The sequence below is a fragment of the Phocoena sinus genome, chromosome 13 (assembly GCF_008692025.1).
Source record: "Phocoena sinus isolate mPhoSin1 chromosome 13, mPhoSin1.pri, whole genome shotgun sequence".
Lineage (NCBI taxonomy): Eukaryota > Metazoa > Chordata > Mammalia > Artiodactyla > Phocoenidae > Phocoena > Phocoena sinus.
The window spans coordinates 20,272,766-20,516,558 of NC_045775.1; the positions used below are offsets into that span (position 1 = coordinate 20,272,766).

Here is a 243,793-nt window from a genome sequence, read left to right on the forward strand (position 1 = left end):
CTTGAGAAAAAGTAGTCGGTTGCTTTTCAGGTAGCTATTGTACTATTACTTTTCAGGTAGCTATTGTACTATTGCTTTGTTGAGTGTGTGTAAACTTGAAACCAGGGACTTCCCTCGTGACCCAGCGGTTAAGACTCCTTGCTCCCAATGCAGGGGGCCCAGATTCGATCCCTGGTCAGGGAACTAGTTCCTGCATGCTGCAACTAAGGATCCCACAGGCCGCAACGAAGATCCCACACACGGCAACGAAGATCGCGCCTGCGACAACTAAGACCCGGCACAGCCAAATAAATAAATAAATAATTTAAAAACCAAAACCAAAACCAAAAAACCTTGAGACCATAGTTGAATGGTTTGGGAAAAAAGGAGGAATTTCAAATTAAGCTGCACAGTGGGAGAGATGCAGAGAAGAGACCTGACAATAGGGTAGCAAGGGAGAAAACTCTGGGCGGAAGAACAGGTCTAGCTAGTCAAATGGAGGGATATAATTAAGTTTTTCACTGTGGTGTGTGAAGTAATCCTCTTCTCCATCTTCCCATGAAGGCTTCAATAAAATCTTATTAATCGTAAGTATTGTTGAATTTGAATGTATTGGGGAGGATACAAAGTGCTCAGGCTGGCCTTGATGTTTAGAGGGAGTGAGAGCAAAGCCAATCATCAATTTAAAAATGAGGAGGTGAATTTATGGGCTCTTCCATTTCTAATGAGCCTATGGGCTCTTCCATTTCTAATGTTCTATGATTCTGTATGTGTAAGAGACAGAACGTTCCCAGGAAATTCTGATGCAGTAGGTTGGGGTGGGGCTTGGGAATTCCCATTAAAAAAAACTTCCTCAGGTGATTATGACGCATACTAGCACTGGGCATCATTGTAGACATGCTCACCATCTTCTAGTCAAATGTTTAATCACCTACAGAAAAATCACCCTCGTCCCCAATCTCCAGCATGTCACATTGCTGACAAAAGCAACTGGGGTGTGATCAGAGAATATAAATGTACATTAATATTATTCTAAGTAAAACATGTTTACAAAAACAATGTTGTATCCGTGGAGGAAAGCGTGTAACAAATGGCGCTGGGACAATTGGATAGCCACACACAAAAGAATGCTGTTGGACCCCTACCTCACACCATATTAAAAAAAAATTAACTTAAAATGGATCATATAACACACCATTGTAAAGCAATTATACTCCAATAAAGATGTTAAAAAATAAATAAATAAAATGGATCATAGACTTAGATGTAGGAGCCAAAACTATAAAGCACTTCAAAGACAAAATAGGAGTGAATCTTCTTGATCTTGTATTAGGCAATGCTTTGTTTAGACATGATACTAAAAGCATAAGTGAGAGGGGAAAAAAAAAGGTAAATTAGACTCTATCAAAATTTAAAATGTTTGTGCTTCAGTGGATACCATCAAGAAAGTGAAAAGAAAACATAGAGAATAGGAGAAAATATTTGCAAATCATATATCTGATAAGAGACTGCATAAATAGCTCTTACTATTTAAAAAGACAACACAGGGCTTCCCTGGTGGCGCAGTGGTTGGGAGTCCACCTGCCGATGCAGGGGACACGGGTTCATGCCCCGGTCCGGGAAGATCCCACATGCCGCGGAGTGGCTGGGCCCACGAGCCATGGCCGCTGGGCCTGCGTGTCCGGAGCCTGTGCTCCACAGCGGGAGAGGCCGCAGCAGTGAGAGGTCCGCGTACCGCAAAAAATAAATAAATAAATAAATAAAAAGACAACACAAGTCAAAACTAGGCAAAAGTTTTGACTATATATTTCTCCAAAGAAGATACATAAATGGCAATAAGCACATGAAAAGATGCTCAACATCATTAATCACTAGGGAAACGCCAATCCAAACCACTGTAAGATATTACTTCACCCATTAGCATAGCTAAAATAAGAAAGACAAAATAACTTGTGTTGCTGAGGATGTGGAGAAACTAGAATGCTTATATGCTGCTAGCAGGAATTTAAATGGTGTGGCTACTTTGGAAAATAGTTTGGCAATTCCTCAGAAAGTTAAATAGGAAGTTACCATATGGCTCAGCCGTTCCATTCCCAGGTATGTACCCAAGATAACTGAAACACATGTCCCACAAAAACTTGTACGTAAATGTTCACAGCAGCATAACTCATGATAACCAAAAGTAGAAACAACACAAAGGTACATCAATGATGAATATATAAATAAAATGTGGTATTTCCACAGAATGAAATATTATTCATCTGCTACAACATGCAAAAACCTTAAAAATATTACGTTAAGTGAAAGAAGCCCGTCGCAAAAGTCCACATATTGTATGATTCTATTTATATGAAATGTCCAGAATAGGCAAATACATAGAGACAGAAAGCAGATTAGTGGATGGTAGGGGTTAAAGGAAGGTTGTGGGGGGAATTGGGGCTGGGAAATGATGCTTAATGGATGCAGTTTCTTTGGGGGTGATGAAGTTGGTTTAAAATAAGATGGTGGCAATAGTTGCACAACTCTGACTATACTAAAGACCACTGAATTGCGTATGTTAACAGATGAATTTTGTGGTGTATGAATGATATCTCAATAACGGTGTTTTTTAAAAATGTTGCCTATACCATATGACCGTACAAAAACTTCTTATACAAAATGGAGCATTTTAGATTATACATTCCATTGCTCAACCGACAACACACACTCTATTAGTCAGGACTTCTTTTGCAAGTGGCAGAAATCCAGTTTAAACTGGTTTAAGAAAAGAATAGAATGTATTGGCTCATGTAGCTGAAAATTACAGGGGTTGCTGGCTTTAGGCATAGCCAAATCTAGAGACTCAAATGATGTAATCCATCTTTCCATCCCTCAGCTCTGCTTTCCTCTGTGTTGGCTTCATTCTCAGGCAGACTCTCCCCAAGTGATGGCAGGATGGCCACCAGTGAATATGGGATTACAACCTAATTTAGCAGGGAAAGAAAATGTGTTTCCCAACAAAAATCCAGGATTAGACTTTGACTGTTGTGGCCTGGGTCATGTGTGTGGAAAGGGGGGCATATTGGCCCAGCATTATGGTAGGGGACAAACTATAGTGAGTTACTGTTGATACTTTCAATTTCAGAATTGGATTATCTAGAACAAGTCACATTTGGGTGTTTTGGAAAAGAAAGATGGATACTTGGAACTAACATTAATTCACTTAAACAAATGGATCAAAACTCTTAATTTAAAAAAATAGATTGCTAAAGTGGCAGATAAGGGCAATGCTTGGCATTTGGCATTTTGATTCTTGCAAGGCACTAGATAAGTTTTTCATGATACCTTTGTAAACAAAGACTGGATAATTGAGTTAGTTGGGGTCACGTTTCATTGATCAGCCATTTCCAAAAAGGACTGACGAATGAGTCAAGCTAGTAGATCTTGGTGGGTCACAGAGATCTGCTCTTGGTGCTGACCTGGTTGACCTGTTTATTAACTACTTAGATACAGATACAGAAATCATGCTTATTAGATGGAGAGAGGTTACAGGACTAAGCGCAGTTAATACATTCGATGACAGAGGCAAGATTCAAAATAATTTTCTTTTAATTTTTCTTCAGGATAATTTCAAACATTCACAGATTTAGACATTATAGTATAATAAACCCTATCTACCAATCATCCAGCTTCAACAATTTTCAACTCATGGTCCATCTTGTTTCTCCTATTCTCCCACCCCAACTTCCGTTCCCTCATTTTATTTTGAAGCAAATCCCAGACATCCTATTTGTTAAAAACAAAATTCTAACACTATTATCACACCTGAAAAGAAAACTCAATAATTCCTTGATCATAAAATATCCATTTTTCAAATTTCCAATTGTCTCACAAATATTAAAAAAAGTATTTTTTGCAGTTTATTTGTTCAAATCAGGATCTAAACAAAGTCTATATACTGTAATTGGTTGATATGTTAGGTCTCTTTTATTGTACCAGTTGCCCTCTCTACCACTTTTTACCTTGCAATTTATTTGTTAATGAACCAAAATAATCTTGATAACAAAATGACAGTAGAGATAAACAGATGTAATACTAAAATTAAATCTTATAAAGTCAGCTGTAACAGTACAAAATGCTGGAGACACCTGCAGTTCGTGAATAAAGGTCTAGGATTTTCAGTTGGCCACAAACCTAAAGTAGTCAACACTATGATATAGTTGCCAAAGTCCCAATATATACTTAGGTTACATTAACCACAGTATATACGCACACCACAAGATGTGGTGGGTCTTTTCTACCATACCAAGTCAAATCCTGCCTGGAATATTGTCCTGATTGTGGCTCCCAATACAGTTTTTCAGAGAGACTGAAAACTGGCGCACTTAGACAAAGCCCTGATCCTGGTAAGAGAGCTGAAACACACTTCCTTTGGCCAGAGAGCAGCTAGGGTAGAAGGGAGTGGGAGAGCTAGCTGTTTATCTGGGTGTGTGACTCAAGGCAGAGAGGGTCCTTAGAAACTGGGTATCCACAAGGAGATGGTGCTGGGAGAAGGAACATTCTTCTGGAACACTCACATTCAGTTGTTTTGAAGCTAAAGAAAGGGAAGAAGCAGCTCATTAGTTAGTGGGTGACACAGAAATAATCAGGTGTGACTACATGGTGGTAGCCAAGGGAACAAATTAAGAATGTGTAGAATCGTGGCGTCAGGACAGTGGTGTAGTGTGGTCTGGGCTGGCAGATGATCAGAAAACAACTGGCCCATGTGGGAATTATGGGAAAGTAGGTCTGAGTACCCAGAAATGAGACACAAGAGCTGGGGCAGTACTTGGCTTCAGGCCTGAAAACTTTGAGGTCAGTCCAATTTGAGCAGAAGCCAATCCCCAGGCAGAGTGAGGGCAACTGATGGGTGTTGTACACCTACTAAGTGCTATACATACAGAACATTGTCTGACCATCACAATAAACCTGCAAGGTAGGTATTTTATTCCTACTTTACAGACATAAAAACTGAGGCTTGGGACTTCCTTGGTGGTCCAGTGGTTAAGAATCCACCTTCCAGGATTTCCCTGGTGGTGCAGTGGTTCAGAATCTGCCTTCCAATGCAGGGGACACGGGTTCGATCCCTGGTCCGGGAAGATCCACATGCCGTGGAGCAACTAAGCCAGTGAGCCACAACTACTGAAGCCAACGCGCCTAGAGCCCGTGCTCTGCAACAAGAGAAATCACTACAATGATACGCCCATGCACCGCAACGAAGAGTAGCCCCCGCTCATCGCAACTAGAGAAAGAGTGCAGGCAGCAACGAAAACCCATCGCAGCCAAAAGTAAACAAACAAAATAAATAAATTTAAAAAAGAATCCACCTTCCAATGCAGGGGACGCAGGTTTGATCCCTGGTCGGAGAACTGAGATCCCACATGCCGCAGGGCAACTAAGCCTATGCTGTAACTACAGAGCCCATGCACCACAACTAGAGAGCCTGCATGTCGCAACTACTGAGCCCGTAGACTGTAACTACTGAGCCCACGGGCCCTGGAGCCTGGGCGCCACACCTAGAGAGAAGCCCACGCACAGCAACTAAGAGCCCATGTGCCGCAACTAAGACCCGACGCAGCCAAAAAATAAACAAATAAATAAATATTTTTTAAAAACCAAAAAACTGAGGCTCATAGAGGTCAGTTACTAGCCCAAGGTCATGAATGCCTAAGTGGCAGGGCCAGGATTCAGAACAGGCTGGCCTGGAGGCTAGAAGGATAGAGCTGACATGGGGGAAAAGCTAACCTTAGTGACTTAGCCATGGGGCCAATGCCAGGGCACCAAAACCTGGGGAATATATCGTGTCAGCACTTGCTGTAGCTTCACATCTAGACCAAGAAATGGGTATAATAAGAGGACAATGGGGAGGGATGGGCTGGGATTTGGGGGCTAATAGATGCAAACTGTCATATATAGAATGGATAAACAACAAGGTCCCGCTGTATAGCACAGGGAACTATATTCAATATCCTGGGACAAACCATAATGGAAAAGAATATAAAAAAATGTATATATGTGTATAATTGAGACACTTTACTGTACAGCAGAAATTAACACAACACTGTAAATCGAATATACATGAATTTAAAATATTAATTAAAAAAAAAAAGAGGACATTGAGCATTCTCCACAAAAACACGGACCAAGAATTTGGTCTTCATGTCACCCCAGCCCTGGGCTCTTCTGGGTTTGAGCCTAGGCGTGGAATCCTCCTCTATAGGAGAGGGGAGGTGTCTGTATTTTCCTCTGCTTTCCTCCTAAAGCAAATCCCAGAGTCACCAAGCAAAGGAAGACCATCTTTGGTAGATGGTGGGAGATGCTGGGGCCCAGCTCATCCTTTCTACCCAGGGATAGATTCCTGAGCCCTGTCCGTATCTCCAACAGCTCGGGGGTGGTCTTCAGCTCCCTTCAGAGCTGACAGGGGCAGTGCAAGGGTGGGAACCCCAGGTGAGACTCAGGGAGCAAGAAGCCACCCACTGAAGAGGATGCTGGGATGGGGCAGGGCTGGGCTGGCCCAACCAGTTCAGCCCAGCCAGGAAAGGGCAAGTCAGATCTGGCTCAGCAAGGGCCACTGGGTGGGGGCGTGGTGCTGACTCAGGGCCTGGCAAGTCATGTGACAGCCAAGGACAGCTGTTGCCTGGGTGTTTTTAGAAAACTGGCTGCCAAAGGCTCTCTCATGGGCTGCTTCTGCACCTACTCAGAAGCAGGCAGAGAAAATGGGGGCATCTTCTTTATAATAAGCTGTAGGCGTGGGGAATTAATAACCCGACCATACCCTGTTGATTCTTGCTTTAATGTACCTAGAGAACAGGAGCAGAAATTAGTCGAGTCTTCTGAATTCCCTTTGAAAATCACTAATCTGTTCCCCTTAGATCTTTTTAGGTACCTTGCCAGGAATCCAGTGCAGAGGTTAAGAGAGCAGGTGCTGAAGTCAGGAGGGCCTGGGATCAAAACCCAACTCTATCACTTATTATTTGTATGACTTTGATCACGTTTCTTAACTTAAAACAAAACATACTTTTTTTTTTTTTTTGCGGTACGCGGGCCTATCACTGTTGTGGCTTCTCCCGTTGGCAAAACACAGGCTCCGGACGCGTAGGCTCAGCGGCCATGGCTCACGGGCCCAGCCGCTCCACGGCATGTGGGATCTTCCCGGACCGGAGCACGAACCCGTGTCCCCTGCATCGGCAGGCGGACTCTTAACCACTGCGCCACCAGGGAAGCCCAAAACATACTTTTAATTATGGAAAAATTCAAATATATACAAGTTAGACATAACAGTATGAATTTCCATATACCTGTTACCCAGCTTGAACAATTATCGACCCATGGGCAACTTGTCTCATCCATATCCTACTCATCTACCTCCCTCCAATTATTTTAAAGGAGATCCCAGGCATCATCTCATTCCATCCCTCTTTATTCCTTTAAACTCTTGTTTCCTCATTTGAAAATGGGGATTATAATAATCCCCACCTCAGAGCATTAATGTGAGGTCATGCATGTAAAGGGCCAGCACAATGTAGGAACACAGTAAATGATAACTTATAGTATTAGATTAAAATATAAAAATAAGAAATGTCTCTACTACCCTCCCATCTCTCTGCCTGTGCCCTTCTTTCCTCTTGGTGACCCTTCCTTCTATCTGAGGACTCTCTCCCCTGGTCAGTACTAGGTCCAGTGCTGACATCACAAAAGGGTTAGGATGACTGCCCAGCTGTCCAGGCCTCAGGATGGGCTGGGAGCACAGGGTGCTTGAGCCCAAGGGAGGGAGCTGGAGGAAGGCAGTGGAGACACAGGGAAGAGGGATCAAAAGTACAGCAGCCTGGGAATTCCCTGGAGGCCCAGTCGTTAGGACTCTGTGCTTTCACTGCTGAGGGCCGGGGCTCAATCCCTGCTCGGGGAACTAAGATCCCACAAGCTGTGCTGTGCAGCCAAAAAAAAAAAAAGTACAGCAGCCTTGGGAGAGAGACCGGCAGACAGGGGCAAAGTGTGAGCAGGTCCAAGTGGCAAGGGCAGCAGAAGATAGGAAAGAGAAAATGGATATGGTGAGAATATCAGGCAAGTTGGAGTCACCCTAGGAGTTCTACCAGAAACAAGTGTGTCCATCAGGAATCTTGGTTGCAGCACAGTCTGACTTTGGCAAATAGAAGCAGAAAATAAATTTACTCAAGGGCTATTGGGAAGCTCTCAGAATTACTGGGGAGGCTGGAGAACCAGGCTAAGGAATTGGGGCACAGAAACAGGCCACACATGCAGTCGGTTGAGGCCAGACAACGAGGTCATCACTGCCCTCTCTAGACACTAAAGAGATTCTGCAGCCGGCAGCAGGGCCAGCATTGGACGGAGGATACACCTAGCTCTGGGGCCCACGGGTGCCCTGGAAACCAGGTGCTCCTGCTGTACCCCACTGCCTTCTCAGTACACACCCCACTGCGCCTGCTTCTTTGTGCCCTAAGCCCCTGTGTCAAGGTTTTGGGCTGGCGCTTGAGACTGGTAGAGCCCCATTCATGTCCCCACAGCCTAGCTGTGTCTTTGGGGGTGCAGTGGGGGTGGGTGCTGGGGAGGAGAAGATAGTGGCAGGAGGGCTCTGCGTACTGAAAACTCACAGTGGAGAGTTTCTTAGTCAAAGAAGGGGGTTCGGGCTTCCCTGGTGGCGCAGTGGTTGGGAGTCCGCCTGCCAATGCAGGGGACACGGGTTCGTGCCCTGGTCCAGGAAGATGCCACATGCCGCAGAGCGGCTGGGCCCGTGAGCCATGGCCGCTGAGCCTGCGCGTCTGGAGCCTGTGCTCTGCAACGGGAGAGGCCACAGCAGTGGGAGGCCCGCGTACCGGGAAAAAAAAAAAAAAAAAACAGAAGGGGGTTCAAGGCTGGGCAGCCAGACCTGTCAAATGTCCATTACACAAGGAAGGGAGTGTGAATATGGGTGAGGGGTGGCGGACTGGCACTGGTAAGAACAAGGCAAAGAAACAGGATCTCCATGTGGCTGTCAGGGACACCAGAGCCCTGAGGTAGGGCAAAGGGTAGAGGAATGCTGGATGCACAAGCTACATGGGAGAGAGCCTCGCTTCCTCCTGGGGGTATTTTGGACAAAAGAGATGGCTGAGCTCAGATATTATCTTGGCAGTGTCTAATTCAATTGGTATGTAGCATGAGGGCTTTTGATACCCTAAGCTTCTACCCTCTCTCCGGCTCTGGGAAAGAGGTGGGGCAGCCTGCAAATAACTGGGTGCTTAGTCTGAAAAGCTGGGACCAGACAGGGCTGGGCAAGGGCTGACAAGGGACAGCTGAGAGCAGAGTACAAGCTTTGTGAACAGGCAATTCCATGAAGTCTGAGCTTCCGTGATCAAATAAATGTGATCAAATCAATCTGCCACAAATGTTAAAATCTGCATGACTATTGTTACGCTATGTGTGAGTTAGGCATAAAAGCAAACAGCCAGAATCTGTGTTCTTTTTATCAAACCAAACCAAATATTTAGGGTTTTTTCCCCTCACTTTACTATTATTCTGAGATCTTTAAGGAGTATCCATCAATATCAGTTTCCTCTATCTCCATGTACAATGTTAACCCCTTCCTCACTTTTTTAAAAGTCCTTGTTTATTTATTATCATTTTTGCTGTGCAAACATCACCACCACTTATTTCCAGAACATTTTTATCACCGCAAAAAGAAATCCATACCCACTAGGCAGCTGCTCCCGTTTCCCCCAGCAACCATTAATCTGCTTCGCGTTTCTGTGAGACTGCATATTCTGGACATTTCATGTAAATGGAATCACACTTTATTCCTTTTCATACATGTGAAAATAGAATATTTTCATACTTATGAATCATATAATACGGCCTTTGGTGACTGGCTTCTTTCATGTAGTGTAATGGTACGGTTCATCTGTGTTGTAGCATGTATCGGTACTTTATTCAAATAATATTTTGTTTATCCATTTGTCAGTTAATGGACATTTGCGTTGTTTCCATTTTTTAGTTAATAGTCCTGCTAAGAACATTTATGTACAAGTTTTTGTTGAGCACCTGTTTTCACTTCTTTTGGATGTATACCCAGGAATGAAATTATGAGGTCATATGGTAATTTTATGTTAATTTACTAAGGAACTGCTAAACTGTTTTCCACAGTGTCTGTACTATTTAACATTTCCACCAGCAATGAATAAGAGTTCCAATTTCTCCACATCCTTGTCAACACTTGTTATTTTCCCTTTATTATTATAGCTATCCAAGTGCATGTGGAGTAGTATCTCACTGTGGTTTAAATTTGCATTTCTTAATGACTAAGGATGTTGAGCAGCTTTTCACATACTTGTTGGCCATTTGTACGTCTTCTTTGAAAAAATGTCTGAAAAGACATTTTCTGACCTGAAATGATCTGAAGAGACATTTTTAATTCATGTATTATTAATTTATTTTTTGGCTGTTCTGTGTGGCTTGTGGGATCTTAGTTCCCCAACCAGGTATTGAACCTGGGCCATGGCAGTGAAAGTGCTGAATCCTAACCACTGGACCGCCAGGGAATTTCCCCCTCTTGTTTTATCTCATTTTATATTTTTCCCTTCTTCCCTTCTCAATGTCCTCTCCCTCCACAGGTTCCCTCTCTAATGTTGGATGGGTGTTACTAAATACCTATGAAACTTCATAAAATATAGTTTTGCATGTTTTTAATTTACATGAATGGCATTGTACTATAAATCAGTTTGTTTCCTTTGTTTCAGTTTTCTATGTTGCTGAATGTGTAGCTAGTTAGTAGTTTAATATTGCTATAAGGTATTCAATAGCATGTGGGGTAAGCCATGGGCGGGCCTGCTATAGGCCCAATAGTACGCCAGGAATTTTCTTTTCTTTTCTTTTGAAGTATTATTTAAAAAAATATTTGTGTATATATGTATTTATTTATTTGGCTGCGCCAGGTCTTAGTTGCAGCATGCTGGATCTTTGTTGCGGCATGCGGGCTCTTAGTTGTGGCATGCGGGATCCAGCTCCCCGACCAGGGATCGAACCCAGGCCCCCTGCACTGGGAGCACAGAGTCTTAACCACTGGACCACCAGGGAAGTCCCCAACAGGAGTTTTCTTACGTGGTAGATGGTAGACCCTTGAATGCTGACCCAGCCCCTCCCCAAGCCTAATCTTACAAAAACTTAGTCCTGACTGAACTCATTAGACAAGTTTTCTCCCTCTGAAAAGCCTGCTTTGATCACCAGAATTGGGGCATGTTTCTGTGGGGAACTAGGAAGCCATTGTTCTTTGCAAGTTTGCTAATTTATTAGTAAACTGAAGTGATAACAAACTTGACTTGGGTCTGAGTTGTCATATTAGCCAATTTTCAAACCCAAGCCAACTCTTTATCATCTGGACTAACCACCAGGGAATTCCCTGGGAAGGCAGTTTCCTCTCAGTCAGGTACCAAACCACCTCAGCCTCACAGAGTATCCCAACTGGCCCTTACTACTATAATAAGGTAATAGCCTGATCTGGGCATTTTCACAGGGTTACGTTATCAACTCAAGCACAGTGTTCAATTATGGATGCCACGTTCGAAAACGGACATATGCAAATCAGAATGGTGGCACTAACAGTTATCTGAGGGTCATCTTATTTGAAGAGGGTTAGTTTGGAGCAGTTTAGAGGAAAATACCAATGCTATCTTTAAATAGTTGAAGAGTTGTCAAGTGAATATAGGGGAGGGTTTATTCTGTGTTGCTCCAGAGGACAGAATTAAAACAAGTTGATGATATAACATGGAAGCACACTTAGACTCAGTGCACTCTTCCGTCAGAAATATCCAGCCCTGCAATCAGCAATCAGCCCTGCAATCAGCCTTCTTGGCATCAGCAAGCTCACTGGCAGTGTTCACACAGAGGCTGGACAGGCCATAGGTTGGTTTCGGCATTTCGTCACAGAGCAGAAATCAGTTTAGATGACTTCCAAACTTTTTTCTAACGCAGACAGAATTCAACCTAATTAATATTTATTGAGCCCCTATTACAGGCAAGATACTGGGCTGGGTACTATAGGAGATACAACAGTGCTTCCTTAGATGGTTTACATCTTATGGGGGAAGAGAATCAGGATTTAATGAACCAATTGTTCTCCTGCCAGGTTCTTTGCATAGATTAGTTTAATCTTTACAATAGCTTGAATTTGGTAGCTACTGATAACCTCAGTTTCCAGATGAGGAAACTGACCTTCGGAATGCTAAGAAATGGTCTAAGATGACCCGGCTAAAATGAGATGGAACAACGATTCAAGATCAGATCACTGTGGGGACTTCCGTGGTGGTGCAGTGGTTAAGAGTCCACTTGCCAATGCAGGGGACATGGGTTCAAGCCCTGGTCCGGGAAGATCCCACATGCTGCGGAGCAACTAAGCCTGTGTGCCACGACTACTGCGCCTGCGTGCCACAACTACTGAAGTCCACGTGCCTAGAGCTTGTGCTCCGCAACAAGAGAAGCCACCTCAATGAGAAGCCCGCGCACCGCAACGAAGAGTAGCCCCTGCTCGCCGCAACTAGAGAAAGCCCGTGTGCAGCAATGAAGACCCAACACAGTCAAAAATAAATTAAAAAAAAAAATCAGATCATTGTGACTCCATTATACCATGCCATGAGTCTACGAATTTACGTTAAGTGTAGCTTCATACTTCTTTTCTTGGCAAAGGGTTAAAGCATTCCCCTCTTGTCATTGTCTTTTTAAGTCTGATGAATCCTCTAGGTCTTGATGCTTGAGATACGGTTTTCTGGAGAGATATGTAAGTTTCTGTTACATTGAGGTTCCAAGTCTTTCCTTGAGCAGACCTCTTTCCTCACTTTGCCAATGCTCCCCTGGGTTCTGCCTTTAGGAAGTACCTTTTTTCTCCAACTCTGTTCTGTCCTAACTTTTAGTGGCTTCTAGGGTTTTTTCCAATCGTCTCAGGCAGGTCAAGTTGCCATAACCTGTGCTCTCTGCCCTTTTCTCTCTCTCAGTTTACCTAAAGCCTTTTTTGCTCTTCAGGGCTCTGACCGCTGCTACAATAAATACCCCAGTTTTCCCTTGACAGCGGAAGTGTGCCTTATAGCCCTCTTTTGTATTGATCCATCTGGGGGTTTACTATGCACCTCTTCATGTTAAAAGAGAACCACTATGTTTGTTCATTTCTTGGTGCTCTCCATTTTCTAAGTAAAAAATGAATGAGCAGTTATTACTTTAATATATAGTTGAATAGCCAATTATTAGCAAATAACCATCCTTTGCCTTAGATGATTCTTTTGTTTTCCTTTAGACATTAAAAAAAGAGATTAACTTACATATTTACATTTTAATATGTAAATGTAAATATACAGTTCCCAGTGTGGTTAGGGCTCCTGCTTGACCGATAATCACTTTTAGAAGAGGCATAGAGTTGCAAAGATGGATTTAGGGGAAGTTTTTCCCTTCTAGGAGATCCCTATAAATTAACAGAATGCATTACTTGTCTCATTTAACTTATGTCCCTCTAGAGTTGCTTTTTTCAGCAAGCCAATGATCCCCAAACAGAAAAAGTTTTCTCAGTTCTTGTGGTGGTAATAACATTTCTGAACATTAACTAAAGGCCAAACATTATGTCTTATTTCATCCTCACTCAACCCTATAGTAGTTTTTATCTTGTTCCTACTTTACAGATGAGGAAACAGGTTTAGAGAGGTTAAGTAACTTACCCAAGGTCTCTAACAAAGTGACAGATATAGAATCTTAGGTCCAGCCAACTCAAGGCCCATGTTTATAACCACTGTGCTGGACCAATTGCTTCAACAGAAGTGAATAGAGATTCATCCGCTGGAGTTGATGGTGGGAAGTTTTTTTTTTAGGGGGCAGTTGTCTGCTGCCTTCAGCCATTGTATTTCTTTCTTTTGGTCTCCTTTTGATGATTCCATTAAATCTTCACAGCTTGTCAGTTCCAATTCTTGTTTCTTCCTGTTTTAATCTTTCATTCTCCTTCTGACCTATTCCTGTTCTTCGTTCAACTTCCTTTGGCACCATGTTTGGTCCAGGATGGCTTGTTGCTTTGATCATTTATAAGTATTCTAAATTTACTTGTAATTTTCTGCTTTCTTTTTCCTTATGGTGCAATTCATTGCTCTTATCTCTTAGTAATAATAGTAATCATTTATATTTGCATAGTGTTTTACACTATATAAAGTACATTTACTTACATTATCTTATTTAATTTTTTTTTTTTTTTTTTTTTTGTGGTACGCGGGCCTCTCACTGTTGTGGCCTCTCCCGTTGCGGAGCACAGGCTCCGGACGCGCAGGCTCAGCGGCTCATGGCTCACAGGCCCAGCCGCTCCCACGGCATGTGGGATCTTCCCGGACCGGGGCACGAACCCATGTCCCCTGCATCGGCAGGCGGACTCTCAACCAGTGCGCCACCAGGGAAGCCCTTATTTAATTTTTAAAACAGTCTCATGAGGTACTATATTCTTTTTTTTTTTTTTTTTTTTGGTACTATATTCTTTTGATGTATGAGGTTTAGTGAGGTTAAATGAATCACAGAGCTAGTCAGTAGCACAGTTGGTTTTTTTTTTTTAATTTTTATTTATTTTTGGCTGTGTTGCGTCTTCATTGCTGCACTCCGGCTTTCTCTAGTTGCGGCGAGCAGAGGCTACTCTTTGTTGTGGTGCACGGGCTTCCCATTGCGGTGGCTTCTCTTGCTGGGAGCACAGACTCTAGACGCGTGGGCTTCAGTAGTTGTGGTTCGCAGACTCAGTACTTGTGGTTTGTGGGCTCTAGAACGCAGGCTCAGTATTTGTGGCGCATGGGCCCAGGTGCTCTGCGGAACGTGGGATCCTCCTGGACCAGGGCTCGAACCTGTGTCCCCTGCATTGGCAGGAGGATTCTTAACCACTGTGCCACTAGGGAAGCCCACACAGTTGGTTCTTGAGTCTATGTTATCTGATTCCAAGTTAAGTGTTCATTCCACTATATCACAGTTGCTCCATTAGTCCTAACAGTATCTTGTTCATAGAAATAAACTCTAAAATGGAGTTAGGTGAGTTCTTCATGTATTTTCTAAAATTAATAAAATATTGCTCCAAAGGTATTATCTTCCCATTCACTTCTCTTGAATTTTCAATCCCTCCCCACCCCCAGCATTTTGAAAGTTTCTCCAAATTAGTACTGTTTTCCAGGAAAAAAAAAAAAAAAGTGAATCTATCTCTGAATTTCATTTGCTTTTTCCTTCACTAAACATGTTTTGATGTTCTGATATATTCAAGGCACTGTGCAAAGTGATGTATGCAATAGTCACAGCCCTCAAGGATATTCCAATTTGAGAAAATATGATATGTACATAAATGTCTTTCAGAAAATGTAGAAAATGTGTCATAAGAAATGTCTAAATAAAGAGTTATGGGAAGAAGAGTATCCACGTAGCTATTCACCAAAATGCTAATAGTGGTTATCTCTGGGGTAGAATTTTTAAGGATTAAAATTTTTGTTTTGCTTATCTGCAGGTTTTAAGTTTCTAAAAGTAAATATGTATTATTTGTGGAAATGAAAAGGAGGAAACATACTTGATTTTTTAGTGCTAGGGAGTTCAAAGGAGGAACAAGTTCCTTCTTAGAGAGTGTGCTGGGGAAGACAGGCTATGGTGAGGACATTAAAGTTGAAGGGATGTGGGTGGGGTGAGCAGCGGTGTGCACTTTGCATGGAGAGAACCACAGTAAACTAAGCATGAAATCAAGAAGATACAGAGTAGCTGTGAGAAAGATGAGTAGTTCAGCCTGTCTAGAGACTAGTATGTGGAAGATAGATAGGGTAGGAAATAAAGTTCGTTGGCTAGGGCCTGGCGCTCCTTAAGTGCCAGGTGAGGAGGCCAGCATTTCAGAACTGAGATATTCCTGGAGACTAGAACAAACACATCCAATGTGTTGGGGAAGGCTCATGGGGCAGTAATTCTCTAACAGGAGGTAGGACTAAATCAAGATATGAAGGCAGAGCAGAATATTGGCAGGCTATGGTGATAAGAACAGTGGTAGCCTCTGGGCAATCAGTACTTAGCATCAGGAAGGTCAAACAAAGACCTTCCTCTGAGAAGGCCCTGGGGAAGAATGAGAGTGTGAACACAGGAACTAGGCAGTAGTAAATAGGCAAAGTCTGGAGGGGTAGGTTTTACAGCAAGGTGATGACTTAGCAGTGGGGCTACCATTCAAGGGAAGACTTCATTCTTTTTTTTTTTTTAAATTAATTAATTAATTATCGGCTACGTTGGGTCTTTGTTGCTGCACGCGGGCTTTCTCTAGTTGTGGCGAGCAGGGGCTACTCTTTGTTGCGGTGCGCGGGCTTCTCATTGCAGTGGCTTCTCTTGTTGCGTAGCACAGGCTGTAGGTGCGCGGGCTTCAGAAGTCATGGCACACGGGCTCAGTAGTTGTGGCTCACGGGCTCTAGAGCACAGACTCAGTAGTTGTGGCACACAGGCTTAGTTGTTCCACAGCATATGGGATCTTCCCGGACCAGGGATCAAACCCGTGTCCCCTGCATTGGCAGGCAGATTCTTAACAACTGTGCCACCAGGGAAGTCCCTGGGAAGACTTCATTCTTAACAATAACAGAGAGAGCAAGGGGCAGAGAGATTAAAGAGGAAGAAATCAGGGAGAGAGACTGGGAAATATATGTGGGAAGAATGATAAAGACAATCCTGAGTCACTGTCTTTTCATGCAGGGATTGCTTACATGTTGTAGAGGCAGGTCCTGAAAGTTGAAGCTGAAGCCTGGAACCATGAACTGGCCAGCTGTGCACTTTCTAGAAAAATACAGAGACAATACCTTAATTACTGGTATGAACATATAAATATACCTATTTTCTTTCTTGGCTTTGCACATATTTGGACTAGATTCTGTACAGAGCAATTCTTTTTTTTTGCGGTACGTGGGCCTCTCACTGTTGTGGCCTCTCCCATTGTGAGCACAGGCTCCGGACATGCAGGCCCGGCAGCCATGGCTCACGGGCCTAGCTGCTCCGCGGCATGTGGGATCTTCCCGGACCGGGGCACAAACCCGTGTCCCCTGCATCCGCAGGTGGACTCTCAACCACTGTGCCACCAAGGAAGCCCTGTACAGAGCAATTTTAAAAACAGGTATAAGCCCCAAGCTACTACTACTAAATTGGCATTTTCTTTCACTGTTTCAATTATTATCAAACATTACTTCGCAACTCTAGGTACACCTTTAGGCCTACATAGACTCCCATTTTATTCTTATTTTCTAGAGTCAGAGATCATGCCTGATCACTCTAGTGGCCTTCAGTGGTAGACAGGGCTTGAGGTTTAGGCCTCACTGCAGCAAAACCTTTAATTAATTTTAGGGAAGCCAAACATTAAGTACTTGCTGAGCCTTCCAATTCTCGCCTTCTTGCAGTATGATGTCCTGTAGAGGTGTTCTTCCCTTTTCCCTTACGCATATAGTGGCCGGCTCTGCCACTGCCAATGTGACCTCTGGCAAGTCCCTAACCTCCCTGAGCCTTAGACTCATCTGTAAATTACGTGCAGGAGTTGAATTATGACTTAAAAGATATTACAGCTCTAAACTTCTAGGATCCTGATACAATACTAAATAAACTTCATTAATAGTATAATTAATTACTAAAGTTCCAGAATATTGAGTGCATGGAGAAAAGGCTCTAACTGATAAAACTGTTGGAAACAACTGGGATAAACAAAGAAATTAAAAAAAATTATTTTTCATTTTTAGTTGCCCACTGTCCCCGACATTTATATAGTGGAACGAATTAGGCTTTCTATGTTTAAAAATCATAACTTTCTAAAATGCTTCACACATTGGGGCTTGAGTTAATTGTAATTCTTTTGAAAGGAAGAATCACATTAATACTGATGATTTTCCTGAATGTTATGACTGAATTGATGACAAACCTGTGAAGCACTGATCATAGCTCATTTTGTGATTTGCATGGCTAGGCTATTTTAGAATTGTGGCATTATTCCTAATAAGACATTCCCAATTGGAGAAAGAATGATTCATAGAGAATAAGGTTTAAATGACAAGAGCAATTCCAGAAACAAAGTGGAGAGTGAGATTAGAGAAGACAGGCATCTTCAGAAACGAAGCTTTAGGGGTAGTTGGAAAAGAAGAATGTAAGACAAGTCTTCAAAGAATGGGAGACTGAAATACGATTACCCTACCGCCTAAAGACTAATTTTAATTACATATTAAATACACAAACATTTTGGTGGTGGTGGGGCATAAAAATGCAGTTTTTACTTCTTTCGCTTTTTTTTTTTTTTTTTTTTTTTTGCGGTACACGGGCCTCTCACTGCTGTGGCCTCTCCCGTTGTGGAGCATAGGTTCCGGACGCGCAGGCTCAGCGGCCACGGCTCACGGGCCCAGCCGCTCTGTGGCATGTGGGATTTTTCCGGACTGGGGCACGAACCCGCTTCCCCAGCATCAGCAGGCGGACTCTTAACCATTGCGCCACCAGGGAAGTCCCAATCCCTGTTTCTTGCTTTCCAGATGTCTCAGGGTTTTCTCCTGTATCGGGCTGAACCAGCCCACCAGGTTCAACTACTCTGCCATCACATCCTAGGTGTGCTTCGGAGCCATGAGACACACTAAGAAAGGTAGGGCAGGAGTATGAACATTTAAACTACAGAAAGGAAGAAGAAAGGGAAGGTATACCTGAGACTGATGGAAAGAGAGGGAAGGAAGTGTGTTAGGCATATGAAAAGAAAGTGCAAGGAAAAGGCAGCGGGGTTGGGGCTGGCTTCACTATCTCTCAATTTGGTACATTGGTGGTTCGATTCTGGCGGCAGGGAGGGGCCCCGCTTCCTCAGCATGGTGCTATTGGGCTCTCCCTATTGCAAAAGGGCGGCCAACGGCTTCCCCGGTGGCACAGTAGTTAAGACTCTGCCTGCCAATGCAGGCGACACGGGTTCGAGCCCAGGTCTGGGAAGGTCCCATTATGCCGCGGGGCAACTAAGCCTGTGTGCCACAACTACAGAGCCTGCGCTCTAGAGCCCGTGAGCCACAACTACTGAGGCCGCGTGCTACAACTACTGAAGCCCATGCGCCTAAAGCCTGTGTTCTGCAACAAGAGAAGCCACCGCGAAGAGAAGCCCGCGCACCGCAACGAAGAGTAGCCCCAGCTCGCCGCAACTAGAGAAAGCCCGCGTGCAGCAACGAAGACCCAACGAAGCCAAAAAAAAAAAATTAATAAAAAAAAAGTGTCCAAGTTCTGGGGCCGGTTCTCCACGTAGAGCACAGCACCGGCGCTTCCACTTGGTGGGGAGGTTGGCCCTGCACCCAAGTGTTCCTCGGCCCTCTACTCCTCGCCCTGGAGGGCAGATTACATCATCCCAACTTGAGCAGCGTGGCCAGTTTTTCCCATTTCAAACTCCTGCTCTCTTGAACGCCAACTCTGGTTACTTAAGTAAACCGGGACGGAGCTTAATGTTTCCCCCGCCCCGACTAGGCACGAGAGAGGGCACTCAGGATGCGCCTCATTTTAGCAAAGAGGCTATTAAATGACCCAGGGCGCTACTTTTTCTCACATTTACGACTACAGCTACACAGGAACACACGGCGACCCAAGCTCTTGGCTGCGCCAAGACTCTCAGCGAAACACACGCGCCAAACGCGGCCCGAAAAATCCTCAGCTGAGCCCGGTGAGCGACTTGAGGAGGAAAACGGTGGATGTCAAAGGGCCACTCCAGCATGCCGCGCCTGCGCAGTCACTAGGCAGCGCCCCCCCCCCCCCCCCCCCCCGCGGGGCGTGCTCGTAACGCCGCGCACCCTATCAGACGGCCGCAGGGAGCGCGCCCGCGGCCTCGCCCTCTCTCGCCCCTCCCCTCTCTAGTCTCCGTCGGGGCTTAGACTGAGGCTCGGAGACCTAGAGCTCCACTCTGCGCCCCCTAGCCCGCGGGCCCCCACGCCCTCTGGTGCGCGTGCGCAGAGGCGGCCCGCAGGGCGAGGGCGCGAGGGGAGGGCGGGCGTACGTCCTTGCGTGCGTCTCAGGCAGCGCGCACGCCGGCGTGAGAGGGCACGGGGAAAAGGTGGCTCTGGCCGGGGCGGCTTGGCTTCCTGTGGCTATGTAGCTGAGCTCGTCGGCTCCGGGTCCTCCTTCGCTGCCATCGCCGCGTCCTAGCGTGGAGCGGCTGCTCGCGAGGGATACTGTCTTCACGCCCGCCGCTCTCCTTCGACGGCTGAGCTTGCTTGCTCGCCCGTGGGAGCGTCCCGGCCGAGCAGCCCTGAGGGGGGAGGGGAGGCCATTTTGTCCCGACCGACTCCCCGGAACCGGGCGGAGCGGCTGGGAGAGGCTGCGGAGCCGCGGTCGCCGCCCTTGGAGGCACCGGACGCTTCCACCGTCGGGGCTTCCTCGACGAGGCTGTTCCTAGGTCGCCCGCGCCCTCTCGAGCCCTCCTTTTTCCCACGCTTTCCCGGTCCTCCGGCCTGAGAACGCCCGAGAGAGGAGGAGTTGGCCGTAGTGAGAGGGACCGATCCCTTGGGGCCGCCGGCGGCGAGAGCCTGTGCCGCTCCTCCCAATGGCGAAGAAGACGTACGACCTGCTTTTCAAGCTGCTCCTGATAGGGGACTCGGGAGTGGGGAAGACCTGCGTCCTTTTTCGTTTTTCGGATGATGCCTTCAATACCACCTTTATTTCCACCATAGGTAAGACCTGTGGGAGGGTGGTGTGCGGTCTCTGCATCTGCAAACCGTTTCTTTTATTCCAGACATCTTGCTTCCAGTAATATACGCCTTTGTTTCAGTGATTCTGATTCCAGGCGACAGACCCAACTTACTGTTTGAATCGGCATCGAGCTTTCTGGGGCGGGGTCTTCCCAAGCTTTGCATCCGGTCTTTTGCTTTCAAGTCTCTCACTCTGCTCGGTGCCTGCTGTTACAAAATATGCAGCATTAACAGCGTTCCAGAATCCTATTTCTTTAAGCGTCTGGATTGGCTTTTTCTATGTTTGTGTGGCGTTACTAGCTGTACGATATTTGTAAGGGATTTATTTTGGTGGTTGGGACTGAAGCACTAGGAGTCATTTGGTAAAGGCCTGGATTCATACTTCAGGGCAAAGAAGATTCCATATGGTCTTAAAGTAAACTTGAGGATTTGTGTGAGGAATAATTAAGGCAAATTAGAAGGGAAAAGTGAGTTGCTCGGCGTTGACTAATCCATTGATGTGTCAAACAATCGGAGGCTCTTCGTGCTTGGGGTGGGACTCTGGCATGTTTGCTCACAGAGCTGTTCGAGACATCAACAGAAGCAGTAATCTAATGGAGACGATCAGCTTCTGTCCTCGAACCCGAAAGAATGAAGTTCTCCCTTCTGTTTACGCTAGAATTTACAGGGAAGTGTCTTGCCAGTCATAGCCTTGGGACTTCTAATGTACTTTTCACCTCATGTTTCAGAATTATTTAGTGTGAAAATAAGAGCTAAAGATTGACCTTTTAAATCGGTTTCCCGTTTAGGAAAAGAAAAGGGAACGCTCTAGGAAAGTCCCATTTGACTCTGACGAGACAATTTAGTGCATTAACACGAATTGTGTTAAATGGGTTGTATGCGAAATCCGTTTTTTCCCCCCCACACAATAAATATCTTAAAGGACACATAGTTGTCTCTGTCACTTGGGGCCCAGAACACAGCGTTGGGGCAGTGCAATGAAACCTATTTTTAAGTGTAACTAGTTTTATATTAAGATGAGTTTTTAAAAAAGCAACTGTAGTCTTTGAACTCTGGCAGTTGTCACAATTAAGCTGATTTCAAACAGTTTATAGCATTTGGAATCGTTGATTTGGATTTCTTGTGATAAATATTTGTCAGCTACTTAATTCTTTCTCATAAAACAAATTTTACTAAATTTAAATTGAGCAAGTGATCATTTAAACTACGTTTTGATTTTACTCCCTTTTTTGGGGGGAGGGGGTCATTGTAATCATTATTTCCTGAGTGTCATACTGCTCTCTAGACCTGTCATAAATTTCACGAAACTTAGAACTTGTTCTCTGCCTGTGGGTTAGCACTTCCTACCACTATGTTTACTTTTAATATTACACTTTTAGCTGTATCTGGGTGGGTCAGGTAGTTAGATAGTTCAGTAAATATTTATTGAGCACCTAATGCTAGGCACTGTTTTAGGGACTGGGGATAGATAAGTGAACACAATAGACCTTTTAAGGAGCAGTCTAGTGAGGACAATCACAATAGAGTGTGGAAAGTGCTACAGTGGGGGTAAGCATGGGAAGGAGGGGTGACTAGCCCAAATTAGGCGCTTGCATGGAGATGGTGTCTAAAATGAAGTCTGAAGGACAAATAGGAATTGGACCACAGGGGTGGGTAGGGCCTTCTGGAAAAGGGAGCATTGAATAAACCTGTAGTAAGATCAGGGATTTAATTCACGTGGTCAACTTTAACCTTTCATTGAGAAGGGTAGGGGGTGGAGGGTAGGAAGCAAAACATTAACTCCATGTACTCTTGTCTTTTTTAATGAGTGCATACCCTCAACTAAAGCCCAATCCTGTAAGATAATGACATAATCTTCTTGTGTAGTCTTTCTTTTTTACTTTTTTTTTTTTGGCTGCCCCGCAAGACTTGTGGGACCTTAGTTCCCTGACCAGGGATTGAACCTGCGCCCTCTGCAGTGAAAGCTGGGAGTCCTAACCACTGAACTGCCAGGGAATTCCTTGTGTAGTCTTTTTACTAGGGAAAATGTGTAGTAATTTGGGATCAAACCTGCTGGGTTGGAGTCCTAGTTCCACAGGTTACTAGTTATGGAACTTTGGCAAGTTAATTAATCTCTGTCTGCTTGTTTCTTCTTTAAATAGTGTTAATAATAGGACCTATCACATAAGGTAGTTGTGAGGACTTTATGGGTCATTGAGAGCAAAGCACCTAGCATGGTGCCAGGCACACTGTAGGAGCACAGTGCATGCATATTAGCTATATGTGGAACTTGTGACCCTTCTGCTGCTGAAGTGAGGCAGAACAAGTTACTTTATGGATTGAATGCCCTGCATGCAGTGTTCACACAAATATTTGTTAGTGCTCTGCTAAACAATTTCACTTTAGATTCTGAAACTTTAATATTTTGATATAAAAGTGTTTGATATGTATGCTATTTTGATATATAAGATATATTGAACAGTGTAAGCTGAGAAATGGATAAATACATGGGTGTAAAATTCTGAGTACAGCTCCGACACATTGCATGTATTAGCTCTGTGTGCAGGTTTTAGAAGTCTGCTGGCATCTTCCACCAGTGCATCCAAAAAAAATATAATGTGAGTCACATAGATAATATTTTTTAGTAGCCACATTTAAAAAGTAAAAGAAGTATTTAATACTATATTTTAACTCATGTTATCCAGTCTTATAATTTTATTATGTAATCAAGATTAAAAAATAGTTGAGACATTTTACATTCTTTTTCTCCAGAGTGTATGTTATATTTACAGCTCATCTCAATTTAGATTAGGCACATTTCAGGTGTTGAGTGTGGCTAGTGCTGCCATATTGGACAATGCATGTTTAAACAGTATAAACTAGCCAGTTGGCTAATGTGCAGATGATTAGAGATACTTGGAATGTGTACTACTTTTAGGACATTTTAAATTTCATCAGTTGACTAGGATGTTTTTTTGTTTTGCTTTGCTTTTTAAAAAATCTAGAGCACTCTCTAATTATGAATGATACTGAAATTTGAGTTGTCACTTGATTGTTAAAACTCTTGAGGTTCGGACAGAAGTAGTTACCTTGCAGGTGTTCAGTAGGGCCAAACTGCCAGTATAAGCTGGCCCTCATTATTTTAGGCACAGTCATTTCAGTTACTTATTGGCTATTGATTCTTGGAAGAAGTAATTTGTACAGGCTTATGGTGCTTACTTACAGTGCTTACACAGACTACCGTATTTAAATTTTTCTGTATATTTTCACTTCCCACACATCTATGTCAGAAATTGTGTATGATGTTTATGGTCAGATTTATTGCAGACAGAGTTGTAAAAACAAATTACTGGTATGTTCCACACTCACCAATCGCGAAGTGAATCCAAGGGCACTGGAATATAAGCTGCACAAGGACAGAGGGCTTTGTCTTTTAGCTGATAGATGCTAAGGACCTAGAAGAGTCCCTGCGTTTAATGGGTGCATGGTAAATAGTGAATGAAGGCAGGCAGACAGACAGGTAGTAAGTATAATCAGCATCCTCTAGAATTGGCTAGTTTTGTTTTAACATTTCTTGTCTACCTACTTTCTGAGCATTAAATATGTGAAGTAGATTGAGGTCAGATTTTACATAAGAAATCAGCTGTTTGGCTAATAGAGTAATTTTAGGGTACAACTGGTCTTGGAAAGTCAGATTGTTGAAGTATTTGCTAAAGAGAGTTACTGGTTTTGGATGAGCAGATTTCATTGGTTTATTTGGCTATAACCCTGTTGGCAGTATGAGCTCAGGAAAGCATTACCCTTTTCGTGATATGGTAGTTACTTGGACTCGTCCCAAAGCAGAAATTTTTAGTGGGCTGTTTTACTGAAAGTGCTGTCTTTTGGTGTTGTTAATCCTCCCTCCACCCCTCGACTTCATATTACTTTTTCTGTTAGGACTGTCTTTCACTGGGAAACGGAGTCTCTGGGTTCCACGTAAAAAATGGTGGGCTTCCCTGGTGGCGCAGTGGTTGAGAGTTTGCCTGCCGATGCAGGGGACATGGGTTCGTGCCCCGGTCCAGGAGGGTCCCACATGCCGTGGAGCGGCTGGGCCCGTGAGCCATGGCCACTGAGCCTGCGCGTCCGGAGCCTGTGCTCTGCAACGGGAGAGGTCACAACAGTGAGAGGCCCGCATGCCGGGGGAAAAAAAAAAATTAAATTGGTAAAGGCTCTTGCCTCTGGGAGAGGTATAATGAACACACCCTTTTTGTTGTCTTTCTGAGTGTTTTTACTAAGCGTTGGAAGAGTAGGATGGTTCCACTAACATGCAGAATTGGTTTATTTAATTGAAATGAGCCCATTTTATATGAGAGGCTGCTTTTTAGAGAATTGAGCAAAACCTTTTTCATATTAAACGTGACAGGACTTTGCTGTGACACCCAGGCAGTGGCTCATGTTGCAGGAATGCCAGCACGCCCAATGAATTTTTCTTTTAAAAAAAAAAAATTATTTATTTATTTATTTATTTTTGACTGTGTTGGTCTTCGCTGCGGTGCGCGGGCTTCTCACTGAGGTGGCTTATCTTATTGCACAGCTCCCACTGTAGGCGCGCGAGCTCAGTAGTTGTGGCACGTGGGCTCGGTAGTTGTGGCTCATGGGCTCAAGAGCGCAGGCTCAGTAGTTGTGGCACATGGGATTACTTGCTCTGCGGCACGTGGGATCTTCCCGGACCAGGGCTCGAACCTGTGTCCCCCGCATTCCCAACTACTACGCCACCAGGGAAGCCCGCCTAAGGAATTTCTTTCATTTGAACGTGTATTTTTAGGATTGATTAAGAACTATCCCGAGATTTTCCCAAAGAAGATACAAAGGGCCAGTAAACACATGAAAAGATGTTCAACATCACTAATCATTAGGGAAATGCAAATCAAAACCACTATGTGGCATTACTTCACATCCATTAGGATGACTGACATCAAAAATTAATTTTGGGGAAAAAAAAAAAAGAACTTTGTCATAGTTCTTTTGGGTATATACCTGGAAGTGGCATTGCTAGATCATACCATAATTCTATTTTTAATTTTTTGGGAAACCACCATATTGTTTTCCACAGTGGCTGCACAGTTTTATGTTGCCATAGCACTGCACCAGGGTTTTATTTCTCCACATCCTCATCAACACTTGTTATTGTCTGTTTAGCAGCATTATTCACAGTAGCCGAAAGGTGGAAACAACCCAAATGTGCATAGACCAATGAATGGATACACAAGATGTAGCATATACATACAATGGAATATTATTGAACTTTAAAAAGGAGTGAAATTCTGATAGATTTTGCAACATGGATAACACTGAAAACACTGTGCTAAGTGAAACAAGCCAGACACAAATAGACAAATACTGCATAAAATCATTTATGTGAGGTACCTAGAATAGGTCAATTCATAGAGAAAGTAGAATAGTGGTTACCAGGGCCTGGGGACTGGGTAATGGGAAGTTATTGGCTAATGTGTACAGAATTTCAGTTAGTGGGGAATTATTGCTTAAAGGGTACAGAGTTTCAGTTTGGGAAGATAAAAAAGTTTTGGAGATGGATAGTGGTGATGGTTGCACAGCAGTGTGAATATATTTAATGCCGCTGAATTGTATACTTAGAAATGGTTAACATGCACAGAAGGACAAATACTGCATGATTTCATTTGTATGAGGTATTTAAAGTTGTCAACTTCATAGAAACAGAAAGTAGAATAGTAGAAAGTAGAACGATAGTCTCCCAGGGACTGGGGGGAGGGGGAAATGGGGAGTTGTTTAATGGATATAGTATAGTTTTAGTTTTATGAGCTGAAGAAGTTTTGGAGATCTCTTGTGTATCAATGCAAATACACTTAACACTACTACACTATACACTTAAAACTGGTTAAGTTGGTGTATTTTTATGTTATGTGTTTTTTTTACTGCAATTAAAGAACTGGTTTAAATGGTCAATTTTATGTTACGTATATTTTACTACCAAAAAGCCCCCAAAAAACTCTTTGCCACTTGACACAGCTCTCTAAAAGAGCATTTAATCACAGACAGCCCCTCACTGTTTCATGTGATAACTACTGTTAACCAGTGGTCATTGAGTCAAGAGGATCCTTTAAGGTACTTTCCCGTGCTTTATTATTACCGGTCTGTACTTTCAGATACTGAAGGCAGGTTTGTCTTGTTGTGTGTATCTACATAGATCTCCTTGGAATATTGATACAGGAAAGTACCCTAATATGAATTTTTTTTTCCTTTTTTAGCACGTTGGGTCTTAGTTGCTGGGCGCAGGCTTTCTCTAGTTGCAGTGAGCAGAGTGGGGGGGCTGCTGTTCGTTGTGGTGCGTGGGCTTCTCATTGCAGTGGCTTCTCTTGTTGCAGAGCACAGGCTCTAGGCGGGCAGGCCTCAGTAGTTGTGGCACGTGGGCTCAGTAGTTGTGGCTCGTGGGCTGTAGAGCTCAGGCTCAGTAGTTGTGGCGCACGGGCTTTGTTGCTCCGCGGCATGTAGGATCTTCTGGACCAAGGATCAAACCCATGTCCCCTGCATTGGCAGGCGGATTCTTATCCACTGCACCACCAGGGAAACTGAGTCAGGAAGCTGAGACTGATGAGGGGAGGTAACTTGCAGAAGATTATATGGCTAATTAGAGAAAGAATTTTGACTAAAATCCACGTCCAATCTTGTTCATGGCTGTGTTTCTCATCCTGAGAATTTCATTGTTTTGCTTGAAAAAATTAATGATAGGGTCATTCTCCTACTCATCAGTTTTAATTTGAAAAGTGGAGTTACAGTGGTTTATTGTTGTTTTGTCTTTGTTTTGACAGAAGTGGGAAAGTAACAAGTCTCGGCACCAAATACCAAGGGGTTTGTTCAGGTTACTTGTCTTTTGCAAACAGAGCGTAACACAGCAGAGCTGAGCTGATAATGTTAGAAATGATTATTTTATTTTCAAGAATTATCGTGTATAATGGTATACGAGATGTGGCAAAGGAAATACTGATATTCCTGTTTGGTTTGTAAAGGGAAAGAATGATAGGAGAAATACTGTCAATCTGTTTCAACTTTTTTTTTTTTTTTTAATTTTTTTTTTTTTTTAGATGTTGGGGATAGGAGTTTATTAATTTATTTATCTTGGCTGTGTTGGGTCTTCGTTTCTGTGCGAGGGCTTTCTCTAGTTGCGGCAAGCGGGGGCCACTCTTCATCGCGGTGCGCGGGCCTCTCACTGTCCCGGCCTCTCTTGTTCCGGAGCACAGGCTCCAGACGCGCAGGCTCAGTAGTTGTGGCTCACGGGCCTAGTTGATCCGCGGCATGTGGGATCCTCCCAGACCAGGGCTCGAACCCGTGTGCCCTGCATCGGCAGGCAGATTCTCAACCACTGCGCCACCAGGGAAGCCCTGTTTCAACTTTTAACAGTACAGAGTTGCCCAGCCAGTGCTGTGATAGCAATTGTGATTAACCGAGAAATAGGGGCTTGTTGAGTTGATTTACAAATAAGAGACCGTTATTTAGCACAAAATATAAATTTGTGAATAGCTAAGAGATCTGCATGGGAAGACTGCTTATGGAGATGGTTCAGTCATAAAGGTAGAGTGTAAAAGAGCTATAAAGTGTTGAGACCATTGTCTGAACCCAAAGACTGATAAAAGTCTTGAAAAGGTCATGGATTTGCTTCCTTCAAAGAGGTGAATATTGGGGGTTAATGGATTAAGTCCTTTAAATTTGGGTCATAAGGAAAGGAATTTGAAAAGATGACTAGAGTAAAATTTTGGTGAAGAAAACTCATCTGAAGGTAAATCTCAAATGAGAAAAAACATTATATTTGAAGATAGTAGTGCCATATATTTTGAGTTACAAACAAAAGTGATTGCTTGATATTTATCCTTCTTTCCAGAGATGAAAAATCATATTTTTGGGGAAAACAGCAACTGGTGATGGAACACTAAGTTTCCAGCATGACCCAGAAACAGAGCATCCAAGGTTGTAAAACATTAGAAAATGGAAAAAAAACATTATTCTGGAGACCCAAAAAGTACAATGTAGCAAAATCAGAACAGAGGACAGTATTGATTTGTTTCTTTCATATCAGTAGCAATGCTTATGCAGGCTTTTTTTAATTGACATTTTTATTAAGGCAGTTGTAGATTCACATGCAGTTGTAAAAAACAGTACAGAAGGATCCCTTGTACACTTTGCCCAGTTTCTCCTAATGGTAACATTTTGTGAAACTGTGGTATAATATCACAACCAGGATATTGTCATCTGTTACAGCACACCAGTCTTACTCAAATTTCTCTAGTTTTCTTGTACTCATTTGTGTGTGTATGAAATTCACTACAGTTTTGTCACTTCTGTAGGTTCATGTAGCCACCACCACAGTCAAGATACTGAACAGTTCCAAGGGACAAGGATCCCTTGTGTTCTTTTTTAACTATACCCGTTTCCTCCCTCCACCCCCGCTTCTCTCCTCCAAAAATTTGTCCCCCATTTATAAAATTTTGTCATTCACAAATGTAGTATAAATGGAACCATATATGATGTAACCTTTTGGGATTTGCTTTTATTCAGTCGGCTTAATTCCCTGGAGATTCATCCAAGTTGTATGCATCAGTAGTACCTTTTTTATTATTGAGTAGTATTTCATGGTATGCATTCCCCACAGTTTGGTTAATGACTCACCCATTGGGGAACACCTGGGCTGATTCCAGTTTTTGGCTGTTATAAATAAAGCTGCTATGAATTTTTGTGTAGAAGGTTTTGTATGATCATAAATTTTTGTTTCTCTGGGATAAATGCCTAATAGTGCAATTACTGGGTCATATGGTAATTGCATGCTTAGTTTTATAAGAAACTACCGAACAGTTTCTCGAGTGGCTGTACTATTTTATATTCCTTCAATAGCGTGTGAGTGATCTTGTTTCTCTGCATCTTCACCAGCATTTGGTGGTTTTACTATTTTGTGGTTTTAGCTATTCTGATAAGTGTGTACTAATAATCTCATTGTTGTTTTAAATCGCATTTCCTTGATAGCCAGAGGTGGTGAAAAATCTTTTCATGTTCTTATTTGCCATCTGTGTGTTCTCTGGTGAAATATCTGTTCACGTCAGTTGCCCATTTTCTAATTGCATTCTTTTTTCTTTTTTTTTACTATTGAGTTTTATGAGCTCTTTATACGTTTTATTTTATTTATTTGGCTGCGTTGGGTCTTCGTTGCTGCATGCGAGTTGCCGTGAGCGGAGGCTACTCTTCGTTGCAGTGCGCGGGCTTCTCATTGCGGTGGCTTCTCTTCTTGCGGAGCATGGGCTCTAGGCACGTGGGCTTCAGTAGTTGTGGCACGTGGGCTTCAGTAGTTGTGGCGCATGGGCTTAGTTGCTCCGCGGCATGTGGGATCTTCCCGGACCAGGGCTTGAACCTGTGTCCCCTGCACTGGCAGGCGAATTCTGAACCACTGCACCACCAGGGAAGTCCCTTGAAAGCTTTTTAAAGTTAATTTTTACCAGTGATGTGTACACATATTTGAAGTTAAGTAAACTGCTAAGAGATTTATAGTAACAAAAAAAGCAGTCTCCTGACTCATTTCCTCTCCATCTTCAGTCCTTTTCTTTAGAAGCATCTTCTTCTTCTGTTATATACTCCTATATTTTCAAAATATAAGGTATACAGCCATCTCTTGAGTATTAATATTAGATGAAAATTTTAACCTGTTATAATCTCATCCCACTTTTATCCCAGTTTTTTTTGTTAAATTGATATCCAGTGGTTACATTAATATGGCCATGTGAATATTACCTATCAAGCCAAATAGTCTGTTACGACTGTTTCCTTTTCTCTGAAGTTGAAAGTTCTCTTTATTTGATTAATTTCCTTTACCCATTATCAAGTCTTCCTACATCCTTCAACAACCTCTCAGAATGACTTTCTACACAGTCAAGCCATTAGAGACATATATATATTTCTTCCTGGATGCCTCTCTTCTAGGTCTTTCTCCTTCTTGCTTCCATTCCCTTAGCCTCTCTCATGTGAGATACTGTTGTTAATTTATTGCCTTGGATCATATCATTTTCTAGTAGCTTCTTGCAAAAAGGGAACATGGCAAAGGAAATTTTTTGAGACTTTCCATATTTGATAATGTCTGAATTCTTTCCTTTCACTCCATCGAAAGTTTGACAGGGCCTAGGGTTCTGGTTTGAAAATAATTTTCCCTTAGGATTTTGAAAGTATTACTTTTGTCTTTTAGCTTCTGATGTTGTTGGCAGGTACAATACCATTCTGATTCTTTTTTTTTTTTTGCGGTACACTGGCCTCTCACCGTTGTGGCCTCTCCCGTTGCGGGACTCCGGATGCGCAGGCTCAGCTCCGGACGCGCAGGCTCAGCGGCCATGGCTGACGGGCCCAGCCGCTCCGCGGCATGTGGGATCTTCCCGGACTGGGGCACGAACCCGCGTCCCCTACCTCGGCAGGCGGACTCTCAACCACTGCGCCACCAGGGAAGCCCTCATTCTGATTATTTATCCATCGTTTATGGCCTAGTTTGTCTCTGGAAGTTTTTAGATTTTTAAATTTTTTTGAATTCCTGGTAACAGATCATGTACCTTAGTGGGTGGGTCTTTTTAAAAATAAATCTATCATTCTCGATACTTGGTGGGCCTTTCCAGGTCCTTAACTTCTTCACGTTTTCTTACATTTTTCCCTCCTGTGATTTTCTTCCCTTTATTTGCTGTTTTTAGTTGGATGTTGGACTTCCTGGATTGATTGTATAATTTTCTATTTTCTAGCTTTGCTAATTCGTTCTTTCTGGGAGATTTCTTTGACTTTATCTTTTAACTTTTCTACTGAAGATTTTATTTCAGCTGTAGTATGTTTAAATTTCTAGTGCTTTTTCTGCTTTATTCCTTAAAATTTGTTTTTTAAGCATTCTGTTCCTGTTTTGTAAATACGGTATCTTTCTTGGAAGATAGGTTTTTTGACATTTTCTTCTTGACTCTTTTTTTCCTTCAAGTTTTCCATACCCATGTTTGTTTTATTCTGTATTTTATTTTAGAGGCCTTTCTCAAATGATTGGTGATTTCAGGACATACGTTCATAATTAAGAATGGGTCGTTGAATCAGCTGCACTTCAATAAGATTTTTTTTTAAAGTGCCAAAAAAAAAAAGAATGGGTCTTTGAAAAGATGTTCGTGAGCTTTGTAAACATGGGTGGGGCTTTTTAATCTCCCCGGTTTTAGATTCATCTCCACACTCTACTGAACCTCTTGTTCCTGAATTCAGAGTGTGTCAGTTTCAGATTTTCTAGAGAATAAATCGTTAGACTCCTGCTAGGTCTTGAGGAGTGGTAATATCTGGTTATGTGAAATGGAGGCTACGTCTTGGGGTGTCCTTATATAAACCTTCAATCAGCCTTTACTTTCTGCCTGGTACCTAATACCTCCTATTGCTAAACCTCCTATTTAGACGTGAATGGCTTGCTCCTCATTGGTATCTTCTTCAGTGGGTTCTGAGGTCATAAACTTCTTCATCTATTGTGGTTAGTTTACAATGTCTATCCATTTGTAAACTCTTTATATATCTTGTTTTCCTTGAAGTTATGGTGTGATTTTGGAGAGAAGGGGTCAGAAAGATTTTTCTCTTCTAGTTTAACTGGAATTTGAAGTAATTTTTGACTCCACTTTTTAACTCATAAATAACATCCAGTAGGATTAGGGATGGATGATACTTTGCTACTGTTCTTGTAAATATCTAGTCCATCCTCAAAATACTGATATTTTTGTTATTTAGGATAGTCAAATGAATGTAGTAGGGAATCAGAGTATTCACAACAGCACCATTTAAAGGAAAGAGCTTTAATTTAGATGTATAATTCTTGGCTGATTTACTTGGGGGGAAGGGAGAGTAATTTTTGCTTTTTGAACAGAGTATGACTGTAGTCTTAAATTTCAGTCTTTTGCTCTTGATGTATACTATTTTATAGAATACTGACCAACAAATGATTCAGCAAACTCATAATCTGTCAGAGGATTGCAGTGGGTCCTATATATTATAGCACTTGGCATTGAATGATAAGGTATCGCCCACTTGATTTTTAGCTGGTTTGAAACCTATTAGTAAACATTTTTCCCTACAAAGTGTGAGTAGAGTTATTCTACCTCTTTGTATATTCTCAGTCTTACTAACTTTGCCTTCCTTAAATTAGACATTAAAGGATACGTGTGAATTTTTAAAAATCCAGTAGTGTCTTTTTGCATATTTTTGTGTGTGGGAATATATATTCAGCATAATAAATGGACAAGAGTGCTGTGGAAGGTAAATATAATATCAAAATAACTGTTCAAGTGTTAGCTCTTTGCTTAAGTGAGTAAGAATTCTGAAAACTTTTTTCTTCTTTTGGAAAGTTTCAGACCTACAGAAAAGATACTTATTATAATGAATCCTCTTATATCCTTCCTCTAGATTCACCAATTGCCAATATTTTGCTACATTTGCTTTTATGTCTCTTTAGATAGTTTATTTTGTGTATGAAGTGGTGTCTGATTCAAAATAGATTAAAGATTTGTGTGCCATAGTCATTTTTCAAAAATAAAGTAGGAAATTAAGCTATAAGACTTTGCACTTGCTGTTGAGGTTTTACACTGTGTCAGGCACTCTGAGCGCCAGAGATGCAGTGGTGAGTAGTACAACTTGGTGCCTATCCTTGTGGTGTTTAAGTTCTAGTGGAGAATTTTGAAAAGTGCACCAAAATACCACTACTTTCTCAGCACCTAAGTTAGAATCTGATTCTCAATATCTTTGCTGCTCTTCTAAGACATTTCATATTTGTGGGAAATACAAGCTTTATGCCCTTTACTGTTTTCTTACAAAGTTATGTTTGCTATACCTCATGAAAGAAAGTTTTGTTTTGTTTTTTTTAAGATACAGAATTTTAAACAGTGAGGTGGTAACACTTACATGTATCTAGAGATTAGTCTTCCATTAACCTCTGAACATAATCCAGATGAAAACAAATAGTATATTCACAAATCACCTAAATTAAAGCCACACATAGTACTTAGTGTTTTCTTAGTGCCTTACTGACTTTGTTTTTTAATTCCATTTTATTAGACCCTGAAGAAGCAGCAGACTTTTGTTTTTATGCAGGTGACATGTCCAGCCAGCAGAAATGAGACGAGATAGACATTTAGGTAGGAGAACTGAAAACTAAGACAAAGATTAAAGATTGTATTACCATACGATACAGTTACAGATTTGTGAATTGATGATTATGGCCAATGAGAAGTTCCTTTTTTTTTTTGGGCCGTGCCACACAGCTTGCGAGGTCTTAGTTCCCCGACCAGGGGTTGAATCCCGGCTGTGGCAGTGAAAGCACTGAGTCCTAATCACTGGACCACCAGGGAATTCCCTAGAAGTTCTTTTATCTTCAGTAGTCTCTGTTGAAGTAGAAAGTTTGATATATTTTGGAGACATAATAAAAAATGAGTTTTGTTGCCTTATGTATGTATAATCAGTTTAACTTTTGTGGAATAATTTTTCCACAAGATGCTAGATAAATGCTTTATTATAATAAAATGAAAGTATTTCTTGTATTCAGAAAGAATTTTAAAAATTGGGATGCACTGATGGAAAAGTGAAGCCTGAGGGTGAATATAATCCAAACAAAATTATGAGCTTGGATGAGGTAAATTTAAGATTTACTCACTAGTTCTCAAGTATTAGGATTGTTGGAGGATTATCCTTTAAAATGTGAGTGAACCAGTTTTGGGGGATAAATATAAGGATTTTTTTTTCATATTGAATGAAACATTTACAGAAGTAATTTCTCTATTTTATTTTATTTTATTTTATTTTATTTATTTATTTTTTTTGCAGTATGCGGGCTTCTCACTGTTGTGGCCTCTCCCGTTGCGGAGCACAGACGCGCAGGCCCAGCGGCCATGGCTCACGGGCCCAACCGCTCTGCGGCATGTGGGATCTTCCTGGACCGGGGCACGAACCCGTGTCCCCTGCATCGGCAGGCAGACTCTCAACCACTGCGCCACCAGGGAAGCCCCAATTTCTCTATTTTAAATGGATTCAAAAAGGGTCTGCACAGATTTGTGAATGTCAGGACCATAAATAGCATCTTAATGAAACTGGCTTAAACCTAAGCTCTAAGATGGACTTCCAGGAAGTCAGCCATGCTCTTAACTTAATATGCCTCCCTCAAGAATAGTGGGCTGGGCTTCCCTGGTGGCGTAGTGGTTGAGAGTCCGCCTGCCGATGCAGGGGACACGGGTTCGTGCCCTGGTCCGGGAAGATCCCACAGGCCGCGGAGCAGCTAGGCCTGTGAGCCATGGCCGCTGAGCCTGCGTGTCCGGAGCCTGTGCTCCGCAACGGGAGAGGCCACAACAGTGAGAGGCCCGCGTACTGCAAAAAAAAAGAATAATGGGCTTTTTGGATAAGTCAGACAGGGTTTAGCAGTTTGTATTTCTCTGTACAATAAAATATTCTAATAAAAGTGTTTAATAGTAATATCTTATATAACACAGGTAACTATAAATTAAGCAACAGGTGGACAGTTTCCTTTGTGGGTTATTTGTGACTGATGATCAATGGGTGCTTAAGGGAATAAAAATAATTTCAATGTTAACCTGATACACTCAAATAACTAATTTTTACACTATAATATCACGACTTCCCCCTCTAATTTTTTTTTCTTTTTCTTTTTTTAAAAATACGCACACAGTCCTCTTGGGTGTGTATTTAGGGGTGGGATTGCTGGGTCATGGTGTACGCATATATTTAGCTTTGGTAGGTACTAGCTTTCACAGATAGTACTGAACAATTTTACAAAGTGGTCCTATCAATTTTGGTTCATCTTTTTTTAAAAATTTATTTTTATGTATTTATTTTTGGCTGCCTTGGGTCTGCATTGCTGTGCGTGGGCTTTCTCTAGTTGCAGCGAGGGGGCTACTCCTCATTGCAGTGCTTGGGCATCTCACTGTGGAGCACAGGCTCTAGGCATGCGGGCTTCAGTAGTTGTGGCGAGTGGGCTCAGTAGTTGTGACTCACGGGCTTTAGAGCGCAGGCTCAGTAGTTGTGGTGCACGGGCTTTAGTTGCTCCACGGCACGTGGGATCTTCCTGTACCAGAGCTCGAACCCGTGTCCCCTGCATTGGCAGGTGGATTCTTAACCACTGTGCCACCAGGGAAGCCCCGTCCCCCTCTAATTTTTCTTCAATTTCTCTTCTGAAAAACTTTCTTTAGTAAGATGTCTATATGTAGGTGCCACAGATTACAGGACTTTTTTTAAACTTTCTTCTTTAGCCCCCAACACATTTTCTTGAGCTGATTTTTACTTTTTTTCTACGTTATGCTTTTTTAGCAGGCACTGTTTAAGTCATTAGTGATGAAGATATACATACATATATATATATATATATATATATATATATATATATATGAATGCTATTACTCTTTGCCCTAGGTTGTGGTCTTTCTATTAAATGATGATTTCCAACTCCAGCAGTGATTTAATTAAGCACAGTTTGCCTTTCAAAACTTGCCTCAGTCTCAGGTAACATCCTCATCCTTGACATTCTGTCTCCCTTGGAATGCGTGAGCCCCCTGGAATACTTTAGCCCCTGCTGAATGGATTTGTTTCTTCAAACATTTGCCTTTTTTCCTGATCTTCTATTGAATTTTAGCAAACCTACTGAGTTTAAAATTGCTTCAGTTGAGTGAGAGTTTTTTGGAGAACTGTATTTTCAGATACAGTTTGTTTTATCATCTCTTGTTAGGTGAATTTGTTGGTTGATGGAAATGAGTGGCTAGAAGGGAAGAAATGGAGGTCTTAAAACATTGAGTAAAGCATTATAGGTAACTTAATTTCAAGAGTAAATAATTAAAAATTTTTGTTAGTTTGCTCTTGACTCTTCTACTGTAAAACACATCTTCCTGAAAGCAATGGTGTCAGTGTGCCTGCTTGGTATTGTATGATATATGCAGTGCAGTTGTACATATGTTGTTTTGTAGGTTTTGAAACGTACCATGGAGTACTATTACAGCTTGGCTCATCCTCCTTGCTATTTGTCAGTTGAATTTTCTCACATAACTGCCATGATCTGCTTTCAGTGGATGATTTTCTTTTAAGACCATATTTGGCTTTCCTCAGCCATTGAATTTGAACAATCTGTGGTGGGTTGATTTTCTTTAAAGATGATAAAGAATGATCCTTTTTTTAAAAATACCTTTATTGGAGTATAATTGCTTTACAGTCTTGTGTTAGTTTCTGCTGTACAACAAAGTGAATCAGCTATATCTATACGTGTGTCCCCATATCCCCTCCCTCTTGAGCCTCCCTCCCACCTTACCTTTCCCACCCTTCTAGGTGGTCAACAAAGCACCAAGCTGATCTCCCTGTGCTATGCAGCAGCTTCCCACTAGCCAGCCATTTTACATTTGGTAGTGTATATATGTCAGTGCTACTCTCTCATCTTGTCCCCTTCCCTACCGTGTCCTCAAGTCCATTCACTATGTGTGCATCTTTATTCCTGTCCTGCCACTAGGTTCATCAGTACTTTTTTTTTTAGATTCCATATATGTGCGTTAGCATCTGGTATTTGTTTTTCTCTTTCTGACTTACTTCACTCTGTATGACAGACTCTAGGTCCATCCACCTCACGACAAATAACTCAATTTCGTTTCTTTTTATGGCTGAGTAATATTCCATTGTATATATGTGCCACGTCTTTATCCATTCATCTGTTGATGGACATTTAGGTTTCTTCCATGTCCTGGCTATTGTAAATAGTGCTGCAATGAACAAAGAATGATCCATTTTTTAAAATACGCAGTGACTGTGAAGACACTGGTTCCAAAGTGTGGACCTCTTCACGGCAGCACCAGCATCGCCGGGAAACTTGCTGGAAATGCAAATTCTCACGTTCTACCTGTCAACTGTTGAATCAGAAATTCCTTGGGTAGGACTCATACATCTGTATATATATATATATTTTAACACACGCATCGTCTGACATTTATAAATTTATTTATTTATGGCTGTGTTGGGTCTTGGTTGCTGTGCACGGGCTTTCTCTAGTTGCGGCGAGCGGGGGCTACTCTTGGTTGCGGTGTGTGGGTTTCTCATTGCGGTGGGTTCTCTTGTTGAGGAGCATGGGCTCTAGGCGTGCGGGCTTCAGTAGTTGTGGCATGTGGGCTCAGTAGTTGTGGCTCGTGGGCTCTAGAGCGCAGGCTCAATAGTTGTGGCACATGGGCTTAGTTGTTCCACGGCATGTGGGATCTTCCCGGACCAGGGCTCGAACCTGTGGCCCCTGCATTCACAGGCAGGTTCTTAACCACTGTGCCACCAGGGAAGTCCGCAGCCATCTGTATTTTGACGGAGCCGTCCAGATGATTTCCATACAAGCTGAAGTTTGAGAACCAAGGTTGTACTATTAAATACATCACAGAAATAGTTGTATTTTACTTTTTTTCTTCCCTCCACAGTGTATCTTGGAGATCATTCCTCGTGATTAGTTTCTTCATTTTTTAAAAACTGCTGCATAGTGTTCCATTAGATGTATCACGATTTAGTTAACCAGTTCCCTGTTTATCAACATTTTGGGTCTGGAGCATAAAGTGTTTAGAAATTATGTGGTGCCGCCTGTGAAGGGCCTTATATGATCTGGCAGTAAGCTTGTACTTCATCCTGTAGATGGGGTAGTGAGTGGCAGGATTAGATCCATGTCACATAATCCTGATGCTACCACTGGCTGGGCGAACCGGTGCCACTAACTTACGGAATATGCTAGTTAGGAGCATGTCTCACAGGCATGATGATAAGTTTTTTTAACCAAAATGCGAAATTTGAGAAGTACATGGTAAATATTCCAAAGGTTTATTGGGGCAAAAACCGTGAGTATTTTAGGATTACAGTTATCATAACTAGTCAGATAATTTAAAAAATAGAACTAGTATATGGTTTAGCAGTCCCCCCTTCGGGTATAGATCCTGAGGAATTGAAAGCAGCGTCTTGAAGAGATCTTGCACACCCGTGTTCATAGCAGCACTTGTTACAGTAGCCATGAGGTGGAAGGAACCCGAAGACCATTTGTGCTTATCAGGAGCTGGGGGGAAAGGGGCAAAGGAGCGCTGTTTAAGGCACGTAGTTCTGCAAGATGAAAAAGTTCTGGAGATCTATTGCACTACAGTGTGAATATACTTAACACTACTGAACAGTACACTTAAAAATGGTTAAGATGGTAAATTTTATGGTACTTTTAAAAAAAATTTATTTTATTATTTATTTATTTATTATTTATTTATTTTGCTGCGGCTTTCTTTAGTTGTGGTGAGCTGGGGGCTACTCTTCGTTGCAGTGTGCTGGCGTCTCACTGCGATGGCTTCTCTTGTTGTGGAGCATGGGCTCTAGGCATGCGGGCTTCAGTAGTTGTGGCACACAGGCTCAGTAGTTGTGGCTCGTGGGTTGTAGAGCACAGGCTCAGTAGTTGTGGTGCGTGGGCTTAGTTGATCCGCGGCATGTGGGATCTTCCCAGAGCAGGGCTCGAACCCCTGTCCCCTGCATTGGCAGGTGGATTCTTAACCACTGCACCACCAGGGAAGCCCTGGTACTTGTTTTTACCACACAAAAAAAAAACCAAAACAAAAACCCACATCACAACTAGGTTGAGATTGTATAGCATACATAGTTCAGGCCATACCAGCATGGTCATGTCCAAAGCGCACTCGGTACTGGTGTACCTCATTTTACCGTGCTTTGCTTTATTGTTCTTCACAGATTCTTAACTTTTTACGAACTGAAGGTTTGTGGCAACCCTGCATTGAGCAAGTCTGCTTTTCCAACAGCATTTGCTCACTTCGTGTCTCTGTCATATTTTGGTAATTCTCATAATATTTCAAAACTTTTTAATTATTATTGTGTTTGTTATAGTGATCTGTGATCAGCTCTCTTTGATGTTACTGTGACTTGCTGAAGGCTCACATGATGGTTAGTATTTCTTAGCAATACAGTATCTTTAAGGTATGTATATCTTTTTAGACCGAATGCTATTACTGAATGGACTACAGCATTGTATAAACATAACTTTTACATGCACTGGGAAACCAGAAGATTCATGTGACTTGCTTTATTGTGGCATTTGCCTTATTGTGGTGGTCTGGAACAAATCTCCAGTACTTTGAAATATTTCGAGAATTATCAAAATGTGACACAGAGACAGGAGGAAGTGAGCAGAGCTGTTGGAAAAATGATGCCAACAGACATCCTCGACACAGGGTTGCCACAAACCCTTCAATCTGTAATACGCAATGTCTTTGAAGCACAATAAAGTGAAATGCAATAAAATGAGATATGCCTGTACATTATTTCAGTTCATTCTCACACTGATCCTCTGAGGAAATTTGTATTATCCTCATTTTGTTAATGAGAAAATTGAGGATTAGGAACATTAAGTAATTGAGCCAAGAAGGTCACACAGCTAGTAAGTGGTGAAACGAGAATTGTTGATCCTGGTCTCTCAGACTCTAAAGCCCATATTCTTTCCAGTACATTATACCAGAGAAGTGGAAATAACAGACTTACAAAAGTGAAATCATTTTTAAAAACCTAGAACAAAACAATACTGGCCAGGCCTGAAATATTGGTACAAGGGCTACCATTTTTTGACTCATAAAACTTTATTGAAAAGTATCTTTTCGGACTTCCCTGGTGGTGCCGTGGTTAAGAATCCACCTGCTAGTGCAGGGGACACAGGTTTGACCCCTGGTCTGGGAAGATCCCACATGCCACGGAGCAGCTAAGCCCATGTGCCACAACTGCTGAGCCTGCGCTCCAGAGCCTGCAAGCCACAACTGCTGAGCCTGTGCACCACAACTACTGAAGCCCATGTGCCTAGAGCCTGTGCTCTGCAACGAGAGAAGCCACCACAATGAGAAGCCCATGCACCGCAACGAAGAGTAGCCCCTGCTCGCCACAACTAGAGAAAGCCCGCACGCAGCAACGAAGACCCAACGCAGGCAAAAAATAAATAAATAAAAAATAGAAGTAGTTATCAAAACACACACACACACACACACACAAATGAGAAGAAAAATATCTTTTATGAGAGTAATTTCTTTGGGTACATAATTTTGGGGATGGTTATAAACAGATTAGATGTAGTTTCTTTACAGACAAAGAATTTGACTTCATATTTTTAAGTTGAAAGAGCTGATACGTAGTTGATACTTTTTTTCCCATTTATCTCTTTTGTTGATAATTTTAAGCAGCCATTGCTCTTCCCAGCATCAAACATCATACCCCTTAAATGGGACTCACTGGAGTGTCAGAATCTAACTACCACCAGCCTAAGGTTCTAGGAGCTTTCAGAAAAGGGATGGAGTTGGTTTCTATATATGACATTTTCTTTGGTTTAGAATGTTTTTATCGTGTGGTAAATCACTGTAGTAAGTGCCTTTACTCCTGGGTCAGGAAAGTGATTTCCAGTGACAGGTGCATCTGTTTTTATTTGAATAATATTTTTAAAAAATTTTATATTTAAAGTAATGCCTATTAGCTAAAAACATAGCATTAGACTGTATAGCATAGAAAGGATAAGTATTGTGATGTCCCTCTTCTTTGCTGCTAATTCTTTGTTCCACATCCTTAATGTAATTTTGATGGCAATACTTTTTTTCAGTACATTTATGTATTAGGAGGTAACAGCTCCTTGCTTTTCCCTGCCCCCTCCAACCCAGCTGGCTTAAACAACAACAAAATGTTTGAAGATGTGTCACTTTTAGGGTTAGTTTGTTAAATGCTCAGCATCCTCACCAAGAACCCAAGTTATCTTTACATCCTGCCACTCAGTCAGTTAGTTTGTCCTCAGGCTAGTTCTCTTCATTGGTATAGAGATACATGCAGCAATTTTAGCCTCCAGACGTACTGAGTCATAACATCATCCAGAGGAAAAGGGACAATTTCTTCCTCGTGTTTCTTTTTTTTTTCTTTTTTTTTTTTTTTTGCAGTACGCGGGCCTCTCACTGCTGTGGCCTCTCCCGTTGCGGAGCACAGGCTCCGGACGTGCAGGCTCAGCGGCCAAGGCTCACGGGCCCAGCCGCTCCGCGGCATGTGGGATCTTCCCAGACCGGGTCACAAACCTGTGTCCCCTGCATTGGCAGGAGGACTCTCAACCACTGCGCCACCAAGGAAGCCCCTCGTGTCTCTTTTTTTCCCTTCCAGCTTTTTATTTTAAAAACTTGCAAATGCACTGAAAATTTGAAAGAATAGTGTAACTCTTGACATATATGTCCTTCATGTAGATTTTCTATATTATTAACATTTTGCTGCATTTGTGCACTCATACCGTTTGTATTTCTTTTATTTGCTAAGCGATTTGAAAATTTGTAAGTAAGCTGCAAATATCATGACACTTCATCCCCTAAATACTCCAGTACGTATCTCCTCAGAACAAGAATGTTCTCTTATATAACTACAACCTCATAGTTACACCCAAGAAATTTAATATTAGTCAGTAATATATGCTTTATAGTTCTTATTCAAACTGCCTCAGCATTTTTGCCTTTTTTGGGGAGTGGTTGGTGGTGTAGGTGTCCAGAGTCCAATTCAAGATTATGCATTGAATTTAGTTGTCTTGTCTCTTTACTTTTGTTAATCGAGAATAAATAAGATAGTGACATTGACTTTTTTGAATGAGTCTAAATATTTTATTAAGAATGGCCCACATTTTGGATGTTTCCTCATGAATAGATTCAAATTAAACATTTTGGCAAAAATACTACCTAGGTGATGTGTCTTTCTCAGTGCATCACATCTCAGTGCATAATGTCATTTTGTCCTATTATTGGAGATACTAAGTTTGAGCCCTTGGGTAAGATAGAGCCTGCCAGATTTCTCCATTAAAGGTACTTTCCCCCTTTGTAATTAATAAATGATAGGTAGGGTGATGCTTTGAGATGGTGCAACTATCTTATTCTCTAGTAACATTTTACCTGTTGGTTTGATCTATGAATGAATCAGTTATTACATTTTTGGTTGCAAAAACTGCCTTTCTCTCATTTCTTTTTCTCTTTTTTTTGGGTGGGGGGCACACCTTGCCACTTGTGGGATACACCTCTCAGCTTGCGGGATCTTAGTTCCCTGAGCAGGGATTGAACCTGGGCCCCGGCAGTGAAATTGCCGAGTCCTAACCACTGGACCACCAGGGAATTCCCCCATTTTATCTTCTTTTAGGAGCATAAAAACTCTGACCAGAAGCCCTATGGCCGGCTTACTTTCACATTTCATTAGCTAGAATTGTGTTAACATGGCCATGATTAAGCAAGCATTTTCCTGACTTTTTTTAAGTCATTTCTAAATCATATGATTATACTTCTGTATTTATTAATTTTAGACATTATGTGTTGATTTCCTATTGTGGAATATGATAGTTTGAGTCCAGACATTCTGGAGCCAGAATATATAGGAATATAGGAATGGAGGAGTCATTGGTACATGGTGTGTTTGGGGACTGCAGGTAGTACATAGAGGCTAGAATTCGAGGCATGACAGGACATAAATTGGGGCTAGATTGTAGAAGACCTCAAAAGTCTTGTTAAGGAGTTTGGATTTTCTAAGATATCATCAAGTAGGGGAATGACTTCAGATTTAAAGTATGACATTTTTCTCTCTTTAAAAAGTGTACTGTAGTTGGCCCTCCGTATCCGAGTTATAGAGGGCCAACCATAAGGGACTTGAGTGTCCACTGATACTGAGGGATGACTGTATATATACTTTGATGTGTGTGTTAAAAAGAACACAGAGATATATACCAAAATATTAACATGGGAATTAATGGAGGCAGAGAGACAGATTTGCAAAATGCTCGGTAGAATCCAAGAGAGAGAGATGATGAGAATCCGAGCTGGGAAGGTGAGAATTAAGGTATTAAAGATTTGGTGTGATTCGTGTTGGGGACAAGATTGGTGAGATCAAGGGACCTAACTTGGGTAACTAGTAACTGATATCTTTAACTGAAGTAGTTAATGGTAGGGCGGGGATGGGGATTTCCTCCCCTTATTTGTGAATTCATTTATGTGAGGTCTCTACTAATCCATATAAACTCTATTGGAAAGATCAAAGGGATGAGCTCTTCAGTAAGTTGGCAAACATGTATTCAGTACTCACTACGGGCACTGTGCTAGGTTGGTGGAGAGTGAACAAAATTGAGTATGCCTAGTGGCTGGAGTGACCATGTAATTTATCATCCAAACTGAAGTCTTGAGAGTGAAAGGGGTGCAGAAAATAGTTACATAATTTATTGAAATATTTGACACTGATTTTATTTATTCCAAAACTATTTTTAATTCTTAAAAATGAATGTCTGTATTCATGAAAGTAACACTTTTTTTTTAGTATCAAATATTTGATTGTTAAAAAGATAATCAAGGCAGAATAGTCTTTGTGTCATAGTCATATACCTTTATTAACTATTAACTGTGTCTCTAATGCCATGTCCCTTGTACTTCTGTGAAGAATGTGTTTTTTCTAGTATGGTTGTGTTTTTTAAATAGAGTTTTCTGCAGTTCTCTGAGATGTATTTTAGGGTTTATATATTGCAAATACATAATTGGAAATTTCATTTGGCACTTCCCTGTTTGCAACCTCATTTTCAAGAACTGCGATTTGCCAAAGGCTTCAAAGCCTTAAGATGGGGCTTCCCTGGTGGCGCAGTGGTGGAGAGTCCGCCTGCTGATGCAGGGCACACGGGTTCATGTCCTGGTCCGGGAAGATCCCACATGCTGCGGAGCAGCTGGGCCTGTGAGCCGTGGCCGCTGAGGCTGCGCGTCTGGAGCCTGTGTTCTGCGGCGGGAGAGACCACGGCAGAGAGGCCCGCGTACCGCCAAAAAAAAAAAAAAAAACAAAAAGCCTTAAGATGTTTGTGGCATTTCACTTCATTGAATACTTTGATTAAATACTTCCAGCTGATTTTTAAAAATGCAACCAAAATTTAGAAGGCTCATTTATTAAAAAAAAAGTTCAGTACCATTGTAGAATACTTAGATTCATGAAGTAGTTCTTTAAAGGCTCAAACACTTATAAAATATGATTGAGGACATGTAACATATCACGTGCCGCCCATTCATTCATATGTATTATTAACAGCTTGATCACAGGTTTTATAGTTGAGTCACTGTGTATATTTCTAAGGTTTAACATCTAAAGCTTGTCTTTCAGTTGGTAGAATATTGTAGCCTTTTTATATGCAGTTATTTATTTATTTTAATTTTCTTTAAAATTTATTTATTTATTTATTTTTGGCTGTGTTGGGTCTTTGTTGCTGCGCACAGGCTTTCTCTAGTTGCTTTGAGCAGGGGCTATTCTTTGTTGCGGTGCGCGTGCTTCTCATTGCGGTGGCTTCTGTTGTGGAGCACAGGCTCTAGGCACAAGGGCTTCAGTAGTTGTAGCACGTGGGCTCAGTAGTTGTGGCTCGCCAGCTCTAGAGCGCAGGCTCAGTAGTTGTGGCGCATGGGCTTAGTTGCTCCGCAGCATGTGGGATCTTCCTGGAGCAGGGCTCAAACCCGTGTACCCTGCCTTGGCAGGAGGATTCTTAACCACTGCACCACCAGGGAAGTCCCTGCAGTTATGAATAATGTGTTCCACAATCATTCCAAGTATATTTTTTGTTGTATAGGTTTTTTTTTTTTAAGCTTAGTAGAAATACTGTCTTACCATGACATCTGTACTCCACTGGAATTTGTATCCTCATTATTACTAAGAGAAAAAAAATTGTCTTTAAAGTTGCATATATTTTTAACTCAATTCACAGTAGCATTCACAGTAGTATCAGATGTTTCATCTTCAACAGACTGAACCTACAGAAGCTTTACTCTTATTATTTATTTACCCACAACACTTTATAGGGGAGAGGTGTGCCTAGTAAATGGGAGTATGGCAAAACCAATAGTTGCTCAAGTTCTAATTCTCTAGTGTTTTCATGATGAGTCCACTTGTGAAACAAAATCTCTTTAAAATAAAGTCTCCAGTTTTTTACCATGTGCCTTAAAGTGATTTCTATTCCTGTTGCTCACGTAAAGGCTTATTTGGTGTTTTTAGAAAGCACTTGTAATGACCCTGGGACTGACTTTGAAAATACAGTATTTTCAAAATTTAAAAAAGTACAAATAACCATTTTGCCATAGCGTTCATATATAACTAACTTCTTAACATGTAGTTTTCAAATTACATTATTCTGTTTTCAGTGCCAAAAGCTTAATTTTCATTCCATAAATTGGACTAAGTAAAACATGCCATTAATGGGATGATGGTTTTTCTGTTTGAAATATGACTATCTCTTTGTCAAGTTATTCTGGTAATGAAGCCAACAGATAATAATTATTGATTCATTAAAAATTTTTTTGAGTGACAAGAAACTTGGAATTGAAAAAATGAAAAATTAATTTAGAGGAACGGTCATTTGACCTAAATTAAGTCATGCTTCACAGAATGTTTGTAATGGCATCTTTTGTAGCTGCATGCGTTATTGTCATCTTCAGACACAGTGTTACAGTAACTACTACCTTCTGAATTAAATGCTGATGCTGCGTCAGATTTGTTTCTTCTTGTCAGTATTATCACTTTAAACATAAACTTTTTCTGAGTAAATTGCTGCCTAGAGGGCTTACTGCAAAATATATAGATTGATTGTATATATACTTGTATAATATAAAATTATCGTAGCAAAAACATTTTTACTCTCTGTATACTTTATAAAAGAACATTTCACATACACATATAATTTTCCATGTTACCCATTTATCCCACTGACTGGTGACCTGGTGACTTCTTGCATCTTGTTGAGGCAGCAGCTTCAAACATTCTCTTCCCAGCATCTGTTAAAACCAGAGGGAATTGAGGACTTCCTAGGTGGTCCAGTGGTTAGGACTTGGCACTTTCACTTCCATGGCCCTGGGTTCAGTCCCTGGTCTGGGAACTAAGATCCTGCAAGCAGAGTGGTGCGCCACCCCCCTCCCCCCCAAAAAAAACCAAAAACAAAACAGGGAACTGGCTGCCTTTTATTACATTTTGTCAGCTTGCTATGCTGGAAAGGGAAATGTCAGTTATTTTGCATTTGTAAAGGGTTGGGAAAGAGCAACAGGTTATCACTGGTTATCTTTTTAGATGCAACCATGTGTTAAAAAGTGATAACTGTTTACACTGGACATTTGTCTCACATAACTACTTGGTAAGACCTTGGCAGAAGTTAGTACCAATTCAAGGTCTGCCAAACCCTCTCCACATACTTTAACGCAGCTTTGTTAAAAATATGAAATCTGAGACATAGTAAATTTGGACAGGACATTGGGAAACATGACAAATGAAGACTGTTCTGGTCAAACAGACTTAATGATCACCATACTTGCAGCAATTTGGTGGGGGTGATGTGATGCATATTCATCAAACAAAAACACCAAACCAGAGTAATCTCTAATTAGATAATTACTATGAATACAAGATATATTGTGAAATCAGAATAAACAGGTTCTTAATCTGTTTCAGGGAATGGGGAGACAGCTCATGGAATTTGGTCCTGAGGAACTGGAATTTATGCTGTTATCTGAGATATTATTAGAAGTTAGGTAGGAGAAAAGAGTGAGGAGAGAAGGAAGAACATTGCAGACAGAGGAAATAGTCAGGAAAAGGTCCTTGGTGAGTAAAGAAGCTTATCTAGTTCAAAGAACGAAAAGGTCTGTGTTGCAGGTATGAATCAGGTAAGGTGAGCAGAGCAGTAGATGTTGAAGAGGTAGGCGTTGGCCAGATCATCCCGGAGCCTGGTAGTCCATGCTAACGATTTGAATTCCAGTGAAGGTCTAAGCAGGTATGTGATGTGGTTAGATTCAGCTTTAAAAGGATGAGTGGCCCAGACAATGTGCAAAATGTATTGGAGTTTTCTAGTGAAAGACTTAACAAAGGTGTGTTTAAACTCTTGTTTGTGTATTGAGTGATTTAATCTTTAAGGATCACGAGAGAGTATATGTGAATGTGCCTATTGGTGACTGACAAAGAGCCTTTAATTTTTTGGAAATAATCTTTTAGTGCCCAAGTTTATGTGACAGAATATTGAGCTGGGGGACAGAATTCTAATCATGGTTAATTTGCTTTGTGAGCTTGAGCAAGTAATTTAACCTCTGAGCCTCTTTCTTTATCTGTAAATTGAGCATGTTAGAGAAATGTGTGTTTAACCTAATTGTGTTAATCGCTTAACTCATATGGGCTGAGTCTTGCTGAGTCATTTTCTCAGACTGACTATGTGGGCAAGGCTTAATAAATGCCAGTTAAACTTAATGATATCTCATACCTCATTTGTAGAAGTCAGGGGAAAGAAAGAGTCGTGTGTATGTTTTATTTACTGTTTTTTAATAGAAGGGTTTTTTGCAGAGCAGTTAGCATATCAATTCATGCAGATTCGTTGTTGAGGAGAGAGAATACAGTACACTATAGCTAGGGGACAGGACTACTGAGGCAGCTTCTTGTATTTTAAATTTAAGAATTTCTGATTTGCCTTATGCCTATTATGTCTATCATATATTTTTTAAAAAATTTGAGCTGCTAATACATTCTTAGTGTCTAATGCAGCCTCTTTTTCCCTCTAAACAGCATTGAGATGCTTTGTAATTTTTTTGCCCCCAAAATTGGCTTTAATAGAAGTGGTTTAAATTTTCTGCAGCAGGACCGTGGTTGAAGCTAGTGGTCCTGTCACCAGTACCAAGAACCTACCTAAGTAGCATCAGTAAAACTGCATCTTTGCCTCTGTAAATAAAAAACATAGTCCTAACTGTCCCTGGAACTATTGGATTACAGTGTTCCAGCATTTACAGATTTATGTTTTTCCATAATTTAAACTTTCTGAGGTATATCTTGAAGATATTAATGTATTAGATAGCAAAAAACTTTGAGTGCTCAGATAGTTTTGTTGGTAACAGTCTTGGTGTGGAGCATTGTACTTCATTGCGTGTTAGTCTTAGATTTCTCTTTACTTTTCATTGCCTGTTATATTGAGCCATAGTGGACGTGTAAGCTACAAGTATTCAATGAGAGCTCCTTGATTTTTAATGCTTGGGCCCTTGAACTTGAAGCTACGCATCCTTGGCTTTATCACGGAAGTTGGTCTTCTTGGCTTTAAGTTTCTCTTTTTCTGTGTTTGACTTCCTGGCTTTTTCACAGAGTGTAAATGACTTGTTTTTGGCTCTTCTGGGAAGTTCAGAAATTCGAGCTTGCTTCAGAAGGATAGGCTAGAGAGCTCAATAAGATATGGTGGGGAAGACTAGATCAAATCATGAAGTTGTGATTTGAGCAAAACAGTATTAAATCTGGTTTTATCTGTTTGTGTGTTTTACCATTTTAAAAAACATTAAGTTTTCACAGTCACTTAATAGAGTGACTGTACATCTTTTTGAACCTTAAGGATTTATTTTTTCCTTTTTGGAATTAATTTTATATATATATAAATTTATTTATTTTATTTATTTATTTTTCGCTGCGTTGGGTCTTCATTGCTGCACGCGGGCTTTCTTTAGTTGCGGCGAGCAGGGGCTACTCTTTGTTGCAGTGCACAGGCTTCTCATTGTGGTGGCTTCTCTTGTTACGGAGCATGGGCTCTAGGCTTGTGGGCTTCAGTAGTTGTGGCACACGGGCTTCAGTAGTTGTGGCTCAGGGCCTCTAGAGCGCAGGCTCAGTAGTTGTGGCGCATGGGCTTAGTTGCTCTGCAGCATGTGGGATCTTCCCAGACCAAGGCTCGAGCCCATGTCCCCTGCGTTGGCAGGCGGATTCTTAATCACTGTGCACCAGGGAAGTCCTCCCTATCTGTTTTTTTTAAAAAAGGAACCAACGAAATACATAATGAAAGCGTCTAACATCGTATGGCATGTAAATTATCAACAGATGTTAGTGTACCTCCATGGTTCTCAAAATTTGGATCTCCACTGACCCCACCTGGGGATCTTTTTTTGACAGATAGTCCCAAGTATTTTCATATTAATTCTAAGATGTTATTTGCCATTTTCATCATGGTACAGAAACAATGGTATGTAAAATTGCTGGTCTTAGTGTGAACTAAGACAATGGCACCAAGCTGGCCTAGTTAGTTATTGTATTCTTCACCACCATGGACTCAAACAGGAGAAAACAAAGCTTAATTTCACTTAAAAATGTCTTTGATGAAGCGGAAAGAATTTTCAGTTTTATTAAATCTTGACGCATGAGCACACATCTTTTTTCTGTGACAAAATGGGAAGTAAATGTAAAATACTTCTGCCTCGTTCTGTGACAGTGATGGTTGTCTCAAGGAAAAGCACTTGTGAAATTGTTTAAATTGGTGACCTTTTTTAGGAACTTGATTTATACTTGAAAGAAAACTGGCATCATATGGTTATTCAAACGAGTATTTGGCAGATACTTTCTCAAATGAATGAAATGATAGTGTTTGTTGCCAATGATAAATTCATGCTTTTAAATGAAAATTAGAATTTTGGAAAACTTGGGTCTGCCTCCATGAGCTTGACAGCTTTCCAGTTCTTAGAGATTCTCCTGATGAAGTCCGTGGTGATATTAATGAATATGATTTTTTTCATATTGTGTAATGAGATGTGTCAACATTTGGAACTTATGTTCTTAAGCTTAGTGAACTGATGTTTTCCAAAAAATTAATGTTTTATATGTTATGCAATCATGCATGGATAAAAAGATCCACTCAAAGTATAAAGTAACTGATGGATTTAATGTAATAGAATATGAAAAATTCATTGACATGGTTTTAGGTTCCACATTGCAACAGATCTTTAAGAAAGTACCACTTGTTGAGTTTGGTAGTGTCAAAGAAGAAGAATATCTAGGGTGATCTGAGAAGGCTCTTAAAATATTCTTCCTTTTTCCAGCTACATATCTGCATGCAACTAGACTTTCTTCATATACTTCATATTCTTCATGCATTTCAATCAGAAGAGCATATTGCAACAGACTGAATGCCAAAGTAGATGTGAAAATTGTGGTCTGTTAAGCTGGACATTAAAGTTACAAAGCTATAAAATCATGCCACTCTTCTCACAGTTTATTTTTGTTTTGGAGGATTTAGTTATCTTTCATAAATATGTTATTTATGGGTTTGTTATTTTAAAATATTTTAATAAATATTTTTAAATATTTCTTAGTTTTAATATCTAATGTGGTAAGTATAAATTGATGTAATCCACATAAACAAAAGCTTGTTGGGCTCCTTAGTAATTTTAGAAGTATAAAGGGTTCCTCAGCACAAAAAGTTTGAGTCCTGGTGGTCTACCTCTTTCATTGCTTCTATGTATGGTCCATCCTAACTCAGTTTATAATCTAGTAGGATAGACTGACACAAAATGAAAAGTCAGATGGTAGGGTAATGTATGAAATAATGGTACTGAGGAAAGTCACTTAAAGGGAATCCATTCAAAACAGTAAAAGAAATTTCCTAACAAGTAATGGAAAACAGACAAAAATGTTGGGAAGTTGGGAAATAAAATTAAAACTTATGACACTTAGTTTGTTTTGTCTTGTATTTGACAAAATTTAGATTATAATTTTGATTCCTCATTACTATTCAGCACTGAGAAAAAGAATCTGACGTTGGAAATGTTGGCATACTTTTTCTGACAAAAGTATATAAATAAAATCCTTGAATCTTTTGACTTTTATAGTATGAACATAAAAAGCCATTAAAAACACGTTTAAACAATACGGAATAACAGGAGATTAAAATAGGGCAGAGAGATCCAACAAAGAAGCTATTCTAACTATGAAAAACACATTAAATCCATGGCAGTATCTCAAACTGTTTTATTTTGAAGTGATACTACCTCAATTCGCCCAAAAAAGTAACACAATAACATACTGTTCTTATTACAATTTGTTTAAAAAATAAACATACATAACACCTTCAAAAAAAAAAGTTTGAGTCTTATTCATTTCTTCAAGGGACTCTCTTAATCCTTTGCTCATATAATTTTTTTAATATAAATTTATTTATTTAATTTATTTATTTTTGCCTGCGATGGGTCTTCGTTGCCACCCATGGGCTTTCTCTAGTTGCAGTGAGCGGGGGCTACTCTTCATTGCGGTGCATGGGCTTCTCATCACGGTGGCTTCTCTTGTTGTAGAGCACGAGCTCTAGGCACGCGGGCTTCAGTAGTTGTGGCACATGGGCTCAGTAGTTGTGGCGCACGGGCTTAGTTGCTCCGCAGCATGTGGGATCTTCCTGGACCAAGGCTTGAACCCATGTCCCCTGCATTGGCAGGTGGATTCATTACCACTGCGCCACCAGGGAAGTCCCTGTTCATGTAATTTTAATTTTAGGCCCACTTGTGCTGCCATCCTTATCTATTTCTGTTTATATGTTAACTATCCACTCCTTTGTTTGTCAGTGACTTATTTCTTCCCTATCATTTTTCAGTGCATCTTTTACTGGATTTCCAGTCTCTCTTTATTATTAAGTTTACACTATATTATTAGAACATCTGGTAAGAAACATACCAACGATGTCTATGTGATGGCTGAGGGATAGATGCTAGTAAGTTGTATATTTATTAGTATTTTCATGGTGTTATAACTTCAGCTTCTTTTTACAGCCTTGTGACTTGGAATCTATCAGTAGATAAGGAAGACTTCCGTAGGCATGCATGGAATCACACGTTTCAGGAAATGTAAAGAGCAAATGAGGGTACTCCTTTCAGGAAGTTTGGAATTAATGCTTTCTATATTGTTATTACAATTGTTAATTTCTGTTTGATTTAGAAATAGTTAATTTTAACAGTGTATTAGTAGAATGTTTTTAGCAATCTAGGAACCCTCAAATAGAAAAACAATTCCTTATTCTGTGTTCGCAGTGAAAGAGAACCAAGGTAACCAATTAATGGGAGGTTGATATAAACCAATATGAGTTAGAAATGGGCTTGAACTTCTTAGATTTGTGGCTGTCATCATCATTCTGTAGCACAAAGAGTAGAAGAAGAAAGAGCAGTTGATGAAAGTTATGGAATGGAGAGATTAAGAGTTGAGTGACTGAATGAATCCTTGGATTTTTTTTTTTTTTTTTTTTTTTTTTTTTTGCGGTACACGGGCCTCTCACTGCTGTGGCCTCTCCCGTTGCGGAGCACAGGCTCCGGACGCGCAGGCTCAGCGGCCATGGCTCACGGGCCTAGCCGCTCCGCGGCATGTGGGATCTTCCCGGACCGGGGCACGAACCCGCGTCCCCTGCATCGGCAGGCGGACTCTCAACCACTGCGCCACCAGGGAAGCCCAATCCTTGGATTTTTAAACTAATTCCAGAGGCTATAAACTGGAGTACTTTCTTTGTTCTGCTCTGTAGTAATTTTTTGGTAGTATAGTAGTAGACAGAACTTTGTACTGGAGACAGAAAACTAGCTTTGGTAACAATAAATTTTTTTAATAGGCAAATGACTTCATATCTTGGCCTTCCTTTCCTGTCTGTAATAAAAGTGATATGATCTAACACTTAGGCTAACTAATGTGCTGGGAACTGTACTAAGGGGTTTATATGGATTGTCTTTGTGGTTCCTGTATTAGCATGGTCTGAGAGATGGTTTGTGCAGTCCTACATATAGAGAAATAGCAGTGTACCAGCAGTAGTGCCTCTGTGAGAGAATAAAGCAACATTTCTTTAAGAGATTTGGAGGAAAGTGACTTAACTGATATGCAAAATAACTTATGCACTACTTTGGGGCTTCAAAAGGGAGCAGTAAAGTGAAAGGCTGTATAGCAGTGGTAGTGTTACATTGATTGGATCTTGAGGACTCTTAAATCTTTCCACCTTTTCTTTGTCATCTGTCACCTCTGGAAACAACATAAGATTGGTCCTATAAAGGAGGGAGAACCATTGGTCTGATTTCTTGCACAGGCATTCTGTAAGTTACAGATTTTATTTTTCAAGGTAAAAAACGGAAGCGGTGGCATTCATAGTTAAGAGCGTGGACTTTGGAGTCAAACTTATGAGTTAAAAAGCCAGTCTTAGCCATGTGTAAATTAGCCTTGGGTAAATTACTTACCTTCCTTGTGCCTTAGTTTTTCTCATCCACAAAACCCTAAGAGCTACTATGAGGATTAAATGAGTCAATGGGTGTAAAGTGCTTGTGTCTGGCACATAGTAAGCAGTATATAAACGTTAGATAAAACAAAAGTAGTAACAAAAGCCAGGGACCTCTGGGAGGAATAAGAAGTTGGGGCCCATATTTGTTGTGAGTGGAAACTGAGATTAATTTGGAGGTCTTGAAGAGGCATGCCTGGTTCTAAATTTTGAAGCAGATACATGCAGTAGCGTGAGAGTACAGGCTTCCTAGACAGTAGAAGAAAAAAGATGCCAAGATGAGATAATTGAAAGTGGAATATTACTAAGGAATTAGAGAACATTATGCTTAAATTTTATTAGTACATCCCCTTTCTCCACATCAAACATTCTTAACAAGCCATGCCTCCTAAATTCTTAAGTGCCAAAAGTAGAACTATCCTTTATTTTCCAGTAGGGAAAACAGTCCTCATCCCCTCCATTAAGTCATTTATTGCCTGATGCCATTTGAAGATCCTTCCCATCCACCTCCTCCCGGCTCTCTGTTGGAATTGAAATGGTTTTTGCTTTGGCTGGCAGTGTCCTGAGTGGATCAGCACAGATTTAACTTGTTTAAGCAGATGTTTTTGTCTCTCTGATAAATAAGCTAGTGAAGAGGGTTGCTTGAAAGGTTTTTTTGTTTTTGTTTCTTAAGACTAAAAAAAGGAGGACTTCCCTGGTGACACAGTGGTTAAGAATCCGCCTGCCAATGCAGGGGACATGGGTTCGAGCCCTGCTCTGGGAAGATCCCACATGCTGCGGAGCAGCTAAGCCCATGCGCCACAACTACTGAGCCTGTGCGCCTAGAACCTGTGCTCCGCAACAAGAGAAGCTGCCGCAACAAGAGAAGCTATTGCAACAAGAGAAGCTACCGCAATAAGAAGCCTGAGCACCGCAAGGAAGAGTAGCCCCTGCTCGCCGCAACTAGAGAAAGCTCACGCGCAACAGCAAAGACCTAATGCAGCCAAAAATAAATCCATTAAAAAAAAAAAAAAGACTAAAAACGAAAAACATTAAATAAAACCTCATCTGAAATCTAAAGGGGAGGAGGACTTAAAGATTTGGGGAAGTCAAGTGAATTAGCAGGAATTTAAAGTGGCTATGTTTTATCTAATACAGAATAAACAAATGCCATTGCAAAGTATTATTCTGATGTAAAAATTTCGTGGCTAAATAAGTTGTCATATTACTTAGAGAGTAATAAGCATTATGCATTAATAAGTTTGAAACAGTTGATCAACAAGTCCTAGATTCTGGAGATTTGGTGGCCTTTAAAGATAGTATATGAACTCATTTTAATGATTTAGAAAACCTTTTAATACTTGAAAAGTTGCAAATATCCATAAAAGGGGAAGGAAGATAGAAAGCAACAAAGGGTTAGAAGGTGAGTGAGCAAGTTCTGGAAAAATTGAGAACAATGTTGCTGACTTGAGATGCTGCTTGGAATACAGTTTGGTCTGGATCAAGGAGGTATCAGGAGAATAAGATAAGGGCAGGCCAAAAACAAGATAGACAGTTTGACTCACTAACGGCAAAGCGTTAAGACTGGGAGAAGGCTGAAATTGGGTAGCTAGAGTAATGTTCAGAACCAATGTAATAGCTTCATTGAGGGCTTTTTATGTGCCATCCTAGACTTTTTACACATTAATCCTCATGTAATCCTCACAGCATACTGGTGATAGAAATTTTAATTCCTGTTGTGGACGAGGGAGACAGGTCTAGAGAGGTTAAAGTTTCACCCAGTGCAACACAGCTAGTACATGACAGAGTCAGAGGGCATGTTTGTCTGTATCCTCTTAATCACTGTGGTCCATACTGCCTTTCTTAATTCCTAAAGTTAATTCACTGTCAGCCCTAACCTTATATTTGCTTATTGATGTGTAGTGTATAACCTAACAGATCATCAGTATGATTGGAGTAGTTTTGGAGGGATCATGATAGTTATTTGAGGCAGAGTTACTCTTGATGCTGTGGTACCAAATAAGAACATGTGAAGATACCGCCATGTTCTAGAGAACACTAGCTTCTGGAAGGTGCCTCCAAAATTTTGAGTAGTGGAAGTAGCAACAAAAGCAGCTAATGGTGTTTTATCACAGAATCTACTTGCTCAGTTCTTTGACATGAAAAAAGTTTCTCTTTCCTTTTTAGAAAAGTGTCAAAGGAGCATTATAAAAGAAGCTCAGGAATAAAGGAATGGAGGAAGTTCATTAGGGACTCAAGGAGTTAACTAGACATGCCAAATTTAAAACTACCTCTGGAAATATATGACTCCAATGAAACAAATCTTATGACTTCTGTGAAACAGAGCAAAGCTTATTACTTCCTACTACACTAATTTTGAATTCAAAATAATTAAGACATAGTTAAGTGCGTTGTGTTTTTTACTTTTTCAGAGCGTTTGAGTTTTCAGAAATTGTGTGAGATGTACGTGTGAATTGGTTATATTTTTTTCATTTTTACCAAATTTGGTAGGTGGTAAAATGCAAATTCTAAGTAAATATTTAAAATGCCACATGGGTATTACAAATATAGATATTAAAGGAAACTTTAAATTTTCAAATAGGAAAACTTACTCTGGCAGGTCGAGAAAAGGCATCACATCTTTTGTGCATAGAGAAACATGTTAATTTTCTGTTTTTGTGGTATTGCTTTTCTTGCTTTTATATTACTGTCTATTAACTGATGTGGAATTTGTCAGATTTCCCAGCTGTCTTTTCCAACTATATTACTTGTGAGAATCCTAATGACTTTATGAATTAGAGGAGTGTCTCTAAAATTAGTGCATAGCAAATAAGACTTTCTGCATCCTGACTTACAGATACAGCAGTTCTTGGGCTTTATTATATATTACCATGTGATGTCAGCTTCTTTGATTTACTTGGATGAAATTATTTTTTGTTAGAATGACTTTATTTGGCATTTGTAATGTAATTTTAAGGTAATATAATGTACAGATACTTTAGCTACTTTGGTTTTTAAAAGTCTGTGAATGAGATATAAGAGCAATATGCAGAAATGAAATGTATTTATATACACTGGCAATGAAACATCCAAAAATGAATTTAAGACAATAATTCCATTTACAGTGACATCAAAAGAAACCAGTATTTAGGAATAAATTTGACAAAAGAACTGCAACACTTGCCCACTGAAAAAACACTGTTGAAAGAGCTTAAAGAAGATCTAAGTAAATGGAAAGATTACCCCACTGCTCATGGACTGGAAGACAATATTAAGATGGCAGTACTACCCAAATTGACCTACACATTCAGTGCAATTCCTATCAAAATCCTAGCTAGCTTGTTTGCAGAAGTGGACAGGTGGCCCCTAAGAGTCATGTAGAAATAGAAAGGACCCAGAGTAGCCAAAATTACCTTGAAAAGAGGTACAAAGTTGGAAGACACACTACCTGATTTCAAAACTTAAAGCAAAGCTACAGTAATCAAGGCAGTGTGGTACTAGTGTAAAGACAGACATACAGATCAGTGGACTAGAGTGGAGAGTTCAGAAATAAACCCTTAACATTCTGGTCAATTGATTTTTGTTAATTAGATATTAAGTACCCCAAAATACTGTCCTTTCCACTTCACCTTTCTGTCTCTACCCTCTCAACTTTCTTCCATTACTTAAATCAACAGGTGTTTATTGTGAGCACATAGGACTAGGGTGACTTCTGAGGTGATTTATTCATATACATCTGGCCTGACAGAGCTGGCTTGTACTCTAAGGACTTGTATCCTGGAAGAATACCAGCTTTTAACAGCGGTTAGAGAAGAATGGTGAATAAGTATGTATATGAGATATATATATTTATAATTCAGTATCAGTGTTACTCTTGCTGGTGGCTAGATTTGGGATAGTAAAAGAAAATAATTCACCTTTTAATAATTATATAATGAAAAAAGCTAATTACGAAATCGGGTACAAAGTCCAGATAACTTTGGCTTTGTTTCTTCACTCCGTAGTGTCAGACTGCCAGTATATCATCATGAAGATACGTGAGAAATATTATCTGTCACAGGTGGAGAAAGAATAATAGCTGGATTGTTTCTGAACTTCGTAATAAACTTAAAAAAAAAGCGTCTCATTTGATTTAAAAAAAAAAAACTTCCTTGGCTCAAATACTTTAATTTCACACTTAGCAAGTTTTCAGTAAATAAAAATTGGCCCTAAAACCTGGAAAGAATGATAGTGTAGTGTACCAATACTATAAGTTACAGCCCTCTGGAACAATAGAAGGTGGAGGGACTGGGGCAGAGGCTATGAACTCCCTGAAATTTTACTTAACAGATTTTGTATGTATGCACATTGGTGTGAGGGCATGTGCAAAGGATCCATGAGTTTCATTAGGTTCTCAAATGATTTGGAACATATCCTAGAAAAGATTAAGGATTGCTTAAACCTTTAAAAGACAATAAAGCTGTTGAGAACTTTTACTTCTGGACATTACAGAGTAATTTACTGGTACCAGATTAGCCCTCTGGCCATAAATAAGGAGGAACTTGGACAAAACACATACAACAGGCAGGGCAGGACTGCATTCCCTAAGAGAAGGAAAATAAAATTCAGCCCTGCGAATCTCACAGGCTTTCTTTCTGAAACTAGATTCCAGTTAGAATCCAAGTTAATTAGAATCTAAGCAGGGTGAGGCAGTCTTGTTGGGCCAAGGAGGTACAAGTCAGAGAATAGACTTGAGAGGCTGGAATTTGCAGGGGTGATTACCATAGAAGATGGGGTTACACAGACAGTGAAATCCAGAAATCTGCAGAGGAGTTCCTTTGACTCTTTGGCTGGATACTAAGCTGGGTGGAGCGCCATAGGCTGGGCAAAGAACAGCTAACTATTAGAGGAAGAACAACTACCAGAGACTTGGTAGAAGTATTGGGACTTAACATTGGGTTGTGAGGCATTTCTAGTTTTGACCAGCCAGAATGGAGAGACCTTGTGGAATATCAGAACCATTTGGGAGAGTCCCCAGATATGGTACTCCTTAGGAGTAGGGCCAAAGTAACTTTAGAAAAGGGGCTACTCAAGTCCCACCTTAAAACTGTGCTGAAAAATAGGCCTCAAAAGGATTAAGCTGATTCTCAACTAATTTAGCTGCGCACCTGAACAAAACTCAACATGTAAGAAACCCATTGAAGCATATAAAGGAAGCATGAACGTGAGAGAAATGTATGATGTAAAAAAGACCTGTTAGAACTCCTGGAACTGAAAAACACAATATCTGAAATGAAAAATTCAGCTGATGGGCTTAGCAGCAGATTAGAAGAAGAAAAGACACTGTAGAAGAAAAGATCAGTGTAAGGTAATAGAAACTGTGCAAAATGAAACACGGGGAAAAGTCTGGGGAAAAAAAGGAGAGAGCCTCAGTGATGTGTGGGACATTATCAAGCAGTCTCATGCATGTGCATTTGGACTCTAGGACGGCAGGTGGGGGTCCTGTGGTTGCAGAAGAAGTATTTGAAGAAATAATGGCTGAAAATTTTCCAAGTAATGGCGAGAACTATAATCCCATAGACTTTATGAACCTAGGTAGGATGAACATAGAGAAAATCACACTGAGACACGTGCTAATCCAGTGGCTAAAAACCAGTTACAAGGAGAAATCTTAGAGAAGCCAGAGGGAAAAAAGACCACATTACATATACAGAGGGACAAAGATAAGAACAGCTGTTGACTTTTTATGAAACAATATGAGCCAACAAATGAGCAAATAACCACACTGAGGAAGAAGAAAAGAATAATCAAAATACCTTTAGAAAACAGTATTTGATTAGCTATTGTAAGACTAAAGATAAAAAGGACTGTAAACATGCATTTTGGTGATTCTGATTTCTCACAACGGTGGTATGGGTTAGCAAGTTGGAAACTGTGTATATACTAGGAATGAACATATAAGTAAATATATTTTAGATAATGAGAGCCAGGTTTCTACTATTAAAGAGGTTAAGGAAAGGAAGAAGACTAGAAGGAACTCTGATGTTGAATTGGAATCAGAATTATCAGTATGAACTCATGGTTTTATATATTATACATGCAGGTGGTTGTGGAAATACAGGTGTGTGTATATGCATGGATTAGTGTACATAAATATATTTTCTCACTCTGTCCTCTGGGAATGCCTAGAGGAAGCAGTGAGCATGCCTAGTGCCCAGATCTTGGACTCTACATTCAGTTTTTCAACAAAAGGAACCAGGACTCTTAAAAACAACTGACTGCTTCCAGAACCGGGATATATGGGAGCATCTTTGGTGCCAGAAAATGAAGAAGTGTTCAGAAAAGGATGGGATATGTCAAAAGTATGTAAGAACCGGGCTTCCCTGGTGGTTCAGTGGTTAAGAATCCGCCTGCCAATGCAGGGGACACAGGTTCGAGCCCTGGTCTGGGACGATCCCACATGCAGCGGAGCAGCTAAGCCTGTGCGCCACAGCTACTGAGCCTGTGCTCTAGAGCCCATGTGCCACAACTACTGAGCCTGCGCTCTAGAGCCCTTGAGCCAGAACTATTGAGCCCGTGGGCCACAACTACTGAAGTCCACGTGCCTAGAGCCGTGCTCCACAACAAGAGAAGCCACCGCAATGAGAAGCCCGCGCACTGCAATGAAGAGTAGCCCCCACTCGCTGCAACTAGAGAAAGCCCGCGTGCAGCAACGAAGACCCAACACAGCCAAAAATAAATAAATTAATTTTAAAAAAAGTATGTAAGAACCAACCTGAAAGAGCTTCTAATGTCCAAAGCTGTAATGAAATAATTATAATATTGCATTACTACCAATAGAATAAAATAGCCATTAGTCCATATTGGTATGTATAAAACAAACAGATAGGTTGGTAGGTAGAAGGGACAAATCATAAATGAAGAATTCCAATTAATAAGTGCAAAACCGTGACTGAAACAAAATCACCGTTACACAAATACTGCAGTAATAGTTGTCACAGGCAGTCCAGTGATGGAAGGTAAAATCACTGGGTGAAGGTACGATGAGAAACATTTGCATAGTCTCAAAGTATTTTCTCTTAGAAATTATTGATTACAAAGGGAAAAACAGCAAATTTACAGCGGAGAGAAGCTCTATAGATACCACCTTAACTAAGTTATTAAGGTTAATATCATAGAAAGAAGACATCCACAATATATACTTGATATAATGAACCAAGAAAGGAAAAACATTACATCTGTGGTGTTTTGTGGTATTCTTATCAAAAAATGCAAAACCTTACTCTAATTATGAGAAGGCAGCAGACAAACCCAAAGTGAGGGAGAATTCTACAAAATACCTGACCAGTATTCTTCGAAAGTATCAAGGTCATGAAAGACAAGAAAAGACTGAGTAACTGTCACAGATTGGAGGAGACTAGGGACGTATGACAGCTAAATACAAAGTGGGAATCTGGATTGGATTCTGGAATACAGTGACATTAGTAAAAAAAACAAAAACAAAAACTGGTGGATTAGTTCTGTAGTTTGCATTGTACCAGTGTTACTTTCTTATTTCTGATAAATGTACTATGGTTATGTAAGTGTTAACATTAGGAGAAGCTTAGATGAAAGGTATATGTGAACTCTGAGCTATTTTTTGCAACTTTTTTGTAAAATAATTTCAAAATAAAAAATTTCTTAAATCTACAGTTCTCCCCACATTGGGGAGTTGGAGAAAGAAACAATGCAAGCCAGAAGACAGTGAAATTACATATTGAAAGTTCTGAAAGGAAAAAACTATCAAGTTAGAATTTAATCCTAACAAAAATATCTTTCAAAAATGAAGTCAAAATAAAGACATTTTCCATACAAAAGCTGAGAGAATTTCTTGCCGGCAGTCTTGCACTATTACAAATGTTAAAGGAAGTTTTTCAGGCTGAAGAAAATCATGCCAGATGGAAACTCAGATCTGCACAAAGGAATGAAGAGGTTAAGAAATGGTAAATATGTGGGGAAATATAAAACACTTTTTTCTCATTTTAGTTTATTTCAAAGACAATTGACTATTTAAAGCAAAGATTTCTATGTTTTATAGGATTCATAACATTTAGAAAACGTAGAAGTATAACATGTAGAAGAAAAAAGATTTTTTAAATAGCCCAGTAATAAGAGAAAATGGAAGTATACTGCTATAAGTGTCTTATATTAATACCAGAAGTGGTATAATACTGTTTGAAGGTAGACTGTCCTAAGTTAAAAATGCATATTATAAATGCTAGTGCAACCACTTAAAAAAAATTAGGGATATCTAATAAGCTATTAATCATAAAAATGTTCAAATGACTATTAATATTTGACAAAATAGATTTCAGAGTGAGGGATAAATACAGACTTTACAGTAATACAGACTTTTCAGAACAATAAAGTTGTCAATTTATCATATTTATATACCTAATAGTTTCAAAATACCTGAAGCAAAACCTGACAGAATTGGAAGGAGAAATAGACAATGTACAATTACATAGCTGGATGTTTCAACATTCCTCTTTAGTAATTGATTAAGTAGACATATATTAAAGAAATTGAGGGACTTACCTGGCGGTCCAGTGGTTAAGATTCAGCGCTTTCACTGCAGGGGACACAGGTTTGATCTATGGTCCAGGAACTAAGAACCCACATACTGTGCAGTGCAGCCAAAAAATTTTAAAAAAATTAAAATAGTAAAAAAATAAAAAGAATCTTAGTTTAAAATTGTCTGAAAGAAGCCTCAAGGCCCAGATGGCTTCACTGGTGCTTTTTTTGTTTGTTTGTTTTATTTTGCTGTACGTGGGCCTCTCACTGTTGTGGCCTCTCCCGTTGTGGAGCGCAGGCTCCGGACGCGCAGGCTCAGCGGCCATGGCTCACGGGCCCAGCCGCTCCACGGCATGTGGGATCTTCCCGGACCGGGGCACGAACCCGTGTCCCCTGCATCAGCAGGCAGACTCTCAACCACTGTGCCACCAGGGAAGCCCACTGATGCATTTTATCTAATGTTTAAGGGAGAAAATACCAATCTTAAACTACTTCAATAAATATAGGAGGAGGGCACACTTCCAAATCATTTATGGGACCAGCTTTATCTTGGATACTAAAACCATATAAAGATAAGACCTATTCCTAATGATCATTGACATGTCTTTCATGAACATGTATATAAGAACTCTTATCTAACTTGCAAATCAATTCCAGGAACTTATAAAATGAACAATATGTCACAACCAAGTGAGATTTATTTCAGGAATCCAATGTTGACTTCACATTCAAAATCAATTTTAATTATCCACCTTACTGGAATAAAGAAGAAAAATCATGAACATCTTTAATACGTATAGAAAACCCTTTGACAAAATGCAACCTCATTTTGCATCATGATAACTCACCAAACTAGGAATAGGATATTTCCTCAACCAACTAAATGATGTACAGTTAACACAATACTTTAATGGTGAAACTTTCAGTCTAAGCTTTCTCTTTCGAGGATCAAGTACAAAACAACAATGTATTAGAGGTCCTAACTAGTACATTAAGGCAAGGGAAAGAAGCAAGTCACAGAGGTTGAAAAGGAAGATGATATGGAAGTGCCTTTATACAGACTACCTGATTATATACATTGAAATTCTAAGCCACCATCACCCCCCCTCCGGAAAAAAAGAGCAACTGTAATTAATAAGTGAATGTAGCAAGGTTGCAGGATACAAGGTCAATACAAATTGTATTCTATATTTAGCAAAAAAAAAAAACAATTGGAAAATAAAACTTAAAATTACCATTTACGGTATCATCCACAAAATGAAGTAGGGATAAATTTAACAAAATATGTGCAAGACCTAGGCACTGAAAACTACAAAATACTGTTGAGAGAACTTAAAGAAGACCCAAATAAACAGAGAGCCCTACCATGTTCATGGATCAGAAGACTCGTTATCACTGTACCCAGACTCCTACTTATCTTTCCTGAACATGCCAAGCATATTTCTACCTCAGACCCTACGCACTTATTGTTTCCTCTGCCTGAAACACTCTCCTCACGTATTTTTTTTTTTTTTGTCTCCTCTCCCTTGAATGTAAATCCCCTCAACAGAGGATTTTGTCTGCTTCATTTAGTGTCAAGTATATAGTAAGTGTGGTTTATTCTTCTGTAACACACATTACTATAATGTGAAATAGCTTGTAGATAATACATATATAGACATATATATTACATTGCACTAGAAATGCTTGTGTTATCCCTTTATTACATCTTAGGATGTAGTTGGAAGAGTTGAAGTTAGCTTTGGTTTCGTCAGTAATTTCTCAGTTCCCAGGAACTTATCCTGTCTCATAGATTTCAAAAATTAAAATCAGTAGTTAATGGCATGCGGCAAAAGAAAAAAATAGATCATTTAATTGGACTTCATCAAAATTAAAAACTTTGATGCATCAAAGGTAATTAAGAAAGTGAAGACAGCCTATAGAATGGAGGAAATATTTGCAAACCATATTTCTGATATGACTCTGTTTTCCAGAAGATATAAAGAACTCTTACAACTCAACAACAAAAAGATAACTTGATTTAAAAATGGGCAAAGGGGGCTTCCCTGGTGGCACAGTGGTTGAGAGTCCGCCTGCCAATGCAGGGGACACGGGTTCGTGCCCCGGTCTGGGAAGATCCCACATGCCACGAAGCGGCTGGGCCCGTGGGCCATGGCTGCTGAGCCTGCGAGTCCGGAGCCTGTGCTCCGCAACGGGAGAGGCCACAACAGTGAGAGGCCCGCACACCGCAAAAAAAAAAAAAAAAAAAAAAAAAAAAAAAAAAAGGGCAAAGGAGTTGAATAGACATTTCTCCAGAGAAGGTATACAAATGGCCAACAAGCACATGAACTGATGTTTAGTATCAGTAGTCATTAGGGAAATGCAAATCAAAACCACAGTGAGGCACCACTTAATATGCACCCCCTAGAATGACTTATAAAAAGGAAAATAATAAGCATTGGTTAGGATGTGTAGAAAAATTGAACCCTTGTACATTGCTAGTGGAAATGTAAATGGTGCAGCTCCTGTGGAAAACGGTGGTTCCTCAAAAAGTTAAACAAAATTACCATATGACCCAGCAATTCCACTTCTTGTATATACCCCAAAGAATTAAAAACAGGTACTCATATAAACACATATACATGCATATTCATAGCAACACTTTACCAAGGCCAAAAGGCGAAAACAGCTGAAATGTCCATCAACAGATGAGTGGATAAGCAGATAATGGTGTATATACATATGATGGAATATTATTCAGTCATAAAATGGAATGAGGTACTGACCGATACATGCTACAATGTGGATGGACCTTGAAAACATTATGCTGGGTGAAAGAAGCCAGACACAAAAGGTCACGTTACATGCTTTCATTTATATGAAATATCCAAAATAGGTAAATCTATAGAGACAGAATGCAGACTGGTGGTTTCCAGGGGAGTGGTGGGAGGGGAAATGGAAAGCCACTGACTGATGGGTATGGAGTTTCCTTTTGAGATGATGAAAATGTTTTGGAACTGGATAGAGGTGCTGGTTGTACAATATTGCGAATATACTGAATTGTTCACTTTAAAATGGTAAATTTTATGTTATGTGAATTTTACCTCAGTAGAAAATAGGTTAAGAGCATGTATGGTCTGCAATCAAACAGACATGGAATTGAGTCCTGGTTTTTGCCGCCTGTTAATTCTGTGACCTTAAGTAAATTACTGTATATTTTGTCTTCTATAAAATAGGCATATTAGGGGAATTCCCTGGCGATCCAGTGGTTAGGCCTTGGCACTCTCATTGCCGGGGCCTGGGTGTGATCCTTGATCTGACTAAGATCCTGCAAGCTGTGTGGCACAGCCAAAGTAAAATAAAATAGGCATATTAGTACTTTCTCAGAGGATTTTTGTTAATATTAAATGAGATAGTATATGTGAAATGCTTACAATATTTAATTATCCAGTGAATATTAGTGTTAATTGATTTTTCTTTTGCTGCTGCTATTGGTTTTTATTTCACTCTTCATTTGTAGAATGGAAATAATAGTATGGACTAGGATTGTTCTGATGACTTAATGAGTTACCTCTGCAAAGGGTTTAAAACAGTACCTGGCACATTGTAAATTCTCAAAGTGTTTACTAAGCTATTACTATTAAATGAAAGGATCTTTAGAGGGAACTTTTTTGCATTCTCCATTTTCGCATCCATATGGAGATGTCCATTATGGAAAATGGCCTTTTCAAAATTTGTGCTGTTAATGACAGAGCTACGACTAGGTCTTTTAAATTTCAGCCTAAGCTACATTCAAAGGATTGTAGGTATGCGATTCCTATTTCCTCTCCTGGTGTGGTGAAAACACTTGATTTTCACCTGTTAAAAACCACAGATATAGATCATTTAGCTATAAGTTGTTGAACTTTGGTTATCTGGAGTTTATTATATAGGTTGTTTCTGCCTGCATTAATTACTATTGATGTGTCCTCAGAAGCCAAGCTTTGGAAAACTGATATTTATAATGACTAGAAGTTGCAGTTACTTTTCTTGCCACTGGATGGTGCAACATCATTAAGGCAAATGTTTTGCCTGATATTGTTTCTCACTTTCCTGAGCAACTGAAAATTGATAAACGAATTAGACTGTGGTAAATTGAAATACTCCTTTGAACTGGGTCCCAGGAATCTGTAAAAAGTGGGGATTTCCTCTAGTATATTTTTACGTAAGCAAAATCTGGAAAAGAATCGCTGGTTGGATCAAACCCTATGATTTTGCTCTAGTCTGTGGTAATTTAACAAATGATAGTGTTGCAGGAGAATCTGATTCTTCCTGGCAGAATCTTAAAGGGTGATAGGTTTTCCTAGCTTCTCTTGGCAGCTGAGTTATTGATTTTGCCCTAATCTTTAACTTGTATCAAAAAGTTTTCTAGGGCTTATAAAGTTGTTTTTTTTTTTTTTTTTGATACCCGTTGCGGAGCACAGGCTCCGTATGTGCAGGCTTAGCGGCCACAGCTCACAGGCCCAGCTGCTCCATGGCATATGGGATCTTCCCGGACCAGGGCTCGAACCCATGTCCCCTGTGTTGGCAGGCGGATTCTTAACCACTGCGCCACCAGGGAAGCCCGAGAATACTTTTTTTTTTTTTTTTTTTCTTTTTTTGCAGTACGCGGCTTCTCACTATTGTGGCCTCTCCCGTCGCGGAGCACAGGCTCCGGACGCGCAGGCTCCGTGGCCATGGCTCACGGGCCTAGCCGCTCCGCGGCATGTGGGATCTTCCCTGACCGGGGCACGAACCTGTGTCCCCTGCATCGGCAGGTAGACTCTCAACCACTGCGCCACCAGGGAAGCCCCCAAGAATACTTTTTATTTACCTTTTTGTATTCTGGATTCTAGTGTTGCCGTTGAGTAGTTCAAGAGTTGTTATTCTTGATTGTTTAATATGGCCTGGTTTGTTTCTCTGCAAGCTTTTATAATATTATCTTTATTCCTGAAATTTATCTTTAGCCCTGAAATTTCATGATGATATAATTTGATATAGATCTTATTTTATTCATTATGCTAGGCACTAGGTGAGTCTTTCAGTCTAAAATAGATTCCTTTGATTCTGTTAAGTTTTCTTGCATAATTTTTAGATTACTATTTTCTGTGTGTCATTTTCTCTGTTCTTTCTTGAACTTCTATGAGTTAGATGTCAGATCTCCTGGTATGATCTTTTGACTTGTCATATCTCACATACATTCCATTCTTTGTCATTTTGTTGTATTTTTCGAGAGATCTTAATTTTCCCTTACAGCCTTTCTGTTGAGTATATTATTTCTGCCTTTTTAATTTCCAGGAGTTTTCTAGTTCAGATTACTGTTTCTTCCCCCCACCCCCCCATCTTGTTCTGAGAAGATAAAAAGAACTATATCTTTTCCTCTGTATTGCCCCTGTTTCCTCCAGGTTTCCTTTTTTGTTTGTTTTTGCTTTTTTATTTTGATATCTCATTGGAACTTTGTCCTTCATGCTTTTGCCTGAAGCTCTAAAAAGCTGACTGGAAGCTAAGTAGGCAAGTGTGGAGCTTGTCAAGTGGTGAGTTTCACCCTAAAGGTGAAGTATCTGTGTCTTTTCTCAGGGACCCTTTTATTTTCTCTAGAAAATGTCATTTATCTGTTTATTCAACAGTGATTTCTTGAATGCCTGCTTATATGTCAGGCATAGCTCTAGGTGCTGGGAATTTAATAGAATCGAACAGATAAAAATCCCTACCCTTGTTGGATCTTATATTTGGCAAAGGGAGGCAGAAAAAGAAAAAGTAAATATATACAGTATATTTAAGGAATGTTAAAGATTAAAAAGTAAGGAATAGGGTTAAGGGAGTATTAACAGGTAATGGACATGCCGTAAGGGACATGAGGAAAAGTTGCAGCTTAGGATATGTTAGCTAGGGGAAGGAGCTCTGATGGAGGAGAAAGTATTCCAGGATGGGAGAACAGTATATACAGAGGCCTTGAGGTGGGAATCTGCCTGACCTGTGTGTGGAACAACTTGTGGAAGCCAGTACTGTTAGCTAGATCAGAGTAAGATGATATAGAAGATGCTGGGACTCCCCTGGTTGTCCAGTGGGTAAGACTCCACGTTCCCAATGCAGGGAGCCCAGGTTTGATCCCTGGTCAGGTCGGGATCTTGCATGCATGCCGCCTGCCACAACTGAGGAGCCCACATGCTGCAACTAAAGATCTCGCATGCCGCAGTGAAGGCCCAGTGCAGCCAAAATTTAAAAAATAAATAAATAAGTAAATTTTTTTTTTAAAAAGATGATATAGAAAATGCTGAGGTCAGAGTGAACGGGGGGAGGTGGGCAGAATGTGCAAGACCTTATGGACTATTTTAGGGACTTTTGCTTTTAGTCTTTGTGAAAGATGAGATTTGGAGATAGCCAGTAAGCAGTTGGGTATCTTAAGTTTGGAGTTAAGGGGAGCAGTCTGGGCTATGATATAAAATTTGAGAGTTGCCAGTGTGTATATGGAATTTAAAGCCATAAAATCAGGGAAAAGACGTTCATTCCAATTTTTAGAAAAGTTAGATGAGGAGGAACCAATAATGAAAATTGATGAGTGGCCGGAGAGGTAGGAACACTAGCAGAGTTTTTGTGCAGAAAAGAATGAAGAACTGCTTCAACTGCTGCTAATTATTTTGAGGATAGACAACATGAGATGGAGAGGGAAACTCATGGACTCTAGGATGAGGTTTCTGTCTTGAACAGTTAGGTGGATGGCTTAAAACAGTCTAAATTCTTGGAAGTTTTCCAGTGTTACCTGGTTTCCATCACAAAGGGTTTAGAGCTTTCAGACTGTCCTAATTTCACTTCTATTCAGGAAAGTTTTCTGAAATAGTATTGGTTGTCAGGTTTGTCATTAAGATTAATTAACAAATTCTATGCCTAACTGGGATTGTTCAGTCCTGTTCAGAGTTGTTCTTGACAACCAGGTCATTTTAGGACGATTTTCTCAGTAATTCCTAGAGAAACAAAAATATGGGCTGTAGACATAGTCTGAGGTTTGTAAGTGTCAGACAAATGGCCCTCTTTTTTTCTTTTAATTGGGTATGGGAAACAAACTGAAAGGGCCAAGTTGAAGATTTTAGTTAGTTAAAGAGCAGACAGATCCTGGGGAACCTATAATACTTTTGCTTCATGTACTGTGACACACTGTGTTACTAGATGCATAAACATCTAGTACTTTTACACTTTCTAATTCATTGACCTGTTCGTTATTATGAAACGACCCTCTTTATCCCTGGTAGTATTCTTTTCTGGAAGCTAGTGAAGGGTATGTTTTTTGCTAATAGGAAACAATCTTTTTATTCTTTTGCATTAAAATATTAGATATTAAAAAATATTTTTTTAGTTTCCTAATTATAAAATCTCTGTATATAACTATTTCTTCTACTGTTTTGGATCTTATATCACACAGGTTTACAGTTGGACACTTTTGCTCAGAATTGCATACATAGTAAATTTCCAGAACCAAACAAACAAATTTTGAAAGTGTGTTTTTACACCAATTAATTTTAGTATAGCCATGTTCAGAGCCATAGATACGATTTACCTTTTTTTTTTCTATGTTGTAGGAATAGACTTTAAGATCAAAACAGTTGAATTACAAGGAAAGAAGATCAAGCTACAGATATGGTAAGTAATGCTAATTTATTCACTTTATGTAGTAGAATGTTAAGTTCCTGAAGGTTAGGCAGTGAACTCCTTCCTTGTCAACTGTTTAAATTCTAGGAAACTTCCCATTCTAAGCCAGTAGTCAGGTGACCTTCTTTCAGTGACGTAAAAAAAAAAATTGTTGCCATGGACTTCGGAGTCCGTGAGATCTGGCTTGAGTGTTTTACCTTTTCTACTTATATGGACTTGGGTAAGTTACATACCACTGTGAGGCCCTTATATCTTCATATGTAAAATGGAGATAATATCACCTATCTCAAAAGATTGTTATAAGGATTACATGAAATAATCTAGGTAATGCCTTTAGCACAATACTTTGCTCAGAAACACTATATAAAAATTAATATAATCTTTTTGTTGTTTGGAGAGTCTTTAAGCTAAAAATGTACTTAATGTGTTTATAACTTTTTATAGGCATTATTTTTTTATTATTTTTTTTAAACATCTTTATTGGGGTATAATTGCTTTACAATGGTGTGTTAGTTTAGGCATTATTATTTTCATTAGTTTGTATAGGATTTGCCCCATAGAAGCACAATAAAATTCTTTAAATTTGTATTCAGGTATGAATCATAGACTTTAAAATTATAATAGCAGCATTTTTTCAGTGAATATTAAGTGATCACAATGACCCTGTGAGAGATATATTATTCCTTTTTTAAAAAAATTTTCCTGAACAGCCTTATTGAGGTATAACTGGCATATGATAAACTACACATATTTAAAGTATACAGATTGGTAAGCTTTGACATATATATAAATCTGTGAAACCATCACCACAGTCAAGATAATGAACATATTCATCACCTCAGAAGTTTCCTTAAGCCTCTTTGTAATCTTGCCTTCCTGTCCCCAGTCCCTAGGCAACCACTTTTCTGCTTTCTGTCACTATAGACCTGTTTCCATTTTCTAGTACTGTATACAAATGCAGTCATGTAATGTGTTATTTTTCTTTGTCTTTTTTGAGGGGAGGGGTCTGGCTTCTTTACTCAGCATAGTTATTTTGAAAACTATCAATGATTTTATGTGTATCAATAAGTTCATTACTTTTTATTGCTAAGTAGTTTTCCATTGTTAAGATAAATCATAACTTGTTTATTCACCATAAAGCTGCTACAGATCTTTGTATAGGCAAGTGCTTTCTTTTCTCTTGGGTTATTCCTATTTTATAGATAATGAAATGGAGGCATTTTGAAATAATTTAACCAAGGTCATACAGCATGTAAATAACAGAGCTGGGATGCATTACATGCTCAGAATGTAGGGTTGAGAGTGACATTCTTAATTGCTATACTGCCTCCTGTAAATAGTAGTTTGTTAATTGATTTTGCTGCTCTTTTCAGTAACTATCGTTTTTCTTTCTTCATTGCCAGTCAACAGTTGTGTTAAATATGAATTCATGTTAATCTTTGGTTTTACTGTAATAGGACATACCATAGAGTGGTTATGAGGATTAGTGATACATGTAAAGCACTTAGAGCAGTCTCCAGTGCATAATTAATGTTCAAGAAATCGTAGGTATTATTATTTGGGGATCTCCCATGTTGAGGCTAGAACCCTAAGAATGGTAACATTTTTGAGCAGAGGAACAAGTTAGCAAAGGAAATTGCAAACCCATAGTTGGAGAGTTAGAAAGGAGAATTAGGAGAGAACAATGTCCCAGAATCCAAAAGACAGTTTCAAAAAGTTAGGTATAATTAGAAGTCGGGTATGTCTAACCAGAATGTCTTCATTACCTGACCATGTAATTAGAAGTACAATCTTTATAACATCTTTAAAATTTAGTACAAATTTAAATAAAATCTAGACATTTTAAAGCATTTCCTAAATTTAATGATTCTCTTTGAAGCACAACCCACTTGATGATCATTGATTTTTTCTTTTCTTTAACTGGGAAATAACCCAGCAAATGAAAAATGCCTCATATTCTATTTCATTATAATTAATGTGATCTCAAGGGAAAGGATGTCAATTACTTATTCTGAATTTCAACCAGCCCCTCACGTCTTATTCCGACCTTGTCCCTATATAACATTTGTGTTTCAAGCGCCCTCCTAGGCCTTGCCAGACTGATTGGCTCTCTTCTTAACTGTATCCCCTCTGTATAGGGGATACAATTATTATTTAAGCCAATAATTCTCAAACTTTTTTGACAGTAGGTAAGATACGTTTTACATTGTGACTCTGTGACTCAATATACATGTACATGTATATGTGTGTGTATATGACAGACACAGGAGCGTACAAAACAATATTTTTTAAGACATATTTTTCTTCATACAATATATAAAACCTTTGCCCTACTGAATATGTCCTGTTCCTCCTCCTACACTCTGTCCTCCACAGACTCTCCCTTCTGTTTCTTGACCTGTGGCTTTAAACATTTTTCCCTCCTCTTACCATTTTAGTTTCTGTAGCTTTTAGAAGTAAAGAGTAACACGTAATGCTTGTTTTTAAAAAGAGAGCCTTCCTCAGAAGGTGCTCTTTTGAAATAATAAGTCCTCCAGTGTAGCCTTCAAGATTAATCTAGAAAAGATTTCTAGAGTACCTATAAAATCAAGTATAGCAGAGAAATGGCAACATTTATAATTTAGAGTTTATAACACTTTAGAAGGAAAATTTGATGTAGTTTAGGTTTTCATGTATACAATTGACTACTTTTTTTTTTTTTTTTTTTTTTGTGGTACGTGGGCCTCTCACTGTTGTGGCCTCTCCTGTTGCGGAGCACAGGCTCCGGGTGCGCAAGCTCAGCAGCCATGGCTCACGGGCCCAGCTGCTCCGCGGCATGTGGGATCTTCCCGGACCGGGGCATGAACCCGTGTCCCCTGCATCGGCAGGCGGACTCTCAACCACTGCGCCACCAGGGAAGCCCGACTACTTTTTTTTAAAATTAATTTTTATTTATTTATTTTTGGCTACATTGGGTCTTCATCGCTGCACGCGGGCTTTCTCTAGTTGTGGCGAGCGGGGGCTGCTCTTTTTTCTGGTGTGCGAGCTTCTCACTGCGGTGGCTTCTCTTGTTGCGGAGCATGGGCTCTAGGCATGCAGGCTCAGTAGCTGTGGCTTGCGGGCTCTAGAGCGCAGGTTCAGTAATTGTGGTGCACGGGCTTAGTCGCTCTGCGGTATGTGGGATCTTCCCGGACCAGGGCTCGAACCCGCGTTCCCTGCACTGGCAGGCAGATTCTTAGCCACTGCGCCGCCAGGGAAGCCCTGCTTTTAATTTTAAATATCCATTTTCTTGTAAAGATTAGGAATGAGTGACTGGTTAAAATTTGTGATTAATAGTTTTCAAGAGGTTAGCATTAGGCCAGCTGATTTTGTTTTCTTTGCTTGAGTTGATATGCATGTTAATATTCCAGGGAGAAAAAAGTCATGTAGCTCCAGGTTAAGAGATCTGCTGGGATATGCTGCAGTGATTGAAGAAAGCTTTTAGGAGGAAAAACCCCATTACTATTAACTTACGATGATACCAAAATTCAAAATGCTATTCTCAACTTCAGTACTTTGCTTCCAGTTGCTACTAAAAAGCACAGTAATTTTTATCTCTCTTTAGTTTGAATGAATATATTCAGGTTCTTGTTTCAGCATGAAAAATTGTTCTGTGATTGAATATTAATTTTGGAAACTTTCTTTAGTCTGTGCTAAAGCTTTGTCTTATTTTTCTTACTCGAATGGTCTTCACTCATTTCTTTCTAGGAATCTTTTAGTTTAACTGTTACATAAGGGTCTCACCTGTCCAAGGCACTTGTATGTGGGCCTGAAAGTAGCTTGTTTGGCTGAGAAGCAGCTAGCTATGGTTTTTAAAATCCCAGATCTCTAGAAAGTTTCTACCGAAGCGTCTTTTGCTATCTACATTTTCTGTAGAGTAGTGGGTCCTGCCAGGGAAACAGTCATAGTGAGTTACTTTAAGTCTGCCTTTTCTTTCGGTTTTTTGTTGTTGTTGTTGTTATTTTTGGGTTTTTTTTTGGCGGGGGGGTCAGAAATGTTTGCTACTGTCAACATTTGTCTCTTGTACCAGCAGCAGATTTTAACATCAGCACAGTTACCAGAAACCAGTTAGTATCATATTGTAGAGAAATTAAACATTTATCTACATAAAGTGCCGGATACATGGGAGCTGTCTTTGAGTTTTCCCATTCCCTTAACCCCAACATCCAATTTAGCAAGTCTTGTTGATTCTATCTCTAAAATATGTCTAGAATCCAAATACAATCTGATGTCTCCGTTGTTACCCCCTAGTTCAAGCCACCATTACCTATTCTTTGGACCATTGCAGTAGGCTTTTAATATTCTAACAGGTCCTTACTTCCCCTTTGCCTTCTTCCAGTACTTTTCCCAGGTAACAGCCTTAGTAACCTTTTTCAAATATAAATATGATCATGGTTGTCATTCCTTCCCCTATTTATAACCATTTTGACTTTCCTTTGCATTTCGAATGAAAGCCGAAATTCCAAATCCAAACTCCTTTCCACAGTTTACAGAGTGGTCCCTTGCCCGCTGTTCTGACCTCCTTTTATGCTCCCTGTATATATAGTCTCTCCCCATAGCTGATCTCCTTTCAATTCCATGAACATGGCAAGCTCTTCTCCAGTTTAGGACCTTTGTACATACCCTGTAGATCCCCCTTAACCCACCCAAGTGTAGCTAGACTAAGCATTCTGAAGTACCACTCCATTCCAGAGGCTTCCCATTTCAACAGAAATGAATTTGAAAACTCCAGTTTCTGGCTACTGCCCCTTCTGACCTCATCTCTTACCAGCTTTGCTCCAGCCACTGTGGTCATTTTTTCCTCTCCTGAACATGCCAAGCACATTCCCATCTGTGGGCCCTTGTCATTCACCTGTTCCTTCTGCTTGGAATGCTTTTTATCAGATCTTTGTGTTGCTGCCTTCTCTCATTCAATCTCAGTTCATTGTTAGCCTCTGAGAGAGGCCCTGCATGATGACAAACTAAAGCCACCCCAGTCCTTTAGGCACTATCATGTTTATCTTAGTCATAGTATTTTTTTAGTATCTAAGTTTACCATATTTAAAAAATGTGTTCATTGTTGTTCCCCTCACTAGAATGTCAGCTTTTTGAGGGTGGGGATGCCATCTGTCTGATTTGTGGTCATGTAACCACCCCCTACAACAGACCCTGGCAGATACAGATGCTGAATAAATATTTGTTGACTGAATGACTTTGTTTGATTGGTTTCTGTTCATACTTCACTTCTCACTTACCTTAAACATCACCTCTATAGAGAAGACCTCCTTGATTATCAATCAAGATTGCTTCCTCTCTCCCCTTTACGTCATTCTTCATCACTCTACCCTGTTTACCTTGTTAAGATTTATCACAATTTGGAATTACATATATATTTACTTGTTTGTCCCTGTCCCCACTGTAATGTAAGCTCTGCAAGGGTAGGTATCAGGCTTTTGACTTTTGACCCGTTTTGGGCGATGAAGACGAGCATAAATTAAACTCACAGTATTTTGGGTGTAGAGAAGTTGCATATCTGTGAGGAAATCCAGGCCTTGTTAAAATAAAACTCAATGTGAGAAATTTAACATCCTAATTTATAAAGTAAATAACTTCATTATGTTACCAAAAGCACAAAGTTACGAAATTTGGGGTCTCTGCCTTGCCGAGCAGCTTGATGTCGTCTCTGGCCTGTTCTGGTACTGTCAGTGTCCAGACTAAAAATAACTGTCATAATAGCGGCCAGAGCACACGGCTTCTTTGACCCTGTGTGTGGGACTAACAATTAAGGAAATAAGCTCTTTTAGTTCCTAGGGATATATCACTCCTTTCATTATATGTCAGTGGGAAAAAATAAGATTTTACAGCATTCTCTTAGCTGTGCATCTGTCATTTTATGTAAGGAAAATTCTATTGCCATTGATTCATAATTTCAGAAATCTGATTATACTACATAGGCTGAGAAGAAAAATTTTTTAATAGGAGAGGAAGACCAAGTGGTTTTGAAAACAGGCTCAGAAACCTGTAATATGGGACATAAAAAGGTAATGTGAATATATACAGTGTTTAATTGCTCTTCAGATAATAAACACCTGCTTTTGCTGATTGGAGTCAACCTGCTGTCTTTAGACCTGGGTGTATGTGTTTTAGGTTTTATGCAAACCTAAAAATAATTTGACCATGAATTAGCAGCTGTGGCTATTTTTAGCCCTGGGCAGAGGGTCACCAATTAGCCTAGAGGTAGTGAGGCAGGGACTCCCTTTCTGCTTTGAAAAAATTGTTGATTGCATTAACAATTGGTAGGGATTGGTATTATAGGAGGATCCAGGAAAAGGATAATTTTAAAAGACTTAGCAAGGAGAGCATATAAAAAGAAGGAAGAGGGGTTGTAAGAAGTTTTGGGAGATGGAGGGGACAAAAATCAAAGAACAGATGGAGTAGTATGCCATCAGTGAAAACAAAAACTCTGATTTTGTTTTGAAATCATGATTACTTTTTCAGAAGGGCCATTAATATTTCAATATCTTTTTATCAGTATGTCATAACTAAGCAGCATAATAATATAAAAATAAAAATTCCTCTCCAGGTGCCATTGATTTAGATTTAGCTAAGTAGTTTCTTTGCAGTGTGTTTTTTTCTTGGTGGAGAATCTAGTCATAGATTTGACACTGAAGTGTGTATATAATTTGCTAGTTGTGTAGTGTGAATGAATGGGGACGTGAGCTGGGTGTAACAGTGTTCCAAGAATGTTAGACAGTGTTGGGGGTGACATTCATAGCAGAATGCTGTGGAAGATTTTTTCCCCTAAATTGTTATTACTTATGATAAAAATTGAAATGCAAGTTTTCTATCCCTCCTACATTATAGCTGTTAGACACTACTGGAAGCCTGGTCCTGTATGTTCTTTGTCTTGGATAAGTACTTTCTTTTTTTTTTTTTGCGGTACACGGGCCTCACACTGTCGTGGCCTCTCCCGTTGCGGAGCATAGGCTCTGGACGCGCAGGCTCAGAGGCCATGGCTCATGGGCCCAGCCGCTCTACGGCATGTGGGATCTTCCCAGACCAGGGCACGAACCCATGTCCTCTGCATCGGCAGGCAGACTCTCAACCACCGCGCCACCAGGGAAGCCCTGGATAAGTACATTTTTAGCCTGGATTTTAGGTAGGAAACTTTAACCCCTCCCTAGTGGGATAGAATTATTAGTTAATTTATACTTCTTTTTGCAATTTACAAAAGAACTGAACCTATTTCTACTGTGATAGGACAAATTTTTATTGTTTTTTCATGAAAACATTTATAATTACATCTGTTTCAAGGCAACTTGTAACTAAATAGATTAATAAAAGATAAAATAAGAATTTGGAATTGAGAAAAATGTAAATATACTGTCTCTAAAGGACAACTCATTTGCTATGCTTAATTTGTAAAATTTACCTATAAACTTCTTGGTGTCCAACACAAAAAGGGCAGGGAGGGAGGGCTACCAACAAAAAAAGTAAGTTATTCTTTTCAGAAATAATGTAAAGAAAGCAGGAAAGAACAGGTCATAACTAATACACAATAAGTTTTCATAAAGCTATTTGTAATGATTCTAATTTGTTGACATAATATTGAGATAATGGAGATAAAATTGTGTCTAAGAAGGTATATAAATAAATACAAATGCATACATGTGCGTGTCTGTGTGTGTGGCCTTTTAGTAGTCTAACCTAATTTAAGGATGCAACATAGAATTGATAGCAAGTCTATTAGATGGTTTTTCTTAAATGTCATTTTTTTGGAGAGGTATTACATTACCTCCTAACTCTGCTTTTGCACACACACCCATTTTTAACACAGTAGACAGAACAATTTTTTTTTAAACCCAGATTAAGTTATTTCTTTTCGTAAAACCCTCCAATAGACTTCCCATCTCACTCAGAGGAAAAGCTGCGATGCTTGCCGAGGCCTATAAGATCCTACATGATCTGCACTCCCGCCCCACCACCTCTCTGATCTCCTGCTAGTCTGGCTTCACCCCTTCCATTCCAGTCACATTGATCTCCTTTCTATTCCTCAACCATGCCTCAGGACCTTTGCACTTGTTCTTTCCCCTTCTTGCAATACCGTTGCTCCCACATATTTGCATGGCTCACTTCCTTATTCCCTTCACTTCCTCTACTCTGTTTAAAATTTCACTTGTTTGCACCATCCCCAGCATCAGCCCCTAGTCTCTTTACTTTTTGTCTTCTTGACACTTTTCACCCTCTGAAGAAGTGTAATTCCAGAAATTAGTATGACAGGGCTGAGATTCTCTTAAGAAAATTGAAAAGTCCAGCCAAATCTTTAACTTGGCTAAATAAAAAAACATATTATGTTACTTTCATACAGAAATAGGCTTCAGGCAAAGCCAGGGTTTTGCTTGTGAAGGAATTTTGATTATAGCTTAAACACACACAACTATTAACTTGAGAGAGCTCTGAATACCATAGACATGGAGCATCTCTAGAGAGATGGTTTTGACTTAGGACATTTTAAAAGCACAATTAAATTTTGGGTCACATATAATGATATTATTACATGTTTGCATATTTTTATACTATAGATTCTTTGGGGTTATCTATAATAAATACAAATTAATTATAAAATTTTACTTTAGTTATCCCTACTACTTTGTTTGTAAAAAAAAAAAAACCCCAAAGATCCAGGGAGGTTAAATACCTTCAAGGTCACTCAGCTGGAAGGATTGGAACCTGACAATAAAGTTGGATCTGACTCCAGACCCATGTTCTGTGTGTGTTCTTGCATAATGCCTAGCACATGCTAGACCCTCAGTATATATTTGAATTGATGGATAAATGGATAGGTGTCAGATATATGAACATATAATGCACACTGTGATTAAATGTAAGGAATATTAACGTATTGGTAGTTCTTTTTTTTTGTGGTACGCGGGCCTCTCATGTTGCGGAGCATAGGCTCCGGATGCGCAGGGTCAGTGGCCATGGCTCACGGGCCCAGCCGCTCCGCGGCATGTGGGATCTTCCCAGACTGGGGCACAAACCCGTGTCCCCTTCATCGGCAGGCGGACTCTCAACCACGCGCCACTAGGGAAGCCCTGGTAGTTCTTTTACATTCCTTGCTACTCATATTTTTAGACATATAAGCACTATTTTTAAAAATGTACATTTTTGAGGGTCACGTAACTAAATTGGAATGCCTTGATTCTAAAATATAATAAAGGACTGCTAGGTAAGATTCTGAAATACTGACTCATTAACAAACATTTGAGTGTTTATTCACCATGTAAATACTCTGGATTTTGCAGTGAACAAGACAGACAAATCTCTGATGGAACCTACATTTTAGAGGACATGGAAGACAGTAAATAAATCTGTAATAAGTGCTTTGCAGAGAGGTAAAGCAAGGAGATGGAATAGAGAGAGACTGGATGACTATTTAAATTGGATGGGCAGAGAAGGCTTCTGATAAGGTGATGGTTAAAATACAAAGATGAGGTGCCAACCATGTACAGGCCTGTGGGCACAGCTAGTACAGAAGCTCTCTAGTGAGACCAAGCTTGTGAATTTGGAGACATGAAAAAATGTGGTTCTAGCTGTCAGGGAAAAGAGTGCCTCAAAATTTGGGGGGGGGCTGGTGAAAAGTACAAATCCTGTAATACTTTGTAAACTTCAGGGTAAGGATTTTGGGATTGGTTCTGGTTATAATGAATCGCCATTGGAATTTTTAGTTTGTTTTTTTAAGCCTAGTCATGTTTTCCGTTTGTTTACTTGTTTTGTAATGGCTTTATTGAGACATAATTCACATACCTTATAATTCACCCATTTAAAGTATACAATTAAATAGTTTTTTAGTATATTTGCAAGGTATATTCACCATGATCACAATTTTAGAACATTTTTATACTTCTGGAAAGAAACCCATACCCTTTAGCAGCCTCTTTCCATCCTGCCCAAGCCCTTCATCCAGGGTAACCACTAACCTAGTTTCTGTCTCTGTAGATTTTCCTGTTCTGGATATTTCATATAAGTGGAATTATATTACAATATGTGATCTTTTGTGTCTGATTTCTTTCACTGAACATGATGTTATCAGGGTTCACCCATGTTGTAGCATATATCAGTACTTCGTTCCTTTTTATGGCTGAATAATATTCCATTGTATGAATATACTACATTTTATTTACCCATTCATTAGTTGATGAACATTTAGGTTGTTTCTACTTTTTTTTTTGACCAGTTCTTTCAGATTTTCCACATAGATGATCATGTCATCTGTGAACAAAGACAGTTTTATGTCTTCCTTCCAAACCTGTATACCTTTTTTTTTTTTTTTTTTTTTTTGTGGTACGTGGGCCTCTCACTGTTGTGGCCTCTCCCGTTGCAGAGCACAGGCTCCAGACACGCAGGCTCAGCAGCCATGGCTCACGGGCCCAGCCGCTCCGCAGCATGTGGGATCTTCCCGGACCGGGGCAATGAACCCGTGTCCCCTGCATCAAGCAGGCGGACTCTTTGGGAGAATATTCCCAAACCACATAACCTGACAGAGGACTTACATGTAAAAGAACTCTCAACACTCAATAGTTAAAAAAAAAAGAGGTGGGGGGAACCATCCAATTAGAAAATAGACAAAAGAGGGAATTCCCTGGCTGTCCACTGGTTAGGACTCTGTGCTTCCGCTGCAGGGGACATGGGTTTGATCCCTGGTTGGGGAACTAAGATCCTGCATGCTGCACTGTGCAGCTAAAAAAAAAAAGAAAGAAAATAGGCAAAAGACATGAATAGACATTTCACCAGAGAGGATATATGGATTGCAGATAACTACATGAAAAAGGGTATAACATCATTAGCCGTAGAGAAATACAAATTAAAATGATGATGAGATATCACTGCATGCCCTATTAGTACAACTAAAATAAAATATAGTGAGAACACCAAATGCTGATGAGGATGCAAAGAAACTGGGTCTCTTACATTGCTAGTGGGAATGTATTAAAGTAGTATAGCTACTCTGGAAAGGTCTGGCAGTTTCTTATAAAGTTAAACATATAATTAACATCTGACTCAGCAGTAACATTCCTGGGTGTTCATCCCAGAGAAATGAAAACTTATGTACACACAGAAACTTGTACACGAATGTTCATAGCAACTTTATTTGTAATAGCCAAAAACTAAAAACGACCCAAATATCCTTACACGGGTGAGTGATTAAACAAATTGTGATGAGTCCATTCAGTGGAATACTACCCAGCAATAAAATGAAACAGACTAGTATTACATGCAACAACTTGGGTAGGTCTCAAGGGCATTATGCTGGAAAAAGTGAAAACAACCGTTTCAAAAGGTTGCATTATGCATGATTCCATTTATATAACATTCTGGAAATGGCAAAAGTAGAGAAATGGAAAACAGATTATTAGCCAGGGTGTAGGGACTATATAGGAGGTAGAGAGAGGAGTGAGTGATACAACAGTTTTCTGCCTTCTTTGTGGCAGTGACTACACAACTCTATACATGTGATAAAATTGCAGAGAACAGCACTCTAATAATGTCTGTAGATAGTACCAGTGTCAATTTCTTTTTGTACTGTGATGTAAGATGTTACCATTGGGAAAAACTGGGTAAAGGGTACACAGGACTTCTTTGTACTGTTTTCGAAATTTCCTGTGAGGCTGTAGTTATTTTAAAACAAAAGTTTTAAAAAGAAGTTTGCTGGGAAGGGGAACAGAGAAATGCAGTGTTAGTCGGAGGGATGTGGGGTTGAGAGTGGGGTTTTTTGTTTGTTTGAATTTTGCTTTTTTTAGAAAAGATAGGGGAGGGACTTCCCTGGTGGCGTAGTGGTTAAGAATCTGCCTGCCAATGCAGGGGACTTGGGTTCGAGCTCTGGTTCGGGAAGATCCCGCATGCTGCAGAGCACCTGGGCCCGTACGCCACAATTACTGAGCCTGTGTTCTAGAGCCCACGAGCCACAACTACTGAGCTCGCATGCCACAACTACTGAAGCCCACACGCCTAGAGCCCGTGCTCTACAACGAGAAGCCACCACAATGAGAAGCCCGCACACCACAACAAAGAGTAGTCCCCGCTCGCCGCAACAGCAACAAAGACCCAACGCAGCCAAAAATAAATAAATTTTTTAAGAAAGGGGGGGGAGACTTAAACATGTACATATGCTAATTATAATGATCCATAAAAAGAAATTGGTGATGCAAATGAGGGAAAAATTACAGGAGCAAAATATCTTAAATCTTTGGCTTGAAAGCATTGAAAAATACTACTATTTACATATTTCTGTCCTGTTATTTATAAATGAGGTTATCTTTACAACTTTTTGTAAATGATTCTAAAGATAAATGTGGCCGTACTATGGTGTAGTCCTTTAATGTTCTCAAAATTCCACAAGCTTTTGTATTACATTGTGGAACTAGATCACTAAATAAATGGAATTCCAAGAGTTTTTATCACACTTGCTGGTATTCGTCTTTAAATAACTTTAAAAAGAATTTTATGTCACTTTGTGCTGTTCTCCCTTTCAGATTTTCATCCAGTATTGGTAGGTTGTTAATTTCCTTAGACTAAAAAGTATTTGCACATATATATGTTTACAAATAACCTTAATTGTATACTATTTAAGAATTAAATGAGTGGTGGTTCTATTTTGTTTTGCGTTATATAGTGGATTTTAATCTCTATTTTATCAAACTATTCTACTGTTTTGCCCTTTATCTAGAACTTAGTAATATCAAATGCTCAGTGCAAATTATTGGTTGTTTATTTCAGGGATACGGCAGGCCAGGAGCGATTTCACACCATCACAACCTCCTACTACAGAGGAGCAATGGGCATCATGCTAGTATATGACATCACCAATGGTAAAAGTTTTGAAAACATCAGCAAATGGCTTAGAAACATAGATGAGGTAAGACCTAGAAATTGCGTGAACCCTACATAAACACACATTTGTGTCCTTGGTTAAGAAGAATAAATATTCCAGTTGATCTTACAGTGTTTGCTATCATTACTGTTGAATATTTCTACTTGTTTACAGGGTAATGTTATTTTTTGCCTACCTTTTTCTTAAAATTTTGGGCAGATCTGTTTTGAACCCCATCCAAGGCAATTACCAGATTACCCAGAAGCTCTATACAGTCATCTTGTAAGATAGCCCCAACTAGAAGCTACCAGTGGTTTTACACACCTGTCTAAATGAATTCTTTCTTGGGGAATTTTTATTGAATGAATAAATTACATTTTCAATAGTAATTTTAAAAACGTATTTTTGGGAATTCCCTGGCAGTCCATGGGTTAGGACTTGGCACTTTCACTGCTGTGGCCCGGGTTCAATCCCTGGTCAGGGAACTAAGATCCCACAAGCCATGTGGCATGCCAAAAATAAATAATAAATAAATAAAAACGTATTTTTAAGTTGTGGAAATACCGTATCACTTCTAGACATTTTGAAAGATACAGAGTACTAATACAGTAAAATGCTCACCAAGAAAATAGTGCCATATCATTGCACGTGGAGATGTCAGTTTTTATAAGGTAGTGTGTCAAAGCATGCCTGTTTCTGTGCTGCAGCATAGGTAGCTTCTTGTTGGAATTAGTTTTCATGTCTTATTTTTACCTTCTATGCTTTGAATTTCATTAAGACTAACTCTTGGGAATTCCCTGGCGGTCCAGTGGTTAGGACTCTGCACTTCTACTGCAAGGGGCCCGGGTTTGATCCCTGGTCGGGGAGCTAAGATCCCGCAAGCTGTGTGGCACGGCCAAAAATAAAAAACCTCTTTAAAGCAACTTTTGGCTGGAAACACAAAGACCAAGTCTTAAGCCAGTATTAGACCCAAGGTAATAATATCTTCAATGGTAACAATCCTAAGGGCTTATTACTAACTTTTCTGTTGCTACAAGAAGTCTGTTAGTATTTAATAATCTGTTAATGAGACAGATTTTGAAACCAAAAACAAAGCCTCCATTTTAAAATTTCCTTAGCCTTTATTTTATTGTTTGGCCAAGTAGTATGTGTAATAAGAGCAATTTATATACAGAGACTATGCAGTGTTCCAGCAGCAACCGATTTTCCAATTCTGTGACATCAACTGGATGTCCTACAATTCAATCCTGTTCTGACACTGATTACTCAGTCTTAGTGTCAGACTCCACAGGTTTAAGGACTCAGTCCCACAAGACTGCTCTTCCTTCAAATGCAAGTCCTGGGTCCCCCAGGCTACCTGCACTTCTGTGTGACTTGGCTACAAATTTGGAGGGTCCCATGACCCATTTTGGGGTTCAGTAATTTGCTAAAATGACTCACGGAACTCAGGAAAGAGCTATACTTACAATTGTATTATAAAGGACACAACTCTGGAACTGCTAAATGGAAGAAATGCATAGACAGTGTATGGGGGTTGGAGAATGCAGAGCTTCTAGGCTGTCTCTGGACATGTAACCCTCTTGGCACCTTGATGTGTTCACCAACACAGAAGATACCCTAACTTCATTGTTTCCAAGTTTTAATGGGGGCCTCGTTACATAGTCATGATAATTATATCACTGACCTCTGGGATTGACCCTAATCTCTAGCCCCCTTCACCTCGTGGCGGGTGGGGGTTAAAAGTCTGAACCTTCAGTGTTTGGTTCCTCTGGTGATCAGCCTCCATTGTGAAACTCTGTAGAGGCCCTGCCGAGAGAGTCCTCTATTAGCATAAATTTAGGTAAACAGAAAGAGGCTTGTTATGAATAACAAAAGACACTCAGCAAATTAGGAGCACTGTGCCAGGAATAGGAACAAAGACCAAAAATATGTTTTTTATTATACCACAGGCTCATACATTTAACTTGGTAGGCTGGATGGCTTAAGTTTCCCAGCATGAGAACTAACATACGTAAAACCCAGCCATTAAAAAAAAATCTGTTTTTCTGATATATAAGAGATAGACTTTGTCTAATTTTTAATGTGTTGTAGAAATTTAAACTTTAACAGCTGAATTGATCCAGCAACATTTAAGAAAAGATTATACGTATCATGGTCAAGAGAAATTTACCTAGGAATGCAACATATGAAATAACGTAATACACCATATTAATAAAAGACAAAAAACATATTGTCAACAGACACACGCAAAAAAACCCATTTGGCAAAATCTAAAAGACATCTGTGAAAATCCCACAGACAACATCATCCTTTCCCCTACAATCAAGGACATGATTAGGATGCCTGCTCTGACCACTACTGTTTAACATTCTACTAGAGGTTCTAGCCAGGGCATTTAGGCAAAGAAAAAAAAGAGCACCCAGATTGGAAAGTAAAACTATATTTGTAAATGGTATGATCTTGTATATAGAAAATCCTAAGGAATCCACACACTTCCACCAAAAAATAAAACTATTAGAACTAATGAACAAGTTCAGTACGGTTGTAGGAAGCAAGATTAGTATACAAAAATCAGTTGTATTTGTATACATTAGCAGCAAATAACCAAAAAATGAAATTAAGAATATAATTTTATTTATAATAGCATCAAAAAGAAAAAAATAAGAAAAATTTAACAAAGAAGCACAAAGCTTTGAAAACCATAAAATGTTGTTAAAAGAAACTAAAGAATATCTAAATAATTGGAAAGACATCCCATGTCCATGAATTGGAAGATTCCATATTGTTAAAATGGCAGTACTGCCCAAAGTGTTCTGAGGATTTAGTGAAATCCCTGTCAAAATCCCAGCTGCTTCTTTCGGATAGCGGCGGGGGTTGACAGGCTGATTCTAAAATTCATATGGAAATTCAAGGTACCCAGAATAGCCAAACAGTCTTGAAATAGGCAGTGATGTTTAAGCTGAGACCTGAAGAGATGAATAGAAGGTATCCAGATGAGGATGGGGCTGGTGGAAATAATATGATGGATTCAAATTTAAGACAAACCAAGTCTCATAAATTCCTTTTGGTGTCCAGAAAACATAATTGTGTTGCTGCAGGGATATTTCAGGGAAAGGTGTATTGGGCCAAAAACAGACAATTTGAGATATTTTCCCCATCCCATGGGTTGCTTTTTCATTCTGCTGATAGTGATCTTTGACACATAGAAGTTTTAAATTTTGATGATGTACAATTTATCTGTTTTTTCTTTTTTGTTGCTTATGCTTTTGGTGTCATATCTGAGAAATCATTGCCAATTCCAAGGTGATAAAACTTTTTCCCTATGTTTTTTTCTAAGCGTTTAATAGATTTAGGTCTTCTATTTAGGTCTTTGATCCAATTTTGAGTATGGTATTGTAAGTTAAAGGTCCAAATTCATTCTTTTGCATGTTGATATCTGGTATTCCCAACACCACTTGTTGAGAAGACTGTCCTTTCCCCCATTGGATGGTCTTGGCACTCTTGTTGAAAATCATTTGATGGTGTACACAAGAGTTTATTTCGGGTAACTCTATTCTGTTCTTTTTGTCCATGTCTGTCCTTATGCCAGGAGCACACTGTTTTGATTACTGTAGCTTTGTAGTAAGTTTTGAAATCAGGAAGTAAGTGTGGATCTTCCAACTTTGTACTTCTTTTCAAGATTGTTTTGGCTATTCAGGGTCCCTTGATATTCCACATGAATTTTAGAGATGGATTTTCCTATTTGTGCAAAAGATTTCATTAGGATTTCAGTGGAGCAACATTTGTTTTTAACTGATTTTTGTGCATGGACTCCCCTAGCAATGTGACTTTTTGAGACTCTAAGGGCTCTGTAGAATTTTAAACTAAGGTTTCTTATAGGGTAATACACATTATCTAAAATCGTGATCCAGCTTGGATTTAGACTATGTGTAAGAAGTGACAGTTTCAGATCTTTTGCATATGTCCTCTCTTGTTGAGAATATTTCTAGAAACTAGACAGCCTCCTATAAAGTCATTTTTATTAAGGCATAATTCATGGTAGTGTGTAAATTAAATTTTTATTTCATTTTAGCATGCCAATGAAGATGTGGAAAGAATGTTACTAGGAAACAAGTGTGATATGGATGATAAAAGAGTTGTACCTAAAGGAAAAGGAGAACAGGTAAAAAGCTCTGAATGAGACTAATATGCTACCCTTTCTTTGTGAAGATGGTGTTGCATTTGATTGCTTTTACGTTAGTGGTAGTGGAGTGCACTTGAGCTATTTGCATCCTTTTAAAAATGCTATAGGAAATGATAGCTTATCATTTGACTGAATTTTTGTTTGTTTGTTTTCTAAGGAGCTTGACCATTTGAGTCTTGACCCATTGAAATAATCTGTTCATTTTAGATAACCTAGTTGAGATTACTACCTTTAGAATAATATTACTGTTTCCTTTAGGATGCTAAAGTCATCAATTGGTAACCTATACTTGATAATTTTATGATGATATTTTGCTTCTATTTTAGATTGCAAGAGAGCATGGTATTAGATTTTTTGAGACTAGTGCAAAAGCAAATATAAACATCGAAAAGGCGTTCCTCACATTAGCTGAAGATATCCTTCGAAAGGTAAATTTCTTTTTTTTTTTCTTTTCTTTTTTTTTTACTGCTAAGGTACCTGGTGTCACATTTGAGCATTTCATGTTTTCTAAAGTACTAGATTTACATACAGAAATTGGGTTTGGGTGGTATTGTTTCTGAACGTTTACCCATCACCAATATATAATCCTCCAAAGTAAAGAAAGGAACTGGAAGGAACAGGCAGCCATCTAGAAATCTCTAGGATCTAGTCAGTGGTAACAGTTGACACCCTGAGCTCCAGTACTCAGTCTGTAGCCTAATTTCATACTCCTTTTTCCAACTTTTTGTCTGGTCCATGGTGTTATGGCTTTTCTGTTTCATTTCTCTTATATATCCTTTGCATTCCCATAGATAAAAAAATTAAGAAGTGAATCTATGATGTAGTTATTGCTACAAAATCACTATTCTTCTATATAGTCATTTCTCAGATGTGCCAGTGAAGGGCATGTATATACTATATACTGAATAAATAGAGTAAGTCTGCCCCCAAATTTCATTTACCCAATCATTTCAACTTGTAAGGTAAAAAAAAGCTGAAAATTGATCTCGGGGGATTTTACCTCGAGGTTACTTTCTGGGTTTAATTCGTGAATCCCAAAATTTGCCAGTATAAGTAACTTGTAGCAAAATTGGGAAATCTGATTTTCATATTTTCCCCTCACATGAGTAGATAAAATACACAGTTATGAATTAAGGTTATGAGTCCTGAATTCTCTATTCAATCTTATGGTGTATTTAAAATGCAAGTAAAATAGAGAAAATCTGACACAGTCCTGAAGGAGGAGCAAGCATTGTGTAGGAGAAAATTTAATTGCTTCTGGTAACCTTTCTGTTTTTATACTTGAGATATCAGTATTTTCCCCCCCAAAAAAAACCCTCAAATTTCATACACACACACATATAAATCTAAGCTGTAATAGAGGTGGTATTATCGAGTGTAAATCTAATGAAATTTCTGAGGAACCAAGCAACTTAATTTTTTTGAGGGGAGAGCTATCTGTTTACTATAGTGTTCAAACTAGAAAAAACAGTTATCACTTATTGCTGTTGAGGGTAACTACAAAAGTTGTGCCTGTCCACATCTGCTGACATCCTGCATATCATGTCTGATATCTATAATGTATTGATACATTGAGTAATAAAAAGCAAGTTAGGATATAACATGTGTGGTAAATGAGCTTTTAAAAATTATATATGGTACCAAAAACACATGTACACATATATACACACACATTTGGTTATACTTAGCAAATAAGGATCTGGAAGGATATATACCAGACTCTTAAGTAGTGAGTACTCTAGTGTGATGGTGGGAAGGGGATGGGGATACAGGACAGAATCACTTTTACTTCATGTACAGTTTTGTTTTGAAATTTTAACTTGCTTCTTTTTAAAGTTATAAAAACAATTTAAAAATTTTTACACAACTGGATATAGGTAAAAACCCATTAGAATTCCTTGAGGAAATATATTTTTATTTAAAAATATTCCTGTAAGAAACAAAAATTAAAGTAGAACAGAAAAATACTAGGTAGACTACGAAAAAACATTTGTATTTTTAATTAAATGAAGGGAATAACAGAAAAATACTTTAATTGGTGGAAAGTATAATACTTTGTATTTCTGAGATTGGTGGGTTACAGTGAAAAATTATTTCAGTACTTATAGGAATTATCACAAAACTTACTGAAATACCCGTGTTCTCTGTGTTTTTTCTCTTTCTGGAAATTTGGTCTTCTCCATTGTTTCTGACTTCTTTCTGTATTATATCCCTTGATCTTCTTCCAAATCTTTGCATTTCAAAAAAATAGTGCTATATAGGCATATAATTTGTGTGTCAGTGAGGTAGATCTTCCTTATCATATTAAAGGTTAAAAGGTATGGATGCACCAATAAATAAAGATCTCAGTCTAGAGTCTTCCCCAGGTAGGCAGGCCCAATTGTGAGGCAGCATTTTTTCCCCATACACATACATGCACTTTTCAGTGTGATAAAGTTATGAGTTAAAACATCAAATGTAAACTTGCTTTAAAAGATGTAAAATACAGTAGTGATTCCTGACTAGCAACCTTCTGTGCAGTGCTTTTTCTCCTGAGTTGATAAAAGAAAAAAGAACTTTAGAATGAAAGCAATTTAAAACATTTAAAACTTAATTATTTGAATAGATAATTCATTCCCATGATTCAGACATTTAAAATAAAAAGTAAACATACAGAGAAGTTTCTCACTATATTCCCCCAACTCCTCATCCCTCCCGCATGGGTAACCAATAATTAATTTCTTAGTTACTAATATATGAGTAAATATGAATATATATACATTTTATTCCCATCCTTCCCCTGCCCACCTTTTTTTTTTTTTTTTGGCGGTACGCGGACCTCTCACTGTTGTGGCCTCTCCCATTGCGGAGCACAGGCTCCGGATGCGCAGGCTCAGTGGCTATGGCTCACGGGCCCAGCCGCTCCGCGGCATGTGGGACCCTCCCGGACCGGGGCACGAACCCGCGTCCCCTGCATCGGCAGGCGGACTCTCAACCACTGTGCCACCAGGGAAGCCCCCCTTTTATTTTTAAAGAAAAAAAAACACGTAAGGCAACATGCTCTGCACTGTCTGGCACTTAATGTAAGTAAAATAATTCCATTTTTAAAATAACTGAGTGCTGCTCTTTTGAGTAGTCTATTATAATTAAACAGGTTTCCCAGTGAGGGACATTTAGGTGATTTTCAGCCTTATGATCTCATAAATTGTGTTGTAGTGAATAATCTTTATATTATTTTACACATGTGCAAGTATATTTGAAGGACAGATTCCCAGAAGTGGCCAAAGAGCATATAGTACGTTTATAATTCTGATACATGCTTGCCACCTTCTGCCTGAGGGCTGTACCCTTTTATACTCCTGCCAGCAATATATGAGGATGTCTGTTTACTCAAACTCTTGACCAACATAGTGAATTATAAGACTTTCAGCTGTTTTCCAACCTGACAGGTGAAAAACACAGATTTAATTTGCAGCTCTCTTATGAATAAGATGAGCATTTTTAAAGATATGTTTAAGAAGCACCTTTGTGTTTCCTTTTCTGTAAACTTTTTTGTTTATTCTTTTGCCCACTTTTGCTATTTAGTTATTGGCCCTTTTTTTGAGAGTCTGTTTCAAGGGTCTAAGTTAAATTGTGCAAGGACAGACTGTGAGTGATATGCTAATTGAATAAATGTAGTGACCTCACTGGCTATAAGCACCCATATATCTTTAACTGACCCATACCCAGGAGTCCCAGAGAAAGAGTACTTCCTATGCAACTTTTTTTTCTGTGGCCAGATGCTGAGCTGCCTATTTCTCTTCTGTGCATTTTTCACAAAGACCTTTTTAATGCAAAACTTGCATCTTTAACATACAGTGAAAAGAAGAATTCCATAAGGCAGTGAGATTAGGTGGGTTAGCTCAAAGTACAAGTAGAAATTTCACCTCAGTAAGAATTAAGCAGGCCTCTCTTGGGCTATGTGAGTTTTAGAAATTATTTTAGTTCTTTCCCCTTGAGCTACCTTAACTTTATATTGTTTCCATGAGAAAATAAGCTCCCACTTACATCCTAGCTTCTAAAATTCCATTCATGATGAACACTTACACAACAGCATGGACAAATCACACAGGATAAATTGCATAGGCTGACACTGAGTAAAAGGAAAAAGAAATCAGATACAAAAGAACACATAAAATATGGTTCCATGTGTATGAAGGTCAAAAACAGAAAAAACTGTGGTGGTAGAAATCAGAGTATTGGTTACCTTTAGGAGGGTAGTACTGACTGGAAAGGGACACAAGGGAGCCTTCTGGGGGCATATTATATATGTTCTATATTTTGATCTGGTGGTTTCACAGCATATATTAAAAATCCATCAAGCACAGTTAAGATTTGTATACTTTGCTGTAGGTATGCTATCCCTAAAATGAATTCCGCTTTCATACATATAGTATAGGCTATCCACTTAAAACAGTATATTCTTCTGATTATACAAGTAATATTTAGGATGTTGGGGTAATACAGGATTATACAAAGAGGAAAATAAAATAATTCATAAACCCACCACCTAAGGGTTACTACTGTTAACATTTTGGTGTCTCTCATTTTGATTTTTTTCTGTATCCATTTTTAACATGAATTATACAACTTTGCATTCTGCCCCACCCTATTCCCTCCACTTAATGTTAATGTATCATGGTTAAAATTGCCTTTTTAAAGCAATGCTATGGAAATAGAAGCTCCAATCTCAAAAGGCAAGTAAAACTAAACAGAAAAGGGCTGTTTCACTTCTCTGAAGTTAGACATGATCCAACATTGGTTTTATACATATGCTTGATGATGCTTTTTAAGTACTAAATACTCAGGGGTCAGGCCAGGAGATAATATACCTCTCTTCACAAGAGTTAGGGCAGAGAAGATTTCAGAAGTTCTACAAAGGAAAGCCAGGGGGCCTCAAGACATTTCACAACTTGGAAGAAAAAGGCAAAATGAAGATCAAAAACAGAACTTCCATTTCTTTACTTTGCATGGGAGAGAAAACCTATCTCATGTGACTGTAATTGCACTGTTACATAAATTAACATTTATGAGGATATTGCTGTTAAATCTTGATTTATCCACGGCAGTGTTTTTTCACGGGTTGCTTTCCTTGTGTGTTTGTTCCAGACCCCTGTAAAAGAGCCCAACAGTGAAAACGTAGATATCAGCAGTGGAGGAGGCGTGACAGGCTGGAAGAGCAAATGTTGCTGAACGCTCTCCTGTTCCATCAGTTGCCATCCACCACCCTGTTTTCTCTTCCTGCTGCAAAATAAACCACTCTGTCCATTTTTAACTCTTCAACAGATATTTTTGTTCCTCATCTTTTAACTCCTAGTCCACCTGTTTTATTTGTTCTTTCATCTGTGACTGCTTGCTGACTTTATAATTTTCTTCAAACAAAAAAATGTATAGAAAAATCATGTCTGTGAGTTCATTTTTAAATGTACTTGCTCAGCTCACCACTGCATTTCAGTTGTATTATAGTCCAGTTCTTATCAACATTAAAACCTATAGCAATCATTTCAACTCTATTCTGCAAATTGTATAAGAATAAAAGTTAGAATTAACAATTTTATTTTGTACAACAGTGGAATTTTCTGTCATGGATAATGTGCTTGAGTCCCTATAATCTATAGACATGTGATAGCAAAAGAAACAAAAGCCAGGAAAACACTCATTTTCGCCTTGTGTATGTAAATGGGGTTAATTTTGTCCTGTGCCTTATGTGGAAAGGAACTTCTTTGGTTTTTCCTTTTTTTGTTTTGGTGGAAGCATGTGCAGGAGACATATCATCGAAACATAAAGCATTATAATGTTTGTGGTCTGCTTGGCTGTAATTTTCAAAGTAGTTAATTGAGGACAAAGGATAATGCAGAAATGATAGCTTTGGTTTGTGGAGTCTCATTTTAAGTGGCCTTTATAATTAAAACTATTCTTGCCACCGGTTCTTTTCCTTGGCCACTTTTTCCTTGTGTCTCTTCCTGCATGCTGCTTTATTTGCTTCTCCCCCACCACCCTGTGGTATGATTTATTTAAAAATGAAAGGGGTAAACTAGCAGGCTTGTCGAGTTTAACATAAAGCACTGATTTAACTTGCTAAGTAAACTGAAAGATAAATTCTAACTGCCTGTTATCGAATGTCAGTTAACTGTGTCCTCCCCTCATTTTCTCTCTCCCCTAAAGCTTCTGTCCCAGATTCCTTCATTTGCTGTTCGACTTCATGTTCCTCTTCTCTTTCCCTTTTTGTTCCCTTCCTGTCTCTCCACTGAGTTTATGAAATGGAAGAGTTAATTGCATGCACTAGTGTTTGGAGGGTGTTGTGGTTTGTCTTTCTAATTAGGTGTATAGCCTATTCACTTTCCTAGAATAAATCTCTTAACCTAAATTTGAATAGTCTCCATTTTGGCAACTCCTCTAGCAGTTTGGTAGCCCAGTCAAGGTTGTTTCAAAAAGGTGGGAAGGAGGAGTGAAATTTATTAACATGTTTGCCAAATATATTGAGATTTGGCCTTCGAAGAACATTCTTTCAGTGTTAAGTTGTCTTTACCTTAAGATTTAGAAGTACTTTAGAATATTATTAATTTTAAGTCCTATCTTCACATCCCTTTGGAAAACTTGTATTCCCATGGATTTGGAAAAAGGACAACAAAGGCTTTTCATGTGAAGATAAGATACTGTAGCTCTCTCTCACCCTGTCATTTTTTCACTTCATTTTTCTAATTTTGCCTCATTGCTTATCATTAGGATCGGGTAAGTTAAGTTTGCTATGCTGCTAGCATCCTAAGATGATACCTTTGTTGAAATAATTGTGAATAGCATGATTCATTTCTAGCAGAGGCTGAGTTTAGGACAGCAGCTTCCATTGAAAAGTCTTTTTGTGTCGTGGATAGCATTTTAATGACCTCTTGGCTCACATAAACAACATAGGGACGTATCTGCTATGAACATCCATGAATTTTCAGATAGTGCCCTAAAAGTGATTTTATATGCCTCACTGGTGGTGGTTGTTAGGTTTTTTGCCTCACTTTATCATTGTTTACTACTAGTAAAAGCAGCATTGCCAAATAATCCTTAATTTTCCATTAAAAATAATAATGACATGATGTTAAGCTTCTCAAAAAGTTTTAGGTTAAACCTACTGTTGTTAGATTAATTTTAATGTGTTTGTTGCTTTCCTTTATCTGGAATGTGGCAGTAGCTTTTTTTATTTTTAACCCTCTTTTAATCCTTACTCAGTTCAGTGACTTAAGGTTTGAGAGCTAAACACTGGGATTTTTGGGTAACAGACTGACAGTTTTGTTGTTTGCATACTTATAATTGGCATTGTACATAGAAAGGATATGGCTACCTTTTGTTAAATCTGCACTTTCTAAATATCAAAAAAAGGGAAATGGAGTATAAATCAATTTTTGTATAACCTGTTTGAAACATGAGTTTTATTTGCTTAATAATAGGGCTTTGCCCCCTTTTCTGTAAGTCTCTTGGGATCCTGTGTAGAAGCCGTTCTCATTCAACACCAAACAGTTAAGTCCATTCTCTGGTACTAGCTACAAATTCGGTTTCATATTCTACTTAACAATTTAAATAAACTGAAATATTTCTAGATGGTCTACTTCTGTTCATATAAAAACAAAACTTGATTTCCAACTGCGTGGCTTGGTTTTCATTTATTTATGGAGTTTAAGATGGAGGATTCCTTCTGAAAATAGTGCAGAATAGCAAACTGGATATTAGAGGAGCAGAAGTAGAAGGAGAATAACTTTTTCAACTGGGGAATGCTGGGAAGGCAATTTCAAGGGCTATCTCTGGAAGCAACTGCATTTTAAAAGCAGAATCATCCTGGCATCAGGTGCACAACTGTAGTCCATCCCCAGCTAACACTTGCTAGAATGTGCCAGAGGCCAACTACAACTGAAGTCAGCTGATACCCGGGGCACCAAGGTAAGGCTGCCATACTGGAGGAGGAATCCTTGTTTTAGCAGTGACTGTCCTCTTATCTGAAAAATGTAAAGTGTTTCCTCCCTTTTTTGTGAACCATAAAAAACAACTTTGGCTTTTTTTTATATGTAGTATTGATGAAAGAAATGTTTGATCCTGTATTAAGGCCTTATTAGTCAATAAATAAAGATAAATACTTGTTGACAAGATTATCTCTGCTGTAAGGATATATAGAGGTTTTCTCATAGTGCAGTTTTTATAAGGATCACCTAGAGTGATGCTAATGCTTCCCCGTTCACTCCCATCAACACGGAGTTTTGTGTCTCGGGTGGGGCCTATGATTTCTGCCTTTAAGATTGGTATAGGAAAACAGACCATGGCCTCTGCCCTTACATTTATGACCTAGTTTAGAAAGCAAAAGGAATTAGTGATCAGGTAAACATATACAAGAGCCAAATAGTTGTGATTCAGATTTAAGTGCTGTGTTAATAGAAGAGCAAGTTCAGTTGGTGAGAGTAGTTGGGGTGGTGTTTGAGAGAGGAGGGAGGGACATGAATTGGTCCTCAGGTATGTGGATTGAATGGCTAGGGCTAAGGGGAGGTTAAGAAGAGACCACGAGCTCGTTAGAAACAAGCTTTGCTTGTGTGGCAGACTGTAAGTCCAGCTGGACAATGTGATAGGCAATAGGAGTCCTGGTGAGCCCTGCAGAGTGGTGAGAGCAGTGTGTTTGAGGAAGGCGAGTCTAGGTGGGTTGGAAGAGGAGAAACAAGCGTTCTAGAGATCAGACAGAAGGTTGCTGAATTATTGCGATTTGAATAAGACCAGACTAAAATGATGGCAGAGGGAAGGCTTAATATACAGGGGAGTATGTGAAAGAGAAAGACTGTCTCTTGCCTACTAGGAAGTGGATTAGGTACTTGTGGCACTGTTCTTTGGGTTATGTCGTCAACGGCCTGGTGAAGTAGTACCATTTGTACGAAGTAAACTGTCTCGGGGTGAAGTAATGTGCTTCAGGTTGCACTGCCAGTTGGTGCTGGAGTTGGATTTCGAAACCAAGCCAGTGCTCAGTCTATTTTCACCTTCTCCATATCACAGTTTCTCAGGATAAGGTCCTAAGGTTTGGTTATACTGATTATAATGGGGGCAATAAAACAAACGTGCCAGAGCCAACAGAAAGAACGCTGGAGGGTAACCTTAGCTTATCGAGTTAACGTAGCCGTTTAGCCTAACCTTGGTACCTCGAACAAAGAACAATGCCCTTGAAAAGTACTTAGCACAGTTTACTACTTTTTTTCTTGAAACCTATATTACCCCTTACCATCTTGTTAATTTTGTTTCCTCCTACTTCTCACCATCTCTTGGCTAGAAGTAAATGATGATGAAGTTGCTTTTCACGATTCTCTTAATTGGCTGTCTGAGGCTATGTACTTTGAGGGGGACTTTCGCTACTTAATAATCACCACAGCAGTGAATAATAGTAGTGAAATAAGTCAAAATACAGGGGCGGGGAGCAAAGTTCATGCCAACTTCGTAGGTGGATTTGAGATCAGTGTGACTCCCTAAGATCAAGAGTCACGTAGGGGATGTGAGTGCTCCAAGTCAGAATGTTTTGCTGGGACATCGAATTTAGGTCTGAAACTTCCAGCACCAAGATAAAAAGAGGTGGTGTGTTCCTGTTGCATCTAGTCAAAGGGAGAATAACAGTTGCTTAGGAAAAAATCTGTAGCAAAAAATTCAGGAACTTCTAACATTAATTGTCATTGAAGTACAAAGTGGAAATGTCTCCAGTGCAAGTTCAGAGAAATCCAGACATTTTATGTATCTTCTGACAAAGAACACAATACTTTCTATGCTGAGGCCATGCCAAAAAAAAAAAAAAAAGATCAAACCTCAGGTCAAACTTACCTAGATCCAACTACCAATTTTACAGCAAATCTAAGGACAGAGGAATATATTAAACTACATCAGTCAACAAAATCCAGACTGGTAAATTTTACAGGATAACTGATCCAGTCTCTTCAACAATTAAGTTCCAATGGAGAGAGAGATTGTAAATTAACAAAAGATGGAAAGGAAAAAAAAGAAAGGCAAAACTAAACCTTAATGTGTTTAGGGAAGTACAGAAATAATATAAAGAATTTTAAGGGGCTTCCCTGGTGGCGCAGTGGTTGAGAGTCCGCCTGCCGATGCAGGGGACGGCGGCTTCGTGCCCCGGTCCGGGAAGATCCCACATGCTGCAGAGCGGTTGGGCCCGTGAGCCATGGCCGCTGAGCCTGCGCGTCAGGAGCCTGTGCTCTGCAGCGGGAGAGGCCACAACAGTGAGAGGCCCGCGAACCGCAAAAAAAAAAAAAATTAAGAAAATGATTAAAAGTCAGGGAGGGGTATTCTTGGGGAGGGAGGAGTTATACATTGTAGGGGGACATGAAGGGTTTTGGGGATAGCAAAATCCTATCTTATGACATGGATGTTGTTTACAAGGGTGTTTGCTTTATAGCAATACATTAATCTACACATTTGTCCTATGTGGGTTTTAAAGTTTGTATTATATTTAACCATAAAGGGTGCTGTGTGTGTGTGTATTTAAATGATATCACAATTTTCAGGACTATAGAACCAGTCTGAGAGGCTTTGCAGCCAAGACCAATGCTCAAAATCAAGCTTAGCAGAATTGGTCTGCTAAGGTGCTACAGTCCCTGCTGCTGAGCATCAGGCCCCAAGAATTGTCACTGAAATAGGGACTTCCCTGGTGTTCCCGTGGTTAAGACTCCACGCTCCCAATGCAGGGGGCACGGGTTTGACCCCTGGTCAGGGAACTAGATCCCGCACGCCCCAACTAAAAGCCTGCATGCCGCAACTAAAAGATCCCTCGCAGCCAAATAAATATTAAAAAAAAAAAAAAAAAGAATTGGCACTGAAACAATATAGCTGCCACCAATGCAAAATCTTTGCTAAGTCTATATTTTTCAGCCTCTGTTTCTTTGTTTTCAGTAGCTTTCGCTGCAAAGTCTGGGTTGGTTGGTGGAGCCCAAATTCCAGGCAAGTGAGGGAAAGGGAGTATCTCTTGTTTTCAGCTTCAAAAGTGGGGGTGGGCTCTGACTAAGGGTCGGAGATTCAGGTGCTGGGTGGACAAAATGAATGATAAATGCCCCTGGTGTCAGTGATGCTCAGACTTTACTGCACGTTAGAATATCTGGGAAGTGCTTTTAAAAATACCAATGTTAAGGTTGCACCTCAGGCCAATTAACACAGGATCTCTAGGGTGAGACTGTTAGTGGTTTTCTTGTTTGACTTTCTGTGTGATTGCCACGTGCAGCCAAGTTCATAAACCAGTGCCTACACTCTTGCTACTCAAAGTGTGGTCTTTAGGTCAGCCACATTGGAATCACCTGGGAGCTTGTTAGAAATGCAAAATCTCAATGCCAGGCGCGGGCGCGCGCGCGCGCGCGCACACACACACACACACACACACACACACGGCTGTACTGAATTAGAATCGTATCTTGAAACAAGAGCCGTAGGTGATGCTTGTTATGCACATTCCAATTTGAGAAGGGCTGATCTACACTGTTCTTCCAAGGCCAGCCCAAGTCCCACCAGCAAGGATATTCCCTACTCCTGAGCAGGGAAGTGACCTTGGCCTTCTCCATCCATTCTGTAGCACTTTTGAGCTACATTCCCACTGGGCATGTATTGCAGACTTCCTTGGTTGTGGTTAATTGTCTTCTGTTGGCTCATCTCCTTACCAGGCTGTAAGCTCTGGTGGGCAGGGACCCTGTCTCATCTCCTTTGTGTCTTCACAGTAATTAGCGCACTGCCATCCAAGCGGCAGGAGCTCAGGATGTGTGATCAGTGAACCAGTGACAGCCTTCTCCATCTTTCTCTGGCCTCCTTGTTCCCACCCCGACTTTCATGCATTCACATTTGTATTCCAATTTAAAGGCAACTTCAAATATAACCATAAAAGAACCTTAAAATTCAAGCCCAATCTATTTCTGCGACTACCTCCAGACACAGGATAAGCTGGATGACTCCGTGGATCTCCGTTGCCTTGGAGGAGGTGGGCTAGGAAGCCCTCGGAGACTCAGTCCAATGTAAATATTCTCTGATTCTGTGGTTCCCCTCTGCCGGATTAACCAAGACTCAAAGTACTCTTAACTCTTGCGAGTTGGCAGGGATGGCTATGGAGAAATTATAAATTAAATAGAGCCATTGAGCCACCTTGTGACCATTCCTGGGAACTGCATTTCTTCATTGTGCACCGGAAACTTCTCCAGAGCCCATCAGTCTGAGATCCGTCATCAAGAATTTACGGTAAACACAGCCACACAAAATTAAATTCTCTCTCCCAACCTCCAATAAGATGGGAGTAAAGGAATTTACAAAGTATAATCAATCCTACAAAAACCAAATAAAAAAAGGCAAGAAACATCTGTAAGAATAAAAAAAATTATTTATGCAAATATTGACCTAGGTCTTTAAAAAGTGGGAAACAGAAAACAGAACTAACTATTCTAGAGCAGAAGTTACAACCTAAGTGTTTTCAAAGGTGGATGCCAATAAAAAGTGAGCAGATTCACCCTGAATCCCACGAGTTCCAGAGTTTAGCGGTACCAGGGACCATGGAGAAGATAAACATGTGGTGATGGGTTAAAAATGGGGATGGGTAGAAAGTCTGTGTAAGAAATAATGGCATCCCCAGGTGTCCCCGCCCACCTCTTGCTGAGGAGTGCTGCCACTCTTGCTGGAGGCTTATTATTTGCAGAAATGGAATGACAGAACCTCCAGACGAGGACACAGGGCATGGGGAAAGGTGGAGGTGAGTCAGAGGGTCGAACACCAGGAGTTCAGTGAATATCTGCGTTGCGTTTTTTTTTTTTTTTTTAGTTTATTTATTTATTTATTGGCTGCATTGCCTCTTTATTGTTGCATGTGTGCTTTCTCTAGTTGCGGCGAGCGGGAGCTGTTCTTCATTGAGGTGCGCGGGCTTCTCACTGCAGTGGTTTCTCTTGTTGCGGAGCACGGGCTTGAGGCACGCAGGGGCTTTAGTAGTCGTGGCTCACGGGCTCAGTAGTTGTGGCTCGCGGGCTCTAGAACGCAGGCTCAGTAGTCGTGGCGCACGGGCTTAGTTGCTCCGTGGCATGTGGGATCTTCCCAGACCAGGGCTCGAACCTGTGTCCCCTGCATTGGCAGGCGGATTCTTAACCACTGTGCCACCAGGGAAGTCCCAATATCTGCATCTTGAACGATGAGCTCCTCAGATTCCTTCCTTCCTTCTCCCCTCCCTTTCCCAGAATTTTGGCAGCCAGACACACATTGCCAGGCCAAAGATTTGGAATGTCCTCTCTGGAAAATCTGTCCCAAAAGAAAAGACTCACAAATACTGGAGATTCACCAACTACAAGTTAGTGTCGTTGCAGATTATTCTATGTTGAAGGTCTCCAGTCATCAAGATAGATGAATATACATGAAGTTTCCAATCTACCTAGAATATATATGTGAGATCATTTAAACACAGAAACGTATAGACAAATTAATAAAGATCCACGTTCCTGACCCTCAGACTTAACAGATATTTGCATTCAATCAGATATTCAGTTCTTCACATTAACATAAATGAGAGAAGAAAACAACAAACAGAAAACAGAAAAAGGAAACAAAGGGGAAAAAAATGCAGAAAATCAAAGAAAAATCCCAAACTCACTTTCATTAATATTCTTGGATATGAGATGATATTGTATCCAAAAAGCAAGATTAGGATGTCATAAAAAAAGAAAGAATGAGATAGAATTCTCTAAAATAAAAACTGTCAACTGAAATAAAAGTTTCAAGAGAATTAGAAGATAAAAGTCAAGGAAATCTTCCTGAAAGTAAAACACACACAAAAAAGAGTGAGAAATGGAAAACAGGAGGAAATGATAAGAAATTTAGAAGGCCAATCTAAAAGCCAAAATTTGATTAGTTGGAGGTCTAGAGAAAGAAAATAGAGAAGAAAGCTGAAGGAAGGTGGTTATCGAAGAGAGAATATAAGAAAACTTCCTAGAATTGAGGGATTTTAGTCTCCAGATTGAAAAGACCTAGCATGAAAAACAAAAAATTACCTGCACCCAGGAATGTCATCATGACATTTCAGAATTCCAAAGATAATTAAAAAAAAAAAAAAACAGGTCACATGCAAAAGAATCAAGGACCTGAATGATTTAAATGTTCCTAAAGTAATACTGAGACCTCGAAAACAATTCTGAGTGAAAAGGATATTCTATGTAGAATTCTAGACTCATTCAAATTACCTGTTAAATGTGAAATGATGTATTCAAATATGCAAAGAGGTAAATGTTTCCTTCCCTTACTCGCCTCCTCAGGAATCTATTGGAGGATATATTCTAGCAAAATGAAAAAGTACACCAGGAAAGAGGGAGACCTGAGACCCTGCAGGGCGGTGCTGCTGGCCTAGGAAGCAACCGATCTCGAGTGGACCCGGAGGACGTGGTCTCCAGAAACGCAAGTGGGAGAAATAATATTGATAGGTGATGGATGTTACAGAGCTGATGGAGCATGTGAAAAGAGTGAGGAAAGGGACCAGGCTAGGGACCAGGCTGTCTGAGAGCAGGGATAAAATCTGCCTGGTTTGCCACTGGATCTCCAGTGCCTAAGTGTTCCTGGCACATAGAAGGTGCCCAGTAAATCATGTTAAAGGAGTGAGTGAATGAACGCATAAACGAGAGTTGATGAAGCTTCACGTATGTGCTTTGAACCAGGCAATACAGCAGACACCTAGAAATACAGGATAAATGTAATTTTAAATGCATAGCAAAACTCTCAAGAAAGCAAGGACAACTGAGGGACAAACAGGTCACTTAGAAATCATATTGCAGGGCTTTAATTTACAGATGTCCAGAGATGCCCCTGCTCCTTCTCCTCTCTGCTCAATGAAGTCAGGGCTGCATTCCCATCACCCCATCAGGAAAGCTCTTGCCGAGGTCAGAGCGGTGCTGAATCTGAGATGTTGACTCATTAATCTCACTCCTTCCTGAAACACCTCCTTCACTTGGATCCCAGGACACTGCTCTTTCCCTCCCTCACTTGCTCTCCTCAGTCTCAGAGCCAGTGTCCTCTTCATCTTCCTTTTTTTTTTTTAAATGGAGTATAGTTTATTTACAATGCTGTGTTAGTTTCAAGTGTACAGCAAAGTGAATCAGTTATACATATACATATATCCACTCTTTTTTAGATTCTTTTCCCATATAGGCCATTACAGAGTATTGAGTAGAGTTTCCTGTGCTAATCTGATTTCACCTAATCCTGAGTTAGGATACGTACTCCAAGAGGTATGTGTTGTTGTCCGCATTTGGCAAGTGGATAAATACAAGCTCAGCAAATTATGTAACTTGTCAGAATCATACCAGCAGAAAGAAAAACTCAGGCCCATTCCCATATTGGTCTGATGCCCATACCTGGGCACTTACCTTCCCTGGAAGTCCATGCCCTAGTGGAGGGCCACTTTCACTCCTTGATATCTGTTGTAAAAATAGAGCAGTACTTTAGAAAATAATATGAGACGTGTGTATACTATAATATCATCTGAGTATGGGACTTGACCCTGCACCACATAGAGGTATGTTATACACAACTGACTAGAGTTTACAAGTCCGTTTTTTAGAACTGATTAAATGTCTTTTATTAAAATTTAAATTCCCATAATATTGTAATAATAAGTGCTCACATAAAAAGCAAATAGAATAGACTCTGGTCATTTATAAAATAGCATTATATGAAACGAGTCTCAATAAATTTTAAAAGATTGAAATATTTAAAAGTATCTTTTCTGACCACAATGAAACTAGAAATCAATAATAGAAGAGAAACTGGAAATTTTACAAATATATGAAAATTAAACAACATACTGTTTTTTCAATGAAGGTATAATTGACATATAACATATTCATTTCAGGTGTACAAAATAATGATTCAATGTATGTATATATTGCAAAACAATCACTACGATAAGTCTAGTTAACACCCATCACCAGACACATTTACAGATTTTCTTTTCCTTGTGATAAGAATTTTTAAGGGCTTCCCTGGTGGCGCAGTGGTTGAGAGTCCGCCTGCCGCTGCAGGGTACGCGGCTTCGTGCCCCGGTCCGGGAGGACCCCACATGCCGCGGAGCTGCTGGGCCCGTGAGCCATGGCCGCTGAGCCTGCGCGTCCGGAGCCTGTGCTCCGCAATGGGAGAGGCCCCAGCAGTGAGAGGCCCGCGTACCGCAAAAAAAAAAAAAAAAAAATTTTTAAGATCTACTCTCTTAGCAACTTTCAAATATACAGTACAGTGTTATTAACCACAGTCACGATGCTGTACATTACACCCCCTGGACTTATTTTATAACTGGAAGTTTGTACCTTTTGACCATCTTCACTCATTTCACTCCACCCCCCAACCCCCTGCCTCTGGTAACCACCAATGTGTTCTCTGTATCTATGAGCTCGTTTTTTCATTTGTTTTTTGTTTGTTTGTTTTAGATTCCACATATAAGTGAGATCATATGGTATTTTTCAATTAGCATAATACCCTCCATGTTGTTGAAAATGGCAGGATTTCCTTCTTTTTTTGTGGTTGAATAATATGCCATTGTGTATGTATGTGTATATGTCTATCATATATATATATATATATATATATATATATATATATATATATATACATACATAGTTCACATTTTCTTTGTCCATCGATGGACACTTCGGTTGTTTCCATGTCTTGACTATTGTAAATAATGTTGTAACGAACATGGGGGCATAGATATCTTTTCCAGTGTTTTTTTTCTTTCAGATAAATACCCATATGTGGAATTGCTGAATCATATGGTAGTTCTATTTTAAATATTTTGAGGGACCTTCATACTGTTTTTCACAGTGACCGCACCAAGTTACATTCTCACCAACAGTGCCCGGGGGGTTCTCTTTTCTCCACATCCTTGCCAACACTTGTTATTTTTTATCTTTTTTACAACAGCAGTTCTAACAGGTGTGAGGGGATAGCTCACTGTGGTTTTGATTTGTATTTCCCTGATGACGAGTGATGTTGAACATGTTTTCATGTACCTGTTGGCCATTTGTAGTGTGTTCTTTGGAAAAATATATATTCAGATCCTCTGCCGGTTTTTAAATTGGGTTGTTTGGGGTTTTCAGACACATGATTTGCAAATGTTTTTTCCCGTTTGGTAGGTTGCATTTTCATTTTGTTGATGTGCCGCAGAGTGACTACAGTTAAAAATACTGTATTGTATATTTGAAAGTTGCTAAGAGACTAGACTTTAAAAGTCTTCATCACAAGAAAAAAAATAGGTAACTATGTATGGTGATGGATGTTAACGATACTTATTGTGGCGATCATGTCATAGTGTATACAAATATTGAATCATTATGTTATACACCTGCAACTAATAATGTTATATGTCAATTATACCTCAGTAAAAGACAAAAACAAAACCCCAAAGCAATATGGTCTTGGCATAAAGACAGACATATAGACCCATGTAACAGGATAGAGAGCCCAGAAATAAACCCTCACATACATGGTCAAGAATCCAACTTCCCCAGAAGGCATTCCTACCAACTGTTCAGTCACTATGTGAGTGACTGAGTGGGAGCTCTCCCACAAGTTCTGGAAGCTTCTTAGCTTGACAGTAAGCCCAGGGCTCTCAGTTGCCGTCTTCCATCCCTGATGGCTGGTTGGTGGCAAGAAGACTGGTGAAAACAGCAGCAAAGCAAGTGGTAAGGGTAAATCTGTGATTTGTAGTAAGTCAACTTGCCCGGTTATAAAAATATCAACCGTGTTGTGTTGCCATCTTCAAAACGTCAGATCTTAAGTCTGGAGAAGGAAGCTCACATCTTTCAGACCCATGAATATTATCCAGACTCTATTGCTCAGATAGGCAGAGCAGAGGTTTTAATTTTAATGAAATCCAACCTACCAGTTTTTTCTTTTCAAAAGCGTGGATCACGCTTTTGGTGTTGCATCTAAAAAGTTATCGCCCAACATAAGGTCACTTAGGTTTTTTCCTATGTTATCTTCTATGAGTTCTATAGTTCTGTATTTTACATTTAGGTCTATGGGCTATTTTGAATTAATTTTTGTGAAGGGTGTAAGGTCTGGGTCTATATTCTCTCTCTCTCTCTCTCTTTTTTGCATGTGGATGTCCTGTTGTTCCAGCCCCATTTTTTGAAAAGACTATTCTTTATTTTACCATTTAATTGCCTTTGCTCATTTGTCAAAGATCAGCTGACTATATTTGCCTGTGTCTACTTCTGGGCTCTCTATTCTCTTCCATTGATCTATTTGTCTTATTGCTCAGATTGGAATATCAGTGGAATTATTGGACAGTCTGTCTCAGCAACAAAAGCAAAGCTGTAGGAGCCTCAGCTAATTCGTTGACTTGATTCACAGAAAAGACATTGGACAATTTCTACAGTTTTGCTTGGTTATTTGCTGTCGCTTGGGCCCAGATGATACCAAGGCCATCTGAAATGTTTATTCAGGCAAGTGTGGTTCTGAATGGTATGAAAAACAAGTAGCACAAAATCTCTTTTTTAGAAAACAATTTGAATAAAGTCATTTTTAAAGGATTCTGAAGCTTAAGTCGTGAACATAAACGCCACCATTTAACAGCAAGAGATGAAAAGGCTAATGAAACTTCAGTTTAAAGACATCTTAGTGATGGTGAAGCTTAATTAGAACAAATTTTACAAAATGAAAAATATGGAATAATAAAAATAATGAAACATGTTGATTATTTGTTACTTCTTTCCTAATATTACTTAAAATACTATTTAGAGTCAAAATGTTTTATTTGTTTTGGATAAACATGTATTATTTACTTGAAAAAAAAGTGTATCAACTAACAAAATACCCCACTTATAAGACGTATAGTTTGATTTACTGTGTTCACTATTGACCAAAACTTAAAATTCTAACTTCCCGAAATAAATATTTCATGAGTTATTTATTTTTTGGAAGGAGCATTTCAGGAACAACCTATAGATAAGGAATGGGTTCTAATTTCTCTTTATCCCTATAACATTCTCTCCTTTTATGATAAAATATAAACATGCAAAAAAACCCACCCCTTGAATAGGCTCCTTTCTACATTTTTTTGCCTAATGAACTACATTAGGTAAATTACAAAGGTCAACCAAACTGTGGTTCTTTTCTACTTTGCAGGATTCTAAGACACTTTATAGTTCACACCACAGAAATAAGAAAGAACGTCTTCAATGAATTCTTAACTGTAGAGAACTTATGAGAAGGAAATTAACACAGTGTTATACGATGACAAAATGAGGGCTGAAAGTCAACAAATTGAGCTCATTTTAAAAGTGTCGGGCTTCCCTTGTGGTGCAGTGGTTAAGAATCTGCCTGCCAATGCAGGGGACACGAGTTCGAGCCCTAGTCCAGGAAGATCCCACATGCCGCGGAGCAACTAAGCCAGTGCGCCACAAGTACTGAGCCTGTGCTCTAGAGCCCACGAGCCACAACTACCGAGCCCACGCGCCACAACTACTGAAGCCCGTGTGCCTAGAGCCCGTGACCCACAACAAGAGAAGCCACCACAATGAGAAGCCAGCGCACTGTGATGAAGAGTAGCCTCTGCCCGCCGCAGCCAGAGAAAAGCCCGCGCAGCAACGAAGACCCAACGCAGCCATAAATAAATAAGAAAAAAGTGAATGGCTTTAAAATAAATATTCCCAGCCCTTTATAAGAACACACGATGACATGGGAATTCCCTGGTGGTCCAGTGGTTAGGACTCCACGCTTTCACTGTCGAGGGTACAGATTCGATCCCTGGTCAGGGAACTAAGATCCCACAAGCTGCGTGGCTGGGCCAAAAAAAAAAAAGAACACACGGTGACAATATCCATATGGTGCTTCAAACATCAACGGGAAGACTTCCAGGCTGTTCTTTGGTCTATCCAGCCTGCTAGCAGAGGGGGAAGTGATTATGGTGTTCCAGCCACAGAGCTATGTAGCAAGTGGACAGAATCGTGGACATATTTCCCTCAGAGGACAACACAGACTTCTTAGTTGTTTTCAACTCTGAAAAGCCTCTATCACCTGGACTCTACAGATGGTGCTGCTGGGAGCAAAGTCCCCAAATCACTAAAAGGAAGCAGTAGTCCTTGAAGAAATGGCTGATTCCAGAGCTGGGCAGGCAAAGGGCAGAATGACCCTGGAACATCCTATTGTTTCAGAAAGTAAGGAAAATTCCAAAGAATTATGGGTGCATGCCAATGGCACACAGGAACTAGCTGAAGGATGCTCCCTTTGGTCAAATATAGGACAGTTTGAGCATCAAAATAAAGAATTTAAAAGAATTCATGAATTGATAATAAATAAGGGGCTGAGGGCAAGCTCCTCTTTGTAGTGGAATGCCAACTAATACATGTTTAAGGAATGACAGAGTTAGAAAATCACCATTTAGTAAACATCACAGTAATAGTTGACTCAGGCAAGAATCAGCAATGGATGCTATCACTGGGTGCAAGTGTGCTGGGGAACAGGCTGTTGTGAACAGTCACAAACGTCTTCCCACCAATTCTCTGTTAATCACAAAGGGAAAAAAGGTGCCTTTATAGTGCGGACACCTGGCAAACACAACCTGAACCAAGTGATCCAAGTTAGCATCACAAAAAGTGGGACAAACTGACATCACTTGCCCTCTGGTACGGTGCACTGAGTATTCCTGACAGTGACGCATCAGGCAAAACTGGTCATTCTACGGAACAAATGGTCTATATTCTTCAAAATACCAATGTCTTAAAAGCAAAAAAAAAAAAAAAAACAGAGAAAATGTTCGAGCTTAGAGACATGGTAACTAAATACAGTGCATGATTCTAGATAAATCTTGGGAAAAGATGCTATAAAGGACAATTTTGGGATAAAAAATTGAATGTTGACTGAATATTATGTATCAATATTAAATTTCCTGAATTTAATAATTGAACTGTGGCTGTGTAAGAGAATGTCCTACTTCTTAGGAAACACATACTGAAGTATTCATGGGCAAAGGAGCGTGATGTCTTGAACTTGCTTTCAAATGGCTCAGAAGAGAAAAGAATAATACGTATTGTATTGTGAATCGAGGTGAAAGACACATGGGAGTTTGTTATAATATTTTTACAACCTTTCTATAGGTCTAGCTCTTTTCAAAATAAAAAGTTTAATAGAAAAATAAGGTTGGGGCACTTCCACTTCTGGTAATAGTTGAGTAAATCCTATGAAAGCAACCTCCACAGGGGGAAAAATTAAAAAAAGATAAACTCTGGACTTTATACAAAAAATCAGCTAAATAAAGCCCCTAGAGAGTGAACTATTTATTTACCAGATAAAAGTGAAACAATATCTCTAAAGGCTGAAAGAAAAAGAAAGTCAACCCAGAATTCTATATCCCATGAACACATCCTTCAGAAAAAAGGGAAAATAGACACTCTCAGTTAAAAGAGGAAAAAAAAAAGAGAATTCATCGCCAGCAGATTTGCAGTACAATAAATGTTAAAGGAACTCCTACACGCTGAAGGTGTATGATACCAGACGGAAACTTGGGTCTTCAGAGAGGAATAAAGAGCATCAGTAAGTAAATATGTGGGTAAATATAAAAGTCTGTTTTTTCTTCTTCATTTCATTATAATATGTATGACTCTTTACACCTAAAAATGACAACATTGTCTTGTGGGGTTAATGAAATACATGTAAATGTGTGTACATACATACAATGTATACATACAGTGCTATGTATATTGGAGAAGGGATAAATGGATCTATATGTTACAAGTTTTCTATATTTAGTATACTGCTAACTCTATATAGACTGTGAAAATTTAAGAATGAATAATGTAATCCCTGGAAAAACCACCAAAAAAAAAAAAAGTGGAAAAAAAAAGTATAGCTAAAAAGCCAATAGAAAAAAATGAAACAGACTTCTTTAAGAGGCAAGGAAGGAAGAGCCAGAAGAACAAAAAATAGAGGAGGTGAACAGAAAACAATAAAATAGTGAGTAAGTTATCTCAACCTGATAAAGGTCATCTACAAAAAACCTACAATTAACACCGTCCTCAATAGTGAAAGGCCAAAGACTTTCCTTCTAAGATCGGAGACAAGGCAAAGATGTCCATTTCCACTTCTCCTATTCAACATAGGACTGGAGGTCCTCGCCAATGCAGTTAGACGAAAAATAAAAGGCCTACAGATTGGACAGGATCAAATAAAGCTGTCTTTATTTGTAGGCAACATGATCTGGTACACAGAAAATCCCAAGGAATCTACGAAACAGCTATAAAAACTAATAGATGAATTTAAGAACAGAATATGCAGTTGATTTTTATATATTGACCTTCAACCTTATTAAATTCATCTGTTTCATTGCAAAATGGGTTTATTCAGGAATTGGCAAGAATTGCAATTTGGGGGACTTCCCTGGTGTTGCAGTGGTTAAGAATCTGCCTGCCATTGCAGGGGACACGGGTTAGATCCCTGGTCTGGGAAGATCCCACATGCTGTGGAGCAACTAAGCCCGTGCACCACAACAACTGAGCCTGTGCTCTAGAGCCGGGGAGCCACAACTACTGAAGCCCGTACGCCTAGAGCCCATGCTCTGCAACAACAGAAGCCACTGCAATGAGAAGCCTGCACACTGCAATGAAGAGTAGCCCCCGCTCACGGCAACGAAAGAAAGCCCGTGTGCAGCAACGAAGACCCAACGCAGCCAAAAATAAAATAAATAAATTTATAAAAGAATAAAAAGAATTGCAATTTGGGACATGCAATCTACAAGGAACCACAGGCAAGTCTGGAGAAAAAAGGAGAGAAAACTCTTTTATAGAGGAGAAGGGGGAGTTGGGAGGAGCTTTTATAAATAGAGTCCATTGGAGGAAACTGGGAATTCAGAGTGTAGTGGCTTTTCATTAGCTGAGTTGTGACAGGCTCTCAATGGCTAGGCTATTTCCTGGCAGGGAGAAATTCCTCCTTCTGCTAGGTAGTAAAGTGGTAACCTTCTTCCCATTAGAGATACAAAGGTACAGTCTCTTTCTGTTGGGTCTGCAGTTGACACTGGAACGGTAGGGCGTGAGAGCTTACCCCTCTGGCCTCCCGACTACATTTTAAATGGGGTTTCTGTTTATTAACTTTCATAGCACAATTTTTAATGAGTGTGTAGTACTCCATGGTATATTTGCCTTAGAAATGCCTAATGAAAGTACAGCTACCCTCAGCTCCCCAGTCCAGAGATGAGATGAGATACCAGTAATAAAATTTATGACTACCGTTTATTAAAATGTGTATCTGAAACTGTGCCAAGTGCTTTATGTACATCTTACATGAAGTGGGTATTATTTTTATCCCCATTTAACAGTGAGAGACAATGGTGTACTGGTAAATGTTTTATAACCACTCTCTAGGAAAAAAAAAACCTGATTCATAGCATTTACCAATTTCCATGGTGTAAATAATCCCACTATGGCCAATTTCAAGCTATCAACATGACATCACCAAACATAGAGTTGGGAAGAGATGAACAGTAGCACACCATTGTATAGTTTTGCCACCATACAGAAACAATAGACAAAAATAACCTTTAGAGCATAGAAAATAGTAAAATGTAATAAAATGAGGAAGTGATGAGTTTTAATTATTTATTATGGTTGTTTAATATAAGTTGTTTATTTGTAACTTTTTATAATTTAATTTTTGATAAGAGCTGTGTTTAATCACCCACTTGTGAAATTCCTGAAATGTTGACAGTTGGCTCTTGCCACCACTGAAAAGAGATTAAGTCACTTGTATAGCCACTGGACTTCAAATGTCATCCTCTCAGCTCTAGGACCATTTTGCCTTATCTGTCGATGCCTGCTGTAAGCCAGATACATATTAGTCCCTGTGGAGAATCACATGTGAATAGATAAAATGCGGGAGGTGTATTTAATAGTACAACGCAATACATTCTATGGAGTGGTGTGGTGTGCACACTGAGAAAAGATGAGTCAGTCCTATCTTGGGAAATTAGGTGTTTTAAAGGGAAGGTGACACTTAGGCAACTATCAACAATGGCTGCTGACATCATGAAACAGAGACACCCTGACACTGTGTGCCTCCTGACAGAAGGACCACCACCTCCTATAACATAGTAATGCCAAGAAAGCAAAACTCAAATCTTCTGAATTTGATTTACTACCTACAGTCTACCACCAATTTAGAGAAAATCAACAGACAAAGTAACAAATGAAATTACCCTACAGGGACTGAATCAACAAAATCTAGACTGTGAGAAACACTATAGGACAAGGAGTCCAATTTCTTCTACAAATAAATTGCAAGGAAAAAATGTATGGAACTTGATTAAATAAATTGTAAATAAATTCTCCAACAAGACAGTTGGGAAAATATGAACATCGACTACATATTTTGTGATACTAAGAAAACATTGTTAGTTTGTTAGTTGTATAATATCACTGCAGTTAAATTTTGTAAAAAAAAAAAGGTTCCTATCTTTAGATATACATATTGAAATATTTATAGAGGAAATGATATCTAAGATCTTTTCAAAGTTCTATGAGGACATATATGTTCAATTGATCTTTAACAAGGGTGCCAAGACAATTAAATGGGAGAAAGAATAACCTTTTCAACAAATGGCGTTGGGACACCTGGATATCCATATGCCAAAGAATGAAGTTGGACTCCTACCTCGCACTGTACACAAGAATTAACTCAAAGTAGATCATAGACCTAAATGTAAGAGCTAAAACTATAAAATTCTTAGAAGAAAATACAGGAGTAAATCTCTGTGGCCTTGAGTTAGACAATGTTTTCTTAGATATGACACCAAAAGCGCAAGCAACAAAAGAAAAAAATGGATAAATTGGACTTCATCAAATCAAAGACTTTTGTGATGCACACAATATCATCAAGTGAAAAGACAACCCATCAAATGGGAGAAAATATTCACAAATCATATCTCTGAAAAAGGACTTATATCCAGAATATAAAAAGCTTTGCAACTCAACAATAAAAAGACAAATAAAGGCAAAGGATTTGAATAGTCATTTCTCCAAAGAAAATACAAATATCCAATAAGCACATGAAAAGTTACCCAGAACCATTAGTCATTAAGGAAAATATAAATCAAAACCACAATGGAGGGCTTCACTGGTGGCGCAGTGGTTGAGAGTCCGCCTGCCGATGCAGGGGACGCGGGTTCGTGACCCGGTCCGGGAAGATCCCACGTGCCACAGAGCGGCTGGGCCCATGAGCCATGGCCGCTGAGCCTGCGCGTCCGGAGCCTGTGCTTCGCAATGGGAGAGGCCACAACAGTGAGAGGCCTGCGTATGGTGGGGGGGGGGGGGGGGGGGGGTGGGGAGAAACGACAATGAAATACCACTTCATATCCACTAGAATGGCTAGACTTAAAAAGACAGATAGTACACTTTGGCAAGGATGCAGAGAGATTGGAACTCTCATATTGGGTTGGCTAAAAAGTTTGTTCGGGTTTTTCCGTAAGATGTTAATGGAAAAATCCAAATGAACTTTTTGGCCAACCCAGTATATTTCTGGTGGTAATGTTAAATGATGCAGTGACTTTGAAAAACGGTTTGGCAGCTCCTCAAAATGTTAAACATAGAGTTACCATCCGACTCAGCAATTCCACCACAAGGAAGGGAAGTGAAAACATACGTCCACACAAAAACTTGTACACAAATGTTCATAGCAGCATTACTCATGAGGCCAAAAAGGTGGAAATAACCCAAATGCCCATCAACTTATTAATGAATAAATAAAATGTGGTTATCCACACACTGGAATATTATTCAGCCATAAAAATAATGAAGTACTGATACATGCTGCAACATGGGTGAATCTTGAAACTTCTGCTAAATGAGAGAAGCCAGTCACAGAAGACCACACATTTTATTATTTGTATGAAAATGTATGGAATCAACAAATTTATAGAGACAGGAAGTAGACTGGCGATTGTCTACAGATAGGAGGAGGGCTGGGGAAAGGACTGACTGCTAATGGGTAGGGGTTTCTTTTAAAGGAAAGATGAACATGTTTGAAAATTAGATCATGGTGATGGTTGCACAATATGGTGAGTATACCAAAAACACCGAAATTGTACATTTTAAATGGATGGATTTTATAGTATGTGTATTATAACTCAGTAAAGCTGTTTAAAAAAAATTCTATAAGGAGGGGAAATAAACAGAAATAAGATCAGCTGTGGGCTGGTAAGTGTTAAAGCTGGGAGATGAGTACAGGGGGATTCATAATACTATTATCTCTAGTTTACATTTAGAATTTTCTGAAAGAAAAATTGGATACATTTCCTAGAATTTTCAGAGGTGCTTATCCAAATGTTTTCTGGCCTCCCCCAGTTCATGGGCTCAGAGAAGGCCATCTGTCCTAGGTGGGGTGGAGTGGGTTTGTTTTACACATAACCTGAGCTGCTGCTGGCCACTTCCACCATCTTTCTACTCCATTGACCACTCTGCCCACTCATGGGCAGTTGGCTGACCTCTGCCACAGGCTGGCCTCTGGACCAACAGTGGGCCTCTGCCGGGGCCGTGCCCCCCTCCCTGCCTCCTCCTTCAGACCACTGACCTCTTGTATGTCTTCCGTTTTACTTGTCACCACCAGCCCTGTCAGAGGGGGAACCCACAGCAGAGCAGCTGGGATCCCAGTAACCCAGCTCTTGCCTCCACCCCTCAGCCCTCTCTGTCCCCCACACAGACTCTCCCAGAGGGTGAAGCTCAGGCACAGCCTCACACATCACCTAGGCCCCCAGCCCTCTCACTTCCAGACCCAGCTGCTCCCTCTGGCCTCTCTGTTAAGTATCCTCCTCCCTCAGGCTGCATCCTGTGCTCTCCGTGCTGCCAGCTGTCTTCCAGCAATCTCAGCCCAAGGAAAGGTCTAAGCGGTTCTGGCTCAAAGTGAAGCTGACTTCCTTCCTACATGGCTCTTGAGCCCTGAACAAATCAAGGGATTGTATGTATGTGCACGTAGAGGTCCCTGGAGATTTGCCACCAGTTAAAAAGCCCTAGAAAGGCTCTGGAACATTCTACAACAATTAGGGGGGGGTCCAACCACTTAGGTAGCTCTGCTTGATTTCTCACACCTGTGTGGTCCCTGACGCAGCCAAAACCCAGAGTTACACGGCTTTTGGTATGAAATATGAAGTGTGGCCTGGAGGAAAGATCAGAGGAGGAACTGAAGTCCGGCTGGGACAGCAAGGTTGGAGAGGAGGAAGGGCCACACGACAAATGGCGGAAGCAGAATTGCCAGGACTTGGTGACCAGTTAGTTGCATGTAAGGATTAAGAAGAGTTCCAGGTTGGGGGACCAGGTGAAAGGTGATGTCCTTAGCTGGGATAGAAAAGGAAAGAGGACTGGGTTCAAGTGTGATTGTTGAAATGGAATGCCTGTGAATGCCTCGGTGGGGATAGAGGGGCTTAGCTGGAAACTGAGGTCTAGAGCTGAGGTGAACCAGCAATGCTGAGGACTAGAAGCTGCAGATGTGGCGTCTACATCAGGGCTCAGAGGCCTCTCTCAGAGACAGGGTGACCGAATGGTCTGGTCCCGGTTTACACCCTCTGTCCTGGTTTATGCCTATAAACCTATCCCTGTTAGCACCTCCTGCACTCTCAAAAGTGTCCCAGTTTGGATGACAAACTGCCTTCCAGTCACAGCTCTGCTTCTTTCCCGCTGTGTGACCTTGGAGCAAAGCATTTCTGCTCTTGGAGTCTCCGTCTCTTTCCTCTGCAAAAGATGGAGATTGAACAGTGATCTGAAATGTCTCTTCCTCTGAGAAGTTGTGTTCATCTTATCTGGTGCCGTTTCTCTTGGGGTTCAGGTCACCTGATGTGGGATGTCAGTCACCTCCGAAGAGAGCGTTTGTGTGTGTGTGTTGAGGGGGGAATCTCTCTGGGGTACCGAGGCTGAGGACGAGAGTCCATGGAGCCCTTTCAGCACCAGCCTATGTCTATGCTGGAGCTATCTGGCTCACGGACTAGTGGCAATCGGTAAGAAGGCGCCGGGAACTTGGAAAGTGGGGGCGGAGAGGGCGGTATTAGGCTTCGGCGACAAGCTGGGAAGGCAGTGGGATTTGCAGTTAAACCTAGCTTCAAAATCAAGCTGCTACTTGACCTCTCTGAGTATGTTTGCTCATCAGTAAAATGGGGTTAATTAGGCGGCCTCGCCAGGATGTGTGAAGCTGGAGGTGATATACGTCCTAGAGGCAGCAACAGCTGCTGGGATCGCGGCGGCAGAAGCTTTGGGAAGTGAAGCAGGACCCCGAGCGGGACCGGAGGCCTGGGCACCAGCGGGCGAGGAAAGGGGGATCCGAACACGCTCGGCGGGGAAGGGGAGGCCGACCCCCCCCACCGACCCCGGGGATGCCGCTTCGCGTCCACGTTTTCCCTCCTGGCGCCCGCCGGGGGTCTCGGTCCCCGGCTGTCACCTGGACGCTCGGGGATGGGGCAGGCGAGCCGGGCGGGCGTAGAGGCGGGCCTTGGCGGCGGCTGCGGGCGCGGGCCGGGGGGTGGGGCGAGGGGCGGGGGGCGGGGGCCGGCGCCCCGCTGGGAGGCCGGCCACGTGACGCCCGCAGCACCGGCCGGCCAGCCAGGCGGGGAGCGCCGCGGCGGCCCCAGGAGGTGGCGGCGGGCGCGGAAGCCCGGGCCGCGCGGAACTGGCCGTCGGGGCCCCGGGACGGCGGCCCCCGGGACGCCCATGCCATGGAGAAGTTGGCGGCCGGGCTGGCGGGCCTGCGCTGGAGCATGGGCGCCTTCCCGCTCGACCTCATCGTCAGCCGCTGCCGCTTGCCCACGCTTGCCTGCCTCGGGCCAGGTACCGGGGGTGTTGGGAAGGGCGACTGGGGGGCCAGGGGGCCATCGGGGACTCCCCCGGGGCCGTGAGGATGCGGCTCCTGCCCTCCCGCTCCTTGGCGCGGGCCCCGCGCTGCTCCCGGAGCGCCTCCCCGGAGAGCCGGGGCCCACGAACCGAGGGCCGCCTCCTTCTGGGCCCCACGGACGGGCACAGGGACAGAAACCTGGGACAGGGACTGGGGCCGGGCCCAGGACAGAGTTCTCCGGCCCAGCTGGAGCCGGGAGCGCGGCGGAGCCGCCAAGTCCGCCCCGTCGGTGCACCCCCTTCCCTCGCCGCCCTCAGACCCCCGCCCGGGCCGCGCCCCCCTCCATCCTTTTGTCTCCGGCCTCTCACCTCGATCCTCCCGTATCCCTTGGGCCTCGGACTCTGTCTTCCCACCGCCGCCGCCCCCCAGCCCCGCTCTGTCCCTCTTGGGACCCTTCTCGCACCCTCCTTTCGCGGCCTGGGGAGCAGCCTCCGGTCCCCGGGGGCCGGCAGACTACCTCTGGGCCTGAGTGAGCGAGTCCTTCCGCCGGGCGGGCCCCCGAGCCCCCGGACCTCCCCACATCTTGCCCCACTTCTCCTTGGCGCCCGGGGGCCCAGGCTGCACTGCTGATGCTTGCGGGCCCGAGAGGGGCGCCCGGAGGCTGCGCCGAGCAAGTGGACCGTTTGGGGGAAGAGGGGCTGCTTGGCTGGGGGAGGGGCAGGAGCCGGGGCTGGCAGCCAGGCCGGGGGTTTTGTGTGTGAGAAGAATAGGGGTTTGGCCCGCGTTGGCACACTCGCTTCCCTGAATGCTAATGGAGCCCGCGGCCACAGGCTCCTCTCCTCTCCCCTCCGCGGGGCCAGCAGCCAGTCCTCCGACCCGCGGCGGCGAGGAGTGGGCACAGTGAGCGTCACCGTGTCCCAGGAGTGGGCTCGGTGAGAGCGTCTATGCCTGGGCCGTCGGGCAGGGTTGCCTGGCAGTCCAACGTCTTGTTTCCTGGATCATCGGCGTGTGATGCCGAGACTGCCCATGTCAACAGCAAGGCTGTGTGTGTCTGCGTGTGAATGTAATACGCTGGCCCTAGGTTGTGCCTGGCCACTTCCCACACATCCTCTTTGGCATCTTCCCCCCCCCCGGGGGGGGGGGTCCTTTTTGAGCTCCTCAATCTGGCAGGCCTCCTTTGGGCTCCCTCGACACCTCTGGCACCCTTGTGTTGTCTCCTACTGTAACCCGTTGTAATGGTCAGTTTATTGTCCTTCTACTGGGCTGCAGGCTCCTTGAGGTAGGGCATCCTGCCTAACAAAGATTATGGAAGGAGTAAATGAATGAGGGAATGAGCAACTGGTGTGATGGCCCAGTTGCCTGGTGTCTGTCTGTGACAATGGTGGCTATGGCTGTGGTCACCTTATGTGATCAAAACTGTGAGTGTGAATATGTGATCAAAAGTATGTCTTGAAGTCTTGAAGGTCCCTGTGTGCTGTGCATTTGGGAGGGGCCCCTTAGTGGGACCGTGGGACTGAGCTGTGTCACTGAGGTGATAAGACCCTATCACTGTGGCCCAGGTGGCTGTGCTGGCTCAACTGCTGGTGACCATGACCCATGGTTGTTGGTGTGTGTCCTGGGTGACTGTGGCCTGCATCCCTAGGAAGGGCAGCCTGGGGTTTAGGAGAGCTCTAAGAGGAGGTTACAGAGTAGGAAAGCCTCCTCTGCCTCAGGTGAGGAATTGAGGAGAAAGGCTCACCCCCCGCCCCCATACACAGGATGGAAGCCGGGCCCTTCCTGCAGGTCCTGAACACATCCTCCCCTCCCCTGACCAAGTGCACACACTTCAGGGAGTCCCCAGCCATCAGAGTAAACCATTTCCCATTTGGTTGGGTGGCAGATATTAAGTTGCGTCTGAGGGGGCTGGGAAGGAGGCATCCCTCACCCCCACCCTACTCACCAGCTGCAACCAGGAGACGGCTCAAAGGCCTCCTGGAAGCTGGGCCAGCCCTTCTGCTCTCCTGGAAACCGGTGCTGGGGTTGGAGCCTCTGGGGCCCAGGCCCCTCCCGATGGCTTGGCCCCCATGCTTCCCCCAGGACTAGCCCCCATCACTCTTCTAAACCCACCCCTTTCCTCTGGCCTTCATCACTGTGTTCCAAAGACTGGGGGGCTGAAGGGCCGAGGGAGGGCGAGCCAAGAAGCAGCTTCTCTGAGGTGGGATCAGGGGGTATCTGAGACTGTCTCCTCTCTCCTTTGAGGTCCCTTGTGTGCAGGAGACTGTCTGTGGCAGTGGGTGAAAAGAGAGCCCAAAGAGAGCCAGGAGTCAGCTCCTGTAAGCCCTGCCGTTCTCCTGACCCGAGTGACCCACATAGCTCTGGGGTTCACCATGGACGGCCCCTTCTCGGCCCTCTCTGTGCCCCACCAAGGCCCTCCTTTCCTGGCCTAGGAGCCGACTCGGGGGCTGAGAATTCTGCTGGTCTCAGTTCAGGTGGTTCAGAGGCCCAGCTCAAGTGTCGCTGCTCAGCACTGTCTCATCCTCCCTCCTGACCCACACTCCCCCGCAGCCAGTTTACTGCCCCTTCTGTGAGAACTCGGACAGCCTCCATTCAGCGCCTCAAACTTGGCCTGTATTCTCTGTTCACATCTCTTCCCACCTCCTCCTGGGCCTAAGGGCTCCTGGAGGGCAGAGGCTGGGCTCATCCGCTGGGAGCCCCTGGCTCCCGCACAGGGCCTGGGACAGCAGGCAGTCCAATCGAATGATGAATGCAGGACGGAGGCTGGGCCGGTTGCTGGGGCCCCATCCGGAGCCTGAGCCCTGAGAGAGGGGGCCTGATTCAGCCCCGAGGTCACAGTTGGCAGCCTGCCTGTCCCTTGAGCGCTGCTGATCTAGACAGGGATCGTGGGGAGCTGTCCCCGGTGGAGTCTCGGTGAGGAGGTAGGAGGTCACCCTGCCTATTCTTTCTGCCCCTCCTAATGTTCTCTTTTCTGTCCTTCCTCCTCTATCCTCCTTTCCCCTCTCAGGGGAGTATGCCGAGGGCGTCAGTGAGCGAGACATCCTGCTCATTCACTCCTGCCGCCAGTGGACAACGGTGACAGCCCACACCCTGGAGGAGGGTCACTATGTCATCGGGCCCAAGATTGACATCCCCCTGCAGTACCCAGGTGTGCCCAGCCAGGGACAGATGGCACAGAGCCGGTGGGAGGTGTAGGCAGGGGGGTAGGGGTGGGGAGGTCTTGGAGGAAACTTGGTGACTGGCTTTCCCTTAGAGCCACAGGGGTGAGCGAGGTCACGGCTGGCAGGGTGGTGATTAGGGTTAGGGTTAGAGTTAGGGCCCAGTGGTTTCCATACTGTTTTGTGGAGCCCTGGGTTTCTGGTTGCAAACCTTTGATTCCCATTTTGTTTTAAAATAGATTTGAAACTCATGTTAAAAAAAAAGTACCCACACCCTCAAACTGCTACAAATCAAACCTTAACCCTGACTAGAGACCTTCAGTATGTACCATTACATACAGGTGGCACCTCTGCCTCATTAACACTTTTTGCACAGCCCCTCAAAGAGAGTATCTCCCGCTAGGATCCTCTCAGTACTGTGCAACCAAAAGACTTCAAAAACAAAGGACGCTCAGGCTCATTATGTGGCTGTATCTGCCTGCTCTAATCCTGTTTTTCCCAATGTTTGTGTTAAACTTATTGTTTTCACTGATTGACATAAATGAATGTTAAAATTTTAGGCTTTTAAATAAGATTCTGCAGTGAATTTCTACTTTTATCTGTTATATATATGATGCTGATGTCCTAAAGATTTTGTTTGAAGAAAGGATTCTGCTGCTGAAAAAAGAAAGTACAGCCCTTTCGTTTTACACACAATGAAACAGAGGGCCTAAGAAGGGAAGTGACTTGCCCAGGGTCACACAGCTAGTAAGCAGCAGAGCAAGGGCTAGCACCCAGGTATCTTGACTCCTGGGCTCTTGCTTGCTGCCACATCAGGAAAGCAGGGTTCTGGTGGCCCCATCCCCGAGATGCCCCCACGTGAGCCCAGGATCCCACAGCTCCTGCACACTAAACCCGTGCTGCGTTTCAGACCCTGGGCAGAGCGTTGTTGTCATTGCATCCTCACAGCAACCCCGTGAGGAAGTTTTATCAAGCTCCAGGAGTTAGTAGTTAGCCCAGTTCTGTGTTTATCTGCTGCCCACCCCCCAACAAAGGCTGGAATACTTTGAGCTGGGAAGGCTCACAGTCCCTTCCTCACAGGTATGCTGTTCCCCTTCTGGCGCTGCCTGGGTCTCCCCGGAGTCAGTGGGACAGGACTAAACCCTTTACGGGGCTTCTGCTCTTTACAGCGCCCTGTGCACCTTGTACTCCTGTAGCCCACAGCCCATTTTAAACATGAGGAAACTGTCTCAAGTGTCTTTCTGACCTGGCCTGGAGCCCTTGGGGAGGCCTGCCCAAGCTAGAAACTTCCCAGCCTGGGTATCTGGCCTTGGTCCAGGGAGAGGTCCCAGGTCTTCTTCTTGGGATAAAAAAAGCAAAGATTGGGGGACTTCCCTGGCGATCTAGTGGTGAAGACTCGGCACTTGCACTGCTGGGGGCACAGGTTCGATGCAAAAAAAAAAAGCAAAGATTGGAAAAAGCCTTCACTGACAGAAATGTGACTTACTGCGCCATTTCGGTTGTGTCATTAAAAATCCGGGAAACCATTTCGGTTGTGTCATTAAAAATCCGGGAAACCAAGGTACAGAGCCTCCTGGGGAACTCTGCGTTCACGGGGCTCCTGGCCCTTTCCCCCCATCTCTTTCGGTGCCCTTGTGTAAGGCGGGTGACAGCTGGTCTGCAGAGGTGTCGCATCCCCAGCTCCATCTTTCCGGTGGGCCGCTCGGGCCCCGCCTGGATGGGGGCTGGGTGGCCGAGGTCCCCCTAGGAGGGGGAGGGGCTGGGCCGCCGGCGGGTTAATGAGGAAGCTCTGAGTGCACAGCTCCGAGCTGGTTCTTCCCAATGAATTAATAATTGCGCGGGCAGGCGGGCGGGGCGGACCGCAGAGAGAGCCGCGGGAGGCGGTGGAGGGAGAGGGGAGGAGGGCTCAGGGCGATGCCCTGCAGCGAGTGGCGTGGGGGCCGCTGCTGGAGAGCCGGGCTCCAGGCCAAGGCCCACCGCCCGGGGAGGCGGGGAGACCGGACTCCTCCGGGACGACCCCCCATCCCACCCCGCCCGCTCCCCGCCTTGCCCTCTGCGCGGTGCCTCTCCCCGCGCGGGCCGCGGACCCTGCGGAGCACCGGGCAGATGCGTCCCTTGAGCCAAGTAGTATGCTTCCACTTTACAGGTGGGAAAACAGAAGCCCATGGGGATTAAATAATTTGCTCAAAGCCACACACGTGGTAGGTGGCAGAGCTGGGATTCAGCCAGGTCTGTCCGACTCCCAGGTCTGTGCGTTTACCCACCATTCTTTATGGAGCGTCTATTATGGGTCAGGTGCTGGCAGGGAGGGGTGACAAACAAGACCCTGCTTCAGGCTGGAAGGGACGGTCGGGGCTGCGTAAACGTGCTCTGGGACTCACGGACAGGGAGGAGGGGCAGGCCAGGGTGCGGCAGGTCCCTAGAGCCGCAGGGGACCTCGGGTCTTTTGTAGGGGGAGGCAGGAGAGGAAGCTGCCCCCAGTGGGGCTGCAGAGGGAGGAAAAGGCTTCCAGGGGCCAGAGCATCACTCCCGGGAGGTCTACCTTTCTTCCTCCCGGCAGCGATGACCGGTGCTGGGCTCAGGCTGCGGCGGAGGGGGTGGTGCCGGCTACCATGGTTACATCGATCTTCCTTGCCACATCCTCCCCCACCCCCCGGCTCTAGCCCTGACTTGGCTCCAGCTCTCCCCACAGGGGGCAGTGGGCACTTCTCCCTGCCTGGCTGCTTGGAGTTGGGGGGTTTGTATGTGGATATTGGGGAGGCGACTGGGTGAGGGATGGGGGCTACTTTTCTTGGATGGTAGCAGACCTGTGACTCCTGCTTTCTGACCTGCAGATCACTGTTCCTTGCTAGGTCCGCTCCCCAGCTTATCCCTGCTGCCCTCTAGGGCTGTGGCTCATCCGAGGCCTCTTCCTACCAGGGTCTCAGAGTGGTTGGGGAAGGATGGAGGATGGGACGTGGGGTATGTTCCCTCCAGCTTTCTCCTGGGCATTTCCCCCTCTCTTTCTGGGTTATCACTTTTCCTGCTCATAGATGTTGATGCTGCAGGCTCTGCCCCTGGCCCTCTGCTCTTCATACCCTGCATTAGGGAGTTGGTGTCTCAATCCGGGTTTCTGGTTGGGCTTTGGGGGCTTCAAGAACCGCCCCCCCTGTACTATATACAAAATGCTTTTTTGTGTGTTCCTGCTAGGGTTACACTGTGGGATTTCTCTGGGAAGAGGGTCCTCAAAGGGTCAAGATCCTCTGTTCTTCCTCTTTCCTGAGCTATCTTGCCTGCCCCACAGCTGACACTGCTTCCTGTGGGCTGGTGACCTACTGTCTGTTACTTCTGACTAGGCATCCTCAAGCACTGCACCCACACGCTCGCCTGCCCTAGGAACACCCCCTGCAGGGCCTCACTTGGCCTCCCCAGTTTGGCCGGTGCTCCACAGCTCGTTCCTTCCAGGGTCTCAGTTTTGGTTAACAGCTCTGCCGTCTCCATTTCTGACCAGGCTGGTGACCCGAGTCTCTTCCTCCACCACCTACTCATCAGTCTGATGAGTTCCTCACCACAGGCTCCCTACCTTGAAAGTACCTCTTGGTCTACTCATTTTTGTTATTCCCTCAGTTGCTGCCCTGGCTCTTTTCCAGAACTCGTTACTGAGTTATTTACCTGAATGGTGTCCCTGTTATCTTTATAGAGTAAAACTTTGATCTTGGTCTTCCCTTGCTCAGAACACTCCAGGGGGTTTCATTCTTACGGAATAAAGTCCTACCATATGGCATTCAGAGCCTTTCATAACCCAGTTGCCGTCTGCTTCACCGCTGTCATCACCCCCCCTCAGGTCCTACCCTCCAGGCACTCACCACTTCGGGCAGGCAGTCTGCTTCTGTGACTCTGTGTCTTTGCTCACGCTGTTTCTCCCATGTGGAACGTCCATTCCGTAAAACTCTTGTCATTCTCATGATGCCCTCAGACTGCCAGGTAGATTTCCCCCAACTCAGCGGTCTTCTCACTCTTTTGTCATGAGTCTGGTATAGTATTTGTCACATCCTGCCATCACACACTATATCTGGATTTCCTTGTGGACAGACTGTCGTACCCACATGTGCACCCCCTGTCGGGGCAAGGCTAGTGTCTGGCACATAGTGGGTGCTCCGCAAATGTTTGTGGAATGAATAAATGAATGGACTATGACTGCAGCAGCCACCAGAGACATTACAGAAGCTAGAGCCACCTTGTCTTCTCTCAGCTTGTACAAGACTCTCTTCCTTTTGTGTAAGGGCTAAGAAGAGGCCATCTGTCCAGATGCCAGCATGGTTCACAGCCTGTCTTTGTGCTCACACAGGTGGGCACATAAAAGATGTGTGGCCAGTGAGGTTAGACAGTTTACACAGAGGGGTGTCAGCTTTACGGATTATCATCATTCTTTAAAGTCTGTGTCTGCTGGGGGCATCTGCTGAGCCAGCCAAAACATAGCCCTGGAATGCAGGTTGGGAAGACCTCATCCGAGGGAGGAGGCTTTGCTGGGCTCAGATTGGAGGCCTCTGGGACGGTGGGGCTGGTTATTGGATCAGAGGAGGATTTGGGAACAGATTAGGAGTCAGAGTTGCTCTCCCTGGATCTCCAAAGACTGGGGCTGGGCCCCTCGTCTGCCCATTGCATCCGTGTGGGTTAGCAATCCACCGCAGATACGTAGAATGCCAGATCCAGGTGGGGCCCAAGAGCATCTGCTCCAGCCTCCTCAGCTGAGGACTCAAGCCCCAGAGAAGGGAAGGGATTTGTCTAGGGTCATAGCAAATCAGAGTGGGGCTGGGACCAAGCTAGGAATCAGCACCCCCAATGCCACACTAACGCTTGGTCCAAGGATAGCTCTGTGTCCAAGTGTTTGGGTGCCAGTTTGCACTTGGGTTTCTCTGGGCAGGCGGCTGGTAGCCTTATCACACACCCACAAGCTGTCCACTGGGTGAGGGCTGGGCTCTAGTTGCTAGGAATCTGTGCTCACCTCCCTGCTGAGGCTTGAATCAGCTGACCAGCTCCTTCCACTAGTGCAAACCTGCCCTTCTGACCACCTGAGTTCCAGAGAGGCTGGCTGAGATGAGGGGAACAAGAAGCGGGGACAGTGGGGCCTCTCCGGATACAGGCTAGGCTCCCAGCAGCAGGCCCACCCTAGCAGCAGCCTGCATTCCTTCCTGTGCAGGGAAGTTCAAGCTCCTGGAGCAGGCCCGGGATGTTCGGGAGCCAGTGAGGTACTTCAGCAGCGTGGAGGAGGTGGCCAGCGTCTTCCCTGATCGCATATTTGTGATGGAAGCCATCACCTTCAGTGTCAAGGTTAGTCCTTTCTGCACCAGGAACGGTGCCCCCAGGTTTCCATTATCCTTGGGGGCAAGCCTGACCCTGGCTGGAGGGAGGCCTTTGAGCTCTAAGAGGTAAAAGTGTCACAGTGTGGCTTCTGACAGCCCCTTGAAAGCCTCTGGCTAGGTGTATGAACTTCCTGGAGCTTCCTGCAAAAGGTGGGGAAGCAGGAAGTGTGTGTGGAGGGTCACGGCCTGACTGGGAAGTCTTTCAGGGCAGCCGTCCTCTCAGCCACTGGTGGTGGTAGTATAGCTGTGGGGCACATAGTACACACGGTCCCCCACTTACGTACGGGCGGTTCTTGCCTGTTTATAAACCCTCTGCTTAAACATCAATTCATTTCTCTTCAGAGTAGTCTTGTTGAATAGGTGGAGGGTTGTTATCGCCCTCATTGTAAAAAATGATAACAAAAGTTGCCATATACTGAGTATTTTCAAAGTATTTCATTGTACATATAGTTTATTTAATTCTTACAGCAATTCTTCCAAGTAAGAGTAACTAAGGTCCCCGAGAGGTAACTCACTGAAGGCTGCACAGCCACCACGTGGCCCCTCCAGGATGGAATGTCCTCAGTCAACTGCTCTTGATCTGGCCTTAGCCCTGGGAAAGGCCCAAGAGGAGCACTGTCCTCCTGGGTCCCGTCCCGGTGGCTTTCCTGGGGCCCTGGCTAAGGCCTCCTGCCGTTTCTGGGATCCCCAGGTTGTGTCAGGCGAGTTCAGCGAGGACAGCGAGGTGTACAACTTCACGCTGCACGCCGGCGACGAGCTCACTCTCATGGGCCAGGCGGAGATCCTGTGCGCCAAGACCACCAAGGAGCGCTCACGCTTCACCACCCTGCTGCGCAAGCTGGGCCGGGCCGGGGCGCTGGCCGGGGTAGGCGGCGGCGGCGGTGGCGGCAGCCCGGGGGGCACGGGGGCCGCGGGTGGCAGCGGGGGCGCCAGGCCCATCAAAGGCAAGATGCCCTGCCTCATCTGCATGAACCACCGCACCAATGAGAGCCTGAGCCTGCCCTTCCAGTGCCAGGGCCGCTTCAGCACGCGCAGCCCGCTGGAGCTGCAGATGCAGGAGGGCGAGCACACGGTGCGCGCCATCATCGAGCGCGTGCGGCTCCCGGTGAACGTGCTGGTGCCCAGCCGGCCGCCGCGCAACCCCTACGACCTGCACCCGGTGCGGGAGGGCCACTGCTACAAGCTGGTCAGCATCATCTCCAAGACGGTGGTGCTGGGGCTGGCGCTGCGCCGCGAGGGCCCGGCGCCGCTGCACTTCCTGCTGCTCACCGACACGCCCCGCTTCGCGCTACCGCAGGGCCTGCTGGCCGGGGACCCGCGTGTCGAGCGCCTGGTGCGCGACAGCGCCTCCTACTGCCGCGAGCGCTTCGACCCCGACGAGTACTCGACCGCCGTGCGCGAAGCGCCCGCCGAGCTGGCCGAAGACTGCGCCAGCCCGCGCCGCGCGCGCCTCTGCCTGCCCGCGCCCCCGCGCGCCCTCCGGCCCGCCCGCGCCCCCGCCTCCGGCCCCGGCCCCGGCCCGCCCGGCGACGGCGACCAGGAGTACGTGAGTCCCGACTGGGCCGGCGCGCCCGAGCCCGCAGCGCCACCCGCCGAGATCCCCTACGAGGAGCTGTGGACGCACCAGGCGGCTGAAGGCTTCGCCGAGGGCAGGACCCGGCCGCTCCCGGGGCCCGACCTCATCTCCTTCGGGGCCGCCGGGCCGCCCCGCCTGGAGCCCGAGGCGGCCCCGCCTCCAGTGCCTCCCAAATCCGAGGCGGTGAGTGGACGCGGTGGCGGCGAGGAGTGGGGGAGGCCGGGCTCTGAGCTCCAGGGAGGTGGCCAGCCAGGGGTCAGGGTTTGGGCTTGAGAAGCTCGTTCTCCTGGGCCCCAGCCTTGGCATCTCGGTCTCCAGCCCCCCCGGAGTATATGACAGAGGGTGGCCGAGGTGGGGAAAGGGGAGAAAACAAGGAGGAAAGAAACGCAGGAGCATTTGTAGGAAGGGATACCAGGGACGGTGGCAGGGGAGTTGTGGGGACGAAGATGCCAGCAGGTCCCCAGCCTCAGAGAATTGGGGATGAGCCTAGAACAGTGTTACCCAGAAGGTTCCACAGAACAAGGAGTCCTTTAAGTTGTCCAGTGTAAAGAAGGTTCTATGGTGATGTAAGTTTAGAAAATGTAGTCTGTGATGCCCAGCCTTCCCCCTTCTCACTTTGGAGCCGCAGAGTATTGGTATAATAAAGGCTCTGAGAAGTCCTGCACGAAGGAAGCCCGTTTATCTGTGTTTAACACAGAATTTTCCAACCGAGCTTGTCCACAGACTGTGGACAACACCTATGAACATCCCATGGAGTCCACTTTTGAGTGTCTGACCTATCAGGCAGGGAGCCAGATGGCAGATACTTTTCCTTCCCTTCTCCTCATTACACGTTTTTCTTCTTATTTCTCTCCTTTTCCCTGAGGAGGGAATATGTCTACTTAACTGATTGTTTATCTACTTCTCTATTTTTTCTTACATTCAAGGTGGATTTCCAAGGCCACAGGAGACAGTGTGTGTGTTGTTGGCTCTCGATGAGCGAAACGGGCTGGAGAGACGAGAAGGGGTGGGCGGGTGGGTGAGGAGCTGGGGTGTAAGGCAAGGCAGGCTCTTGGCAAAGTGGGGCAGTGTCAGTCCCAGACGCCACCCTGGCCCAGCTGCCTGGGCACGGGGGGTGGCGTCATGGCCCTGTGCTTGCAGGTGAAGGAGGAATGCCGCCTGCTCAACGCCCCTCCTGTGCCCCCCCGAGGTGGCAGTGCCAGTGGCCGGCTCTCGGGCAGTCCCCCGGTGCCCCCACGCTTCCCCAAGCTGCAGCCTGTCCACTCCCCCAGCTCCAGCCTCTCCTACTACTCCTCTGGCCTCCAGGATGGGTGAGCCACTTCGTTCTCTTGGTCCTGGGCCTCCTCAGGTGGATTGAAGCAGGGGAGGGGGGGGAGGGGAGCCGGTGCTGAGGAAGAGGAAGACTTCAGGACCGGGGTTCAGAGGTTCTGAGCAGCACCTGCGGGAGGGGGCCCTGGGGTCCGGGCTTCCTGCTTCAGTTCGCTCCTCTCCTAAATGATGACAGTCGGTTGGGAGTGTTGCTCTGTTTCCCTCCAGAGTGGGCTCTGCCACAGGGTGGAGTGCTCCTTGCTATTGAAAATTTTCTGTGTAATTCAGTTTAGTTTAATTTTTCCTGGGGAGGGGGGTGCCGGGAGAAAGAATTGGGCAATCTCAGAGGGCTGCAGGCCTCGGGGGCTGGGGCGCGGGCCAGCGCTGCTGAGATCGGAGCAGCGGCCTCTGGGACCTGGTGGAGCAGTGGTTCGCTGTGTCTTGTGTGTGGCCCTGTCGCGTTTCCCTCTTGCTGTCCTTACCCTTCCATCTGTGTCTGTCTCTTTGCCCACAGGCCGGGCTCCCGCAGTGGCAGTGGCTCTCCGTCACCGGATACCTACTCCCTCTATTGCTACCCATGCACCTGGGGAGACTGCAAGGTGGGCGAGTCCCCCAGCCGCCCACGCCCGGGACCCCTGCCCTCGACTACGCAGCCCAGCCAGACCTCCCGGGCCCTTGTAGAGCCCCTGAGCAGTGGAGCTGCTTCTCTCTGGGGGGCCGACACCCCGGTCAAGACCTACCACAGCTGCCCGCCTCCATTCAAGCCCTCCCACCCCCAGAAACGCTTCGCTCCCCTTGGAGCTCTGAACCCCTTTTCCGGGCCTGCCTACCCCTCAGGCCCTTCAGCCGCCTCCTCTTCTGGGCCCACAGCCAGCTCAGGTGCCCTGGCTACCTCCAGCCCCGCTCATTCCCCGGGCCCGGGCCCTCCAGGCCAGGCCTGTTCGGCGGCTGCCTCCTCCTGCTGTCCCACCTCCTCCTCCTCTTCCTCTGAGCGGCAGACACCTGCCCTGGAGCCCTCTGATCCCTTTGAGCTGGGCCGGGGCAGTTCTCCAGAGCCGGAGCTGCTGCGCTGTCAGGAGCCCAGAGCTGTGAGGGCTCCTGGGCCTGGGCCTGGCCTCCTGCCACTTGGACCCCCCAAGGCCTTTGAGCCTGAAGGCTTGGTGCTGCGGCAGGTCCCCGCCCCCCTGTCCCCCGTGGCCCTGCAGGGGCGCCTGGAAGGGCCTCCGGCCAGTCCTCGGGATGGGGCCACAGGCTGGGGCGGCCGGGATGCCTCCTCCTGGCAGCCCCCCGCTGACCTGTCTGCACTATCCCTGGAGGAGGTCTCGCGAAGTCTGCGTTTCATCGGGCTCTCGGAGGACGTGGTGAGCTTCTTTGCCCGAGAGCGCATTGATGGCAGCATCTTCGTGCAGCTCAGTGAGGACATCTTGGCAGATGACTTTCACCTCACCAAGCTGCAGGTCAAGAAGATCATGCAGTTCATCAAAGGCTGGCGGCCCAAGATCTGACTTCCCCGCTCAGGGCTGCACAACTGGAATTCTGGCCCGGAGGCCCCGGGGGACCAGCCCTGGGTCTGCAGGGTGACGGCACTCCCAGAGGCGGGGCCTGCCTGCAGGAAGAATCTATGCCAAGACTGAGGCTGCTAAGCAGCCACGGAGAGTGAATCCAGGGGAGACACACTTGGAAACGGGGTCCCCTGGGCCAGAGCCCTGCATGCACCTTGCCTTTCAGTGTGCAGAGTACGCGCGGAAGGGGCTGGAGACGCCGGTGCACACCCGGGCCTGGTGACACATTGCTGCGATTCCCACGGGGGTTCAAAAGCGGGCCTTCATGGTGACCTAACAGCCCCCTCCGTCTTGCTGCAGAGGTCCACTGATAGCTCGTGTTTCATAGCTTGTAGGTGCAGGCTGGAGACAAGGGAAGATGGTCCATGATCTAAGCACAGATTCCCCAAGTGCCCTCTCTCCTTTGTGCTCTGTGGGCTTTTGGCCTAGCTGCCCCAGAGTCGGGGTGCCTATTTCTGTATCTCGGGGATGCCCTCCTTTCCCCTCTGCTCCACTGTGTGTTGGGCCCCTGGCCCTGAACACAGGTGTATCAAGTACAAGCCTGTGCCACCACACCTGAGAGGCTCCACCTGTGGGCTCTGGTTCTTGGGTGATGGCTTTGGAAGAGCACAGCTCTGCTCTCGACCTGCTTATCTAGTTAGGGAGGCAGATGCTCCCCCAGGTCACCAGCGCACTGGCTTCTGACGCGAGCTCACTGCAACTAGCCCTGCATCCTGCCTGTTGGGTCCAGTCCACGAAGACTGTGCAAGAGCAGGTGGATTGAGGGCAGCTGCTCCCTGATTCTTGAGGCAAGTGGCCTTCCATCACTCCCATCGGTCTCCTGCCCCATCACCTGACCCTGGCAAACACGTGGTGTCCCTTCCTGGCTTTCTGTCACTGGCACAGGTGGGATGGGGAGGAAAGAGAAAGCACGATGGCTTGGGAAAACCTGCTTTTTTCTTCCTGGAGCGCAGTCCTCTCGCACCTGTTCACCTGCTTCAGAGCAGGTCTTTGCGCCCTGTATCTCGAGCACGGTGATCTGCCAGCACCCAGAGCAGGTTGGCTGTCGTGTCCGGCCACCCAGCCCCCGTGCCTGTCCCCGTCTCACCTACCAGAAGCGCACTAATCCTCCCAGTGTCAGGCCCAGGGGTTATCGCCTTCTCGTTTGCCTTACCGAGATACTATCTCCTCTGTTTTTCTATCTTAAGAGGAGCGAAGCCGGGCTGTTGCTCATCCCAAGCAGGCTGCCTCAGTGCTGAGGGAAGGGGAGTCAGGAAGTAGAGCACAGAAACTGGGATGCTGAGACGGGTTTCCTTGCCAATCACTCAGTGAGTCCTCAAGGGCTAGTGAAATAAATGCTAGACCACTGAAGAGTAGTGCAGGCGGAATTCTGGGCGTCAACTGTGTTCTTTCAGAGGGCCGTGGGGACCGACTGGCACAACGTATGTGCCCGCGGGCAGGAGAGGACTTCAGAAACGCTGTGTGTACATGGCCCACTTGTTCCTCAGAGGCAGCTGGTGGAGCGGCCCTCATTCCCTTCTGAAAAACCCTCACCAGCCCCTCCACTACAAGAACCCTCAAGTCCCACTGATGTTTCAACATAATTCACACCTACCTAGTGCTGCTAAGTGGAAAGGTCATACTTCAAAGCTCTAAGCCACTACCCGGGTTTAACTTCCTGCCCTGTCCAAATACCTGCCTTGAGGCTGCTCACACACACACACCCCCACCCCCCAGAAGCCTGTTTGTTAATGGCCTTGGTGTAGAGGATCAGTCCTCTACCTTCTGTGGGTCACCTGAAAACTCCCAACTCGGAGATGCCTTGGTTTTAGAGTCTGGCTTCCTAGCAACCAACTGTTGAGTGTTGAGCAGAACTGGAGCTGAGCTTCCCGCCTGCCAGTCTCCACAGCAGAGCCATCCAGGGGGATATCTGAAGTGCTGGCAGCTGGAGCAGAGGCAGGAGGAACTGGTGACACCTCAAAGACGAGACTGCGCCGTGTGATGGGACTTGTTATGATTCCGCACGCACACGGTGTGGATCCTTGTGCCAGACCCAGCGAGGAGCCCAAAGCTGTTTACCTGGACTGGGCAACGCTTCTGCCACAAGTGTAGGAACTTTCCACACAGAGGGCAGGGGGAGGGGAAGAGTGGAGGCTCTAGCAGAGGGGAGGTGGCGGTGGGTCACACGGGATGCCTGTCATCACTGTGCAGACATCGTCCACCTTCTGTGCTCCAGGGCAGCCAAGACGTGCAGGATACACTGGCCAGGAAAACGTCACCTCCTCTGCTTAACGCCAACGTTCCGCAGACACCCTGAGGCGCACGAGTGAGTCACACCAGGAAAAGAACCGGGCGAAACTGTGCAACGGAAAGGCGTCTTACCTGCTGGCCCTCCACGCCTCTCCCACTGTTCTGCTCAGCCAGGGCCTCTTCCCCCACGCCTCTCCCACTGTTCTGCTCAGCCAGGGCCTCTTCCCCGCTGTAAGCAGAGGCCCAGCCAAAGCATTTCAATACAGTTGGTTTAAAAGGCTTTAGGCTCATAAAATCCCACTTTCCATCAACGCAGTTTCTCTCTTAAGGTGCTGCCCCAGTACGTTCCTACCCCGCAGCACAGGGCTTTACTCCAGCTCACCCCTTGAGGAAAGGGGGTTAAACCACGAGGGCAAAGACAGAAGAGAAAGCGGCAGGCAGGCAGAGAAGCTGATAAAGTGATTTTTATCGTTAAGTATTTGGCTGGGTGCAGAATTGCCCTCACCACCGTTGGCCACCACTGGTCTCCTGGGAGGAACAGGCAGCAAGGATGGCTCCAGAGACGCTGCTACTCGGGGCCTCGGGGCTTACAAATTCGTGAGCACAGAGGATTCCACCTTCCAGCGTGAAGTACAAACCGCTTCACAGCCAGACTTCCCCGGGAGGGAGAGAGGCTCACAGCTGAAGGCACGTTAATGCAGGCGCACACCCAACGCCAGGATTTGTTTTCCTCTGATAAACCTAGATGCCACTCTGTCGAGAACCAGCGCTGCCGCGGTTGGCGTTAGTGGGTGAGTGAGCAGGGTTCAGGGCCTGCTCACTGGTAGAACTTCTTGTTAGGGCTGCTGGCGTGGTCCACAAGCAGCTGGCACGGGGTGAACTGTTTTCCATAGGCAGCCTCGTACTTCCGGAGCCGGTCCACTATCTTCTGAGCACCATACAGATCCACAAAGCGGAAGGGCCCTAAAAGGAGAAATAGGACGTTGTTCAAGGAGAAGTGAAACGAGCTCCGGGATGAAGCGAGCTACCTTCCTGACTTGCAAGACCGACCTCCAAGACTGGGGGGGAAGCCAAGCCCGAAGACGGCGCCGATGTCTCCCTCTGTAGGCGTGGCCAAGACCCCTTCCTGCAGGCACAGGACAGCCTCGTTCACAAATCTGGTCACCAGGCGGTACTGGATGTCTTCGTCCGAGGAGCTGCCAACAGGGAGAGACATTCAGGGAGGGGCAGGGTAAGAGGGGAGGACGCAGGCACCCCGGTGCAGAATGGGAGTGAGGGCTGGTGCTGCTGGAGCTCCGGGCCAGCCCTTGTGAACCTCCAATGCTAGAGAAGGTGCTGCCCTTGGAAGAAGACAGCAGAGGGCTACTTGCCCTAATTAACCCGGAGCCGGGCACTGAGAACAGGGTCTGGCGGGGTAGACGGCATCTCTTGACATCAGCAGCTGCTGATTACAAATGATAACAAACAGCGCGGAGGGTGAGCAGGCCTAGGAGAGCCGTGTTTCTAGTTGCTCTCTGGGACCCTCAGAGGGAAGGCTTCCCAAGGGGTCTTCCCAAGGCTGGGCTGCAGTCCTTACCCTGAGGCCTGGTAGAGGACGAGGTGGAATGTGGAAGGGCAAAAAGTGTTAAGCATCAGGAATGTTCTTTCTGGTCACGTATGGTGATCATAACAAAAATGATGGCAGAGGGTCCAAGAGGCTTCGGGCTGGTGAGAAACACGCTTCTGCACCAACAGCCCCTCAAATGAACTTACACATCAGGCTGAGAAGGCATCTTCAGACTTGCCAAAATACTGTCAATGTCAGAATTCAAATTCTTACTCTTCACACCCTCCTGGTAGATGTAAAAGCCCTTCCCGGACTTGCGACCTAAAAGAAGCGAGAAAAGGGAGAGTTAACAAATTCTCAGAGCCCGGGCCTGAGAGTCCTCTTCTCCGCTAGTCCGTATAAAGCTCTAGCCTCTTTTCCGTATTCCTGAATTTGTAGATCTAGCCTACTCTAGAAATTGGTGTTTGTCAGGAGAGTTGACAGCGAAGGAAAAAAGAGCTTGTGTGTCCTGGAGCTTGGAAATCTGTGCATCTGGGTAGGAAAGGCCAGGTGGGTGAGTTTTAATGTCCAGGTATGCAACACCAGGTCCTAGGATGCCCAGGTCCTAGTGTTGATTTTGTTGCTACTTTGCCGAGAGAGAAAGCCACCTCTCTGGTGGGCCTCAATTGCATCCTCTGCTTAGAGGTTTACTTCCTCCACAAAGGTGGTCAGACAACACGGAAAGCCTGGACACAATGCTCCTGCAGTATCACGGGTGTAGTAGAGGCCTCGGGCAGGATGAAACGCCTGTCAATTTTGCATAGCTTGGGCAACGGCAGAGCCTCAGGAGTCCAGAGTTCTGCCTTTTGTCCATAATCTACAGGCCCAGCCTAAAAAGAGGTGGCCATGAAATCATTTTTAAATTCCCTATGACAGTGGGCTCTATGTTTAGAAAACACACTCTTCCGCGTGGGCCTTCCGTCACGAATGATGCTAGTGACGTTTCTCTGCGGCTACTCACCCAGGAAGCCCTTGGATATCATCTGCTTCAGCACTTCTAGGCTTCCACCTGCAAACCGCTCCCCAAACACGTTGCCTAGATTTTCTGCTACGTGTTTTGCTACATCCACGCCAACTTCATCCACCAGTGTAGCAGCGCCCACAGGAAAGCCAAAGCTTGTGGTCAGGGAATCCAGCTTCTTAGGGCCAACTCCTTCCTGGATTGGAAGTAAAGCCACACCTCAGGGGAGGGCCGTCCCAGATTCCCCTAAGGGCTCCTTGTGCTGCCCTCACAAACGGCCTTGGGCAGCACCCACTTCTCTTCTGGGTGCCGCCTCGCCAGGCCCAGGAATGGGACTGTTTCACTCAGGGAAGCACAAAGAGGCTTGGGAGCCACAAGGGGAAAGTCCGAGCCTTTCCTAACCTACAGAATTTTAAGGAAGTCTAGAGATGAACAAATTATTCATTTCCTTCTTGTTTGCAATCCTGGATCTCACAAATAACGAGATTCCACGCCAGACAGGGCTAAGTTTCCCGATGCTGAGAGAACAGACATTACCGAGGAGCAGTGCTGTAGAGTCCTGTGATGCCCAGGTCTGATAAGACCCCAGCGAGGAGTGGCCACGCGCTTCCCACCAGTGACCAACCTGTACGGCCACTGGAGGGGTCTGCGTGCAGCAGGAGCGGGTGTAGCACCAATCCGACCGAATGGGCCCTGTTCTGGTTGGGGACGCAGAAACCGCGCACAGAGCATGTCGGGGGCCTTTGGCTTATTGGAGCAGGGAGGACGCTAAGGGAGCAGAGGTAAAATTCTGCCCATTTTAGTGCAGTGTTGGCCCATGACTTCCCAGCCCTGTGTGGAAAGAGAGGGCACCAAAGGGCCTTGGAGAAGAGATGGGAGTCAGTGTGTTAGAAGGAAGCCTGCTCCTCACCTTAACATTACCAGTTTGGAAAACTAGTTGAAAGAGCGGAAGATGCCTCAAACATTCTGAGATTGATACCAACCTGGAGAATTCTGATGACTTCAGACATCATGGGTGCGAGGCACCTGGTGGTATAGAAGCCAGGTCCGTCCTGCCAAGGGAGAGAATATGAGCTCATGGGCCCCTCAGTTGTGGCCACTTCCCAGGTCTGAAAGCGGTCTCTCTCCCCCGGAAGCCACTTCAAAACTCAAGGTGATTTATAATCTCCATCAGAATCCTTAATATTAAACTGCAGGGGAAGCCACAGCCAGGGGCAGCCTGGCTTGAATCCACGAGCACAGCAGACAGTCTCACAGTCATCTGAAAGGTCTGGAATGGCTGGGAGAACCCGCCATGTCCCAGCCCCTGACCCAGCGGCCCACCACTGTCCATACCGTAGACCACCAAGGGGAAATCATATCAAAAGCTGGTATATTTAAACTGAAGAGTTACAAGCAAACCTGGAAATATAAGGAGTCTTCATGGAACTTTTCTGAATCTGCTGCTCTGACACACAGCTCCTTACCTTAACCACAATGATGACCTTCCCCTGTTTGAGACCAACTTCTACAGCAGAAGCAGTTGTGTCCTTAGAAGTTTTTTGAGTTGTGATAATCTCCAGTAGCTGCATCTTGTCCACGGGAGAGAAGTAGTGCATGCCAATCACCTGGGAAGGGGGGCCAAAACACCGACAGATTTAAGAACTCTGAGAGGGGAAACTAATAGCATTCTTTTTTTTGCTAGGAAAGCACTGCAGAGAAAGGCGGTTGTAATATAGGAATACTGCTTGGTACCGTCAAGTGGTTTGGTGCCATGGTTCTTTGATTAAAAGTCCAGTATGTTCGGGGAGAGCTAACTGGAATTCTCTTCCACCTGCTTCTAGGGCTTTTCACTAAGGGCAATGGATCCTACCAACAGTTAATGCCAAAATCGCAGCTAAAGGCCAAATTAGATTTACTGGGGAAGAATGAATGAGGGTTCCATTTATATTAATGATGCTGATGGTTTGGGTGAGAGGGTCCACGTTTTACGGGGTGTGGGGGGAGACAGGCAGAAGAATTACTTACTATGCTGGACTGTCAGAGATATATTTGGATTTTACGTCGATGCCTCTCACCACCAGGATACTGTCAGCCCTTCGTATCCACAGATTTCGCATACACAGGTTCAACCAACCGCAGATCCAACTGGTTGAATCAGATTCAACTGGTCTGACTCCTTGGATCTGAAACCTGAGGATACAGAGGGCTGCCCGTATGCACTGTACTACACTATTTTATATAAGGGACTTGAGCTTCTGTGGATTTTGGTATCTCCTGGTGGTCCTGGAACTAATCCCCCACAGATACCCAGGGATGACCTTACTGGGTTTAAATAACATTTCTCAACACTCAAATTCCCTCAAGGCTCATTGAACCAGTGACTCTCAAAGTCAAGTACCCAGACCAGCCGCACTAGCATCACCTGGGAATGTCAGAGCTGCAAATTCTCAGGGCGTCCCCAGGCCTACTGAACGAGGAGCTCCGGGGGCAGGGCCCAGATCTGTGTTTAAGAAGCCCTGCAGGTGATTCTGATACATGCTAAAGTTTGAGAACAGCCTCATTAAGCTAACGATTAGATAGTCTTCACAACTGAACTGTGAAAGAAGTCTATCCATTAATTCATAGTTTTGCCTCCACTCCCCACTTTAGCTACCAGGTATTAACTACTATCTGCCACTGACCGACTGCTTACTGTCCACAACTCATCAACACATTTATCATTTATTCTCTCCATTTAATCCACGACAACTCGGTGAACTAGTCAGTCTAATTACCTAGATGAGGAAGAAAGACATCAGGAGGTTAAAATTAGTAGCTCAGGGTCAGTCAGTAAATGGCGGAGTGGGATGCCAGCAAGGTCGGCCTGCCTCCACAGCCTGCCCACTTCCCGTTGTGTAACACACAGGTCACTTGCATGTTACATCAATTTATCAATCCAAAAGTTGCTTCTAACCTCCAAATTATCCTTCTACTTATGTCTAAAATACTTAAAAAGACAGAACCTGATTCAAACTGTACTCCTGAGCAAAAGGAATTAGCCTTTACCATGTATAATTTATATACAATAAAATGCACAGATCTTGATTACATATTCTTTGTAATAATCATTAGTGGGACTTCCGGGAAGATGGCGGAAGAGTAAAACGCGGAGATTACGTTCGTCCCCACAGATACACCAGAAATACATCTACACGTGGAACAACTCCTACAGAACACCTACTGAACGCTGGCAGAAGACCTCAGGCCTCCCAAAAGGCATGAAACCCCCCATGTACCTGGTTAGGGCAAAAGAAAAAAATAAACAGAGACAAAAGGATAGGGACGGGTACTGCACCAGCGGGAGGGAGCTGTGAAGGAGGAAAAGTGTCCACACACTAAGAAGCCCCTTCGTGGGCGGAGACTGCGGGTGGCGGAGTTGGGGGAGCTTCGGAGCCGCGGAGGAGAGCACAACAACAGGGGTGCGGAGGGCAAAGCGGAGAGATCCCAGCACAGAGGATCAGGGCCGACCGCCACTCACCAGCCGAGAGGCTTGTCTTTTCACCCGCCGGGGCGGGCGGGGCTGGGAGCTGAGGCTCGGGCTTTGGTCGGAGCGCCGGGAGAGGACTGGGGTTGGCGGCGTGAACACAGCCTGCAGGGCGTTAGTGCACCGCGGCTAGCCGGGAGGGAATCCGGGGAAAAGTCTGGACCTGCCGAAGAGGCAAGAGACTTTTTCTTCCCTCTTTATTTCCTGATGCGCGAGGAGAGGGGATTAAGAGCGCTGCTTAAAGGAGCTCCAGAGACGGGCGCGAGCCGCGGCTAAAAGCGCGGACCCCAGAGACAGACATGAGACGCTAAGGCCGCTGCTGCCGCCACCAAGAAGCCTGTGTGCGAACACAGGTCACTATCCACACCCCCCTTCCGGGGAGCCTGTGCAGCCCGCCACTGCCAGGGTCCCGGGATACAGGGACAACTCCCCCGGGAGAACGCACGGCGCGCCTCAGGCTGGCGCAACGTCACTCTGGCCTCTGGCGCCGCAGGCTCGCCCTGCACTCCGTGACCCTCCCTACCCCCGGCCTCAGTGAGCCAGAGCCCCCGAATCAGCGGCTCCTTTAACCCCGTCCTGTCTGAGCAAAGAACAGACGCCCTCCGGCGACCTACATGCACAGGCAGGGCCAAATCCAAAGCTGAGCCCCTGGGAGCTGTGAGAACAAAGAAGAGAAAGGGAAATCTCTCCCAGCGCCTCAGAAGCAGCGGATTAAAGCTCCACAATCAACTTGATGTACCCTGCATCTGTGGAATACATGAATAGACAACGAATCATCCCAAATTAAGGAGGCGTGTGGATGAAAGGCTCTTGGTGCTGCAGCCAGGAGTCAGTGCTGTGCCTCTGAGGTGGGAGAGCCAACTTCAGGACACTGGTCCACAAGAGGCCTCCCAGCTGCACATAATAGCAAACGGCGAAAATCTCCCAGAGATCTCCATCTCAACGCCAGCACCCAGCTTCACTCAACGACCAGCAAGCCACAGTGCTGGACAACCTATGCCAAACAACTAGCAAAACAGGAACACGACCCCACCCATTAGCAGAGAGGCTGCCCAAAATCATAATAAGTCCACAGACACCCCAAAACACACCACCAGACGTGGACCTGCCCACCAGAAAGACAAGATCCAGCCTCATCCACCAGAACACAGGCACTAGTACCCTCCACCAGGAAGCCTACACAACCCACTGAACCAACCTTAGCCACTGGGGACAGACACTAAAAACAACAGGAACTACGAACCTTCAGCCTGCAAAAAGGAGACCCCAAACACAATAAGATAAGCAAAATGAAAAGACAGAAAAACACACAGCAGATGAAGGAGCAAGATAAAAACCCACCAGACCTAACAAATGAAGAGGAAATAGGCAGTCTACCTGAAAAAGAATTCAGAATAATGATAGTAAAGATGATCCAAAATCTTGGAAATTGAATAGACAAAATGCAAGAAACATTTAACAAGGACCTAGAAGAACTAAAGATGGAACAAACAATGATGAACAACACAATAAATGAAATGAAAAATACTCTAGATGGGATCAATAGCAGAATAACTGAGGCAGAAGAACGGATAAGTGACCTGGAAGATAAAATAGTGGAAATAACTAATGCAGAGCAGAATAAAGAAAAAAGAATGAAAAGAACTGAGGACAGTCTCAGAGACCTCTGGGACAACATTAAATGCACCAACATTCGAATTACAGGGGTTCCAGAAGAAGAAGAGAAAAAGAAAGGGACTGAGAAAATATTTGAAGAGATTATAGTTGAAAACTTCCCTAATACGGAAAAGGAAATAGTTAATCAAGTCCAGGAAGTACAGAGAGTCCCATACAGGATAAATCCAAGAAGAAATACGCCAAGACACATATTAATCAAACTGTCAAAAATTAAATACAAAGAAAGCATATTAAAAGCAGCAAGGGAAAAACAACAAATAACACACAAGGGAATCCCCATAAGGTTAACAGCTGATCTTTCAGCAGAAACTGCAAGCCAGAAGGCAGTGGCAGGACATATTGAAAGTGATGAAGGAGAAAAACCTGCAACCAAGATTACTCGACCCAGCAAGGATCTCATTCAGATTTGATGGAGAAATTAAAACCTTTACAGACAAGCAAAAGCTGAGAGAGTTCAGCACCACCAAACCAGCTCTACAACAACTGCTAAAGGAACTTCTCTAGGCAAGAAACACAAAAGAAGGAAAAGACCTACAATAATGAACCCAAAACAATTAAGAAAATGGGAATGGGAACATACATATCGATAATTACCTTAAATGTAAATGGACTAAATGCTCCCACCAAAAGACACAGATTGGCTGAATGGATACAAAAACAAGATGCATATATTTGCTGTCTACAAGAGACCCACTTCAGACCTAGAGACACATACAGACTGAAAGTAAGGGGATGGAAAAAGGTATTTCATGCAAATGGAAACCGAAAGAAAGCTGGAGTAGCAATTCTCATATCAGACAAAATAGACTTTAAAATGAAGACTATTAGAAGAGACAAAGAAGGACACTACATAATGATCAAGGGATCGATCCAAGAAGAAGATATAACAATTGTAAATATTTATGCACCCAACATAGGAGCACCTCAATACATAAGGCAAATACTAACAGCCATAAAAGGGGAAATCGACAGTAACACATTCATAGTAGGGGACTTTAACACCCCACTTTCACCAATGGACCGATCATCCAAAATGAAAATAAATAAGGAAACACAAGCTTTAAATGATACATTAAACAAGATGGACTTAATTGATATTTATAGGACATTCCATCCAAAAACAACAGAATACACATTTTTCTCAAGTGCTCATGGAACATTCTCCAGGATAGATCATATCTTGGGTCACAAATCAAACCTTGGTAAATTTAAGAAAATTGAAATTGTATCAAGTATCTTTTCCGACCACAACACTATGAGACTAGATATTAATTACAGGAAAAGATCTGTAAAAAATACAAACACATGGAGGCTAAACAATACACTACTTAATAATGAAGTGATCACTGAAGAAATCAAAGAGGAAATCAAAAAATACCTAGAAACAAATGACAATGGAGACACGACGACTCAAAATCTATGGGATGCAGCAAAAGCAGTTCTAAGAGGGAGGTTTATAGCAATACAATCCTACCTTAAGAAACAGGAAACATCTCGAATAAACAACCTAACCTTGCACCTAAAGCAATTAGAGAAAGAAGAACAAAAAAACCCCAAAGTTAGCAGAAGGAAAGAAATCATAAAAATCAGATCAGAAATAAATGAAAAAGAAATGAAGGAAACAACAGCAAAGATCAATAAAACTAAAAGCTGGTTCTTTGAAGGGATAAACAAAATTGATAAACCATTAGCCAGACTCATCAAGAAAAAAAGGGAGAAGACTGAAATCAATAGAATTAGAAATGAAAAAGAAGAAGTAACAACTGACACTGCAGAAATACAAAAGATCATGAGAGATTACTACAAGCAACGCTATGCCAATAAAATGGACAACCTGGAAGAAATGGACAAATTCTTAAGGCACAACCTGCCAAGACTGAATCAGGAAGAAATAGAAAATATGAACAGACCAATCACAAGCACTGAAATTGAAACTGTGATTAAAAATCTTCCAACAAGCAAAAGCCCAGGACCAGATGGCTTCACAGGCGAATTCTATCAAACATTTAGAGAAGAGCTATCACCTATCCTTCTCAAACTCTTCCAAAATATAGCAGAGGGAGGAACACTCCCCAACTCATTCTATGAGGCCACCATCACCCTGATACCAAAACCAGACAAGGATGTCACAAAGAAAGAAAACTACAGGCCAATATCACTGATGAACACAGATGCAAAAATCCTCAACAAAATACTAGCAAACAGAATCCAACAGCACATTAAAAGGATCATACACCATGATCAAGTGGGGTTTATTCCAGGAATGCAAGGATTCTTCAATATATGCAAATCAATCAACGTGATACACCATATTAACAAATTGAAGGAGAAAAACCATATGATCATCTCAATAGATGCAGAGAAAGCTTTTGACAAAATTCGACACCCATTTATGATAAAAACCCTGCAGAAAGTAGGCATAGAGGGAACTTTCCTCAACATAATAAAGGCCATATATGACAAACCCACAGCCAACATCGTCCTCAATGGTGAAAAACTGAAAGCATTTCCACTAAGATCAGGAACAGGACAAGGTTGCCCACTCTCACCACTCTTATTCAACATAGTTTTGGAAGTTTTAGCCACAGCAATCAGAGAAGAAAAGGAAATAAAAGGAATCCAAATCGGAAAAGAAGAAGTAAAGCTGTCACTATTTGCAGATGACATGATACTATACATAGAGAATCCTAAAGATGCTACCAGAAAACTACTAGAGCTAATCAATGAATTTGGTAAAGTAGCAGGATACAAAATTAATGCACAGAAATCTCTGGCATTCCTATACACTAAGGATGAAAAATCTGAAAGTGAAATCAAGAACACACTCCCATTTACCACTGCAACAAAAAGAATAAAATATCTAGGAATAAACCTACCTAAGGAGACAAAAGACCTGTATGCAGAAAATTATAAGACACTGATGAAAGAAATTAAAGATGATACAAATAGATGGAGAGATATACCATGTTCTTGGATTGGGAGAATCAACATTGTGAAAATGACTCTACTACCCAAAGCAATCTACAGATTCAATGCAATCCCTATCAAACTACCACTGGCATTTTTCACAGAACTAGAACAAAAAATTTCACAATTTGTATGGAAACACAAAAGACCCCGAATAGGCAAAGCAGTCTTGAGAACGAAAAACGGAGCTGGAGGAATCAGGCTTCCTGACTTCAGACTATACTACAAAGCTACAGTAATCAAGACAGTATGGTACTGGCACAAAAACAGAAATATAGATCAATGGAACAGGACAGAAAGCCCAGAGATAAACCCACGCACATATGGTCACCTTATCTTTGATAAAGGAGGCAGGAATGTACAGTGGAGAAAGGACAGCCTCTTCAATAAGTGGTGCTGGGAAAACTAGACAGGTACATGTAAAAGTATGAGATTAGATCACTCCCTAACACCATACACAAAAATAAGCTCAAAGTGGATTAAAGACCTAAATGTAAGGCCAGACACTATAAAACTCTTAGAGGAAAACATAGGCAGGACACTCTATGACATAAATCACAGCAAGGTCCTTTTCAACCCACCTCCTAGAGAAATGGAAATAAAAACAAAAATAAACAAATGGGACCTAATGAAACTTAAAAGCTTTTGCGCAGCAAAGGAAACCATAAACAAGACCAAAAGACAACCCTCAGAATGGGAGAAAATATTTGCAAATGAAGCAACTGACAAAAGATTAATCTCCAAAATTTATAAGCAGCTCATGCAGCTTAATAACAAAAAAACAAACAACCCAATCCAAAAATGGGCAGAAGACCTAAATAGACATTTCTCCAAAGAAGATATACAGACTGCCAACAAACACATGAAAGGGTGCTCAACATCACTAATCATTAGAGAAATGCAAATCAAAACTACAATGAGATATCATCTCACACCAGTCAGAATGGCCACCATCAAAAAATCTAGAAACAATAAATGCTGGAGAGGGTGTGGAGAAAAGGGAACACTCTTGCACTGTTGGTGGGAATGTAAATTGATACAGCCACTGTGGAGAACAGTATGGAGGTTCCTTAAAAATCTACAAATAGAACTACCATATGACCCAGCAATCCCACTACTGGGCATATACCCTGAGAAAACCATAATTCAAAAAGAGTCACGTACCAAAATGTTCATTGCAGCTCTATTTACAATAGCCCGGAGATGGAAACAACCTAAGTGTCCATCATCAGATGAATGGATAAAGAAGATGCGGCACATATATACAATGGAATATTACTCAACCATAAAAAGAAACGAAATTGAGCTATTTGTAATTAGGTGGATAGACCTAGAGTCTGTCATACAGAGTGAAGTAAGTCAGAAAGAGAGAGACAAATACCGTATGCTAACACATATATATGGAATTTAAGAAAAAAAAATGTCATGAAAAACCTAGGGGTGAAACAGGAATAAAGACACAGACTTACTAGAGAATGGACTTGAGGATATGGGGAGGGGGAAGGGTAAACTGTGACAAAGCGAGAGAGAGGCATGGACATCTATAAACTACCAAACGTAAGGTAGATAGCCAGTGGGAAGCAGCCGCATAGCACAGGGAGATCAGCTCAGTGCTTTGTGACAGCCTGGAGGGGTGCGATAGGGAGGGTGGGAGGGAGGGAGACGCAAGCGGGAAGAGATATGGGAACATATGTATATGTATAACTGATTCATTTTGTTGTGAAGCTGAAACTAACATACCATTGTAAAGCAATTATACTCCAATAAAGATGTTAAAATGAAAAAATAAAAAGTGGAAAAAAATGCACAGATCTTAAAGTGTTCAGTTTGATGAGTTCTGACAACTGTGTATCTACCCACGTAATCACTACCCCAAGCAAAACCTATTGACATCGTTCAAAGAAGCTGTGCCAAAAGGTGGCCAGCTGTGTCCTGGACTGCTGGGACTTTCTCAGCTGTAGCACTGGAGGGCCTGTGTCCTGGGCAAACCGAGGTGGGTCGCCCTACTTGTGCCCCTGTGGCCTTCCTCTTACATGAATGACCTAGGCAAGCAGGTGCTAAAAGCTGCTCAAGATCCCTGGGGGCGAGGACTGCTAAGTGTGAAGTGGTTAGCATCAAAGGCACAGCAACAGGGGCTCCTCTGCTGCCCTCCAGTGCTGAGGAGCTGCTGTGAGTGACTACGACGTGGCCAGACTGTCTATCTGCCATTACTCCAGGTCTGTGTCTTCCCTCAGCTGCCACTTCTCCCTACAACCTCCTCCTGCCATCACTGAACCTGCCTCTATCAGGCCCACACCACTTCTAATCTGCTGCGTGCTAGGGAACAAGATGACCTTGAGTTAGCAAGCTATTAGAATGGGAATAAAAAGACTTCCGTGTTTTTAGTACATGGACTTTGTATTAACAGTTTCAGCTGCTTAAAGGCCTTTTATATTTCCTGCCTACTTTTGGCTGGTTCTGCTCCGCTGAGGCTAACCGGTATCCTCCAGAGAGGCGAACTGTTTTATTTCTCCTTGAATGATTTCACTTGATTTCCCTGGTAGAGAGCAGAAGCCCAAAGATAGATTTCTAGGCATCATTCCAGATACTCACTCTAAGTGCTTCTACATCCACCCCTCTCATGTCCTGGGCAGAAGCTCTAAGCAAACCGGGCTGGACACATCCCACCACAGCCCCTGACCTTCCATTTCTGGATCTGGAGTTGGAACCAAACCCATCCCCGACAGTCACCAGAGTCTGCTCTGTAGCTCAAGTGTTATTTTGGAACATCTCTTCTTACTTTAGGGTCTATCTTTCAATACCCAAATGTAATAAACGTAGGTTTTATAGTCTGAACCTGAATAATAATACCCATTAGGGATGCAAATCACCTATCAAGGTATATTTTAGTTGTAGTTCACTTGTTCCTGCATCTCACACTGGTCATGGTACTAGCTTTTTTGTGCCAGTTTCTGGGACTACATCCTCACCCTCATCCACTTCATAATCCATACCAGTCCCTTCTCATATTCTAAGCCTTCAGCAATGAGCCTGAAGCAGTAAAACATTTCAGGGTTTTCCTCCGTTCAGAATTTACCTTCTCAGGTCTTTTACTGGCAGCAGCAATTTCGTTGATTGGGAGAGCAGATGTGTTGCTGGCAAAGACACAGTGATCTGGAATCACCTGCAGGAGAAAAGCATTTAAGAATGTGTCATGTAGGCCTGGGAGATGACTGGAGACCAAAGCAAAGCCAATGAGTGACACTTGGGCCCCGCCCACCCTTCACCTTTGAGAGAACCAACCATAATGTGCATGCCTATTTCATGTTACACATGTGTTACTAAGAAATGGTACAGCACTATAATTATATCTACAGTGCATGAATACAACTATTAGCTTTATCAACCTGCAGAATAGTGTCTAACGGAGATTCTCTCAGCATTCTGCCCACAATCTCAGCTTATTCATATTTTAATTCAGATACTTGGATGAGAAACATAGAAGGCACATCTGTCAAATGTGTGCAAATCTGGGCAGGCAGAATCCTAACATCAGAGTTGAGAATCAAGATTCAAGATACATTCAACACGCTGAAAAACTGAGTGCAAAATAAGATCAATTATAATGAGGATGAAGGTGAAGTACTGCATTAAGATTTTATGAAAGAGAAGAAAGAGAAAAAAATAACTGAGTAGGCACCTAATGGGCAAGACCTGGGCTTGGCAGTAAACTTGTGTTAAAGAGCCCATGATTTTATTTAATCAAAAGTATAGGGGCTTCCTTGGTGGCGCGCAGTGGTTGAGAGTCCACATGCCGATGCAGGGGACGTGGGTTCGTGCCCTGGTCCAGGAAGATCCCACATGCTGTGGAGCGGTGGGCCCGTGAGCCATGGCCGCTGAGCCTGCGCGTCTGGAGCCTGTGCTCCGCAACGGGAGAGGCCGCAGTAGTGAGAGGCCCGCGTACCGCAACAACAACAACAACAAAAGTATAATGTGGGTCAAAAGTAGAGCCCGATGATCCGAAAGCTAACATAGTCTCAAGCTGCATTATTAATGGTATGGCGTCTAATGTTGGTGGTAAAATTCTCTATGAAGAGCAAACCAATGTCTCCAAAGATGGCTGGCAACAATCTTTCCCCTCTTGTACATGTGTGTCTCTCCTCCCATCCAGGGGCACAGTCTCTTTCCCCTCCTCTTAAATCTGGGCTGGCCTAGGACTTGCTTTTACCAACGGAAAGTAGCAGAAGTGACTCTGCCAGTTCCAGGACTTGCCTTATGCAGTCCACTGACTTCTGCCTTGCTCTCTTAGAAGCTAGCAGCCATGCTGCAGAGAAGCTCTGGCTCGACCACTAAGCGAGGACAGGCCACAGGGAGAGGGAGGCGCCCCAACCAAGCTTTCAACTGAATGCAGTCCCACGAGTGACTCCACTGGGAAGCCACGTGGAATTAAGGGCCAGCCGCCTCTCAGAGCCTGCCCTAACTGCAAAACTGTGAAAAGGTCATTGTTTTTGCGGTGGTTTGTCACACGCCAAGAGAACACTGAGACATGGTAAGACAGTAAAGGAGACAAGCAAGACAGTGAGGGTCTGGAGACAAGAATTATGAAGATATCAAAGGAGTGAGTTTCTTTAGTTCTGTGGAGAGGAAGAGAAGTGAAGTTTTAAATCCCTGAGGAATACCACATGTAGATTCAGCTTTACCATTTTCCTGTAAAGAAAGGAGAGGCCAGGTAAGAGGATGTACTTGATGGCTTCCTAAAGATCTTTCACTTGAAATTCTTTGATTTTCCAAATACAGATCTTTTCTGGACCTTGCTCTTTTCCACCCTTTCTGAAAAACTTCTTTGAGTATCTCCTACCTTAGATGATTTCACTAGCTTCTCTAGAAAGGTAAAGGCCTGTGACATGTTACATAAATAACTACAACATATGTAACACTTTGGATTTTACCTTTAGCAATAATCTTCTTATTCTTTTCTTACTATCTGCTAAAAATTCATGATTCCCCGAATAGCCTCCCTTTCCCGCAGTCCATGGACTTCACGGACATATAAAACCCCTTTTCTTTTCTTTCTTCCCCTTCTCTTCTCCCTTAACCTTTATGTTTCAATGGGAACTACTGTATCGATTTGTTCATAGTCTGCACTTCTCTTGATCTGATCCCTCTTCTTTCTCTTTCTTTTCCTTGATCACTGGCTTCCCAACTGCTAAAACTAACAAACTTTTCTACACTCAGATACTCCCAAATCCTGATTTTCCAAAAGCAAATACCATCACCCAGTCAGGTGGCAAATGCTCTTTTAGTGGTAAACGGCTCTGTCTGTTTTTGCCGCCCCTCAGTCTACCTTCCATTGGCCCAGCAGGGCCCCCAAAGCCCCGGGAACGTTGTGTCCATTTCTCTGCTGCAGTGCCACCTTGCACAGAGAGAGAACACACACCTACCCAGCTGTTCTGAATTCACTCCCTCCGCTGAACCTACATTACACTCTGCTTAAAGAAAAGATTTTGGAATGTGTGTTTCACAAGTGGAATCCATCCCAAACTGAGCTGCTTGTCTTTAGTTTCTAAACCCTCCTTAGGTTCATTCTTTAGTAGAGCAGAGATTGTCCTCCCATGGAAGGGAGTCTTAGGAGTACAGCCCACTACTCAAGATACCCCAGAATGCTGCAAAGTCAGTGCCATTTTATTTACACCATTTACTAACCTACACTCTGTTTATTTAACTGTACCCGGTTCTACCTCCTGCCTGGATTACTGCCATCTCTTCTTTCCTTCTTTCCTCTTTCTTCATACCACCCAGTTCAAGTACTTGTTTTGTTCATATCATCCCATATCAAGAGTTGACTACACACAGCATTTGGGCTCAAGACCAGAGTAGCATTTCCACAAAATGAGCATCTGAATCCTGCCTGGAGAAACTGTTTCTCCCTATTTCCTCTGCTGCCTAGACCTGAATTAGTTTAGTTATAGCTTGCAGCCAACCAATGACGTCAAGACGTCTGGCTACAGTCCATGAGGTTATTTGTACGTTTGGGTGACTGAACTCCCATATAAGGCTAATGAACCCTGTGCTTAAGTTAATAAGCTACTTGTTTGTCTTTTCTTAGGACTCTGATTTGCCCTTTTTACAGTGTGCATGGGTTCACATAAAAACTTACATTTGGGGGACACAGTTTTGAGGGGCGTAAGCCTGTTGTGTCCCCTTTTGCCTGGCAAAGCAATAAAGCTGTTCTTTTCTACTTCACGCCTCCAACAAACAAACAAACATACAAAACCCCTTACATCTGGGAATGAATGGCCCTATAAAAAGAACCACAAGTTTCCTATAGTTCCTTTAAAAAACCCTGTCTCTGTGTTCTCCACTCACAACACTAGGATTCAGTACAGCAGGCCCCTTACTTACAGCTTCTACTTCCTTGAGCACTTTGTGCTTAAGACTGAGGTCCTCAAAAACAGCTTCAATCACCATGTCAGCCTTTTCAAAACCCTGGTAATCGAGCTGCCCAGTCAAGTTGCTGAAAAAGGTGTCCCTTTCAAACGATGTTAGTGCTTTCTTCTTCACTTTATCGTTCAGTCTAGGAAAAAAACACATTCCTAGTCAGAGGAGGAGAACAGGAAACTAACATTTATTGAGTGTCCATGGGCCAGATAGTGTGCTGTGTGTTTTTCACCAACTCAGTGAGGTAGCTCCCATTTTGAGGGAGCTGAGCTGCTCAAGGAGACTCAGAGGGACTTGTGGTCCAAGAGCGAGTTAAGGGAGGGTCCTAGGGTTCAAACAGGTTGACCCCCACATCCATATTCTTTCTACTAAAAGATGCCTCTACACGCCCAACCTGCATAAACGGTATCACTAATAAAACAGTTAAATTTGCCAAGAGGAGTAAACATGAACACTAAAATGGCAAACAAGAGAGCAGCTCTAGTAATTCTCTACCTACAATAGGGAAAACAGCCAACATGGGTCCTAGACCATGAGTTTATACTTGCTTACATATCATTTTGTTATTCTGTAATTGTGATCTACCGGAGGACAGAGACCAAGCATTATGTCGTATATTCTTAATCCATTTCCTGGTCAGTACCTAGTAGCACATCATATTGATTACATAAAACATTAACTCAAGGTTTCTTCTTCCCCACAGGGAGCTAAAAAGGATTCCTGCTACTCAGACACTTAACTGATTGTTTTTTATTGCCAGGGAAAATAGGCTCTCTTAGGTTTTAATCTGACCGCACTTTCAGAATAAATGACCTAGAGTTTTCCTCTGAAAGAAGAATGAAGCTACACCCCATTCACTAGTTTCCTTAACCAAAAGAAAAATTAACGCCACAAGGTAAGTTCAAAGAAGTAGTCAGTTTAAGTCTCAAAAGTATGGATTCAAATATCCTGGTTTCTGACAACCGTGTCAGCAGTCAGCAAGCAAAATTCTTGTGAGAGTTCAAAACATTATTAGTTGCTCTAATTCTAATGCCTAATGAAACTATTCCCGAGAGGACAAGAAACACGTATATGTCCCAAGTCAGCAGCACAGTGAGGCGCACTCACCAGAGCCCGATGTTTCTAACGCAAAAAGGGAAAGCCGGGACAGCTGGATCCAAGAGATCGAGGGGGAAAGGCTATTTTAGAGCAACTTCTCATTTTGGTGACTGTATGAAACTCTGGGAACACTCGCGTGCTGGCCTCAGGGCAATGGTGTTATCGAGCGCATGCCATTTTGGGGGGTCAGAATCTTTTACTACAATGCCTTGCTATCTTACATTAAGATAGTTGCTATCTGCCAACATGATTAAACCTGCCAGGTCCTGCACAGTATTATGGTAGCAATATATGAGCAGAAAAGGGGTAAAAACACACTTAAGCTACATAATCCACTTAAGAAACAAAAAAAACGAACTCAATTAAAAGTCACATGCAAGACCATCAAAGTTCAGCCTGCCTTAGACAGTCTATTACATTGGAGCAGAGAAATGAGCTGAAACAAATTCCCAGTTTGGCCAAGGTGCTGCTCCATTCTTCCCCTCTGCACAACAGGCAGTATGTGTGTGGGGTGGGGGAGAGGAGGGAGGGACGGGCAGGAGGGAGAATAATAGTCCCCGTTTATTAATTCAGAAGTAAGATGGAGACACAGTCCATAAGATCCAGATATTGTGGAGCCAAATCAGTTAACTGCTTCTCTATGGTAACGCCAGTCAAGGAATATGAGGTTCATGAGTTCTGATCCCAGCCCTACCTTCAAGATGCAGTTACACGTTTCCTCATATCCTTATCTCAGTTCTCTCTATAGACACAGTCGTGCTGTTTCAATATTCTATAACAATACAGCAATTAAAATTCACAAACATGAGACTTTCTAGTCTGATACCAAAGTATAAACCATATGGCATTTAAAAACGTCTAATAGATAGGGTTTTCTCTTCTGCACTCAGACTCCAATGATGTTAATGATTTATAATAACATTGTCTGCAACAACAGCAAAAAAAAGAAAAAAAGTGAAAGAAGGAATTAGCATGTCTAAAAAGCAAAGGAAATGAGACTTAACAATGGAGTATCCAATACAGATCATGTTCAGGAGAAAGGAAATGGTGACTGCAAAAACCAAAACACACGCTACTCTCCCAGCAAAGGCAGAGAGCAGGCTTACCCTCTGAACACTTGCTGCTGTCCTCGCCCCAGCGCGGCTAGCGTAGCATCCTTCAGTATAGTCTGTAGGCCTTTATCCACGGAGACCTGGGCAATGCCGGCCCCCATTAGCCCTGCGCCAAGAATGGCGAGCTGCCTGAAAGGAAAGGATGAAATGACTTTTGGTATAAATCTTAATTAATTCAGTAAAAGTGGGAGATTGCCCAGGTCATCTTCCAATAAACCAACTAAAGCAGGGACAACAATAAGGTATTTAAAATAATTTTTACCTACAAAAAGATATCTTTCATAAATGACTGATTTTCAAAGTTAAATGCAAAAATCCGTTAGGTCTAAAAGAATTGGTCTACCCAAGGAGACAGAATTATACTGATCTTCAATCATACCTGAGATCACTGAAAACAAAACAACATGGATTACGCTTAAATTAACGAGTATTTTTCTTCAAACAAAAGCCAACCTGCAGTGATAGGCCTAAAGACTACTCTCTCTTCTACCAACTACTTACTTGCTAGTGATTTTGCCATTTTCCAGTCATCTTTCATTCCTCTTGAAATGTGTGCCTTTCTCACCCCTTACCTGGATTGGTTCAAAAGCCTCTTGGATGGTTTCTTTGCTTCCAGACCTTACCTCTCCCGCAAACACCTCCATACATGCACATTACTGCCTTTTCCACCCCTGAATTCCCTTGAACTTATCAGGACCATTTGGCTTACCCCACAGTATTTTGGAACAGCTTCATGTACATCATTTTTGTCTCCTCAACTAAATTCTAAGCTTTTTGAGGGATAGAGATCATGTCTGATAACTCTTTTTAGTTTTCCATAGTTTTGGAACAATATGCCATTTTCCCATAAGTAACTAAAAAAAAATTTCAGAACTTCCTTCATAAAAGAAGCCCAAGTTTACAAGACCGTAGACCTAAATTAGAGTTGTTTCATTCAAAACAATTCTGATTATAATGTTCAAAAATCATATTCAAGACCTGAAAAGGCACCCTAACTTCAACTCCTGGGAGTATCTTTCAAATGCAGCTTTGTGATAATACACATTTCTATATGGTGAGTGTTAAGTAACTGGAGAACATGAGAAAATAGGGTAGAAAAACATAAAGAATAGGAGCTGAAAAAATTATTCATGTATTTACTGCACCAAAATTAAAAATTTGCTTGACAAATGACAACAGGTATAGCAGACAAAGGATTACTACTGGGGAAATATAAAGAACACACATATCAATTAAAAAAGACAACCCAATAAAATGGGCAGGGGTTTATATAAAGCAATTCACAGAAAATGAAAACAAATTGCCAATAAAATGCCCAATTTCCCTAATAATCTGGGAAATGCAAATTTAAAAAAATGTATTCTCTCCCCATCAGATTGGCAAAAATTTTAAAAGTAACAGTGAGGGTATAAAAAATTTTGTTCTTTCATGCATGGTTGATGGAAGTATATACTTTGCCCTATATAGGAGGTCAAATGTATTAAAACCAAAAATTGCATCTTCTATGACCCAGTAATTCTACTATCTGCTCTAGAGAAATGCACTTATGCACAAGATGATATGCTGTGATGAACAGTCATACAATGTTTACAATAATGAAAAATTGGAAGTCATCAATCTTTCAGTAGAAGATGAAAAGGAACAAGTTAACTGGTATGTACCCACAAACATAGTCTCCAAGTCGTACCATTGACTAAAAAGGATTATTATAGGATTCATACTGAAGGATTCCTTTTATATTAAAACATTCAAACCATAAACACAAAACATTCATCTAGTATTCAAACTTCCTTATAATAGTTTAAAAAAGGAGATTAAGAATGCATTCTTTGCATAAAAAATTAATTTATAAAAAGAGAAAATACATAAGGAATTCAAATTATTATCTGAGGCAAGGGAGAAGAGGCCTAGAGAGACAGAAGTGGAACTATTACTGACAACTGGGAAAGCAGGAAGGGGGATGCCCTTTCTTCAATGATTTTTATTAAATTTTCGGTTCAACCTATTCTGCCTTGAGTACCTTATAATTTATTCTTCATTTCTAAGATGATGTTTCCTTTTCTTCAATTTATTTCCCAAGTTAGGTCAACTGTTACATCATCCTGTTTTTCTGCCCATTTAATTCTGAGTTTTTGAACTTCTTTTTTTTTTTTTTTTTTTTTTTTTTGCGGTACGCGGGCCTCTCACTGTTGTGGCCTCTCCCGTTGCGGAGCACAGGCTCCGGACGCGCAGGCTCAGCGGCCATGGTTCACGGGCCCAGCCACTCCGCGGCATGTGGGATCTTCCCGGACCGGGACACGAACCCGTGTCCCCTGCATCGTTAGGCGGACTCTCAACCACTGTGCCACCAGGGAAGCCCAGTTTTTGAACTTCTGATTCAAAGTGATTCTTTTCTTATCTGTAAATATTTATTTAAGGATATATAATTCAAGTTTGGAAGCATTCTGCTACAGTTTTGCATTGTGGTTGTTTTGGGGGGAGAATTTTTGTAAGCTTAAGTATTTTGATTCTCATTTTCTTATTTCTTCTTACATGAGTTTCACATGCATGCTGCCTGTCTTTTCTGTGTACTGGTACACAATAACAGTTTCTCCAGGTGGTATTATATTCTATCTGCATATAACAGTAAGAGTTACATGCAGACCAGAGTAGGAGTCAGGAGTGGCTAATCAGCTTAAGAGTAAACATTTTATAATTTAAAATTTTAAAAATTAATTAATTTATGGCTGCGTTGGGTCTTCGTTGCTGCACGCGGGCTTTCTCTAGTTGCAGCGAGCAGGGGCTACTCTTCATCGTGGCGCACAGGCTTCTCATTGCAGTGACTTCTTTTGTTGCGGAGGACGGGCTTTAGGCATGCGGGCTTCAGTAGTTGTGGCTCGTGGGCTCAGTAGTTGTGGCTCACAGGCTCTAGAGTGCAGGCTCAGTAGTTGTGGCGCAGGGGCTTAGTTGCTCCGCGGCATGTGGGATCTTCCCGGACCAGGGCTTGAACCCGTGTAACCGCTGGCAGGCGGACTCTCAACCACTGTGCCACCAGGGAAGTCCAATTTAAAATTTAAGAGTAATTTTTGTAGTATGTATGAAGAGATTCAGATTTAAGTAGCCATATCATCATTCCACTGCAGCGTGGAAGTAATTCATCTCACCCACTGAACGCAAGATATTGTCAACATTAGGTGGTACACAGATAACCCGACCGATACCGATCACCATGTGTGCTGGAGAAGCAGTTACAGTTGTATTTCATATTCTAATTTGGAAATCAGCCCTCTTGGCAAGAATCTTGTCTTCTCACCTGGGCTTCTTATTAATTTCCTCTTCTGCTTTGGATTGCAATCTCATTAAATGTGAGCGGCTGGAGAAAGTAGTAACATTAGCTGCTTTCACAAATCCCTCTCTGTAATTCAGGTAGACAGTGTTCCTCAACCTCAGCACTGCTGACATTTTGGACTGGATACTTCTTTGTTGTGGGGCTGTCCTGTGCACTGTAGGATGTTTAGCAGCATTCCGGGCCTCTGGCCACCAGATGCCAGTACCACCCCTCCCTCCCCAGCTGTGACAACCAAAAATATTTCCAGAGATTGGCAAGTGTCCCCTGGTGGCAACGTTGCCCAGGTTAAGAGCCACGGAGCAAGGGGGTGAGTTTAGGGGCATTTACTAAACTTAAGACGCTGAAGAGCCATTTAGGCAGCATTAACACTGAAAGGCTCACTGAACAGAATAGATATGAAACAGGTAAGTAGGCTCTCAAACGCTTAGGCTGTAAGCTAAACGAAGGACAAGACTTTAGCGACTAGAATGAGGCTTTACTTTTTTTAATGAGGGAGAAGTGTGAGTTCCCAGAGAGGGTATCTCAAGTCACAGAGAGAGACAAGGTCATTAAACAGCACATAGTGTGTGTATTTGGTTTAGGAAGGGGAAACCTAAACCATATTTCTAGGGGACATCAATAGTGAGACAAAAATGCCTCTACAGGAGACATTAGAGAGGTCAGGAGAAAACTCAGCACAGGCAGAACTCTGAAAGCCAAAAAATCCTTCGTAGGAATAGGGATCTAAAGTGCTCAGGACAGAAGAGGTTTAGGGCAAGACTGAAGGTATAAATCTAGCTCTATGGATCTTCAGAGACATCGACAAGCGTGGCACGTGCTGAAATCCACAGGGGCTTCCTATGTAGAGCTGACTTACTTAACCTCCTTCTGCGGAGCTCCAAATTTATTCTTCTTGCATAGGGTCTGACCACGGTAAAGTCCCATCAAGGCTTTTGATTCTTTGGTCATTGCAAGCTCTCCAAATTTCTGGAAAAAGGGAAGAAGAAAAGGTAGAACTTCTCAGTCTTGTAGACGTGGATTCTTTGGGGTCAGTTTCTCTGCAGAGCAGAGGTAACACACGCAAAGCCTCAGGTCCTGAGCTGCTGAAGTTGGCCTCCTGCTGAGCATCTTTCTTTAACTCTCCTCATCTGTTCCACTTCCAACTACTGCTTTGAAAGGTTCTGGATATAACTGAGCTCTCAGATTCTCTACACCAGAGGTTGTGATAACTTTTTTCATGGAATTAGAGTGTCAGAGCCAAAATGGACCAATCATCTCAACCACCTCTCTCATTTTAAAGACTGGGAAGAGGAGGCTCAGAACTTGACCTCGCTCAAAGCCACACTGCCTCAAAGGGGCAGAAACAGAACTTGAACCCAGGCAGTATGACTCCCAACTCCAGTTCTCCTTCCAGGGTAGCAGGCTGCCCCATGTGATATCTGCCACTTTAAAAGGACCTTAACACTTACAGAGAACAAGTCTCAACTTAGTGGGAAAGAGCATGAGATTTAGAGTCTGTATTTGAAAGAACTGAGTTTAAAGACTGGCCCTGCCATTTCCCAGTTGTGAAGCTTTCTTCATCCTTAAAATGGGAAAAACAATACCTATTTTACAGTATTGTTGTGGGAAGTAAATGAAAACACTAGTAAAATGACTGGGCCTCAATGTTAGCTATTACCATCATCAATATTACTAGAATTTACTGGTACGATTACATGGTTGCAAACAGCACTTAAAAGAAGGAATCTCTCTAATAATGTTGCCTTCATGTCTGAAGAGGACATGAAACAATGTTCTACTAATCTTGGCAAAGTAGGTTCTATTCAATAAACCAGTGATTTTCACACCACGGGTAGAAATCTATCAGTGGTCTTGAATTTAGCAGGTTGTGATAAGTAGAATAAATAGAAAATACTGAGTACAGTGTACAGGCTAATCATTTGGGGAAATATGCTTCAATCTTTCTGTACATATGTATATGTGTACCTGGTGATAATGTAAAAGAATTAATCAGAGTGCACTGCAGTAAGCAACCCAGTATAAGAAATGTTTTCTCTGGAACTTGTCCTGAGCTCTTCAGATATCTTTTATTCTATTACTAAAGAGCAATCATCCTTCAGTGATTGCTTAAAACTTCAAAACAACCCAAACAACTAAAATCTACAATACCACCAACTTGTTAGGAAGTGGAAGGGGTGAGGTTGGTTCGTGTGTTGCTCTGTTTTCTTGTCTTAGTGGGTGCAAAACATTTCCCTTCATTTCCTAATTCACCAAAGGAAGGCTGGGCTTCACAGGTTTATCTCCAGGCTCTAACAAGAACCATATTTTTGTATCAGTGTACTCACTTTATCACAACAAAACCAGCCCAACTACAGAACAAAAAGTCCAAATGATTCCTTTTGAAAGGATTCTGACTCTGCCCCTGCTTTTCCTAGTTATACCCTCCTTATTGAGAGCAAGTTCAAATATCTGGGGACTACTATGGTTTTCTTAGCACCTACTTGCTCACTGAGATTAATCGTAAGAAATGACAACCACTGGAAGAAAACATTTTTTTACTAGGCTTTGAATACTTTACCTTTTTTCAGTTTTACACAGCATTGTGGATCTCGCTTTTTCTGTCTCTAATAATAAAACACTGAAAGGAAATAATTTTACCTGAGATTCAGAGAGATAGCCAGCATCACTCCCTTGCTCAATCCCAGTCTTCACTACCTATAAAACAGATAAAGTACTTGTTCCTTGTTGGAATTAATTGGCAAGATACACAGTAATGCTGAAAAAAGTGGCTAGTGTCAAGAGTAAGTCAAAAGTCTAGACTGGAGTGAGAAAGAGAAGAGGACGGAGTGCTTTATTGCTTAAGACTAACTTAATTCTCCATCTCTGAGGCTACTGCTCAACCTAGTATACAATGGAAGGAAATAAAACAGAAGGAAAGAGAATTAAGAAGTCAGAATAGGAAAAGAGCACAGAGGTTCCACAGCTCAAACTCCACCTCCTTATCCTTTGAATCCTGTTATTTTGTCAGAGAAAGAGTTGTCATCACCCCTTTCTGAGTCCAATAATAGGTTTACCTTTTCCTCTTAACTCCCTTCCCTCCTGCTTGAATTATTCTTCCGGCTCCTCTCCTGTTCTCCAAATGTGGGCAGGTCCCCAAAGTTCCACTTGCAGCCCATTTCCCCCTCTATTTATTCTTCCTCAGGAACATCATTTAGTTTATCACATTAATCATGAACTCCATGAAATTCAATTTAACATTTGGGGTAAGTACTAACCTAAGTACAATAGCAAGTATAAAAGAAATAACCCTGTATTCAATCACCATAATTTAATGGTGATTAAAAAAAACCCAAATAAATCAATCTATATCCTTAATTGACTTCTCTGTCTAAACTACTGTTGCTTGAATTTCCTGAATACCTAATCTCAACACTTCTAAACCTTGACTCCTAACTCTCTTTGGCAAGTCTCTTACTACCTTCGTATTGTTGCTTTGCTTTTACTATTCTATTTCGGGGTCTTATTCAAACTTCAAGTCTGAATTACCAGAACAGTTTCCTAGTTCATTGATCTACTTTGTCTCTGTTTCTAATGCATTTTTACTCACTGCCATGAAAACGGTTCTCTATGATCTATATAGGACAAAGATGAAATTTCTTAATTACTGTCTACCTTTTGAAATCCACCTTTGGTCTGCCTTTCTGAAGACACTGCATTATTCTCCTACAAAAACTGATCTGATTTGATGTTCCTTGAAGAGCCTCATGCTTTCCAGCTTCTGTAACTTTGCTCAAAATGCCCATCCTACCTGGCTTTCTCATCATGTATTCTCCAACAATTTCAGGGATCGTTCCCTCCTCAGTGAATTTAGCAAACTTCCTCTGTCCCAGTTAGCTGGCGTTAACCCTATGCAGCTGCATACTGCCCCCAACCTGCCATCTGCCTTACCACATATATGTGTTTAATCTCCCCAACCCAGACTGTGTGAGGTGAATGGAAGTAGGGGACCACATTTCATATTTTATATACTTTGGTGTCTTTGGCTCAAAATATACCTGTTGACTAATTCATTCTCCAATTCTGAAATCTTTGATTATTGATCTTGTCTTCAATTATTGCTGTTTTGATCTTGGACTTTCCAGATTGAAGATTTTATAAGTTTTAAAGTCTACCTTTAGACAAATGTTACTTCAACTCTGTGATCATTTTAATCATCCTCCTTGAGCTTTTCCAGAACTTCTCTATATCATTACATCTTTTTCATAATTACAGCAATGGAAAGTCAATGAGACATTTTAGGTAATGACAATGGTTCTGACTAAGGACAGAATACAGCCATTAATTTTGTTTCAACTACCTCTTAATTAATGTCCAGTATTTTACTGGTTTTGTTATACTGATATGACACAGGTTCCTTTCTTGGTTTATAACTGGTAATTTTAAGCTCATCAACTAAAAAGTATGCCTGGCTCTAATTTTCCCCAAATATCCATTTATATAAATCCTCATAGCTTGCTATGCTCTTGTGTTATTTTTGGTAAGTACTTTGATAGCAGCATGAAGAACTTTAGTACTGGCAAACATGGTGCAGAATGGCAATAAAGAGTACTGCTCTAGACAAAGGAAAGAAACATGAGAAATGTGGGAGTATGGGGTAAAGACTCACATCAATTATTTTCAGAGGTGCAGGATAAAGGCCTTTGGTCTGCTTTCGTACTTTTTCTTCCACCTTTTTGTAAATCTGTTGCCGGACAAATGGAATACTCATGGCATACGATGTCAATTCTGTAAGGTAAAATGCTTTTAGATCCTTACTGGAAAGAGCCCAGCCTCCCTTGTTAGTTTGTCCTGTAAACTCCATAAAAATGCAGTGATTCTAGCTATCTGAAAGAACTGCTCTTTACTCTGATATGAACAATCTATATTTCAACCTAAGCACTTCTTTAAACATTAGCTGATAAATATTAAAGCTTGGTGTTGGGTACCTGGGTGTTTATTACACTGTTACATTATTCTGTTTTGGTATTTATTTAAAATTTGGTATTATTTAAAATTTTCCAAAATAAAAAGTTTTTAAAAAATGTCTTTAACCAGTGTAAAGTCCAGGACTTGAGCCTAGAGCAGAGTTACTGCATCCTTTAAGGTTGACTTTACACTTAAGAGTAAATAATGCACTTACCTCTTCCTCATTTCGGATTTATAGAAAATAAAATTAAATTCACTGGAAAGAAGCTTTGCCTTAGTTCTTTAATAATGACACTCACTTTCTACCAATCCCTTGTCTCTCTTTGGAGAGATCTTTTTATCAGCTAGTCCTTTAGCAAAAGTAATTGCAACTTCTTCTAGGTATTCAATTGTCCGTTCCTCTGGAGGTTTTATTCCTGGTCCTGTAAAGATGAACACAACAGACTGGAATGTAAATCAGGCTTGGATCAGTCCCAGGTGGGCAAAACCCAGGCAGGCCAAAGCCGAAAGCTCCAGCACCCACTTTCAGCGCAGCTTTCTAAGTCTGACTAGAGACTGGTAGGTGGCAATGTCATGAACTATGGACTCAAAAAGAGAAGTCACACTGAGCGAAGGTGCAACAACCTCCTCCTGGTAGAAAACAAGTCTTAAGCCCTATTTAAGTCTGGCCTCCACTTCTGAGTAGGATGTATTATGTCTCATGAGGCCTGTTTTCTTGCTGCAAAACTGGAAAACAAAAGATCAATTGCAAAATCACATTTGTAAAGACACTGGAGAGCTGTGGAAGCAACAAAGGTTATATGAACAGAATTCCAGAGAGGGAAGAGCCTGTCCAATGTGAACTGATGATTGCTGGACATTGTCTTTCCTGGGGGTACATGATGCTTTTGGGTGTGGGCTGAAGATTGGACTTGGCTCAAGCAGAAGGATGCTACTGAGGGAAAGTGAAATGATCAGAGTTTTTGGTGGTCACACACAACAAGTCAGTACTAGAAGAAACCAGACGCAAAGCTAGTTTTCCCACATGGAACATTTGTGAAGTTCTAAGGTGGTGCAAGAGGCTGGAAGCTAGAGTGAAATCTCTTATAGTGTCATAATGTTTAGCACATGTAGTACTTGTACAGAAAGAGGGACATGCCAAAAACATGCACCTGATTTTTTGCTTGAGGCAGAGCCTGATACCAAACTTGCTGGAGGCAGGAGACAAAGACTCAAAAGAGCCAAAGGCTGTTTTCACACAGCTATGAAAACAGACACCTACCAGGCTCTCAGTCAAAGGCTTGTAAGAGCCACACTGGAGCGAGAGGTGGCTGAGGTTGAAAAGCCGATCTTGTGCCTTCTTATGGTGTATAGGGAACAAAATCCCAGTAGAGGGAGAAGCCTGCAACAATATGCAACCATTCTCCACCTTAAGACATTTGCCCTACTTTCAGCCTCCGTGGAACTAAGCCCCAAACTTCTGAATGACAAAAGTGCACAGGGTCCACAAAAGTCATAATGTAATGCTGGAATTATGGAAGAATACCGGAGAGCAGTTGCTACACAAAAGGAGAGCTCCAGAGATCTACAGAGGGGCCCCTTGAAACTAAGGTGAAGTATCATTCTGCACATGCATGAGAGGAAACTACCTGAGGCCAGGGAAAGAACCAACATAAAGGCATGAAAAGAAGCAAGAAAAAACATGGCCTACAGCTAGGAGACAAACTGACCGATAGAAACAGGTGCAGAATTGAAAAGATAGGATAGGGCTTCCCTGGTGGTGCAGTGGTTGGGAGTCCGCCTGCTGATGCAGGGGACATAGGTTTGTGCCCCGGTCCGGGAGGATCCCACATGCCGCGGAGCGGCTGGGCCCGTGGGCCATGGCTGCTGAGCCTGCGTGTCCGGAGCCTGTGCTCCGCAACAGGAGAGGCCACAACAGTGAGAGGCCCGCGTACCACAGAAAAAAGAGAAAAGATAGGATAAGCAGACACAATGTTAGAAAGGTTACTGTAAATTCATGCCATATGTTAAAGAAGGCAGAGGAAAACAAACATAATGAAGAGAAATTGAAGATGTAACAATGAATCAAATACTACTTCTAAATATGAGAAAAAAACAATATCTGAAACAAAAAATATAGGCAATTGGATTAATAGCAAATTATACTGTGAAGAAGAAAAGATCAGGAAACTTGAATACATGGCAAGAGAAATATACAGACTGAAAAAGAGAAACAGAGTTTCATTTTGGGACAATATCAAGTGATCTAAAATATGTGAGATTGAAGTCTCAGGAAAGGGGTAGGGGACTAAGGAGACAAAAGACTTGTACTCTGATAACTATATGACACTGATGAAAGAAATCGAAGATGACATAAACAGATGGGAAGATATACCATGTTCTTGGATAGGAAGAATCAGCACTGTCAAAATGACTATACTACCCAAGGCAATCTACAGCTTCAATGCAATCCCTATCAAATTTTCACAGAACTACAACAAAAAATCTTACAATTTGTATGGAGACACAAAAGATCCCAAATAGCCAAAGTAATCTTGAGAAAGAAAAACAGAGCTGGAGGAATCAGGCTCCCTAACTTCAGACCATACTACAAAGCTATAATCATCAAAACAGTATGGTTCTGGCACAAAAATAGAAATATAGATCAACAGAAGAGGATAGAAAGCCCAGAAATAAACCCATGCACCCACGGTCAATTAATGTACTACAAAGGATGCAAGACTATACAATGGTGGAAAGACAGTCTCTTCAACAAATGGTGCTGGGAAGACTGGACAGCTACATGTAAAAAAAATGAAATTAGAACATTCTTTAACACCATACACAAAAATAAACTCAAAATGGATAAAAGGCCCAAATGTAAGACTGGATACTATAAAACTTAAAGTAAAACGTAGGCAGAACACTCTTTTACATAAATCACAGTAACATCTTTTTCGATCCACCTCCTAGCCTAATGGAAATAAAAACAAAAATAAACAGATGGGACCTAATTAAACTCAAAACCTTTTGCACAGCAAAAGAAACCATAAACAAAACAAAAAAACCCGTAGAATGGGAGAAAATATTTGCAAACAATGTGACCGACAAAGGATTAATCTCCAAAATTTACTAACAGCTCATGCGGCTCAATATCAAAAAACGAAACAACCCAATCAAAAAATGGGCCGAAGACCTACATAGACATTCCTCCAAAGAAGACATACAGATGGCCAAGAGGCACATGAAAAGATGCTTAACATAGCTAATTATTAGAGAAATGCAAATCATGACTACAATGAAATATCATCTCACACCAAGCAGAATGGCCATCATCAAAAAATCTACAAACAATAAATGCTGGAGAGGGTGTGGAGAAAAGGGAACCCTCCCACACTGTTGGTGGGAACGTAAATTGGTACAGCCACTATGGAGAACAGTATGGAGGTTCCTTAAAAAAGTAAAAAACAGAGTTACCATATGATCCAGCAATCCCATTCCTGGGCATATATCCAGAGAAAAACATGGTTCAAAAGATACGTGCACCCCCAATGTTCACCACAGCACTGTTTATAATAGCCAAGACATGGAAGCAGCTTAAATGTCCATTGACAGATGAATGGATAAAGAAGATGTGGTACATATATACAATGGAATATTACTTAGCCATTAAAAAGAAGGAAATAATGTCATTTGCAACAACATGGGTGGACCTGGAGATTATCACACTAAATGAAGTAAATCAGGGAAAGACAAATATCATATGATATTGCTTGTATTCAGAATCTAAAAAAAAAAAAATTGATACAAATGAACTTATTTACAAAACAGAAACAGACTCACAGATGTAGAGAATGAACTTATGGTTACCAGGGGGGATGGGAGGGTGGGAGGGATAGATGGGGAGTTTGGGATTGACATGTACACACTGCTATATTTAAAATAGATAACCAACAAGGACCTACTGTATAGCACAGGGAACCTTGCTTAATATTCTGTAATAACCTAAATGGGACAAGAATTTGAAAAAGAATAGATACATGTATATGTATAACTGAATCACTCTGATGTATACCTGAAACTAACACAACATTGTTAATCAACTATATTCCAATATAAAATAAAAATTAAAGAAAAATCACCCTGAACAACAACAAAGAAAAGAAAAGCAGTAGGGAAGATGGAAAAATATTTAAAGAAATAGCCAAGGGCTTCCCTGGTGGCGCAGTGGTTGAGAGTCCACCTGCCGATGCGGGGGACACGGGTCCGTGCCCCGGTCCAGGAGGATCCCACATGTCGTGGAGCGGCTGGGCCCGTGAGCCATGGCCGCTGGGCCTGCGGATCCGGAGCCTGTGCTCCGCAGTGGGAGAGGCCACAGCAGTGAAAGGCCCGCGTATCGCAAGAAAAAAAAAAAAAGAAATAGCCAAAAAGTTTCCAATTTTGATGAAAACTCCAAGCCCACTATCTAAGAAGCTCAATGAATTCCATGCACAGCAAACATTTAAAACACACACACACACACCAAGGCACATCATAAATAAATGGCTAAAATCAGTAATAAAGGGAAAACCTGAGAGCAGTTTGGTAAGGATTGGGGTAGGAGTGGAGAAGAAACATTATATATGGATGACCAAAGATAAAAATGACAACAGACTTTTCCTCAGAAATTATGCAAGTGACAACACAATGTAGATATCTATAAAGTACCAAAAGGAAAACACTGGAAATCTGGGATTCTATACCTATCAAAAATACCTTTTGAAAATGAAGACTTTTTCAAACAAATCAAAAAGTGAGAGAATTAACTGCCAGCAGACCTACATTATAGAGCATGTTAAAGGAAGTTCTTCAGGTTGGAGGAAAATCAAGCCAGATGGGAACTTGGATCTATACAAAGAATAGAGCACCAAAAATGATAAATATATGAGTAAACAGAAAAGAATCGTCTCATTTTTTAAATCTCTTTAAAAGATAATTGTTTAGAACAAAAATAGTAATACGCTAAGGAATGTACAATACATGCAGAAGTATAACAAGAATAGCAAAAGAATGGGGGGAAATGAAAGTATACCCTTTAAAGGTTCTTACCTTACATGTGAAATGATATATCAAGACAGTTTACATGTTAAAGATGTATGCTGGACTTCCCTGGTGGCACAGTGGTTAAGAATCTGCCTGCCAACGCAGGGAATACGGGTTCGAGCCCTGGTCCGGGAAGATCCCACATGCCGCGGAGCAGCTAAGCCCATGCGCCACAACTACTGAGCCTGCACTCTAGAGCCCGTGAGTCACAACTACTGAGCCCGTGTGCCACAACTAATGAAGCCCGTGAACCTAGAGCCCATGCTCCGCAACAAGAGAAGCCACCCCAATGAGAAGCCAGAGCACTGCAACGAAGTGTAGCCCCTGCTCGCCGCAAGTAGAGAAAGCTCGCGTGCAACGACAAAGACACAAGCAGCCAAAAATAAATAAATAAAAATAAATAAATTAGGAAAAAAAAAAGATGTATGCTGTAAACCCTAGAGCAACCATTAAAAGGGTAAAGCAAAGTAAAAGTCCAACAGTGAAGATAAAAAATGATTAATCCGGGTGGAATTCCCTGGCAGTGCCATGTTTAGGACTCTGTGCTTCCACTGCAGGGCAGACAGGGTCAATCCCTGGTTGGGGAACCATGATCCCCCATGCTACGTGGCACGCCCCCCCAAAAAAGATTAATCCAGAGGAAAGCAGAAAGAAGAAAAAGGGAACAAAAAAGAGATGGGACATATAGAAAACAAGCAGTACTGAACGAAGCTGAAATGCCAGAACCATATTGGTATGGTAGAGGAAATATTAAGAGGCTTAAGGAAACTGGAGTGTTAGCCTGGATTTATCATGCTGGACCTGCTCAGCTCCCCTGGAAGGGTCAGAGGACACACCTTTCACTACGACCAAGAGAAATCAATTTAGGAGGGGAGTCCCAGCATCCTTGAAGAGCTCTGTGGTTGCTCCTCTCTGTAGGTCAGAAATTACAGTGGGAACTGCTACCATCAACTAGGATCCCTAAAGGATCCCTAAATGCAGTGGGGATAATGGGATTCTGGGGTGGCAGGGGCCAAGGAGCAACACTCAGTTGCCAAAAGCAAATGGGGCAGAGTTACCAAAATGGAGAGCAGAGCCAAAGTAAATAGTAATCAGAATAGTCTGACTTGTGGAGACCTATGGCGTTGGCTAGTTGATCATGGCATTCCTAGGAAAGAAACAGATGATGGGTGGCCCACTGGATTTAGAAGAATTCTAGGTCTAGTAAATGTAAGAATAATGTGAATTACCAAAGAGAGTCATCAGACATCCCTGGTGGCACAGCGGTTAAGAATCCCCCTGCCAATGCAGGGGACATGGGTTTGAGCCCTGGTCCAGGAAGATGCCACATGCCACGGAGCAACTAAGCCCGTGTGCCACAACTACTGAGCCTGTGCTCTAGAGCCTGCGAGCCACAACTACTGAGCCCGGGTGCCACAACTACTGAAGCCCGTGCGCCTAGAGCCCGTGCTCCGCAACAAAGAGTAGCCCCCGCTCCCACAACTAGACAAAGCCCGCGCGCAGCAACGAAGACCCAACGCAGCCAAAAATAAATAAATAAATAATTTTTTTAAATAAAAAGAAAGAGAAAGTCATCGCCCTCATCAATTCTCAGAAATGAGCCAGTTTAAAGACCCAGAACCTCTTGAATAAAGGGGAGGTTGTAGCTCCTTGAGGGAATTATACTGTTAATCTTCCCCAAAGGGACTCTATGGTCATTTACCTTGAGGAAAGGGAAATAATCAGACTTTTGGGGGATTACTGGACACTGGCTCGGAACTGACAGCAATTGCAAAAGACTCAAAATGTTATTGTGATCCACCAGACAGGGCAGGGGTTTCTAAGGTCATGTGATAAAAGGATTATTAGCTCAGTTCTATCTCAGTGGGCCTAGTGGGTTCCTGAACTCATCCTTTGGTTACTTCCAGAATGCACGATTGATATAGATATCCTCAGCAACTAGCTCCTTGACCTGTGGAATAAGGACTACTATAGTGGGAAAGGCCAAGTGAAAGCCACTAAAACTGCCTCTACCCAGAAAAATAGTAAAATAAAAGTAATACTGCATTCCTGGAGGGACTACAGAGACTGGCGCCACCATTAAGGACTTGAAAGATGCAGGAGTGGTGATTCCCACTGCATCCTCATTCAATTTACGTATTTTTGGCCTGTGCAGAAACCAGATGGCTCCTGCAGAATGACAGTGGACTGTGGTCAACTTAATCAGGTGGTAACGGCAACTGCCACTGGTATTCCAGATGCAATTTCATTGCCTGAGCAAGTTAACACATCTCCTTTTACCTCTTGTGTATTTGCTGATCTGGAAAGTGCTTTTTTCCTTGATTGCTGGTAGTAAAGACTACCAGAAGCAGTTTGCTTTCAGCTGGAAAGGCCTGCAATATACCCTTACTGTCTTACCTCAGGAGTGATCAATTCTACATCCATAAGTCATAATTTAGCCCACAGGGAACTTGATTGACTTTTCCTTCCACAAGATGCCATGCCAGTTCATTACATTGATGATATTATGCTGAATGGACCTGGTGAGCTGGAAGTACCAACTACTCTAGACATATCCATCTCAGTGAAATTTCTAGGGGACCAGTGGTATGGGGCATGCCGAGACATTCCTTCTAAGGTGAAGGATAAGTTGTTGCATCTGGCCCCTCCTACCACAAAAATCAGGCACAACACCTAGTGGATTTTGGAGGCAACATCTTTTTTGGATGTGCTACTCTAGCCCCTTTACTGAGTAACTTGAAGGCTGCTAGTTTTGAGTTGGGCTCAGGACAATAGCTGTTCTGCTCTTTAGACCATACGATTCAGACCTGAAGGCGCTTGAAGCATCAGTGATAGACAGAGATGCTGTCTGGAGTCGTTGGCAGGCCGTACAGACGAATCAGAGTACAGATCCTTAGGAATTTGGAGCAAAGCCCTACCATCCTCTGTTAATAATTACTATCCTGCTGAGAAACAGCTTTTGGCTTCCTACTCGGCCTTAGTGGAGACGCTAAGCTTAACCATGGGCCAAGTTACTATGTGATCTGAGCTGCCTGTCATGAAATGGATGCTGTCTAACCCACTAAGCCATAAAGCCGGGTGTGCGCAACAGCACTCCATTATCAAATGGAAGTGGTATACATGAGGCTGGGCTTGAGCAGACCCTAAAGGTACAAGTCGCACGAGGAAGTGGCCAAAATACCCTTACTCCTGCTTCTCTCTCTCAGCCCGCACCTATGGCCTCATGGAAGTTCCCTATGACCAGCTGACTGGGAAAGAGAAAACTCAGCAAAGAATGTGAAAATATTTGTGTTTCATGTGAATGGTCAACAAGGGGTGATCTCAAAGAGGATTTTAATGATCGAGTGGAAAAGATAATCCATCCTGTGGATACCAGTCAGCCTCTTTCCCCAGTCACCCCGTCACTGCCCAATGCGCTCATGAACAAAGTGGGCATGATGGCAGGGATGGAGGCCGTGCGTGGGCTTAGCAACAACGACTCACCAAGGCCAACCTGGGTACAATCACTGTTCAGTGCCCAATGAGCAGCACAGACCAACACTGCCTGTCTCATACCAGGACTCTCCCAAGGTGACCAACATTCTGGCAGACTACACTGCACTGCTTTCGTCATGGAAAGGGCGGCACTCTGTTCTTACTGGAATGGACACTTATTGCGGGTATGAATTTGCCTTCCTGGCATGCAATGCATCTGCCAAAACTACCATTTGTGGACTTGTGGAATGCCTTATCCACCATCACGGTATCCCACACAACACTGCTTCTGATCAAGCAACTCACCTCACAGTAAATGGAGTGTGGCAATGGGCCATTCTCATGAAATGTACTGAACTCACCATGTGCCCCATCACCGTGAAGCAGCTGGATTGAGAGAATGGTGGAATAGACTTTTAAAGACTCAGAGCACTAGGTAGGTGGTAATACTTTGTAAGTAAGGCTAGGGCAGTATCACCTAGGATCCTGTATATGCTCTAAATCAACCTCCAATATACGGTGTCCTATCTTCCATAGCAAGGATTCACGGGTCCAGAAGTACATATAGAGATGGCTCTGCTGCTACCCCTAGTGATCTACCAACAAAGAATGTGCTTCTGTCCTACAACCTTAGGTTCTGCTGGTCTAGAGGATTTAGTTCCAAAGTCCATCAGGAGACATAACAATGATTCTATTGAACTGGAAGATGAGACTGCCATCTGGCCACTCTGGGCTCCTCATGCCTCTGAAACAGGCAGGGAAGGGATAACTGTACTGGCTGGGGTGATTAATCCTGATTACCAGGGGAAGTTGGGTTGCTACTACAATGACGGTAAGGGAGAGGATGTCTCAAATATGGGAGATCTCTTGGGGTGTCTCTTAGGGCTACTGTGACCTACAATTAGTTAGTGGAAAATTACAACAACCCAGTTCATGCAGGACTGCTAGTGGCCCAGACCTTTTAGGAATGAAGGTCACCCTACCAGACAAAGAATCATGACCAGCTGATGTACTCCCTAAGGGCAAAGGAAATATGGAATGGGTAGAAGTAGGTAATTATAAATACCTGTTATGGCCACATGACTATTTGCAGAAATTGAGGGGTCCAGGCCTAACCAAAAACCTATGTGATAGTTCAGGTTCAAGCATAGGCAATTACAGGCCTCGCAGGCCTCATGGAGAAAGCTGTCCTTCCCATACCAGGCTTGGTGCCCAGCCGACACACTGCAGTCTTTAATGGGAGTTGCAGTCAATGACTCAGGTCTCCCTGACTGGCTATGCTCTTACACACATTTTCATTCCGAGCCCATGTGCCTTCATTCCTAAGTCTCTTTATATGGGACCTTCTACCGAGGTCCTCTTCAGGTACCTCTGCTAAGGCCTCCTTGCTGGGGGAGTAAAGAGAAACCTTAAAGACATTTTCCCTCACTCTGACTCAATTCTTTTCCACTCCTAGCTCTCACTATTTTAAACAGCAAAATCACAAACAAAAAGCACAAAATGAGGAAAACGTGGCAGTAAATAGACCATGGAAAGGACACTTGCTGGTTTTATAAAAGCTGAAATGAGAAGGCAGACAGTGCCTTGTTTGACTTCAGCTGGGAACATGTGCGTTGGGAGACTTGAATCTTTTGCCACTCTGTACGTGTCTATGAGTGACTACAAAAGAACCACGAGTATTACTTTTGGGGTTATGACAAATGTTAGTGAGTAGGCAAATTCACAGACAGGGAACCTCAAATAATAAGGATCGACTATACTCTGCTCACAGCAGAATTCAACTAGCAACCAATAACAGAAAGATATCTGAATCATCCCCAAATATTTGGAAATTAAACAACACACTTCTAAATTATACATGGGCCAAAGAAGAAATCACTAGAGAAATCTGAAAATATTTGACCCATTGAAAACATAATATTAAAACATGCAGATAAAGCAATGCCAAGAAGAAAATGTATAGTTTTTTTTTTCTTGGCTGTGTCGCACGGCTTGCAGGATCTTAGTTTCCCGACTAGGGATTGAACCCAGGCCCCAGGAGGGAAAGTGCCAAGTCCTAACCACTGAACCGCCACGGAATTCCCAATATATAGCTTTAATGCTTATGTTAGAAAAGAAGAAAGGCCTAAAATCAATGAAAGAAACTAGAAACTAGTTTCTAGTAAGAAACTAGAAAAAGAAGAGCAAATTAAATCCAAAAGCAAGCAGAAAGAAATAAATAATAAGACAGCTGAAATCAATAAAACAGCAAACAAAACCAATGGAATTAAAAGCTGATTCTTAGAAAAGATCAATAAAACTGACAAATTTCTAGCCAGACTCATCAGGGAAAAAACAGAAGACACAAATTAGCAATATCAGGAATGAAAGAGGAGCATCATTATAGAGTGTAAAGATATGAAAAGAATAATAATAAAGTATTATGAACAACTTTTTTTTTTTAACTTTTTAAAAAATATTTATTTATTTATTTGGTTGTGCTGGGTCTTAGCTGCAGAAGGCAGGCTCCTTAGTTGTGGCATGCCAACTCTTAGTTGCAGCATGCATGTGGGATCTAGTTCCTGGACTAGGGATCGAACCTAGGCCCCCTGCATTGGGAGTGTGGAGTCTTATCCACTGAGTCACCAGGGAAGTCCCTGAACAACTTTATTGAAATAAATTTGTCAAGTTAAGTGAAATGGACAAAGTCTTTGCAAAACAAACAACTACAGCTCACTCAAGAAATGGTGAACCAACCTGGGGCTTCCCTGGTGGTGCAGTGGTTAAGAATCCGCCTGCCAATGCAAGGGACATGGGTTCGAGCCCTGGTCTGGAAAGATCTCACATGCTGCAGAGCAACTAAGCCCATGCGCCACAACTACTGGGCCTGCGAGCCACAACTATTGAACCCACATGCCACAACTACTGAAGCCTGCTCGCCTAGAGCCCGTGATCCGCAACAAGAGACACCACCACAATGAGAGGCCTGCGCACCTCAATGAAGAGTAGCCCCCACTCACTGCAACTAGAGAAAGCCCGTGCGCAGCAATGAAGACACAACACAGCAAAAAAATTAATTAAAATTTTTAAAAACATTAAAAAAAAAAAGAAAAGAAATGGTGAACCTGCACTACTATGTATAGAATGGATAGCTAATAAGGACCTGCTGCTGTGTAGCACAGGGAACGCTACTCAATGCTCTGTGGTGACCTGTATGGGAAGAGAATCTAAAAAAGTGGATATAAGTAAATGTATGGTGATTTGCTTTGCTGTACACCCAAAGCTAACACAAACATTGTAAATCAACTATACTCCAATTAAAAGAAAAAAAGGAGAGAAAGAAAAAAGAAATAGTGAACCTGGGAATTCCCTGGTGGTCCAGTGGTTAGGACTCAGTGCTTTCATAGTCAGGGGCCTGGGTTCAATCCCTGGTGAGGGATCCTGCAAGCCATGTGGCAAGGCCAAAAAAAAAAAAGAAAAAAGAAATAGTCAACCTGAATAGCCCCATATCTACTAAGGAAATTGAATTCATAGGTTATAACCTTTCCAAGAAGCTATAAGCTTCCCAAGTCCATATAACTTCACTGGTGAATTTTATCAAGGATTTAAGGAAAATATAATACCAATTCTATGCAAAATCTTCCAGAAAATTGAAGAGGAAGAAATATTTCCAACTCATTTTATGAAGTCAGAATTACCCAGATAGCAACACCAGGCAACAAAATTTCACAAGAAAAAAAATATTCCTGAGACCATTATCTCTCATGACCAGACATAAAAATCCTTCACAAAATTTTAGCTGATTCAGCCGGCACTTTATAAAAAGGATAATACATCACAACCAAGTGAAGTTTATTCCAGAAATGAATTCAATAGTCAAAAATCAATGTAAATGACTTTACTTAATAAACTAAAAGGACTAACCCAAACAATCATCTCATTAGATGCAGAAAAAGCAATATAGTTCTCAGCAAACTATAAACAAGGTACATCTGCAATCTGATAAAGGGTATATATGAAAAACCTACGCAACACTATACACCCTACAGCATCAGGGTGAATGTCTCTCCTAAGACTGGAACAAGTTAATAATATCAGCTTTCACTTCAAATCAATATTGTACTAAAGATCTTAGCCACTGCAGTAAGTCAAGAAAAAGAAACACCAACCAGGTGGGAAAGGAAGAAGCCAAAATGTCTTTATTTGTAGATAACATGATTATTTATGTAGAAAATCCTTAGGAATCTACAGAAAAACCTAGTAGAACTAATAAATAAATTTAGCAAAATCACAGAATACAAGGTCCACATACGAAAATCATTTGTATTTATATATGTTAGTAATTAATGAGAAATTAAAGTTAAAAAAGTATAATGGCACAAAAGTATGAAATACTTAGGTACAAATTTAGCAAAATGTGTGCAAGATATGTTCAATGAAAAGTATAAAACACTACTGAGAGAAATTAAAGATGACCTTAGTAAACAGAAAGTTATATTATGTTCATAATGAAAACACTCAGTATTTTTAAAATGTCAATTCTCCCCAAATTGATACATTGATTCAATGGAATTCCAATCAAGATCCTAGCAGATGTTTTTATAGATATGGATGAGATGATTTAAAATTCATATGTAAATGTAAAGAAACTAGAATAGGCAAAATGATATTGAAAGAAGAGAAGCAAGGTGGAGGGTGGGGTCACACTGTCAGATATCAAGATTTACTATAAAACACAATAATCAAGACAGTGTGACACTGTCTTAAGTAAAGACATATAAATAATTGGAAACAGGAAACCTAGATATAGACCCAAACACAGAGGGTCAACTAATTTTCCACCAAGGTGTCAAGGTGTCAATGGGAAAGAAGAGTCTTCTCAACAAATTGTGCCAGGACATTTTGGATATTCATCATCACATAACAAAAACAACAACAACTCAATCTTTACCTCACACCAAACATAAACATTAACTTGAAGTAGCACAGACCAAAATTTAAGAGCTAAACTACAAAACTTTCAGAAGAAAACATAGGAGAAAATCTTTGCAATCTTGTTAGGAAAAGATTTCTAAAACACCAATACCATGATCCATAAAAGAAGACTTTGATACATTGGACTTCATCAAAATTAAGAATTTCTACTCTTAGATAATGAAAAGACAAGCCACAGACAGGGAGAAAATATTTGCAAATTACTAATCTCATAAAGGACTTATATCCTGATATATAAAGAACTCTGAAAACTCAGTAATAAGAAAAACAGCTAAATCAAACAAATGGGCAAAACATTTGAACACTTTATCAGAAGATATACAGAAGGCAAATAAACACATGAAATAAGTTTGGTATCTTTGGTCTTTAGGGAAATACAAATTAAACCCCAATGACATATTACTACACTCCTACTGAAACGTTTAAAATCAAAAAGACTGAGCGCGCAAAGTGGTTGTAACTTGAACTCTCATACACTGCTGGTAAGAATGTAAAATGGTATAACCACTTTGGAAAAACAGTTTGACAGGTTCTTAAAAGCTAATAAGCACATCTATCATATGGTCCAGCCAATCCACTCTTCAGTATTTGTTCAAAAGAAATGAAATATTTGTCCACATAAAGACTTGTCAATGAATGTTCACAGCAGCTTTATTTAGAATAGCCCTAAATTGGAAACACCTCAAATGTCTATCATTTGGTGAACGGATAAAAAAATTATGGTTTATCTATACAATGGAATGACACTCAGCAACAAGAAGGAATACACTGCTGACATATAACAACATGGATGAATCTCAAAAGCAGTATGCTAAATGAAAGACACAAAAAGATACATACTAGAAATGTTCTATTGTATGATTGTGGTGGTGTTCACATAGCTATATACGTTTGTCAAAATGCAAACTGTACATTAAACACTGGTAAATTTATTATCATGTAAATAACATCTCAATAATGCTGATTTTTAAGAAATGTAAGAGGGTGATGAACATACAATCTGGAATAGTGGTTTCTTTGGATGAGAAGAGGCAAGGAAATTGTATGGGAGGAAGCAGCACATTAGTAGATGTCCATTATTAATATCCTTAGGTTGGTTGTTTCATACATGTTTATTATATTATTAAAACAGACACAAAAAACTGAAGAATAGTTATCATGGATAATGACACAGGTAATTTAAGAACCAAAAATAATGACTCGATTCAATTCTGTACTCCTGATGTCCCAATTATAAATAACGTAAAATAGAAATTAGGGTGATGTTGAAAATGATTCAGTATTAGCTATTTTTAGAAAACTTCACTCTTCAGAAAAATGACTCATTTCTTAAGTGTTTGGGTTTCACTATAACCAATATTCAAGGTATTAACTCTTTAAGAAAATAAATAACTTCATAAGGCTCAATTCTGAAGCATGTTAGCACTTACCCAGCGGTTCCACCAGTTGGTCAACCAGTCCCATTTTCTTTGCTCTGTCTGCACGAATGCCTCTACCAGTCAGCATCATGTCAAAAGCAGCAGGCACACCCACCTAACAAGCAAGCAAGGATTACAGCAAAGGTGGAAAAAAATCAGTGACAATTACAATTTACAAATCATCCAACTGAGCAAAATAAATATTAAAATGAGAAAAGTCAAACCAGATTTTTATGTTATGTATCTATCAACGAAATTTTATATACTGATACACATTTAGGTAAAGTTTAGTTTTAGAAATCTCCGCCTGAAGTTAAAAATGTCTTTATATCTCTTCTTTTAATTCAATATGTAGGATTTCTGTCTTATGGATTGACAAAGTGGAGAAAAAATGTCATGTTTCCTAGAATTGTACATTTATGTCATTCTGAGTTTCTTCTCTATCATTTGTATATTTAAAATTCCTATACCGGAATTAGTAGAGACTGAGAAATCTCAGTTTTGACAATGTCTTTAGAAAGAATCTTAGACTTAACAAAAAGAGAACTCAACTAGGGCTTTGTATGTAGGTGCTAGAACAGCTTCTAGCTACATTCAAGAACCAACTATAACAAAACAAAAGAAACAGCAATATTTTCTATACACATATAGGCTTATTCATTCTTTCAGTAAATCCTCTTGGCAATTCCTATGAAGGAATGCAGACTATTTATTATCAGAAAACAAATACCATAAACTTTCCTATTTTTCTATGTCCAACTCCTATCATCTTCTCTGCAAAGAGCATTTCTGCTGAGTGTTGTTTTCCCTGAAGAACCCACAGTGCCAGAGGCTATGAGGTTCAGGGAGCCCTTGAGTTTGATGTTAAGATTGCTCTGCAGCCTCCAGGTCTGACTGTCCTTCCCTTCTTCTTAAGAATTCAAAAGCCTGATGGGCCTCTTTTGGGTCTATAGAATACAACAGTGAGATCATCCAAATCAGGGGAAAGGCCTGCCTCTTAACAGTTATCATGAAATAAGACCCAGGGATTTGAAAAACTGGTAAGATCGCACTGTGCAGAGAAGGAACAAATTAAACTGTAAGTTCCAGAAAGCAAGACATGTATCTTATCTATCTCTTCCCTTCTTCAGGGACTAACAAAGGACCCTGATCAATCATTTTGATCAAGGAATTGAAAAAATAAATAAAAAGTAGAATTGAAAAAATAAACAAATATCAGGAATAAAATGTTATTGATCCCATATATTCACATTGTATTTGGTTTCTAATTTTTTTTTTTTTTTTTTTTTTTTGTGGTACGCGGGCCTCTCACTGTTGTGGCCTCTCCCGTTGAGAAGCACAGGCTCCGGACGCGCAGGCTCAGTGGCCATGGCTCACGGGCCATGGCTCACGGGCCCAGCCGCTCCGCGGCATGTGGGATCTTCCCGGATCGGGGCACGGACCCGTGTCCCCTGCATCGGCAGGCGGACTCTCAACCACTGCGCCACGAGGGAAGCGCTAAATTTTTTTATTTATTTATTTTTGGCTGCGTTGGGACTTTTTTGCTGCACGCGGGCTTTCTCTAGTTGCGGCGAGCGGGGGCTGCTCTTTGTTGTGGTGCGCAGGCTTCTCACTGCGGTGGCTTCTCTTGTTGCGGAGCACGGGCTCTACGTGTGCAGGCTTCAGTAGTTGTGGCACGTGGGCTCAGTAGTTGTGGCTCACGGGCTCTAGAGCGCAGGCTCAGTAGTTGTGGCGCACGGGCTTATTAGTTGCTCCGCGGCATGTGGGATCTTCCCGGACCAGGGCTTGAACCTGTGTCTCCTGCATTGGTAGGCAGATTCTTAACCACTGCACCACCAGGGAAGTCCAGTTTCTAAATTTTACAATGAATACCCATATTATACCTTTTGTACAGAGGAAATAGATCTAAAGGGGCACATAGGACCGAGGTTCTCAAGTTCACATGGTTATCTTAAACTCACCATTTTGGGTAGCCTTTGTGTGCCTCCCGCTCCTGGTAGGATTCCCAGCAAGACTTCAGGGGAACCCAGAACTGTTTTCTTATCTTTTGTTGCTATTCTGTATTGGCATGAAATGGCAAGCTTCAAACAAATGAAAGAAAATTAGAGTGTTAAAAAATGTAACTTTGTAACATCTTAGGATATGCGAGGGTCTAAATATTACTCATAAAGCAGGAATGTGCCCCCAGAATAAACTGAAATTCCTTAGGCTGGCATTTGATGCTTCCTACAATTTACCTTTCTGGCCTTACTTCATACCTTTCCCCTAAGTTATCAACCTCTTTTTGGGTTGCAGATCTCCTTGAAAATATGCTGAAAGGTATGGAAGCTCTCAACAGAAAAATGCACACACAATTATATACGCACCCCAGGTTAAGAAACCCTGTACGATGTAAAGACTCTTCAACCAAGCAGGCCTACTTATGGTGCCCTAATTAGGTTTTGTTTATCCTTGTCTTTGCTCACACCATGCCACATGTGGAATGTTTTCCCACTACTTTCTGGTTAATCAAATTCTGCCTATCTTTTAGGACCAGACACAGGTTTCCTTAATTAATACATGTGAAAGTGTCTAGTATAGAACCCAGCATGTGATAAATGTTCAATAAATGTTATTTTCTTTTCCCCTCCTTCTTTCTTACATGCTCCAGCTTGGTAAGCATCTCTTCTCTCAAATCTTGTGTTATTTACCATCTTTACTACTCACAAAACACTTGACGTACATTATGCATTATGTGTCTCAACTAGACTTCAGTAGCTCAACAGCATGAATCACACTTCTCAATCTTTGCCTTGCAAACTTTAACAAGGTTTTTTAGAATTGATAGGGACCTTAGAGATCTAGTTCAAAATCTTCTCAGTTTGTAAATGAAAACATGACACTTTGGTTCACTTGCTCTATGCCATAAGAATAAGGATAAAAACCTATCCAGAAATTTGGTAACTAAAAACAAAGCTGATTCTCCCTCAACAACTTGTTTTAAGGCAAAATAGTAGCTAAAGGTTTGCAGCAGGTGAATCCCAACAATGAGCTGGACCGTTGTCTCAATGACTTTGGAATAAATCTGTACCTCAAGTCCTCCTCCTAAGCAGGATCCATTGATGGCAGCCACAATAGGCTTTGTGGACTTCTCAACTTTCTCAAACATTCTCTGTGCTTCCTGTGATATTTGTGTTACCTCTTGAGAGGTCGTGCAAGCAGTTAACATGCTGCAGTAAACATGAGAGAAGAAAACCAAAAGAAACCAAAGATAAAACCATAACCTATTTTGTTCAATACTTCATCCACCATATCCTTATCCTATCATATATCAATATTCAGTAGTGAATCTTCAAACACTCAGAAGTTTAAGAATGATTTTGCTTCAGATAGCACTAATATCAGTGACATCATCTCTCGATAAAGAGTGTTAAATTTCTGGATTCAGAGAACATGAAACAAAACACGTTGAATAATCTGTGTTTGTTTTGGTAACAAATCATTAGATTACAAAGCTCTGTACATGAGAAAATCATCTTCTGGTAAATATTTTCACAAGCAGATTAAACATTTTCACTATCAGGTAGCTTTCGGATTAAACATCAATCAGAATGACAGAAAAAAAGGCTTCTATTACAATAATGTTGTCCTCAATGTCCTTTAATTTCAGTTTGTTTCATTTGCTACTTACTGTTTCTGAACACATTTAAGCTGTGGGTTTTTTACTTTTGACCAAAGACAACGAATTTTCTGTCATTTTATATGCTGGGAGTTGCTCAGCTAGCCCCACACAAGCTACAAGTATTTTCCTATGGATTTAGGTAGCTACTACCAGGTATATCAGTGTCTTACTAGGCTTAAATAACCAAGCTAGAAGAAAAAGCACTTGATGGAGATAACTTTGCTTTTTCTAAAAAATAAACATACACAAACAGAATATTTATGAATTTCTAATTACTATACATAAAAAAAGAAGGGTATACAATATTGAACAAAGTTTAAAAATATACAAACACCATACATACAAATTACTAAGCCAATAATGCTGGCTATCATTGCCTAAACTGCAAAAAATAATATAACAAATACCCATATTTTGACAGAATTAACAACCATTAACATTTTAACCCAGTAAACTAATATTAAGGTATCAGCTCTCCTCCTTACTTTTGCTTTAAAGAATTTTAAAGAAGTTATATATACGTACATTATATCATTGAAAAAAAAAAGAAAATATTAGCTGTATTGGTAAAGTAGCCTTTGACCCCTGAAGTTCTACCAGCCAATTCATTTACCCTGAAACAACCATTTTCATGTCTGTAGTGTATTCCTCAAACCAACTACATATTTGTATCCATAAATAATACAGAGAAGTATTCATGTATGGTTTAAAAATGTTTATATAAACTATAAACAGTATCAAACATTCTGTAACTTGCTTTTTTTTTAACTTAACATTATGTTTTTGAGTTCTAACATTATGCCGTAGATCTAGTTAGTTCCTTTGAATTGTTTTTGTAGTATTTTATCTTGTGAATATTCCACATTTACTTATCTATTTCCTTCATGACTGACGTTTAGCTTGTTTCAAATTCTTCGCTATTTTAAAAAAACTACACAGGACTGAACATGCCTACGCATGCATGGGTCCTTAAAACCAAAGGGTGGGATTTCTCTAGCATATATACCTAGATATATACCATATCACTTGAATATATGATATGTGCATTTTCAGTTTTACTAAATTTTATCAAATTACTCTCCAAAGCGGCTATACCAATTTGCATTCCTACTAGTAATATTTAACTTTCTCATTTTCCCAAGTCCTTGCTAATATATTTTCAAACTTTTAAATGTTTGCTGGTCTGGTGGATGAAAAAAAGGGCAACTCATTGTTAGTTTATTTTCATTCTACTCAAACATTGCTCCTTGAACTACTACTTCAACTTCTTTAAAGAAAGGCTGTATTCAGTTTTATAAGGTTTAAGCAACAAGTCCTTCTTTTTTATTAACTTTATTAAACTCATGAAAATAACTTTAAAAAAACTTGCAGAGAATATTTACTTCTACCTTCTTTTAAAATGAGAAATGATTAGGCCTAAAAAAACATACCATTAGCCAAGGTAAAAGGTGACTTCAAAGTTCCTAAAACTTACTTGAGATCGGCACCTGCAATGAAGCACCCTGGCTTTGATGAGATAAGGACAGCACTTCTGATTTGATTGCTAGACCAGACTTCATTCATTACTTCTATGAACTCTGAATGCACTTCTTGACCCAGAGTATTCACCTACCAAAGGGAAATACATATAAATCTAAGGGTTTAAATTCGAAGTAATAGATGTGCAAATCACCATCAAATGCTATTTTGATTATAGGAAATATGTTTAACCAGGAGAAATATACTGTTAAAAGAAAGAGACAGGGAAACAAACAAACAACCCAGCAGCTGTCTATTCAGCTGCTTTGGGCAACTGTAAGTACCCCTCCCTCTAAAAATATTTCTACTTAAAGGAGGAACTCATATTCCTGAGGAGGTCATATTCCTAAGTTTCAATCATATGCAGGCTATAATTAAGTCTACAAACATTTATCAGCATGGAAAAAATTTGTATAATGTTAAGGAAAAAAAGAAATCAAAATTAGACATATAGGGCTTCCCTGGTGGCGCAGTGGTTGAGAGTCCGCCTGCTGATGCAGGGGACATGGGTTCGTGCCCCGGTACGGGAAGATCCCACATGCCGCAGAGCGGCTGGGCCCGTGAGCCATGGCCGCTAAGCCTGCGTGTCCGGAGCCTGTGCTCCGCAACGGGAGAGGCCACAACAGTGAGAGGCCTGCGTACCGCAAAAAAAAAAAAAAAAAAAAAAAATTAGACATATAGTATGATCTTAATTTTTAGAATATTATTTGCTGAAACTAGATTAAATATTAAAAGTGGTTATCTTTGGGTTTGGAGCATGAATGATTGTTATTCTCCTCTTTATTGCTTTAAAATGTGCTACTATAGGCATCTGTTATTTTTGTGTTCAGGAAAAATGGTCAACTTACAAAACATATCTTAAGTTTGAATCATTGCTCAGTAAATGCTAAGATTTACTCTAGTGAGGGGGACTGCCTCTTACTTTCCTTAATTTGTGATAGTTGTTAATTGCTTACATCTAGGCCCTCCTACTTCATTGAGGCCTCTGGTAATAAGATTTCTGAAATATGAAATCTTTACACCAACTTTAGGTGAGGGAAAAGCATGAGTTCCTGCAGTAAAGCTCTTCTTGGCAAAAGACTGGATTAATGCTGCATGCTTTTTTGAAGTTGCCAAAAACAAATGAAGCTCCACTTTGAACAGAACTTGATTTCTAATATATGAACTGCACCGGGTCATTCAGGTCCCGTAGGAAACTTAACGACATTTAACCCAGCCAACTTACTATGAATAATGACTTATGTCAGGCAGGTTAAGGAAGCCGATTTAATAACCTCATAGTTAAGATGGGTAGGTCAGTTTTAATTCTTATAAACAAAGCTTATAATTTGCTTCTTATCTAATAAACCACTTTATCATTCTACAGTGTAACAAAAGGATAGTTTTATTAATCCTTGATGTTAATCTGGATTAACTAAAGTCAACTAGGAGGAATTCTTAAACAAGGACCTCTGCTGCAGAAAACTGCACTCCTTGGGCAATTTCTCAAACTCTAACCATCAAAACTGTAAGTTCATGTGATAAGATTACTGCCAAATTGGTGGATTTCTTTCTTTGCCATTCAGGACTGGATTAATGAATGTAGTGAGTAGAAATAAACTGCAGCAAGTTGCATTAGGTACCTTCGAATTGGGTGAGTTAATTCGAATAACTGCTACGTCCCCTTTGACTCCATAGTTAATATGGGTTCTGGCTAAAAAGAGAAGGAAAATTTATTTGTAAACATGTTTATTGCCAAATAAGTATAAAAAGCAATGTAAGCATGTCAACGAGAAATTAAACTTACTCAGCAAAGCAGAGGACCTTGTAAAGCTGCGGCAAATATAACCTGTAAGAAAAAGATATTTCAAAATTAATTATTTTACAAAACAGAATTTCCATAGTACCTGCTATAATAACAAAGCTGGACTTTATAACAACCACAACAAAACAAAGTGTTCTAAGCCATTATTGTGACCACTGCTGTATCTCTTTGTTTCAATTATCAGGTCAAATGATTATCTGGATACTAAATGTGGTGGGTGGAAGAATGGCCTCTCAAGGATGCCCATGTCCCCAGAAACCCAGTATGTTAGGTTATATGGCAAAGGGAAATAAAGGCTGCAAATGGAATTAAGGTGGCTAATTAGCTGACCTTAATACAGGGTGATTAGCCTGGATTATTCAGGTACACCCCATGAAATTACAAAGGAGGAGAAAAGGCAAAAGAACCAGAGATGGCAGCACGAGAACTCATTTTGCTGGCTTTGAAGAAGTCAAGGAATGCAGGCAGCCTCTGGAAGCTAGAAAAGGCAACGAAATGGATTTTCCCTTAGAGCATCCAGAATGAACACAGCCCTGCCAACACCTTTGATTTTAACCCAGTGAGACTCATTTCTGACATCCGTAACTGTAAGATAATAAATTTCTATTGTTTCAGACACTAAGCTTGTGGAAATTTAGGGCCACAATAGGAAACAAATACACTAAGAAATAAGTAATCTACAAAGCGATCCATAATGTTAGTTCCAAATGTATTCCAAATATATCTCAAGCATGTTCTCCAGCCAGGTCCTCTTGCATTTCTATGGAGAGATGGACTTTCCAGTATCATGAAAAATAAAATCAAGGGGCTTTAGAGGCTCCATGTTTCTCTCTATCCTGCAGTTCTTTAAAGGAGGGGAAGCGAAGGCACAGGAAAAAGCAGCTTTATACTGCTTTCAAAGGCAAAACAACATACTATTTAAAAAAAAAAAACTAGATGGCACCAGAACCAGAGTGGGGTGATCGCTGGTTCTGTCTGCATTTGTTTTTCTTTAAGCAACCCAAGTCAGCCCTCATGGTGCAAAGACAAAGGACCCGAGAGTCCAAAGCCGTGGGTTCGACCATCAAGTTTATTATTTACTAGTTGTATGACCATGTACAAGTCTCTCAGAGCATTTCAGTGTTCTTATAGAGTAAAAGTGATGTAATGATTATAAAAGTACCTATAAGTCAAAGTCCTACACCAAAGTAAATTAAGATAAGAGAAGCCAGCCATCTCTTCAATCTCCAGTGCCTCTACTTCACTAATGATAAACTTCCCTTTGCTTTTCCATCATTTGAGATCTGTGTCATCTGTGTTTGTGACTCTTCCTTCTTTATATCTGTATCATGGCTCCACAAAGCCTTATCTTGAGATTCTGTCTACAAGGATCTTTGCCTTCCCTGCCCAAATTTTATCTTTATTACTCACTGTTTTGTTCTCTAATCGTTGCATCTGTAGCAGGTGTTTCCCCCAACTAAACTGTAATCTCCTCCAACATCATCTCATAGTCATTTATATTCCACAACAAAAATCTAGTGTGGCCTAGAGTGAACAGAAAGACAAAAATCCCTGTCTTTGTGGAGGAGGTGAAAACAGGCCTGGCATAGAAAGGAGTTTCCCTATAAAGTAGAAATTCTGTGGGAGGGGAGCCAGATAATAGGCAATTCTAGCTAGAACAGGGTAAACTGAATTAGTGAGAAGGAACTGATCAGGAATGCAGGGTGGGAGAAGATGGGGTGGAAAGACAGATAGAAGACAATAAAAATAAATATGGAAATAAATATGTTAGAAGATAAGTGCCTAAGGAAAAAAGAAAACAGAGCAGGTGAAGGGGCTTGGACGTGGGTTGTAATTGTGAAGACCAAATATTTGACAGGTTTGAGCTCATTAGCTTATAAACCATAAACTCTCATCCACTAACCTACCTTCCCCCCCCCCATATAGACATACACAAAACCTCCTCTAAATCAATAGAGACAAGAAACAAAGAAAAAACCAGCAAATGTACAAACATGTCTGGAAAACAATTTCAAACCACAGTCAACTAAATCAAGTTGAAGTACTCGGTAGCTTTGCTTTTGGAATCCAGCCTTCCTCACTTCCTAATTAGGAGAGCTTACTTTAGAGCAGTGGTCCCCAACCTTTTGGGCCCCAGGGACAGGTTTCATGGAAGACAATTTTTCTAGGGACTGGTGGGGGTGTGGGGTGTGGGATGGTTCAGGCGGCACTCGCCTGCAGCCCCGGGGGTTGGGGACCCCTGCTGTAGAGCATCTGGGTGAACTTTAGCCTATATTTCCTGTGCCAGCAAAAGAGAGAGAAACCTCTGGCCTACTTTGTAATCATTTAAATAATTTAACTCGGGAAGATACCTACAAGATACCTACAAGATCTAAGACTACAGCAGTGCAGAGAGCTGGATTAGGCTAGCACAAATTTCAAATATGAAAGTGTTACTTTTGTTGTAACAATCAACAGCTTTTCTCAATATTTAGTACCGGCGGAAGGGACAGGATTAAGGAAGTGAGAGTCAAATTTAAATATACACCATCTACTAAGGTATTTGCCTCCAATTCTTTTCCTGTGAAATTATTCTACCACTTAGGTAATCAGGAATTTGAATTTAGAGTAAGAGTGGGAAATAAACAAGATATTTCGGTCAAGATGTGATTTTCATTTGATAGTCATACTCAGAATTATAGCACTCAGGCAGGAATGGGTCAAAACTTCAAGAAATACAAAGCAGCATCAAGAGATTTTAATCATCCATCATTAAACGTCATAATCTCATTAAATGTTTGGCAATGCCTTGGCATAGACTTTCAGTTAGGGTTAGGGTTAGGGTTAGTCTGTTGAGTCTAAATGGCAATCCAGGTGTGCAGGTAATTTTAAATTCACTTTCTAGACTTTTTTTCAAAATTTATACATTGCTACTAAAAGAAGCAATAGCTATAATAAGCTATATTTTTTTAATTTTTAAAATTAATTTTTATTGGAGTATAGTTGATTTACCATGTTGTGTTAGTTTCTGCTGTACAGCAAAGTGAATCAGCTATACATACACATATATCCACTCTTTTTTAGATTCTATTCCCATATAGGTCATTACAGAGTATTGAGTAGAGTTCCCCTGTGCTATACAGTAGGTTCTTATTAGTTATCTATTTTATATATGGTAGTGTGTATATGTCAATCCCAATCTCCCAATTTAACCCTCCTTCCCCAAGCCATATTTTCTTATAGGTTAAAACACAATGCAAAATATATACACACATGTGTGTATATATATTTCTATAAAAAAACATAGAAAAACTAGGCTTGTAACCTTTTATCACATGTAAAATGTAAAAATTACTTTAAAAAAGTCTCATATCTGTATCAATAGAATCATAGTTCTTCAGGGCAGGAAAGAGTTATAACAGCTAACGTTTATTAACGTTAATAGTAGCACTTACTCCACGAAAAACTGCTTTACACCTAAAATAACTCCTTTAAAGCTCACAAGGTGGTATTATTCCCCATTTCACAAATGAGAAAACAGACACAGAAATTACTTGCCCGAGGTCACCAGAGGGTAAAAGGCAGAGCTAGATTCAAACCCAGAAGTCAGACTCCAAATTTAATGCTTTTAATTGCATTACCTTAAAATCAATGGAGGGGAAGCTCAAAAATATACATTTGATATTTTTAAAGTGTTAAACCAAAAATGTGGAAAATAGACAAACTGTCAGGTCACATGACCAAATGCTAACAGTAGGTATGTGAGTAGTAAGGGAATGGGTGATTCTTTTTTTCTTAATCCCTTTCCCCAGTCTTCACAGCATTTCAATTTTCTGTAATCTTATGATTGATGCGCGCGCGCACACACACACACAAAGCAGTCCTGTGGAGACTAAAAACATTGGTCGAAAAAAGAAAGCAGAAGAGATTCAATCATTCGAAATTAGTCCCTTACAATAAAGGGAGATTCCAGGCACTCCTCCCAAAACAGCAGGCGGTATTACCCCGGGGGGTTCAGAAGGAGGAAGGCATATTACAAATTATATTTCTAATTAAGTAACCGATATTAAGTACAACATGCAATAAAAAGTCACATTTCACCTTAAGATTTGAGATGGAAGGAAAATGCTTGATTTTCCACAGTCACCCACTTTAACTCTTTCACTGCCAGTTTGAAGACAAAAAGACAATACAGCTAATGCAAGCTAACTGGGTATCGTCAGAAACAAGGGTAGAAATAGTTGTAAAATTATCTAACACCTTGCTCCTTAAGAAAGAGAGTATCTACGTAATTTTAAAAAAATGCTGGGCTTCCCTGGTGGCGCGGTGGTTGAGAGTCCGCCTGCCGATGCAGGGGACACGGGTTCGTGCCCCGGTCTGGGAGGATCCCACGTGCCGCGGAGCGGCTGGGCCCGTGAGCCATGGCCGCTGAGCCTGCGCGTCCGGAGCCTGTCCTCCGCAACGGGAGAGGCCACAACGGTGAGAGGCCCGCGTAACGCATAAAAAAAAAAAAAAAAAAAAAAAAAAAAAAAAAAAATGCTTCTTCTAGCAAATTGCAGAACCTACCCCTTGAAAATCAATATATTATACATTCATACTGGGATTATCGGAACTGCAAGAGTTGAGCTTCCTATTGAAGTGTGGTAATAGGTACAAAAAAGGTTTTGGGGAAAAGGGGCAGGGAATGGCAGTAATTTGCAAGGCTGGTTAATTTCACACACGGTTTTAAGATGCCTCTTGTTACAGGCAAGGTGCAATGGAGCCACAAAGATGTGACAGACTGGACTGTCCTAGTCCTCCTAATCTCGTAGGAACAGGCTCAAGGCCATCATTAAATGAAATGAGGAGACCAGCGGAAAGTGCCAGACCGGGTGGACAGGGCTCAGAAACATTAGGGCTTATGGAGCCCGAAATCGCTGCAGGACTCATGAGAGAGGAAATGTCAGTCCCTGCGCCAGGGAACAAGAGACCAGATCCCAGAGCAGCATCCCTCCCCCTTATCCAGGGCTGGGACCCTGGGCCGGGGCGGGGAGGTGGCAGCGATGGGGAGACGAGGCTCCGGGGAAGCTCGGGTCTCCGTAGGAGTTCTGCCCGGGGCTGTTGGGCGCCCTCAACCAGGCCTCACCTGGGCAACGGAGCATTCTGGAGGCAGTGAAGCGGCTGAGGCTGCCAACTGCCCGGGAAGCCACCATCTTGAGCAGGAGAGGACGAAAGTGGAAGGCGCTTCAAGTCGGGGGAGCCAAGCAGAGGACTTTTCTTTCCGTAGCCTGGCTCTGGCCGGGTGCCCGATGTACTGCCTGACTAAAACCGCTATGGCGAGCTGCCGCCGGTTCCTTAACCTCGCCCTTTGCTCCTGGCTAACCGGGCGGAAAGGACACCTTCTCCGCGGGGAGGAAGGAAGGTCAGGGAAGAGAGGGACAGAGTTCTGGATTTTCCAGTCAGGCAACCGGAGGGCAGCCCGGAAGGCCTGCGAAGCCCGCGGAGCCGGTGGGAAGGTTGAAGGGTCCTTTCTCGGCAGGGCCCGCCCCTTGATCCAGTCGGGGCCCGTCGCTCGGATCCAAACCTTGCTGGCAGCAGGAATCTGAGCCCACGCGAGCTAAGGTGAGAAGGCGCGTGCCCTCGGCTTTCCGCCTGGCCTTTCCCCGGCGAGGTCCGCACTTCCTTTCCCACCTACTACGCCCGCGGCCTCCTCCTCTCCCTGGGGCTGTGGAGTTCGAGGGAGCGGAAGGAAGCTTCTCAATGGGGCTCTCCCGTACCAGTGCAATTTGGGCAGTAATTTGGCCTAGCGTTCGGTCTGTAGCTCAGAGCAGCGGTGTTGCCTTTGTCTTTTAATTTATCACCGCATGTTAACGAACTGTTGGCTTGTGTTTGTGTCGGTTTAAAGCGCTGGCCTGTGTTCCACTGTTGTTGTTTCGCCTGCTTTGCCTGGAGCCAGGCCGGCGGCGATAGAGATTCGGTACAGGGCCCGGGGTTTTCCCCTTTTATGTTACCGAGGGTGAGTCTCGGTCGTTTGGCTTTTTCGGGACTCGAATGTGGGAGGAGCTGAGACATGCCTGTGTCCCGCTCCGAGATCCAGGGCTCAAGATTATTTTCTAATCCGGAGGGGACCCGGAGATCATCCGGTCATTCATCATCCCCTTCACTTTATCGGTGAAGCCCATGAATCAGGGTGAGTGAGTTTACCCATGGCCACAGGTGGTAGAAATAGGCCTAGAGGTCTGTTAACTTCTAGTCAAGAGCTCTGCGTTGCCTGAAAGCTGTTTTTGTGCTGGAAAGATAGGCTTGAGTCCTGGAATCAAGTGATTGACTACAAAAAGTAATGTCGAGGGCCCTCTAGGCCCTTTCACCATCCTCTCATTTAATCTTCACGATCCCAAAATTGTTATTTACATTTTGTAGATGAAGTTTGGGAGGCTCGGAGATTATGTAAATTTTCTGGTAGGTGGCAGAGCCAGGATTCGGCCATAAATTTAAGTCTCACTGTTCACCAGATTGACTGTTCCGCAGGAGAGGGAGCAGGAAGAGGCAGGGGGAAATGGCAGGGAAGTTGAGACTGAATTGAGGAGTATGGAAAGAAAGAAGAGAGGTTTCTGTTTAAAGTTCAAGACAAATAGTGAATCCCCCATCACTGTGAACACCTTAAGCAGAAACTGCATGAGCAGTGATCTCTTAATTTGCAGAAAGGATTCTTGATGACCTCCAAAGTCCCTCCAGCTCATAAGGTTTTTACAGTTCAAAGCTTGCCTCCTGCCCACATAATGCTCTTTCTGCATCTAATTTGGTGTAGCACTTACTGTTTAGATCAAGAGTGGCAAACTTTTTCTGTAAAGGGCCAGATAGTAAAGAGTTTAGGTTTCACAACCCACATTGATCTCCGTCACATATTCCTTGTTTTGTTTTGCTCTACAACTTTTTAAAAATGTAAAATCTGTTGTTAGCTAGAGGCCCATGGGTTGAAGTTTGCCATCCCCTGAATTAGGTCACGCTTTTAGCTCTTGATTTTTTTGTTTCCTGTATTCTGAGCAAAATCATAAGCTCCATCAACGGCAGAAATGTTATGCTTCTCACTGTGTCTTACCATCACCCACTAAAATTAATAGCAAACACATGTATAACCCTTACTATGTATCAGGCACTGTTCTAAGTGCCATATATATATATATATATATATATATATATATATACATATATATATATATATATATATACATATATATATATATATATACACCTCACAACAACCTGTGAAGTAGGTACTTTAATTATCTACAGTTTACAGGTGCATCTTACAGATGAATTATCTACATCTTACTCCTAAAACAGAGAAAGAAAATGGCCTTTGGAGGTCATCAAGAATCCTTTTTGCAAATTAAGTAGCTTGCTTAAGGTCATACAACTAGGGTACAGCCAGGATTTGGATTGGGCGGTTTGCCTTTAGTGTTTGTGCTCTTAAGGATATTGTGGACTGTGTCTTAATGATACTGTAATAATGAGCTGTTAGAGCCACTGTATCTTGCTTTCATTACTTGTTTAGCCCCTTCTTCATGTTACTTGCTCCTAGGTTCCTGCAACTTCATGCATCTTTCTATAGTTGCACACCCTACTCAAGCCTACCCAGGCTCCCCAAATCCTTGAGTCAAAATGTATTTCTTAAAGCTTAAAGCAGATGACAATAACTAGGTCATATATTGCTTAGTCCTTCTTTCTTTTGAAATCTGTCTCTACTTTTTATTAATTTTTGATGGGATGTATATTCTACTTAATTTTTTTCCCAGAAACTTCAGGAAGTCTAAAGAAAATAACTATACCAATAACTCCACCACCCAAAGATAACTACTGTTAACATTTGCTTTGTATTTTTCTGGACTTTTAAAATGCATTTGTATGTTTTCATCTATCAAGATACTAGTATATGCAGATTTTCTATAAAACTAGAATTATACTGTACATTAAAAATAAGATGCTCATTGTAAAAAAAATTTTAAGAAGACAGAAGAATATAAAATGAAAGTCCCTCTTTATCTCTTCCAGATATAGATTCAGCCTTATGGATTTTCGTCTTTCTGTCATAAGATGGAGTCTTACTATATATATATTGTTCTGCAGCCTGCTTTTTCATTTAATATATGTTGTGGACATCTTTGCATGTCAGTATATACATGTATGTCATTATGTTTCATTTTTCCTTACAAACTGCTGAACAGTATTCCATGGTATGTTTGTAATATAATTTATTTAACCATTTCCTCCTGTGTGCATCTACATCTTGAGTATTTCTATTGGCTAGAGATCTATGATTGCTACATATACAACTTGAATATTTCTGTTGCTTAAAGACCAATAAGAAGAATTACTAGGCTCAGAAATTCACAATTCAGAATCTGAGAGAGAAATAAAAATTGCCTTCCAAAGAGGCCTTACCAATTATACTTTTATCAACTGTATATGGAAGTGCTTAAATAAATCCATTCTCACAAGAATTGTGTGCTAACCATATTTTTAATTTTTGCCACTTAATAACCTCAAAATGACCTTGTTTTAATTTTTAAAAAATTTTATTGTTAGTGAGGTTGAACATTTAAATTTTTATTTGACATTTTTTTTCTTCTGTGAATTGCTCATTTGCTCATTTTTCCTTTTGGTCATGTTTCAGGAAGGAGCCTTCCAGCTGCAAATAACAGAAAATTAAACTTAAATTGGCTTAATAAAGGGGATTTATTTACTCACAGAACGGAAAAGCACAGTAGGAAGGTGGGTTTCAGATATGATTCAATCAGGGCTCTAGTTTCTTTTTTCTGAATTTTCAGCTCTGTCCTCCTTTGAGACCAGCTCTACCTTTACACTAGCTTTTATCATGTTTGCAAACTGCTCTAGCCATGCCAAGCCTCAGAAGGAAAGATGTATGTTCCAGAATTCCAGGCAGAAGACTTGAATGTCAGACTGACTAAGACCATCCCTAAATCGATACCAGTGGTCAAGGCAATACCATGCACGATTATTTTAGGCCTTGGTTGCCTGAACCAAAGAGAATGAGATTATTCTGATTGGTTTAAACCCTGGAGTTGAGCTGGATTCAGTCCCATGTAAACCACATGTGACAACTACATAATGGTGTGAAATGGATATTGGGGTGAAAACCGCAGATTGCATTATAGATTGTTTCTCTTTTTCCTGTAATTTGTAGAAGTTCTTTATGGAGTATGGGGTTTAGCCCTTTGTTTTCCATGTTACAAATACTTTCTCTGAATCTCTTGTTTGCCTTTTAACTTTATTTTAGTGTCTTTTGCTATGTAGATATTTTAAATGCTTCTTTAATCAGTTCTTTTAGTTATTCTTTTCCATTATGGCCTCTGGGTTTTATACCATATGTTGGAAGCCTTTCCCCAAGATTATAAAAATATTCTCTGATATATTCTTGTAGTAAGCTAGAAAAATATATATTTAGATTAATGCATCTGTAATTTGTACTTATAGTGTGAGCTATGGATCTAACTTTTTTTCAAATGGTTAGCCATTTTCCCAACAAATCTATTGAGTAATTCACCTTTCTCCCACTTATTTGAAATGTTATCTTTATTACATACTAAATTCTCATACACATGAGTATGCTTCTGAACTTGCTACATCCTGTTCTGTTGATTAGTTTCATTTATTACTGTGCCAGAATTGAACTGTTTAATTACTGGTACTTTATAGAAAGTTTTGGTATCTGTTAGAGCAAGGTCCCCCTTTTTTTCAATCAATATTTTCTTGACTAGTTTCATGAATTTTATTTCAAGAGGCACTTTACTTATGGGGATTTATATTCCAGACTCAAGTGGCATCAAATGTAGCTTCTGGAAAAGTGGTGTCCATCTCATGGGCCAATTTGTGTCTCCCTGGCCAGAGTCCCTTGAGTATACCTAGGCTGGTAAGCCTAGAGGTTGGACTCCTCCATCTCTTTCCAATCCATATATTTGGTAAATGTGATTTTTTTTTCTTTTTGGAAGCCAGAGGGCATCTCTTTTTAGTCAATGAAGACCTAAGAAAAGTTAAACAAGGCTTTTATATTGGCTGTTGCTGTGTAACAAATTACTCCAAAATTTAGCAGCTTAAAACACTAAAAATTGATTATCTCATACAGTTTCTGACGGTCAGGGATTTGGGGGCAAATTAGCTGGGTCGTTCTGACTTTGACTTTCTCATGAGGTTGCAGTCAGAATGCTGGCGAGGGCTGTAGTCTTCTGAAAGCTTGTCTGTGCTAGAGGATTCACTTCCAAGCTCAGTCACATGGCTGTTGGCAGGAGGTGTCAGTTCCTCATCACCAGAGCCTCTTCATCGGGCTGCTCCTGAGGTGCCAACTGGCTTCCCCTAGACCGAGTGATCTGAGAGACGGACCAAGACGGGAGCTGCAGGATCTCTTAACAGCCTAATCTCAAAAGTGACATCTCATCATTTCTGATGTATTCTTTTGTTTACACAGACCAACTATGTAAATAAAAATTCAGGGAAGTGGAATTACTGATCAAAAGTTAGGTGCAGTTGCAGTTTTTTGACAGTTACAATAATTGCCAAATTGCCCTCCATAGTGATGCATCTGTGGAGGTGCCATCAGTTTACACCCTCAGCAGCAGTATATGAGAGAGCCTGTGTGTGCAGGCTACCACATGATGAATATCAGACCTTTAAGTCAAATATTATACCTCTGTGCCGTTTTAATTTGTATTTCCCTTATGAATGAGATTGAACATCTTTTCATGTATCTAAGAGCCATTTGTATTGATATTTCTATTTCTGTGAACAGTTTGTTCATATCCTTTGCCAATTTTTTTCTTACTGATTTGTAGGAACTCATTTTTGGGAATTTAGGGAAGTATTTAATATATTTTATATATTTTAATATAGAGGGGTTTATATTTTTATTATTTTGAAATAATATCAAGCTTATAAAAAAGTAGCAAGTGCAGTGAATGAACTTCTTTTTCTTCCAGTAGTTAAGATGTGATACTGCACTATCTCTGAATACTTTAGTGTGTATCCCCTTCAAATACAAACATTCCATAAGGCATTCTGCATAATCACAATACAACCATCAAAATCAGGAAGTTCCCATTGGTAGCTTCATGATCACGTCCAGCAGGCTCTACTCCTTTGGCCCTAGAGAAAAGCATAAACTCTGGAGCTAGACTATCTGGCTTCAAATCACAGCTCTGCCTCTTACTAGTCTTTCAATCCCTGTATGCCTCGTTTCTCATCTCTTACGAAGGGTGTAAATAATCATGCATACTTCATAGGTCCTTGTGAGGATTAGATGGGTTACTGCTTAGATTAGTGGTTTGCATACTATGTCAGTGTAGCTATTATATTATTAGAGGAAGGGTAGTTGGTAATAGAGTAAATTTTTAAGTATTTTATAGTAGTCATGGACGAGATATCAGAGATCATAGACTACACTCTAAGCTACAAATTGTTCAAATAACCCAGAAAGTCTTTTTGTTCTTCTCTTTTTAGATTTAAGAATGACTTCCCTCTTGACTTACACTTTAAAATATCTTCCCAGTACATCACAATGGGCCCTCAGATTTTGTAAGTTTCATTTGTACTTTCTTTTTAAGATTAGATTTGGTTGTGTAAGCATCTTGCACAGACATGGAATTGTACTGCTTTTTGTAAACACTTTATTTTGTCTTCCAGCTATGAGACCTCTGAGCTGTTCCTCCCAGTTACGAGCTGCCGCAGGTACAGTAATTTGTTAAAAAAAAAAAAAAAAGAAAGAAAAGAAAAAAAAGTCTGATTTAGAAGTTAGATTCTAGAATCTAAATTTGTGAATTTTGAATAAAAACCAAAACTAGTTTGCTAACTCTCCCTTTTTTTGAGCAACATGAACATCACTGTTGCCTTTAAATTAAAACAATATAGGACCAATCAGTAACAATAGTACATGGTGTAGGGTGGGCTCGAGGATGTTGACAGGCGGCTGCTTTCTGGGATATGGAGCCTGATGGAGTCACGGAGGTTCCATGAACCTTACTGGTCAGTTTAATCAGCTACTGGCTGTCAGTCCTAGAGATGATTAGCGTACAAACACTCTGGAGACTGCTGTGGAGCCAAAAGGTAACTTTTCAAACTTTCAGTGACAGGCTTCTCTGTTAATGAATATCCTCTTAGTCCATGTGCAAGAGGATGCGTGCATGAAATAGGTGTGACTGTGGAACCAGTTAATAACAGAAGGTTGTTCAGTCAGTATGAAATGAAAAAGGAAGGAAATTTGTTGATTTTATATGGTCTTTTAGACCCTTCGTAAAGACTTCTTCACTGTTGAATACATACTTTTGCAGAACCTACTGTAGGTATGTATCTTCACTGGCCAGCGCTAAAAATCCCCAGACAGGTTCTCCTTGCCTGGGTCCTGTATTGACTATGACTTTTGATTTTGGTTTTATTATGGTGTTTCTACTTGAATAATAGCTTAATAGAAAAAGCGTCTTACTAGGATTCAGAAGACCTCTGCTCTGTTCCAGTTCTACTTCTTTCTGGGCAGTTTGGCCTTGAACCGATCACTTTACTTCCCTGTGCTTTAGTTTCTTTCTCTAAAGAAGAAGAAGAATTTTAGTCTTGTTAACCTCAAGTAGTTATGGAGATATTTCACAGCACTTTGAAAACTGTAAGCTCAATATAAGTACAAGGTAGGAATTCCCCGGAGGTCCAGTGGTTAGGACTCTGTGCTTCCACTGCAGGGGGTATGGGTTCGATCTCTGGTTGGGGAATTAAGATCCCGCATATCACGTGGCTCGGCTCAAAAAAAAAAAAAAAAAATATATATATGTACAAGATGATATTTTCATATTGTTTTACATAACTATATTATCAGGGGTCTGTTGCCTAATCTCACCTAGAAAAGTTTCACGTTGTCATGTCACAAATATATTTTCTGTGGCCTCTAAATTCTAATTAGAATATAGATTTGTATAGGCTCACAAAAAATAATTCCTTTCTATCTCATTTCACCTTTTCCCTAATTCTAATGTTCACCCAGGACTTTGCAGTCAGACAGATAGATCTGATTCTTTGCCAACCAGAAGAAGGTCACATTGCATACCAACAGAGGGAAGGCATTTTTCTGGCACATAGAGTATTCTTTTTCATATTGCTCTTAAAGTGTTTTGTGTTTCTGTCTCCCCAACTATGTTGTGAGCCCTTCTGAGACTTAAGCCTTTTAGAGTCCCTGGTGTCTAACACTGTCCTAGCGATTTCTGTTAACGTTGATGGTGATAGTGGTGCAAGAGGGCACATGATAAGACAAAGGAATGTAACCAGCTGATTTGAGGGGAGGGAGTGGGAATGTACCCATGCTGAACAGGTTTTAGGTTGCAATAGTTTTGTAACTAATTCCTCTTGAATTGCATGTGAATATGCTTGACGGTGCTGTTAGGATGAAGGAATTAGAATAGAGGGATACAGGTTTATTGATGTTTCCAGTCATCAGATTGACTGGAAATGTGTCTGATGGAAATTTTGACTTATTCAATGGCTATCTATACTATGCATCTTCCTTGACTTACAATAGGGTTACATCCTGACAAATCCATCATAAGTTGAAAATATTGTAAGTCAGGACTTCCCTGGTGGCACAGTGGTTAAGAATCCACCTGCCAATGCAGGGGACGCAGGTTTGATCCTTGGTCCGGGAAGATCCCACCTGCCGCAGAGCAACTAAGCCTGTGCGCCACAACTACTGAGCCTGTGCTCTAGAGCCCGCAAACTATAACTGCTGAGCCCGTGTGCCACAACTACTGAAGCCTGCGTGCCTAGAGCCCATGCTCCGCAACAAGAGAAGCCACTGCAGTGAGAAGCCCGCACACCGCAACAAAGAGTAGCCCCCGCTCGCCGCAACTAGAGAAAGCTCGCGTGCAGCAATGAAGACTCAATGCAGCCAAAAATAAATAAATAAATGAATAAGTTTGCTAAAAAAAAAAAAGAATATATTGTAAGTCAAAAATGCATTTAGTACATTTAATCTACCAAACATCATAGCTTAGCCTAGCCTACCTTAAACGTGCTCAGAACACATTGGGCAAAATCATCTAACACAGGCCTATTTTATAATAAAGTATTGAATGTCATGTAATTTATTGAATGCTGTACTGAAAGTGAAAAACAGAATGGTTGTATGAGTATAGAATGGTGTAAGTGTATTGGTTGTTTACCCCTGTGATTGTGTGACTGACTGGGGGCTATGGCTCACTGCTGCCCAGCATCATGAGAGAGTATCATACCACTTCTGCTAGCCTGGGAAAAAAATGAAAATTCAGAATTCAAAGTATGGTTTCTACTGAATGTGTATTGCTTCTGCACCATCCTAAAGTTAAAAATTCATAAGTTGAACCATGGAAAGTCAGGGACCATCTGTTTATCTATATATCTATATCCACAGACATACATATATATAAAACAATGGTATAATACATGGCATGTCTTCTCTCTGCTTTGATTGATTTTTTTTTAAATGAAAGGTTTTTTTGTTTGTTTATTTATTTATTTTTGGCTGCGTTGGGTCTTCGTTACTGTGCGCGGGCTTTCTCTAGTTGCGGTGAGCGAGGACTACTCTTCGTTGCAGTGCGCGGGCTTCTCATTGCAGTGGCTTCTCGTTGCGGAGCACGGGCTCTAGGCACGTGGGCTTCAGTAATTGTGGCACACAGGCTCAGTAGTTGTGGCTTGTGGGCTCTAGAGTGCAGGCTCAGTAGTTGTGGCACACAGGCTTAGTTGCTCCGTGGCATGTGGGATCTTCCCGGACCAGGGCTCAAACCCGTGTACCCTGCATTGGCAGGTGGATTCTTAATCACTGTGCCACCAGGGAAACCCTGATTTTTTTTTTTTTTTGGCTGCGTTGGGTCTTCGTTGCTGTGCATGGGCTTTTCTCTGGATGCGACGAGCGGGGGCTACTCTTCATTGCGGCGTGCAGGCTTCTCATTCTGGTGGCTTCTCGTTGCGGAGCACAGGCTCTAGGCACATGGGCTTCAGTAGTTGTGGCATGTGGGCTCAGTAGTTGTGGGTCACGGGCTCTAAGCACAGGCCCAGTAGTTGTGGCACATGGGCTTAGTTGCTCCGTGGCATGTGGAATCTTCCTGGGCCAGGAATCGAACCTGTGTCCCCTGCATTGGCAGGCGGATTCTTAACCACTGCGCCACGAGGGAAGCCCTGTGCTTTGATTTTAATTATGTATGTGAAATACAGAATGTGTATGTCAGCCATAGAATACTAGGTTTGGAGTTGGGAGGAGTGCTTGAGGTAATCTAATCTAGCTCCCATATTTGCAACTAAGAAATTTTTGGCAGAGCAGGGACTAGCACCCAGATATTTTAACCCCCTATTCAGATTCTTATACTACATTGCTACTGAGTGCGCATAGCACTGTGGAATATATAAAGAGCCTTTGAGAAAATTCTGAAGTGATTAGGAGCCAGTGTGCACATGAAACAGAATTAGAGTCCTTTGGGTGACTGTTGAATATATAGTGAATATTATTTTTAAATGTGACTTCCAGTATTACTTTAATTACTTTATAATATGCTAAATTGTTTGGCCAATTTTTGCCCCATAGGTTGCCCTAGAAGTTAAGAGGCAGGAACTACAGGTGGCTGTAGTTATCAGGGAAGGCTTTATTTAGGAGGTGGAATGTGAACTAGGCCTTAAGAGTAGGTAAGGATTAGATGGACAGAAAGGAGCCACTCAGGTGGGAGGGTGTATGAATGAAGGCAGGGGGTGTGCAATGAAGTCAAGGCTGTGAGGGACTGGGGGCTTGCTCATCTTGCTACATGTTGAGAAGTGGTGGAGAACGTTTTTGGATCATTCAGTTGGAACCAAGTAAAGCAAGGAATTTGTTAGAAGAGTTAGGAATTTGAATTTTATTTGAAAGTGTGTAAAAGGAACCATGCGGTCAGTTCTTAAAAAGTGGAATGATGTGATGGTATGTCATCTGACTTTTCCTCTCATCACTTTATTCTGTCCAAGGTCAGTCACAAGTAATCTGCAGATCTTCAAACTTAGCGGCCTTTTTTCAGTCCTCATTCTCCTTGAGTGTTGAAATATTTGACCATCCTCTGCTCCTTGATACTCTCCTGCCTTTGCTTTCATGTACTGTTTTCTCCTCAGTCTCCTACTACCTCTCAAGTTTACCCTCTGTCCCACATTTTCTCTCTGCCCTCTAAATGTAGGGAGATCATAAAACCAAGTGTCTTTTATTGTGAGTAAGGGGCCCACTCAAGTTAAGGATAAGAGGGCTTGAATACTACAGCTAGGGAGGTATTAGGAACCAAGCAGCTCTAGGGGCAGCCACTTTGTCTCAGTCATGGCCACATGGTGTGTCACTTTCCTGGCCTTCCTGCTTCTCTTTATATATATTCTTCTTCACTCCTCTTGCTGGCTTCTTTGCTCGCTCAGGGTTTTTGCTGCCCCATAACTCTGCCTTAAAAATAATTTCAGTTTATTATCACCCTGGTTCTTCCTCATGGCATTTTTTCAGCTTCAACTAATTGGTATTTTTCTCCATGCTTTGCTTAGATTCCTGTGAGAGAGAATCAGATGCAGCTTATCACTTGTAGGTAGATGACGTGGGTTACTGGTTGGCCACTCTATGGATTGACTTCAGGTAGTCAGGTAGTACCCACCCTGAATCTAACCAGCTTTGGGTGTGGGCTTAGGGACATGACGTCTATGATTGCCCCTTTGCAGGGACTCTAAGCAGGGCAGCTCCATTTAGAGGGGGCTGTGGGTGAGCAGGCACTGCAAAATATGTCTCTGCTTTTCTTCTTTTTTTTTTTGAGGGTAGAAAGCGAGATTTATTGAGTACACTGCAAGGGAGCAGCGGGCGAGACCAAGAGGGGGTCTTCCCTGGGAGAAGAGAAACTGGGCTTCTTTTTGGTCCCTTTTGGTCACCCTTGGGTTAATGTTCTACCCATATGGTGGTTAGGACTGCGTATGTCATAGCTCAATCTTCCTGGTATACCAACTGCTTGTGACTGTTGGTAATTTCCATTGGGGGAGGGTGTGATTGTCTTATCTTGAAAGGACCTCCCCAACCTAAGATGGCTATTGTATTGTTAAGCTCCATAATTCCCCCCAACAGATCAGCAAAGTCAAATCACTGACATCTGGGTGACAATATCATCTCATGCTACTTCTGCTGAGAAGGGGCGATGTGGGGTCCCAGTTGGCTTTGCTGATCAGCTATAGGGCTGTGGGATAGTGTGTGAATAGAAATTTGGGGAGGCCTGTTCAAGAGTAGTCAACTATATTGATTCTAGAGGTTGGAATCCTTGTCTTGTCACCATTTGTAGCTTGATGGAATGAAATCGTTTTTGTAGTGACTCACTTGAAGTACCTGGAAATGTTGGTGGATCAGGATGGACGGTCCTCAAGGGAAGATGGAAAGAGAAGGGGAATCTCACAGCATGCCTGGATTCACCAAGCCGCTGCTGCCGACTGCACCAGGCATTGGAAGTGAGGAGTACCAAGGCTAGGGCCAAAGGACATTGCCACCCGATTAGGCAGGGACGGTTGGTCGGTATGGGACTGGGTTTTAGGTCCGCTGAAGAGTCGCCTTGGCCAGGATACGCAGTCCCCGGTCTCCAGAGACCTCAGACCATCGGCAGTGTTGAAGAGGAGAAAAGACCATTTCCAGAATGTACCCCTTAGGGTGAGAGCAAGTTGGAGTCTCGTCCTGGAGGCCTTTGGGTTCCACCAAGGAGTGGACATGGCCATTTGCCCTGAGTCAGCAGGCCGATCGCTACCTGGTGGAAGACGGATCAGAAACGGCAGAGAGAGGAGAGAGCAGTCTGATCCCTGTACTGGCCATCAAAATGCCCACAGTGTGGCGATGGGGCTGGCAACATGGGTGGTAAAAGAATTTACCAAGCCAGAAGTGAGGGTAGAAAGCGAGATTTATTGAGTACAACGTAAGGGAGTGGCAGGCAAGACCCAAGGGGGCATCTGCCTCTTCTGTATTCTAAAATGCATATATATCATGGCTCTCCCAGCTACACCTCACTTCTCTTTGGAGCTTTAGTTTTGCATTTCTAGCTCTCTGTCAAATGTACATATCCACCTGGGTGTCTCTCCATCACCTCAAAGTTAGCATGTTTAAAATTGAGGTCACTTTTCTTCCAAAACCAGTTCTTACTCTGTGTAGAATAACTAGGTTTTCTTAGTCTCTAAGCTTCCTTTATAATCCTGTTTTCCTTTCTTTCCATATCTGATTGGTCACCAAAATACATAGTCTTCCCTTATAAAATCTCTTGTATTGGTCCCTTCCTTTCCATTCACAATGATACTGCCTTTATTTTGGCCATTAGCACCACATGCTTGTTTTTGCTACAGTCTCCTTGATAATCTCCACGTGCCTTTGTCTCCTTCACCAACCAATTAGAGCTGCGAGGAGAATCTTTGTACCCCATTTTATCATGACTCTTAGCTTTCACTATTTTCTTAAAGTTGGTTGTAGATATTTATCATAAGTAGCTCTCTATGACATAAGTGGGTGTGGTAAGGTGATTGTTAAAATTTTATTCCCAATTCTTTAGGATTTTTCTCTATCTCTGGTAATGAGGGAATAGTGATAGGAGATGAATTTCAACATTAACAGCAATAAGAAAAGAATGAGACACATGTAGATACACAAACACAGAGATCTTCCAGCTATATTGTTAAGTCAGAAAAGTAAACATAATACACAAGTGTGTGCATGTACATGCATAAAAAGAAAAAAAGTGGTAAAGTATATACACCAAATTAGCAGTATCTACCTCTGGGAAGGAAATTACATGGCAGCAGAGGACATAAAGAGGGAACTTTAGTTTTACTCTCCATATTTTAGTTATGTTTATCTTTCTCTTCTTTTAACCACCAGGATATGTTCATGTTTTATTTTTTAATTAAAACATTAGAGAAAGGTTGCTCTCTTTTTTTAAAATTTATTTTATATATTTATTTTTGGCTGCGTTGGGTCTTTGTTGCTGCACACGGGCTTTCTCTAGTTGTGGCAAGCGGGGGCTACTCTTCGTTGTGGTGCACAGGCTTCTTATTGCAGAGCACGGGCTTCAGTAGTTGCGGCTCGTGGGCTGTAGGCGTGTGGGCTCAGTAGTTGTGGTGCACGGGCTTAGTTGCTTCGCGGCATGTGGGATCTTCCGGGGCCAGGGCTCGAACCCGTGTCCCGTGCATTGGCAGGCAGATTCCTAACCACTGCGCCACCAGGGAAGCCCCAAGGTTGCTCTTTTGATGTTAGAAAATAACTAGACAAATTGAGCCAGAATTCAGGAAGCATTCTGGGTTTTTGTAGAATGGTAGTAGTCACCAACCAAATGCCTTTATTTCTACATAGAAAAGCAAGAATATTAAGCTATATGAAGACTAAATGATATCAGTCATTGTAACTTCTAATATTAAGGGCAGACTTAATTGGTTGCTTTCAGTGGAATAGATTGTCAAACATTTGATTAAAAAAAACCCAAAAGGGCTTCCCTGGTGGCGCAGTGGTTGAGAGTCCACCTGCCGATGCAGGGGACACGGGTTTGTGCCCCGGTCTAGGAAGATCCCACATGCCGCGGAGCGGCTGGGCCCGTGAGCCATGGCTGCTGAGCCTGCGCATCCGGAGCCTGTGCTCCACAACGGGAGAGGCCACAACAGTGAGAGGCCAGAGTACCGCAAAAAAAAAAAAAAAAAAACACCCAAAAAACAATTTGTTAATGCATAAACAACCTTATCATTTTTTTTTTTTTTAGTTGAAGTGGTTTAGTAAATGACAAATGCAACTTGGCATTGAATGATATAATTCTTCTTAGAATGTCTGTCTTTAAAAATGTAAAAAGTCATTTGACTTCATATATTTTATTTTATTTTTTTAAGATTTTTTTGATGTGGACCATTTTTAAAGTGTTTATCGAATTTGTTAACAATACTGCTTCTGTTTTATGTTTTTGTGTTTTTTTGTCCCCGAGGTATGTGGGATCGTAGCTCCCTGACAGGGATCCAGCCCGCACCCCCTGTATTGGAAGGTGAAATCTTAACCACTGGACTGCTAGGGAAATCCCTGACTTCATATATTTTAGTTAATTGTTCTTTGAACTTTCTCTTAAAGCTGTCAAGGCGAAATCAAAGCAAACCTTAGCCAAACCCAACATGAGGAACATTGTGGTGGTAGATGGTGTCCGCACTCCATTTTTGCTGTCAGGCACTTCGTAAGTATGAAATGATTTTGCTACATGTTCTTTCTTTCTGTCTTTTTCTTTTTTCTCTCCAGCTGTATTGAGGTGTGGTTAACAAATAATGACTGTATATATATATATATATATATATATATATATATATATATATATATATATATATATATATATATATGTATATATATTATGGAATGATTACCACAGTCGAGTTAATTAACACATCCATCACCCCATGTACTTTATTTATTCCTTTTTTTAAGGCACTTTCAAAAGGGATCTTTGTCAGTGTAACCCAGGAGGTAATACTATTGCTAGTGGACTAATATATGAAAAACATTTTCATGAAATTAATACAGAATAAGTCAAGCCAGTGGTGAAATAATGTGACAAAATTTGTTTTTTATCCATTCTGCTGAGTAAGCCTCATGTAGTGTTAGATTGAACCAGTCATATTTTAAAAACCTAGTGTGGGACCAGATAGTTTGCTTCTAACAGAGATATCCTTTCCTCATCTGAAGATAAGTACTGTACGTTGTTTCTGTGTCTCTTCAGAAGTTTGAATATGGAGGATGTGGGCCCATGGGCATTCTGAAGGGCCTTTAATCTGTGGCTTTGGTTTCCTGGAAATTATCAGAATTGGAGTTGATGGACTGGTCCAGACCCTGGTACAGCACAACCCCAAATAAATGGAATAAGAATGATCCTAGACCAGCCCCCAGGTTCCCCAGAACCAAACTGCTATTCTCCCTAGACTTTTCTCCTCCTTTTTTGTCCCCAAGTGAGGCCCAGGCTGTCAAAAGTTGACGATGGACTTTGGAAACTAGGTGCAAACTAAATGAAACATCGGTTCTATTCTGTTTAGATTGTTCTATTGTTTGTATTTTGAAGTAACAGTTACTAACTTAAAAATATTGCTAGGGAATGCCAGGCATCTGCTAAAAATAACGAGACCTTTCTTTACTAATATGGGAAGATCTTGAAGATATGTTAGGTGTAAAACGCAAGGTTCAGAGCAGTGTATATAATGGCACCATTTGTGGAAGATACAGACCTGTGTGTGTGTATGTGTGCACGCGCATACGTACACAAACAATAAACATTCATTTTTAAACGATGGTTTAGAACCTAGAGAGTATTTTTCTTATGTAAGTGAATGCTGGTGAAGTTTCTTCATTCTCCCTCTTCTCTCAATATAGTATTATAACTTTCCTGTACTGATACAACAGCAGTAAGAGTAAGAATCTGAAGCTTTAGCGGCAGGGAAGTGATAAGAGGGGATCCTCCCTGTACTCAGCAGTAACACGGTAGGAAAAGAAAGATCCATCAAGAGAAGAAAATTCTTAGCTAGGAAGACCATTTTTTTGTAAGGGCTGTTTGTATACTGTGTAGAAGTTTGATTCCGACTGTTTTACTAGCTGTTAAAAAAAATACAAACATGCTCAACTATATTTACTTATATTATTTAAACATTTGCTTTGATAATTGGTATTTGCGTGAAGTTTGAGATATTCAGCACGTTAGCATAGGGTTTATTCCTTTTGCTGTGTTTTATTATTGTGTTTTAGTTTAATTTAGGATCCTAATTGAGAAAGAAGATAAAGTTCATGAGTAATTTAGTGACACAGAGAAGAGCATTGAGTAACATAAGAAAATATAATTAATAGAGAAGAAAGAATAAAAATTTTAAGGTAATATTCATGTACAGAACAAAAGTGACCAAAAAATAATATAGAAGGAAGAATTTATGAAGAAGACAAATAGTTAAGTCGTATTATTAATCTTATGATTGAGGTGACAAATAAGTCTTCTATAATAGAAAATCATTTTCTAGGTAGAAAAAGATCTTTTTCTGTTTAATTTGAAGAAACTTTGCTTTCAACTTGAGTGATATTTGAAAGGCCAAGTTTTTCTTAGAGGTAGAAAGCACTTTGGAAGCACTCTTAGGCGTACACTGCAGCAGTGACATTTGGGAGTCTATCAGGCATCCTGGTAGAGAGGGGTATAGGAGCATGAGAATAAAGATTGTAAAATGCTAAATAATTATGGTTCAGACATTTTAAAATTGACACACAACTTTTTCCCAAGTTCTTCTGCTCTAAATTTGAGGGAACTGGTTTTACCTATGAAAGATTTTTAAAACTACTGATGATTCTTCTGTGATTCAGAGTAAAAATAAAAACAGTTTTGGATTTTTTAGGTTTTAATTTTTAGGAATTTAAAGAATGAATATTCTTATTTAATCCAATGGTTAAATCTTTGACTTAAAAATAAAGGGCAGTTGTTGAGAGTCCGCCTGCCGATGCAGGGGACACGGGTTCGTGCCCCGGGCCGGGAAGATCCCACATGCCGCGGAGCAGCTGGGCCCGTGAGCCATGGCCGCTGAGCCTGCGCGTCTGGAGCCTGTGCTCCACAACGGGAGAGGCCACAACAGTGAGAGGCCCGCGTACCGCGCAAAAAAATAAATAAATAAAATAAAGGGAATTTATTTTTTAAATTTAAATAGACAAACAGAGTTCACATCCACATCTTGGTTTCTAAATACCCATTCTTCAGTAGAAGGAACCAGGCTTCCTAGAAGAATGACTAGGTCTGGGCCAAAAAAAAATACAGGATGCACCTGGAGCATTTTGGAGTGCCAGAAAGTAAAAAAGTGCTTAAAAAAAATAGGGCTTCCTTGGTGGCACAGTGGTTGAGAGTCTTCCTGCAAATGTTAGGGACACGGGTTCGAGCCCTGGTCTGGGAGGATCCCACATGCCATGGAGCAGCTAGGCCCGTGAGCTACAACTAATGAGCCTGTGTGTCTGGAGCCTGTGCTCCGCAACAAGAGAGGCTGCGATAGTGAGAGAGAGGCCCACGCACCACAATGAAGAGTGGCCTCCGCTTGCCACAACTAGAGAAAGCCCTCGCACAGAAACGAAGACCCAACACAGCCAAAAATAAAAATTAATTAATTAATTAATTTTTTAGAAAATGGAGCATGTCAATAGGACACAGGACCGGGAATCCCCTGGCAGTCCAGTGGTTAGGACTTGGTGCTTCCGTTGCCAGGGGCCCAGGTTCAATCCCTGGTCAGGCAACTAAGATCCTGCAAGCCATGCGGCTCCGCCAAAAAAAAAAAAAATAGAGACAGGACGAACCTAAAATAACTTTCAATGACAAAACCTGGAACAATTTAATTAATAAGTTATCATGGTATTATACCATAACCCAAAGAATACATCAGATATCTATGAGTTCAATCTGATATAAATAAATGATTGAATAAAAAATAAAAGAGAAGGGACAAATCTTTCTTAAAGAATAATTTCAATTAATACATGCAGAAGGAATGAGGAAAATAAATAAATCACCATTAGAACACCACAGGAATAATTGCTGCAACCAGGATCTACGAATGAATGCTAAAATTAGTGGGTGAGAAATGTTAAGAAGAAACAAGATATTTGCATAGCCTCAACTCTCTCCCCTCAAGTATTTATTAACTACTGTGATGATTTTAACATGTGTCCATAATTTCTTTGTTACTTTTTACACTAGGAAGTAGAGCTTAATTCTTCTCCCCTTGAGTAAGGGCCAGAGTAGTGACTCATTTCTAACAAATTGAGTTCAGAAAGGGAAAAATAGTGAAGAAAACCGTACTTTAACCAAGTGATCAAGTTAACATCACCAGTAATAAGTCATGTTGCTATCACGTACACTCTGATAAGAAGCAGTGGGAAGCGCACTTTACCTCTGTGATACACTTCCCTCATATCCATAACCCCAGTCTTCCAAGTGTCAAGGTCAAGAAAGATAAGGAAATACTGAGAAACTTCACTGATTGGAGGAGATTAAGGAAGCATGACAACAAAATGCATAACGCCCTTTTACTGGAACAGACCAGTAAAAGGGCGTTAGTGGAAAAACTGGTGAGGTCCAGATAAAGTTAGTAGCTTAGTGAATTGTATTGTGCCAGTATTAATTTCTTAGTTTTGACAAGTACATCATGGTTATGTAAGATTAGCTTTAGAGGAAGCAGGGTAAAGGGTATACAGGAACTCTGTTCTATCTTTCCAATTCTTTGTAAACCTCAAATTACTTCAAAACAAAATTTTCTTAAAAGTCCTAATGTATTGCTCATGTCCCTTGAGACATCACAAAATAAATAATGAATTTTTAAAAAATAAAATAAAGGAGGGCTTCCCTGGTGGCATAGTGGTTGAGAGTCCGCCTGCCGATGCAGGGGACGCGGGTTCGTGCCCCGGTCTGGGAAGATCCCACATGCCGCGGAGCGGCTGGGCCCGTTAGCCATGGCTGCTGAGCCTGCGCGTCCGGAGCCTGTGTTTCGCCAACGGGAGAGGCCACAGCAGTGAGAGGCCCGCGTACCGCAAAATAAAATAAAATAAAATAAAGGAGAACTTAAAAGGTGGGGTTTAAATAAAAATATTTTATTAAATAAAATATTAAATGTTAAATATTTAACACGTGTCATGCTGAACAATACGATAGTAGGCAAGATTCTTGTTCGCTTCTTACCCAGCTCTAAAGGAGTCAAGGCTTGCCAGACTTTTAAGGCTGACAAATAGCAAAGTCACACTATTTCTTCATTTGGGATGATGTTAAGTGCATTTATAGCATCATATGTTAGATTATTTCTTTAGGTATTTCAAACAGAATGAAAAACATTTTTTATTAAAGCTCTAGGCTTTTGGTTTAAATTATTTTCTTTCCCCAGATATAAAGACCTGATGCCACATGATTTGGCTAGAGCAGCGCTTTCGTAAGTAAATGCAGTTTCATTTTAGTTCTTACTTCATTAGAAGTACTCTTCTCCAGTTTTTACGCTTGAAATAGCATGTTTAATGGAATTTCCATATCTAAGATATGTTAACTTTTATGTGGTGAGAAAAAACAGTAGATTTTATCAGATTCATTTATTCTTCATTTTAGCCATACGTGCTACACAAATTCAACCAGCTGGTGAATGTCAGCGACCTTTATTTTGTAGGCGTGACTGTTTCTTGGCATGACAGTATTCCTTAATGAGTACTGTAGCTAGCTGCCGGTTGTAAACAATGTAGGGCTAGATTGATCAGGCTGGTCCTGCGTTGATCAGGCTAAATACAATACATATATTTGATGATTATCTTAGAAACTTCATACTGTACGAGGATAGCTGAACAAATAATGCAAATACAGATGCAGAACCTGTGTATACAGAGGACCAACTGTACTCTGCCATTTTATTTAACGGACACGAGCATCCTCAGATTTTGGTATCCCTGGTGGGATGGTATGTGGTTATTTATCTAGAAAAAAGCCTAGAATGAGCCCTGAAGGTTTCTGTGCAAACCAAATAAAAATGTAAAATTAGATGTGGTTGCATGAGATTCAGATGGAAGAATAATTTGATGAGAGTCAACATGTAAGGCAGTATCATTCATTGATGCTTTGCCTTTGTGTCTTTAAGCAGCTACAGGTCTTTCATAGTTTGAAAAAACCCTTCTTTGCACCTTTTTGCCCATCTTGTTCTGTTTGTCCTCTTCCTGCCAGCCTCTAAGAATGAATGAAAGCAGCAGTTGCTTTTCTTTTCTTACTATCCATTTATTCTCCTTAATCCCATAATTGCTTCCATTCCCATTGCTCTACAGTATCTATACTTTGGAAGCTTCTCTTAATAATGACTGTGTAATCACTAAACGCACCAATGTTTTCTCAGACCTCAATGACTTTGTCTTCTGTAGCATTTGACACTTTCAGCTGTGCTTGAAACTGTCTTCCTTTGACTTCATGTTACGCCATTAGGGTTTTCCTTCCATTTTCTGACTGATTCTTTTCTACTTCTTAAAAAACTGGATCCCTTCTTCTATCTCGTTTTTAAAGGTATTTTGTAAGTTTTAGTCCTTAGAACTTTGCATTTCTCTGTATGCATGCTTTTCCCTAAAAATCTCATCTACTTAATCTTTATTTTTTTATGTAGAGGACTTCCAAATCTCTATATTTGACCTGTTTTCTTAGGTATCTCAAGCTCAGCATGTAAAAAATAAAAATTATCTTTTCCCTGAAGCCAGCTTACTTTCCCATTCCTGATAATGGTGCTGTTTCTGATTATGGTCCCAGGCTGGAGATTTACAGGTTTTTCCTCAACTTTCTGTCTTAAAAAATGTCAACTGTACAATAAAATTGAAAGTGAACACCTAAATACCCCTCACAGCATTAATAAGTGTTATTATTTTGCCATGTTTTCTATAGCTATATGGTTTGAAGCATTTGACATTGTTTCAGGCATCTTGATGCTTCAGCCTTAAATTCTTCAGCTAGTACTCCTAAGAATGAGGACCTTCTCTGTTATCCACAATACCATTACCATAGCTAAGATGATAATGATTGTATGATAACTTCTAGTATCCAGTTCATAGTCAAATCCCCCACCCTTGTTCCAAGAATGCCCTTTCTTTTCATTTTTTTTTTTTTCCAAACCAGGACCTGGTCAAAGTTCATATTACAAATGAACATGTCTCTTTGGTCTCTTTTAATTTAGGATATCCCTCCACTCTACCCGCCACGAGAGTGACTTTTTGAAAAGACCAGGCCAGCTGGCCTGTAGAATGTCCCACATTCTGGATGTTTCTTCGTAGTAATATTTAACTTTCCTCTGAATTTCCTGTAAACTGGAAGTTAGATCTCTAAGCTTGATCAGATTCAGGTTAAACATTTTTTGGTAAGGATGCTTCATAGGTAAAGCGCATGGGTATTGCATCATGTTAAGAGGTGCATGATGTGTAATGTTAAATCTAATCACTCGGTCATGGTGATCAGACCACTAGATCTCTTGATTATAAAGGTGTATTTTTTTCCTCTGCAATTAGTAAGTCACCTGTAAAGTGATATCTTAACACCATGTAAACATCTTGTTCCCCAACAACTTTTGACCAAATGGTCTTAGCATTCATTGATAATTTTTGCCTGGATTAGTTATTACATTAGAGATTACAAAATTATGACTTTGATCATTCTTTTATTCTTCCTGTATTTATTGGTTGGTATTTTTCTGTAAAGAACAGCTTTCCTTTTTTTTTTTTTTTAAGTGATGTGGACTTATAAATTTTTATTTATTAATTGTGTTAAAGCCAAGCTTGGTCACTGTTCTTTTTGAAGCTCAGATTATCCCATAGTTTATCTGTGGGAGTTCCTTCAAGTTGGCTTCTATGGCCCCTTTGTTTTTTAGTATAATATTGTTTTTTGAGTGTAATTTGCATACAATAAAATGCACATATTTTTAAGTGTATAGTTTTATGAATTTTGTCAAATGTGTACACCCTTGGTCCTGTTTTTGCTATGGTCCCATTAATCTTTGAGTGCTTTCTTATTTTTGGCACAAAAAAGATCAGAGAGGTTCACTTTGTACTTTTCTTGCCTTAGACCTGGCCTCAGTCATTTTTTAAAAAGTTAATACCTTTAGGGCTTCCATGGTGGCACAGTGGTTAAGAACCCGCCTGCCAATGCAGGGGACACGGGTTCGAGCCCTGGTCCGGGAAGATCCCGCATGCTGCGGAGCAACAAGGCTCGTGTGCCACAGCTACTGAGCCTGCGCTCTAGAGCCCGCGAGCCACAACTACTGAAGCCTGCGCGCCTAGAGCCCGTGCTCTGCAACAAGAGAAGCCACCTCAGTGAGAAGCCTCTGCACCGCAACAAAGAGTAGCCCCTGCTCGCCACAACTAGAGAAAGCCCGCACACAGCAACAGAGACCCAATGCAACCAAAAATAATTAATTAATTAATTTTTTTAAAAAAGTTAATACCTTTGCTAGTAAATGGCATTTAGAAACCAAGGCTGAGTTCAAGATGTGCTCATTCCTACTGGAGTGTTATTGCTTCTAGTCTCTATCAGTGATCAGAACTAGAAAAATATATGTTATTTAAATTGTGTTTATATTGATATTTCAAATTTAACATAACTGGGATTTTACTCTTTAATTTTCTATTTGTTTCTCTTTTCTTCTTTTTTTAAAAAATATTTATTTATTTATTTGGTTGCACCAGGTCTTAGTTACAGCAGGTGGGCTCCTTAGTTGTTGCATGCGAACTCTTGGTTGCAGCACGCATGTGGGATCTAGTTTCCTGACCAGGGATCAAACCCGGGCCCGCTGCATTGGGAGCTCAGAGTCCTAACCACTGCACCACCAGGGAAGCTCCCTCTTTGATTTTTGACTGAAAACTTTGGGTTTATGTATCTGTTTTATCCTATTTCAAATTATTTTTTTTTTAATTTTTTTATTGGGTCATAGTTGATTTATAATCTTATGTTAGTTTCAGGGGTACAACATAGTGATTTAAAACTTTTATAGATTATATTCCAAATTATTTATGATTCTTCCTATTTAAATTGAGCATCAGAGGTTGACTTTTTAAATTAGGCTTTAATTTCTTTGTTAAGGCGCCACACGCTTGTCAAATTAAGGAAAAGATCCAATCTCTACTCTTAAATCCAAAGTTAACCTTTTATCCAAAGTTAACTGTAGTGCTTTATGTGATGATCTATGGCACTATCTTGAATGTGTGAAATGTTTCTTTGCTTTGGACTTCTGCTGGCAGGGGTTTGTTGCATCGGACCAGTGTCCCAAAGGATGTTGTTGATTATATCATCTTCGGCACAGTTATACAGGAAGTGAAAACAAGCAATGTGGCTAGAGAGGTGAGTAAAACAAACTTTGTACTGTTTAAAGATTGATAGGAGAATCAATTTGAGTTTTAATTAATAGAATTTGCTCTTTAAAAGTTTTTAAAATTCATTAAAGTTATATTTGACTTAAATGTGATTTTACTACTTGAATTATTTTATATTTAAAAGAATTATAGTATAAATCAAATGATGTACACTATACTGGAATATATTTATACTATATACCAAATCAGTTATTTAAGCTGGTTTGTGATATTTTAGTTTGTTTTCTCTTAGGGAAATAGAGATTATGACAAAGTGTGGTTGATGTGACTTTTAGTAATGCTAGATATTGTGGCCTCTAACTTGAAATTTCAACATTTTACAAAGAACTTATTTCATAACACGGTTTTTGTTGGAGGTAGCCTTGCTTATTCATTTTTTCCCTTTGACTAGATGGCACATAGAGCAGTTTCTTTTTTTAACTATTTCACAGGTGTTTACTTTTACCCTAGTTGGCAAAGCGCCATGTAGTGTTTATTGGGCAGCTGAGATATGACAGGCCTTGGAACTTCTGCAGCATGTTCTACAGGCATTTCATAATGAATAGTCCAGAAACATTTTCTGGGCTTTGTTTCAATTCAAAAGTGGCTATTTGGGTAAAGTTGGCTCCAAAGCACATTTCAGTGTGCTAAGCGTTTTCTTTATTTCTGATTTGTGCTTGCCGTATTATTGTGTTCAGTATAGTTGGAAGGTCAGTAACTTTCACCACTGTCAGCCAAGAGAAGGGGAAACGAGCAGGACTGAAAGTATTTGTTTTGTCCCCCCTTTTTACTCATCAGTATATGTTAAGACTGCTCAAGGCCTGGTGTTACCGAAGTCCGCCATAATCAGCTACTGTATATTGTAAGGGAGGCAGGAAAGAATTAAGAACAGGAAGAGAGGGGCTTCCCTGGTGGCGCAGTAGTTGAGAGTCTGCCTGCCGATGCAGGGGACGCGGGTTCTTGCCCCGGTCCGGGAAGATCCCACATGCCGTGGAGCGGCTGGGCCCATGAGCCATGGCCGCTGAGCCTGCGTGTCCGGAGCCCGTGCTCCACAACGGGAGAGTCCACACAGTGAGAGGCCCATGTGCCGCGAAAAAAAAAAAAAAAAAAAAGAACAGGAAGAGGGTTTTTTTTCCCGTCCTGATTTTTTTGTTTTTCCTGGACCTTCACACTTCTAAATGTATCAGATATGACAACTTCATGAGTATATCAACATTTTCAACTTTTATATTCTGAAAAAAACAAAGTGACTCTTGTAAGAGTGCTTAAAAAGTAAATATTAAATCTGTTTCAGTTTTCTCTATATTTCTATTCTATCCCAACACTAAAGCCATAATGCTTTTTTTTTCTAAATTTTTTTCTGGAAATTTTATGTCCATATGCAAATCTCAGCTATTGATTGACATGTGGTAGATTTCTTCTCCCAGCTCTGTACTAATACTAAAGGCTAAATTGAGGGGATATATTGTAAGTATGTCTCTCTATAGTTGTTTTGTAACCTAAAGGCTACTGTGACTTCCAGCTAGAAAACTTTAAGCACCTGTTGTCTGTATTAATAGTGTAATAATGAAATCCTGAAAGGCTTCTGCTGCTGAGTTCCCATGAACCTGACTTCACTGAAAGGCCTCAGCATACTTCCCTGCTCTCCAACTTAACTAAGAGGCATTTTCCTCCTTTCCCCTCATTGTACTATCTAGAGCCTAAGCTTGCCTTGAGAGCTATTCAGACTTTAAATAGAAACATGTAGACAAGGTTCACCATCAACCACTTCTATTTAAAGTTCCTTCAATCTTGAGAGTCATCTGGGGCCAAGGGTGTGACACAGGCTAGAAAGGACCACGTGAGGATCAGGCCATTACAACCTCAGTGCCCTTTACACTTGCCCCACTGGGAAGCTCTCCTCCCCTTCCCCTTGGAGACTTGCCTCTCTCTTCCTTCTGGGTTGGTTTACATTGACAGGCTGAGGTGCAGTTGCCAGCGGGTAGTTTTCAACAGAGTGTTTGGGCACTTAGTATCAGGCCTCACTGGAAAGACCAGAGTAAGGTCATGTTGCATGTACACTACGGTAACACATTTCTGTCCCTGTGGATTATGGTGAATGGTGGTAAATGCAGTAACTAGTATAGGTAGTATAAGTATGAAGACAAAAATCAGTTAAGAAGCAGAACCCTTTAATCTCAGCTTTGGAAACATGTTAACCTTACCAAATTATAGAAAATCTTGTATTCTGAGGATAAATAGTTTGAGAAAAAGGCCACTAAAAATTAATTCCCTTAATAGGAACCAGAATTTCATAGTAAATGATGGTGGGGGAGATGAGCTGTTGAGAGCTTTGTTTTTAAAGTGAAAATTTAATATTATAAAAGTAAGTATTTTATTTTTGCACCTATGCATTAGTTACTTACATAAACAAAAATGGAATCAGGCATTCATTGTTTTTTTGGCAGCATAATTTACTCAATAAATAGTATAATAAAATAATAGATGTCCTCTTGTCCATTTTTAGATTAAAGGAGGGCCTCTGTTTTTCTCAAGGCCCCTCAAATTACTCTCCTTTGAAGCACCTCTTGTGTCATCATCCTGACCAGTTTTCTCATTTCCAGTTGTTAACTGTTAACCCTTATTTATCAGAGGTTCACTTGAGGCTCAGGCAGTTTTCCAAAATTTCTTTCATCAACTTGAACTCTTGCATGTTTGGCGTGTTTTCCAATTCCTCTTTGCGTTGGATCACGGTGTGCTGTCCTGAAATATCAGGCAGTCAGTGAAAGTAGAGACGCGTGTAAGCAGGCAGGGACCTGTGTGGGAATCTGTTCATGAGGAGTCAGTTCTTCAGAAATGATTTTCATGTTTGATGACTTTGCTTTACTACTAAGCCTTATAACTGCAGGAACATAGATCATGAGAGCCCCACACCATGATATAGGTCATCATTCCCTCAATTGTGTGTAGCAGGTTTACTTTAGGTTTACTTGCAAATTTAAACAAGTTAAAATCAAATTACATATTAATGTCCTTAAAGCTCTGAGAAAAGCATTGCTAAGAATTTAGGTGAACTGCAAGACTGTTGTAGGCTTGTATACCACACTAGAAAATGGCTACAAGGAGCTTGGCAGAGTGCTTGTCGGTTAATAGCTAGACAAAAAATTAGTAAACCGTTTCTGTGATGTGCTTAGTTTTATTTTAAATATTACTCTATGGATTATTGACCTCAAATCCTTTCCTGATGTACCATACAATGAAGTATCGCTTAAAGTGCCATTTACATGTAGCACTGCCTTCCTAAGTGATGCTTTCATTCACTCTGTTTCCTGAAGGCTGCCCTTGGAGCTGGCTTCTCTGACAAGACTCCTGCTCACACTGTCACCATGGCTTGCATCTCTTCCAACCAAGCCATGACCACAGGTATGTTTTTTTGACCACAGAAGGTACATGTTGGTTCTCCTTTGTCTTTTATATGATCATTAAAAACTACTCTTAACAGAAATAAATGATCTGTGTGTTTCAAAAAATAAGGTAATGTTTAAAGTTTTTGTTTTTGTTTTTTTTGCGGTACGCGGGCCTCTCACTGTTGTGGCCTCTCCCGTTGCGGAGCACAGGCTCTGGACGCGCAGGCTCAGCGGCTACGGCTCACGGGCCCAGCCGCTCTGCGGCATGTGGGATCTTCCCAGAGCGGGGCACAAACCTGTGTCCCCTGCATCGGCATGCGGACTCTCAACCACTGTGCCACCAGGGAAGCCCAAATTTTTTTGATTTTTGACAGTAGTTCTCAGCCCTTTTTCCTGCCCTCCGTACCTGAGGACCACAACCGTTCTTGTAGTTTCTCCATCAGTAGTGTGGCTGGCTATCTCAGGGATTGTTTATTGGAGGGATACTTCCAGATTTGAGGCATGAGAAGTTTATAACCTGCTAGATTTTAGTTAGGTGATTCTAATATGATACTCCCCAACGAAGATTGTGGCCTTCCTCCCTCTACCATTGTCACAGTGATAAGTCACTGCTTTAGGTGATACAACTCTTTTCCTCTACTTTTTCCCCACATCTAGGCATTTTTATAATTAGTTACAAATTCTCCTAAAAAATGTAGCAAATCTGTGGGACATTTTGTAGCATCAACCCTTATTGTGAAAAGACAGGAAACATGAAAGATATGGTCATCATGTGCTCTCTTAGTGACATCAAGTCCAGGTTGCCACCTAAGGGGTGGCAGGGGATGAAGCCAGAGACAGGGATGGGGGCATTCTCCACTCCACGCAGCCTGGGACTGCTTCTGGGTAAACTGACACAATACTTGCCAGTGGCCATAAAGAGGGAAAGGGGCTGTCTGCTATCTAAAAGCCAGAATTTCTCTAGCTTCTAGTAGAAATTGAAATTCTCTTTATAGGAAAAAAGTCATTATGGAAACTAAAGCTGGGAGCATATAAAATATGCCCAAAGTTCTGGTTTAGAATACGATTTGTTTGAGAGTTGGTCCAGTGGATACTTCCGGAAGTTGATGTCCATACAGCCTGAATGAAACTTGTTTTTCTCCAGTGCGTTGAATGTATTTTTAGTCATTTCAAAAACTTACCCTAATCCCTCTGAAGAGTTAAAAACCTTAATTACACATGTTGTACAATGCTAGTAACTATCATACGAATTTTAAATCAAGAAGCCTAAATTTAAAAAAAGGAAAAGCAGCTTAAATTACCAATGACCTGTTTATCTATACAAGAGATGCTCATGTACCTGTGCCCTGTGCCCTGTAGCTGTCGGCTTGATTGCTTCCGGCCAGTGTGACGTGGTCGTGGCAGGCGGTGTAGAGTTAATGTCTGACGTCCCTATTCGCCACTCAAGGAAAATGAGGAAGATGATGCTGGATCTCAGTAAGGCCAAGACTCTGGGTCAGCGATTGTCTTTAGTCTCTAAATTCAGATTGAATTTCCTGTCACCCGAGGTGAGAATTGTGAACGCTTACATAAAGACTTGTGTTGCCGAAGCATCCCATTGCAGAGATTTAGACTTAGGGGAGACAGCATGGGTTCAGCTATGCTCTAGCAGTTGCAGATTCTGTTAGTTACAGGGAAGGGTTAATTATTTGGTCAAGATGGAAAGAAAGAAAAAGTAGTGGTTCGAAGATTTGAATTTGTAAGCCTTTTTAGAGATGCCCTGCTCAGAAAGAACTTCCCTTGTCTTAGTCTTGATTGACAGTAGACTTTAACTTTCCCAAATAACCCTGGGTGTGGTATAGCACCTGTGAACAGTGTGCCTGGTCCTGAATATCTCCTTTCCCAGCTTCCAGCAGTGGCCGAGTTCTCCACCAATGAGACCATGGGCCACTCTGCGGACCGACTGGCTGCCGCCTTTGCTATTTCTCGGCTGGAACAGGATGAGTATGCACTGCGCTCACACAGCCTGGCCAAAAAGGCACAGGGTGAAGGACTCCTTTCTGATGTCGTGCCCTTCAAAGTACCAGGTAAAACAGTTTGCTTCACTTCGTAGGGGAGAATGCTCTTAATGCTCTTGATACGTGTTAGGGGGTTCTGCATTTCTTCTAAAACTCCAAAGACCCCGAGTGACTTTCCGGTAAATATGATGGTTCTCTTTCCAAGACACTCAGCCTTTATTCTTAAACATGGACTCAAGTTTCAATCCTTGTTGTAACAGTAGGTAAACATTTTTTTTAAGATTTTATTTTATTATTTATTTATGTATTTATTTTTGGCTGTGTCAGGTCTTAGTTGCAGCACGCGGGATCTTTGTTGAGGCATGTGGGCTCCTCGCTGCGGCGCGCAGGCTTCTCTCTAGTTGTGGCGTGCGGGTTTTTTCTCTCTAGTTGTGGTGCACGGGCTCCAGGGTGTGTGGGCTCTGTAGTGGCGGTGCGCAGGTTCAAGGGCGCGTGGGCCCCGTAGTTTGCGGCACACAGGCTCTCTCGTTGAGGCGCGCGAGCTAAGTAGTTGTGGTGCTCAGGCTTCGTTGTCCCAAGGCACGTAGGATCTTAGTTCCCTGACCAGGGCTGGAATGCGTGTCCCCTGCATTAGAAGGTGGATTCTTTACCACTTGACCACCAGGGAAGTCCCTGGTAAAACTTTTAAAAAGAGAAATTTTTACGTCTCCTTTAGATCTTGCAGATATGTTTTAGTTCTTATGTGCATGCCTGTTTTTAAAATTCTTCATTCATATCTCTTCTGTATAGAAGAGCCAGATGTGAATGAATATCTTAAGAAAATAGGGTATCCTTTCTAATGTTAAATCATTTAGATTATTTCCCAAAAGTCTTAAGAATTTATTTTCAAATTTGGTAATACCTTGATAACTATGAAAGGCTTTCTCTTTAGTGAATATCTGTGGTTTACATTTTATTTGTTCTTGTAATTTTTAAAGTGTATTTCTCTGGAGAAGATATATAATGCTTGTTGTGCCTTAGAGTTAAAAACTTCATATTTTTATAGGAAAAGATACAGTTACTCAAGATAATGGCATTCGTCCCTCCTCCTTGGAGCAAATGGCCAAACTAAAACCTGCATTCATCAAGCCCTATGGCACAGTGACAGCTGCAAATTCTTCTTTTTTGGTAACTATGTGTGGTATATGTGTGTTTACTAGTGATCTTTTATATTTGTGTACTCTCAATAGAAAAGCCTGAAATAGAGTTATTTGTGTGTATTATGAATAGAGACTTAAAAATATACTTCCTCATTACAAAGATAATATTAAAATAGAATTACAGTTTTTTAAAGCCATAGAAGTCTCCTGACCCAGTCACCATTCTGTTACAAAAAAGCTGTTCTCTTCAGGCACTTCAGCAGTCAAAAAACTTAGACTGCCTGTGCTAGGCACTGGAGATGAAAAGAACCGTTTATTGTAATGTAGTGAGAAAGTGCTGTGAAGGCTATAAGCATAGACTCTTGGGGAAGATACATAGATGGGTGAGTCAAAGAGGCTTCTTAGAGGAGGTGACCCTTGCTCAGAGAATCTTGAAGGAAGAGTACAAGCCAATTCAGGTAGTGTATAAATGGCATTCTAGGCAAAAGGAACAGCAAATGCAAAATCAGGAGTTAGTTACGAGAGCAAGGACCTCTTTGGGGAAGAGCTTGGTTGGAACATAGGATATGAATTCAGGGAGTCGTATAAGACTTGGAAAGTAGGCAGAGAGAGTGACGAGATACATCTCCTAGCTCTGATTGTTAGAAAATTATGTTTTATGCCGGCCCCCAAATTACTTTCCTATAAGCATCGTGGAATAAATCTACCCTCGTTTTCTGTTGTTGTTATTTTACTTATATGCAGGTAGCTTCATGTCCTTGCTTGGGTTTCTTTTCTTCTCCTCAATTGAATGTCCCTGCTGATTCTGCTTCTGCTTGGGAGATGTGGTTTTCCTTCTCCTACTACCTTGGGTGTAGTCTTCTGGATAGAGTTCATCTGGTCAATGTTTCTTTGACAGTGTAACTCCTCTACCCAGGTATACAGTCTAGAAACATAGGCAAATGTTTGACATATTTGACTTTGGTAAATGATGATTTAATGCCTGCTCTTGAGCTCGGGCAAGGGTGCCTGAAGTGGTTCCAACAGGATGATGTACCACTCTGTAAAGCCTGAGTGGTGAAGGGCTGGTTAGGTGATTATTTCCAAAACCAAGTTGGATGATAGGGCCATATGGTATGGGTTACACTCTTGGCAGATCTGAGCCCCCTTGATTACTTGTGGGGTGTGCAAAAGGTTCAGGTTTATTCATCAGCAGTCAGAAACACGAGTCGTCAGAGGTAATGCATCACAAATACATGGATTTTCAGAGGTTTTGTTAACGCACCACATTCACTGCAGTTTTGCACAACTGCACATTGAATATGTTATTGATGTGATATCATTATGTATAGTCACCTGTGTTTCCAGACTTTATGCCCGCCTATCAGTAGTGGCTACATAGCCTCTTCACAGTTACTGAGTTGTAAAAATATGGTCTGATGTGGTAGAAATTGTTTTGATTTTGCAAATTCTAGGGAGTAGTTTCCTTTCCTTTGGAAAAATGGGTTTTTTTTTTTTTGAGCTCTCTTTTTTGAAGCAATGGTAAAGGGCTTTTGTGAGTGGTACTTCTTTGTCCCCCAACTTCTCAGTTGTCAGTTGGAAGAAAGCACGTTGGGTAGGTCCAGAGAGGGAAGGCCATGGTTCTTATGTTCTCAGCTATCTACCTATTTCTTCTTCTCCGATTGTTATAGTCTATAAATAGAAGAAAATCACCTCAAAGCCACAGGCAGAAAGCAGCTGGGAAACAGTCCAGAAAATGTAAAAATCAATCAGTAAATGAGAGATTTTTTTGGAGATTGTTTTAATTCATAAAATTCCTCATATTCTGCACTAAAAGCAAAAAACTTTTAGTTTATCATGAACACATATTTCTAGAGTTACCTATTCTCCTCATCCATTTTGATAATTATGGTACTTTCTGAATATGCTCTTGTACCCTCGTCTTCCAAAAGTGGGTCGGTGTGTGTGTTTGACTTGTGACCTAACGATGGATAAAATGAAAAGGTTTTGTTATATAGAGGCACTGTATAAGTGTCACTGGTTGGTAGATTTAGGAACAGGGCATAGAAGGTGGCTGAATAAAGACCACCAGAGAGGCTGCAGAATTTAACATTTTTGTTCCGGTCAACATTTCAGACTGATGGTGCATCTGCAGTGCTGATTTTGGCAGAGGAAAAAGCTCTGGCCATGGGTTATAAACCGAAGGCATATTTGAGGTAAAGTAAGTGTTCAAATAAATTACCTCTGGTTTCTTTATTTTAGTACTAGAGCTAACTTCTCTCTTCTTTTACCTAGGGATTTCGTGTACGTGTCTCAGGATCCAAAAGATCAGCTTTTACTTGGGTAGGTAGCAGTGTGTATCCTAGGATTATAATGAAAAATACTTGGTTACCAATGTTTCTTACATAGATTTTAAAGTACATTAAGCCCTGAGTTCATAATTGGCTTGTGAGTTGGGTTTTTTAAATAATAATAGTCTTTTATGTTGCTTTATCATTTTATAGTTTTGGAGTCTTTTCCACTTTTTCCTATACTTTTCTACTTATAATTAAAATATATATACAATTTTGTATTCTTGTTTTACATTAAGATGTCATAAGCATTTTTTTCATTGTCACACACTCTGCAACAGTCTTCAGAATAGCTTTTTATAAAAGCCTCCTAATGCTTAGACTCCTCTCCCTCCCTCACGAGGCTCTACCCTCACTAGCCTCCATTATGTCCTTTAACTAGCCATACCCCTTCTGATGCTCTACCCTTTGAACTCTGTGTTCTTCTAGCTCTTCACATTATTAATTTGTCCTTCTCATTAATTGTTTACTTGCTTATTATCTATTTCTCTGAGTCCAGAATATCAACTGCAAAGGGCAGAGGCCGTGTCTGTTCAGTTTAATATTGTATCACCAACACTTAATATTTGTACAGTAGAATCAGTGAGTGAGTGGAAGACACTCTGATAATTATGTAGAACTCAGTTTGGGGAATATGAAGGAGCTCTTAGGTTAAAAATTAAAGTTTTAATATTGTATCACTTATTTTTTTCTTTTCAGACCAACATATGCTACTCCAAAAGTTTTAGAAAAGGCAGGATTAACAATGAATGATATTGATGCTTTTGAATTTCATGAAGCTTTCTCAGTAAGTCACTTTAAAGACACATATCAAAGGACTATAATCATTTAATATGAGTAAAACAAGAGTGGAGCTTTATATTTGACGTACTGATTTACACTGCTGGGAAGGGCGTGATGGGAGGAATCCAGGGCTACACACACAGTGCTAAAAAACATACCTTTTGAAGCTGTCACTTTGAGGCCCTTCAAAAGTACCAGATTGTTTCTTTGGGAAATATTCACTGAAAACTGATTTAAAGATTTGCTTAGCTTTAAAGTTAGACAAGCTCAAAGAACGCCTTGAGGGACATTACTAACAAGGTCCTTATTGAGTTATTTTCCTTTCTAGGGTCAGATTTTGGCTAATTTGAAAGCCATGGATTCTGACTGGTTTGCACAAAACTACATGGGTAGAAAAACCAAGGTAAGTTTCTGGTTAAAAATATGCTCGAGGAACTTCCCTGGTGGTCCAGTGGTTAAGACTCTGTGCTTCCACTGCAGGGGGGCACGGGTTCGATCCCTGGTTGGGGAATTAAGATCCTGCATGCTGTGCAGTGTAGCCAAAACACAGCTTGAGTTTCCAAAGCACTTTACTATTTGGAGCTTTAATACCTGCTGATAAAAATATGAAGAGGTTTAAAAAAATATGAAGAGGAAAGCTGCTGCTGCTTATGAAGAATTTTGTGTTTCATTACATATATTTATTTCTTAGTTGAAAAATACCTCCTGGAAATTCTTTAGAAAAAAATAAAAGCAAGGATAAAGAAGGTGTGGCACATATATACAACTGAATATTACTCAGCCATAAAAAGAAACAAAATTGAGTTATTGGTAGTCAGGTGGATGGACTTAGAGTCTGTCATACAGAGTGAAGTAAGTCAGAAAGAGAAAAACAAATATCATATGCTAACACATGCATATGGAATCTAAAAAAAAAAATGGTTCTGAAGAACCTAGGGGCAGGACAGGAATAAAGATGCAGGCGTAGAGAATGGACTTGAGGACACGGGGAGGGGAAAGGGTAAGCTGGGATGAAGTGAGAAAGTGGTATTGACATATATACACTACCAAATGTAAAATAGCTAGTGGGAAACAGCTGCATAGCACAGGGAGATCAGCTCGGTGCTTTGTGACCACCTAGAGGGGTGGGATAGGGAGGGTAGGAGCGAGACGCAAGAGAGAGGAGATATGGGAACATATGTATATGTATAGCTGATTCACTTTGTTATACAGCAGAAACTAACACACCATTGTAAAGCAATTATACTCCAATAAAGATGTTAAAAAACAAAAAATAAAAGCAAAATTTTAGGTTGTCTTTGTTCATCCATTCTGATGTTAGATGAAAAATAAGTGGGCCCTGGCTTTCAGAATTGATTTAGACTCTTTCTTTTGCAGTAAAATAACTTGTGATTTGTCTTAAGTTAGTTACTTCCCTTTATTGCCATCACTACCTGTTAACTACGAGCCTTGTCTGATTCTTAAGTAAACTCATCTTTATATTTGTGTCTATTTTTGTGGGAGCCAGGTTGGATCGCCTCCTTTGGAGAAGTTTAACATCTGGGGTGGATCACTCTCCCTGGGGCACCCGTTTGGAGCCACTGGCTGTCGGTTGGTCATGGCAACTGCCAACAGATTACAGAAGGAAGGAGGCCAGTATGGGTTAGTTGCCGCCTGTGCAGCTGGAGGGCAGGTATGTCACAGAAGCATCATAGGAGCTTCCAGAAAGTCATTTCCTTGGAAACAAAACAAATTCATCCAAGAATGTTTGATTTAGCTTAATTTGAAACAGTCTTAGAGCGATTTTTCTGATGACAGACAACTGGGAAAAAAGCAGCCCATTGGGCTTCCCTGGTGGTGCAGTGGTTGGGAGTCCGCCTGCCGATGCAGGACACATGGGTTCGTGCCCCGGTCCGGGGGGATCCCACATGCCGCGGAGTGGCTGGGCCCGTGAGCCATGGTCACTGAGCCTGCGCGTCCGGAGCCTGTGCTCCACAGCGGGAGAGACCACAACAGTGAGAGGCCCACGTACTGCAAAAAAAAAAAAAAAAAAAAGCAGCCCATTTTTGTGGGGAGGGAGTACAACTTAAATTCTGATAGTACTTTGAAAGGAAGAATCTATTTAAATCCAAGTTATTTTTTTCCCCTAAAATAATGTTTATGTTTTTTGTTTATAAAAGTTATATATGCTGCTTATGGAAATTATGAAAATACAAAAAGTATTTAGAAAATAAAATTATAATCACTTATAATCCCCTCATCAGACACTATCATTATTCACACTTTGATATATTTTCTTCTTTAATAATAAAATTTTATCCATTTATCTAGTCACCATGAGACGTTATCCATAAAATCTCTCCAAGTCTTTCTTGAGAACTGAACTATACCTTAATGGAGAATTAATTTGCCTCTGGATAACCTATTGCTGTTTAGCTGAGGAAAATTATGGTTTTCTACAGATTTTTTTTCTATCTGCTTTACTTGTGTTACTGACGAAACTTCCTACCTGCCATAGCATTTCACGTGGGAATAAAATCCAAAAGGAAGGCTGGTTGTAATCTTTTTTTTTTTTTCCAACCCTGATGGAAACAGATTTGATTTTTCTCCAGATCACAGAAACTATCTGTTGCCGACCAAGATGAATAAGATACGTAAAAGTATAAACATCTTACGTTTAAAAGCCTTTATTTATGGCTTTTTCTCAGAGACTTTGAAGAAGCAAGGGATCAGTTATTTTTAGGTTGGAATATTTTAGACTTCACAATCAGAAGTATTTTCTAATCTGTTGTAACTTCATTTACAGAAAACCATGGTAAATCAGGACTGGAGCCCTCCCTCTTATCTTCCTATGCCAAATTTAAATGTGGGAGGTAACTAGTGCATAGCATTGTACACAGTGCATAGTCCACATAGGTTAATGTCCTTTGGTTTTGAGTGTTTGTTCCCTAATTTTTTAATCTAGCACATAGAGGATTAATAACACAAAACTAGGTGCTTTTGTGGGTGAACAAAAAATAATATCCAGTATTATTACTTACCTCTAGAAGTTTACAGTATAGTGAAGAAGGAGATGATACATCTTAGAAACTAGATTAAACTTGGCATTGTTTCATCAAGAGCCAAATGCGTGCTACAAACATGATTAGGTCAAAGGAGGAATCCATCATTGTGGATCAGGGTTTCTCAGCTCTGGCACTAGTAACATTTTGGGCCAGATAATTCTTTGTTGCGGGTGAGGGGACTGTGCTGTGTGTTGTAGGGTGTTTAACGTCTCTACCCACTAGATACCAGTAGCAAACCACCCCCCTCACTCCACCACCCCCCCGCCCCCCTGCCAACACACACAGTTGGGACAACCAGAAATATCTCCAGACATTGCTAAATGTCCTCTGGGGAGGGGAGGGAGCAAAATCACTGCCGTTGAGAACCACTGATCTAGTGCAATATAAAAGATTTGGAACATGAAAACAACACAGTTGAAATAAAACAGGAGAAGGAATATTCTACCTTATTATGGGCCCTTCTAGGACAACCCCAAGTCAGTCAATCCTTCCCATCCATATTCTTTTGTTTGCTTGTGCCTGTAGCAAGGTATTTAGCAGTTTGTTTTGAACTACAGTGTATATTAGATTGAGGATACAGACCGTGTAGCAAAACTTTGTACCCACACAGTGTTCAGCTTGGTGCCTTATAAATAATAGTTGTTTAATAAATATTTGTGGGGATTGAATTGAATCTAGAAGCAGGGAGGTTAGTTAGGCTATTAACTAGTTTGATAGCAGTCCAAAAGATAGAATGACTATGATTATCAGATAGGATTTAGACTCATGAAGTCATTAATTTCTATACTAGGTTTCAACTAGGGAGATAACTTGGATATAGCACTGTGCCTAGTACTAGGAAAGGGATTTTCTACCTTTTTACCTTTGTGGGACCTCAAATCATCATCTTCACCCGCATAGAGTAGTAAAGAAGAGACCAGGTTTTGGAATCATCTGGTTTCAAGTCCTGACCCTGTTACTTAATAGCTTTGTGGATTTGGATGAGTAACTTAACCTCTCAAAGCCTCAGTTTTCTTACCTAGGAGAGAGAGAAGGCTGTTGTTGGATTCACTGTATTGCGTTTATTTTTATACAGCTAAAAAAGCCCCTCTGGCTTATTTTAATAGTAACCACTTACGGAGCATCTACTAGGAGTCAGACCCTTCTAGATAGACTCTGATACACATGTGTATACATGTATGTGTGTGTGTGTGTATACATACATTGTATGCTATCTAATGCTCACAAAAATACTCTGAAGTGGGCACCATGAACCCCATTTTAGAGAGGAAGTTGAGGTTCAGAATGGCTAATAACTTTCCCAGGATTGCACAGTATTTGAATGGCAGAGCCAGGATTAAGTTCCAAAGCCTATATTTTTCCCATTGTTCTATGCTGCCTCTGTACTGGCTGGATTCATTGCATTTGATTGCTCTAATTGAACTTTTTTTTCCTTTACAGGGCCATGCTATGATAGTGGAAGCTTATCCAAAATAATAGATCAAGAAGAGGTGACCTGGAGTTTCTGTGCAGCACTCACCCTAGGCAATGCCATTTCAATGCACTACTCAGTGACATCCGTAGTTCCTAGCTCCTCTTAGGAAAACAAAATTTGTGGCCTTCTGTTAAGCACTTTGCAGTTAAGCCTTGCCAGTGTTCTGAGCTTTCCAATAATCACGGCTTATTACTCTTTCAGGAATTTCTTAGTTACCAGAATCTCTCAACAGTGATAAGTTTAAGCAATTGTGTTTGGTCTCTATTTTTATGAAAGACTGAATTAGTGGTTGCAATTTTGGAAAGAATTTAGCTGAGATTTGGAATCACCTTTGTAACATTTGCAAATTATAGCTCATTCCTATTTGTGACCTAAAGATAAATGTTTTCTATAAAATACAAACCAATGTGCCTAAATTTAACTTAATTATGGAAAGGTAATTTAGAATCTAAACGTCACTGAAAATTTACAGTAAATGTTTAGATATATAAATACCATGTTGGTTAACCTTAATAAAGTAGAGAAGTATCAGAGAACCATTTGCATTGTTTTATTAGAGGTAAAAGGTGGTTCCCTTGCTTAGGGACAGATTTTGCCTTGGATTACTCATTTGTAACTTCTAACCATTTTAGTCAACCATGAAACCGCTAGGATCATAAAGAAGGTCCTGCTTTAGAATAACACCATTTTTTCCCCAGTGCCCAATTGAAATAAATTTATTTTATCGTTTGAAGATGTTTCTGTTTGCCGGGTTTAATGAAATGTAAAGAAATTTCAAAAATTTGGTCAACATACTAAAAATTCTCTCAGTTTTTTGACAACCGAACTGCATTAAATAGCATGTATGCTAGTGCATTGCAGAAGCAAAAGTCTCAGTTGCAGCTGTTCATGGAATTTCATTTAGGTCTGTGAAAGTTACTGGCAATCAGAATCATACGCTAGTTCAGGGACAGATTGGGCAAGGGAGCAAGTGCTAACCTCTTAAAAGGTTATTTGAGAGTCCCAGCTTTATTTCCCCATGATTTCATTGGTGAATTCCACCTAATGTGAGTTTTTAATACTGCAAACCATTATATTTACGTATCACAAGTATTAACTCTAGATAAGTTAAATATAAAAGATAAAAAACTTTTTAAGCGGCTTCCCTGGTGGCGCAGTGGTTGAGAGTCCACCTGCCAATGCAGGGGACACGGTTTCGTGCGCCGGTCTGGGAGGATTCCCCATGCCGCGGAGTGGCTGGGCCCGTGGGCCATGGCCACTGAGCCTGTGCGTCTGGGGCCTGTGCTCCGCAACGGGAGAGGCCACGGCAGTGAGACGCCCGCATACCGCAAAAAAAAAAAAAAAAACTTTAAAATTTAGAAAAAAAAATATCACTATGACCCTTAGGTTGGGGTGGGGAGAATTTCTTAAATAAGACATTTAAAGTGTTACCATAAACGAAAAGATCTATAAATTGGCCTATGTTGAAATAAGAACCTTTGTTCTTTATATGATAGAGTGGAAAGACAAGCCACAAATGGGGTGAAGATACAGATATAACTTACAGAGGATGTGCATATATATATCATATATATGTACATATATATATCTTATCAAAAATATATCTTTTATATCTCTATCATATCATACATATGATAGATACCTTACAAGATATATATGATATAGATATATTTTACAAAGGATCCAGGGTGTATACAGAATTCCTGTCAATCAAAAAGAAGATAGGGACTTCCCTGGTGATCCAGTGGTTAAGACTCTGGGCTTCCACTGCAGGGGGCTCGGGTTCAGTTCCTGGTTGGGGAACTAAGATCCCTCCCGCATGCCGTGCGGTGAGGCCAAAAAAAAAAAAGAAGAAGAAAGATAACATCGTAAAATATGGCAAAAAATATTAACAGGTATTTTTTTAGAAAATAATGTACAAATGCAGAATAAACATGAAAAGATGCTCATTAGTAATCAAGAAAAACCAAACCAAGATCATGGTGAGGTATTATTTTATACCTACTAGACTGACAAAAATGAACAGGACTGAGAATACCAAGCGTGAGTAAGGATGTAGAACAGTAGGAACTTTTTATACACTGCTGGTGAGAATGTAGATTGATACAACCACTTTGGAAAACAGTCTGGCGTTATCTTGTACATTTGAATATGATACATGGTTTATAATCCAGCTTTTCCACTCTTGGGTATATTTCCTGGAGAAACTTGTACATGAGTACCAGGAGACATGTACAAAAGTGTTGATAGCAGCATCTGTCTAATAGCAAAATATTGTAAATAACGAATGTTCATCCACAGCAAAGTTTTAAAAATAAGCAAAACTAAGTACATTTCTAGGATGCCTATGTACAAGGTGAAAATATTTTCCAAAACAGTTAAGAAAAAAGAAATCTTACAGAAGAATGCCAAATAATATATGTAGACCCCAGGCTCCAGGAGGTGGATCATGCTCTTCCCCTCTTGAGTGTGGGCTGGACTTAGTGACTCAATTCCAGTAAATAGAGTGTGAAGACAGAAAACAAGGCAACCTTAACAGTGGAGAAACCTGGCAAACACTAGTTTAACCAAATGACCAAGGTTGTTAGCGGTACTGTCATGTGGATATCACAGACCTCCTGGTATGAGGTCATCAAAAGGGCCCTTCACCTTAGTGGTATTCTTTCCAAGTACTCATAACCTAGTCGATTGATGAGAAAACGTCAGACAAAACTGAATTGAGGGACATTCTACAAAATTCTTCACCAGTACTCAAAACTATCAAAGTCATGAAAAATAAAAGAATACTGAGAAACTGTCACAGACCAAAGGAGGTGAAAGAGACATGAGAACTGAATGTAATGTAGTATCCTGAGTTGGATTCTAAAACGGAATAAGGACACCAATAAAATAAACAACTGGTGAAATCTGGGGTTTAGTTAATAGTTTAAAAAGGAACCCATATATAAATTCACATATAGTGAAATTATTTTCTAGGAGAGTGCCAAGACAGTCTTTTCAACAAATGGTGTTGGGAAAATTGTATATCCACATGCAAAATAATGAAGTTGGACCCCTGCATTAAACCATATACAGAAATTAACTCAAAACAGATCAAAGACCTAAACATAAAAGCTAAAATTATAAAACTCTTAGAAGGAAACAGGGAAAGCTTCATGATACTGGATTTGGCAATGATTTCTTGGATATGACACCAAAAGAACAGGAAAGAGAAAAAAATTGGAGTTCATAAAAATTAAAAACTTCTGTACATCAAAGGACACAGTGAAAAAGCAACCTATGGAATGGGGGAAAATATAAATCATATCTGATAAGGGGTTAATATCCAGAATATATGAAGAACTATGCAACTCAAGAGATAGAAAACCCAATTTTAAAATGAACAAAAGGGCTTCCCTGGTGGTGCGGTGATTGAGAGTCCGCCTGCCAGTGCAGGGGACATGGGTTCGATCCCTGGTCCGGGAGGGTCCCATGTGCTGCGGAGCAGGCTCATGCACTGCAGCTGCTGAACCTGTGCTCTAGGGCCCACGAGCCACAACTACTGAGTGCGTGCCACAGCTGCTGAGGCCCACACGCCTAGAGCCCGTGCTCCACAACGAGAGGAGCTGCCACAATGAGAAGCCCGTGAACCACAATGAAGAGTGGCCCCCACTCGCTGCAACCAGAGAAACACCAGCGCGCAGCAACGAAGACCCAACGCAGCCAGAAACAATAAATAAAATAATAAATTTATTTAAAAAATTAAAATGAACAAATAATTTGAATAGATATTTCTCTAAAGAAGATGTACAATGAGCACATGAAAAGATGTTCAGCGTCACTGATTGTTGAGGAAAGGCAAGTCAAAACTACAATGAGCTGCTACTTCACACCCAATAGGATGGCTGCTATTACGAAACCTGAAAATGACAAGTGGTGAGGATATGGAGAAATTGAAACCTTTGTGCACTGTTGATGGGAATGTAAAATTGTGCAGATGCTATGGGAAGTAGTATAACAGGTCCTCAAAAAATTAAAGGTATTGGGTTGGCCAAAAGGTTCGTTCGGTTTTCTTCTGTAAGATGGCTCTAGTAGCACTTAGTCGTCTTTAACTTCATTCAAAACAATTTTGTTAGATTGTACGTGACAGCTGTCACATCAGCGTGCATTTAAGAAAAATCAAAATTGGTAAATTTTTGTGTAGCCATTTTAGTATTGAAGATGGAAGAAAACATTTTCGGCATATTATGCTTATTTCAGGAAAGGTAAAAACACAAACGAAATGCAAAAAAAAAAAAGATTTGTTCAGTGTACAGAGAAGGTGCAGTGACTGATCAAACATGTCAAAAGTGGTTTGAGAAGTTTCGTGCTGGAGATTTCTTGCTGGATGATGCTCCATGGTCAGTAGACCAGTTAAAGTTGATAGCGATCAAATTGAGACATTAATTAAATCGAGAAATTAATTGAGAACAATCAACATAATACCACGCGGGAGATAGCCGACATACTCAAAATATCCAAGCGCTGAAAATCATTTGCACCAGCTTGATTATGTTAATCACTTTGATGTTTGGGTGTCACATAGGTTAAGTGAGAAAAACCTTCTTGACCATATTTCCGCATGGGGTTTTCTACTTAAACGTAATGAAAACGTTCTGTTTTCATCAATAAAACAAATTGTGATGAGTTATGAAAAGTGGATACTGTACAAAAATATGGAACGGAAGAGATTGTCGGGCAACCGAAATGAACCACCACCAACCACGCCAAAGGCCAGTCTTCATCTAAAGAATGAGATGTTTTTATGGTGGGATTGGAAGAGAGTCCTCTATTATGAGCTCCTTCCGGAAAACCAAACGATTAATTCCAACAAGTACTTCTCCCATTGAGACCAACTGAAAACAGCACTTGACAAAAAGCGTCCAGAATTAGTCAACAGAAAACGCATAATCATCCATCAGGGTAATGCAAGACCGCATGTTTCTTTGATGACCAGGTGAAAACTTACAGCTTGGCTGGGAAGTTCTGATTCATCCTCTGTATTCACTAGACATTGCACCTTCGGATTTCCATTTATTTCGGTCTTTACAAAATTCTCTTAATGGAAAAAATTTCAATTCCCTGGAAGACTGTAAAAGGCGCCTGGAACAGTTCTTTGCTCACAAAGAAAGTTTTGGGGAGATGGAATTACGAAGTTGCCTGAAAAATGGCAGAAGGTAGTGGAATAAAAGGGTGAATACATTGTTGAATAAAGTTCTTGGTGAAAAGGAAAAATGTGTCTTCTATTTTTACTGAAAAACCAAAGGCACGTTTTGGCCAACCCAATAGAATTACCATATGATCCAGCAATTCCAGGTCTAGTATATATACAAAAGCATTGAAAGCAGGGTCTCAGAAATATTTATACACCCATGTTCATAACAGCATTATTCACAATAACTAAAACTTGGAAACAACTCAGGTGTTCACTGATGGACCAATGGATAAACAAAATGTGTATATACATGCAATAGAATACTATGTAGCCTTAAAAAGGAAGGCAGTCTTGTCACATGCTACAACATGGATGAAGCTTGAGGATATTATGCTAAGTAAAACAAGCCAGTCACAAAAAGACAAATACTGTATGATTCTACTTGTCCCAGGTATTTAAAACAGTCAAATTCATAAAGACAGTAGAATGGTGGTTGCCAGGGCTTGAGGGAGGGGGGATGAGGGGTTATTGGGTATAGGATTTCTGTTTTGGAAGATGAAAATAATTCTGAAGATTGGTTGCACTACAGTGTGAATGTACTTAACACTACTGAACTGTATACTTAAAAATCATTAAAATGATAACATTTTATGTGTATTTTACCACAATTAAAAAAAATTTTTTTTAAGGTAAGGGAAAACATTCAGAAAAGAAGTTACCTCTAGGTAGGGGACAGTGGAATTGGATTGGAGAGGAGCACACAGGTTAAAGTTATGTACTATTTCAAAACATTTTATATGTATAGAGAGAGCCACGTTATTTTCATTAGCATGACTGCTACAAAAGATCATCCTTGGCTGTGGTGATTATAGACACCTTCTTGATGTTTGTTCTTAAATATCTTAAACTGATTATGTTTTTAAAGATCCCAACTTAAAAGTGTCTCTCTTTTCATGTAAAACTTTAATTAGACCCTCTGTTCCACCAAATAACCAATTGAGAGTGGAGCCTTTATTTGCCCTCATCTTCTTTCATTCAAATTTCAGAAGGTCAGCTCCCCAACTTCTCCCCACCCTCTCCCCACCACTCTTCCCTGCCCCTAGCTGTTTGCTTCTCCGCCTGTCTTCTCCCCCATCCTTTCTCAGTTTTGCTTATTTCTCAAGGCCTCTGAAGTTCCGGTCTTTCTTGAGGAGTAAAAGGCGGTAGCAGGGTCTCCCGGGCTTTCTCAGATTTTAGTGGATGACTCAGAGTCCCTCTGCCTATATCCGCTGTGGTTTTGGGGGACTCTGAACTGGTTTATTGTGCTTCCTCAATGAAGAGGGATCATTGATGGAGAGGAAGTGGGAGAATGTGGGGATTGGAGGACAAAAATAGTGAGTAGACATATTATTCTGAAAATAAATAGATTATTGTGAAAGAGAAGAAGCATTTAGACATGTTGGCAGTGTTTGTACTCAATGTCATACTCAAATTGGAGCCCTTTTCCCTTCCACACTTAAAGAACCGTCAGTGATCAACTGATTCCCAAAGCAGAACTCCAGATAGGGAGTTCACAGCTTCCCCAGGAACCCCTAATATAGTCTATCCTTCTGTACAAACTTAAATTCCAGGGCGTATTTTGTTTGTGTTTCTTTGCTTGTCAATATTCTATTTTTAAATATGCAAAATGTTCAGGAAAAAAATTTTTTTAATAAATTTATTTTATTTTTGGCTGCGTTGGGTCTTCATTGCTGTGCACAGGCTTTCTCTAGTTGCATCGAGGGGGGGTTCTCTTCATTGTGGTGCGCGGGCTTCTCACTGTGGTGGTTTCTCTTGTTGTGGAGCACAGGCTCTAGGCGCACTGGCTTCAGTAGTTGTGGCACTCGGGCTCAGTAGTTGTGGCTCGGAGGCTCAGTAGTTGTGGTGCACGGGCTTAGTTGCTCCGTGGCATGTGGAATCATCCCAGACCAGGGCTCGAACCTGTGTCCCCTGCGTTGGCAGGCAGATTCTTAACCACTGTGCCACCAGGGAAGCCCGTAGGGAAACCTTTTGAAAACCATTTTTTTTCCAATATAAAAAGAGATGCTCATCGTAAAAAATTCAAACAATATAGAGTAGAAGAAGAAAATGAAAGATCAAGTAGACATACCCACTGTTTATATTTTGATCTCTCTCCTTTTTAATGTGTACGTATTTATGTGGACATATAGAACATAATTGCCTGGTATAATGGTGTTCTGGAACCCTTTTGTTTTACTTAGCTATGTAGCATTTTTTCATATTAGTGGGGTAGCTATATGTCATCATTTTTAATGACCACATAGCATTCCTTTGTATGGATATATCCTAATTTGTTTCACCAAGTGCCTCTTTTTTGAGGATGTAAACACACTAGAGTGCACACCCTTTGTACATTCATCTGTTCACTTGTTTACTTATTTCTTTAAGCCTTCTTTTTAGAAATGGAATTGCTGCTATATCTCACCTTCTTGTATTTACCTCCAGAGCATTCTTTTTCATTCCTTTTTTTTTTATGGTGAGAGCCAAGTGAACAAAGGCTTAATGTCATTTCATTGATCCATTCTCAGGTGTGCTTTTAGCAGCAGAGCATGCACTGAGTGTGTGCAATCATTTGAGAAGGAAAACGAGAACACATGTCTACAGAAGCATACTCAGGAAAGGAATCTGCTGTTTCTATTCTATATTACTTGAATTTTTCAAAAAAAATTTTTATAATTAAAACAAGACTGTAAATTGTTAATAAAGTGAAAGTGTATATATACACTAATATGTATGAAATAGATAACTAATAACCTGCTGTATAAAAAATGAATTAATTTAAAAATAAATAAATATTTTAAAAAGTGAAAGTGGCATTGAGACCTGACTCTGTTGCCAGGGAAACTAGCAAGGCAAAGCCCCCACGGGATTCCAGTAGCTGCTGCTTCCTGTGAGGGCTGGAACAGGTGTGAGGCACAGAGACATTGCAGGTGTCCTGGTGAGTTGGTACGTTCTAGTTGAAAGAATGATTGAATCCATTCAGAGAAATACTTGAGCTGGTTTATACGCAATTAAAATATTCACACAAATCCTTAAGTGGAGATACAGTGTATGTAAGAAAAATATTTTCAGTGGCATGTGGTTAGTATATCACTTTTTTATTTCGAAAGAAAACATCCTCATTCCACTTTATAAAAATATCCATGAATTTTTAAATTAACAAACATTTGTCGGATATTTTTCATTTATTTACTTTAAAAAACTTTCAGAGTCCTGTGAGCATCCCCTTGTGGATTCTGTAAGATAATTCAGCTAGACTTCTTGGTGTCCTCTAAAGGCGTTTCTTAAATATTTCTTCTCTATATCTAGTCTTAGCTTGATCCTGTCATTTTTTAAATGTCAGTGTTTGTCATCTTTTCTCCTTAATTCTTGGCAGTCTGTGTTATCTTTCTCTCTACTTTAAAACTTATACCGCATTCTTACAAATGTTCTCATATCAGTGACTTTTTGTATACATGCATACGTCTATGAAACTTACATTTTATAGTAATGTATTTTACAGAGATTAAAGAAAGAGGGACCTATTAACTTCACCTTTTCCTAAATTTTGAAAAGAAATGAACCAAATTCTCCCCTTGGCCTCCAATGTTTAGAAGATCAGAGTTCCTGTCAATTAAGCTATCCTTTCTTTGTATCTATAGAGAAGAAATAATCAGACAAGAAATCACTGAATAGTTAAAATAAGATCATTTTTATCAAATATATCTGTAACATGAACTGTTGATTAGTTAAAAACTGGTTGAGACAGTTTTACTTGTAATTATTTTGAACTTTGATATCTGTTGATTATTTTTACAGCAAAGGCAGCCTTATTCATTAGGTAGCTTTAGTTAGTTTTTCATACTTTTCTTGCTTTGATGGTCACAGGTGGGGAACAGGTAAGCTGCCAGAGAGACGAGCGTGACTAGTGAAAACAGAAGCCTATCTTTCCCAAGGGCTGAGCTCTGGGAGGCGGAAAGGGTTCAGAGGATTGGCCAGGACCCATCCCTGGATTCAAGGACACACCCTCGACACCCTTGAAGGAACACGGCTCTGCCTGTGGGTCACTCAGAGCTTCTGTCTTCCCCATGAAAGAGCTCGCCCTAAAGCCTCTGCAAGCTACCCTCTCCTCTGGACACCAGACCCACCAATGGCAGTTCCTTCAAAACAATGGTTTTTCAGGGTAATTAAAAATTCGACAGTGTGAAAAGGAATTTTCAGAGTGAACTGAGTCAAGGGTTGGTGGTGGTGACACTCCCTGCAGTGGGAGCTACGCCATCTGCTTTCCGAGGCCTCCACCTTCTTCAGCCCCTCTAGAAATGTCTACTTGAAGAAGTCTTTTTTCCACCCTTTAGGTTGGGACAGGTATATGAAGAGGAGTTTTCTTTTTAGAGCTTTGTTGGAAAGACCTTTGTACACTCGGCCTCACTCCACGCTGGTCACGCTGCTCCCAAGAATGCTTCTTTCTCACCTGGCATCTTAACTTCCTCCTTTGCTGTGTTCTGGGATGTAGGTTTCATTTGTGGCCTAGGAAGGGGTGGAAAGGCCCAACTGCAGGGCAATTATTATTATTGCCAGCTCTCCTTTGACGAGGTTGTATCCATTTTTACATTTTCACCTGCCCTCCTGCCTGGGCAGCAAAAATCCTAAGAACTTTGCTCTCAGCTACAGTGACTCCCGTGCATTCCGATCCTACCTTTTCCCTTCAAATGCTAACCGGAGGCAGATTTTCAGGGAGAAACAAGGGACAATCCAGAGTCACCAGGAGTCCAGGTTATAATCAGGAGCCCAAGAACCTGAATGTGTCCTCTGCCTGGGGTGCTTTCTCTGTTGTTGGAGAGCTTGCCCTAAAACCCCAGTCTTCTCTTGGCTTCTAGCTGTGCCCATCTCCTCTGGTGAAGGCTTTCTGGACAGGAAGAATGGAGGGCTGTTCAGCTGACCGCTGGGGCATCTTCAAGTATGTGGCCCTTGATGCACATCCCACCCCTCCGTCTGATGACCCTTCTCCCCCTTCCATCCCTTGAGGCCACCCAGGTCCTAAGGGGACCCCTACAGGTCTGTAAAGCTAGGAATGCTGCCCAGAGGTAGAGGGCACGCGTTCTGAAGTAGAGGGCCACCTGCATGCCTGCGGCCCCATGTGATGCATATTCCCAGACACGAAGGCTGGGCAGTGTAGTGTCACTGTCCCTGATTATTCTTTTGGTTGCAGCTTCTGGGTCAGCAACTGATGCCTATACTGAGAGCCGGTTTAGGTGAGTCCAGCAAAGCCAAGTACGTTTGAGTATCTCCACATAGGTACCTTGTGTGTGGGCACGGGGGGATTCACGTCATACCCGCATATCTGCATGTGCGTGAAGGCCTCTGAACTCCTGTCTCCACACCCCTCCCTGCCTTCCCTGACCTCCCATGTGTTCCCAGCATCAGGCCTCCTCCACACTCCGTGGCCTTGGAGACTGGTATCCAAGAGGAGAAATGGACCAGAGGAGCAGACACTTGGACTCTAGAAGAGTCTGCCATCTGACAGCCCGTGGTGATGTCAGAGGGACAGAAATGCCCAGAGGTGAAGAGTTGCCAGCCCACACTACCCAGATGGCCCCTGATGTGGCTCAAGGATCTCACCTCCAGGGCACTGCCGTTGAGCTGTATTCTGGCATGTGCCACCACCTTGGCCAGGATTGTCATGGTGGCCACCAGTGCCAATAAGTCGGTGGGTGAGGTCACCACCACTGCCCGCTCCAGCAGCTGAGCCAAGATCTGTGGTACCTCGTCCACAGGCCAGCCCTGGCCTGCCCTCAGCAGCTGAGGCAGATAAGACAGCAGGGGGGTGGGCGTGGGTGAGCCCTCTAGAAGGAGGGGCCACCTCCTCCCCAGTCCACCTCCTTTCTCCCCAGATCCGCGCCCTGTCCCAGGGGAGTAGGAAGCAGAGAGGGGAGCGAGCCACGTGGAAGAAACTGACACCAAGTTTTATGGAGCAGACCCTTGTTGGGATTAAGGCTTGGGACCTGCACCCTCCCTGCCATGAGAGCTCTGGCCGCTCTGAGGGGCCCCACACCTGCTTCCTGGCTCTGCCAGGCCTCCAGTTCGGAGAACCTGAATACCCTTCGGGCTGGGTCTCTGGGGGAAAGGACTCTAAAGTTGGGTCCTGAGTGAGGAACGGATAGGTCGTGGAGGATGGAGCACGTGGGCAGCAGGGTCAGAAGCTTTACCCGGGCTCTAAGAAGCAAGGCCAGGAGCCCCGTGTCCATGCAGCTGCTGTGGATGGGCCCCCAGACCCCCTCAGGCCTACAAGGCCTCTTCACCATATGCCCCTCCTCTTCCCGGGACACGGGGCCTGTGCCACATGGCCAGTCTTGGTGACGTTCCAGGCGATAGTTGAAGAGTCCTCAGGGCGGGTGGTGTCTCCACCTGGAAATGATACCAGGGAAGGCTCAGCAACCCAGTCTAGCCCGAGCCTTTCCTTGGGCAGAAACCCATGCAGTGTGTGGGGTCTGGCCCTGTTGCCCAGCACAGGGAGACATCAGGAAGCAGCTCCCAGGACGAGCAGGTGAGAGGTCAGCCACCTGGACCCCAGGCCCCAAGTACCTGGATGACGGTGACAGAGACGGCAACCCTGAGAGGGCTCAGTCCCGGGCTCTGCAGGTCACAAGTGAACATAGTGTCGGCTGCAGGGCATCGCTGAACAGCCAGCATGAAGCACTGGGAGTCCGGCGTGTTGAATAAGGAGGCTGAGGGGGAGACAAGAGAAGGGAACGGTCACTGGGCCAGGGACATACCGAGACCCCAGGGTCTGAGAGGTGCCTCGGCAGTCTTTCTAGCAATTTCAGAAGTGGATGAAGCAGTGGAGATGAGCTGAATTGTATGTGGGCAGCAAACTACTGAAGGAAGAGCTTGGGTTTGGGGGGAAGGGGACCCTCCCGGGCGTCTCTTACTAGTTCCAGGCCCTGAAGCCACAGGGAACTCGTTTGTAAAATGGGACCATCATCAAATGAACCTCACAGAATAATATCGTGTGAGTTCACGGAGATCGTGTGAATGGAAGCATTATGCAAAAGCTGTCTATACACGTGTGCTTATTGTTGTATGAACAGAATTGGGGTAAAAACAGATTTGGACTTGGACCCTGAACGCCCAGGTTGAACTGCAACCTCTGCTTCCAGGGAGCTGGAGAGCCAGCTGCCTGGGGGCAACTAGCTGCCCCCTCTCCCCTGAGCCCTGCCAAGCAGCCCCTTTCCATACCTTCGTTGCCGTCTCTGGGGCTCCGGGAAGCCATGTAGCCCAGGTGGGCACTGGGGATGCAGCAGCTCAGCTGGAAGCCAGGGGAGGTGGCACAGGAGATGGAGAGCTGGTCTGGGAGCCCAGCCACATCTGTCACCTGCAGGGGCACCCTCACCATCTGGTGCAGCTCCCACCTGAATCCCCGGGCCTCAAAGCAGCATACGTACTCACCTGCAGACACACACCTGCTGCACCTCCCGGCCGCTTGGCCCCCACCTGCGCCACAGGGTCTCTGCTGCTTCCCCAGCCACACCCTAGGTCTGTCCTCTCCATCCAGCCTCAGCTTAACCCCAGAAGGAAAGATCCCTGTCCCCCAAAGGATTTCTAGGAGGAAGACGAGATCCTGACCCTTTGTTATTAGCCTGTAGCCATGCATCCTAAGGTGAACCTCTCTGCCCCCAGTAGATGCCCTTCCTGCGCCACCCGCTGCCATTTCAACATCGTGAAGAAAAACCTGCATCTGTTCTCAGTTGAAATTGAGACCACGCTTTCAGTGTTCTCTCATTATAATTCTTCACATCAATGGGCCTGTTAGCCTTAGTTTCCCCAGAGTGAATAAACGGAGATAAGGGAAAAGAAGAGAAGACAAGACAAGAAGGAAGGAGAGGGAGGAGGAAAAAAAGAAGGGGAGGAGAGAGGAGGGAAGGACAGGTGAGCTACCTGCCCATTTATGGGAGATGTTGACAATGCTGAGGACAGCCCGGTTCCAGCTGGAGGTCAAGGACTCACGTGACCCTGCCCGCAGGAGGATGGGACTGGGGCTCCCTGTGGGCCACAGGAACCAGTTCAGGTTGGTGGTCTCCTGGCTTGTGAGGAGGGTCAGGTGCAGGGTGTCGCCAGGCGTCTGCAGCCAGGAGTTGAGGCTCAGGGCCGCGGGGACTGTGGGAGGCAAAAGATAGGACCCCCGGAGCAGAAACTTGTGGCCCTTGAGGCAGCTAAGCTCTCCCTCCTTCCCCATCTTCTGAAGCCCATCCCTCCTCCCTCCCTCCCCACCTAACATTTTCTGTTCTCTTTTGTCCCTGGAGGACTGTGGCTGCTGCAATCCAGCCTGGAAGACCCTAACTGTCAGTGGGAACCAAACGGGGAAGCTTTTTGGCCTAGGACTCCCCCTCCCCCAGGGAGGGAACTTCCTCTCTTTGTCCACCTGTCTCGGAGCCCTGTCGTTCATTGGAATCTCCCTCTTCCTGTCCCAGGCGCAGGGCCTGTGATCTGCTATGATGCCTGGCATTTTCTCTCACCCAGAGGAGCCACTAGCTGGCAGAGATACGGGGGTCAGAGAGGAAAAAACACAGAGAGGGTTCCTTTCACTCAGGGCCATTGGTTTTCACGTTCCCAACCCTCCTCACCAGGTGGCAGCAGCTGGCAGTACCCGGCTTCAGCAGGGCTGAAGACAAGGCAGCCACAAGGCCGGCGCTTGATGGGGGGTTGGCAGGGCCGGTGATGGGAGCAGATGCTGGCGTTCCACTGGTACCTGGAGAGGCAAGCACAGTAGCTACACCCCTTATGGGTGACATCGCACTCTGTGACAGAGGGAAGGGGGATAAGAAGTGAGCAGGCTGTCTGGGAAAGCCCAGCCCCTGATGCCTGTGAGGCTCTAAGGCTGGGTGTCGGGAGCAATCCCAAGGTCACAGGCATCGCCTTCTCAGCCTGAGTTCAAAGCAGCGGCGCGTGTGGGGCAAAGGCATCAGAGGTGGCAGTGGCGAAGCCCGGGCCCGTGGTCATCTGCCCCTTAGGCCTCTGCCAAAGTTTAGAAGATGGGACGTGGGGCAGGAGGGGGAGGTCTGTCTGATGGGAGGTGAGGAAGGAGCTGGGCCACACAGACCCTCCAAGAAATAGGGAGGAGCTCACAGTATCTCAGACGAGGGGGCTGCGGGAGGGCTGGGCTGCTTGCACTCTGAACCCCCTTCCCATGCAAACAGCTAAGAGCCACTGAGAAGCAGGGGTCAGTAGAATTCCCGCCACCCCACCGGCTGTGAGGCTGAGGCCAGTGAGAGTTACTGGGGCAGAGGAAGCCGAGGCGGTGGGGAGAGTCAGGGGCCCAGAGAGTGCCGCCGGCCGGCGCTCACTTGAAAAGTATAGCTGTACATAGACGGAGACCAGGACCGATTCTGTAGGAGAGAGGGGACAGCTGGAGAGGAGAGGCAGCTACGGGCCTGTGGCCTTTGGGCCCCATACCTCGCTGTCCCCGCCAGGAAGCAGAGCACATCGCACCTCCCATAGCCTGTCCAGGTGCAGACAGGACCCAGGAAGATGGTCACTCCTCATCCAGCTACAGTGCCTTCACACGCGCTGTCTCATATCACCCTCCCAACGACCCCCTTACGTGGGCAAGACTCTCTAAAAGGAAGGATTTTCTCAAGGCCTCACAGCTAGAGACCTGTGTGACCAGCGCCAGACCCAGTCTCTCTCTTAACCCCGCTTAAGCCCCCTGGCTGTGCCCTCTTCCAGACCTTTCTTTCTTTCCTTGCCTCGTTCCAGGCTCCCCGTCCCCCTCCCTCCTCCTCCTCCTGTCTGTCCACTCACCACCTGCTCCACGTTCTTGGTCCAATTGCTGTCCTGATTCCCCTCCAGCCTGACCCTGTCCCTGGAGCAGAGCACAGGGGAGACACCTCTGAGGAGAGCTGGCTCCACATTTCTCCCGGGGACACCTTCTTCCCCAAGCCGCTCAGGGGCCAGCCTGGCTAATCTGGAAGGACTTGGTCTCTTTGAAGCTCCTCTTTTTGCCTGGAATCAAGCGGGCACCTCAGGAGGGGAAAGCAGGCTTCTGGTAGCAGGTGCAGGGATGCAGCACCAGGGATCCCGCCCAGGCCTGCAAAGCCCACCTGAATCCAGGAACCAGGCACACCCTGGAGAGTCAACATGCTTTGCTTAATTCCTTCCCGAATGTACCCGTCCCCGTGCCTCCAGGCTAATTGAAATGGCTGGGTCTGGAACTCCAGAGGGGGCTGGGGGGCGCTGGGCAGAGCTGCCTGCAGCCCAGAGGCCTGGGGGCTTTATTCCCTCCATAGGCATTGCCATGAGGGTGAGTGGCAGGCAATACCTTAGTCTCTGGTGCCTGTAAATTATTTCCTCACCAATTCCTCCCTCTCTCAAAACTGCGTGTGGGTGAGGAGATCAGTCTAAAAACAGATATTGATCTAGATAGGGATGTGGCTAGAGGTAGAGATGATAGAGATATCCACCTGGGAGAAAACACAAACCAGAAAGTGCTAAACCAACTCTGCTGCCTTTCCTCAGATTCTCTCCTGTCCTCTATGCCAATGGTGCCCAAGTTTGGAAAGTTTTTATTTTCGTTTTTAAATTGCAAGCCTGACTGGAAGAGCCTTTATCCAAAGTGCAGCAGGCATCGCTGGTGTTCATAGGAATTCAAATAAAGAAACAAAAGCTATCCCCACACCCTGAGAAATAAGGCTGAACTCTCGGAGATCTTATAACAAACCAGCCTCTTTTCAAAATACATTACTTCCTCTCCCTCCAGCCCTCTCGCCTCCATCCATCCTTTCATCCCACATCTTGCTGCCTCTCACACCCAGAGGCCCCTGTCGTTACCTCTGCAGATCTTCCCTGGGTCTTCCCTCACCCCAGTCTTACTCACAGGCTGGGACTCTCGGGCAAGTGGTGATCCCATCAGAGGGAGAGTCATGGCCAAGAGTAGCACAGGGACAGCCGAGCAGACCATGGCTCAGTGAAGCAGTCTTCAAGAGGCCTCCCGCTGCTGCATGGTGCAAATTTCCTCAGAGAAGAGCTGGCAGGGCCCTGCACAGATGGGATGGGAGGGAAGAGTGGAAGGGAGCCAGAGGAATTTACAGAGGAAGTGCTACAGCCCATGTTACAGTCAAATGGGCATCCAGGTCACTGTGGGACCACCTGGAGCCCACATGCCCCAGTGAGAGAGGCCTGCCCAGGTTCCCTGCTGGGGTCTGGGCCAAGCACTCAGTGAGCAGGAGAGGACTTGGGGGCCCTAGGTCACAACGAACCATGTATCAAGCCAGGTACAGTCACATCCCCAAGGATCTGGGAAATCTGGACTGTTCTGGAACTCCCAGGAAGCTGGGTCATTGATCAAAGAGCCAAGGTTAGAAAAGGCAAATATTAGAGCTGATTGCTATCCTAAAATAATTTCAAGATAGACTGGAGTCTTAAATGTAACAAAGAATCTGGAAAAATACCGGGATAAATTATCAAAATAATTTTGAAGTGAGGAAGGCTTTTCTAAACACAACACAAAACCCAGAAGCCAGAAAGGAAATAAATTAGACTGTATACAAAGTTTTAAATTTGGGGTGAAAAGAATGTTGGGTTAAAAAAGCAAAAGACAACATGTTTGTAGGATGGTGATTGAATAAAGGGCTAATCTTAACACAGGAATTTTTTATCTTACACATCATTAAGAAAATGGGCAGAAACAGGAAAAGGTGTTGCCGAAATATCGGCTTCCCTGTGCACCAAGGCCGAACAGAAATATGGAGACAGATATTGGAGGAAGAGAGAGATGGCTTTATTTTTCTGCCAGGGAGAAGGGAAGACACAGCAGGCTAGCGCCTCAAGAACTGTGCCTCCACTCCTTGGGAAACAGGGAAGATTTTATATGTGGGGCTCGTAGTCTGGAGTATATGATAAGGATCAAAGGTCTTGCATTCTTCCTTTCCTTTGCATTATTTCAAAACAGTCATAGCTGGCGTCAGGCCGCCTGGTAATTGGGGTCAAGCAGTCTGGTAATTGTGTCCGTTTGCCTCTGGTTTATCGGCCGGTGACTTTGTTTCTGAAATGCGAAAATTATAGGGGGTGATTTGTTATGAGGGGCGTATAGAATGTAAGTGCCAGCACATAATAGGGAGTGAGACGTACTGGATGTAACTCACACAGTTAGGGGTGATAGGTGACGAATGTAGATTACATAGTGTCAGGGAGTGAGGTTAGCTTTGTAAAGTACAAATCTAGTTACTACAAATTAGTGACAGAGTAAACCAAGGAGTGATTAACTCTTTCAGGCCAGGTTATGTTTCTTCTCTAGCCTGTTCACTGTTCCCTTTATATTCCTTGTTCTCAGAGGAGGGAAGACTTCATTTCTATTTTTGCTGCAACACAGGCAGTTTCCTGAAAAAGAAATATCAATAGTTTGATAAACATATAAAAACATCCAGCTTAAGATACAAGCAATGCAAATTGAAATAAGAAAATATTCTTTGTCACCTACCAATTATCAAAAGACAAGATATTGATAATCTTCAGTGTTGACAAAAGTGTATTTACACAAAATATGTATATAAGGATGTTCAAAGCAGAGTTGTTTGTGATAGCAAATGAGTTAAACAACCCAAATGTCCAAAAGGGATAGGTTAAGTAAATTATGGCATTTCCAAACAACAGAACATTTTTATGGGAAAAAAAGTAAAATAGCTCTATTTGGAGTGAACCCCAATATATATGGTGAAATTTAAAGTGTATATTATACTCTCCTTTATGTAAAAAAAAGAGAATCTATATTAGATACTTGTGCTTTTTATACTTGGAATATTTCTGGAAGAATACATCAGAAATCTGGCACTAGTTGTTGCTTCTGGGAAGGAGACTAAGAGTCTGAATGGGTCTGTGTACTGTTTGATATGCATATTTTCTAACCATAGGCGTGCTTTTTTTTTTAATTAAAAAAAGAAAGATGGGAATTCTCTGGTGGTCCAGTGATTAGAACTTGGTGCTTTCACTGTGCGGCCTAGGTTCAATCCCTGGTTGGGGAACTAAGATCCCACATGTCATGCAGTGAGGCCAAATTAAAAAAAAACAAAAAAGGGGGAAAAAAAAGAGCTGATTTACACACACACACACACACACACACACACACACACACACACCACCTAGGGTAGAAATCTAGCCTCAATACATTTCCACTTTCACCACCACCCCTGGCTAAGGTCACTGCTGAAAGAACAGCAAACATATAGAGCACATACATGCATGGGAGCAAAGACTTTGTAAATAATTGATTTCCGAAAACATGAAAATGGTGAAGAATCTGTTTTGAGAACCACAGAGAGAAGACACAGGTGCTTGGGGTGGGGCGCTATCAGCAAGTTGGAAACTGTCTACTGCAGCTGCAGGTCGTTTCAGATGGACACCAACAGCATCTGCTACTGTCGCCAAAGGGGGTCAGTCAGAGAGCCAAGTGGACCTGGGCAGTGCTCAACAGGGCCTCTTGAGGACCAGGAATGACAGGAGAAAGAGGTGGGATTGAGACCCCTGGAGGTGAGCTGCTTCTGTGCTGGGCAGAGACTGAGCAGTGGTAGCCTCCAGTTAGGAGATGCAAGGACAGACTGCTTGGAGAGAAGACGCTCCACCTAGAAGCAGAAACACCGAAGGAAAAAGTGACTCAGAGAACATTAGAAAGTTGATGGAGCTGGAGATGGAGAAACCCCTAAGGATTCTACTCCCATAACATAATTTTTCTTAATTGATACCCTATTCATCTTAACCCCTTTGAGTTCATGACAAGTGAGAACAACAAGAGAGATAACATCTTCCTGATTCAATGAAAGTTGAGGTGTCCAAGGTATATAAAACAACGAACAGAACTAAGGAAGTGAGTTTTCTTATACAATATTTTTAGACCGTTCCTGTAACTTTAGAGAACTTTGAATCATTTCTGCATGTACAAAAAAATGCCCAGGAAGAGACTGGAAGGAGATGCTGGAGATTAACGAAGTGTCTGTTGTGTTGACCTCAGTGCTCCCCAGGGCCTAGCACCATTCACCGCAGGCCTGAAGTAATATTTATATTCAATGAATCAATCGATAGATAAAACACACCAAGACATTAACAGTAGTTGTCACTAAATGGTAGGATTTGCTATGTTTTTTCTATTTTTCTGTGTTTTTAAATTTTGTATTCTCTAATGGTAAAATATCTTAATAAAAAAATCAAATCTTACAGTCTCAACTCCTTTCTTAAGGACCAACCAGGTACAGAGTCCTTCAGTTTTGCCCAGGTGTCACTGGTTGTCTGGAAGCACCCACAGGCTTAGACCTCGTGTGGGATTCAAACAGATGCTTATTGCTGCCACCTGCTTAGTCCCAAATCCAAGGTCAACCATAAGGCTATTGGCCTTTATCCCTCTATATACAGAATGTTAATTTGAAACCAGTAAGTTTTTATCCCTGTTGGCAGCTTTTCTGAGGTCCCAGTTTGTACCCTGAGCAAAGGAACTTCCCTTTCCATTTCTCTGTGTTTTGAGCCCTCCAGGCCATGTCAGTAGAGTCTTTGGTAACAAAGGTCTAGGCTTCTCTTAACTGTATCCAAACAGGTTACCTTAAAACTTCCTTTACTATGTAAACTAATAGGTTACTAAAGAATAAAGGTAGCTTAGACTTTTATCCCATATGATCCTTATTTCTTTTTTTTAAATCTTTTTTTTAATATAAATTTTATTTATTTATGGCTGCGTTGGGTCTTCGTTGCTGCGTGCAGGCTTTCTATAGTTGCAGCGAGCAGGGGCTACTCTTCATTGCAGTGCGTGGGCTTCTCATTGTGGTGGCTTCTCTTGTGGCAGAGCATGGGTTCTAGGCACGTGGGCTTCAGTAGTTGTGGCATGCAGGCTCAGTAGGTGTGGCGCACGGGCTTAGTTGCTCTGCAGCATGTGGGATCTTCCTGGACCAGGGCTCCAACCCGTGTCCCCTGCATTGGCAGGTGGATTCTTAACCACTGCGCCACCAGGGAAGCCCTTTTCCTTTTTTTTCTTAATTTTTGAAAATGTTTTTGGAATTTTATTTTATTTATTTTATACAGGAGGTTCTTATTAGTTATCCATTTTATACATATTAGTGTATACATGTCAATCCCAATCTCCCAATTCATCACACCACCACCGCCACCCCTGCCACTTTCCC

At 41.9% G+C, this 243,793-nt stretch overlaps 5 protein-coding genes and 1 long non-coding RNA gene across 17 annotated transcripts; 3 read left to right on the top strand and 3 right to left on the bottom strand.

Moving 5' to 3' along the window:
* Positions 1-3,642: 3,642 nt before the first annotated feature.
* Positions 3,643-19,665, bottom strand: LOC116764508. Its single transcript, XR_004352913.1, has 3 exons — positions 19,529-19,665; positions 16,698-16,767; positions 3,643-4,552 (listed from the first exon to the last, which is right to left on the bottom strand). It is a non-coding gene; the product is annotated as an uncharacterized LOC116764508 (long non-coding RNA).
* Positions 19,666-19,886: 221 nt separating this feature from the next.
* Positions 19,887-103,136, top strand: RAB10 (RAB10, member RAS oncogene family). Of its 2 annotated transcripts, none has more exons than XM_032652392.1 (6): positions 19,887-20,645; positions 69,816-69,876; positions 82,660-82,798; positions 86,826-86,915; positions 87,263-87,364; positions 101,234-103,136. In XM_032652392.1, exons 1-6 carry the CDS (start codon positions 20,519-20,521, stop codon positions 101,264-101,266), a joined length of 552 nt encoding a protein of 183 aa, XP_032508283.1. In that variant the 5' UTR covers positions 19,887-20,518; the 3' UTR covers positions 101,267-103,136. The 2 variants fall into 2 exon arrangements, with proteins under 2 accessions (XP_032508283.1, XP_032508282.1); XM_032652391.1 differs by lacking the exon at positions 101,234-103,136 and adding an exon at positions 92,064-94,583 and having other exon boundaries at positions 19,894-20,645.
* Positions 103,137-106,499: 3,363 nt separating this feature from the next.
* GAREM2 (GRB2 associated regulator of MAPK1 subtype 2) lies at positions 106,500-131,255 on the top strand. Of its 5 annotated transcripts, none has more exons than XM_032653778.1 (6): positions 106,500-108,497; positions 118,765-118,905; positions 124,095-124,225; positions 124,949-126,016; positions 126,974-127,143; positions 127,656-131,255. In XM_032653778.1, the coding sequence occupies exons 1-6, from the start codon at positions 108,449-108,451 to the stop codon at positions 128,644-128,646; spliced, it is 2,550 nt and encodes an 849-aa protein (XP_032509669.1). In that variant the 5' UTR covers positions 106,500-108,448; the 3' UTR covers positions 128,647-131,255. The 5 variants fall into 5 exon arrangements, with proteins under 5 accessions (XP_032509669.1, XP_032509671.1, XP_032509667.1 ...); XM_032653776.1 differs by lacking the exon at positions 106,500-108,497 and adding an exon at positions 113,153-114,224; XM_032653777.1 differs by lacking the exon at positions 106,500-108,497 and adding an exon at positions 115,519-115,759.
* Positions 131,256-131,376: 121 nt separating this feature from the next.
* Positions 131,377-185,846, bottom strand: HADHA (hydroxyacyl-CoA dehydrogenase trifunctional multienzyme complex subunit alpha). Its single transcript, XM_032653781.1, has 20 exons — positions 185,541-185,846; positions 180,419-180,460; positions 180,255-180,325; positions 178,589-178,722; positions 176,524-176,662; positions 175,415-175,534; positions 173,466-173,568; positions 158,826-158,948; positions 158,228-158,346; positions 156,220-156,276; positions 154,439-154,548; positions 150,249-150,383; positions 148,009-148,180; positions 144,704-144,790; positions 134,945-135,085; positions 134,462-134,530; positions 133,479-133,674; positions 132,685-132,799; positions 131,983-132,128; positions 131,377-131,895 (listed from the first exon to the last, which is right to left on the bottom strand). The coding sequence occupies exons 1-20, from the start codon at positions 185,605-185,607 to the stop codon at positions 131,750-131,752; spliced, it is 2,292 nt and encodes a 763-aa protein (XP_032509672.1). The 5' UTR covers positions 185,608-185,846; the 3' UTR covers positions 131,377-131,749.
* Positions 185,847-185,913: 67 nt separating this feature from the next.
* On the top strand, positions 185,914-224,182 carry HADHB (hydroxyacyl-CoA dehydrogenase trifunctional multienzyme complex subunit beta). Of its 7 annotated transcripts, XM_032653786.1 has the most exons (17): positions 185,914-186,016; positions 189,069-189,166; positions 191,906-191,980; positions 192,089-192,133; positions 200,526-200,625; positions 205,325-205,369; positions 209,184-209,283; positions 212,609-212,696; positions 214,040-214,227; positions 214,566-214,746; positions 215,723-215,844; positions 217,932-218,011; positions 218,091-218,138; positions 218,846-218,933; positions 219,258-219,332; positions 220,437-220,601; positions 223,414-224,180. In XM_032653786.1, the coding sequence occupies exons 3-17, from the start codon at positions 191,914-191,916 to the stop codon at positions 223,447-223,449; spliced, it is 1,428 nt and encodes a 475-aa protein (XP_032509677.1). In that variant the 5' UTR covers positions 185,914-186,016; positions 189,069-189,166; positions 191,906-191,913; the 3' UTR covers positions 223,450-224,180. The 7 variants fall into 7 exon arrangements, with proteins under 7 accessions (XP_032509677.1, XP_032509673.1, XP_032509680.1 ...); XM_032653782.1 differs by having other exon boundaries at positions 220,437-224,180; XM_032653787.1 differs by lacking the exon at positions 189,069-189,166 and having other exon boundaries at positions 185,927-186,016.
* Positions 224,183-233,511: 9,329 nt separating this feature from the next.
* ADGRF3 (adhesion G protein-coupled receptor F3) lies at positions 233,512-239,615 on the bottom strand. The gene is given in 11 exon segments (XM_032652229.1): positions 233,512-233,544; positions 234,258-234,437; positions 234,845-234,937; positions 234,940-235,043; positions 235,205-235,363; positions 235,875-236,084; positions 236,574-236,792; positions 237,260-237,433; positions 237,881-238,021; positions 238,437-238,497; positions 239,509-239,615. Coding segments are annotated over 11 exon segments (1,458 nt in total). The 5' UTR covers positions 239,593-239,615.
* Positions 239,616-243,793: the final 4,178 nt, after the last annotated feature.

Excerpts from the sequence above, each read along its gene's own strand:
- HADHB (XM_032653782.1), top strand. The coding sequence starts at position 191,914 with ATGACTTCCCTCTTGACTTACACTTTAAAATATCTTCCCAGTACATCA. Across the intron at positions 192,134-200,525 it reads CCAGTTACGAGCTGCCGCAG|CTGTCAAGGCGAAATCAAAG; the intron begins GTACAGTAATTT and ends TTTCTCTTAAAG. Across the intron at positions 214,228-214,565 it reads TGAATTTCCTGTCACCCGAG|CTTCCAGCAGTGGCCGAGTT; the intron begins GTGAGAATTGTG and ends CTCCTTTCCCAG.
- RAB10 (XM_032652391.1), top strand. The coding sequence starts at position 20,519 with ATGGCGAAGAAGACGTACGACCTGCTTTTCAAGCTGCTCCTGATAGGG. Across the intron at positions 82,799-86,825 it reads GGCTTAGAAACATAGATGAG|CATGCCAATGAAGATGTGGA; the intron begins GTAAGACCTAGA and ends ATTTCATTTTAG. Across the intron at positions 86,916-87,262 it reads CTAAAGGAAAAGGAGAACAG|ATTGCAAGAGAGCATGGTAT; the intron begins GTAAAAAGCTCT and ends CTTCTATTTTAG.
- HADHA (XM_032653781.1), bottom strand. The coding sequence starts at position 185,607 with ATGGTGGCTTCCCGGGCAGTTGGCAGCCTCAGCCGCTTCACTGCCTCC. Across the intron at positions 150,384-154,438 it reads GCTCCGCAGAAGGAGGTTAA|GCAGCTCGCCATTCTTGGCG; the intron begins GTAAGTCAGCTC and ends CTTTCCTTTCAG. Across the intron at positions 134,531-134,944 it reads AGGTCATCATTGTGGTTAAG|GACGGACCTGGCTTCTATAC; the intron begins GTAAGGAGCTGT and ends CTCCCTTGGCAG.
- GAREM2 (XM_032653776.1), top strand. The coding sequence starts at position 114,083 with ATGAAATATGAAGTGTGGCCTGGAGGAAAGATCAGAGGAGGAACTGAA. Across the intron at positions 118,906-124,094 it reads CATCCCCCTGCAGTACCCAG|GGAAGTTCAAGCTCCTGGAG; the intron begins GTGTGCCCAGCC and ends CTTCCTGTGCAG. Across the intron at positions 124,226-124,948 it reads CCATCACCTTCAGTGTCAAG|GTTGTGTCAGGCGAGTTCAG; the intron begins GTTAGTCCTTTC and ends TGGGATCCCCAG.